This window comes from Rousettus aegyptiacus, unplaced genomic scaffold (assembly GCF_014176215.1).
Source record: "Rousettus aegyptiacus isolate mRouAeg1 unplaced genomic scaffold, mRouAeg1.p scaffold_m13_p_18, whole genome shotgun sequence".
NCBI classification, from domain to species: domain Eukaryota; kingdom Metazoa; phylum Chordata; class Mammalia; order Chiroptera; family Pteropodidae; genus Rousettus; species Rousettus aegyptiacus.
Genome location: NW_023416293.1, coordinates 14,472,296 through 14,702,969, shown reverse-complemented (window position 1 = coordinate 14,702,969; position 230,674 = coordinate 14,472,296). Strand labels below are relative to the sequence as shown.

The following is a 230,674-nucleotide window of genomic DNA, read 5'->3' as shown; positions in this document are numbered from 1 at the left end:
TCTGGAGCCTGCAGAAACGGTATTTCTTAGTCACCTGGGTGCTGAGCTGACGACAACCAGGGGTCCAGTCCTCTCATCCGAGCATTCTTCCTCGGTGTATTTGGCAGAGCTCCGAACACGCGTTGCCTCCCGCGTGAGGGGGAACTGGGGTGTCCCCACGATGTCTCGCGAAGAGCGCTTCCTGGATCCCGCAGCCCCACAGCAGGGATGCAGGACCCGTTTCCCTCCTGTCGTGGCCAGGAGAAGCCCAGCTCCATCGCAAGCGCTCCTTTACTCATAGGCTCACTTTCACCCCAAGAAGGACACTAAGTCCGGAGGGGTATGTTTTCAAACACGTGGCAGTGGGTGGAGGACCTGAGAACCCCGACTTCTGGGCTGCATGTTTGGAGCTCTGTTGAAAGATGCTAGATCCTGCAAGCAGGACCCCCTGAACCCCCATGGGACCGGACAGCCCCCCACAGATGGGTTTTAGCTCTGAGTTAGGCAAATGGCCACAAGCAGTCTCACCTTCCAGGGGAGGAATGAGCCACCAGATAAACGGAGACAGAAACCAGAGAGGGAGCTAGAGAGGACCCGCGGACAGCACAGGAGATAACTTTATTGAAACGTTAGGGGCATCAGAATGGATGGGTCTTGCAGGGAGGAGACGCCTGTGGGGGTCAGAGGGCCCAGATGGGGGGGGGGGTGCCTCGGCCGGCCCTGGAAGGGATTTAATTTTCAACCAATTTGTTGTTGAGAATGAATGCCTGAGGGGACAGCCCGGCCCCCTGGTGATTGCTACCCGCAAGTACGCACACCGCGTTGCTTTCCAGGTTCCCGCCGATTCCTCTCCATTAGACATAAAAGGAGCAGAGTGAGAGAGGGGAGGGTCGCATGGGGAAAAAAGTAAACACGCAGACACACACATGGCATGGTTTGGGGTTTTCTGCCCAATAAATTAAAAAAGAAAAGTTGCAAAATTCCTGCCCACGATCTGGAGAAACAGACTCCGCCACGTAAACAGTGCTGCCCCAAACAGGAGTGGGGCGGGGAGGACCCTAGCAGGGGTTGGAAATCACTTTTTGAAAGATTGTTCTACTAAAAAAACAAAAGCCGTTCGGAAGTGGGAGGCCACCGCAGAGCAGGAGCTGAGACCGGCGGGGACGAGGGGCTCCCGCCTGGTTGCCCCACATCAGTCTCGGAGAAGCGGCGGGAAAGCAGAAGATCCACAGGCGACGGCCACGGACCCGGCGTCGGCCCCCTGGGGACCGCGGGTGATGCGGATGCAGTGGCCGCCCACGCCTTCCCCTGGGGCCAGGCTCGCACGCCTGGGGGGCCAGTCCTCACACGTGTGTCCTCTACCTGCTGGCTCTCTCACAGGGAACAGTGACAGACTTAATCCAGAACCAGTTGTGAGCAGCCTCTCAGCTAGTCTGAGTTTGGAAAGATACAAAGTTCCTTTCCTAAAGAATTTTATTCTGTCGCCATGGCTGAGTGGTTCTGCATGGGTGTGGGAAGGCTGGGCCCAGGGGCTTCGGTTCCCTCCTGGGACGCTGGACCCTGCCCTCGTGAGCTGCCCGCGGCCAGGTCCTCAGACCCCGTCGTGCCCTCTGTAACTCAAATACGGGAGACGCGTGTTGCCAGAATAAGTTGTCACGGAAATACAAATAAGACTTTTTAACTTTTCTCACCCTATCACAATCAGGAGGCTCAGCGTAGCCCTGGATCGCCCAGCAGAACAGACTGGGAGAGCCCTCCGACTGTTCCCGTCGAAGCCGCTTAGGTTGCCGGGGACAGATTTCCAGAGCCATGAGATTTTTCTCTAAGGGCCGGATTCATCTAGGACAGATGCTGACCCTCCCCTAACTTGCCCCCAAAGCCCACATACCTTTCCTTCCTGCGTTAATAAAAGTAAGGAGCAACACGGAAGGAAGTGGGCAGGTGACTTTGCGATGTGTGTTGAAGTCTGAATTAGAATCTGGGACCTTATTTCGGCCCCAAGGGCTTCGGTGTGGGGAGCTGATACTTGGCTTTCCCTTTACAGCAGCGACTCTGGCTGCCGTGTGCATCCCAGCTCCCCAGTGGGCTCGTGACACCGGACTGCTGGCCGCTGGCCGCAGGGCTTCGGAGTCGGCAGGTCTGGGATGGGCCCTGAGAATGCCGTTAAGTTCTCAGATGCTGCTGGCTCAGAAACGCGCCGAGGCCCCCCACGCTGAGCGAGGGGAGTGGCTGCACCAAGGAGCCCGGGTCCGCTTACTTCCGTGGCCGCTGTCACAGGAAGTCCTCCGCGGCACGGTCGCCAGGATAAAGCCAAAACGTCGAACTGGGAGGGGCCGGTGCGCACGGGTGTGATTTCCAGCTGTGCTGGTCTCCCTGCAGCCTCCGAGTGTTGACGGGTGTCCTTTTGAAAGGCTGCCGTCTTCCAGTTTCCTCGCCCACGTGGACCCGGGCAGTGGGCGAGCCGCACTGGCGGCCAGCTGGGCTGCGCACTCAGGAACGTGCGTGAGGTCGTGCAGTTACGGAGGGCGGTCTCTCGGGCTTTGCCTCTCGGGAACACAGGGGCCCCAAAGCCACGTTATTCCTTGCAGCCTCTTCAGCGGGCCACGACCCCGAACGTGCTGGTAGTTGTCAGTCGTCAGGAGAGCGCGCCGCATGCCGGGCACACGGTCCCCGTCAGCAGGCCTCTGCGAGAGCGCGTTGCATGCCATCGCTGGGGCTGGCTTGTGGAGGGCTAACTGGCTTCAGCATCGCTGAGCCCCAGAGCAAGGACGGAGAGCATGGCGGAGCCGGCGGGCGGTGATCTGGGTGGATTTCGCACTTGAACCCTGTGTTAAACGAGCGATTGGGGTAGAACTTCTGCTCTCAAAAGCAAGGGGGAACTGTTTTAGAGTCCCATGCGGCTTCCTTGGTTCTGGCTTGTCCCGACAGCCCTCCCTTCCCCCCCACTGCGGTCAGGCAGATTCCCCTCCGTGCAGGCTTCTGGCCCGGGTGCTGTCCCAGGTGAGGAGGGGTCTGAGGAAGAGCGGGCCTCCCCTGCTGCTGCCCGACTTTGGGATACTACGGGAGGTGGTCCGTCCTCCTCAGACGGCAGAGGGGGCTGGCCCTCAGTATGGCGACCCTCCTCTCGGGGCCGGCACGGAAGCGGTGGTGACAAGGGTCCGCGTGGAGTCCTGTAAACCAGGGGACCAGGAGGCGAGAAAGGACACACACGAATCGCTGTTTGTCTGCGGTCCATGCGGCGCGTGGGTCGGTGAGTCAGAGGTCGGTAACTCGAGCCCAGAGCGCGCCAACCAGCAGGACCGTCGAGCAAGTCCTTCCCGCTGGTCCGACCACCTGAAAATGGCGTTGGGATGAGGACTCACAGGGACAGAGAAGCACTAGAGCTGCCACAAGCGTAGATGGAAAAAATACCCTACGGAGCCTCAGGAGATAGGGGACAGCAACGTGCTCTTACGAGAGAGGGACACACACAGACGCGAGGGCCCGTGCTGGCCTCGTTACTGAGCATTTTATTGTTAGTGCCTAGGCAGGCGTTGGGACAGACACACTGGACACACGTGTCGGTCTTCGCCCGGACACGAGGCGCTCTGCTGAGGACTTGTCCTGGGCATGGCCCTCCCGGGGTCGGTGGTGGGTACTGAGCTGGGCACCCGTGCCAGCTGTGGGGTCGTGGGGTCGGCGCGCAGGGGAGGGGAGGGCAGGAACCCGTCTCGGAGGGGCTGGGCTCCTCTGATGGCACCTGGGCTCGAGGGTTTAGCTGTTGGACCCACTTTTTGCTGAGGTCCCAGTGCCCCCCCGCCCCCCCAAGAAGCAGGTGCGTCGGAGGGGGTGCTGTGGGTTTGCTCTTGCCGTTAATTCCGGGGCAGTGACAGCGAGCTCAGGTTTCCTGCTTTGGAGAAGCCTGGATGGGCGTCCCGAGGGGTGATAGCACCATGGGGAGGCTCAGCCTTCTGCATTTGCCACACCCCCACGATTCCTCGGTGAGATGTTGGCCCCCGGTGAGGGGCCAGGCGCGCAGTTGTAAACAGGGTCCCTGGCTCCGGAGGGACAGCTGAGGCCGCAACGCCGCCTCGCGCGATGGGAACACACTTTCTGGAGAGAAGCATCTGGAGACCTGGGCGAGACGCAGCAGGCAGCCGGCCGCAGAGGGGCTGGATCCCAGGAACAGAGGTGACGAGTCGGAACACGAGAGGCTTCCAGATAAAGTCCCCCATGGTGTCCAGGGACACAAGGGCTCCTTGTCTCTGAGGGTCTGAGGCAGTTGGAATGGGGGAAGGGGTCGGCCCCCTTCCTTTTTGTCAAGTAGCCAGTAACATCCATGACAGAAGGCACTGGCCGGGCAGCACCAGAAAATACGGAGTTGGGGGCTCAACGACCCAGTGAAGATGGCGAGGGGAGTCTGGGCCCTGGCATGGGACCGGGGCCAAGGACAGGGCTAAGGAGAGGCCTGCGCCAGAGGAGGCCTGGCCGGCCCTCGCCCCCTCCCAAGCTAGAGCAGCCAGCTCCGGGGCCTCCCCACCCGCACGGCAGGGACCTTAAGGCAGCGATGTCAGCACCATGCTAGGACAGACGGCCTCTTCCCGCCACAGAGCTGCATGCTGCAGCTGCCTCGGTTGGGGACCTCGCAGCTCAAGGCCTGAGCGGCGGCAGCGCGAGCGAGGTCTCGGGCACGGAGGAGCCTGTCGGTCCTGGGAGCCACCGGCGAACGCAGCAGCCTCCTCGGGCGATAACCTGGGCCTCATGTGGACCAGAATGAGAGTATTCTGACGCGGAGATTCGGAGGCAGCCGCCGGCCGGCTGGGTGGGCGGGGCCGAGCGGGCGGTCAGTGTGGGCGACGAGGGCGCGTGCCCCTCGGGGGTGGGGAGGTCTGCACCTGGGCCTCGGGCTTTCAGGGCTGGTGAGAAGAAGACTCCCCACATGAACCAAGCAGGGTCCCAGTCCTCCAGGTCCACCTTTGCCGACCCCAGATCTTTGTCCCCGGCGTACGGGACATCCAGGCCAAGGCATTCGCTGGCTGCTTGGCTTTTTTGGCTGCACTTCTTAGATGACCATGAAGGTCTGGATAGCGAGTGGTGTCACTGGGGTTAGTGCTTCCTGCTCAGTGAGACGGTGACAGCTGTGGGACGAAGAGGTGTGGACGGTCAGACCTCCCCCCAGAGTGACTTCCGAGGTGGGTCCCTTTGGGAGGCAAGTCTCTGTCCCCAAGTCAAACTCCTTGAGCCTTATGTTCCGATTGGGACCATCTCACACAGATGTGAACGTCTACCTGTCACAGACAAATAGTAAAGGCCAGCTGAGAATTTAGGATCCGGTCCAAACAGACTATGAGACAGGAAGTCTGGAGCGTCCTCTAGTCCCGGCTGAGGCTCAGCGTAGATCTGTCAAGCGGAGCGATGCTCTCGGGCCAGAGGCTGAGCCCCAGGCAGGACACGTGCTTTGTCGGGAGGGACGGCAAGGCCCGGCCCCACCACTTCTGAACCGGCACTCTGCGTCTCACGAGAGCCCCGAGGATGCCGACGGCGGTGGCAGGGCAGGTGCCTCGGTTAAAACGGGACGGTGTCGGAGCCTCCAGAGAAAACCTACTTGGAAAAGCCAAACTGGCCCCTGGAAAAGCGACCCAAGCATCTCATGAACGTGTGAGGAGATGGGGGGTAAAAAAAAGAAAGAAAAGAAAGAAAAGGAAAATAAATACACAAATGGGAGGGAAGCAACAAAACAAAAATAAAAAATAAAAAAGTGGGGTTTATTGACTCCGTGCGTGTTAAATCAGAGGGCGTGGCAGAGCGGGCGGTCTTTCTCGGCAGGTGCACGTTAGTTTGCGGTTTGGCGACTTCTTAGATTGGCAGCTGTCTTGCCGACATCCCCGATGTCATCCGGGGAGGGTGGCGCTCTGTCTACCTTGGCACCTGGTTCCCCTCTCCAGCTTCATCATTTCCATTTTTTTACCTTTTATAGGTTGGTTCAAATATTTTTTAAACCACATGCTTGTTTTCCTGGGCTCCAGCCAGCTCTGGGGGGACGGGGCGGGCCTCCGAGGCCCCAGCAGCTCCCCCGGGGAGGCCGGCTCAGTCTCAGTGCTGCTTGCGAGGAGGAGGCTCCGCTGGTGGGACTTGTGAGGCAGGTTCTTGTGATGTCCCCTGCCCCTCCCCCACAAGCCCAGGAGTCCGTAATGGAGGCCAGAAGTCAAGGAAGGAGACCTAGCATCAACCTTTCCCTGAAGTCAGGAGAGGAGGCCAGCAACGTGTCCAGGGGACACGAGTTTGCGGACGCCGCCGCCCCCCGCTCCTGACGAGGGAGTTCTCGAGGGTGCAGCACCAGGAGCCGGCCCTCTTCCTTCACCCGCCTCCCTCGGTCTCGGTCTCTGAGCAGGGCAGGGAGAGGGGGCGCTGACGGAGCCTGCGCCAGCGTCCTGCCGTCTAGGGTGATGGCGGCTCCTGGCCCCTCAGAGCGTGGCCTGGAGGTTGGGGTCCAGGATGGTTTCTCGATCTGGAGACTCGATGTAATTGGCAGCTTCCTGAAGTTTCAGCAGCATGGCCATCTGAAAAGGGGCGAGCAGATGGATCCGTGGGACTCAGGACGCACACGAGACCTGGCTGCGGGTCTGTGCGCACCTCAGAGCCCGGGGCGTGGAGGTGGCGAACGGCTCGGCCCCTGCGACCTGGGGGACCTGCACTGTGGAGCAGGTATGCGGAGCGGCCCGGCTACACAGGTGCCACGCTGTCACGTGGGGATGCCTCACAGAACGGGACACCTGTGCCTGCGAGGTGCTCTCTGCAGTGGAGGGCAGAAGGCCGGGGACAGGCCAGCTAACACTGGGGGACAGGCGCCCTGGGAACATGGCTGACAGCGCCCCCTTCCACGTCACCAGCCCGCGGCCAGCCTCGGTGTCACTGTGGTCCTGACGCCGCCAGCTCACGGACCCCACTGCTCATGTCAAGTCCAAACCCCTCAGTAGTCACCTCCCTCCCCCTTACTTTCTGGTGCTGTGACCCCCATTTCAGCTACGCTGGTTGATTCTCTGCTCAGTCCACCTTCCACCTGATTTACGTGATTTTTAACAGGCTTCCACCTTAAAAGCATTTTTTCACACAGATAACATCTGTTTTCAACAAAGTCAAAACTTAAATAAAAATGTATTATGACTAAGGTGGAAGGATTTCCGACCTGACAGGTTAAGACTTTCAGGTCACAAGGTTGGGACATGTTAACTTCTAACATGATCTACCGAACTGTCCTGTGAAACGGCTGTGCCAGCCACGTGTGGACGTCTGGGCTTCCGCACAGCTTTGGCTGATGCGAACAGTATCTCCCTGTTGCAATGTGTACTTCCTCAATTGCCGGAGAGGTTAGGGACCTTTCGATGTTTTTATTGGCCCATCGCATTTCCTCTACTCAAAGGCCTTTTCCTCCCCCCTTGTGCGTTCTTCTGTCTGGACGCGTTTGGGGCCGTTTAATGCGCGTGTCCATTCTCTCTGGTGATGAGAACTTGCTGCACTTCCCTTTGTCGCCCGTCTCAGCCTGCTTCGCACAGGGTGTGAAATCCGGGGAGCTGAAGCGGTTGTTAGGACACCAGCAGAGGGCAGGCGGCAGTGGAGGAGTGCCACGAGTCCTGCGCCCTGTCTGGTTGGTCTCCCCAGGAGCCGGCAGCTTGCGCCAGCATCTTGCGGGCACATGTTCTTACTTGGCTTACACCAGGTCACAGGCACACGGCGTGTGTGAGCCAGGAGCCTGACCACTGGGGCCCCTCCCGGGCCCATCCTGGTCCCAGCCTCCCCGCGAGGGGACGCGCACGGCCCTCAGCTCTGCAACACGCTCGCTCTCTAATGGGACTGGCTGCCACTCACCAGAGGGTCTGAGTCCAGAGAACCTGGGGTGCAGTCTTTGACTGTCCTGTCCTCGGGGGGCGAGGCCATGCTCTGAGGGCCCACGGTGGGCGGCGGCAGGTGGCACAGCTTCGACTGGTCCTGCTGGGCTGACGGCCAGGGAAGAGTGTCCCGGACCCACTCCACTGGGTCCTCCCAAGCGGCCTTCTGTCCGTGGGCCTGGAGAGGAGAGAACGGGGTGACGGGAGCGGAGCCGGGAGCAGAGGCTGGCGGTGCAGGCCCCGGCGAAAGCCGGTGAAACCATTCTGCGCTAAACCCGAGGAGCACAGGTCTCGTGGCCCGCTGCTTTACTTTTCAAGCAGGAACGTCTTCCTCCTTAGTAGTGATGCCTTAGAGTGGTCTTGCCTTTGTGGAAAACAGATGGGACCTGTGTAAACGGAATAACGACCGCCGGCCTCTCGTCAGGAGATCGCTGTCACAGTGACGTGTTACTTTCACGGATAACACGCGGCCGGGGGTCCAGCGGTCGCATTGTCGTGAGTGCCAGTGAGGACCCCAGTGACCACTACGTGCTACTCTACTGGTGACAAAACTCAGGTTTGTTTGTTTTTTTTAAATGACATCTTCCTTTTGCACAAAGCTCTTATTCTAATTTTAAAAAGTCTTGTCACACATTCCACGTGTCTTGAAAATGGCCCGGTGCTCTGGGAGGAAGTCCTCGTGTCCTCGTCACACGTGAAGGGTGTTAAGAAGCCGGGTAACTGGGCCAAGGCAGCGTTTCCTTGGCGGTAACCGGGCTTCGCTTCACTCTCTGGTCCCTAGAGTGGGGGTCTGAGTTTGGCCGGGGACGTGGCCGCAGAGGCAGCGGTCCCGTAGCTGTTCACGAGGGCTGACTGGAGGCTGAAAAGCAGCCTCGCCTCCCCGGGCCTAACGCCCGTGCAGAAGCCCGAGCCCATCCCAGGGGCCGTGTCGGCACCAAGGGTGGCTTCTGCTTTGCCCGGTGGAGAGCCCGGCTGGGGACCAGGGGCTGGGCAGTCAGAGGGCAGGGCTCACCTTGACCCCGTCTCTGGCCCCTTCCTGCAGGTAGGGGATGATGGAGCTGTTCCACAGGTCGATGAACCAGGTCCGTGAGTCCTCAATGCCGACCGGGCAGGACAGGAAGAAGCAAGGCCCTGTAGGAGCATCACACCATGAGCGGCCTGGGACCTGCCCCTTGGACGCCCGGGCACCACGCACGGGGCTCTGCCGGCCAAGGGTCAAGGGAGCCTGGAGTGCGGGGACCCGAGACCGCTCCAGACCGCGGGCCCGACAGCCTGGTGGCAGTCACACAGGTGCGTGTCCCAGGCGCGGAGGGGCAGGAGTGTGGGACGCTCTGACCCCCGCACTTTCCAGTGCTCTCCCATTGACTGTGGGCACAAGCGCGGGAAGGAGGAGCTTCCTGAAGGCTGACGTGACGGGGCCACATCGTGGCGCCGACGGCGCTGGGAGCTGGCTAAGGCGCAACGTGGCCCTAAGTCTGCGCCCCTTCTGCATGCAGAGGACCCCAGAAGGGAGGGGACCCCGCGGGGGGCGCGGCGGGCAGGCTGAGCGCGGTACCGATGAGGAAGTCCGAGGTGCTGTGCTTCTCCAGGAAGGTGTGCAGGTGGTACCACAGCTTGGGCACCCACTCCAGCACCCGCAGCAGGTCTTCCCGGTTCGCGTTGGCATCGCTGTCCGACTCCACCAGCTTCCTCCGCAGGTAGCGAGCCAGGAAGCCGTTGGCCGGCTCCACGTTGTTGGAGAAGGTCAGCATCCTGCCCAGGGACAGGACGTGGGGTCGGGCAGGCAGCGGGGGTGCCGCCAGGCTTTGTCCCTCCTCCCGCCGGCCTCCCATGAAGCCCACTGGGTTTCCTCTCAAGTCACGGTGGGGTCAGCTGAGCTCGGGGCAGCAGCCGGGGGCAGGCTGAGCTGATTCGCAACCCAGTGACCCTCTTCAGACGACCAGCTGACCTCACTGACCCAGCTGCGTCTCTGAGTTCTTCCCCACAGTCCTTCTCTACCAGGTAACTGACGTGGCCAATAACCCTGCTTCTCTCCCCAGCCCAGAGGCTCTGGCTGGCTGGCCGTCCTTCTGTCACCTACTGCCCTCTGGCCAGAATTGGCTTACGGACTCGTGGACAGGCGGGGAGGTTCGCCCAGGGCCACAGTTCTCACCTGAAGCTCAAGTGCAAGCCGTGGTTGGGTGTCATTTTCACAGGCTGATTGGTGGTGCCTATGATGTAGGGGCTGTGGGGAAAGAGGAGAAGAGGCAGGGAGCCTCGCTCTAACACTCGCCTTCTGCCACCCAGTGGGCTGAGCTGGGCCCCCTCCTTCCCAGGGGACGGTCCTGTGTCCAGCTTACCATTTGTGGTACTTGCAGGTGAGGGCCCCATTGACCAGCTCGCTGATGGAGCCTGCTTCACTCAGGTCGTCCAGCAGGACCACCAGGGGGACGTCCCCAGTCCCTGTGCCGCGGTCTATTTGGTGGGCCAGGTTGGAGAGGTACAGCTGCAGGTCCTGAAATGAAAGGCGCTCAGGGGCCTGGGCCTGCGGTGGCCGTGCCAGGTCCGACGGGCACACGCCCGGCAGGTGCACACTGACGCCGACCGTGGGGCGGACGGCCCACGCCGAGACGGGGTCCCCAGGCTCTAAGGCACCCCCCTCGGCAGGGCTCCCGGCGGGAGAGCCCACCGCGAAGTGTCAGGGGGCGCTCAGGGAGGCGAGACCCGGCTGGGGACCGCCGTGCGGCACAGGTCTGAGCGCCTCTCAGCCCGAAGTCAGAGAGCGAGCAACGCTGCAAGGAAAGGCGGAGGGAGGGGGACGAGCGAGCAGGGGCGGGCGGCAGGGGCGGCAGAGGCGGGACGAGGAGCGCGGGGTCCAGGTGGCAGTCGGCAGGAGGGGAAGGAGCGTGACGGGCCTGGGAGCTCGGCAGGGCCGAGGCCTGGGGCGGAGACCAGGGAGGGGGTGCAGCGGCGCCTGGAGAGGCAGTGGCGGGGGAAGCAGGGGCGGGAAGGGCCTGCCGAGGTCCGGGCAGGCCGAGGCCTGGGACAGCGCTGGCGGGGTCTTGGGATGCAGCCACCTTGCAAGACTGCTGGTGCATGTTGAAGGTGCTGACGATGCCCTCGGTGACCTCGCGGCCGGAGCGCTCGACCAGGTACTCAGCCAGCCGGTTGGTCAGGTAGGTCTTGCCCGTGCCACTGGGGCCCGAGAGCACGAGACGCCGGTGCTTGAGCAGGAGGCTGATGTAGTGCTGCATCATGGGCTTGGGGATGAGCGTCTCGAACACCAGGCTGTCGATGCACTTCTGCTTGAGACCTGAACCCCAGCCCCAGAGAGCACAGGTCTCGACAGGGCCCCGAGGGTGGCAGGGGCCCCCGGGCCCTTCCCACTTCAGCCAGGAGCCCGCCGAGGAACTCAGCCTCTCGCCCCAGGTTCCACGGGAACCCCCGACCCCAGTGTTGGCCGTGTGGCTCTTATTTTTAGGGACAGGCCGTGAGCTACGGGTGCATGGGTGGGCTGGACGGAACTTTCCCTGTGAACAGCAACGTCCCTGGGAACGGAAGTCAGTACCAGGTCTTATCTCTTTACATCTCGCACTACAGTCATCCCTTGGTGTCCGCGGGGGATTGGATCCTGGACCCTCGATACAGAATTCTGAGCATGCTCGCGCCCCTTCTATAAATGGCGGAGCACCTGCGCGTGACCCGCGCACGCCTCCCCCACCCTCGGAATGCCCTCTGGTCACCTATACCCGCCACAACGTCAGCGCTCTGTAGGTAGTGGTTCCAGTGTATCGTTTAGGAGGTAACGACAAGGAAAAAAGTCTGTACCCGCTGCAGTCATAGGCCTAGCCGCACAGTGCACGTCGGCCACAACGCGACATTTAAAAGGGTTGGTGTGGCTTCCGTGACAGCTGAATACATACGTGGGAGCCCGCTGACGATCCTCCCCTTCCCTTCACCCCAAACCACTGTACCCCAAGAGACAAAGACCGACCTTTGAGGGAGACCGATACGTTGCTGACGCCGCGGCGGCAGGGGGGCAGCTCCGGGGGCTCCGCGTCCAGCACGCGCTTCACGTGGCTGATGCTGTAGCCGTGGATGGACTCGGCGCTGAGTCCCAGGGTCGAGGCCGGGTCCATCTTAGAAATGTAGTCCTGACGGGGGAGGCCGGGAGAAGATGGGTAGGACCACAGAGAAGGCGGACACGCGGATGCGGACGCAAGGGACCAGAAGCAGACGGACAAGGCCCCCGCGTTTCTCCGAGGGGAGCAGAGGTGCCCCGGACCCCAGGGCCTGGATGGCCCCATGTCCTCAGGAGGAGCAGCAGCCTCCGTGGGAACACGTGCCCCTTACCTTGAACACCTGGGACACGGCTTCGTCCAGCGTCTTCCAGTCGACCTGTCCGCTGACCTTGCTGCATCCCAGGAAGAACTCCTGCTGCTTCAAGTCCTGCGAGGCCGAGGGAGAAGCGAGTGAGCCGCTGGGCAGATGACGCCAAGGAGAGGGAGACCCGAAAAACTTCAGGAGCTGAGGGCTGGCTCTGGGGCACTCAGGGCGTGGTGTCCTGAGTGAGGGCAACAGGAGTCCTCACCCCTCTGATGACGCGCTGGGGCGACATCCTCACCACCACCCGGAGCGTGGCCTCCTCCTTGGGGCCGCAGGTGCTGATGCCGTCCATGGGCGACAGGTCTGCGGGCAGTGAGGGCGACTGAGCCTTAGGGGCACCCACGGGCACACCTAAGCTCCCCACCACTGTCCTTTCCGTGCGGCTTTTGCCACGGAGAAGAGACGTGGCCCCAAACGGAAAGATCGCTAAGGTCCAGGACCATAATGACACTGTCCTGTGACACCAGCACCGGCTTGGCTTAGGCACTGTCACCTCCCTGGCCAAGGAAAATGCCACCAGAGCACAGGGAATGTGTGGCCGTGGGCCAGACCCTGCTCTCCTGTCCCCCCGACGGTTACCTGTGTCCGTGAGGCTCGGGCTGGAGGAGTGGGCGAGCACGAGGCCCAGTGAGCGGCGAGGGGACGGCAGGGCGGCGGGCCCCGGGGCCTGCCCTGGGGCGGGGCCGGACGAGGGGCCAGGAGCGACCTTCAGCCGGTCGTTCTCCGCTTTCAGCAGGTCCACCTCCAGCTGTGCGGGATGGACAGGGTGAGACAGGGCAGCGGAGCGGCCGACAGGGCTGAGCCGCAGCCCGCCCGCCGGACACCAACCTGCATGTTGTGCATGGTCTCCCGCAGCTGGTCCAGCTGGTGGGCGGAGTTGAGGGCCTCCAGGCGGATGTCCGTCAGCTTCATCTCCTTCTCCCACAGCTCGGAGCGCAGCTCCGACACCTCCTTCTTCTCCGGCTCCTCCTCCTCACTGGCCGCCGGGAACAGCCTGGTGTGGGGAGCCGCGTGAGCAGGGGCCCTGGGGGAAGGCGGCAGTCAAGCCAGGACGTGCAGTGCTCGTCCCTCGGGGGACTGAGACTGGCTGCAGCCTCAGGTCCCCCTGCCCCCAGGCACCAGGAGTGACAGCAACGGCCCTTCCGGAGGTCCCGAAGGCCACGGACGGGTCTGCGTGCGGAGTGCCGTGTGCCCAGGGTTGGAGGTGCTGACCGCCAGCTCCTGCCAGCAGTTCACGTGGGCGCCGGGTGGGGCGCAGGAAGTGGGGGAGCACTTACTCGGTGGCATCGACGCCCACAGAGGCTGAGCTGGAGGACTTGATGGCGGGTGAAGCCGTCTCCGTGGCGCCATGCTGCAGTTTTGGGGACGAGGGGGCTGAAGAGTCAGGGGTGGCAATCTCCTCGATGTCGGAGTAGGAGGACGCGGACTTGGGCCCCTTCTTGATGCTGAAGGCCTTGTTGAAAGAGCTTCGGAGCTAGAATAGAGCAGAGCAGGGGGGCGTCAGGCGTGGGGGGACAGCAGATGGCCGGCCATCGGGGGCGGGGACTCTGCCTCCCTCTTCAGGGCTGCATGTGACACAGGGAGTGACCAGGAGAGTGACCTGGAAGTGGGGCCGCGACAGCGTGGGGCGCTCTGGCCTGCTGCCGCTGTGGGCCACAGTGCCTCTTGGGCCTTCTCTCCCCCTTGGGGGAACTGTGCCCAGGAGGGATGGAGAGAAGCCCCAGGAGGCAAAGGGCAGAGGTGGCAGTGGCCCGGGCTGCCAGCCCAGAGCCGGGCTCGCTGGGGGTCCCTGTGGGAGCCAGCTCTGAGCAGGGCGTGTGGGGGTGCAGCCCGCTCCGCCCCCCCAGGCCCTGACACGCGGCTCTGGAGGGCGCAGCAGGGAGTGGCAGCGAGTGCCCTTCCATGTCTCCTGTGCGCGGCACCTCCCAGAACGGCTAACACAGCCAGGCACCGGGGCTTCCCACCACTTCTGTTCAAAGGTCCTGAGCAAGGGGCGAGGGGCGGTCCCCAGCACCCCCTCAGAGCGCCTGGGGTGCTGTAACCTGACACGGCCTGCTCGGTCTCGGGGTGACCAGCGTGGGTGTCAGGGGCGTGGGCTGGAGAGGCAGGCCAGGGCCCCGCCCCACACCCACTCGCATGCGTCCACAGGGCATGCACACCGCACAGGGGCAGACGAGCGGCAGACGGGGCGGGGGGGGTCGAAGGCTGTAGGCGACACGAGCAAACCGGGCCTTCGGGACAGCGCGAGGGGAAGGGAAGGGGCGATCTGACGGGACCCTAAGCGTCTCTCCCCGTGCCAGGCGGAGCTGAGGGGTGGGGCGCGCTGGGGTCTCTGCCGGGTCGGACAGAGACGACGAATCTGGCCTCAGTGGGGCTGGGGGTGAGGGCAAGTGCGCGGCCGGCTGGGGGCAGAGTGCGGGGGACATCACTCGCGAGCACTCGAGGCTCAGAGCAGCGGACACGGAGTGCCCCGCGGGGACGGGCACTGAGGCACCGAGGCCCAGGGGCCGGCCCGGGACTGCGTGACGGAACGAGGCCTCGGGGCCAGGACGCAGGCCTCTAGCTCTCCATGCCCGGCCTCGTGTGTGCGCCCTGCACACAGACCCAGCGACCGGTCGGCCTGGCGTGGACGCCCTCTCAGGCCCCTAGGCCCCTCAGGGAGAAGGTCCGCATAGGCCGGCAGAGCTGCGGGGACACGGTAGGAGTTGTGCAGTGTTGAATGAGTCCAGGACAGGACGAACCAAGCCCAAGGCAAGTGAGGGCCACCCCGGGCCTCCCCGCACGGACGCGCAGGGAGCACACACAGGGCCTCAGGTTCAGTGACGGCGCTGCTTTGCAGAGGGCACCCCGGTGGCCTAGTGGGGCGCATGGGGGGAGCTGACCTGAGGCGTCGGGCTTAAACGCCTCCCCAGCATCCCGCCCCCCCCCCGTGGCCCGCCCCCCGGGCGCCGCTTATCGGCGGTGGCCACGCAGGAAGGTCCCGGCGCTCCCGTCTGTCACCATCCCGCCTCGGTCTAGCTTTTACCTCCTGTGCGGCGCTTCCCACCCTGGTCTTAGACTACCAGCTCCGTGAGCGCTCACGGACTGAATTAAGCCTCTTGGCACCGCTGGACGGTTGCCAGCGATCCGATAACTGTGATTGTCCCCTCAGCCATTCTGCAGGCCCTTCGATGGCCCAGGCTATAGACTCCACCCCCCACATCCTTCACGGCACCCAGCTCAACGCTGGCATGGGGCGAGTGGACACGGACATTTGGTTTGTAATGGAAATTCCGGGCGCACTCGGTTTGTCCTGGGCGATACTCTCCCCTCAACATGCCTTTGGAAACTCCATGACGGCCAGAGGGCCTCAGGGTTCCAGGAGACCTGAGGGTGCCCCGGACTGGGCCATGTCCCTCCTCGGTCTCTGGCTCGTCTTAGTCTAGAGCTAAGTCTGCAGGCGAGACCCAACGAGAGCGGGCCTCTGGGAAGCACAGTCAAGACCATGACCGGCCAGCAATGGTCTTCCCTGGGGGCTTCCAGGGCGTGAGGGACGACGTCAGAAAGCCACTTCCTGGAGAGGCCTGGCTCAGTCCGGCCGCTCTGTTAGAGGCTGGTTTGTAGAGTGGAGGACGGGAAGGATAAAGGGACCGGGACTTTGATTGCCTTTTCCTCCTGGCCCCAATCAGAACGCTCCTGTCCTCATGGGCGCAGTGTGGACGGGCCATGCAGTGCAGTGAGTTAGGGACCCTGGCAATCCTTACAGTTAGTTTCATGAGTGGCTAGTCTTTTTTCAGGGGGAAAGGCTGCTCTGGAAATGGGAAAAGGACAGCAGAGGGACAGGGAAAGCGGGGAACAGAAGCAGGGTCTCTTACCTCATAGACCTGGAAAAAAATAGGGATTTGAAGTCAGCATTTTGAAGGGAAAAAAAAAGAAGCAACACTTAATCACTCATTTCACACGGCGGGGGCCTGTCTGCGCTCTGCAAAGGGCCGTGGGCCAGTCCTGCCGGGGAAGGGACAGAGAGCAAGGAGTCTCGGCCTGGGGGTCCTCTCCTTCCCACCAGCAGCAGGGGGACTAAGTGTCTTAGACCTGCCTGAAGAATTCCAGAAAGGTCATCCAAAGTCGAGGTTATCTGGGAAGAATAAAACCCCAACTGCCTCTGGGCCACAGGCGACACAAAGGTTCTCTGGCATGAGCTGGCGACTTGCCCCAGTGCCTCTGCAGCCGGTGGCTTTGTCCGCGACACCCTCTTTCCATGGTGAGAAGGGAGCGGGCTGGGGTGGGACGCCTCCTCTGGGGGGACCCGTGTGACCTGGCCCGTGCGCGGGGCGAGGGAAGCAGATGCGGCGCGGGCTGGCGGGGCGGCCCGGGGCCAGCGGGGGAGAGCAGGGAGGCGGCGGCCTCGGCGGACAGTGCTCTGGGGCCGAGCGCTCTGGGGCGGGATCCCTGCTAGTTGTGGGAGGGTCCGGCCACCGCGGGCCACGCTGACCCCGCCGGCCGCTACCCACCCAGCTCTTCTTCTTCTTCTTCTTGGCCTCCGCGTCCTTGCCGCTGCCGACGCTGGAACGGCTGGCGACGCTGTTGAGGCTCGAGATGCTGTCTGAGGAGTTCTGTCTCTTGATCCGCAGCTCTGGGGGCCGGGACAAGGGGCGGAAGGAGGGGGCGGACGGGGGTTAGGGGCGCGAGACACGGCGAGCCAGGCTGCGGGGTGGGGCGGGGGCCCGCCCACAGCCTGGGTCCACGTCACCATGGCTGGGGTCATCCTCCAACAAACATTCACTGAGTGGCAATCATGTCTCAGCATAAAAAAAGCCAAAGGTAAAAAATAAGTGAGAAGTGATTCGAGAAGCTCCCGGTCCAGAAAGAGGAACAACTGAGCGCAGACTAGCGTGCTTGGCGCGACCAGGCGCGCGTCCGCCTGGGGCGGGCCCCCGGGTCCCGCGGGAACGCTGCATTGGCCCTCTGAGGAGCTGCCAACCGGTTTTCAAAAAAGCCGCATCAGCTTAGGCCCCCACCAGCCACGCGTGAGGGCTCCGGCCGCCCCACACCCTGGTCAGCGCTGGCCACGCCCTCCTTTCTGCCGCGGCCATCCTACCGGACGCGAAGTGGGATCACCTTGCGGTTTTTATTGGCATTTCCTGGATGGCTAAGGAGATACCGAGCATCTTTCCATGTGCTTTTTGGCCATTTGTGTACCTTCGTGGAGAGAAGTCTATTCAAGTCCTGGGCCCACTTGTAAAATCGGGTTATTGGCCTTTTTGCTGTTGGGGTTTTAATATATTCTGGACGCTAGACCCTTATCGGACACATGACTTGCGAACATCTCCCTTTGTGTGGATGGTCCCCTCAGTGTGTGGACAGTGTCTTTTGGAGAAGAGGAGTCACAGTTGGCGGAAGGGACCAAGATGGGGACGGCGACTCAGGAGCTGGGGAAAAGCTCAGTGCAGAGAGGGGGCCTCAACAGGGCCGGACCTCGGGCGTCTCGGGCGCTGCTCCCCTCCCTCTCCCTGTGTGCGTGTGCATGCGTGCGTGTGTGTGTGTAGGAGGCGTGCGCGTAGCAGGTGCGCTTTCCGAACACCTCGTGTGCTTCCCGGCACCGTGGTGACTGTTAACATTCTCCGCTCCGGGACAGCGAACTCCGGCCAGGTGTTATCTCCATTTCACAGGAGTCAAGTAAAATAAGTACTAAATATTATCGGCTAGATTTTGGAAAAACAGGGGTCACCGGTGACTTTGTGAAAGCAGTTTTGGTAGGGTGACGGGGACAGAACTGGAATTATAGTGGGGTCAGGGGTGAAAGGGAGGGGGGACAGTCAGTCTCAAAGAAAAAGACTATAATTGGAAAGGACACAGGCAGAGACCTTCTGCTCCTCCAGAGGAAAGCGGCTTTAGCAGCAGCCCCTGCGAGCAGAGAGACGTCGAGGTCCAGATATGTGCGTGTGACTGTGCGAGTGTGTGCGTGAGTCTGTATGAGTGTGTGTGAGTGTGAGTATGTGTGTGTGGCTAACTGCTGGAGGGACCATCCCAGAGCATTAGATAAGGGGTCCCTCTTGGCCGGAAGGGACAAACGGCGAACGGCTGCACTGGGGACCTGGGGACAGGCGGGGCGCACCGCCCAGATGTTCACTGTCTCGGGGGAGGAGGAGGCGGAGTCTGCGCTCAGCGGAGGCCCGTGGTGCGGGGCTGTGGGCCGTGAGAGGCTGCAGGCAGCTGGGGGTCACCGACAGCGCTTCAGAAAAGAAACCGGACCCCAGAGGAGGACGAGGACCCGGCTGGGGTCTCAGGCGGGTGGCGCTTGCCCTGACTTGCTGCAGCCAAGCCTGAACGCGTGGTCGTGAGGCGCCAAGGCCAACTTGTCGTTTGAGCCCCACACACTAACCTGCGGTCTGGGCCGCCCTGAAGAGTGGGTGGTGTCCCCCCTCAGAGAACTGGGATGAGGACCGAACCAGACTGCACGGGTGTGTGCGCACACGGTTGCAGGTCCACCGCGAAACCGAGGAGGGGCCGAGGTTCACCTGCCGTCAGCACCCCCACCAGAGGGCGCATTTGTTCCAACTGCTGCACCTGCCCGGTCACCCAGTCACAGAGGCGGCGGCCTCGCTCTGGGGTTTGGGCGCCCACATGGTGACGCGTGTCCACCACCGCAGTGCCTCCCGCCTCGCCCGTCCGCCCTCCCTTCCCGGACCCACCTTTGGGCGTGGCTTCCGAGGCGCTGAGGGCCCCCTGGATGACGGCCTGGGCCTCCGAGTTCTTTTTCTTCAGAAAGTCTATGGTTTCTCGCAGATCCAGCAGCTCGGTGTCCTAAGAGAGAAATGAAAACGGTGGGGTGTGGGAGCCCAACTGTGTGCCAGGCAGCGGCATTCCGCCGTGCGGGTGACAGAGGGCCAGCGGCAGGTTCGGAACGCGAGGCGACAGAAGGGAGGGGGCGCCCCCGCCCCCGCCGCACCTTCTCCTCCGCGGTCTCTGCCAGGTGCCGCAGCCGGGACGTCATGCTCACCAGGCTCTGCTCGAAAGCCGCCACCAGGTTCGCCTGCAATACACGCGAGGGTCTCAAGTCGCCCCAGGCTTGGGGCGAGGCGAGCCTGAGGGGACCGTTAGCTCATCTTCCATCTCAGAGCTAACTGGGGCCCACACACCTCTTCCTGAGCAGACAGGGCGCCATCACACGGCTTCCTGGAGGGGACCTGAGCCAGGACGGCCGCCCGAGCGAGGGCAGGGCAGGTTTGGAGGCTCCCGGAGACGGGGGAGCCGGCACCTATCATTCACCAGTGGCCACGGTCCCTGTGCTCCACGGGAGGGTGCAGCCTCGGGGTCGCCCGTCACCGTGGTCTAACCCCGCTGTCCTGCTGGCTGGCCCCACGGCCCAGCAGGCACTGGCACGTGGTCCCTCCACTGTGCTGGGGCCTGGTCCCTCTGGGCTTGCTCCGCAGGGCTGCAGGCCCTGGCCTCCGGCATGCTCTCTGCGGGGCCTCTCCTCGCGGGGCCTTCAGGAACCTGGGAGGCTCCCTCCTCGCTCCGCTGCACCTCCCCAACCCTCAGCCTCACGGAGGTGCCTGTGCTGCTTCAGGGCTCAGCGGCGGGACTGGAGAGGGGCTGACATCTGGGGGGTCGGCAGCCTGGCCTGTGTCCTGGGCCCCGGCAGCTGGGAAGCTCCAGGAACATTGGCTACAGCGGGTCTGGAACTGGCTGAGACCTGCAGGGAAGTGTGGAGCCTCCCCGAGGCCTCGGCCGCGGCTCCAGCCTCAGCAACACCGAACGGAACATTCGGACCCTGGTGCGTCCAGGTGTTTGGTTTGTTCTCTCTGAGCCCAAGGGGACTTCCTGTTCTAAGAAAAATCCCCCTCTGAATTCATGTTTTGGCTCTGCCAGTGCTGACAGCCTGCAGTGTGAGTGAGTCAGACTTGTTTGTGTTCCCGGCCTCCCCAGCATCTCCCAGACAGGGGTTTCCTGGGGTGCGCAGGGCCTGACCCGGGCGCCACCTTGGTGGGCGGGGCCCAAGGGAGAGGAGAGAGGGGTCCTGCTCCTGTCACAAATCTCAGGGTCCACTGTGAGCGGGAAAAGTGCTCTGTCTGAGCTCGAAACACACTGGTCCGCGTGTGGCATGTGCCCGGCGGGCCCGGGGAGCGAACCGAGCCGCCGCCCTGGGGAGAGGGCCTCACTGCCGAAACGCGCTGGGGGGCTTCTACCGATTCCAAGGGAGGACCCTGGGCCAGACAGCTGGGCTCCCCAGGGAGGAGGGGAGAGAAACCCGGAGGCCGCGGCGGAAGCCGGGGACGTGGAGCCTTCTTTGTGCAGACACTTGGAACGCTCCGCAGATCCGGCTCAGCTGCTGTTTACGGCTCCAGCGGGGGTGGGATGGGGGGGGCTCTATGTTCTCTGTTCGCAGCTCGGCCGCAGGGCACAAGCAGCCTGGCCGGGGGGCTGGCTTCTTCTCTCCCACCCCACAGGGCACGCAAGCCCAGGCCCAGGAAGGGGAAGTGCGCTCTACAGGAGTGTCCTGCGGGCAGCCTGAGGACAGAGTGCCGCTCGCTTCGCCATCCCCTCTGCCGGCCGCCCGGGAGGCGACCGAGGAGGGGCAGCTGGGGCGGCGCTGGAGCGCAAGAGGCACGTGGTCACGACACGGCGTGCTGGTGGCCAGTTTGGTGCCGCCCCCCCCCCCAGTCACATGGTGTGAACACAGACGTGACCGTCCCCAAGGCGGTGATGGGCTCCTAGGGCTCCATGACCAAAACGTGCCATCCTGGCCACAGCCCAGGACAGGCCTGTCCCACACCCACGAGAGCCGCCGAGACCCTCTTTCCTGTCTCTGGAGAGCTCCTCCACACCTACCGCTTCGGCTCGGGGCAAACATGGTTCTGCATAAACACTGAGACTCAGAGGCGGGGAGGCCAACCCCCGAGCTCTCTGTCCCCGGGGTGTCGAAGCCCCGGGGACGCCTCGTAAGTGACTCTCCTCTGGCCGAACCCATCCGGCTCAGGCCGACCACGGCCCGGGCCTCGCCCGCGTCCTGGCACTCACGTTGGCAGAAAGCTGAGACGTCAGGGTGGCCACTTTCTCTTGCGATGACTCCAGCTCCCGCCGAAGCTTCCGGATTTGCTGCGAAGGGAACAGAGACGCACGGTTACGACAGCAGAAGCACAAGGTCTGGGAGGGGGACGCAGCGCGGGATGTTAACGAGCGGATGAAGGCTCTGCGCCCTACCTCAGACTGCATCCTCTCCTCGGCCTGGAGAAGGGAGCAGAGCAGGAGAGAAAGAGAGAGAGGGAGGCAGTTACTGTGCGGGGAGGAGGCCCGGGCCCGCGGAGGGCCGGGAGGTGGGGGCCGTGGCGCAGAAGCGTGAAGAGGCTGAAACTGTCCTGGCCCCGGCTCATCCCAGGACTGGCCCGGACGTCCTCCTTGGGTTTAGATGACACACCTGTGTCACTGCCAGGAAGGCTGGCACGTGACGCTCTGGTTGCTCTGAGGACCAGGCCTTGCTGCTGCCAGCTCCAAGCAGTGGGGACTTAGGGGCACAACGGACCTCAGGGCGACGTGAGCACCCTCCGCCCAGCGCAGGGCCGGGCTCGCCGGTCCTGGCCGCACTCTGGACGTGGCTAAGGTCCTGGGGTCCTACAGACCGGCCCGTGTCGCCTTACCACAAGCGCGCCCCACTTCCCACAGCACAGAGGGCTCGGCGAAAGGGGATCCTCCACTTTTCAAAGGAGGAAAACAAAAGACCCCAGAGCGGCTCGGGAGCTGGCGGTGAGTGGAAAGACCCAGAGGAGCCCACTGGCCGAGGGCTCCGGGCTCCAGGCGCCTCCCCTCGCCCCTAGACCCCAGGCATGCGACAGCAGCGCCCCCACCCCGCACGGGCACCCAGCGGAGGGTCTGGGCAGTGGGAGTGAGGCTCTTACTGAGGAGTACGTGGAAGAGGCGCTGGAGGCCAGGGACAGCGCTGAGCCGTGGACTGGAAGAGAAGCAGAACACACAGTGAGCGCGGGGTCCGGGGAGGGCCCTGGGCGGCAGCGCGGACCCTGGTTCTGCAGCGCATCTGGAGCCCACGGAGAGGCGGAGCCCGGAGCAGGCGTCTGAGCCCGCAGGGCCCGAGCAGGCTGCCTCGTCCCGCGGTCCGCACCGGCTGGCAGCCTGGCTGTGGGGGGAGCCGGGTTAGCAGAGCCGGAAAGGCGTGTGGCGCCCAGGTGCCGACCCTCGCTTCGCGGCCAGGAAGGTCTGTCAGCTGCAGAAAGGGCAGCTCGCCGCCCGAGCTGCTCGGAACATGCCCTGCTCTGCCCGCGCCGCCTCTTTCCAGCGCCCGCCATGCCGGGGCCTGGGGCCCGCTGGGTGACGCGCCACCCACGCGCGGCATCCTCGTCTGGTCGCCCAGCCCCCCGCCCCACCCCACAGACCTAGAGCTCCTCTGCGAGCGCTCGCAGAGGCCTGGCCCAGGCCGACCGTGACCCCAGACCACGACGAAGCCCACGGGGCCCTGCCCGAGGCCGACCTTCGGCACGCTCTCGGAAGAGGAATGAGGTGCCTGGTTCTTTATGAGGATCTAAGAGCTGCCGTCGTGTCCCTGCACGTCCCCAGGTACTTGGGACATTGGGGAAGGCCGACAGCTGCTGGAGAGGGAGCCCGCGGCTCAGCACGCCGAGGGCACACGGAGCCCATCGGCGGTCCGTCCATCCCTCCCTCCCCCGGCCCCAAGCCAGACGGTGCCACTGGAGGTTTCTGGGCCCCCAGGCCCTTCAAAGGGATGGGAAGGAAGAGCGGAGATGGCCCGCCTGGATGTCCTGTGTGTCATGTGTGGTCGTGGAGGGGGTAGGGGGTTGGTGAGGCCCAGCAGAGCTGGGGTGAGCGTGAACCGCGCTGCATGGAGTCTCACCGTCGTCCGCGGGGTCTCGGAAGGATCCTGACCGAATCATCCCCTTGGGTCTGTCGGCCAGGGACAGGCTGCTCCCCATTTGGGGGCCGCTGTACAGCTCGAAGGCCGCCTCGTGGGTGGGGATGCTGTTGGAGCGAGTGATTCTTGGCGTGGTGGCCGCCGTGGGACTCACTAGAAGGACAGAGGGGAGGGGGACAGGAGAAGGAGGGGAGGAGGGCAGAAGAGGCAGGGTCACCAGCGCTCAGGGCCTCTGGGGTGGAGCTCCAGGAGAGAGGGCAGGAGAGGCTGGGGACGGGTGGTGGGGGTGCCAGCAGGGGGGTGGGGGGGTGGTGAGGAGGGGTCTCCCGGTCACGAGCCCTGATGCAGAAGGACCCTGCCATCTGGAACCGGGGTGGGCACGTTCCTGCTTTAAAGACCTTCCCTCGGTCCTGCCTGCCCCGTGACTGTCATGTTTGGAGGCTGGGTGGGGGCCTGCCAGTTTCCTGACACCTCCCCTCGCTCGGTGTGCCGATGAAAACGGGCCGTCGTGTTCCCTCAAACACAAGTGGCGGCTGGGGCGGGTGGCCGGGGCTCAGACCCGGCCACGGACCGCGGGCCTGGCACCACGGCAGGGCGTGGGGCTCCCCCACAGAGCGGTGTCGGTCCAGGTCACTGTCCCCTCTAACGCAGCAAGAACACGCCCGCTCCGCCCAGCACCCCGGCGTGAAGTCGCGCAGACGGCGCAGGTGGGCGTCAGGTCGGCTCGGCCGGACCCCGCCAGCCACGGAGGCCGCGGCCACGTGAGCAGCCCGCTCGAGGGCCACACTGTGCCACTGCCAGCCGCAGGCCACGGCTGGTTTCTCCGTGAAGACTCCGCACCCCATGCCGCCCGCCCGCCCCCCGCAAACGCGGACAAGGGGCTGCTCTCCAGCCAGGCCCTCGTCCTGCAGCACACACATTCCTCGTTTGGCCCTCGCCGCGTGGAATGGCTCCTCGGGGCCCAAGCGGCCCTTCCTGGAGACCCACCGCTTCTCCGGGCAAGACAAGCCCGGTCCCCGGTTTCTACTCAAAGCCCCGTCACCCCACAGGACCCCACAGGTCCCCGTTTCCCTGCTGCTTTCCTCCCTTGGCTAGAGAGAAGATGAACTTAGAGGCTCGGGGAGTGGACGCAGGCTTCCTGCAGCGTCCCGGACGAGTTCCCCTTCCCCTCGGGCTGCGGACAGGGCGCGCCCGGCACACTGGGATGGCCCGGCCCAGGCAGCTGGGACTCGGGGGCTCTTCTGGGTTGGGAGGCAGGTCCCACCCCTGCCGTGGCCCGTCCCCCCGCCCTCCCGGCCGTGCTGGGCGTGGGCCCCTCTGGCGTGTGGCTCTTCCGGGCCTCGGCCCAGACCCCGCCACACACGAGGACCCTGCGGCGCGAGCCCGGGTAGCCCTCGCGCTCAGGCCCGTGGCGTGCTTCGCCTCGGTCTTGCTTCGGACAGGCGAACTGAGGCCGCTCTGCGAGCCGAACGCGCGACGAACCCCAAAGCCCAGCTGGAGGCCTCGCCCGCCTTGGCCCCCTGCCGCCCTGAGCGACCGCGGACACTGACCTATGTTGGTGAGCTGGCCCTTCGCACTCAGGGACATGCAGAGTGCGGGGGGCGACGGCGGCTCGGACGGGTCGTCGCACGCGGGCGGCCCGCCCGTGGCGTGGGAGTGTCGCCGCTCCTTGGCGTCCTCCTGGCACTGGAGCTGGTGCCTGTCGGAGGCGGCGGCTGGTCAGGCTGGGCAGCCGCACGTGGCGTCGGGGCGGGTTTGGCTGGTGCGGGGCTCTGACGCAGGGCAGGGGGCAGGAGCGGACGGATGCCCGAGGACTTTGGCGCCCCTTCCTAGGCCCACAGGGGGCGGCAGGGCGTCCGAGGCGGGGCCCGGTGGGAGCGTGGGCGCCCTGGAACGTCTCCCCAGAGCTCAGGACCGAGCTTCCTGGGGCCCTGTGCAGCTCCCGGGCAGCACGCGCCCCCTGGAAGGGGCCCCGGACGCTGCAGTCACAGCAGAGGAGGCTGTGCCCCACCTCCCCCCCATGCGGACCCCGAAGGCCGCTGTCCTCAGACTCGAGGGAGGCCAGCGGGGGTAGCACCGGTGGGTGCGCGTGGGTCCCACGCGCAAACTCGTCTCTCCTGGGTCACCCGAAAGAACCCTGCTGTGCTGACTGCGAGGAGAGCGTGCATGGGCGGGGGGCGGGGGGCCGTGCAGTGACGCGGTACGGGGACCATGGCCACGCGGGGCTGGCAGAGGCCGGCCCAGGGGAGGAAGCGCTGAGGCTTACCTGAGCCCCTTCTTGGGCAGGGTGTTCCGATCCCGCTGACCGCTGTGGAGAAAGAAGCAGCGTGTGGGCCCAGCGAGAAGCCAGCGTCTGGGAGCCCAGGCTGGGGGGACGCTCTGCCTGAACTCGGGGCACCGGACTGCAGCCCCCTACTCTCCACAAACCAAAGAAGACGGCGGCAGCCTCTGGGCTCACAGCCCGACCCTTTACCTGAAGGGCCGATGAGGGGTCAGGTGCGGCCAGCTGCCGAGGTGACATCAGCGGGATGCAGACCAGGGCCGACATAATGCGATCGACGTGGGGCTCGGAAGCAAAGGCTGCCGACGGCAGCCGCACTCACTAGGAGCCCGCGGATGAGCCGCTTAGGGCTTTGAGCACTAGCCTCCCGATTTATAAGGTGAGACAGCAATTTAAGAACAAAAAACGTAGTACCTATTTAGCGGAGTTGTGAAGCGAATGAACTTAACACACAGAAAACGTGTGGAAAGTCGCACAGTGGTGACCCATGTGGGCCTAGGGACAGACCTGGCCTCAACCCCGTCTGTCCACCCACCTGTCCAACTGCCCAGCTCGGGGGCTTCCGCTCCAGGTCAGCTCTTCTGCTTCATCCTGGGGGGGCCCGGCAGAGGGGGCCGGCGGGGTGGGGGTGGGGGTGCTGCTGGGGAAGGCACTGGGCAGGCTCATTGGCATCTGGAGGGACTCCATGCTCCTGTGCAGGCCTGAGAGTTTGGGGTACATGCGGGCCTCTTTGGGGACGCTGAACCCACTCATGAGCTCCAGGCCCTGGGAGAAGCTGGCTGAGTTGATATTGAGGATAGGGGCCGGACTGGGGGTGAAGCAAGAAGCGAGGGGACCCCCAGCTGCAGAGCTCGTTGCGTGCAGGTCTGGGGCCTTCGGGGCGTGGGCGTCACTGGCCGAGGGCAGGTCTAGACTGTTGGAGTTGACCTTGTCTAAGTTGGCCAGCGAGGGTGGCTTCACGAAGCTTTTGACCGCGGCCCTGAGAAGCAGAGAGAAGACGGAGGTGTGGAGCGGCGGCGGGCCCCGCCTGCCCATCCACCGCGTCGGAGGCCCGTCCCGATGACGTTGTGAGACACGGAGGGGCATCCGGGAACCGACGAGGGGCCCTGCCGAGTCTTAACGGCAGGGACGGCATGCGCGTGTAGGACGCCCGGGTGTGTGCGCGAGAGCGAACGTGGGAAGGCCACCCGCACAGCGCTAAAGGCAGGTAGAGGGGGTCAGGCGGCAGCACGAGCGAGGGGAATTCTGGAGTTCTGAATGTGGGGGGAGGGACCGGCACGCAGGCGTGTTGGGGAGAGGCGAGGAGCACGGGGGTGGGGAGGGCGGGTCCGGCCGACGGACGGGGCGCTGCCCGTGTGGGTACCTGACGGGGGTGGGCGGCAGCTCGGCCAGCTTGGCGGCTGGGGCGTGGCTTGCTTGGTTCTTCGGCGTGCTCTCTGGGGAGCTGACGCTCTTCGGGGAGGTGCTGTCTGCGTCCAGGGCCACCGCCTTGGCTTTGGCCTTCTCCTTCTCCCGATCGGTCTGGTTGACCGGGGCCGGCGTGCTCCGCCCAGCGGCCACCTTGGAAGGCTCCTTCAGCCTGGAGGGCGCCAGTCCCACCTGCTTGGTGCTGAGCAGGCTGGGGTCGATGCTGCTGCTGACGGGGCGCGGCCCGCCCCGCCCGCCGGTCACGCTCATGGAGCTAGACTTGGCCGGCCGGGGCAGGCTGCGGTACTGGATGGTGGCTCGGGCTCCCGGGGCCAGGAACCCGGGCTCCACGCTGTTGGACACGTCCAGGCTGGTCTTGCGTCCACTCGCAGGCTTCACGGGGATGCCCGAGGACTTCTGGACCTTGCTGAGCGTGGCAGAGCCGCCGGTCTGCATGACGGTGGCCGTGCCTGTGGCGGGAGGCTTCTTGTAGCCGAAAGACCCCGAAGTGGAGGGCCGGGCGATGCCCGAGGGCGGCTTCTTGGCCTCGCCCAGGCGGTCCCGGCCGGCGTCCGAGGAGGAGCGCTGCAGCCCTGCGTTCCTCACCGCCAGCTTGCCCTTGTCGGCCGCTTTGCCTTCTGGCCTCCCTGCAGGACGCCGGACGTGAGAGAAACAGAAACCAGGCCATGACGTCAAAACCCTTCCCCCCCATCCGTGGGAGGAGTGGACGCGCTGACGTCTCACAGAATGTCAGGGGCCTCTGGATGTACAGGTAGGAGGCCGCTAGGAAGCTGGGGACATTTCCTGCCAGAGGGAAGGAGCCCGAGTGGGAGGGGCCTCGGGGTTGTGTTTGTTCGGTTCTTGTTTTCTGCTCCCATAGTAGAATGTTCCACTTGGGTTAAAATGGCAGAGGCGAGCAGAAAGGCCATGGGAGGGACGTGCATCTAACAACTGCTCAAGGAGGGAGCAGGAAGGAAGCAGGTGGACCAGAGAGGGGACGGCCACTGGTACCTGGCCCTGGCGAGCAGTCACCACGGGCCACTCGGGAGGGACAGAGGTCAGTCTGTCACGTGCGGGGCCTGCGGAAGGTCAAGCGAGTCCCCCAAACGTGTTGGGTGGGGAAGGAAGAGCCAGGCGGTGTGTGTGAGGGCAGGGCGCCCGGGCTCTGGCCCTCCCTCCTCGGCCTCTTCGCAGGTGTGTGATTTCGGCTCAGCCGCTCACCCTCTCCGGGATTTTAGTTCCGCACGCGGAAAGCAGAGACAGTGGCAGCAGCAGCGCGAACTCACGGACCACTGTGAGCGCCCGCTCCCGCCCGGGGGGCCGGGGACCCCCAGGAGGCTGAGCGGCGGGGAGCAGGCCCCTGCCCGCGTGTCCCCAACTCCACTGCAGGCTCACCTGAGACTCTGAGGGCGCTCTGGGCTGTGTGCGTGATGGGGGACGTGACGGCCACGGGCGGGGTCTTGCCCTTCTTCAGGGTCCCGGGGTGGCCCAGGCTGATGGGCTTCTTCAGGTCCCCGACTTTGGAGGAGTCGTCACAGCTCTCGGGCCGCTCCCTCCGCCACTTAGAAGCCCCGGGCTCCATCTTCAGGCTGCCGCTGTCGTACTCCGGCTTCTTGGGGCCCTTGTCCTCTGACTCGCTGAACCAGCTCAGCCCGCTCTCTGCCAGGGAGCGCTTCTCTGAGTCCGTGCGCAGCTGCGGGGAGGGGGCAGGGGCTCATCGTGGCTGCAGGGGGCCCTGCTCCTCCCAGAGCCGAAGGCCACCCAGGGCTCCCCGCACGCCTCCAGGGACCGGGGGACGACACCGCATGTACGTCTCCCCATGGGCATCGCTGCGGGTGCCGTGTCCCCGCTCGCCACGCCCACGGCTAACGTCTCAAGACGTGGCTGGGAGCGTCGGCTTTTCTTCTGCTGGCCCTGCGAGGACCTGGCCAGGACCTGGCCGAAGGCACGCGGGAAGCAGGGCCATGAGGCAGGTGAGGGCACGCGCGTGCCCGCCCGCAGGCACCGCCGGGGTCTGCACCCACGTACCGCCACCGAGGACTCCCTGCGGGACGCAGTGGGCGTGGTCGGGAGCGAGTTGAGTGACGAGCTGGCGTTGAACTCCTCTGAGCTCAGGTTGTCCGAGGCATCGCTGAGCCCGCTGCTGATGGAGCTGCTCTCATCCCAGCTGCGGCACAGGGGAGAGAAGGGTTAGCGGCCCAAAGGGCAAGCACGCGCCCCGTGGGGGCGGGAGGGCTGTGTCCTGGGCCTGGGTCTGCAGATGGCTCTGCAGATGGCTCTGCATGTGACTCGAACCGCCTTCTGGTTTGGTGAGGCTCCTCTATAAAAGGAGGAGACGGTCTTTATCTGGCAAAGGAACACGTTACATCCCCGTAACAGAAAGGTATGTCATAAAGACGCGGTTACTCTTGCATCGACCCGATTAACATAAAGCTGGGCCCTCTCTGTACGCTGCAGCCTGCACCGCGACCGCCTGACCTTCGTGCATTTTCAGACGTGCTCTCTGGCATTTCCCACCTTTGCTAAATTTCTACATTTTTAAAATAGGGCCAGGAAAAGATCTGTCTTTCTGGGACCCCTTGGGCCTGACCACCCCCGGGCGTGCAGCTTGCCCTCCCCGGGGGACGGCCCCGCTTCTCAGGGGCGTGGACTGCGTCTGGAGGGTAAGCACCCTTCCGGGGTGGCCGGGCAGAGGGGCCGAACTTGTGCACGGTTCTATTTTCCCGCCAGTCACTTGGGGTGCCAGGTCTGTGGTCTCTGGGGAAGGCTGTCAAACATTTGTGTCCGTACGTCCGTGAGTCGAGCGCCCTGGCCGACGGGCTAAGTGGCCTTGAGAAGACCTCCATCTGCGCCACGCGGACTCCACACACTCCTTTGGCTCCTCGCCGTTGTAACGGCTTCACCGTCAGAGGCCTCGCCGGCCTCTCAGGCCCACGTCCCCTCGTCCTGGCCTGTCGGCCTCTCACCAGTCTCGCTCTGGTCACGTGGTATTCTCTATGCTCACATTCCATCTCCTGCAGCTTCTCTTCAAAGGTCCTGTTTTCCCCGCCTCTCAGCACAGCTCTCCCTTCCTTCTGGGCCCCGAGAAGTTCTTTGGGTTTCACCGGGGTTTCAGGGCCCCGGTAGGACAGCCCTGCCTGACGGCCAGTCTGTGCCCGTGGGAGTTCCTCTCTGGCCCACGGCAGGCTTGCTTATCGACTTTGCGTGCGTGCAAGGACTGAAGAGGCTGGAGATGTTTTTTGTGAATTAGCTGGTATCTGGAAATTTTCTTTTTGATTTACTTTGAGTTTCACATCACGGAACAAAAATCAGACATGCAAGTCATCTCAGTGCTTGGCCCGGTTTCGGCTGGCCTCCAAGCTGTGAGCTGGGAATAGGGAAGTGGGTGGTTTGGACACTTGGCTGGCTTGCTCTGCAGTGATTAATCCAAACACACTGAGAAAGAGAGAAAACATGGGGATTTGAACACGTCGCAGAGCAATTTCACGTCTGCTACTATGAAATACAGCCATTATTAAATGACGGTAGGCCTCTTTTTTCCCTGACCCACGACACAATAAAGCTCACATGTCCTGGGCCAAGACGCCACACCCCGCGCTCTGCAGGGAAAGAACACTGAGGAGAACAGACGGGCTCTGGTTTTGTGGCCCTGTCGGCCCTTCTGGGTCAATACGAGCCGAGCGAGCAGTGTTCACAGCAAGTTCTTAGGCCAAAGACCGAGGAGGCCTGTGGCCGCGGGAGTGTCATGGCTCAGGGTCTCAGTGTGCAGCGCACCCACGCGGAAGGGGCGTTCGCCTTGCCCAGGGCACACCCGAGTCCCAGGCCTCCTCCAGCGAGAAAGCACGATCCTGAGGTCGCCGGGGAAGGCTGGCTGCAGGACGTACAGATGCGCCGTGCTCCACTGGAGGGGGCGCCCTTTCTTTAAAAACATCAGAGAAGAAGTACAAGCGTTAGCCAAGGCACAAACCTTAGATACGGAGGGAGAAAGGAAGGAGGTCAGTCTGTCTGGGAGAACATCCCTGTGCGTCTGTCCTGCGGCGGTGTGCGCCCCGCACCTGCCGACGGCGGCCGTGCTGCGACCTCTGCCCGGCTCCGCTGTTGGAACCCCAGCCCCCTCCTTTGCTGGTTTACGCTCGTTTGACTCAAGCACCCCTTCTGGGAGGTTCCTGGGAAAGGATGCTGGGGAAATCAGCTCTAAGGTCTCACGTAACGAAAACGTCTTTGCCCTGTTTTTGCACGGAAGGGTTGAGCCGGGCCTAGAACCCGCAGCCGCCCCTCTCCTTTCAGCAGGGGGTGTCGCCCCTGCGCCTCGCTGCCACTGCTGCCATCCCGCCTCCCCAGCCTCGGCCTCTCTGCCAACTCCGGCCCCTCCCCTGCTGTCGGGGAGCACCCTGAACGACACGCGGAGCGCCGCGGGCCGGCTCCTGCCCCTGGGCCTTTCGATGCAGCATCTCATGCTCTTCGGTTTGGGGAAGTTTTCCCTAATTATTGCTCTGAGGGCTTTTTCCTCTCCATTTTTCAGGGCTCTCTTCTGGAAGTTCTGTTATTCAGATGATAGGTTTTGAGGCTGATGTTCTCATTTTAACTCTACTTTTCACGTAGTGACCTCAACTTCACCTTCCACTGCCTGCACTAAGACTTTCGCTTCTGCGTTCGTTTCCGAAGGCGCTTTAAAAACCTGCACACTGCTCTCTTCAAGGACGCAGACTCCTCTCCTAACGGGACAGTCAAGCTGTCCTTTGTTCAGAGGAACAGCCTGACCATCTTCTGGTGTTGTTTCCAGCCCAAGTTGCTTTTTCTCCGTTTGTACTGGCGAGACGTTCGAGTTGCAGACCTGCTCAGGTAGCTGACGATGCTGGGCTGTTTGCTCACGTGGAAGTGTGGACACTCGGTTCCGAGTCCATGGGTAGCCTCGTGCTCTCCAGCGGAAGCTTCTTCCTGGCCCTGCTGTCTGCAGAGCCCCCTCCTCCCAGCACACACCGAAATGATCAGGAGCCCGGTCCCCCAAAAGTGCAGCGCTTACCAAAACCTTCCTCAGCACCTTGTTGCCGATATAACAAAAGCAAATTCTACAACCGGCTGCTGAAGACTACCCACAGCCGTGACCCACACGGCCAGTGACCACGGGCACAGCCCCGGAGCCGGCGCCTGAATTCCCACCCCACGAACTCGCCCAGGACCACGTCCGACCCGGACCGGGCAGACACTCACTGAGCCCCTGATGTCTGCGGGGCAGTGTCCATGGTGTGGAAAACGAGTGGCCGTCCGGGACGAGCTCACAGCCCGAGGGTGGAGCCGACACATAAAGGACGCAAATGCCACAGAAGCACAGGTGACATGCAGACCAGAGTCCAGAGGAGGGACCACTCCGATTCTGCGGCGAGTCAGAGGCGTGACTCTGCCGCGCCAGGGTGCAGATGAACACAAGGCACATCCCCGTCCTCGGTCCCCTGCACTCCTGCCGGCGACCAGCCGTCCCGCCGAGCTTCCTTATGGAAACAGGCCTGCAGGAGGAGCCAGGCTCCCTCCCCGCACCATGGTGACCCCGGTGGGCTGGGGATCCTGGCGTGATGATGCAGGGGCTTGGCAGATGCAGGGGCTTGGCAGTAACGGATGTGAGCCCTCCCCTGCCCCGCCCCACTTCCCAGGGCTTCCCCCCAGCTCTGCATTTTGAACTCTCACCTTTCTTCAGGGCCCAGCTCAAATACCAGTGCATTCCAACACTACACACTCTTTTCAACAATTAGCCCCCTGGGTGCTGATCCACCGAGCCGCCCCCCGGGGGCTGCGAGAGCCGCACCTGACTCCTCCCCTCGTCCTCACGCCCACTTCCCAGCACTGACGCCACAGTCCCGGGGGCAGGCTGGTGCCCCCCACCTCTGGGGGATGAAAAGAGGGACTGTGAGGAGGCCAGCTCAGCCAGACACTGCTGTGTGTGTCCGCGGACGCGTGGAGGGGCGCGGGGCAGGCCGCTCCCCCCCGCTGGGAACGGCACCAGCACTAGCGCAGCTGCTGGCTACGCCTGGCCCCCCGCCCCCGCCTGCCCTCTCGCACCTGCTCCCCCCGCTTCAGGTCCGGCCACCCGCAGCCAGAGGGCCCGGGGTGCGGCGCGCCAGCCTGAGACTGCGCGGGGGAGCCCTACGGCTCCTCCAGCCCCACCCCACGTGGTCCTCGGGAGTCGGGCCTGAACGCTGGCTCGGTCTCCTCTTGGCTGGAGCACGTGTGCCCAGTGGCTCGGCGACCAGGCTGCTCTGACCACTCCCGCTTGCTGGGTGAGGCTCTGTACGTGGACCCTACTTTCTCCTCTGAGAGTGGAGACATGTCCGCAGCACAGTGCAAAGGCTTGCCATGGAAGAACAGTGCCGTGTGCCTTGGTAACTTTGTCACATCAAAATGTTTTAGGTACACTGGGTTAGACCTGTTACTGTAATTAACTTCACCTGCTTTACCCTTTAAAAACGTGTCTACTACAAAATTTAAAATGACAGATGTGACTTGCGTCCCATTTCTACTGGACAGCGCCGTCCTGAACAGGAAGCGTGTGCTCGGGGAAGTGTCAGCTTCGAGGTGCCGGTCCACTCGCCGCTACAGAAGCCGCGGCGGGCCACGGCCCAGGGGAGCGAGGGCTGGCGGGCAGACCCGCACGTGCCCGCGCGGGGGCACCACGAGTGCCGAAATTGAGGGAATGATCAACCACGGTCCTCGGAGAGCCATCGAGAGGTTAAGGAGGAGACGCGATTTCCAAACCAGACAACGGAAGAGTCGGCGTGACACCAGGCAGCCCTGACACGCTCAGCTGTGGACACGGATCGCGGCCATGGAGAGAAACCGACCCCTGCGCCGGTCCCGCCAGCATCTCCTCAGACTCGGCGGCCTCTCCTGCCCCCAGCCCCTGCGCGGCCTCGGGGCGCCCCAAGAGCCAGCGGGAGACAGCGCCTGCTTCATTACATGTCTGTGGTTTGGCAGAGACCACAGCAAGCCAGGCTGACCTGGCGAGCAAAGCCAGGCCGGGGAGGAGAGGGGAGGATTGGGGGAGACGGCGAACGGCACAGACTGAGGGGCTGACAGAGAGGGGGTCGGAGCGGAGAAGACGCCGATGTGAATTCTCTGAGCTAAGGGTTTTCCGAGACTTAATGGAGGGTACAGATCGCCAAGGAGGAGGACTCCCAGAGCAAGGCAACCAGAGTCCGATACAAACGGAAGGGCACACGCACAGTTAGAAAACTCATTTGGCCCCTGGAGATTTGGCGGTGAGTTCATCCTCACAGGAGAACTAACGGTTCCAGTAACTTGTTAAAGCCACTTTCAAAACACGAGTCTGAATCACTGAACTACAGGATTAACTCTGTCCAACTCTCGAATGCTGAGACTAAGTCTGTGGCTGACTGTGGGCTGGGGACCCCAAAATCCAGGTTTAACTCCTGCAGACTGGTTACGCGGCACTGCTGACATGAACGAAAAATCAGAGACAACGGTCGCCACAACTTTGGAGCCCACCATTTTAGGGCGCCACCTGCAACCCCCAAGGGAGCATTCGTCCTCGGCCCGACTGGGAAGAGCTTGAGATGACCACCACCGCACACGAAAACGTCTCCGGGGACCAAGCGCAGCCGAAGCACGAGTCAAGAAAGCCAGACTCTCTCGCCCTCCTGGACCTCGACTGTTCTGTAAAGTCCTGTAATCACAGGTGCCCCTCGTTGCCTTTAAGTCACTCAGCCAATAACTTCGGCAGTGACTGCCAAAGGTCCCTGCGGCATCTAGAACGGTGTCAGTGTAAGCGAACACAGGGCCACTCTATCACCAAGGACAGGAGACGCCACCATGGCACCCCCAGCGGGAGAGGGCCGAGGGCTGCGGCAGCCCAGGGGGAAGACGTCCGCTCGCTCGGTCCGATGTGGGCCCGCCGAGTCCTGCCCACCGCCCGCGCGCCCGCTTCGGCTCACTCTCCTTTCCCTCGGGCCTCAACCCCGCTCAGGCGAAACAAAGCCAGAGGTTCCTGTTTCGATGCCTGCGCCTGAATCTGTACAGAGGCCCCCTTGCCGGTGGCAGAACACCTCCGGGGAGCAGCAGCTGCCAGCACGGGGGCCGAACTGGTCTGGGGGACGGAACGTCCTCGCGGTCACATATAAAGTTCTGTGCATACGCTTAATTTGGTGGTCTCTCAGCATCCTTTCAGATTCTCAAATGTCTGCGACCCAGGAGGAAAATTTTAAAAAGCATCCTCTTGCCTCATAGGATGCTGCTTCGAGCACTGCCTTCTTAATTCTGGTCCTTAACCTTTGCCTTTAGGTTGAGTTATAGACTGAACAGCGCCCCCCCCCAAATCCTTATGTTGAAGTTACAGCCCCCAAAGACTGTACTTGGAGATGCGGCCTGTAGGGAGGCACTTCAGGGTCAATGAGGTCGCAAGGGTGTGGGGCCTTATCTGACAGACTCTGATGTCCTCATAAGAAGAGGAGGAGATGCCACAGAGCCCCCCGCGCACGCGAAAGCCGCGTGAGGACGTGTGAGGGAACGGCGCGAGGACAGCTGTCCTCAAGCTGGGGAGAGGTCTCGCCAGACACCGACCCTGTCGGCACCTGGCGCTCGAAACTCCAGCCTCTGGAACTGAGGAGCTGCCTTTCTGTTGTGTAAGCCGCCCCGCCTTCGGGGTTTCGTTACTGCGGCCCAAGCAGACTGATCCAGCCTTTAAGTGACGAAAACCAGCTTCGTCTCTCTTTACACACCAACGCCCCAGCGAGGCCACGCTGGACACTGACCGCCGCCCTGATTCAGGCTGGTTTTCAGCCTGAGGTTCACTGACATGATGTCTTGGTCGTGATTCCACAGGTCGCTACGGAGCAGATGAAATGCCCCGGCCTGCCAGGCTCAGCAGAAACCACGAGCTGAGAAAGCCACGCGTCGAGCCAAGTGGAAGGAATGACCGCGGCCGCTGTGCGCTGGCGGGAGGCGGATCTGGAGAACGCCCATCTTTTCATGATGAAACCAGGTTCTGTGTGCGCCTCTAATGACACGACTTGCGATTACTCGGCCCTGCCAACGGCTTGTGGAGCAGGACACAGCGCCTGGATCAGCGGCGTCAGTGCGTTTTGGGGGTCTTCGTGTGGGAGAGGGTAGCTGCAGGGTGGTGGGCCTGGGGCAGAGAAGTGAGCACACACGGGGAGACATGGGAGGCTGTTTCGGAGGTGCGGCTGGGGCCTCGCCGCCGGCTGGCAGGCGAGCAGAGGGGAGGAGCAGCGCCCCGCGGCGTCTCCTTAGCCGGGACCGACTGTGGCGAGGAGCGCTGACTCGGCGGCCACCGCTGGTTTGCGTTGGCTCTGGTCTCAGAGACGGCCCTCTCCGCCCGTCCCAAGCCTCCCCTGCTCAACTTCGTTTGCAGGGCTAGAAATGAGACATCGGGGCCCCCGCCTCTCTCCTGCAGACAGTTCCAAACGCAGAAGTCTGTCCTTCGCAGAGTAAAAGATGGCTGGACTCGCCCAAGAAAGGGAGAACGTCACCTTCGGGGGGGGGGGGGGTCATTACCGGGTGGTGACAGCTCATGTGTCTCAGCCCCCGTTCCACGAGATGGCTCATTCCACACCTGCGGACCAAACGTCTGGAAAGTTGAATATCAGGGGAAAAAATTTTGATTGTTAACTTGGGCAAAAAAATAATTATCTTGACACAAAAAAACTAAAAAGTCACAAAGTTAAGGTGTCAATTGATCAAAGTGATCTTAATTTGAGTTTCCACATTTTTATCAGAGAGAAGAGAACCTAAGGCGAGTTGGCAGGGCACTGCTTGGACCTGCGAGGACGTCCCCTCTTACAGATTTCTGGAAAGGGATGAAGACACTTGATTTACAATTTGCTGAGACACTTCCCGCTTCCTCCGCACTCCTCACCCACACTCTTCCCCAGCCTCTCCCGGGCCCTGCGCCCCTGGCCCCCTGAAAGGAAATGACACAGCAGCATTTGCGTTTTCCTGAAATCAAGAAGGAATCAAGAGACAGCCGATACCACTGTGAGAGGCAGGACAGGCCCAGGTTAAACGTCTAGGACGGGGTGGCAAATCGTCCCTGTGAGGCCCCGGGCAGTGTTTCGAGTCTCCGATGAGACCACTCAGCTCTGCGCCTGGAGCACGCACCCACAGACACGCTTACACGCATGAGTGCAGCTACGTCCCAGACTCATTTACGATGAAATCTGAATTTCATATATTTTTCACATGTCGCAAAATACTTCTTTCGATTCTCCCAATTGCTTAAAAATGTGAAAACCATTCTTAGCTTTGTGGGCCAGACAAAAACAGGCGGTGGACCAGCTTTGGCCCAGAAAGCCAAAGTCTGCCGACCGCCAGGCTAGACCAAATTAAAAACAAGAAGGAAAAGAAATAAAAATTTCTCAACTGCCAACTCCCAGAACAAATCAGAACTGTGGACTAGGAAGGACCTCCACTTTTTCTGATCTAACCTGCTCCGTTTACAAGTCAAAACAAGATTTTCTACCAGCGGTACTTACTACGGGCTTCGTTTTGACTTAGGAGAAAAAAAGAGGGGAGGGTTCGGGAGAGGGGGAGGCAGGGGGGAGGGTTCGGGAGAGGGGGAGGCAGGGGTGGGGAAGAGGAAAGGAAGCCCTGCTCTGGCGCACGGGGCGCTGCCTCAGAGTGGGTGGGCTCCAACCCGTCTGTAGCTGTTAGAATGACGGACGCAGGGCCGACAGGAGCGAAAGGCCTCTCCAGTTAGAAACACAAACCATGCCCCAGACGGGCTGGACAACGTCACACAGAGCGCCTGTGTGTGTGTCCGTCACGAGCATGGCAGGAGAGAAGAGTCCTGGATGCTAATGAGCTGTCGCTCGTCTCCAGGTCCCCAATGACCCTGTGAGCACCAAGTGAGCATCAGAAGAGGAGAGGGGGCGGGACTCGGGCCCTCGGCTCACACTCCCGGGGAGGGCGCGTGTGGCCCCGCAGATCCAGCTCGGAGGTCAGTGTGTTGTCAGGGAGCCTCATCTAGGAGCTTCTCACTGGGGGAGGGGGGGGCTTATCCAGTGCCTCAGGTGGCACCTGATATCATCGTTTCAAAAGGAACAGTCGTGAGAAGGCAGAGAATTTAAGGGCACACTAACTGAACATTTCTTAATCCGTGTGCATCCCGCAGTGAAGATTTCCATCGTAGCAGAGCCATCGTGCAAAGGTCTGAGGCTGCTTCGTGGAAAGCTGCTGGTCACTTAGCCAGCAGGCAGGCCGGGAGCTGACGACATGAGCTGAGCTTCCGGCCGCCCAGCAAACACGACGGACGGAACCTGCACGGAGCCGGACAAATGGGCCGTGACGTCCCCGCTCCACCAGAGCAAAGTCTGCCGCTGTACCGAAGACTCAGGGCTCCCTGGAAGGCAGCCTCAGAAACCACAGGAACCTCAGAAGATGACGACCGGTTCCAAGGACATGCCAGGTCTTCACACTCTGCCATCCGGCATCAGAGATGTGGAGGCCGAGGCGATGGTCTGTCGGTCTGCGGAGGCCGTGACCTGACCTAGCTCACTCGCCACGTCGCTGCCTCCACCTTCCCGCTGCCCAGCACACTGGGGGGGACCCAGTGTCGCTCGAGGATTCACGATTAACAGGTATCTTTGTTACTCGGCCTTATGTATTCATTGTACATTAGTTTCTGGTGGCGACGCCAGGTTGGTGCTGATCCACGCAAATATTCTAAGCTCATGTTTCTTGGTGACCATCACCAGATCATTGCTAAAACCAGTTGGCACACATCCAGTCTCTAGGTATGTATGCCAAGGGCCCTGCTGGGCACTTTTACACACACATACAGTCTCGTTTGACCTTCATATTAAACCCGAGTTAGATATGACCTTCATTTAACCTACGGGAGAGCTGAGCCTCAGACAGGTAGAGTTACACACCCGCGGTTCCACAGCTAGTTGAGAACCAGACCAGTTTAATATCCACATCTGACCAGCTCTACAGTCCCTTTACCTGCTTGTCACGAAACAGCACTGACATGAGGGGGCCACAGAGCAGCAGAGCTAAACCGCATTTTCTCAGGTGGCTGGGGGGCCACGTGGCAGCATTCTGGGCAGCCCTCCCCCGCGATCCAGCAGAGCGCAAGGGTCTCTCGCGCCGGTCTTTGGACAGACAGGTGGTCTCCGCCACTCTCACGCGGCACCTCCAGTTCCCGAGGTTCGGGGCTGAGAATGCTGAAGAAAAGGAGGTTCGCAGCTCTCCCGGAACTACGGGAAGGGCAGTGGCAAAAGGCGTGGGAAACAGTCTAACTCACGGAAACCCTTCGGGGTGGCTGAAAACAATCCCTACAGCGTGAAAGGCACATCCTCACGCCGTGACGGGGCACCACGTGACTCTGGCCGGCGGCTTGCAGGGGAGTGGGTGACGACCCACGCCAGGATCTGCGGAGCAGGCCGGGAGCAGCTCCTGGTTGTTGACAGACTCAGCGTCCGGTGGGGACCCCATTGTTGTATCTTCCTCCTCTGGGAAAACCCCTCCAGGAACCTACCTGGCCCTCGACGGTCAAGGCCAACCTTCTGGGAGCTGCTTCGCAAAGAAGTCATCACCATCTGGGAGAATGCAAACACGGCTCCCTCGCGGTGAGCTTGGGCGCTGCGGGATGAGTCCCCACGAAGAGGTCATTATAGGGGACACGTGGCTCTGGCACAAGGCCCTGGGGGAGGGGAGCGACAGCCCTCCACGTGGGTGTCGCGGAGGCCCCCCACGATGGCCACTGCTCCATCCCTGGGACCTCGCTTCAGGGCCGGGCCGGCCTAGCTGCACTGGCAGGGCTCCCACGTGGACAGCTCCTTCTTCTATTTCGGGGGTGACCAGTCTTCAGAGTCGTCGAGGTCACCAAGCGCCTGGCTTTCACAGCTCCAACATGGCGGCTGCCCTCGGAGGAAGTCCCGCCCACCAACTTCCTCTTCCCTGTCTATCAAAGCCCAGGCGGCCCCCGATTGGTCATCTCGGCGCCGAGGCCTGTGTCCTGCCCTTCCGGCAGTCTTCTGTCCTTCCGGTGACCACCTTAGCCAGCGGCACAAAGTGCTGAAGCCTTCAGAGAGCACCCAGAGGGGTGGAAGGGTGTGTGCCCAAGGGCAGGCCGCATGGAGTAGCGCCCCGGGCTAGACCTGCGCGTGAGGGCGCTCTAGAGACTCCGCCAACGCGGAAGCGCTTCGCTCGCCCAGTCTCTCCGGAAGACACCCTGCAAGCAGCGGACAGCTCCACATTCAAGAGGAAACGTTCCTCTCTCTTGCCTCTGGATGAAAATGAATTCAGAAGAGGCCTTTCCTGGGTCAATGGCAGGTGCCCCAGGTCAGCTGATTTGGGGGAACCTCGTTTGATGAGGGGACCGAAGAGGCGGTATAGGGTTAAACCACAGCGTTGTGTGGCCGCTCTCCCAAGATGGAAGATCACGTACAGAAACGGAGGAGGCCTTCAAGGACACTTCCCCCTTTGGGCACCTTGAGGGGAAGCTGCTTTTTCAGTCGATGGCGTGTATGACACCGAAGTCAAGGCCGTTGACCGGGGAGATAATCGGGATTGCTTCTCTGTCGCTGATAACATAACAGCATGACACAGTGGTAAGAACCAGTAGTGTTGCATTGGTCAGCCTGACAGCCATGCTCGTGTGGAGAGTTCTCTTTAACCTACTCGGAGGGCAGACCTGCTACTATTATGTGACTACGGAAGGAAATCTTCGAGGCCAAGAGAGAATCATTTTCTGATCACTCGCAAAGGTAGCCAATGCAGAATGCTCTGGCAGGGATTCCTAAGCAACTGTTTGATGCTAAATCCCATTGGGACCTTTTGGTCCTATCTTCCCAGTCTGTCAGGTTGTATTTAACAGTGTCTGCTTGAACTTCTTCCCTTTGTCAGCCTCAGTGACTGCATACCCTTCTGTTCCCCCTTATCCAGACCCCTTCCCCTCTACCCCTGACTACTCTTAATCTCTGGTCTTCCATTGTATGTGGCCCTTGACTTGCTGGTGTTCTCATTCTACCCACTCCCCTGGGACTTCTGTCCCTAACCGAGATGACGGCAAAGCGTCTTCCTGTACAGTGAGAAGCTGGATGGCAGGGTCTGGCATAGAGTAGATTCTCAATAGACTGGTTGAATGAATGAATCAAGGAGCCATATGCAAGTATCTTCCCCAGAAAGGATATGGCTAAGAATTCTACGAGAGTCTGCTGCGAGAAAGAAGGCCATGTGGAAAACGACAACTGATCAGTGTTTTCAAAACAATTTGGACCCATTGGGAGCTCCCAGGTTCTAGCTTTCTCTCACTTCCGCTTCCTTAAGCATTCTTCTGCCATCAAATTGGCAAAATGCCTGCTTTGGGCAAAGAGTTTAATAGCTTCATCTTGGGTTCCTGCAGCTGGGAAGGTCACGCCAGGATCTTATTAGCTCCATCTTTAGTTTAACAATAATCCCATACATTTACCCAGCAAAGGGCAACACTTTATGTGGCCTCTAATATGTTTCTGGAAAGCCCTGCTATGCAGTTTGCCCAGAACAGCCTAAAAATTCAACTGGAAGCAAAATGTGCCGTATTCTTTATGTGTAAAACTGACCTCTCATAGTGAGAGCTCCTTGAGAACCTGGAGTCATTTCTATGGAAAACACTTCTCCTGGCCAACGTGACACACACAGCATTTGAGTTGAGCCCTAGCATTTTGAAGGAGTCGCTGGAGAAGCACGACTGAGATAAAACATCATCCCATCCCAATCTCTCTCCAACAAGGACATCTGAAAGGTACGTTACACCAACGTCAACCCCTCTCCGATCCCAGACAGCGGTCAGCCGCGAGGTCACCAAACTTTGTCACATAGTAGGTGGTGGAATTAGTAGGAGGTTTCTCCATTTACCCAATTTTGGACTGAAATTTCGTATAGCACAATTGTTTCTGCTTTTCCCATTTATGAAACATGCTACATAGCTCCTGCGGGGGTTCATCAAGACTGTCCCCCAGTACTTACACATAACACTGTGGCTCCCACGTGGACAATCTTAACAGTATTTACACGAACACCTTTTCCCTTGAAAGAGCCACTTTCTAAATAAGTGAATGCTCGCGATTCGGGAAGACGGTTATGGGTGGCCAAGAGAACTCCTTTTGCTTGGGGGACAGTGGGTTTCTAACCCATTCTCTGATCCTGGACAGATCTGAGATACTATGCAAGGTAAGCTTTAATTTGAGCCTCCCTTCCCTGCCCCCAAACAACCCATACATTCTTTCCTAATGTAAAGATTTCCAATAAGAGCATAAAACTAGCAGTTAATGATAGGTCCCAGCATGTAAATTACCGTGGTCTCCAAAAATAAAGCTTCATGGGGGAAGAATTTGCAAGTTACCACTGTGAGGCAGAAGCAGGTTTCCTCACACCACGGAACCCCGATGTCCTCACACAGCCGGCGGACGAGCGCTCCCGCCAGCCCTCGGGAAGGATTCTTTGGTGTAAACCAAACCATGACTTTCCCCTACCTCGCCTCTCTGTCTCCCTCTCCTCAACCAACCTTACAATTAAACACCCGAGGCTTGTTCCCAAGGCTAAGTCTTTCCTTACATTTCTAGAGAGCAATAAGGGGAAAAAAGGCAACACTATAATTCCTACCTCTGTAGCACTGTGTCTAGGTGGTGACTGGGACCACATGTGGCCTGTGAAGTTTTCTTTCCTGCCAACCAGCCCATGAATGCTTACATCCTCGAAACCCTTCGAATAAGTGCACTTGTTAGGGGTTTCAGAGGAAGCGTTCCCAAGGGGCCCTCTGGAGTCCCGCCTTCTGAATAGCTCCTCTCCCACCAAGATTCCCCATTCAAACGCCAGGCAGGTTTGTCCAAAGAAATCCTAGCATTAAGAAATCCCCTTGAATAGAAAGCTTACTTGTCTCTTTAACCTAGGTCTTAGGGAAGGCTGAGTTGTCGCCCGCTGGGGGCGGGGGGTCAGTGGTCTGGCCTGGGTGGGCATTGTCATTTTTATAGACCTCCTGCCTTCATCTTTATCTCAAAATTAACTGCCTTCTCTTCTTAAGTCATGCAGTTCATGGACCGCTTACTCTTCGTGAATTATCTTTGTTGAGGGCTCTGAAGGTTTTCACTTCAGAGAACAGGACAGCTGAATACCACATTGTGTGTGGGGTCAAAGGTCAGCACCAGAGCACCCGGCTCATGCACTGCGGAAGACCTTCATCTTTATGGGTGAGTGTTCCATGCGTGTGAAAGTCAGCCTCTCGCTCACCTATTACAAAGCCTTGAGAAGAACAGAAAGAAAAAAGGAAGCTTAATTCTTAACCAATAAGCGGAGGAAGCAAAGATCGTGATGCGGAGAAACAAACTCCACGCAGGTGTTCGGGCAAGGTGAGGGCCACTCATGCCTCAGGCCTGACATTCTGCCCACCGGAGGGTGAAGCGTGGATGGAGGGGAAAAATAACAGGGAACTGAAAAGGTTTGAACTTCTCAAACCCCAGCTGCAACCCCCAGCTCCACGAGAGGCAGATGCCCCGCCCCGTGTTCACAGAGCCGGCTACTGAAGTCCCCGTCGAGCTTCGCAAACAAATACCTGGCCATGTCCCTAAGCGGTTGTTGCTTTCGACACCCTGACACCGGATCGCCACGACTCTGCAGCAAATCCTGCTGAATGGTGTGCTTTCCATTCAGATGACAGTCCCTCACGCTCGGTCCCTGACTGTCTCTCAGCTGCCAGCGGCCTTCATGCTCCTCCAGAGGAGGGGAACGGGGGCTGAGTTTTGCCCCGGGGCACAGAGCAAGTCGGTGGCAGAGGCGACATTAGATTTCTGGATGCCTCGTCTCTTCACTTGGGCATCAAAAACGTGCTCCCCATCGGGCTGGGTATAAAGCGCCGTGAGCTTAGCAGGACGTCAGCCCCTTCCCGGCCCCTCTCACGTGTCCTTTGACTTACACTTTCCTCAGAATGCCTCCTGCCCGGTCACCACCCCAGGTCGAGAGGGAGAAGTCCTTGTTATCTGAAGATACATATCTTAAGGAAGAAATAACGATTTTGAGAACACAGGAAATGACTGGCTAGGAAATCACTTCTGGTATGAACATGTTTTTCTTGGGCAACTATGAGCTGAAATCTGTTCTGAGGCTTTGTGATCAGTCTGAGGCTTTTGGCATAATCCTTAAGTCAAAAGAAAGAAGGCTGAAATGAAAAGAGAAAGTTCATCAAAATCCAACTGGCTGTTTGCGGGAAGGTGCCTTCCGGCAACAGACAGGAAGGAAAACATCCTGCTCTGTCTTCCTTTCTGCCCTCCTCAGCCTGGGGGGGGAGCGGGGGTCCTGGCAGCCTCACCTCGCCCCCTAGTCCTCCTCTGCTGTCCAGAGTGGCCTGAGCCCAAAGCCTGCCCGCCTTTCTGAGACCGAAAAGAACAAAGCCTCATGGGGCGCCCCTCAGAGGCAACAGCCCCCTGGGCGTCCACCGAGTGTGAGGTTTGAGTAAATATAAAGTCAGTTATCATTCTGAAGGAATTGAAAACGAATGCACAAAGGTGGGATTTGGGCAGTAAAAGCGAGTCCTCCGTCTTCCCGGGGTGCCCTCGGTTCAGTGGCGCACGGGCTCTCCGCCTCCCCGGAGACGAGCGCCGCTTCGACCCGGCCCAGCTCCATGCGGACGCCCAGAGCTCAGCCCTCGTGCAGCAGGGAACTCCTGGGCCTGCGCCCCAGCGAGCCGGGGCTGCAGAAGGTGGACCCGTCTTTCACCCGCCGCGGTTCCGAGGCCAGGGCAGGGCTGGGTGGAGGTGCTGGGGGTGGGGGGCTGTCAAGGCAGCCTGATGTCCGTCTGTCCCTAAACACCTCTGGGACTCCGTAAAGGAAAACCATTGAAAGAGAATGGCAGGTGGGAGGGACAGCTACCGAGGGCGGGGCGGAGGCAGAGGCAGCTTCCCGGAACCACGGGGGGGGGGGGGGCGGGGGGGGCGGGGCGGCACCGCCCTCACCTGTCCCTCTCTTCACATGTAACGACGTCACCAAAAAGAGGGGAATTCATAAACACTCTGCTCATGATGCCTCGAGGGGAATGATTCTGAAATGCGTCGCAAGCAGAGGATAGTGGCCTTTATGGACTTCACTCATTCAGAGCCGTCTTTTCAGGCAGAGCGAATCCATGATCTTCCCCAAGGTCAGCTCGGTGCCAGGCCAGAAGGCGCCCGACCCGCTGCCCGGCAGGAATTGCACGAGGCGGAGGGCGCGGCCCCGCGGCGTCCTGCCAGGGCCCTGGCTTCTGCCAGGGCGCTCTGAAGCTGAGCACCCCGGAGCAGCAGGCGGGGAAATCTGGGCTGGGCATCATGAGAGAAGCTTAACCGGAGAGAAGCAGCGCAAGTCGTGGGGCCCGGCCACGCAGGAACCACGCGGGAACCACGCGGGAGACGGGGAAACAGCAGGTTCCTACAACGCGGGAACACACTTCAGCGACCTCCCTCCGGACGGGGGCATGTGCCCCGGGACCCGCCACTCTCGAGCCTGCCTTCCATCCCTGCGGAGGGAGCCGTGCCTGGGTCGCGCCGTCCCAGCCACTGTGCCTGGGGGTCAAATTCCAGGAACCCGCGACTCCAGGGCTAAGTCCCCAGCCCTGGTTTCCCTCCAGGGCCCCTGAGCCCTAATTCCGCCTGCTGGCAGAAACACGACTTCTGTCTTAAAGCTGTCAAAAACCGATTTTTAAAATCACACAGTTGGCAGCTCACCAGAATTAAAACCTGGTCTTTACAGTCGAATAGAAGAATTTAAAACCACCCGCGGGAAAATGTTCCGAGCCTGAAAAATAACGCGTCCATGCACGCACACGCGGCCGGGCGCCGGACACCCGCCTCGCGGCCTCGGGGCAGGCCCCGCGGGACAGCGGAGGGGACAGGGCAGCTTGGCCTGCGTCCCAGTTTCCAGCCCATCGACGTCTCTAAGACGCATCGCGGGCTCGGGGCCCCTCCCCCCGGGCACGAACCCGCCCGTACATTTCCGACCCGCTCGCCGGCCACCTCTGGCTGCTGCCGCTCCGTGTGTGGGACGCCGGCCACACTGAGACGTGCGCCCACAGCGCCGTCTCTGTCCCCTGGCCGCGGTCGGCACGGCACTCGGCACACAGCAGGCAGTCAGCGAGCACTTGCCGGGGGACGACCGGTCCACTCCCATTCGATGTGGCCGCTCTCTTCCCGGAGATGCGACTGGACCCAGCCCAGAGAGCTCTGAGTGACACGGCACAGGGTGCGCGTGGTCTGTCCAAATCTGTGCCGGCCCACGCGCTCTGAGGATGGGGTCCTGGCCCCCGCCTGTCGTCATCAGGACCGTTAGTAAAGTCCCCATCTGCAAAACCTGAGCGACGGTCGCTGCCCGTGGGAGCTTTGGGTGGGACGAAAGTACCGCCACGTAATGGGCGGCTACGGGAGCCAACGGAGAAGCCAGGTGCAGCTTTCATGGCGGCTGAAGAAGCCCACGCCCTGTCCCCTGTAGAAAACGCCTGTCCCAAGAGGCAGGGAGTCCTCAGGCCTGCAGACGGCACCGAGGCCCTTGGGCTTGCATCTGGCCTGGCGCGGAACGGACCTCCGAGCCAGGGGCCGGGTCTCAGGGTCTGCCCTGCCACTCACTGGCTGTGACTTGGGACAGGCACACTCCCTCCTTGAACACAGGCCCACAGCACAAAAGCGGCCTCCACAAGCCTGTGAGGGGTGCGACGGCACTGGCCCCCAGGCCCAGAGGACACGCGCCGGGCGCATTAGCAAAGGGCTCCAGACGGGGTTCCTGGTGACATTGCGCAGCCAAAGGCTGGCTCAGCTGGCTGTCTCCGCGGACTCCGATTGAGACAAGGAGTCTGTGTGACCAACGAAGCCGCGGAGATGGCGCGTCTGGGCAGAGACGCTGGAAGATGACAAATACCCTCTCTCCTCAAACTCTTGTTCATCAGCAAAACTCGTACATGCGCTTCAAGGCCCAATGACAATGCCACCTTCTCTGTGAAGCCCTCCCTGCTTGCTTCCAGTCACCGCAGGTATGACTTGGTTCACACTTATTTGCATCCTCTCGCCTCCACCAGACAGGGCAGGGGCTCTGCAGAAAGAGGGTAAGCCCGCGAGTGTGGCTTTCGGCGCGGGGCTGGAGCCCTCCGCCCCAGGGGGTCTCTGTAGGACGACTAGGCCCTGTTCCCACCAGTCTGCGGGCTCTGGCTAAGGGTCCTTTCCGGGAGGGAGGGAGTCCAGGCATGAACGGGGTAAAGGCCTGCCGCATACCGAAGGATGCAGGGGCAGAGACCATATGCTCAAGATGCGCGAGAATGCTGCCTCCCGGGCCGGCCGCGAAAACCCCAGCTGCGGGAAAGGGAGGGCACCGTCCGCTCCCAGGCCAGTGGAGGGGCCAGGGCTGATCACAGCTCAGCTCATCAAACGCTGGTCAGGGAGGTGCCTGGGGCCCGATGGAGCCATTCGCCCTGATGGCTCACACCCTCCAAGTGTCGCACCCTCCCCCCCCCCGCCCCCCGCCTCCCCTGGAGCTCAAGGGGAACATGAGCCCACAGAGAGGGACTCTCTTTGATCCCTGTTGGCCCCAATCAGGCATCTCAGACCCTGTTTACAAGGAAGGTTGTGAGGTGTCCCCAGAGCTCTGTGGGCTGGAGCCAGTCGAGGACAAGGAGGGCTCTCCCCTTAACACCTCCTGGCCTTCTTAGGACCTTCCGCCTGAGTCTGGGCTGGGATGGAAAGGAGGCCACAGCCTGGGCCAGCCCCTCCCAGCAGGCAGCAGACTGACTAGTAACGTGACCTGCTCCCCTCCCTGGGCTGGGCAGACAGGTCCTGCCCTGACACACCTGCCCAGCAGCGGCTTCTGGTGAGTGAGTACTCAGCAGCTGTGGCCCCAGGATAGGGTACTAAGCTCACAGGACAAAGCCTGGGTCTCCCGGGGTGGGGTGGGGTGGGGCGGAGAGGAAGCAGCAGCAGGGAGAATATCAATTCAAAGGCAAAGGCGGGGTAACCTAGAAAAGGTAGGAAGGAAGGTGTGCCGCTGGGTGACTGAAGAAGCACCCCACCTCCAGGGACGGGAGGCGGAACCTGACGGCAGAGGCGGGGCAGGCCCGGGGTGGACGGCGGACATCCTTTCCCTTGGGCTGGGCGGCCGAGTGGGCTCTGAACTGGGCGGCAGTGGCAGAGTGGCAAGGGGAGGTCGCGCCCCGCCCTTCCGTCCTTCTCCGGGGCCCAGGGCCTCAGGGCTCAGCCCAGGGTCCCACCAGAAGTGAGACCTGCCAGAAGTCACTATGCAGAAGTCCCTGCTCTGTTCCCCAACTTCCTCTTACGACACTGGTCATCTGAGCAAAGGGCCCCAAGCCGCTTTCCAGAGGGTCTTCAGTCCGTCCTCCCCGCTGGGGGACAGTTTGGGGCCAGCAGGACCCCGGCCTCCAGGGGGCGCCCCCTCCCAGGCCAGGCCCAGTCTGCTCTTACCCCAAGCCTGTAAGTGCAGCATGCAGCGGGGACCCCCAGGGACGCGTGGGGAAGCAGGAGCCAGTTTCTGGGTGCACGTCCCGGCTCTCCGCTCTCGGGGCTGAGCTGAGAGGAGGCTGGGTGGGAGGGGTCAGAGCACCAGGGGCCAGCCTCCTATTCACTCCACCACCGCCAACGGCTGCCGGCGGGAGGCGGCTGGGGATCCCTAATCCCCCAGTCTGAAGGTGGAAGGCTGGTGGCCATCTCACTCACTCCCCTTCAAGTGGGGGGGCCTCGGTGCAGAGTCCTGACCGTCTGCGCCCCACCCCTGGGCACCCCCGCCCAGAGTCCCGCCCCAGGCTCACTCCTTCGGGGGATCCACCCAGCGGTGGGGTCACAAATTCGCCCTTCCACAGCCCACCCCTGCTCAGCCCTGGACAGCCCCCAGAGCTTCCGGGGTGGGGGGCCCCTAGCCGAACCGGTCGGGGCTGCAGCTCCCCAGGTCCCCAGCACTCCGACCCGCCGCCGCCCCCGCCGCACTGCAGGCAGCCGTCCAAGTTCAATCAAGTTGTGCTATTGTCTCAGCCTTGTCCCCGTCTCAGGGGAGTCCCAGCGCCTTGCCTTCCCGCTTCCTTCCTTCCTCAGACCCCAGCACCCACCTCCCACCCCAAAGCGCACAGCTACGCGCCCGGTCAGAGAAGACCGCGGTCAGAGAAGACCCTCCGCCGTCCGGGGGCTGCAGGCGCGGCGCCGCTGGGGGCTGCAGACCCGACCCCAGCACGGGGTCGCGCGGCACGCGGGGGCTCACCTGCGGGGCAGGCGCGCGGTCCTCGCCGCCCTGGGCGGGCGCAGGTGGAGCATCTTCCCGGCTCGCGGCCATTCGCAGCGGGCGCCCAGCCCCGGACCGCCGCGCCCGGGACGGAGAGGTGAGCGCCGGGCCACGAGGGAGCCGGAGCCGAGCCCCGCCGAGCCCCGCCCCCTTCCTTCCCACCCGCCGCCCGCCGCCGCGCTTAAAGCGACAGAGTCTCGTTTCCCGCGCGCCGACTCCGCCCCGGGCCCGCGGCGCGCGCTGGGAGCGGGTCCTTTAACGCCCGGGCAGGTAGACAAAGAGCCGCCTGGGCCGAGGAGCCGAGGTGCAGCAAGGCTCGGGACCCCGACACTCGACAGCCGGGGATGCAGCGGTGCCGGGCCGCCCCGACCTTTTGGGACCGAGGATGCAGAAAGGCGGTGGGGGGGGGGGGGCGAATCCTCCGGAGCCGGGGTGCAGCAGGGCCGGGGTCCCTGCCCTCGGAGCCAGAGGTGCAGCGGGGTGGGCGTCGACCCCCTCCAGGCCACTCCGCAGCCGACCCCTGGGATGCCAGCCGTGGCCCCTCAGTGGTGCTGCACGCGCAGAGGGGGTGTGAGCAGCGGGGCATTTCCAGGTCTCCGTTAGCGTGGCCCGAACCCCGCTTCCTCCCCGCTCCCTCTCTTGGCCCCTTTCCAGGCTTTTAAAATTATTCAGAAGCGCCTGTGACCAACAGGGTCAGCAGGGGCCGAAGGCCTAGCGGGCACAGGCCGCCAGAGGCCGCTCAGGGGCGGTTCTACCCACACCCGGGAGGGTGGGCGACTGCAGGGGTGGGCCCACCTCTCTCCACGCCCGGGGAACCTGGAGAAAGCCACACCAGGCAGGGGCCATCTGGGTCCAGGAGCATTCACAGCTGATGGCCTAGCAAAGGTCCCGCCACGGCAAGATTTTAGGGCATTGTAAGAAAAAAAGCGGGACCCAGTATCGCCCTACCCGGTCCTCTCCTCTCCGGGTCTTCTGCGGAGGAAGGGGAGCTCCCCTCACCCACTTCTCCTGGGAGGGGCTGAGGGTGAGAACTGGGCAAACTGGGGCACCTACATTTTGGAAATGGACAGATTATTCCCACAGTTTCTTTAAACAACAGAAACAGCATCGTACACACCGTCCTGCCTCGGGCACGGAGCTCAGAGGCCACAGAGCAGGACTCGCCCCGGGCAGCTCCACGTGGGCTCCCAGGGCCTGTCAGCTCAACACCTCTTAGCTCTCCAGGCTTGGGCTCAGTTCCCGCTTCTGAATGCCCCTCCCCCCCCCCCACCCGGGCTCCCATTTCCGCCCTGCAGAGCCCTCCTCCCTGAAGCTTCCTCGCTGGGGGTCTTCCACCACTCAGCTCAGGGCGAACCCCAGTCTCAGCGGTGGAAACCTGGGAGGGAGCTGTGTCTGGCGCCCTGGCCAGTCTGCCGTGGGGAGGAGTCTGTTCCTGAGGGCGCACAGCCTGGCTACCCTGTACCATGAACAGTCTCGGTGGGGACTCTGAGTTAAGACCGCGGTCCCCAGCAGCCCAGGGCAAGGCAGGTGCCCCTCCAGCACAGTCCAGGCTGGTGCCAGGGACCAGGGGAAGCGTGGTCAGTCCTCTAGGGAGGTTCGGCCTGCACCACCGGGCTGGGGCCCGGGCTGGCCAGGGCATCTGGGAACAGCTCACAGTGCTGCACACGGGCTCCCCGGCCAGCATGCGACCCTGAGTTAAATGACTCTGTCTAGGCCAGAGGGATGTCACCAGCAGGGGATGTTTTTCTCCGGATCTAGCTTTGCCTTTTTCCACAGTTTCCTCCTTTGTGATTTTGCAGGCAGAGCTGGGGGGCCGGGGGCAGGGGATGGGGCCTGACAGGGGTCAGACACAGGGGCTTACTTGGAGGGTCGGATGAGTCTTTTGTGCAGGGGACTGTGCTCACCACTGGACATTCCTTCACAGCCCCGTAGGGCCCAAGTGGCCCATCCTCCTCCCTCACACCTGGCAGTCTCCCCTCCCCCTGCATTCCACCCTCCACAGCGAGGGGACAGGCCAGAAAGAAGGCAAGTCTCAGGCAGCAGCTCAGCCCAGGGGTGGGGCTCCCAGCTCTCTGAGAGTCCCCGGCCCCAAGTAGACCTCTAACCCCTTCCACCCTGGGGGTGGCTCTTGAACTGCCAAAACCCAACAGAACCGGAGGTGCCGTCCACGCAGTCCTCCTTCCTTCCTGAGGGGGAGGCGAGGTGCAGGGCAGTGTCCACCTGTCTCTACCTGAGACCCCCCTTCCCCTTGGCGGAGGCTGGAGGGCCGCTCCCAGGGGAAGGAGCAGGGTCCCCAGGCTTCCACAGATCACCAGCATGCGCATTAGCCCCTGATGCTGTGGCTGCAGGCCCAGGCACTCTGGGTAACCTGATGGCAGCTGTCCCTGGCTTTAGTGAGGCCACCTCCCTGTCCACAGGCCCAGAGCGGGGCAGGGATGTGGCAGAGTGGGGAGGGGAGGTGCTTGGTTGCCTTGACTACAGCGGGGGGCACGAGGGGGGTGGTGAGCAGCTCTCCCTTCTGGCTTCCAGGCTGCAGAGTCGCAGCCTGGGGCGGAGGGAGTGGGGACAGCTGAGGCCCAGGCTCAGGAGGCGGAAGACACCTGCTGAGAGGGAGCCGGGGGCGGGGCTTCTCCAGGGAACAGCCGGCTGCAGGGGGCGAGGGGGAAAGGCCGGGTCGCCGGCAGGCCTGCTCTGTGCCTCTCCGTGCCTCTCTTCACAGAGCCCCTGGGAGCGTGGTCTCGTCTGTCTCCCTGCCAGGGCCGTCAGAGTGGCTTTTTATAAGGGGGAAACTGAGGCACGGAAAGGCGGGGAAATGTCCAAAGCAGACTAATCTGAATGAGGCGGTTCAGCCAGATTCCAGCCAGGGGTGATTCCCTGCTGAGCCCCCTGCTTCGGATCAGCAATTCATTTCCAGCAGCGACAGGAAGAGAGCCTGCAGGGGGCAAGAGAGTCTGCAGGGGGCTCTGGCTCCCCCGATGACCAGTCTCAAAGGTCAATGGGTGGTTAGAGTGAGGCAAGAAAAAGAGAAAGACTCGCCAGAGGCGCCACGTGGTCCGGGCTCCAGTGTCGCTTGCCTGGGAGCTGACCACACGCCCGGTTTCCTGGTGGGAGTCTTGAGAAGACCAGGGCCCGCGACCTGCCTTCGCATCCTCATTCCCATCAATTTGGAGGCCTTCGCTCCCTGAGGTGGGGACGCCTCTGCCCCTCCCCAAGTCCTGGCCGATCAGAGACGCTCCCTTTGGGACGAGTGGGGGAAAACTGGGCGCAGAGACCCCACCACGACACCGTGGCCAGGCCGAGCCGGCAGCGTCTCGGCGGAGGCTGGACAAAGCGCTTCGCCGTGGACGGAGGGGCGATGAGAAAGAGGGTTTCACCGGAACGCGGGGCAGTCGTCCCGGCGGTCACTGCAGCCAGACCCTCTGCTCTCCGCGGGGCTGACCGCCCCATCTGTGACCCCAGCCTGTGCGCTGACCCTGCGGAGGCCCAGGGAAGCCTCTGCCGGACCGGGATGGAAACCGGCCTCTGGGCAGCACTGTCGCGGCCACGGCCCTTGCCAAGCGGCCTGGCGCTCTGAGGGGGGCAGGCGCCACTCGTCTCTGCCTCATGGTCCCGAACCGCCTCGCCCGCGGCATTGTCCGTTGGCCCGTTTGCCGCTCTCGTTTGTGCGTGAGAGCAAGGACGACGCCCGTTTTCCTCCCCTGCTGTGTCCCCAGAGGCCGGGTCCAGTGGTTCCTCTACAATTGCTTATTGACTCTATTTATTAATCGGTGTCACGAGAGAGGTGTCAGTGCAGCACTAAGAGGCTAAGTGGCTTATCCGAGGTCACGCGGGCAGCGAGGGGCATACCAAGAATTAAACCCAGGTCAGCTGGACTCCAGAATGTTCCACTGACTGTCGACCTGGCTCCCAAGGACCAGGAGCTACGTGCGGGGACCGGTGGAGACCCGCGTGAGTGGCTCCCGCCTGCGGATTTCGGGGCGCCTGTGCAGAGCCGGGTGGGTGGGACCTCCCGCCGCAGCCTCCTGCAAAAGGCTCCTCACTCTGGATAAATCCAGAAAACGGGTCACGTGTGTGAGTTCGCGCCGCACGGGCACGGGCAGCTGGCCATCCCCGGGCCCCTCTGCCCAGGCTTATGGCTCATAAAGGGACAGAGACAGCAGGTGATGAGCTCTGTCCCTCCTTGTCCAGTGACACCGGGCAGAATGTCAGCAGTCCTGGGCACCCCGCCACCCGAGTCTGTCCACGTGGCCGTGCCCTGCCTGAGCTGGCCCTGTCACCAAACCCGCGGGGGCCGCGACAGAAGCCAGACATCGGACGACGGGACGGTGAGACGGAGGCAGGTGACAGTGGCAGCGGGGCCGGGAAAGGAGCGGGACGAGGGTCAGCGGTGAGGGAGGGGGGCTGGACACGGGGTCAGAGCCTCGTCTCCAGGCCGGACACGATCCGCGAGGAGGAGGGTTGGGGCACAGGACAGACCGCGTCAGCACAAACCGGCAGGCTGCCGAGACATGCCCGCCCTGTTCCGAGTCGGGCCCCAGGCTGGACGCGGGGTCGCCCACCTCCCCTGGAGGAGCCCGTCCACCTCTCCGCCTGTCCGGAGGCCGTACGCCCCCTGCGCACCGCAGGCCTGCCCCGTGCCCCCCGCCAGCGGGCCCAGCGCACGCAGCCTCTCTGGGCCCAGCTGCCTCTCTGTGGGTCTGGAAGGCTCTGGCGCAGTGTCTGCCCGCCTCTCAGCCCTCCTCGCAAGCACACCACGGACGCACTGGCTCTGTCCGCGGCACAGGCCCGGACGACAGCCTCTCCTGCCCCGTCCCTCCGTGACCCCGGCTGCCTATTCAGTGCGTGGAGATCTGTCCCTTGGGTGGCTTCGTGCTTTGCATCTTTCTGGGCCTGACTCTTTCTGCCTGTTTTTCAAATCCAGACCTTTATGCATCTGCGCCTGATTGTCCCATCACTGTGTAGATCTGGGCACGAATGACTCCATCCACCAGCCCCTTTGGGGCACCCCAGGCACTGTTCGTGGGCGAGCGTCCCGCTAGGTCTGCTGGCTTGTCTTCAGCTGCAGTGAAGGGTCTTTTGCTGCCTGGCCAGAGACATCTGGTAGGCTGGTGGCCCGGGCTGGCCCTTCACGCTCCTTCTGGGACAGCTTGGCCTTCAGCAGAGACAACGAAGTCTTGTATTCCGGGGCTGGGCTGCGTCTGCGCCCCGGTCCTGAGCTCCTGGCTGCAGCTACTTGTGGCTCTCCTGAGCAAGCCCCTATCCTGGGAGATGGGGAGGACACTTAGGGACATTTCTGGAGGCGCTTCCAGCAACGATTCCTTGGTCAGTCACCAGCACGGCCTTGCGCTCTATGCCGCTGGTGTTGGGATGTCGGGAGAAGACGGGTCTCTGTCCTTGGAAGCTCCAACTCCAGGTGGAAGGCACGTGGCCGTGGATCCAGACGTGCGCCCAGGCTCGTGGTCACGGCCGAGCAGGGGGAGGAGGCGCCGAGGTGCACAGCGAGGCTGTGGGCGTCAGAGGCGGGGCCCTGCCCGGAGGCCGCCAGTTTTGAGCCGGGTTTCAGCTACGTGATCCTGGCAAGCCAGTCAAGCTGGGTTGCAATACCTCATTTGCAAATTGGGGGGAAGAATACCTAATTCGCAGTGTTTAAGACCACGGAAGACGACGGTGCATCGGCGTGTGGTCTGCCACGCATCCTATGCGATGGTTAGAGAACCACGAAAGCATAAGTTACTACCCAGTCGACGGCAATCACGCTGCCAGGGGGTGTTGGGGGAAGGCTTCCTGGGGGAAGGCTTCCTGGAGGAAGGGGATTTAGCCCAGGCGAGCGGGCACCTGGGCGCCCAGCCAGGCGGGAGGCTCCGGTCTGCAGACGGCCTTCGGGACCTGCACAGCTTTGCTTTCCAGAGCAGGGAGGTGGCAGGTACGAGCGCCTGCTCCACACCTGCAGCACCGGCGGGACGTGTCCCACCACGTCCTGACCACAGTGCCGGTCTCGGGCTACCATCTCCCCGCACAGGGACCCCGGCCCGCCACAGCCCCGGCTCGTGCGCCTTCTGGACCATCAGCCGCTTCTCACAGAGGGAAGGTTTGTGGGAAAGGGAGGAGGCTGACGACTAAGGAGGAGAGATGGGCGGACAGGCAGGCGGGCAGACCGGCGGGAAGAGCCCAGCCCGCCCGACAGCCTCCTCAAGCCCTTCTCCACCCCGACTGTCACCCGCATCGCCCCGTCATCAAGCTCAGTGAAGACCCAGCCCTCAATTGCAGGTTGCTAGGACACACCAGAGGCGGGGCCACCACGGAGCCTGCATCGGTTGCCATGGCAGCTAGCTCCATCCAGCCGCCCCTCTGGAATACCTGGCGTACTCCCCGCTCCGCCAACCCTGTTGGATCTGAACCGGCACCGGCACCGGCACCACGATGCCGACTAACCCCGTCGGACGGGACGAGCCACCGCTGTTCCGGGTGCAGAATTTAGGGCTGTTTCGGGAGCCGCGGGCTCTCTGAAGCCACACGCTCCGTCCCTTCCTTCCTCCCCACCTTCCCTCTCTATAAGCGATGCCATTGGTGTCTCGCCTGTGTCCCCTCTGCGGCCGCTGTCCCCCGGGTGCCAACAGAGCACTCCTGCGGGCACCCGTGACCCTCGGCCTGGGGCGCGTCTCAGCCTACGGGCAGCGGGCTGGAAAAGCAGGACGCGTGGGCGCTGGGGGGCGAGTGCCCACACCTCCGTGCCCAGGGCCTCCACGCAATGCCCCCAACGCCCCTGAGCCCCAGCCGTGCGGGCAGTCGCCCCCGCATGAGGACCCCGCGCTGGCGCCCCTGCTCCACCCGACTCGCCTCCTCGCTGCCCGCCGCGCTTTCTGCTGTCTCCTCCCGAATAAACCACGCGCACGCACACCTCCACCTCGGGGTCCCTTCTGGGGGACCCCAGCCCATCACACTCTCCAAACACAGCGACACATCTGGACGAGGGGCAGAGCCCGGTCACGACGGGGAAAAGGCCGCGTCCCGGGCAGTCCCGTGTGTGACCAGCTCAGCTGCACTGCCCAGCCCAGGCCGGGGCCAGGCTTCCCACGTCACTGCTTCTGCCAGGACCCGGGAGGCGTCCTCCTCCTAGATCTACGTGACTTGAGGGCACAAACTGCCTCCTTCCCGAGCCTGGACACAGGGCCCTCCCCAAGGTGACCGCCACCGCCCTCTGCCCCCAGCCCTGTGCCCCACGGGCCAGAGCCGGCTTGGCCCACGCCTGCTGGACAGCAGGCCTGAAGAGCCGCCTCAGAGCTGTGGCGAAGGCAGAGGAAGGCTCTCCTCCCAGCCGTTCGAGCTCCGAGGCTTCGCTCCTCCTCGGACACACCGACACACCCCGTGCCCCGGCGGGCATTCCTGCGGCCGAAGGTGGCCGGGCTTCTTGGGGTCAGACGGCAGCCAAACTGGACAGCAGCGGCCGAGGCTCCTTCTCGGGGGTGGGGGTAGGAAGGAGGCGCAGCCGCCCAGCGAGGCTGGGAGTGTCTCTTTAAGGCTTGGGCTCACTGCCTCTCGGGCCACAGAGCCAGCCTGGGAGAAGGCAGGGCCTCCAGTTTATTTTGACATTTTTCAATGTCAGAGCCCTTCAGAGCCAAGGCGGAAATGAGCCCCATCTGCTGCTGGGTCCCCAAGCACAGTTCAAGAGGACGGGCCGGGGGCGGGGGCGGCCAGGAGGGAACAGAAAGCTGGAACCTCAGCCCCACGCGGAGCAGAGAACCACCTGAGGACACCCAGGGCACGGCAGCCGGTGGCCAAGAACCCCGCTGTCCCCTCGCACACAGCCTCAGAGCCTTCTCAAGGTGGGAGGTGGCTGCTGGCTCTTTCTCAGGGTCCGTGGCCCGTGGCCAGGTCGCTGGACGCAGTCCCGCCGGAGCTGGTGCCAACCCCACTCCCCGAAGTGTGAGTGGCGCCCCCTGCAGGTGTGAGACGGGCAGCACTGTGGCCATTGCCCCCAAAGCTCTGGTGCTGCTCACTGTACCGTGGAACGGAGCCTCGGAGCCTCGGAGAGGCAACCCCGGCTAGAGTGGGGAGGGCACGAGGCAGGCCACCCGACCTCCTTCCCCTCCGGGCGCCCGGGCCCTGCGCCTGGTGCGTCCATCTCTGTGGGGCCTCCCTTCCCCCCTCCCGCTGCGACCTGGGTGTTGGGGCAGGGAGACAGATGGCCGCGGCCGACCTTATCTTCTTATTAGATTAAATTCCAGACCTTCCTATTTTTAGAAAAACGAATTCCTTTTCTCTTTTCAGGAGGTAAAAACATCCAAGCTGTCATCTAGGACAGTCAGCAGCCAACGCCAAGTTGCCCACAATGTCGTGATGTGGTTATAACCCTAGTGGGACTAGCGCCAGGCAGTCATCCGTGTGGTGCCAAATCTCAAGAGGACCATTGACAATTTGAGAGCTTCCAGAGGAGGGTGACTGGGACGCACACGAAAAGAAAGTACTGAGCTACGGCGAAGACTTTTTTCCTGGGGCGGGGAGGGCGGGCGAGAACACATCGCGAAGAACAGGTTGAAACGGCTGAACAGGGCTTCACGCTTATGCCATTGCCCCCCAGGTGACAAAATTATTTAAATCAATCGGCAGGAGTTATAGGGAAGCGGGTTTCCGGTGATCACTTAGAAACTTTCTTACAGTTTTATTCTATTCAAGACGCGGTAGGCTCCCCGTCGCTGTGCGAATGCCAGACCCGGCCGAGACCGGCCACCCGCGATGCCGCAGTGAAGATTCTCGTACGTGACGGGAAGACGGGCCAGGCACTGAGCAGCCGGAGAGAGACGCGGCTTCCCGCGGCCACGTCTGGGGAAGGCTGAGGCCGAGATGAGACTTGGGCCCCGTGTTTTTAAATGAAGCCCCGTCAGCTATAAAACTCGTGGACGCAGACAGGGGAGCGGGCTCGTGCGCTCGCACCTGGCAATGGCTTCTCACCTGTGATACCGCAGCGCGGGCCACAGAAGAAACGACAGGTAAACCGGACTTCGTCAAAACGAGAAACTTCTGAGCATCGAAGGGCACTGTCAACAGCATGAGCGGCAATCCACAGAGTGGGAGGAAGCGCTCGCGAATCCTGTATCCGATCGGGGATTAACATCCAGGATGTATCAAGAACACCCACAACTCAGCGAACAACAGAACCACCACCCGATTCAAAAGCGGGCCAACGGCCTGAACAGACGTTTCTCGGAAGAAGGTCAATGTGAGTAACCAATAGACACGAGAAGATGCTCAGCACTACTAGTCGTGGGGCGATGAGAGACCGTCTCGCACCCGTCGGGCCACTAAAGAAAAAGGAAATAACCGTCGGCAGGAAACTGGAGCCCCGGTGACTAGGGACGTGCAACGGTGCCGGCGCCGTGGGAAGCGGCGGTTCCTCCGAAAATTAAAAACGGAACCGCCGTACGTACGATCCCGCACCTCCGCCTCCAGGTGCAGACCCGAGGGAAGTGAGACCGGGGGCTCGAACGGACATCTGCACGCCCGTGCTCACGGCAGGCTCCTTCACGACAGCCGCGCGGTGGCAACGGGCCATCGGCGGAGAGGCGGGCAAGCGCAGGGCGATCCGTCCACACACGGAGTGTGACTCAGCCGTGCAAAGGAAGGACGTCCTGACGCTTGCCATGACATGAACAGACCTGGGAGACGTTCTGCCGAGCGAAAAGAGCCAGTCACACAAAGACAAATACCGCGTGATTCCTCGGAGTCGTCAGACTCAGAGAGGCAGGAAGCAGACGGCCAGCCAGGGCTGGGGGAGGGGTTGTGGGACGCGGGGAGTCGGTTCGGGAAGATTCCAGAGCTTTGAGCACGGGTGGTGGTGACGGCTGCACAACAGCGTGAACGCACTTAATGCCACCGAACCATACGCCGAAACACGGTCGACGTGTGAACCGCATGTAAAAAAGCATTTTACCACAATCGTAGTTATATGTATGTATTTTTAAAAGCTATGTGATTATTTCGGTGGCAGCAGCGGTCACCTTTCTCACTGTAGTCTAGAATTTTCCCTCCTGAGAGCTCGCTCAGGGTGGCAGCCCAGGAGAGGGCCTGCTACGCGGACGGAGTGGGGACAGCCGCCATGGACTGAGCCTGGCTCGGGAAGAGCGTCCGGGTCAGATAACCGAGAGCGCTGAGAAAGCCTCGGCATCACACCATGCGTTATGGCCCGCTTGGTAGCGCACGGCCGACCCTGGCGCCCGTGGGGAGAGCAGGGCCCAGTGACCAGCCGGCCCTGTCCTGCCGGCTCCATGCCAGACACTCCGGGAAGGCAGGACGGTCAATGGGCAGACGGTGGACGAGTGTCACCTGTGGGGGGAAGGGACGCACCGCAGGCCCGCCCCTTCATGAACGGCGAAAACAACTCTCTCAGGAATCGGACATTTTCTAGAGTAAAAGACGTGACTAGAAAGCACAGAGGGGCCAGGAGGGCCGAGAAGAGGCCGGGCGGCGGTGTGGGCGGCGGTGCCGTGGGCGGCGGTGCTGCGGGCGGCGGTGCTGCGGGCGGCACGTCCCCGTCGGGATGGGCTGGAGCCCTCGATGCCCGGCTCGTATGACGTGGCGATGCATGCGACTGCCCTCGGCCTGCTGTCCTCAGCACAGCGTGGTGGTGTGATCACAGTCCCCGCAGGGATGCTGGCAGCGGAGACACCGTGACAGCGTGCCGAGTTCCTGCTAATGGCAGGCTGACCGTACGAATGCATCCGAAGTTATCTCGGAGCCACAGGCTGTTAATAAGCGGGGTCCCTGGCATGGACCACACCAGGCCAGCACTGTGTCCCCCTGTGAGCTCCACACTTCCCGGGGGCTACAGCTGGGGCCTACAGAGGGGGGGCTCCGGCCTATGCCAACCCAGAGAACCCCACCTTCTCTCCTGACGCAGGAGCACGCGCTCCGTCCCGAGGGGCGTGGAGGGCACCTTTCCTGCCTCTCCGCCCAGCAGCCTGGCCCCCGGCCCCTCCCCCCAGTCTACGCACCCAGGATCAGCACTGTTACGACACACTGTCGGGCGCCTTCCAACACGTGGGCGGGCGGGGGGCAGCCAGAGTCTCTAGCCCACCGCGCCTGGGAGCTCATGGAGGTTGGGGACCAGCCACTGCCTCCAGAAGGAGCTCCCCGGGCAGAGGCTGGACAGACTCCTGGGCTGCCCTCCGCCCGGCCCGGCCTCTGAGCACAGGAGGAGCGGGCCGGCTGCTCTCGGGCCCTGGCCAGGCCGGGTCCCCCGGGCTCCCGGGAGGTAAACAGCCTGGCTCACACGTCAGCTGTTCTCCTCCACAGCAGCCCCGGCAGCTGGACGGGCCCTGCAGCCCCGCCCGCTCGTCCCAGGGTGGGAGCAGTGGGTGGCCCTGCTCCGTCCTTCCCGGACGGGCTATCCTCCATCTCTCCAAGTTCAAGATCCTTCCCGGGGAGGGGAGGTCCCTGCCGGGGGTGGGGGACGGGGGCTGCTGCCTGTGTGGCCCTGTGGAGAGTCCTGGCAACCTGAGGACAGCAGAAGGACAGTCAGCTGAGAAGCTTCCAGAACCAGCGGCTCACAACAGCTGGCCAGGCCTCCTTAAGCCTCCAGTACTTCCTTCCACCATCCCTTCCCCACTGCAAGACTGTCACCTGTGTCCAAGCTGCTCCTCAAACCCAAACCTGTCAACTGGGCGGAAAAAGACAAGGAAATGAGGTTCCTGTGGGGTGAGGACAGGGAGGAGGGGGGGGGCTAGGTCGGGCAGGGCCTCGGGGCGTGCTCCTGGCAGGGGGTCCACGGAAGGAGGCAGCCGACACTGAGGGCCCACGCTTGCACTTTGTCCCCTTAGCGGCCCTCAACACGGGTAGATTCTCGGCCCCAACTCCTTGCAAACAGGGAAGCAGACCGAGGCCCGCGGTTAGCGAGCGCTGGGACCAACGCGACTTCCCAAGGCCCTTCGTACCAGCCTTTTGCACCTCAAGGACCAGAGGTGGAGCACATGGCACAGAACGACAACCACGCGGGCCAATGAGAGGCGGCTCCGCCCACCACAGCCAAGTCTGGAAGGGCCACGCCCACTCCAGGGTGGCCACGCCCACTCCAGGGCCACCACGCCCAGAACACAGGGGCCTTGTCACAGCGCCGCACACCTGACCCCTGCCGCAGGCTGCGCCTCACTTTCCAGGGATCCCATCCCGCTGGTGCGTCTCCGCGGCCCCCAGCCCCGTCCCCAGCCGCGCAGGGCCCCCCGTGCTCACCCGGTGGTGATGTCGTCGTCCTCCGTCACGGTCTTGCCCATGAGGTCGCTGTCGCTCATGTAGCCGGACTTGAGGTCCGCGTCGTCGGCGTCCAGGCGCGAGCTGTGGCCGAGCTTGCTGGGGCTGCGCATGGGCACGGTGTGCGCGTAGTGGGCGCGCTCGCCCGGCACGTACCAGGCGGGCGGCCCCTCCGGGCGGCAGCCCCCGCCCACCGATGGCGCGTCGCCCGCCTGCAGCCTGGGGCTGGCCTGCCCGTAGCGCCAGGACAGAGGCGACGAGCGGTTGGAGAGGCTGGACATGCTGCGAGGGTTGGCGTCGTCGCTGTCATAGCAGGTCGTCTCCAGGGAGCTGGCGGGAGCAGAGGGCGTTGGTTTGCTCTTGCACAGCGCTGGGCCCCGCCCCTCGGGCTGCACCCCAGCACCGCCTCCCCCCTGGCCACGGCCACCTCGCGGTGCGCAGGCAGCGCTCGGAGGGCCAGAAGGGGCCAGTGAGGCCTCCCGGGGAGTGGGATAGATGGGTCGCCTGGACATAGAAGGCCAGGCTGTCACTGGTCACCTTTCTGTTAATGATCACAAGGCTAGTGGGTCCCTGGCCCAGAGACCGCGAGGTCTGGAGCAGGGGACAGAGCAGGCCGGAAAGCTCTGGGATCCCGGGGCGGCGGCAGGGGGAGACCCTCACGGAGAATGGAGGCAGCCTGACCGGACGGGGGGCGGGATGTCCCAGAGTCCAACCCTGGCCAGGCCAAGGACGCAGGCCCGGGATAGCGCCAGACGGCCTGAGCCTGGGGACAGGCCGGTCAGAGCTGCAGGATCCGGTCCACGAGGGCTCGGTGTGGGCCGCGCCGAGCGTGGATCCCACGGCTCCAGCCCCACCTGCCTCTGCCCCAAACCTGTGCCTGCCATTCCCCCCCAAACCGTCTCCAGCAGCCCGAGCAGTGGGCGCGGGCGCCAGCCCTGCACGCGGCCCTCGCTCTCGCCTCTCGCTGGGGAGCGTTTTGGACTGGGGCGGGCGGCGGGCTGGGGCAGAGGGAGAGAGGGTTTCATTTCCTCACCCGCCGAGCCCCCAACCCAGATGCCCTCTGTGGCAGGGAACGAGCCAGGGGACATGAGGAAGCAGGACAGAGACAGACATTCCGGAAGGAACCGAATCTAGAGCCGGCCGTATGCCCCGGGCCGGGGAGACCTGGACAGCAGGCCCCGCCAGCACGAAGCCATCGACGTTGGGGACGGGACAACACAGACCAGGGCAGAGAGCGGGGGCGGGGCCCTGGGTCCCCACAAGCGGAAAAGCAGCGTCAGGACTCGGTTTCTGCCCCAGAAAGGGAGACGAAGCCCAAGGCCTCGGGTGCCCGCCCCCCACCCCCGCCCCGTCAGCTACAGCTGACAGCGCCCGCCTGGCGTCCAAGGTCCTGTGGAACCCGGAGGGCTGGCTGCTCCGTCAGTGGCCCCAGGGGGCTGGAGCGGCCTCCTCTGCCCCTCCCTGCGGGTGAGTCACCCCGGGCGTGACCCTCTCCGCAGTGAAGTGCCTTCTGCCTTCTTTGGCAGGGCCTGGGGTTCCAGATTTTGTCTCCTGAGTCTCTAAAACAGTGAGCCAAACTGAGCCAGGGCCCTGGGTGGAGGGTGGAGGCAGAGGACCGGGCCGAGTCCCAGGGCCTCCCGGAGTCCCCGTTCTCGGGGGGATTTGTTCTCGGGCCTCCTAGGGTCACACCCTTTCCGACGTCAGGGTCCTGCTGCCCTGGGCAGAGGGGACCCAGAGAGTAGGGGCTTTGACGACCACCAGAGTATTCTGGATGTCCAGGAGCAAAGGGCTGAGTGTCCCAGGGGAGGACGGGGGGCTGCGGGGTGCCGTGTGGAGGGAGGGGTGGCCGAGGGGACGAGCCGGCTCCCTGCCGCCGGAGGCATGTAAATCCAGGCTGGGCGCCGCTTGGCCGCCCAGTGGGCTAAGAGGAGCCCCTCTCCAACTGTCCCTGTGTCCTGCCTCTGCTTGTTTTCCGCCCCCAGGACATGGGGAGGGACGGTCCCGTCCAGCTGGAGCGGCCGCGGTCCCTGTGTGAGCCTCCCCGCTCCACGCCCTCACGGTTTCCCAATCCTGGCTCCCCCTGCCCCCCAGTGCAGCCCGCCCTCCGTCTCCGGGAGCTCGGCGTGAGCTCATCTGGGAGCCGTGGGGAACCTGTGAGTCACAGAGGCTTGGCCAGGACGCCCAGCAGCAGAGGGGCAGCGGGAGGCTGCGAGGTCCCTCCAAGGGGTGGGGGTGCACCCACGGCATACAGACTGGGTGACACAGCGTGGCCCCCCTGAGCTCTCAGGCTGAAGAGGCCAGAGGGGACCTCGCTGCAGAGAGTGAGACGCCCCTGGGTGTCGGGAGGGTGCCACCCGGGGCTCCCAGGATGAAGAAGACTTTGGAACCGGGAGAAGAAAGCATTCAGTGACCCTGTGGCAGACGAGGGGAGGACCCTTGGGAGGGAAAGGGCCTCGAAGGTCACACGCTGGGTCTCGGGCTGGCTCTGAGTCCATCCCCCACTCCAGGGCTTTCCGGCCTTGTTTGCCGCGTGAAATCTAACACCCAGACACAAGCAGACACCGGACGAAAGCCACCTGCTCTTGAGGAGACGGCCGTGTCTCCTCTCCCTGGCCGGCCTCTGTACCCGGGCGGGGTCCGGGGACACCCAGGGCCCTGCGTCCAGCATGGGAGGCACAAGGGGACGGCGGAGGGCACGACTCCTCTGCAGCTTACCTGTGAGTCACCTGGGACCCTCGCAGGCTGGACATGGTCTCCTCCAGGTTCTGCCGAAGGTCCAGGACGTTCTGCACTGTCCTCTTCCTCTGGGACTCGGGGTCTGGGAGGCAAAATGGGACGCGCTGGGTGAGTGAAGAGGACTCACCGCCGGGAGCCTGGGGGCGAGGAGGGGGAGACGGGCCATCCCCCCAGGGGCGGATCCCGGTGCCCCTAGAAGCCCCGGCGCGTGCCCTCGACTGTCTGGTCTCAACCTTGGGAGGGGCCGCAGGCCCAGGGGCTGCCGCCTGTGCTCACCTCCCAGGGCCCCAGTGACCGGCTCCGCTCTGGCCCCATTTTGGGGAGACCCTGCCTCTCACAGCAGAGGTCTGGGGGCGCAGGTTGCCCCGGGTGAGAGCAGCCGGGACCCCGGCACGTGCTGGTTAGTCTGACAACGGGCTCTGAGGGTTCGGGATGCCTGCTGTGCGCAATCGCTGCGGTGTGAACACGGCGGCCACCGCTGCCCTTACGGCGCCGGCACGGTGACCACGGAGTGAGGAAGCCGTGCCGCCAGCGCTTCCCGGGGAGCAGTGCGAGCCAGCTGCGGCCCGTGGCACCCCGGGGACGTGGAGGGGCTGCGTGGGGTCCAGGGGAGCCAGCTCAGGAGGAGCCCCTAGAGGCGCGGTGGCCGGCGGGCGGGTGAGGGGTGCACAGTCATTTTCGGGAGCACGAAGCTCTGGGCAGGGCAGACCCCTGGCCCTGGTGCGGCCACGAGGGAGGAGGCCGTGAGGCCGCAGCCCCACCTCAGAGTCCTAAATGGCGGGCCATTTCGTCCACCCTTGGCCTCCAGGCCGGGCGTGGCTGGGACGAGGCAGCCCAGCCGAGCCGCCCACCGCCTTCCCAGGCGCCCGCGACCCCTGGAGGGCCGAGCGCCTGGCACGAGGAGATGCCGGACACCCCTTGCTCCCCTCACTCCATCAGCGACCTTTGCTGGACACACGCCTTGTGCCAGGGACCATCGCCGGCCCCGAGGACACTGAAGCGCAGTGGGCCTGCCCCCGGCCCTGCTTTCCTCTGACTCTGGGAGGACGGTCACTGCGTGGAGTCGATCCCCAGCGCCTCCTTGGGACACCCTCAGGGAGGGTCAGGGGCCACAGAGAGGACGGCACATCACGGAGCAGGCCCGTGCACGCTGCCCCTCCGGGCCACTCCCCCACCCACGGCGCCAGACCCCTGCGATCCTCTACGAGACCAAGCTGCCCACTCGGCCTGCCCCCCACTCACACGCCCCACAGACTCGGGGGTGCACGGCTTCCTAGCTGCCAAGGGGACACTTCTGAACCCCGTCCAGAGGCATTTTCCCCAAGACGGCCCAGACTGGCGGGCCGGCGGCTGCTGGGACCATCCTGCGGCCGAGGGGAGGCTGGGCAGGGCGGGCAGGGCGCCGGGCGGCGGTGTCCCCTCCAGAACCTTCTAGGCACCTTTTCTGAGAACTAGCTCCACACCCAGCCCCCCGCCCCTGCCCGCCCTGGGGTGGGGACCCAGGCCTCCACGCCGAGGGCACGTGGCCAGCCTCCAGGCCAGGGCCTGAGCTCTGTCCCCGGGGTGACGTCACCTCTGTGGCTGCCACGCCCGTTTATCCTGGCAAGGGTCACCCCGTGCGTTGCTCCGTGGCTTCACGGACGCTCGGCAGGGAACACGGACGTGTTTTTGAAGCTTGCTTCTAAGACGCCTGTGTGGGAACCAGGAGCAGGGGGCCAAGATGTGGGCTTCCGGGCCGGGGCGACGCTTTCTCCGGGTCCGGCAGAGCCGGAGCAGACGGCTCCCGGGGGTGTGCGGCCCCGGCAGGAAGGGGAGCGGGAGCATGCCCGCCCTCTGCACGCGGCACTGCCACGGGTCCCCGCGATATTTATGGGGCGCGGGAGCTCGTCTCCGTCTCTGGATGGGGGGCTGAGACTCGCAGGGACGGGGCAGGGCGCCAAGGCCACGCGCCCAGATGCGGCGCCCGGCAGAGCCGCGTCCTGGGAGATACCCTGCTCCTCCCGGTCTCTCACAGGTCGTCTCTGCACCAGACAGGGACAACATGTCTGTCTCTCCCCAGGTCGCTTCCTTCAAAAGCCCCTGCCCTAGCTGCCTGCCTCACCCCCATGTCATCAGAGTGGGGCACAGCTGCCCCCAGAGCCTCACAGACTTGCCACGAAGTCCCCGTGAGTGACCCCATGCCACCCGGTCACTGAGGAATGGGAAGCTGAGGTCCAGGGAGGGGCGACGAGCTGGAGGTTATGGAGGGGTGTTAAAGCAAGGGCACCTGGCTCCAGGGAGCCTCCCCCAGGGTGCAGGTTTGGGGCATGCAGAGGAGGAGGTAAGGACAGAGCCTGACCTGCTTTCCGCTGCCCGGGACGCTCTGCAGGCCCAGCAGTGCCCTCTGGTGGTCACCGTGGGTATGCCACCCTGCTTCCCAGAGGCTCGGCTCCGGTGGTCTGGTGGGCGGGGCTGCTGAGAAGTCGGGCTGTGCCCAGCACCAGTAGGTGACAGCGCGGTCCTAGGGGTGCAGCGTAGCCCCGGGACGAGGGGACTGACATGCACATAGAGGGAAGTCCTCGGAGGTCGGCGGCTGCAGACCCTCACCCAGGCTGGGCGCACCCGGGCACTCACACCCACCGCAGTTACCCCAAAGCGAACCTGCGTTGTCAGCTCAGAAATAAGAACAAGAGGCATTTGTAAAAGAATTCACCCCACCCCTCACCCTTGCACATTCCTCTCCTCACCCCACCCCACGCCTGATCCCAACCCAAAACCAGGCTTCCCGCCTTTTTCACCGTCGCCCAGGAGGGCCAGACACCGGGCGAAGGCGCCTGAGGCACACAGCACTTTGTGATGACAACAACCTTAAAGCTCATATGTGTATAATGTACGTGTGTTCGTGTGCTTGTGTGTGCGCGCACGCACACTTCTCAGCTAGCAGACAGCAAAAACTCCCACTCCAACCATCACCACAGTGACTGTTGCCAGGACAACAGCGCTGTCCCGCGTGCACTGGGCATCAGCACCGTCAGGTGGCATTTCTGACCGCGCACTGCTGCCCCTCACACAAGACCACGGAGAGCAAACTGTGTGACGCGAGCCTGGGGCTGGGACCCAGGCGAGACAGCCTGCCCGCAGGTGCACGCACGCACAGGTGCGCGCATGCGCAGGTGCAGTAACACCCGGGCGGATGTCCGCCGGCGCTGGGCGCAGCGTGTCTGGCTCCACAGCTGCCCCTCCTGCCACTACGATACAGCACCTCGCGTACAGCTCCGTCCCCTGCTGCGGCCCAGCCAGCACCTCCGCTCTGTGGAGTGTGTGGGGGGCGGGTCCCCTCCTGGGAGGGTTGCTGTGAGGATCAAGGAGCTGGTTCCCATGGTGCCTGCACACAGCAGCTGCTCTACAAATGCCAGTCTTATCCGGCGGCTCAGAGGGGTGGGAGCAGCGGGCACCCCCTAAGCCCTGGCTCTCTCATTGCAGGCGGCTGGTGCGCCCCTGCCTGGCAGGGCTCAGGAGGACCCTACGCTCTTCCCCAGGCCCTCCCTCTGGCTGGAGGACGCCCTCACACTTGGACGTAGGGGGTGGATGAGGTGGCGACAAGCCTGTCCCTCCCCGAGTCATCGGGCCTTACTCTCCTGCACGATACCTCAGTCACACCTTCGCCCGGCCCCTTGCGGCCAGTCTCGGCCCTGGGAGCGCTGGGACACAAACACCATTCTCACGAGAGCCCCTCTCTCCCGCTAATCCCTCGTGCAGCCACTACAGAAGGTCCTTGGGAGTCTGACCACATAGCCACCGGTGTGTGCTGATGAGCGCTTTGTGTCACGGTGAGCACATGTCTCCGGGGAATCCGGGTCCTCCACTCAGGAACATAACCTTCCAAGTACGACCAGAGAGGGCGCCCTCTCTGTGTCACCCCAGAGGCTGCACCAGGTGGGCCGTGTGGGCTCCTGCAGCCAGCGCCCCTGCACAGACCGCTGCCGCCTTGCCCTCGAAGACGGCCCTGCGGTGTGGCCCGTGACCCCACACACGAAGCGCCCTGCCCTGAGGCCCGGCAGAGAGACTTTTCCTAACAACAACCCAGGCCCCTCTGTCCACCCCGCTCCTCCCCATCTGGTAACCCCAGAGAGAACGCTGGTGGGCCCCACGCAAGAGGCCCCCCGCTTCCAGAGCATGCCGACGGGGACCGTTTACTCTGTTACTAATCCTATGATTTCACGTACTCCCCTCTCCACACACGTAAGTCACAATATCGTCAGGGGCGGTTGTCACGGAACCCTGCAGTGTGACCAATCACATGCTTCTAGTTGTTGAGAGCTTCTGCTTCAAGATTTCCACCCTGGCCCGAGAATCTTGACCCCTCTCACCCAGCGAGTGAGCCCAAACCAAACCGACTGCCCAGTGGCCTTACTATTTGCTGCATGGTGACAGATACCTAGAAAGAGCCAGGGCTGAAGAAGCGATGTAGAGCCGCAAGGATGTATGGGCCAGGACGGGACGGCTAGGAGACGGAAGCAAACATGGGGCCAGATAGAGGGATGTGCACGGTCGCTCCCGCCAGGCAGGCGTCTTTCTGGATCACTTACGGTTTCGATTTTTTTTTTTCCTTTCAATTGACATAGAACTGACACACAACATTGTATTGGTTTCGGGTATGCTACATAAGGACTTGGCATTCGTATACATTGTATATACTGTGTATGTTGTATGTGCTACATACGTTGTATCGCCACAGTGTATACACTGTCAAAGTAGACATTGTGTATATCATAAACTATCACAGTATACACTGTATCACCGTAGACATTGTATCCACTGACATTTATATACACTGCAAAACGATCACAGTAAAACCCTCAGGCACGTGTGTCCAATGGGCACTGTGCTGAGTAAGAGGAAGTGTGAGGCAGGGAGTGTGGGAAGGAAGGCAGTTTGGGGCACATGGGCCCTTGTGTAAATTCTGTTCTCTGGCCTCAGTTTCCCCATCTGTAAAATAAGGGTGAAAGGGATCCCAAGGCCCCTAACTGATTTCAACATGCTGGCTCTATAGCTCTGTACTTGACTGAAGCCCATAGAAGCACCTTTTCTGCTACAGTGCATTAGAAACGCGGGGACCAGGGTGTGACCCAGAGATCACACTGCAGCAGGCCGGAATGGGGCCAGGAGTCTGCATCATTGCAAGCCCCCATGTGGGCGATGTGACACAAGGTCACCCTTCGAGAAATCCTGACGTCATGCCATAGGCTGCCAGATTTGGGTGTCCCCCACAAAACCAGGGCGTGGTGTCCTGAGGCCCGGCCGCCGGGCTGTGTCCCGACACCTCAGGCCAGGAGCACTGCCTGGGCACAGACGCAGTCTGCTCACACCTGCGGGCTCCGGAGGAGGCCCGTCCTGTGCAGCCCCACCGGCCTCGGGGCCGACTGCCGGGATGGGCCACGAGGGGGCGCTGCCGGCCCTCAGCCGCCGGGGCTGCAGGGCTGAGAGCTGTCAGGCTTGGGAGCAGCCGCTCAAAGGGCCTTTTTCCCTCAGCATCTGGCTCAGCACGACAGCTTTCCTCCCGGGCTCTCCAGGGCTGGCCTCCTCCCCCACTCTTAGCCTCGGTGCCAGGTTGTACCCTCATCCTTGGTGAACAGCCCAGAGTTTGCACCACCCGCCTTGGGCTCCTGCTCTACTCCTGGAAAGAGGGGGCAGCGCCTGGTTCCAGGGGAGAGCAGGCCAGCACGAGGAAGGCTCGGGGACCCGAGGGCTCCACCTGGCATACAGAGGCTCAGGGCCAGAGTGTCAGAGAGACTGCTGCTGACCCTTATGCCCCACTGCCCTGCACCCAAAATGCCTCTGTGGGCACCGGATTGGGGTGCGAATCTGGGCCGAGGTCTCGCTTCTGCTCATCTGCCACGCGACTGAAGCAAGGCGCCTGACGAGGAGGGAGAGGCTGCCCGCCACCCCGCCAGGCCCACCTGGCCCCTCTGGGGGGCAGCGGCAGCCTCTCTCGATTGTGAGGGGCAGGACGCGAGCCAGGGCTCAGCCGGCAGCGAGTGCGGCCCTGGGAGGGCGGCTCGCAGGGTGAGCACAAATGCGCCAGGGGAAGTGACTTCACGGCCAGTGTTAACATCCAGCGACATCTCCAGGAAGGCCTGGGTCAGGGGCAGTGCCGAGCGCTGTGGGGGGGCCCGGAGAAGGGACCCGGCCTCCAGCCCTGTCTGGGAGGGCTGCTGGTCCGCACTCGCCCCCTCCGTGCCCCGTTTCCCTGGGAACACCGGCTTACAGGACAGAGGGCATCCGCGAGCACACGCGGTCCACCCCCACTGAACGACTCGGACTCTGGCCTCAGCCAGAGACTTGGTCCCCGCCCCGCAACAGGCCCTATCTCTCCTGCCCAGTGGACCTCAGGGCTTGCTGGAAACGTCTCCCTGTGATGCCACCCAGACCCTTCACTTGGCACCTGCTCCAATCAAGTCGCTGTGGCTGGGAGCTGGAAATGGTTGTTATGGCAACAGTTGACATAGCAGAGAACCATCTGCAGGCAAAGTGGGGAGGGGAGGAAACCTGGGGAAGGGCTGTGGGCTGGGCCCAGGGGTGGGTGACCACTGCGTGGGGTGGAGGGGGCATTCTGGTTGTGGAACTAGTAATGTTAGCATCGGCTAATCTCTGTGGCCATGTGCCTGGTGCTAGGCCGGGGCTTTGGCACGTAAGCCCCCTGAACCTTCACGATGGCTCCGGGAGGTGGTCCAGCTGCTGCCCCATCTTGCAGCTGAGAAGGCCGAGGCCTGGAGCAGCTGAGCGAGCTGCCCAAAGCCAGTGACCAGCGGAGGCAGAATTCGAACCCGATGGTCTGACTCTAGAGACGTGGTGTCCCGTGTCGTAGCCACTCATGCAAACGGAGAAGCGTGTGTAAAAATTCAGATGTAATTCACACGCCATAACGTGCACATAATATTTCAAGTGCACAGGTCACTGCTTTTTAGTGCATTTTCCAAGGTGACGCCATCGTCACTGTCCAACTCCAGGGTATTTTTACCGTCCCCAGGAAAAGCCCTGTACCAGCCACTCGACGGGCCCCCGTCCAGCCCCGGCAGCCACCAGGCCACGTCCCGCTCTGCGCATCTCACGCACACGCGGCCACGCGTGGGGGCCTCCCGCGACCCCCGCCCTCCCTCCGCCCCCGGCCCGCGCCCGCCCTTCACTCCCCGACGCGGCGGAATAACGGCCCGCCGTGCGGCCGGCGCATGTGTCCACCCTTCGTCATTCGATGGACATTTGGGCCGTTTCCTCTTTTCGCCTATTTTATGAATTGAGCTGCTACGAACACCCGCAGACGAGTTTTACATGGACATCTGTTTTCATTTCTCTTGGCTCCCCGCCCGGCCGTGCAGCGCCAGGTCACTCGGTGGCTCCGTGTTTCGCGCTTCGAGGGGCCGCCAGACCGCGTCCCGCGGCGGCTGCACCGCGCCGCGCCCCCAGGGCCCGCGAGCGTGGGGCCCTGACCTCTGCGCCTCCTCCCCGGCTCCGGTTCTCTCTGCGTGTTTGGACCTAGGACTCCAGTGGGCACGAAGTGTCTCGCGGCAGGTTTCGCTTGCGTCTCGCTAACGGCCGGCGACGTCCGGCAGCTCTGACGCGTCGGTCGACTGCAGCCGAGCAGAAGCTAAACTTCAGGGGCTCGGCAGCCGCGTCGTCCTGGCGGCTCAGCGCCTGAGAGCTCCGCGGCGGTCCCGCCGGAGCCGGTGGCTGGGGTCTGTCCCGACGTCCCCGGCTCTGTCCCGGAGGGCTGGCCTTGGCGCACGTCCAGTTCCGCAGTCCCGCGGTGCAGCCGGGACCCTGACACCGAGGCTGGAGCGGGTCAGACAGAGACTCGCCAGAGCAGGAGATTCTCGGCGGAGAAGAACCGGCCACAAGGGTGAGGCCGGCGGCGGTGCTGGGCGCCTCCGTCCTGCCTCCGCCGCTCCACGGGCACCGCCCACGCCCAGCCCCGCCCGGCCCCACCCCGGGCCTGCTCCCGATTCCCTGGTGGCCCTCCCTTTCCCAGGACCCACCAGCGGTGGTGACTTAGTTGAGACAACAGAGCCGCTGACCTCAAAGCCAGACCTGGAGATGGAGGAGAGGGAGGTGGGCTTTAAGGAGGGTCTGAGCGAGAGAGTGGGCAGGGAGAGGCAGGGCCACCGCGGAACGAAAGGTCCCTCTGCCGGGGGACCCGCCCCACCTGCCCTGCGCCGCGCAGCACCTGCTCACGGATCAGAGCCATGTCCGCCACCCGCCTGTCTGCCTGCAGGTTCCGTCGTCTAGGACCAGCTCGGAAGGTCACATGGCTGCCACCCATCCCCTCGCCCCTCTGCTGCCCACCACTGGGGACCCTCAGCTTCAGCCCGTCTGCCACCAACACGCGTCCCCATCTCCAGGACGGTCCCACTGCCCCCCAAAAGGCCCAGGCGTGGGCAAAGGCCAAGGCTCCCCAGGGCCTGGGCACAAACTGAAGCAAGAAGGAGCGAGGGCGGCTTCGAAGAAGACCCCGGGCTGAGAGGCAGCCAACCCCGCAGGACACTCCGCGTCGGCCGGGGCGCGGCTCCAGGCCGGCATGTTCTCCGAGGCGGGGAGGGGGAGAGAAGAGGAGACGGCGTTGCCCAGCGGCATCTATGCTGAGCACGCGCCACACGCTGACACCGCTCTGTCCTTGACTCGACGGCCCTTGAGGAGCCAGCTCGGCTCCCACGGCCACACGGCTTCTGCAGGTGGCAGGGCGGGAATCTGAGGCCGAGTCTGACTCTCAAGTCCACATTTTTTCCAAAATAAATTACAAGCGACAACAAAGAGCGCAGAGCGGGACGCCGAGGGCCCCCCCCCTGACTTCCGGGCCGTGGGGAGAGGCCCGTCCCGCTCTCCACGCCGTGACGGGCTGGGGGCTCGCCAAGGGCCCGGGGCGTGACGGGCCGCCGGCCAGGCCCGCTCCCCCGGCCTCTGGCAGCCAGTCCAGGCCCTGCTGGCCACTACGCCGCCCCCGGCGCTTCCTCCCAGGCCCCGTCTCAGCCCTGGGAATTGCACAGCTCCTGGCTGCGGGAGGCCATCCGGAGTGTCTGGCCAGCCACGCCCCGCTGCCCGCTCAGACCCCTCGTCTCCTGTCCTGCACAGCCCGACACCACGTCCACCCCGCAGCCTGGGGACCCGCTGAGGCCAGACACGGAGCTCAGGCCCCTCACGGGTGTGAGACGGGGCTCCCATGTCTCCCCACCCTCGTCCTGCCCCACCTTGGGGAATCGTGGGGTCCCCGGTCCCCCGGGGGCCTCCCGAAGGGCGGAGATGGGGCCGGGGGGAAGACCCCACTCTGTGGGCTGAGCGAGGTCCAGCTTAAACCAGGAGGCACATGCGGGGCTGGGGGGAGGCCCAGCCCTTAGGGAGACGCTGGGGTGGGGGCAGGGCCTGCGGGGCGTGGGCAGCGAGCTGCCGGCTCGGGGCAAGGGAACAGCGAGGGCCCGGGGAGGAGAAGGGTGTCCTTGGGGCAGGCCTGGGAGAGCCACTGCAATAGGAAGCCAGGCGTCCCCTCCCCCGGGGGGGGGGGGGAAAGGCAGGCCCTGAGCCCCTCCCGCTGGGGCAGGGGGCGGAGGCCGGGCGGGGGTGGCTGGCCCAGGCAGACCCAGGCTGGACAAGGCGAGGCTCCGGGAGGAGGAGGGGTGGATAAGACCAACGGGTGCAACGGGTGCTCAGGCCCGCCCGGCGGCACCCTCGGGGGTGCCTGGGCCCCTCAGGCAGAACTGGTCTTAACTGTCCTGGAGGCAAGGAGGTGCACAGGACATTCGGGACATTCGCTAGACGCCTACTGTGTGCCAGGCCCTCACGTGAGCCCCGGGGGCGGGCCCCGAGACGGCCTGTCCCGCAGCCCAGGCTGGGTCTGGGACGGGAGCCCGGCTCCGCCGATGCCCTCGGGCTCCAGCGCTCACCCTCGGGTGCCCTTCGCAGACTTCTGGCGACAAAGAACCTCATGGATCACAGAGCCTGGAAAACACGACTCCTGCCTATACCGCTCTCCAATTAGCTTCTGGTATCAGCCACGAGGATGGACCTGTTTTTAGGGACATGCCCTGGGCCTCCCGCTGAGGCCACCGCCCTAGGCCGCCCCTGGCCTGGCTCGCCCGTGGCCGTGGCCACCGCAGCCAGAGCGGGGGTCCAGGCCAGGCTCTTCTTGCACACGGTCCCAGCTGGTGACCCCTGCTCCATGCCTCTGGGGTCATCTGTCTTTAACGGGCTGGAGGAGGACGCAGAGGGGCCGCCTGGCTCACGGGAGGCTGGGGGAAGACGGGAACCCACTCCGGCTGGAGCCGGCACTTGGTCTCTTTCTCCTTTGAAGGACACGGGGCGCCCTTTGTTGCCGCTCCCACCCCGTGTCACACAGAGCAGCTCCCCTGTGCCCCCAGTCTAACCGGGGGAGCCCCAGGGACGATTCAGGGCTGCTGCTCTCCCCTGCTCTCTGCACTCTGCACTGACAGGCGGTTACCATGGGAACAGCAGCTGAGGATGCTCCCGGGGACCAGGGAGCAGACTTGACTGAATCGATGTCTGTGCCTGTCCCCTCCCCCGCCGGGAGGCCAAACCAGGGGACGGGCGTGCCAGGCCCCGGCTGGAGGCTGGGCGATGGCTCAGGTGGCTTCAGACAGGCCCTTCCCCGTCCCTCGGCCTGGTCTGGGACGCGCTATGCACCCGCCGCACCCCACCACGGGCCTGCGCAGCGCGAGGCGTCGGTACCTCTCGGGGGACTCGCGAGCCCTCGGACCCTCTGCAGCTGCTGGCCTGACCCCCATCCTGTCTGCGCACGCCCCATGCGCGCATGCCGGGCCCCGCGGCCTCCCGTTGCCGCAGCGGTGCGGGCTCCGGCCTCAGGGCCTCCCCGCGGGGGCGGCTTCTGCTCTTGCCTCCTCCAGGAAGCCGCCCCCCATTACATCGTCACGCTACGGACACTCGGTGCCTGAGACACACTTCCTTCCCCCGGTCCCCGCTGGTCTCATCCCCCGGTCAGACACGACACTTCTTAGGGAGCGCCCCCGCACCCCAGCGGTACCGGGCACGACACGGCAGGAGCCCGGGAAGGTCGGGGCCGCCCCCCCCACGTCCCCCCACCCCCCCGCCAGGTGGCGATCACCAGCACTGCCTCTGGGGCCGGGGCAGACTGCCAGCCCGGCCTCTGTGCCCCCTTATCACCTCTGCCTCTGTCCCCGTCATTCCGCCTCCAGGGTAAGGACCATATGCCACCCTTTCTTAAACGCCGCGTGCCTGGCAACGTGCCCGCGATGCTGAGGTCCCCAATTAAAAGCCTGCTGTGCGCACGTGTGCCCTGGGCCTGGGGTCAGGCGGTGGCCCTCCACCCCACCGCCCGTCACACCTGTCCTACCTGACGGGCCTCCTGGGCTCACAGGTGGGCGGGGGGCGCCCTCACGTCCCCAGCGCCACCCCACGGTCTCCTCTTCCCTGCACCGCATCCCGTCTCTCCAGCCCACCCGGTCAGGACGCTCACGCGAAGCCCGCACCCCCGTCTCCCCGCCCACCGTCTCCCGCGAGGCAGGTACGCCGACGGGCGGGCTCGAGGTGGCCCGCTCCTGCGGGGTGCTCGGGAGACACCTGACCTCTCCCGTCACGCGCGGCCGCCATCTCGCTCCCGACACCTCAGCCTCGGTTCCCCCTCGTCGGACACACGTCGGGGGACGTGCGGCCCCCACATCATGAACGCTTTACGGGGCTCCGGTCCCACTCTTCCGGCGGCTTCCGGGCGTCAGTAACCCCAGGCGCCGGGGCGGGCGGGGTGCATGTTCCGCTGGACGGCGGCCTGCAACACGCCGAAAAGCAGTCATGAACCCCGGCCTCCCAGACGCGTGACGCCGCGCCCCGCCACCCCGCCCGGCGCCCGGATCCCGGCTGTCCTTCCCCCGAGAGCCCCCGAGGAGCCTCGCTCGGCCGGGGGCTTGTCCGCGTCCTTGCCGGGAAGGCCAAGGCCGAGTTTGCGGAAAAGGCTGCTGGGACGGGCTAGCGGAGGTTCACACGCCACTGGCTTCCCCCCCACAGCCCGCCTGCTCCTTCCCTCGCTCCTGCGGAAACGGGGTCCACGGCTTCGCCAGCCGGGGCCGCACAGCCGTGGTCCCATCCTCCTCCGTGGAGCTGGACCGGGCTGCGGGCAGCTCCCGGACACGCCGCCCTTCGGCCTCCGTGCCTCTGCCGCTGCTGGCCCTGGAACCTGGACACCCGTCTCCTGTTCTCTGCAGGGTCCACCCGGCTCGCTCGCCCATTCATCCGCCCATCCATCCATCCGCCCGTCCGTCCATCCACCCATTTAGCCACTCAGTGGGCATCTTCTTCGTGCCAAAAACTGGGCTAGGCTCAAGTGATAAAGCGAGACAAACCCCCAAAACAATTTTTTTTCTAAAGCTGCTGTCTCGGTTTGGTCGCCAACCTCTCCCTCCAGGGAGCCCACCTGGGTGCTCTCGCCCAGCCCTGACCACACTTCCTCGGGGGCTGAGCATGCTGGGGACGCCTCTGTTGTGCAGGTTCGCAGCTGGGGCAGAGAGTTGCCCACCAGGGACATCTTGGATTGTCATGCCTCGGGACGGGGTGCTACTGGCATCTCGTGGGTAGAGACCAGGGGTGCTACCAGACGTGCTAGAGCCCCCACCACACAGAAGTATCTGGCCCCAGGTGTCAACGCGCCAGCTCCTGACCTCAGCACTGACAGCACCAAGGAGCTCCCCTGCCTGCACCCCTAGACCAGAGGCTCCCTGAGGGCAAGACCCACTGATGACTGGAGCCGCTTGTGCAAGGCCGAGAGGGTCCGGAAGCTCCCAAGAGCCTGTGCCCCCCTGCGACGCTCTCCTCCCGGGGGGGGGGGGCGGCTGAGACCACTGAGGTTTGGTAGCCCCCAACCCCCCGAGCCCAGCTCTGAAGGACAGGCCATCGAGGAGACAGCATCCAGACGCTGGGGGAGCAGAGGCCCCCGCCAGTGGCTCCGAGACCCCCACGGAGCCTCCATCACACGCCCGCGATCCCTCATACCTCTCCCCAAACCCGGCCTAGGTTTCTGGCCAGAAAGGTCAGCGAGCAGAAAACTCTGCCTCTGTCCCACACTGGACCTCACTGTCAGCACCTCCACTGAGCGAGCTCCAAACAGCTCAGCTACATAGAGTGAGCCCCGATGCAAAGGGGGTGGCGAGGGCCTTGGGGTGCGAGGGCGTCCAGCAAGGCAGGGCGAGCGCCGGGGCTAATGGCCGTTCAGAAGCCCTGGAAGACGCCCGTGAGCGGACGCCCGCACTGGCTAAACCGAGGCCTCGAACTCGAGGTCGGGGTGAGCGGGCCACACGCCCAGCAGCCCGGGGCCGGCCCTGCTGCTCCCCACGCCCGCCGCCTTGTCAATGGAGACAGGATTTATCGAGGCGAGAGCCCATTCCTCTCGTCACGTCAGGAACGGGGTAGAGAGATAAAAGCACATTTGACTCCCTGCTGTCAGCCAGAGATGCTAATGAACCCTTCACTTCCGAAGACGATTATCGGACAGAATAATTCATCGCTAGAGATTAATTGGACTAATTACGTTGGCTCTCAGAATCCCCTGAACGATTATTCCCTATCCGGGCAGGCGTCGGTGGCAAACCTGTGACGTCCGAGCCTCGGCGCGAACGGCCCACAGAGAGGGACCTGGTTTTGAATGGCAGGCAGAATGTGAACACAAGGTACGGCCAGGTGAGGGGCGCTTCCTGCAGGCCCCCCGAAGGCTGAGGAGGAGAAGCTTTAGGTGTCTGTGAATGGGTCGCGATGCGGAATCGCGAAACACCTTGCGCAGCAGGAAGCAGCTTCGGAACTGAGTGACAAGCAGCTGCGGCGGGAGCTTTTTGCAGTGGCAGCAAAAGCGGCTTCCTGTGGCCGTCGCTGCTCCCCGCGGGCAGGGCAGGCGGGGGCGGGGGCTGCCGGGCTCGGGCCGCTCTCCGGAAAGGCCAGGAGGAATCCGCTGCTCGGAGGCCCGTGCGAGGCCCCCTGCGAGGCCGAGGCGGCGGGTCGGTGGCCAGGGAAAAGCCAGCCTCCGGGAGCTGGAAAGCGGCACCTGTGGGGTGCGGTGGGCAGGAAGCAGACGCAAGCAAAGGCGTCTTGCGATGAAATCCCAAGGTTTTCGGTTCAGCATCAACGCGGCTGGGGAACAAATGCCTGGGACACACCGGAGACGAAGCGCAGTGAACGGGGCGTCGGGCGGGGAGCCGGCGGTGGGGCTTGCGCCCCCAGAGGGGCGTGCAGGGGTTGGCGAGCCTCCGAGTCTGAAAGCACCTCGTCCGAGTTCTGTCGGCTGCTTTCCAAGCACCTTGACCACAGGAACGAGGGTTTCGATGGGGACCGTGGGGAAGGGCTGATCGGGAAAGGAATGTGGAGGCCCCCCCACCCCCGGGCAGCCTGGGAGGGTGAGGGCAGGGAGGAGAGGGGCGGGTTGGGTTTTGGGGTGGGGCAGGCGCTGGGACGGGCCGGGTTTCTGAGCCTCGGGCGAGCATGGAGGACAGCGCCGGCATTCGGGGGTTTCAGTTCCCAGAGCCCTTAGGGACACGCAGCTCAGGGCTTCCCCGCGTACGGTCAGGGATCAGGGATCGCAGCGATTCCCGCCCTGGGCGTCAGGCCGAAGTGGGGACAGCGTGGGAGTGAAGGGCGCAGACAGCCGGGATGTGTCCTGGACCTCGTCCTCCTTGTAAAATGATCCATAAGGCATTGCAAGCTCTGTGGACTCTGTTTAGAGACGCACACACGTCTGGGTTGTCGCGGCAGGGAAAGCGAGTACTGTGGCCTGGGCCGAGGAGGACAGGCAGGGTGGTCACTGAAGAAGGCTCAGGCACCGATGGATCCCGGCCTGGCCTCAGCAGGAAGTATCAGATGTCAGGGAACCAGATACAGCAGGACATGAGCAGAAACACCCAAAGCCGGGTAGGATTACGGGCCGTTTCCGGCCAGAGCGTTACCTGGGGGAAGGTGAGCCCGTTTGCCTTGCAGACCCAGGGGTCAGGGGTGCGCCCCTGATGGGCCGGGCTGCGTTTCTCTGAACTCATATTTAGCAGACATTTTCGTGTTTGCTACAGCGTTTCTCAGCCTTTGGAGCATCTTTGGCTCGGCCTGGAGGATTGTGATTCAGAAGAAATGAGGTTTAAAGAGCTGTGTGGGAGGAAGGAAGGTTAGAATGAGCCACGTGGGACGAGGTTCAAATTGGAGACGTAAGTAGTAACTAGTGTACACTGTGCTAATTATATTAAACATGATTACAGACGTCCGTGTGTGTGTGTGTACACAAGCCAGCACGCACACGCACACGCACCTCCCAGCTCTGTCCTGGGAGAGGGTCTGGCAGCGGGGACAGCCCACCAGCAGTGAGCACCCCCGGCACGGAGCTCTGGGTTTCTAGCACCTTCCAGTAAAAGGAACGAGGGCTCCTCGGAGAAATGGCTGATTCTCGGATTGGGACAGGGAGCACGCCACATGAGTCTGGAGTACCTTGTGGGGTCCAAAAGCAAAGAAATGCAAAAGAAAGGGAAAAAAATCAGGGCATGTCACAGGGACGCAGGCACCACCCTAAAGAGCTCGCCCGACAGCCAACACTGAAACAACTTGAGCGAAAAAACAAATGTAGCATTCGATTCTAACTCGAAGTATAAAATGAGCGTCCGTGAGCATGTACCAATCTAAAGGCACAAACGGGTGGGATACACGAATCTCCCGCACAGAAGGGGTTGCACAGACTCCCCCACGCACAGACGCCCCCACGCCTCGTCCTTGACTCCCCTCGGAGGAGTCGAGTGGGGAGATGGGGGGTGACTTTGCAGTGCGGAACCCTGACAAGCACGACTTCAGCCAGACGGTCAAGGTCAACACCAGCGATGCGTCGTGTTGGTGGCGTGCGCCCGTCACACCATGGCGTGAGGATGACACTTCACCCCTGTGGTCTTCATGCCCAAAACCTATCGAGCGCATGTCTCCCCACGAGAAAAACACCACGGAAGCCCATGTTCAAAGACACTCCTCGGAAGACGTGACCAGGACTCTCCAAAACTGTCCCGCTCATCAAAACTAAGAAAAGTCAGAGACATTGGCACAATCGGGTGGAGCCTAGTGAGGCGTGATAACAAAAATATAACATGGCCTCTGGGTGGGACCCGAGAACAGAAAAGGGGTGCCAGGCAAACGCCAAGGAGATCCACGTAAGTGTGGGCTTTACTGGGTAACAACGTATCAGTCGCTGTTCATTAACTGTGACAAAATGTATCCAGCAGCGAGCGTGTATGTTTATTTAAAGAGCGGCGCAGATGTTATACGGAAGGTACTGAAGACGATAAAACAACAAGCGACCCAGCCCAGCCACCGCAGCGCTGACTCCGGCCGCAGAGGGCGCAGGAGCCGTCTCCGGCCACGGGCAGGAGAAAGAGCGAAACGGCGTTTCAAATGATGGCGCCATCAGAGGCGCTGCCATAAAGGTCGGAAAGACCCGGGAGAGGGTCACTCGAAAAAACAAACAAACAGGCGAACAAAAAGACAACGAGTTTAAAGGACGGGCACGACTTCTGTAGGCGACGATGGAGGAAGCAGGTGTTTTCAGGCTGAGCACGTGGCTTCGTCCAAGACACGGAGAATCTGGGGCAGACGCTGGGGACAGCGAGGAGCCTGTGCACGGTCCAGGGTCCGCTGGCCCTGCAGAGGACCTGCAGCGACAGGACCCCACAGACAAACGCGGGGAGACCGCATCCTGCTGGCCCGTTCCCAGGGTGCCCAAAGCCCACAAGCAGATGAGGAGCAGAGAATCCAACAGTGAAGAACCTCGTTTAGCCTTTTTTGGGCCCGAGTTGCCTAGATTTATTTGGCCACAGGGGCTTGTATTTTTAAGTCCTGTCAATTAACAGGTTTCACAGAAGTCCCTCGGGGAGATGTGGGCAGCATGTGGGAAGAGAGGAAGTTAGGGAGGTGCTCCTGGGGGGCCCTGGACAGCTGCGGCCATACATCAGGATGGCGCCCCTCGAGCGGACAGACAGGGAGACGGGGAGCTTTCAGGAGAGAACAGGGCATGAATCCGAGACGGTGCTGTGGGGACGAAGGTGACATTTCAGAGGCAGAAGCAACAAGGCCTGGCGGGGGTCAGATGCAAGGGAGGGAGAATGAAAAACGGGGTGGCACCCCCAAACCCCACAGGGTAAATGGCACGAGAAGACGGGTCAAATTTGAGCAACTAAAGAAAAAATGTGGCACGCAGCACATCGGAGTGTAAAACAGGCGCCCCGCGTGCGAGCTGACATGACACGACAGTGAGTAAGTGAGTCATCGGAGGACCGGCGAGTCTCCCACGCACGGGAACTCCGGGTCCCCTCGCACAGTGCGGCGGGACCCACGACGTCCCAGGCACGTCTCGGGCCATCGCGTGGAGCGGTCAGGACCCGGACACCTGCTGAAACCCCCTCCCACCGCGTCCTGGCTGGGTGGCTCCGGGCAGGCTCCCCAGCATCCCTGCCTCAAAGTTTCCGCATCTGCGGGCTCACGGGACAGTCACCTCGTGCACAGTGTGGACAGCAGCATCGGGCACTGAGTGGGTGCACGGTGAGGGGGCGCCGTCCCGCCCTGCCCCGCGGGGTCAGGCGCGGGTGCCCGGGGCAGGGACGGAGCCCGCGGGCCGGAGAGGGCTGAACACGAACCTCGGGGCCCGGCTTGGAGTCTTAGCAGCGAGATCCTGGTTCCTCCCCGGTGTGCATGTGTGTGTGTGTGTGTGTGTGTGTGTGCGCGCGCGCGCGTGTGTGCATGTGTGTGTGCGTGTGGAGGGGGCACAGCAGAAGGCGCTGTGGCTGTCACTTCATTTTCGAAATCACACCCGTAATTAGGGGGCTGGGCTCCTGTCCCCCCAGCACCTCCAGGCCCCCTGGGGACAAGCGGTGACTGAAGCACGGGGCGGAGGGCCGCAGCTGGCCGTCCGCTGCCCACAGGCTCTGGGGGTCCGGGGGTCTGGGGTCGGCTCCTGCTACAGATGGGGGGGCGGCACCCTGACCCCTCTCCCATCTGGCGCCCCTGACCTTGGCCTCCGCAGAAGCCCCCCACTCCCCACATCCTGTGCCCGACGGCAGCAGATGGAGGGGCCGGCTGCCGCACCCACAGCACCCCGCCCCTGCCAGGCTCCGGGGTCCTGCCTCCCGCACGCTTTTGTCTGCGCCGATGCTTGAGCTGGGGTGCCAGGGGAGCACAGAGAAGGGGGGCGTCTGGTGAGCTTCCTGGAGCTCTGGGAAGGGCCTCTTCAGGTGGAGGTTTGGGGGAGTCAGAAAGCCAGGGATGTCGCTGATCGAGCGACTCCTAACTGAGCTTCTTCGCCTTAAAGGTTGCAGGAGTCACCCAGAAACCCAGTCTGGCACAGCCCAGAGTTCAGGGGTCAAGGTCGGGCTGCACCCAGGACCAGCTGTGTGGCCTCCAGCAGAGTGCCCGCTGCCTCAGTGCCGGACCCGCCCTCGGTGAAACGGGGTCAGGGTCCCCGCAGGCCTGGTGGGGAGAGCCGGACCCCCCGTTCCTCGCCATGTGCCCGCGCGGCAACGTGAACCCAGCAGCCCTGGAAACGCGGGCCCCTGCCAGCCTGTCGGAGGCCGCGTGGGGAGGTGGGCGGGGCCTGCGCCGGCCAGCTCAGGAGGCCCTCCCTCCCTGGTCCAGCGGGATGACCCCGCCGCCTTCGCTCGGCTGCGGTGCGAGAGCAGTGAGACCAGACGCGGGACCGGCTCAGAGCCTTCGCTGCGCCGCCCTCTGCCCCATGCCCCAGCCCCCGGGTCGAGCGGGTCACCAGGGTACGGAACCCCGACTTCAGGAGCGGAGCCCGCGAGGACGGGACGAAGGCTGTGGGCACTGGAGGAGACGACGGTGGGGAGCAGACGGCACCTCGGAGGCCGAGACGGGGCGCGCGGGACGGGAGACGAAGAGGCCGTGAGGCTGGGGCAGGCGCCCGGGCACTGCCCTGCGGCGGGCCGAGCCCCGCTCGGGGCCGAGGGCGCCGGGCACAGGTCCCCACCCTGGCAGAGGGTCCCGGCCACTGTGGCAGGGCGGGGCAGCCGTGGCTCTGCGGGCCCCGTGGGCCTGGGCGCGGAGGAGGCCTCGGGGACCACAGGACACCGTCCCCGCCTGTCTCCCGAGCACCAGCTACGCCCCCTGCCCCTGGCGCAAGCCCAGGGCTGCGACGCGAAGTGCCCCCCACTCCAGTGGACGGGGGCTCAGCATTAGAATCGGGCTGGTTTAAAGACAGTCGAGAACAGGATGTTTCCCGAACGAGGAGTCTGTGGGCTGACATTCGAATCTGTCACACACAGACTCCAGCTCGAACAGTGTGGAGTGCCAGCCAGACTCTGTACATGACGTGATTATTAATCACCTAATTATTCTGGGATAAAAATGTTTGGCTGGAGGGGAACGGGGCAGGTTCACAGGGCCCAGAGAGGGTCTGGCCAGGGCCTGAGGTCGGGCCTACCTGGAGGCAGGGGTCCTGGGTCCCCGGGGGAGGCCAGTTCCTCGCCCTTCCATGCTTCCACTCAACCCTCGCCCCCCCGGGGGCTCCCGGCTTCCCGCCTCCCCACAGGGTCCAGCCTGAGGCCTGGGGACAGAGCCGGTCACAGTTCTGGGCAGGGAAGGGGAGGGGAGGAGGGAGTCCCTGAGCCTGCACACTTGAGCCGGCCGGGCTCCACGGACAGTGGCTTCGGCGGGGAGCCCCACTTTCCCAGACTGCCTCCTCGGACACAGCGGCGGGGGCAGCGGGGGGACTCCACGCTCCGCAGAGCGTGGCCCTTCCTCGCTGCCCTTTCCTTCGCTCCCCACTGCCTGGAGGAGGCACCCCAGGTGCCCCCACACCTGGGGGACCCTGTCAGAGGAGGGGCAGAATCACCCCTTTCAGCATTAGCAGCCGAGGCCCCGTGGTGATTCGGGGACAGCTCTCGCGGTCCCTGTCCGGCCACCCGGCTCCGGTGGTGGCTGCAGGGAGGCCCTCGGCGCCCCGGGCGGAGCTGCCAGGGCACCGTGAGCTGTGTGACAAGGCAGCCATGCCGAGGACCCCACTGTGCCCCTGAACGTGCACCCCCGTCCCACCTGGAGGAGAGGGAGCTGGGGGCAGGCGACGGGGGGACTGAGATGGGCCGGGGTCCAAAAGCCTCCTCAGCACCCTCCGCGTGACTGAGGGGGGGCTCGGGCTGGCCTCGGTCCCCCCGATGGCGTCGTTCGCCTGTCCGCTGTGGCTGAGGCTGGCCGTCGGCCCTGTGACAGGAAGGGCCCTGCGGGACGGAGGCTGCAAGCCTGGGCGGGGCCGGGGACTCGGGGGACAGGCAGTGGAGCGCTGCCAGCCTCACTGCTGTCCTATGAAAGGCCAAGTCAGGAAGCAGAGGCGGCTCCGAGCCCCGCGCTGGGCCAGGGAGGCAGAGACCCCCGCACGCGGCCTGCCGCCGCGGCCATCCCCGGGCCCGGGCTGGGTCCCGCGGAGGCCCTGGCCACCCCAAGGGGCACCCTGAGAAGGGACAGGCCGAGCCCCCCGCCACACAGCACCACTGCAGATGGTCCCCGTCACCCCGCTCCTCTGCTGAAACCCCTCCCCACAAATACTTTTGGGTTTTAGACAAGTTGCTATAGCAACCCAAGCCCTATCAGCCAGAAGGTTGCCATGGCAACTAAACTGGCTCTGCGTCCACAGCGAAGGAGGGTCCTTGTGCCCCGTCTGCCAAGCAAGGCTCGCAGGGAACGGAGAGAAGGGAGGGTGGCGGCCAGGGGCAGCGCTGGGCCAGCTCCTCCGCTCCCCTGTACCCCGGCCCGTCGAGGCACCGCCTGCTGTGCCCGGCCCTCCCCCGGGAACCCTGCCCGGCCCGCCCAGCCTCCACAGCCCGGCTCAGGGCAGTCTCCCTATGTACGGCCCCGGTTTGCAATGTCCACGCCACAGCTGTCAACGGCCCCGCCGGCCGGGCAGGGCGACCTCCACCACTGTCTCCCGCTGTGCCGGCCGCTGCCCGGTGTCCTTTCTCCCTGCCAGGCCGAGGCCTGCGCCCTGGCTCTGAACTCGTGCCCCGGGCTTGGCCGAGGAAGCCGTGGGCTGGGAGTGGCTGATGGCAACGGGCTTGACGCCCCCCGGCGTAGGAGCAGGGGGCGCGGGGGGCCGAGTCACAGCTGGGGAGGGGCTGACGCTCTTGCGCGTGGATGACGGACACGTCTGCTTCGGCCGCTTCGCGCCCGCCCTCTCCGCGCGCCGCTCACCGGCCACCACGGCCACCACGGCCACCACGGCCACCACGGCCACCACGCCGAGAGAGGACGGCATCTGCGCGCGCGCCTCCCACGCCGGCCCCCCAAGACGGCCCAGGCTCTGCCGCCCCGCTCCTGTGTGCCGCGGCCCCGCCCTGGCTGCGCTCGGCCGCGCCGCAGAGCCGCGAACAATAAACCCGGCAAGCAACAGCGAAAGTGCCTGGCGAGGCTCGCTTTCCTTTTTAGTCGGCAGAAAGTGTTATGTTTAAAATTAACAGTGGCATTTTTTTCCAAAGGCTAGAGTCAGGTTTTTCTCTCCACTCGAGAAGGTCCTACTGGCCCCACGCAAGGGCGGGCAGCTCTGCGTTCAGGCCCAAAGCCACCCAGAGGCCTCTGGCCTCCGCGTCGGCCGGGGTCCACACAGCCCCAGGACGGTCAAGTTTGGGTGAGGTGAACTCACCTTTTACAAAAGGCTTTGCCACTAACGAACTGGAGGGTTTCGTGGTTCTGTCACCAACAAGAGGCCGTGCTGGGGGGGCGGGGGGGGAGTGAGGGTAGGCAGGGCGCGGGCCCCGGGGCCTAGGACCTGGCGTCGGTTTGTCCACCCTGGTGACTGTCCCACAGGTGACTGTCACAGCCACGCCCCCCACGGTGACCGGTGCTGGGCCAGAGCAAGGACGGCCCAGGCTTCTTAAGTGCCCAGGAGCAAACGTCACATTCCATCCCGAAAAGCCAGCCGTGAGGACGTGGCAGGGACATAGCTCACTTCCATCCGGGGCCCCCGCCTGCTGCGGCCTCAGAGAGGGGAGCTAGGGTGCTGGGGTGAGGGCCTCCGGGGCCCGGGGGGACCCCCCTGCCTGCAGCCGCCTCCCGTGGTCCCGCAGGGAGCGGCCTCTCCTTCACGTGGGACGAGGGCCAGAAGAGGCTTCGTCAACCGCCAGCCGACCCCGCAGCGAGGCGGCAGCCCCGACCCGTCTCCGCGGCGTCACAGGGAACGGCAGTCGCCCCATGAAGCGCATTCATGAGGTTTAAGAGCCACTCGAGGTGCTTTGACCCTAACACCTCGGCAGATAGTTTTGAAAATTCACGGGTCCAGCCGGCACCGCTCTGCGGCGTGCGGCTCTGGACGGGCAGTATCACGTCCTCCCTGCCGGTGACCCTCCCAGGGCAAGAAGGGCGGGGGGTGGGGTGGGCAGGAATGGGGGTGGCGGGGGCGGGTCCTCACCCTGCCACTCACTGGCTGGGCAACCTGAGGTGAATTTACCTCTGTGGCCTCTTGGTTCGGATGGGGGAAGGAGGGGGTGCTGGATGATCCTACTGCTCCCCGGGGTCCCTCCCAGCCCACTGGGGCCGCCAAGCTGGGGTGTCCTGACTGTAAAGTATAGTAACAGGGGGCTTGGTTCAGTGTTGGGGGAAGTGTGGGACCAGCCACAACGGAGTCCAAGTGAACCTGAATGAGCCCCCGGCCCCGGCCCCAGCCTCCTCATCTGCGGAGGGGGGGGGGTCTCTGCTCCTCCTCCTGTCTCGGAACCCCCACCCCCGCTCTGACACCGGTGCCGTGGCTCGCCCCGGAGTCAGGGGCACGGGGACACCCTTGGCGGGGCCCGCGCCGGGGCTGAGTCCCTCGGCACCTCACGCAGAGGCTCCACGCCCTCACCTCTTCTTGGCTCATGTTTCGGGGTCCCACTCAGAGAGGTCCCGAGATGCAGCGGCGGCCCCCACTGACGAAGCCCAGACAGAGCCCCCCACGCGGCCTCCCGGGCCAAACCCTCGAAGCCACGGCCTCAGGGCACCAGGGAGCTGAGGACGAGACGGTCCGCGCCCACCCCGGAGGGAGGCAGGGCGCCCGCTTCCTCCTCGTCCTCTGGCCAGTGGGCGACACCCGCCGAGCAGCGGTGGCTGGGCACGGGCGAGGACGGAGATGCCACGGGCGAGCTTCGAGGCTCCCCCGAGTCGTTCCGCTATCGCTGCCCCCGGGCCCTCCTCGGCGGCCACAAAGGGCCATCGCGTGGCACCTCACACGCCACCCACCGCCCGGCTGTCTTCCCACCAGGCTTGCTTCCTCCGTACGGAGCTGTTGGAGATAATGTGCGATTTTCTTTTTTTTTTTTTTTTTTGGAAGGAGAAGGCAGGACGAGCGTGGGTGTGGGGACGGATTCCCATCCGATTCTGTCTGGCTCCGGCTGGCGGTAGTGTCGGTTTGCAGTCCCCGAACGCACGAGCAGCGAGAGGAGGCAAGAGGCAGAGAGAGAGGACAGTGCTGGCCTCCCCGGCCCGCTGCCCGGCCTGCGCCACGGGCCGACCGAAGGGCGCGGGCTGGGGACGGGGACAGGAAGGCGGCCTGCCTGAGAAGACGGCGAGAGTCTCGAGCCCCTCCCTGGGCTCCGGCCGCCTGCCCCTGAGGGACTGACCCTCACGGTCCCCTGCTCAGCACTCCCAGCTCCTTCACGTGCTCACGCCTGAGTTCAGGGACTCGAAAGGGACACTGGTCACCATCAAGAGTGATCCGAAACCAGAAAGGCAAAACCGACAGCCCCAAAGCTCCAGGGGGCGGAAGAGCCGATTCGAGCTTTCGCCCGGCACGGACCCCCCCACCCGCAGACGTAGCTGCAGTGCAGACGCAGCGCGTGAACCCCGCAGGTCTGCCGGGGAGGGCGGGAGGCGGTGTGACGCCCCCCCATTCCTGTGTCAGCCCGGGGAGGAGCGTGGTGGCTGTCCCCGGGCGGGGGCCCTCCCCCTGCCCGCCTGCGGCCCTTCCCTCCAGAGACTGGCGAGCGGACGCCTTGGGGAGGCAATTCTGCACCTGGTTTTTCCCATGCCCGGGGGGCTGGCGGCCAGCGGGCCCGGGGTGCGGGCTGGGGTGCAGCCCCCCGCACACGTGCCTCGTTTCTGCCCCAGCGACTGGACTCCGGACGAGCTCCGGAACCGACAGTGTTGGAGGCACAATGGAGCGGGCTGTGCCCCGAGCAAATCTGTGGAGCTGGCCCCGGGAGAGGCAGGAGCAGGCGCCGCCCGCAGGTCTGTGGGCCGCGAGGAGCCCCAGGGCCGGGGAGCCCCGGGGCAGAGGGCAGGGGGGGCGTTCTGGGGAGGGCAAGGTCGGGATGCCGAAATGGGGTGGCAGAAGGCTGGCGCCTTTCAACCGGCTGCAGGCTCCAGGCAGACGGCACGCACCCGGCCCTGCCGCATTTCTGGGCCCGCGGCCTGGGCGCTGTTTGGATGGGAACCAGCGTCCCGCGGGACACGCTTCCTGAGAATAAGCCGGGCACACAGAGAAAGGACCAACGACGAGTCACCTGGAGGGGACGGGCTGATGGAGGCAGGGCCCGAGGACACCCGAAGGCGGGGCGCGGGCTGCAGGGGATGGTGGGCCGGGCTGCAGGGGAAGGGGAGGAGGGCGGGCTGGTGGCAGGCTGGTGACAAAGGGGGCCGGCTGAGGGCATGCGATGGCTCAGGAGGAAGGGTCCAGGACAAACGGGCTCCAGAGGGCTGGGTGCGCTGACCCCGCAGACGCCCTGCATTTGGCCACCGTATTCCGTGTCCTTCTGCCCAGGACCCCAGGACAGTAAGGGGGTGACTCAGGACAGACAAGGCTGCTGGCAACAGCTCGAGCTGAGAAGCTGGGGACCTGACGCTTCAGCGGGAAACCCGGTCTCCAGGCAGAGAGGGGGAGCATGGCGGGCATCCGCCTGGGCGGGCTCCCCCGGCCAGAACCGGACCGGCTTCTGGGCAAGTGGCTTCCCGGCCCCCAGAGGGCCTCCCCCACCCAAAACCCTGGCCCAGGCCCAGGCCCAGGCCCCAGCCTCGCGTTGTGGGAAATGGCAGGTCCACACCCCCCTGTGCCCCTGTCCCCCGAGACGAGGAGGTCCCGGCCGCACTCCCCCCCTCCCCGACGTCCCCCTGGCAGCAGGCCACCAGGGCCAACTCCACACCTCAGTCCTGCGAGGACCTTTTGAAGGCCACCAGCGGGGCTGCTGGCCAATGGAAGGGCCGGAAACAGGACAGGACAGTTTCGGGGGCCCTGGGATGGAGAGGGGGCGGGCAGGTCCAGGGTGAAGCTGCAGACCAGGCCTGGGTCAGCTGTCGGCCCAGAAATGAGGGTGTCGACACCCCAATCTAGACAGGCCCCGGCCCTGAGCTAAGGATCAGGAAGGAGCCTGGACGAGGGAGGTGACCTTGGGGGACCGTCTTCACGCCCACTTCCTGCTCCTGGTCCTGCATTCCCATCTCAGCCTAGACAACTGCCAGGCCCCAACGTACAACCTAATAAAGTTTTGACAAAGCCACCACTGGAGAATATGCTTTCCTCTGTCCCTGGCGTGGGCCAGAGCCACCCCCGCTGACCAGGGAGAAGGGCTGTTCTCGTGGACAGGAGACACGGAGCCGTGAGTGTCCACGGCCCACCACGGGGCCCGGGGACGAAAGTGCCGGTCTGGGGCCCGAAGGGGACGGCCCAGGTGTGTGGGGCAGACGGCGCGAGACGCGGAGCAGGTAAAGGTGCGTGGCAGAGCCGCTCCCTGCCGCGGACACCTGGCTGGCCCTTCCCCGCCCAGTCCACACACGACACGGCAGGCCCACGCTGGCTGCAAAACCGTGGACCGCTCCAGCGCCCGCCACCCGGCCACGTGGGCCCCGCCCGGGAGGCCCCGTCCCACAGCCACGGACAGAAGTCTGGGACACCAGGGGCCCCAGGATGCGTCTGGCTCTGCGGCCTGTGGGGCGGTGAGCAGTCTGTACGTGAGCCATGAATGACACCTCGCGGGGGACCCCGGTCACCCTCATCTTTTCAGATGTCAGCTCAGAGCCGACACTCGCGCCGACACTCGCGTCCCAGAGGACAGACCCCCACCTCGGCCAGCCTTTCCCCTCTCATCTCCTCTCACACCCCCTTTCCCGCCAAGCAGCACCCCCCGGGCCAGCCCCTCGCCGACCTCCCTCCTTCCTCTCCAGCCCCTCCCGTCTCTGCCGCCAGAATCCCGCCTTCTCGGAGCTCACAGCGCTGCCCCCCCCCACGACGGCAGCACTCAGCCCACCCCCTGGGCGGCCCGGCCTGCTCCGCGTCCAGCCCGGCGGAGGCCAGCAGGGGGCCCGGGGCTCTGCCACTGTGACCGGGATGCCGAAGGGACGGACGGGATCACACTCGGCCTCCATGGGGCAGGCACCTGCGTGCCAGAAGGCGCCGGAAGCTGAGTGTCACAGGGCGAAGCGCAGACCCTGCCTCTGCCCCCACTCGCTCCGCCAGCTCCGGGGGGATGGGCCACGGCTCCGTGCCTCAGTTTCCTCGCTCACAAGTACCAGGACGGCGGGGTTACCGTGAGCGCCGTGACTTAGGGCAGGCACACAGGGCACCAGGGCACAGCCTCCCGTCCACCAGGCGCCGCCCCCGCCACGGGCTCCCCATTGCTACCAGGGTGCTGCGCTCCTCGCCCCTCGGTCGTCCCGGGGGACAGTCGGGGCCCAGAATCAGCGGACGGTGGAACGGTGGAATCTTCTGCCCCGTGGCAGCTCAGGCACCCTGCCAAGAGCAGCCCGGGCCTCCTGGGTGGCCGCCAGCTCCCCGGCAGGGAGGGGCCCGTTTAGCAGGTCGCCAGGGCAAAGGCAGCTGGGTCCTGGGTCTGAGGAGCAGCCGCACCACGGCCCTGTCCTGGGACGGCGGCAGCGAGGCCGAGGCCTGCGTCCCCGCCTGGGGGTCTGCTCGCGGGAAGCTGTCCACCGCGGTCCCGGTCCAGGCCCTTCAGGCCTGTCTGGTTCTGCTGCACGTGTGCACACGCATGCACCTGCAGTGCGTGTGTGCATGCATGCACCAGAGGCCGACGCGTGTGCAAGCATGGATCTGCACTGCTCCGTGTGCCACACACTGTCCACGGGGCACGCTGACTCCCAGCCGCACCCCAGTGTGGGGGTCACTCTGTGTGCTGTACATCCTAAAACCCAGCACCTCCCCGCACATGCGCCGGAAACTTCTGGGAGCTCACGACATTATCCACCCTCCCAGATCAGATCACACCCAGCACCCCATCCGGTGTCCGCAAGATCGCCCTGGGGTGCCCGGGGCCGCCTCGGGTGCAGTCCCAGCCGGGCCGGCCCTCGCTCTGGGCCTGCGACCTGGTCACAGAAGCGGGCACCCTCGGAGGCCGGCACGAGACTGCGCCCAGAAGCCAGGCGACTCTGGAGGAGCGCCCGCACCAGCGGCCACGAAACGTATCATTGGGATGTCCAAAATAGATGGACGCCGGCCTGGCCGCCTCGCTGAGGTCTGGCCGGAGCCGAGCTGGAGGGGAACCGTGTGCCAAGCTTGCAATGCCACAGGACAGCCCTGGCGGCAGGGCCTGGGGGCTGCCGGAGCCGAGGCTCTCAGGGCCGAGCCGGGGACCACACCAGATCGGGCTCCATGCCCGCCCGCCCCCACCTCGGCACCGGCTTGAGTCCGGGACGCCCTCCGGGTCCCCCTTCGCCCCTACTTGCAACTTGCCCCTTGTCACGCCAGAGGCCGAGGAGCTGATAAAAGCCGAACGGCTCCCGCCCGCCTCCCCCAGCTCCTTCCGGGCAGGCGCAGCCGTGCCCACCCCCAGCCCACAGCAGTGGCCGTGTGGGACACACCCTCGGCCTCAGAAGCAGCTCCGGGGCACCGCCCTGGGTCTCTGCTGGGAGCCGTGTGCGTGGAACAGGCAGAGTGACCCGGAGGCTCTGCTCTGCTCTCCCCGCGGGGGGCCCGGTCCCCACGGCCAGGGTGCGGCGGCAGGAACCGGAGGGCCAGCCGCGAGGGCCAGCGGCGTCCCAGCCTGAGACGACGGAGCCTGCCCACGCAGGGCCAGTGTGCCGCGCCTGCCCCCGGCCGTCGCTCGGCCTGAGAGGGCAGCCTCGGGCTCCGGGATCCGGGACAGCGCACACATCTGGGGACTGCACGCGGTGGTGGGGGGGGGGGTCAGCCAGAGCAAATGAGAAGCACATGTCACACACTCCCCCTCGGCTGGCTGCTCGCACGGGGTTTCCAGGCCAAGCAAGGAGAGGGCTCAGCCAGGTGCCGAGCAGCAGACGCCGCGGGGGGGGGGGGGGGGGGCGCTGGACTCCGCTGGGCTGGGACTCGGGGGGAGCGGGTGCCGCTCAGCCTCCTGTCGTCTTATTCCAAGAGAAAAGACGGGTTGGAACGGGGACAGTGCCTGACCCCTAGCTCAGGACAGCGGGCCTGCGCGTGGCAGGCGGCCTCGTCTGTGAGGACCCGCACAGCAGGCTCGGACCCGGGGCTGGAGACTCTCGGGGGACGGAATCTGGGCTCAACGGTCTTTCTCGTAACGAGCGCTTTCCAGGAAAGCAAGGTAGTGAGCCCTCTGTCAGCGGGAGTGTGCAAACAGAACGCCCACCTGCCTGTGGCGCCGCAGACACACTCGTCTCAGCTCCAGGTGGGTGGCTCAGCCTGCGGCTTCCGTGGCTCCCCCCGAAACTACGGGGACGGCTGCGGAGGCCGCGTGTGCCGCACGGAGCGGGCTGCAGACGCCGCCGTGTGCCGGGGAGCCGGACGGCGGGGCGCCGAGCGGTGGGCATGCCCCCGGGGGCTCTCGGCCTGGCCACACGGGCTGGCCATGCCGAGCCCACGGAGCGAGCTGCACCTTCGGTCCCCGGGGTCAGGCCGTGAGGTGTGAGTGTTTTGGCGGGGGCAGGTGCAGAGAAGGGTGCGGCTGGAGGTCAGCAGAGGAGGAAGCATCGGTGTCGGCAGCCCAGGGTCGGGGGCGGGTCGCAGAGGTGGGCAGTTGTGGCAGGTGGAACAGGGAGAAGCCTCAGAAAACACCCCAGGGCTTCGGGTGACTCGGTCCTGTTACCCTTCAATCCCCCTCCGCAGCGGCCTGTGGCCTCGTGACAAGGACAGCCGCCGGGAGCAGAGACGGCCTGGCCCTTCGGCACGCAGTGCGCCCCCCTCTCCCACGAGGCGTTGGGGACCCGGGAGGCATCAGAGCAGCCCTGGCGCGTGGCCTCTGACGCGAGGGTGCGGGGGGCTCACACCCCCCACCTGCCCTCTCTCACCTGTCATCTGCTCTCGGCTCTTTCTTCCTTGAGGAACTGACAGTGATTCTTTACCCACCCCGACCCCCCAGTGCACGGAAAAGAAAGAACAAAACTGCTTGAGGAACCACTTCTTCCCCGCTCCTCAAAGCACCCCGGAACACATGCTCCCCAAACCCACGGCAACCAGGCGGCTAGAGACAGAGAACTTCCCGACTCCTTCGAGGGCCTGTTGTCATAGCAACCCCTCTCCTGGGTCCTGGCATCTTCCTGAGGATGTGGCACCAAGGCCTCCCGTGCCTCGACTGCTTTGTATCGTGACCTTGGGCTGCCTGACGGGCCTGCTTCGTCCCTTTGCATGGAGGACGGAAAAGGGGGACAGGACACTGAGCATGTGTGGAGGAGACAGACTGCTTCTGCTCTGAGGGCCCGGGCCGGGGCTGAGGTGCGGGTGCGCAGCCCGGGTACTAACTGCTCTGTGTGAACGCACCTCTCCTCGGCCGCCTGGGGGCGTCTCTTCCCTTCATAAATGGGAAACTGAGTCCCAGAGGCCGTCACGAAGCCCAGGATGCCCAGACAGACAACCCGACTGCAGCCTCCTGCTCTGCCCCCCACGCAGGCGGGAGCCCTGCTCCGGTCCACAGGCTGCCCCTGGCCCCTGGGCTCTCACCCCTCAGTCTCTGGGGGCCCTCAGGGGGGCCCTAGTCATTTGGCAGCTTCAGAGGTGAGGGTGAGCGAGGGGGCTGGGCGCAGCCTGGATCATCTGGGCTCCAGCTGATTTCTGGGGAGGGTTTGACCGGGTTTCAGCTCCTTGCCTTTATTCCGGAAGGCTCATGTTTGGGGCTGCCTCCCCCGCCCTCAGAAGTCGGGTCTGGCAGCTCCTTGGGTCTGGGTGGTACCAGGGAGTGGGTGTCACCCGACTCCGAGCCTCAGTGTGGCGGAACAAGTACCCTGTGTCTTCGGCCACCATCCTGGGCGTCCCCAGGCCCAGAGTCCCCCCGCTCCCACAGAGGGCCCGTCCCAGCAGCGGGGACACCTCCGTGGGCTCTAGGACACTGGCCTGGCTCTACTGCCCCCCACCCCTGACTGTCCGTCCACCTTCCACCCCCACCCGCCTTGGGTCCTCTCGGCCAGAGACAGGCCAGCCCGCTCGCCAGGCTGCCCAGCCCCCTCCCCCCACCAGAGTTAACATCAGGGCAGGGCTGGTGGCCTCGGTCATGCTCCTCTTTACCTGCGGAGTCCCCGCTCTCACTCGGGTATCCTAGGGAGAGCTGTGACTCAGGGATCGGGAGACGCAGGCAGAATCTGTCTTCCACCACAAACTCAGACGACTGCAAGGCCCTCTGAGTTCCAACCCTGCTCTTCCCACCTGGGGCGTGGAGGGCATGCTCCCTGCTCCACCGGGTCGCTCAGAGGCTGTCCCGGCAGTGTGTGCTGAGAGGTACCACCGCTGGGCAGCGGGAGGGGCCGTAGCTCAGCGCAGCGGGGCCCCAGCCGGCTCAGGACCATGCGTCGGGGTGTCTGCAGTTACTGCTTTCTTGAAAAGCAAATAAGAGGCCTTCAGCCAGGCAGCCAGGTCCTGGGACAGCTGGGACTTCCAGGGCTGGGGGGAGCCCAGATTGGCCAAGTCCTCCCGCACAGGTGAAGCCCTGACCTTGAAAACGGAGCTGTGCCCTCTGCTACTCTGAGGCCCAGACACTCAGGTTCGTGCCCTCCCCTGCCCGGCCCACCCCCTCTCAGCCCCTGGGGCAAGTCCTCCCCCCGGGCCAGCCTGCCTGTGCCTCCCCCTGGGGCCTCTGCTCCTGGCCCCTCTCCACGCCTGTCCCCGTCCCCTTCTTCCCAATTGTCCTTCCTCCATGCCTAGCATTAGGTGTCTTTCCTTTATTGTCTGTCTCACGCCACTAGCCTGTAAGCTCCGGGAGGGTAGCACTGGGCAGGGAGAGGGTCACAGGCCTGGACGCCAGGGGTCAGCGTCCGCACCCACAACCCCCTCCCCACCGGTCTCTGCAGAGCCCACAGGCAGCCTGCCCTGGCCAGGGCTCGTCCTGGCCACACTGAGCTGGGGTCTTGGGAAGCCAGCGACCAGCTGCACTCCCCAGGGCCGCGGGGCGAGCGCCACCCCCTCCGCCAGTGCCCACCCGCCCCGCCTCTGCCAGCCTGTCACTCGGACGCTGCTTGCGTTGGCCCCGCCCCTGCACACGAGAGCGGACACGCCCCTTCCCAGCACCCGCACCCCCCGCGGGGCAGGCACCCTGGGGTACCCGGCAAGCTCAGTTCCCCCACGCCGGAGGACCCACGTCCGGCCGCTGCAACAAGTCCGCGTCGCCACGGCGACCCGCCGCCCCCGCGCCCCCCACGCCCCCCGCGCAGCCCGGGCGCGCGGCGCCCGAGCCGGCCCCGAGGCTGCTCTCCAGCCGCCGCAGCCTGGCGCCCCGCGCCGCCGCAGGGGCTCTCGCGCAGGCCGGCGCAGCTCCGGGCTGCAGGCTCCAGGCTCCGAGAACAATGGGCGCTCGCTGCGCTTCCTGCGCCCGAGCAAGCTTTGTTCCTCCCTTCCCGCCCTGCGGCTTCCATGAGCCGAAGGGCGCCGGCTTCGCAGTCGGCCCGGCCCGGAGGCTCGGCGAGCGCCCAGACCGTTCCGCGCCCTCTGAAATCCCGGGCGCAGGGGTTTGGGCCAGAGCCGGCCCGGGGGTAAGACGCGCGTCCAGATGCGCACAGCTGCCGGCCGCCCCCACCCCGCCCCCGGCCCCAGACGGTCCCCTCGCCAGAACCCCCACACCCGGGATATCCGACTCCGCTTCCACTGGGGACCCGCGGAGGAAGTGGGCCTCAGCTGTGCTCCGGCCAAACGCCTCACATCTGCTTTCCCCACATCTGTCCTGCGCCGGCTCTGCGCCGCTCCCCCGGCGACGCCGGACGCGCCTGCCAAGCAGACCGCCGAGGTCTCCGCCAGCCCCAGATTTCCCTCGGCGGGCTGGGGTTTCGCAGGAAGCTGAGCGGTCTCCTTCTGAGAATCTGTGGCCCCCACCCCATTGTCCAGGCCCACCGAAGGCGAGCCCGAGCAGGGCCTGGGCGCCCTCCTGGTGACATTTTTAAGAGGACACACTTCGGTCACACACATCTGGAGGTGGGCCAGCCCTGCACATCTGGGTGCAACGCCCCCTCATACTGACCAGAGGTCTGCAGAGCCGGCAGCGGAGGGTGGGGCGAGCCTCCCCCACACCTCTGGCCATGGCGGGCGGGGTGGGCGCAGGACTCACCCAGCATCTGGCTGAAGAGCAGCTGCTCCAGGTCGCCCAGCACGGTCACCACGAGCTCGGGGTCCACCTTGAGGAAGGCGCGCTCCTCCTGGCCCTTGGCGGAGGGCACGGTCCCGGAAGCCTTCTGCGCCTTGGCCTTGCTGGACAGCAGCTCGTCGTCGGACTTGCCGTCGTCGCTCACGGCGGCCTCGGGCGCCTTGCTGAGCGGCTTGACCTCCGCGTACGGGCCGCGCGGGATGCGGCTCGGCTTGCCCAGGCTGGGCGCCAGCGGAGCCAGGGGCGTCTTGGCGGCCCCCGCCGGGCCGCCCTTGGTCTGGAAGAGCGAGTGCTCGGACTTGGACAGCGTCTTGGACATAGGCGGGGCGTCGCGGCCCTTGGGGCCCGCCTCGCCCCAGCCCTGGGGCGCCTTGGCCATGTCGTCGCTCCACTCATAGGGCCGAAGCTTCTTCTCGGAGTCCGTGAGGAACGACAGGTTGCTGAGCGACTTCTGCTTGCGCAGGTTGGAGGCGGGCGGCCCGCCGGGGACTCGGCCGTCCACGCTGCCGGACTTGAAGACCTTGAGCTCGGCCGCGCTGGCCTTGGACACGCCGCCGCCGCCGCCGGGCGCCTTGGCGCGCTTGGGCAGCATGCCTCTGCCGTCCGCCGCCGCCGCCTTCCTGCCCGCGGCCCGGGGCTCGTCCGCGCCCTCGCCGCCGCCGCAGCTCAGCTCCGCCTCGGGCCGCGCGCTCTTCACGCTGCCGCCCAGCATTCTGCCCGCGAGCCGCGCGCGCACCGCGCTCGCGTCTGCAGCACGGGGCGGGGCGCGCGGCGAGCAGGGGGCGGGGAGGGGAGGGCAGCGAGGACGGAAGAAACCGGGGAAGAAGGGAGAGGAAGGGGAGGGGGCAGGGAGGAGGCAGGAGGGCGGGAGGCGAGCGGAGCCAGGGGAAGACACGCAGGGAAGGAAGCCGGGGAAAGGGAAGAGCGAGGAGACCGTGCAGGGCGGGGCGGGGTAGGAGGAAAAGGGGCGGGCGGGGAAATACAAATTAAAATGTAAAAATCAATCAAAGGAAGAATGGAAGACCCACAGCCGCCCCCGCCTGCCCGCCCGGGGTCCCGCGGGCGCCCTCGCCGCGCTGCGCCCGCCCGCCGGCTGAGCAGGGCTGTGGCTGCGGCTCGGAGCGAGGAAGGAGGGCGGGGAGGCGGGCGAGTCGGGGGAGGGGAGGAGTGTGCGCGAGGAGGGCGGTGGGGGAGAGGGCTGCGTGTCTATTTCTGGCTCGGAGGGGGTGGTATTCGCAGCAGAGCTCCAGGCGGATGAGTAGGGGTACAGGGGCCGGGGAGGGGGGAGAAACCCATGCGCGCCCGGCTTTCTCCTCGCTTGGGGCGCACAGGCGGAGCAGATGCTCCAGGGGCAGGGGTGGCCCCGGCCTCCCCGGAGGGGCGTGGGGAGGATCTGCAGAGATGTGGGTGGGGGTGCAGGTAAAAGCGCCCAGGATTCAGGAGAGACGGGGCGTGGCTAGTGGGGCCTGGGGAGGGGTGCTGGGAGGGGGGCGGGGAAGTGATATCCAAGTCACTGGCTCCCCGCCCCCACCCCACCCCAATCTTCCGGTCTCCCCCCAGGAGGCTCCAGGTCAGGGAGGCACCAGGCTGCCCTCCCAAGGTGGGGGGGAGGTCAGGGAGGATTAACTGCTGGGATCAGGACGCAGACAGGGCGCCCATTCTAGGGGCGTGACCTTGTCAAAGTCACTGCGTCCTCTGGCTCTCTCCTCTCCGACCTGGTCATAAGGACGGCCACTTGAGTGAAAGGACTCTGGAGGGCTGAGCAAATGGTCCTCAGACCAGGAAGCAAGGGAGGGGAGGAAGAGGAGGGGGGTCTGAAGCAAAGGGAGCTCCGTGAGGCGCAGGGCCAGCTGGGGCCACACTGGGCACTGTCAAACCCCGAGACGCCTGCCCGAGTGTGCTACGGTCAGGTCACCTGCCCACTCTCCCAGGTGACCTGCATGCACCCCAGCCTGCCGCTCTCTGCTCTCACTCCCCTTCCCCTAGAGCCCGAAGACCCATGGGTGCGGGCGTCATGGTTCACACACTCTCCGAGCGCGAATCACCAGCCCGCCTGCTGCTGCGAGAGGTCTCCGTGTGCCGTCCGTACCCCCCACCCCACTCCCCACGACCACCACAGCTCTGGGTGTGCACGCCTGTATCTCAGCACCTTGCACGGAGCAGGGGCGACAGCCGAGCAGCTCGAGGGGCCCGGGGGCCTGGGTGCTGCTGCCCCGTGGGTCTGGGCCCTGCATCCCTCGGGGCCTGGGGCTGTCCCTAGGACTCTGCCCTCTGTAACGCCGGCGCTGGATCAAGGGGGCAGGAAAATCTGCAAGGACAGGGATCACATCCCCACGGCGCTGGGGACACAGAGTTCTCAAGCAGAGGGGTGTTTGGTGAGCAGGCACCTTGGCTGGGCCTTACGGACACAGAGAAAGATGGAGACTCTGCCCCAAGGATGCCAACGGCTGGCAGGGCCTATAAGACAGACAACACAGGACCTGGGAAAACAGTCATCCTGTCCTCGTGGGAAAGCAGAGTCACACACATCAGCACAGCCGTCACAGGTCGACACACGTGGGTGTGGGTGCCAACCGCAGGAATGACAAGAGGGAGGCTGACCCCGGAGGGCAGGGCCCTGGCTGTCGCCGGCCGCTGTAAACGCGTCCGGCACTTCCTGGAAACACGAGGCAGAGCCGAGCGGGCGCCGCAGTGGGGACGGTGGGCGGGGGACGGGGGAAGTCCTGAGGGCTCCCTGGAGGAGGACGCCGCACAAAGGGGAAGCATTTGGATGGGGCGAGGAGGAAGCCGGGGGTTGGTGGGCTCGCCCTGCCCAGCACCGCTGCTGCCTCCCAGGCCGGGGGAAGCCGGGTGGGCGTGAAGTTACCAGAAGCTTCCGTGGCAGAGGGACGATGCCGCCTGGCCTCGGGACCCGTGTCCAGCGCTCAGGCAAGTCAGGGAGGAGCCAGGGCTCGAGGGTTCAGACAGGGATGGCGGGAGGAGAGAAGGGGCAGAGGCGGCACCGTGCCAGCACGTGCCGGGGCACCCGGGGCGCCCACAGGGCGGGGCCGAAGTTCAGGTGTGCTGCGCCCACGCGCGAGCTCACGGGGACCCACGGCCTCCTGCTTTCCAGGCGACCTCAGCGGTTCTGGAGCCCGCACCCTTCCTCAGAGGCCAGTCCCTGTTTGCACAAGGCACACAGGGCGCAATCGCCGGGGGGCTGGCCCTTCCCGAAGACAGCCACCGGAGGACCTGGGGCCACTGTCCTCAGGCCCACCAGGTGACAGGGGTCTTCTGCTGTCTGTCTACTCTTTTCCTGTGTGTACATTCATTTCCTCCTGAGCAGATGATAAAAAAAATTAGCAGGCTGCCCCCTGCCGAAAGGTCCGCGCCACCGGCGGGAGCCGCTGCGGGCACGACCTGGTCCCTCTCCGGGGGTTAGTTTGGGCCCCGGTGTCCGGTGGCCCCGTCTGCAGTTTCCCTCCGGTCATGTTACTCGTGAGGACTGGACCGCCCACTGCACTTCCTTGTCGCCGGGTGCCCCGACCCCCGGCCCCGGGGCCGACCTTCCTCCCCTGGTGAACTCGCCCCCTTTATTCCTGTCTCCCCGTCCCCCGTGCCTCCTCTCCAAGCACGTCATGTGTCCCAGACCCCAGGTGCCTTCCCCTCCCTGACTCGGCAGCCCCTGAAACCCTGCCTCCTTCGGGGGGCTTGCCAGGCTCCCTACAGCCCATGCGGCCTCCTGAACGAGACGCCCCTATCGGTCTGTGGGACAGAAAACACCTTCCATGCTCATCTCGTGAGTCGACTGAGCGGGGACCCCTGAGTGCCAGTCCTCCCTCTGTCCACGCATCGCCTGCTCCCTGTGCGGCCACGGCCACATCCTGGTCCCTTCAAATAGCCACCCCCACGTCCCAGATCTTTCAGACGCTCCCTGAGGCCGCCTCCCCCTCTGCCGGGTCCTTTGTCACCCCTCGCGTCCCCGGAGTTTCCCATCATCCTCCACTGCAGGGGGGGCCTCTGCCGTGTGGCAGCAGCCGGCCGGGCACCAGTCGATAAGGCCGTGTGTGCGGCAGTATCGAGTGCTTCCTACAGAGAGAGGGGCCTGTCTGTCATACCACCCCCGTCCCCCCGGGACCCGCCCACTCCACGGGGCCGGCGGGCACGTGGTGGAGGGGAAGAGGGGTGTGGGAGACGGGCCCCCGGGACCTGATTAGGGCTGCTGGGGTGAAGGTGGGAAGGAGGCCTGGGCCGCCCTAGCCCTGTTGACCTTGAAAGGTGACCTTGGGAGAAGGCGGGCCCAGGACCAGAGTGGGGAAGAGTGGACCGATGAGTGTGGGTGAGAGGGTGGTGGCTTGGAGCCGGGTGGCGGCTTCGGTGGTGGCGAGAGCTCTCGGGGCTCCGTTTCAAATCCGTCAGGACCCGCTGACGGCGCGGATGGAGGTGGGTGAGTGGGACGGAGAAGACTCAAGAACCATCCAGGACCTCCGGCCTGGACGGGGCTGGGGCTGGGCTTGTCGCCCCTGGCGAGTGGCAGACCGCGGGGGAGCTGGTCCAGGAGGGAGCGGGAGTCCTCTGTTCCCCCGGGCCCTTCCTGAGGCCAAGCGTGCCCCCCCCCACCGCCCCAGGGACCACGGCCCTGCCTCTCCACACAGGTCGCCGCAGTGCCGCCTGTCTCTCCAGAGCCCCGCCTGTGCCCTCGGTCCTGGTCGCCAGCGCCGCTGCTGGTGCCGACCAGCCCAGGACCCCCGTGCGCGTCCCCCTGCCCAGGTCCTGGGTCCTGGTTTTCTCCCCGTGCCTGCCTGCAGTGGGGGTGGGGGTGGGGGTGGGGGTGGGGGTGGGGACCCACCCCTCTGCTCCTGCGTTTGCGGCAGGGACTGTCTGAAACGGCAGTGAAAATGAGACCCTGCCCCAGGCCAGCGAGGACCCTGGGTGTTTCCCAGGTCTGCTTGGCTTGGGTGTTGCCAGGGCAACTGTCCCCCATGCACCTGCCGGGTCTCTACCACACACCAGGCCCAGGTGACCTCGACCACCCAGGTGCATCCCCTGCCAGCAGGACCAGCCCAGAGCGGTTGTCATGGCAACCGCAGGCCCATGCAGCGAGCCGAGTGTGCACGCGGCTGTGCCGGGCGCTGACGGAGACGGGCAGGCGGCCTGTGCGAGCACGTGTCCTCGGCGCGGGCAAACCCAGCACCAGGCCTGACCCGTCCGCGGCCACGCAGAGGCGGTCACTGCGAGGCCACTGAATCACAGTGCTGCGGGTCCCCTCATGCTGCACGTCTGCGATAACCCTGTTCCCTCCCCACGGGCCAAGGAAACCCACACGCCGGGCGTGGGAAAGTACGGGGACCCCGACCCGGTGTCTGGCCAGCCCACAGAGAGTGACGTCTCGACCCGGGTCCAGCCTGGACCCAGAAGGCCCAGGACACCGACCGCCGAGCATAAGTTTTGTGTCGTGAACACGCCCTTCTGTCCGGGGAGATGTAATGTCAGGGTTACGTCTGAACGGGGTTCCAGAACCTTGAAGACAGCTAACTGCGAGCGTAGGAGAGCGTGCGCCCAGCTGACCCTGACCCTGACCCTGACGAGCTGAGAAAGGAACCCGCCTTCTCCACCCTGGCCGTGGCCGTACCCGCTTCTCACCAGGCACCCCGGTGCTTGACTAGTTCCTGCTAGGTTCTTCAACGAGGTGTTGAATCTAACAGAGGCAAGCCGTGGATTCGTATTTCAATGAGTTTTAATAGAATAATCACTTGCAATTACTTGGCTTATAAAAACGGCTGAGCGCACGTCAGGAGCACTCACTGCGTGATGGGTGGGCGTCTCACCGGGGCAAAGCCTTGCCCCTCACACCCGCCACCTCGGGCTCCCTCCCGTCTCCATGGGAACCAGATCCCCGGGCAGTGCAGGTCGAAGGGGACGCGGGGGGGGGGGGCGCCCTCCTCACAATGCCACTTTCCGCTCCAGCCCTCTGTGTGATGGCAGGAGAGGACGGACAACCAAGTGTCCCTCTGCCGTCCCCTGCCCCAGACCCTCGCCCCTCCCTCTGCCCTGGCCCTTTGATTCCCTCCCTGGGGAGCAGGAGGACCGACCAGTGGTGGCCGAGGGCCACGCTCGGCACTTCGTCCTCCCAGTCCTTGTGGTGGCCCTGGTCACCTCCCCCCAGAGCTCCCTCTGCATAAGCCACGCTGGGCAGTCAGTGAGGGGAGACTCTCCGTGGGGGACCCTAATCCTCTTATCACGGGGCAGGGGGCAGGCGGAGCCCCGCTGTGTTCCCGTTTCTGCCCATTCGGCTGCCGTAGACTGGCCAAAACCTTGGGGACAGCACCCCTGGAGACCAGGCCCTGTGGGCTGTCCACCTGCACTGGCCTTCGGGAGCCACGAAGAGGTCAGGGCGCCCTTCGCCCAAGGGGTGACAGAGGGACAGTGGTGCCTGGTGCCCACAGCTCGGCTTCCCGCCGCCACTCGTAGCTGAAGTTTCTAGCTGCCCCCCGGCTCCCTGGGTGACTGCGCGAAGCTCTGCAGGGTCGTCCTGAGGACGCAGTAAAGCCATCAGCCCCTGGACGTGGTCTGTGTTTTCTAGTCAATCGTCTGCATGTCCTCTCTCCACGGATGGCTGGGACATCAGGCTGAGCTTAGCCTGGGAGTCCCCGGAGGGCGGGGAAGACGAGCGTGAGCTCAGTGTGAAAAAGCACAGGTTTGGCAGACGGAGAAGCCGGCGATGCCGCTCGGGTTGCAGGGGAGGTCGGCGGGGCTGTGGCTCCCCGACCCACGTCCTTCCCGCACTTAGCCGAGGCCCAGGGGACCGGGCTGAGCATGGAGGGGGTGCGGCGACCAGGGGTGCGCCCGCAGCAGGCGGGGCCCGAGGGGAAGGTGGCTTTCGACGAGCCTGGATTCGGCTGCTGGCGCGGCCCCGGCCGTGTGTCCCCGGACACGCGAGCCGCGCGGCCTCCCCTGGCTCATCTGTGACCGGTGCCGCCCACAGGGCCGTGCAGGTGGCTAAGGGGCCCGGACGGGTGCACCGCGCCTGGCGCCCTGCACACAGCAGGTGTCCTGGGACCATCGTGCCATCGCGAGGGAGTCACTGTCCCTTTCTGAGCCTCGTCTCCCCCATGGAAAACAAGGCCACATTGGGTGCCACGTGAGTTTCATTTGAGCTTTGACTTCCTGCATTCTTCGACCCCACGTCACCTGCAGCCGGGACACTGGGGTTCGGCCGGAAGCTCCCAGAGGAGCCTCGAGCTCGCACCACTGCCCGGGAGCCCTTGCTCCTGCCCATGGGCCATGCCGGTCTGCGGGTTTGCTCAGAACGGAGCCTCTACGCCCGCCCCCAAACCCACAAGGCACGAGAAAACTAACTGTGGCTTCGAGATGGAGTCCGCTCCCCGAGGGGAGACAAGCCAACACCCACGGCCCCCCTCATGCCGGCCTCGGGGGAGGGGCGGGCGGGGAGCAGGCCCTGCCGGTCGGCAGCCAGCCACGTGCTGCGATGAGGCAAGTCCCTGCATTCAGGATCTGTGTCGACCTTGGGCGACCTTGCCCCGTCTTCCTCGCAGATGTGGGACTCCGACACGTCAGCCCTGGCTCCCCCCGCTTCCCAAATTAAGACCCGATGGCGGCCTGTGCGCGGCTTTGTGGTGACGGCACCCGGGGGTGGGCCAGCGGAGCGAGCAGCTGGCTCTGGACACCTCGGGGACATCGAAAGGCGCCCCCCAACCCCCCACCCCCCGCCCCCCGTCCTCCAGCAGCACGGCGTGGGGCTGAGAAGTGCCTTGGGCCTCCCCTGCTCCCGCCAGGGCCCGGACCTCAGGGACCACCCTGGGGAGAGGGCAGAGGAGGCGCAGCCCCCCGGGGTCAGCCGCAGCCTCCGCCCCCTTGCTCTATGTCACCGACCCTGATCGGGGGCTGTGCCAGGGGCCGGGGACGTTGTGGGTTCACGGTCCCTCTCGTCCGCGAGCCGATGTGGAAACGGCGCGACCGGCAGCTGGGAGACAGGCGTGCGTGGTCCGCGCAGCACCTCGCCGCCCGTCAGTCACGCCGAGTGCCCTTCCCCCGGCGCGGGGACGAGCCGGGTCAGCCCCGACAGGGGCGGTCGCTGGGGGGCTTTCTGGGGGGCCAACGGGCTCTAGAGCCGGCGCACTGGGTGGTCCCCCACGGTAAGTCCTTGAAGGCAGGTCAAAGTCTCCTTCGCCTTTCGCCCCAGCGTCTCACATGGTGTTGGCACGAGGCAGGTGCCCACTGCTGGTTTGTTGATCGACTGACTGACTGACCAACCAACCGAATGAATGAGCGAGTTGTGTCATGCCCAGACTGAAGTTCGGGGTGCGGGCAGCGCGGCCCAGACAGGAGCCTTCCCTATCTTTTCTCTTTCTCTCAAGCTCAGAGGGGCACGGGCTCCCCTATGAAGCAGACCCCACGTCTCCCCAGCCCATGACGGCCGGCCAGTGCCAGAGCAGAGGCCGTGCTGTGGCCCTTCCCCCTGCCCGTCCCCAGGGGACCTGCGGAAGCCCGCCGCCCCCGGGTCCCGGCCCGCGCCCCACGGGGGGACCCCCACGCCCACGTCTGGCTGGCGAGTCTGCTCCTCCAGCCAACAAGCCCGGCGACCCGCGAATGCGCCTGGGCAGACCCCAGACGCGGCCTCGGCGGCCGTCCCTGGCGCTCGCCACGCGGCGTGCGAGCGCGGCAGCCGTCACACGGACTCCGCTGTGCGTGTAAAAATAGAGGCATAGTTTCCCGGTTACCACATTCTAATTCCGACGGCCTTTCGGTGCCAGTGAAACTTGGTTTCCTTTTGTGCCCGGCCGTGCCCCCGGCCCCCGCGTGCGGGCTTATTGTGGGCGGCGGCGGTGTACGGTTTCAGGCCGTCTCCACCCCCGGGCCTCGCCCCGGGGCTCGTGGGGGACAGTGACTGTGGCTGCTGATTCCACGTCCCGGAAGCTCCACGTCCCTGCTGGCAACCAGGCCTGGAGACGGTTTGGAAGGGCCCCGTCCCAGGCCGAGAGGGACACGTGACCACCCGCCCCGGGGAGGACAAGGGGGGCAGGGCTGGCAGGCCGCCGGTGCCCGGAGACCTCTGGGACGGGCTGTGGTCGGCACCCGGCTCTGCCCACCAGAGCAGGGCACGGAGCTGACGCTACGACAACCTTGCGTTTGCCAAAAGCAAGTCTGTCTCTTTCCTGGGACACATGTCCCTTTGTCTGGGAGGCAGAGCTGCCCCCTGCAGCGCGGAGCCTCCCGGGCTCCCATGTGGGTGGGTCACAGCTGTCCTCTCGATATTTCTGCGGTGTCGCAAGAATGTCAACACACGCCCCGCGCTCCGCCAAGACTCCAGAATCCGACCCACTTATGACCTGACGCAGGGCACACTCCTTCCTTCCTTCCTCCCCTCCTTCCCCCCGCCTCCCTCCCTCCCTCCCACCTACTGTGTGGGCCAGACTGGCCCAGGGACGCCCTGCGGACAGGCAGGGCCCCTGCCCTTGGAGAACGTGGCTGTTCTCGGGAAGTCTCATGTTCTGGTCCCTGAGGCTCAGCTAACAGCACCCCCACCTCAGGTGAGACACCGTGATGCAGCATGCCACAGGGAAGGTGCCCCGCGGGGAGAAGCCCGTTAAGCCGGTCCGGGAGGGGAGCCAGGGGAGCCGCTGGCTCTGGCCCGGGGCCTGGCGCCCGGCACCTCCCTGGCCGATCCCAGCTTTGCTTGCAGCCTGGCTCTGGGCTGCTGCTCTCCCAGCTGCGTCTTCCCGACACGGCCCCAGCAGCCCCCACAGCCCGAGCCCTGGACAAACAAACAGCACCCGCTGGCCGCTGTCCTAGCCTGACCTCCAAGTACTCTGGGTTTGGAAGACCTGCCCGGGTCGGGTCAAGCACAGCTGAAGCTCAGCGTGCAGCCGGCAGCGGAGGCCTCGCGGTGGAGAGGGGGCCTGGCCTCGCGGGCGGGCAGGGCCCCACCCACAGGAAGCCCTCCCCGGAGCACTCACCCACACCGGAGAAGCTGTCCTCGGTCCTGCCGGGGCGGCTGGAGGAGCCATCCGCAGCCCAGCCACCCTGGGGGAGGGGGCCGGACTCCTGGTCTGTCTGCAACCTGCGGGACAGAGAGGGGCGTCACTCATGGCCTCGGGCTGGGGAAGCTCCTGAGAGCATGCTTCTCCTCTGCCGGTGCTGCACCCCTGCACCCGGGCCCCCGATGGGCGGGTGCCCGTGCACACCCCGGGAGGCTCAGGCCCCGGGCAGAGGAGGGTGGGGAGCCCGAGGGCACAGACGGCTGCGGCCGGTCACCCCAGCCCCATGGATGGGCATCACCCTGGAGGCCGCAGGCCGACCGCTGCCCTCCGGCTGGGCGTGGACGCGGCCACGTGCACACGCCCAGGGCAGAGGCCCTCCGAGCCGAGGTCACCCGCCCCTCGTGAGACCTGAGGAACACGCAGGCCCCCGGGGCCTCTCGGGGCCCAGACAGTGCGGTCAGCAAGCGGGGGCAGGCTCAGCCACAGGGCTCCTCGAGGACAAGGCCCTGCGGGGCCAGTGCGGCAGCAGGAAGGGGCGGCCTCTGAGCGCCGCCGCGGGGTTCGCGGGCTGCGGGCGCCCAGCTGCAGGCAGTTACCCAGCGTGGGGAGCCGGCCCGCCTGGCCTCTCCCCGTCTCCAGCCACGTGGGCTTCCGGCAGCTGGGCCCAAGGCGGGGGGAGGCCGTGCAGGCAGGAGGGACGGTTGCTGCTGGTCCCGGGAGGGGCCCGGCCAGCGGACCCCGCACGTCCGCCGGCGCCTGAGTTTCTCTCCAGTTCCCACGTCCTCGACACCTCGACGGCCGGGACCCGGGCCGCGGGCTCAGCTCCGCTAGTGAGGCACTGCGCGGCTGGCCTCTCTGGTCTCGCTCCCCACGTGGGGCGCAGACCGCTACCTGAGGGGCCCCCAGGGGTCGACGGTCCACGGGGGACGCTGGGAAGGAGCAGGAGCAGACGTGCCGGGGGACGCTTGATGCGGGGTGTGTGTAAGGGGGGCGCAGGCCGAGCCCGGCCGGGGAGCAGGGGCTCCGGTCCCAGGGATGCGGCGGGGGAGGCCTTCGCCTGTCGGCCGCAGCGGGCTCTGCGCCTTGCCCCTCAGCGTCCGGCCTGCGTGGACCGTGGTGTCTGTGTTGGAATTCGGCCAGAGCTTGAACCAGACGGAAGAAAACCAACAGCCCTACAACCCCGACACCACCGACTGGGGCCTCCCGACCGAGGTCCGGCCAAAGGCCGCAGCAGAGGGCCGAGAGGAACGTCGGGGAAGGGCTGGGGGGACAAGGACAGAGATCTCATGGGACCAGAGGGTCTGGAGAGCCAGCTGATTGGGGGCATTTACCTACCCTGGGGCCCGGAGTGGGGGTGGCTGGGCCAGAGAACAAGAGGGCATCAAGTTCACTGGGAAGGCCTGAGCCGGTCCCTTGACAGGTGACTGGGCCGTGGCGGACGGTCCCTGGAGAATCAGGTCAGGGTGACCCGGCTGGACACAGGACGGGAGCGGCTGAAGCCGGGCCGGGGCTGGGGCGTGGAGCAGATTTCCACGAAAGCAGGACGTGGTTTCCAGGGAGCAGATGGCCCCCCCGTGGCTGCCTGCAGGGCGGCCCGGCCTGGCCTCTGGCTGCAACTCCAGACCCTGCAGGGTGTGCTGGGCGCCTGCCCACCTGCCTGCACCCTGGGGCGTCCTCGGCTCTAATCGCCCAAACCACGATTCTGCCTGCACCCCTGCCCCGGGGCCTGCGGGCGGCGGGTAAGAGAAGCCGTCGGAGGCGGCGTGACACCCTTCCCCGTCCGCCTCAGCGTCTGCGTAGGTCCCGGCGAAAGGATCCGGGGAGAAGGTTCTGACCTCCTCGGAAAAGGTCAGACTCTGAACACGGCAGGGGACGTGCGGGGCGAGACCACCAACTCGGGACGCAGGCGGGCAGGTGGGGGCAGGCCGCGGAGGGTCGCCGGGCGGCTTCCTGGAAACGCCCGGCCGCGGGGCGGGCCGCCCTGCTTCTCCGCTCCCTCGAGCATCTACGCCGAGCGGGCGACGAGGGACAGAGGCCGTGGCTCCTTAGGGACAGGCACGTGTGTGCAAGGCGGGCAGTCGGGGGACACTTTGGGGGCAGGGGCCACCGCGTCAGGCCCTCCTCTGTCCGCGGGGTCAGCGAGCACCCTCGCAGTGACCGGACGCTCGCCGCCTCGGGGCACCTGGGCCTCCGGCCCGTCCGCGCGGGCTTCTCGCCACCCAGAGTCCAGCTCCGCACCTGGGCGCTGCGCCCAGTGAACCGGATTCGCCACGCGGCGCGGGGCCACGGATACGTCACACAGCCCTGGGCCCTGGACCCTCCGAGCCTCCGGTCCCAAGGCGAAAGGCTCAGTCCCTATCATCATCGTTCTTAGGACGCCTTCGGCGGATCCCTCACCAACCTGCCAGTCTCTCCATAAATGCGTTTCGTGTGCCGATGTCCCCGTAAGCAGCGTCCCTAAGGGAATACCCTACACAGGACTTTGGACGTCCCTGTCCTCGGCCCCGGGCACCGACTACTGTGGCAGCACACGGGACCCTGACACGTGGTCTCGTCACGTCCCAGAGAGCAGGAGAAGTGGGCATTTTAGGGGTCCCCTCTTACGAGCCTCGGTGCGTTCCAGAGCCCCCACGGCTGAGAGGACCACAGCTTGCCCCAGGTCCCGTGCGTCCCCAACCCCGTCAGCTCCCCCGCCTGACTTCTCCCACATTCTGGGTCCCGGCCAGCCGCTCGCCACCGAGGCCCCCCTTTGGACGTGCCCGGGGCCCCGCGCCCCTTCACCCGCTCACCGGTACTGGAAGGGGGCCACCGTGGCTGTGACCGGCTGGCTCTGCTGATGTGCAGAGGAGAAGCTGATGGTCCCCAGGGCCAGGCCGGGGCGCCTGCTCTGCAGCGGGCTGCAGGCCGGCCTGACCTCAGGCTCCGAAGGCCAGGGCGCCCCGGGCCTCCCGTGGGCTTCGTCTCTTTGGTCTCCCGGGCAGCTGGGCGGCTCAGCTCCTTCAGGAAGCCCTGGCACCTGGGTGTCCCCGCGAGGCCTGGAGAGCGGCCCCGACGGGCTCCCGCCCCGTGCCTGGAGGACCGGGATCCCCTCCCGGGCTGCCTTCCTGCCCTGGGGGCTCTGAGTCTCCCCTCTTCGGGGCCCGGCCGGGCTGGACAGGGCCGCCTTGGGGCTGGCCCTGGGGCTGCTCCACGGGGAGCTGCAGAGGCCGTCGGCACCCTCGGCAGACTCCCTCGCCGCCCCAGAAGCCCTGGGGGGGGCCCTCGCCCGGGGGGCCTTCGGCGAGGGGCCTCGGGGAGGGCCTGTGGCCTTGCCCAGTCTCGGGGGTGCTGCTCGCTGCGGGCTCGGGGCCAGGCCCGCCTGGCGCGGCCGCAGCTGGGGGGAGGCGCCCGGGGTGTGGATCCGGGGCTGGGAGGCGGCTCGAGGCATGGGGATGCACGAGGCGCAGTGGGGGCGGCTGGCGGGGTCCACGTCGGCCATCCCATTCAGGGCCGGCAGGGCCGACAGCGCGGACGGCCGTCCTGCGGAGAGAGAGAGGAGACCGTTAGGCACTGTCCCCAGCATCAGTCCACACGTACCGGGGTGGCCGGGTCGGGGGGCCCTCGCGCCTGGCGCCTGGGCAAATCCCTGCCCTGCTCGGAGGCGCCGTGATGGCCACATGCAAACATGGGCGGCTGTGCTTTGTGACTTTGACGCACTGGACGAACGGGGGTAGCTCACGCCCCTTGCCTCCGTTCCCGTCCATCCGCCAGACAGTCCCCCCACTCAGATCTCTCCTGGGTCCCTAGGTCCAGACTGTCCATGGTAAGCTGACCGCCTGGTGCCCCAGGCTCCCCTCTACAGTCCCTCCCCGCTGATGCCACCTCTCCTGGGTCCCCCCACTGTCCCCACCCCTCGCTCACTGGAGATCTAGGCCCCTGGCTCACAGTCCTCCTTTCTCGTCTCTTCCAGACCTGCTGGCTGACCTAGAAAGCCGACCTCCGCTACCCTCTACCTCAGAGACTGTGCGTCCCCCCTTCAGAGGCCAGGAGACCCCCTGCGCGCCCCCTGCCCCCAGCACTCAGCTCCTTCCCTTCCCGACCGTGATTACCCCAGGTCCCTCCTGCGTCCTCGGCCTCTCCTCCCCTCCTCGACCAACTTCACCTCCCCTCCACGCTAATTAATGAACGAATTGATCTGCTAATCACTTTCATTTCAAAGGGAATTTGAAGCAGTTTACAAAGATGCGGAACAATTAATTACAGACAGAAGAAAGAGTTAAGTGCAGAAAATGCAACTATGAAAGAATCCGCAGAACGCATGTGTGAATGTTTGCATAATTTTGGTCTGGGAGAGGCCTTTATAAACACCACATCAGAGGCAGACATCGCGAAGAGAAGCGCAGGCAGATCTGAGCGCACAGACATTAACGTCTCCGCACGGCAAAACTGCCCTTTCGAAAGGCGCAGGCCACCTAACTATAAAAACACTCGTGCCCCGTGTGAGAGACAAGAGTTAACACCTTTAAACACAAAGCGCTCGCCCAAGCTGGCAGTGAAGAGCAGACGCCCCATAGAAAACGGGGCGAAAGGCCTGACCAAGAAATTCACAAAGTAAACACTCCTGGCGAAAACATAACAAGAACGGAAAGCTTCGCGAAAGCCGAGGAGACGCACACTGAGTGTCATCATTCGTTGTCATCAAATTTAGCAGCTTTGGGAAAATCGGGACATGCAGGGTTAGTAGTCCAGGGCCACGAGGCTGCCACACAGCACTGTGGGGACAACGCCAGCCGCGAAGGTGTACCCCAGGGACGGGACGTGGGCGAATGTTTGTGCACGAGGAAAACGTTCCAGCTGACTCCTGGGGGGGCTCATGGCATTGCGTGGACGTGGAGACGAAGGATGTCTGGACAGAGAACAGGCCACCGGAGCGTGGCCGGTCCGCCCGGGACCAGGGCGACGGCCCCTCCCACGACAGGGACAGAGCTGCCGGCCCTCCCTGACCTGACTCTGGGGTCGGGACCAGCTACAGGCTAAGCCGTAGGAAGTCCGTGGGGCCCTCGCGCCCTGATGGGCACACGAAACGGCCGCTCGGGAGGACGAGGTCGGGGCTTCCGGGGCTGTGCTGCTGACAGATGGATTAACCCTCAGGAAAGAGAGGCGCTACGACCGCCCTTCCCTGTAATTCGCACTTTTATGGCCTGACACCATCACTGGAGGACCTGAAGCCCCCCCCCCGTCCCCGCCCAGCTCCCCCAGCAGGAAGGACGGCGAAGCCACGTGTGTCCAGGGAGCCACAACCAGCTGGCCTGCACCCCCACAGCGCTGCCCGTCACCCAGACCTGCAGGGCCATGTCTGAGGCCGCCCGACTCCCACCGCTCCTGGCCGTCTCCCGCCTCTCCCTGCCCACCCATCAGGACACAGACCGAGTCACCCTATGCCTGCCACGGTCCCCCACCCAGGCAGGGCACCCCTCCTTGATGCTAGCTTGCCCCGTGAGAATCTGGGTAAACTCTAGAATCTCCATGCCCAGGGAAACAATCGGGAAGGTGCAGTCGGGTGGAGAAACGGGGAGTCTGTAGGGCCAGAAGAGGACACGAAGCTGGACCCTGGACCCAGGACCCGTCGGAGTCCCTCCCCGCAGAGGCGACAGTTGGTTCACTTTGTCACCCTTCTATCTGGCCACCTCATGGGTGGTTGGGTCCCTGCACCCTTGACAATGCCCAGTGGGGCCAGAGGCCCGAGCATGGACGTGCTCAAAGGCTCCCGTGGGGCCCTGGGCTGCTGACCTGGGCGGCCAGCGCGGAGCGGGGCCACTGCGGCCTTCGTGACCGGGGCGCCCTGCCCCACGCTCCCCTCTGGTTCCACGGCCGAGCTGCCCGCCGCGTCCTCTGCGCCCTGGGTCTCTGTTCTGTTTTTAGTTGCCTTTGCGGGGGCCTCCGGCGCCGTTCCGGGTGCCGGTCCCCTGCCCAGTCGCGACGGCCCTAGGGGTTGCTGCTGTCATCACCCCTCCAACTTCCCCGGGAGGCAGCGACGCACAGAGAGGCTGCGGAACTTGCTCGTGATCACACAGCCGGTCGGTGGCAGAGCGGAGGCTGGACCCAGACAGTCTGGCTCCGGCCTGCTCTCATGACTGCCCCGCTCCGCTGTTGGCCCCGCAGCCTGACTCCAGGCCTCCCCCGACTCCTCTCCGCCCCCAACCTCCCAGCCTTTCAGCCGTGAATCATTCTGGCTCCAGGCCCCATCGGGACAAACGGAGCCTACTGGCTGGGGCTCTGCGAGCCCAGAGCCAGGAAGTATTGCGGGTCCATGAATATTTTACTCTAACTCAGGAGGTGGTGCGGGCTTAGGCACCAGCTCCCTCAAGGATGCGGGGCCAGGCCCGGGGAGCGGAAAGGCGAACACTGTAGTGGGCGGCTCCTCCGAGGTCTGGGGGACGCCCCGGCTGCAGGTCCCCGCCCCGGCTGCAGGTCCCCGCCCAGGCTTTCCACGCCCTCCCTGCCCTTGCAGGCCGCGAGGCGGCGGGGCGGGGCGGGGTGGCGGCGGTGCTGGCGGCGGTGCTGGCGGTGGTGCTGACGGGACAGCTCCCCCTGCAGTGGCCTTAAAGGGGCCGCGTGGCCTTGTGTTTTGTGCGTGACGCCAGGGGCCGTTTCAAAAGGTCAGAACGAAGCAAGGCAACTGCCGCAGCAAGAGGCTGGATGTGCCTTTGAAAAAACTGAAGAGAGAAAAAAAGAAAGAAAAACTAAAAAGTCGGGGAGGTGGGACTCGCGGGCGCGAGGCGCAGGATTCCATCACGGGTCAAGTGAATTGGGGCGAATCATTCACCTCCTCCGGGGCCTAGTTTACCCGCTTTGAAACAGGGAGGAAAAGGCTGGCCTCGCGGGAATGCGGTGAGGCGCATGGCGCCCCTGGCCTCCAGCACCGAGGTGCGGACACAGCGCATGTGGGGGCTGAGGACCCCCCCACCCCCGGCCTCGCCGTGCAAACCCGGCTCGCACTGCTGTGGTCCTAGGCAGGTCCTTTAACCTCCTCGGCCTGCTTCTCACCTACAAGACGAGGACAGAGATAATGACACAGTAATAATACCGCCTCCGGGCAGCGCTGTTCCGACGACGAGCCGGTCAGCACAGGACTCTCCCTCAGGGACAGCGCCTGGCCCGGCGCAGCCACGGGAGAAATGCTAGCTGCTGCCGAGTCGAACGGGTCGTGAGCTCAGCATCCGCCTCCCTTCCCCTTCAGCCGGAATGTCCCACGCACGCCGTCCGCCACGCGCCCTCGTCACAGTAACGAGAACGCTGCCAGCGGAGTGTTTCACCTCGAAGCGACACTTCTCTGTTCCTCTTTCAGCACGGACGGGAGAGCCAGGTTAAGGGGGGCGGGGGCGGGGGGGCGAACGGAGCTGGACGGGCTTCCACCGTGGGCGTGACTCTGGGCCGGAGGGGGTGGGGAGGCCCGTGGGGCGGGGCAGGCGCGAGCGTTCAGCGGCAGGACCGTGGACAGACGCCGTGGACAGACGCCGTGGACGTGGCTCCCGGCCGCAGACAGGCTTCCCCGTGTGCCTTCTCTCCCCGCCCGCCACGCCCGACCAGCCCCCCCCCCCCGGGGAGACCCCGCGTGGGCCCCACTTCCGGCTAGAGGCCCCGTCTGGTGCCCGGAGGATGAACGATGTCAGGGAACGAAGAGCTGTGTCCTCTGACGTCACAGCGAAGAGGTGACTGACTGGAGCTGCTGCGCCCCAGAAAAACGCCACGTGGAGAGAGACAGGCAGGCCGACACTCACGGACCCACCCCCACGGGTCGCACCCACCGTGTGCACGCCGACACACAAGCCCAGGCTCACACCCGCCGCGCGCACAGGCCGACACACACGCCCAGGCTCACACCCACCGCGCGCACAGGCCGACACACACGCCCAGGCTCACACCCACCGCGCACACACGCCGACACACACGCCCAGGCTCACACCCGCCGCGCGCACAGGCGGACACACACGCCCAGGCTCACACCCGCCGTGTGCACACTGACACACACGCCCAGGCTCACACCCACCGCTCGCACAGGCGGACACACACGCCCAGGCTCGCACCCGCCGCGTGCACACTGACACACACGCCAAGGCTCGCACCCGCCGCGCACACACCGACACACACGCCCAGGCTCACACCCACCGCGCGCACAGGCCGACACACACGCCCAGGCTCACACCCACCGCGCGCACACGCCGACACACACGCCCAGGCTCGCACCCGCCGCGTGCACACTGACACACACGCCCAGGCTCACATCCACCGTGCGCACAGGCCGACACACACGCCCAGGCTCACACCCACCGCGTGCACACTGACACACACGCCCAGGCTCACACCCACCGCGCACACACCGGACACACACGCCCAGGCTCCACACCCGCCGCGCGCACAGGCGGACACAACACGCCCAGGCTCACACCCGCCGCGCACACACGCCGACACACACACCCAGGCTCACACCCACCGCGCGCACAGGCCGACACACACGCCCAGGCTCACACCCGCCGCTCGCACAGGCGGACACACACGCCCAGGCTCACACCCGCCGCGCACACACCGACACACACGCCCAGGCTCACACCCGCCGCGCGCACAGGCGGACACACACGCCCAGGCTCACACCCGCCGCGCACACACCGACACACACGCCCAGGCTCACACCCACCGCGCGCACAGGCCGACACACACGCCCAGGCTCACACCCACCGCGCGCACAGGCCGACACACACGCCCAGGCTCACACCCACCGCGCACACACGCCGACACACACGCCCAGGCTCGCACCCGCCGCGTGCACACTGACACACACGCCCAGGCTCACATCCACCGTGCGCACAGGCCGACACACACGCCCAGGCTCACACCCACCGCGCGCACACTGACACACACGCCCAGGCTCACACCCACCGTGCGCACAGGCCGACACACACGCCCAGGCTCACACCCACCGCGCACACACGCCGACACACACGCCCAGGCTCGCACCCGCCGCGTGCACACTGACACACACGCCCAGGCTCGCACCCGCCGCGTGCACAGGCCGACACACACGCCCAGGCTCACACCCACCGCGCGCACAGGCCGACACACACGCCCAGGCTCACACCCACCGTGCGCACAGGCCGACACACACGCCCAGGCTCACACCCACCGTGCGCACAGGCGGACACACACGCCCAGGCTCGCACCCGCCGCGTGCACACTGACACACACGCCCAGGCTCGCACCCGCCGCGTGCACAGGCCGACACACACGCCCAGGCTCACACCCGCCGTGTGCACACTGACACACACGCCCAGGCTCACACCCGCCGCGCGCACAGGCCGACACACACGCCCAGGCTCACACCCGCCGCTCGCACAGGCGGACACACACGCCCAGGCTCACACCCACCGCGCACACACGCCGACACACACGCCCAGGCTCACACCCGCCGCGCGCACAGGCGGACACACACGCCCAGGCTCACACCCGCCGCGCACACACGCCGACACACACACCCAGGCTCACACCCGCCGTGCGCACAGGCCGACACACACGCCCAGGCTCACACCCGCCGTGCGCACAGGCCGACACACACGCCCAGGCTCACACCCACCGTGCGCACAGGCGGACACACACGCCCAGGCTCACACCCACCGCGTGCACACTGACACACACGCCCAGGCTCACATCCACCGTGCGCACAGGCCGACACACACGCCCAGGCTCACACCCACCGCGCGCACACGCCGACACACACGCCCAGGCTCACACCCGCCGTGCGCACAGGCCGACACACACGCCCAGGCTCACACCCACCGCGTGCACACTGACACACACGCCCAGGCTCACATCCACCGTGCGCACAGGCCGACACACACGCCCAGGCTCGCACCCGCCGCGTGCACACTGACACACACTCCCAGGCTCACATCCACCGTGCGCACAGGCCGACACGCACGCCCCGGCTCACACCCACCGCGTGCACACTGACACACACGCCCAGGCTCACACCCGCCGTGCGCACAGGCCGACACGCACGCCCAGGCTCACACCCACCGTGCGCACAGGCCGACACGCACGCCCAGGCTCACACCCACCGTGCGCACAGGCCGACACACACGCCCAGGCTCACACCCACCGTGCGCACAGGCCGACACACACGCCCAGGCTCACACCCACCGTGCGCACACGCCGACACACACGCCCAGGCTCACACCCACCGCGTGCACACTGACACACACGCCCAGGCTCACATCCACCGTGCGCACAGGCCGACACACACGCCCAGGCTCGCACCCGCCGCGTGCACACTGACACACACTCCCAGGCTCACATCCACCGTGCGCACAGGCCGACACGCACGCCCCGGCTCACACCCACCGTGTGCACACTGACACACACGCCCAGGCTCACACCCACCGTGCGCACAGGCCGACACGCACGCCCAGGCTCACACCCACCGTGCGCACAGGCCGACACACACGCCCAGGCTCACACCCACCGTGTGCACAGGCCGACACACACGCCCAGGCTCACACCCACCGTGCGCACACTGACACACACGCCCACCTGCTTCCGGCCATCGGCCCGCCGCCCCGACCCCGGCTGCCCATTTCCCGTCCAGCCCGGAGACGAGGATGCCCTCCGCGTCCTCCCGCCCTGTCCACCGTGGGTGCTCGCAGGCTCTCCCTGCACCCCACTACGCGCACACGACTCCGGTCCAGCGCGCGTGGACACAGGCCGCCTGCAGCTCGAGGGGGCAGCCCTGTTCCGGCAGGAAGCAGCCGAGCTGGAGCCGCAGCGCTGGGCACCGGTGCTGCCCGGGGGGGCTGCTGGCCCCGTCCCTTCCCCTGCACAGCCTCCCCTCCGCACAAAACCCAGGACGAGGCGTCCTTCGTGGGCAGGTCCAGGCCGAGGGCAGGACCACTGTGGCCATTACTGAGTGTTTCTCCTTCTCGTCCTCCCTCTGATCTCTGCCAGCCTCTCGGGACAGGCAAAGGGAGGTCCGAGGTGGGGGGCGGGCACAGTGGAAGGGGTTTGGAGGCCGAACCCCTGCCCCCGGCTCTGGGCCTGTGGACGCTGGCTTTGGGCTGCAGCAAGCCAGCTGGGGGCCTTTCAGCTGGGCCCGGTCCTTGGCAGGGAAGGACAGGGTGGGCGGCCAGTGGCGCCACTTCGGGGTGGGTGGGCAGCGTGGGCAGCGCGTTGGCAGGAAGCGGAGGGCGCGGGAGTCTTTGGCCTGGACCTGGCAGGGGACGGAGACTCCCAGCGCCCGCCTGGCTGGCTCCCGGCTCTGAATGGGCATCAGGGCCGTCCACCAGCGGGGGCACCGAACTCTCCATCCGTGTCCCCCACAGCCCAGGGCCTGCCCACAGCCCGGGGGGTCCTTCGGCCTTAAAGCCGTGGGTGCTGATCTCCCTGGCCCGCCGGCAACGTGCTTGCACGGACAAGACGGCACTGGCCATGTGATCTCGGGTGATGGCAAGTAGGTCAAGTTTCCTGGCGTACAATAAGCAATCGAGCCAGTGCCAAGGTGCCACCTGCCTGGCCCGGCCCCGCCCCTCAGCCTGGGAGAGCTGCGGCTGCCGCCTGGCCCCTCGCTCTGCTCCCCAGATGGCCCCCCAGGCCTGTGCCCACTCTGGCCGAGCCCAGGCTGCCGGGCAGGACGCAGGTGACCTCAGACGGCCGGCGCAGGAGACGGTCCCCGCACTCCGCCTGCAGGTCCCTCAGAATCCCTCACGCCCCCTCGTGAGTCTGGAAGTCCTTTCGAGTGTCTAACCGCCAGTCTTGCTGCCAGGAGCCGAGCGGAATGCAGGTTCTGCGTTCTGGGGGTGCTGCTTCTCCGGCGAAAGCTCAGCTGGGGGGGCCGGGGGGCCCAGAGCCGCTCGGCTGCAGACTTGTGCCACGTCAGCGTGTTGTCATTTAACACTAATTCGATCCACATAAGCGGCTCCACTGTCAGTCTCTGAGGCTCCTTGTCCACTCGCCGAGAGAGGTGATTTAGTGCTAATCAAAATCGATGGCTCAGAACCATCCCACAAATCGCAGGGGGCTGGAGGCCTCAGTTATGAATACCTCCCAAGAAGTCGCTCCAGCATGGGGACCGTGAAGCCCCCCCCAGCTCCTCTCCCTCCGCAGCCCCCAGCTCCAACCCCCTGGGTGCCCCCGGCATGCTGTGTGCTTCCCACGATGCAGGCGAGAGCCCGGGGCTCTAGATCACAAGGGCACAATGCCCAGGCCCCCAGGGAGGCACCGGGAGACCAGCCACTGTCCCCATCTCAGTCCCTGCCCCTAGGCCTTTCCTCCAGGCTTCCCAAGTAAGGCTGGGATCCGGATGGGCCCTGGGGCGATGGGCGGGAGGCCTGGGGGGGGGGGGTCTTGCAGAGAAACTCGAGCCTCTGCAGACCCCGGGCGGCGGGCCAGACGACCGGTCTCCCAGCGGACCGCCAGCTTCATCTTTCTCACACTTTATTCTATTGTTTTCCCTGCAAGGTTTTTCCATGGATAGTTAGTTTCTCCAGCCAGGCGGATGGAGGAGATGTCACCCCACATGCCCATGTACGTCCCAGGCCCCAAAGTCCGGGACCACCAGGCCAGGCATGGCAAGGTCTGGGGGTCTGGACTGTCACTTGCCGAGGAGGGGCTGGTACCCGGCCGGGGACACCAGGTCCTGGCATGTGGAAAGGGCTGGACCCCTCAGGGACACCAGGCTGTGAGGTGCGGCCCAGACCCGCTCGCGGTGAGGCGGCATCGGGCTGGCTGCCCCGCAATGGGCTCGACTCCCCAGGGACCGCGGGGTGCAGCAGGCACGACAGCCCAGGAGGCAGACGGGGCGGCGATGGGCGCCCCCGGCCCGAGTTCCTCTGCGTCCAGCCTTCGCGTCACCGTCTGGGACCCGGGCCGCAGCCCCGGCACGGAGGAGACCCCTGTCCCGCCGCCTCTCACGCTGCGGCCGCGGAGAGAGTGTCGGCCGCCCGTGCGGCCGAGCCAGGCCTCGTCCCGCTGGCCCTCCGGCCGCCCTCCCGCGGAGCCCAGCCAGACCCGCGCTGGGCCCGGCCGTCCAGCCCGGCCCCTGGACGCCCTGTGCCGTCCTTCCGTTCCTTCCGGGACGTCTGACCCACGGAAAGGGCCCACGTGGCCCAGGGCCTCCCCATCCGAGCAGAAACGCGGCGGCTCTCATCCTTCGCCCCGGACGTTGCTAAGCCGGGCTGCCGGTCGCACGTGCACCTTGCCGTCTCACGAGGTTCGGTTTAGGACATTCGTGACACCCTCTGGGGACCCTGACAAGGAGCAAGTCCTTGTCGGGGAAACTGCGGGGACCTCCTGAAACGCAGGGTCCCACCTCCCCCTCCTCCGCCAGAGAACACTCTCTCTCTCTCTCTCTCTCTCTCTCTCTGGCAACACTTGTCGCCATGGGGACCGGAACACGGGGCAGGTAGGAAGCCTGTTGCCTGGCAACGAGGTGCCAGAGGTACAGGATTGGCTGCTGAGGTCTAAAGGGGCAGAAAGGACTAGGAGGGAAGGTGGGAAAAAAGAGAAACGCCCCGGGGGACACAAAGGCACAGGAGAGGGGCGGAGCCGGGGCCAGGTGAAGACGGAAAACCGGGCGGAGGGAGCAGGAGCCGGCCGGCCGCGGTGCGCCCTCGGTAAGCCCACGAAGCAAAGCGCACACCCGCGATGTGTTTCCGCAGCCTGTTTACGCGGTGGCAGGCTGGAGGGGGATCAGGGCGGGGTCAGCCCCTGCCGGCCTCGCCCTGACCTGGCTGGGCTTGTGACTGAGCTGAGCTGCGGTCACCTGGTCCGCAGCATGGGAGCGGCACCGCGGACCCACACCGCGGACCCACACGGCGACGTGGCGAGCGCAGGGCCCCGTGGGGCTCGGGCGGCGGCCCTGCTGTTGGCCTATGTGACTGGTCACGTGTTGGCTTGTCCACCGCCCTTCCTGCGGCCGGAACAGAAAGGCCGAGTGGAAAGAGGCCCGTTGCCAGCCCGTCCCCAGGGTCCGAAAGCCCGGCGTCCACCCAGACCAGGACGCCGGGTGCCGGGGACGCGGGCAGCCTGTCACCCTGTCCGGGCCTCAGGTGCACGTCTGTGACACAGGACGATGACTGCCCTTGGCGGGCCAGCTGGAGGGCCACGCTCCAGCAGGCTACACCCTGAGCCCCGGCGGCCGTCCAAGACGCTGAGGCTGCTCCCGCCCCGCACCCCATCTGCGCTCTGCACTGGGGCCTCGGGGTCCGGGCCAGGCCGCCCTGTCTTCCTTCGCGGAGGCGAAGGGCTCGGCACCCAGGTCACGTCTCTAGGGAAGAGACGGGAGAGACCGGAAGATGAGGCCTGGATGGTGCGTCCCCAGGCCACATCCCCAGCACGGGAGCTCTGCCCGGGGGGAGGGGACAGGGGGTCCTCACCGCGGTTACAGGTGAAGACGCCCGGCCACCATTCCTGCATATGGCAAAGCACGCCGCAGACTCACAGAAGAATGTTCAAGGGGCAGGATTGGCCTAGGTGACTCCGGGCCAGGGGCTTCGGCAAACTCCCAGGAAAGTGACACCTGAAACCCCTGCTTCGGGGCCCAGAGTCCCTGGAACTGCGCCTGACGTCCAGCCCGAAGTTGCCCGCCACAATGGTCAGGCCAGGCCTTCCGGCCCTGTCTACAGACGGCCGCTCAACCGGCTGGGAAGGCAGCGGCCGGGCCTGCGGGTCGCGGGGTCAGGGACCCACCAGGCGCGGTGGGCCTCTCTGTCGCATGGCCGGCTGCCATCCGCCAGCTCTGGCCCCCAGCTGAGTTTTCCAGTGATGCCAACGGACCTCAGAGGGTTGCCAGTGCCACTTCCGCTTGGCCCGGGTCAGGGCGGGGGCTGCGAGATGGGGCTCCTGGGCCCGGGGGGAGGCGCAGGGGTCGATCGGATGCTGGGGAGCACCGGCCTACGACAGCCCCCGCTCTGGGCTCTGTTCTCAGGGGCTCAGGAGGCCTGGCCCTGTGGCCCCTGCTGGAAGGACTCCGAGTGATTTCATGGTGAAAAAGATAATTCGGAGAAAGAATAACTAAAGCTTCAAGAACTCGGGCTCGCTGTGGGTCTGATGGTGTCCCAGTCTTTTCCTCCTGCAGCGGGAGGAGGCAAAGCGCTTGTAATTGCAGCAGCCAGGGAGACCAGGGAGACCAAGGAGGCATTAGGGCTTGGCCTGGACAGCGGGGGCGGGGGGGACCACGCCCTCTCACATCCCTGGTGCAAGCCCGTTGTTTGCATCCGGCAGTTTTTCATCTTGGACCCTTGAAAGGTGGACTTTTGTAACATCGTTTCCTCCAGGGGCTCAGGAGAAGGGGGTGGGAGCAGAAACAGGTAAGCTCCTTTTGAGGTGTGGAGGGGGCGGTGACCAAGAGGAGGGGCTCGGTCAGTTCCAGGGGGCTGCTAGGGCTCCCCCACAGCTGCCTGAGGAGGGTGCTGGGGCGGGGGACCCCCGGCTTTCACTGGCTTCAAGCTTATCCACTTGAAATCCTGCTCTCTGTGTCAGATTTTACCAAAACTGCGTGTTCCGCAGCTAAAAAATGTTGGAAGACCCCTCCAGTTGAGTCACTTCCTGGAGCCACGTGGGGGCGGTGAGCACTGTGGCTTTACTGTGTCCATCGCTGACCAGACGCTGGGGGTTGGGGGCCCCTGGAGGTCCGACGCGTGGGAAGAGCAGGGCTCCCGCCCGCAGGGCTCTGCAGAGGCGGGGAGGGGCAGAGCCCCGGGAGATAGGGAACGCAGCCCCCACCCAGACCCCCACCCAGACGTCAGAGGAGCCGGAGGGCCGGGCGTGGTCGTTCGGGACAGACGTGATCTAGGGGCTTCCGCGGGGGCGCTGGGCTCCTCCGCTGGGGTCATACCCCAAGTGTTGAAAGCCTCGCGATTCTTGAGATTTTATCGTCCCTCTCTCGAGCTTAAAAAGTAGTTTATACTTCGAAGTAATTCTAGATTTACAGAAAAGTAGCAAAGAAGAGACCCGAGTCCAGACACGGCCCCTGAGGGCAAAATGTCACTTAAGCCTGGCACCTTCCTCAGGAAGAGGACCCTCCCTGCCACCTCCCTGTCACTGAGGCTCTGTTACACTTCACGGGCGTTTCCACTAATGCCCTTTACTGCCCCAGGATCCCATCCAGGACCCCCACGGCCGTTAGCTTCCCCCCACCTTCGCAGATTTAAACGTCCTTTCACAAATGCCATGCTTCAGAGGGAAAGGAGACGGTTCCTGTCCACCACGTGTGTGACGGGGCCGGCCGGAGTAATGACAGAGGCCGCCTGAGGACCCGGGCCCGGGAGAGGCCCGGCCAGTGCCCGCCCTCCACCTGGGGCCTGTGCTCCAGCCCGGGGACGCCCCATCCCCCGTCCAGGGGTCACTCAACGGGACAAAGGCTTCCGGGGCGGCTGCGGGGCTGGTCCCCAAGAACCGCTGAGGGGGCCGCAGTCCCGGACGGGCTGCCCCGCCCCAGGCCCTGCCCGTCCAGGACGGAGCGCCCTCCTGAGCGGCCGCCTGGTTGGGGGCCCAGAGTGTGGCCTGCGACTTCAGAACTCAGCGTCTATTCCTGAGCACGGAGCACTTTGTCGCCAACAGCAGGGAGCGTGGAGCCGCGAGGAGGCTGCTTCTCGGCAGATTTGTTTCCAAATAAAGTGCTATTTTTTCCCTCTTGAGCTCTCTGTGGAGTTGACTCTGCTGCTTAAAAACCACCAAATACCTCCGTGTTTAGACACAGACACCTTCCCCCCTCCCCGGCCCTCAGCCTCTCTCAGCCATGACGTGAGCGGCGCTGAGAAGCAGCGTGGGCGGCAGCGCCTGACGCCCCTGGCCTGGTCGGGGGGCCCATGGCCCATCCGACGTCCCGGAGACGCGGGACTTGGGGAGAGGCCTCCGGGCGTGAGCGTCGGAGCCCCGAGCCCCGGACTGGCTGTGGCGCTGCCATGCCAGCCAGACCCCCAGCCAGCTCTGTCTGTGCCCCGCGGCCTTCGGGGTTACAGGGAACACGACCGGGGAACGGGGTGCAGGGCGGGGGTCGGCCAGCCAGAGGTAAGGGGCCGGCGCTTACCCCAGAGCGAAGGAGAGGCCGGCCCGTGGGCCCTGCGGACGGAAGCCTCAGCTCCCTGCTCCTGGGAAGACGGGGCCTTGGAGGAGCCGCTCCGGCCAGGACTGGGGTTCACGCAAGAACAGGGCAAGGCGAGGAGCTGGGACAGTGATCCGGGAGGGTGCCCCTCGTCCGCCAGAAGGCCGTCCCCCGTGGTTCTGGCCTCCACCCTCCCACGTCAGGACAGCGGGCGCTCGGGTCCGTGCTGGACTTCGCTCCCTGGCCTCGTCCCCCGGGTACCTGCGCCCCGCGCGGTGTCGGGCCTTCCCCTGTGTTCCTACTCATCCTCCACGCTCAGCTGGGACCTTCCGACGTCGCCCCCTCCAGCGGGGCCTCCCTGGCCTGCAGAGCTAAGGGGTCCCCCGAGTCCCCCGAGTCCCCCGAGTCCCCCCAGCGCCGTCTGCACAGGGCTCCCAGTCGCCAGGGCTCCTTGGCTCAGCGCCAAAGCCGTCTTCTTGAGGAACGGGTCTTACTTAGCTCGACCCCCGGCACCCGCCACAGTGCCTGGTGCATCGCGGACGCTCCACAGATGCCGGCGGAGCCAGCACCCCAGCACCCCGACGCCCGGGCCTGCAGAGCACAGCGCCCTGCTCCCGCGAGGGGCCGCGGGGGGCGGGCTGTGCCCCGACTGCTCTCTGCAGGCCAGGGATGAGGTCAGGCAGGAGATGGCACACCGGGCGGGGTGAGCAGGAAACGAGGCACAGCTGGCCGGGAAGCGTCCCCACTCCACAGGAAGCAGGTGGGAGGCCAGGGCAGGGCTTCCCGAGAGTCAGGAGCGGGAGAACCTGGCCCCCTGGCTGGGCCAGCTGCCAGTCCTCAGGCATCAGCCGACGCCCGGCCTCAGGCTGACCAGAGGCCCCCAGGGCACATCGGGGGGCTGGGACCGCCTGTGGTTTCCAGCAGACAGCCGCAGAGCCCCCAGCAAGGCCGCTGGGCCGCCCACAGGAAGAAAAACCTGGAGCGTGTTTGGCCCGGGCAGGTTTGCGTGGACGCGGAGAAACGGGGCCCGGGATGGTGAGGGTGGGAAGCAGGGGTGGGGTGCAGCAGGCCCGACCCCTCCTGGCGCTTCCCGCCTCCCGCAGGGCCCTGTCCCCGTGACGATGTCCCTCGTCCACGTCACGTCCCCGCCGGGCCGGGGCGTCCACGGGGCGGGGCCTGCGTCTCGTCTCGTTCCCGCTGCGCCTCCCGCGCACGCGCCGTACACGAGGTCGCACAGACCCGACCCGAGGGGCGCGTCCTGGCCCCACCACCGGAAGTGGACGGGCAGCACCGAAGCCCCGGCTCGCGCCCCCACAGCTCCGCCCCCCAGCTCCACCGCCGACCTGGGCAACGGGCTCCATTCGTGACGGCTGTCCCGCGTCGTCTGGTACGGGGCCCCCAGTCGCGGCCTGACCACAGCGGGCCGAGAGCCTCCCGCAGGAGGGGACCGCGTGCCAGGAAGGACGCGGCTCGGTGGGAGCCGGACAGAAGCACCCGGTGCAGGGGACTCGTCAGCCAGAGCGGGGGTTGGAAGTCGGCTGCGCTGGAGGCTGCTCTCCCAGGTCCCCCCGGGGTGACGGTGCGCACGGGTGCCCCAGCCTGCCCTCGGTCCCCGTCACGGCCCCAGGGGGCCAGGAGCCTGCATGGTCTGGGGAGGGCGGACCAGGTGGGTGGAGGTGAGAAGCAGACACAGTGTCCCCGGCACCTGGGGAAGGAGGGGCTTCGCGGAGGGGTGGCCTGTGGGGCTAGGGAACGAGGGGACCGAGCTGGGCAGACCCCGCGGGTGTGGGCTGTCAAGAAAGCTTCAAGGAGCGGGTGTGGGGAGAAGCCCACCCGAGCTCAGCTCCAGGCGTGAGCACGGTGTCTGCCACGGCCCTGTGCCTCCTGAACCCCGGTCACTTCCGTTCTCGCCACCCACGCCCCTCCCTGCGGAGGAGGAGCAGAGCCTTTCTGCTCAGCATTCGCTCGCCCCAGGCTGGCCCGCCGAGCGGGCCTCTCCATCCCTGGGGCAGAGGGGAGTGGAGCCACAGGGGGCACCCCGGGAGAGCGGCCACCCCTCTCCCCTGAGGCCTCCCCGGCCCTCCCCTGCTGCTTTCAGCAGGTCCCCGTGCTGGACAGCTCCCGGCTCCCGGCTCCTGCTCGGCTCCCAGCGCCCAGGCGGGATGGCACGGTCATTGTCTCAAGAGAATCCCTTTCCATCTTCTCTCAAGGGACAGCAAAGCCCCCCTCTCTGCCTGCCCCACCCCCTCCTGCACTCTGTGGCAGTCAGGCCTCCACCCTGCTCCTTGTCCACAGTGGGCAACAGCGTCTGGACGGCCCTGGCTTTGCCGCTAGCACCTCTCACGGGTGCCCTCGGACGCACTCTGCCCACAGAGCCCTCCGTGAGCGGGGTCCTCACACTCCCTCCTGCAGCCGGGGCCTTCCGCATCGGTGCCCGCCCCCCCCCCCCCGCCCCCGCAGCCGCCGGCCCCCTCCCTTCCTCCTGGGCGTCCTGAGCCCCTGACCTCCCACCCCCGGGGGCCCTGGAGTGCAGAGCAGGCGGGAGTGAGTGCGGCCTGCGGGGCTGAGAAGTGCCAGTCCCTGCTCAGCAGACAGCTCGGTGCAGGTGGCTCCTCGCGCCTGCTCCGAGGGTGGCTCCTCGCGCCTGCTCCGAGGGTGGCTCCTCGCGCCTGCTCCGAGGGTGGTCCCGCTGCACTGACTCCCGGGGCCCGGTGACTCACGGCCACTGCAGTGTCCTCGAGGGAGCAGAAGCAGAGGGCAGAGTCCTCAGAGTGGGGGAGGAGCCTGCACCGAGGCCACCGAGGCCACCGGGATCTCCGCTGTGGGGCGGAGGGCACAGGACAGTCAGGCACGTGCGGCTCCCCAACCCCAACGGTATCAGCAGAGATGCCGTCAGAGACACTGAGAAGTGACACGGTGGCCCCAGCTGGCACACAGAAGCGCCCCGAAAAGGAGGAAGAGAAGGGGCTGGCGGGGAGTAGGCTCTGGGCTCCGGGTTCGGTTCCGTCTTGGCCCATCTGTGCCAAGCCACTGCCCAGCGCCGGGCGAACTTGGGGAAATGCTGAACGGGACCAAAGAAAGCTGGGCTGGGAGCGAGCAGGCGCCTCCACCTCTGGGCCCGCAGCGGCCCCCCGGGGGCGGGGAGGTGGCTTGGCTGGAGCTGACGGAGGCCTGGGGACCAAGGTGGCCCCAACTGCTGGCAGACTCGGCAGGCCTGACGGATGACCTGGGCCTGCGGCTGGACACAGACCCCGGGGCTGGGACAGACATCGCTGCCTCGGGAGTGGCAGTGTCTGGGGGGGGGGTGACAGGACTGGATGCCGGAGCCGGGAGCTGAGGCCGGCTCCTCGCCCGTTGGCCGGGGCGCCTCCCGCTCCTCCTGCCGTGACCCTCCACCTCGACCCCGGGCCACGGGCCTGTGCCGAAGCGCCCTTCACGCTCCTTGCCGGGACGACCGGTTCTGTCCTCCCTGCCACTCTTCCTGGGTCTCGGTCGTCAGAGCACGAACCTGACGCCACCTCCTCCAGGAAGCCATCTGGGTCCGGCCACCCGTTCTTCAGCTCTGAGCCCAGCTTGCTGTCACTCGTGGAAGAAGACGGCGAGGTGTGGCCTGCAGCAGCAGCCCTGGCCCCGTGGTCTGGGCGCCCCGCCCACTGCTGCCCGTCTGGCAGGCGGGAGTTCTCAACGGGACTGAGCAGGAGACGCGGCCAAGAGCTTGGGGATGGCGGCCCCGTCCCTGCCCTTCCCCACCTGTGACCTCCTGTGGGGGCGGGTGGGGGGGGCACTGAGCAGAAGATGCTTGGGGAGGGAGAAGCAGGGAGAAGGGTCCGCAGGCCGCAGGGCATGTCACGCCTGGGGCGGGGCCCAGGACTGCAGGCCCTGGAGCTGCAGAGATTTGCATTCATCTGCATACCTCTGCACATGCTCACCACCCAGAGCCGCCCTGGCTCCCCACACGCTCCCCCTGCAGCCAGGCCTGCTGGAGGTGAAGCGGCGTTGGCTCAGAGGCTCCCTGCCTCTGACGCCACCCTCTGTCGGCCTCTGCAGGTGCCCCCGCCCAGGAAAGGCCCTTGGCAGGGCGTGTAGATGGCGGAGCAGGAGAGATACCGAGCTTTCTGTCTTAACTGCATGTGAGGAAACAGTCAGATTGCTGGGGGCTCGGACGGTCAGCGCGGCTGGGGCCCGGGGGCTGCTGAGCCCTGGACGGAGCTGCCCCTGCTGCGTCCTCCCCAGGAAGCTCAGGGACGGGGCTGCGAGACCAACGCGGTCCGAGCCAGGCTGAGGCATACAGAGAGGTCAGTGGGGAGGCGGGGGGGCTGAGGAAATCGCAATGGGCTGCGCCCCAGAGGGCGCAGGGCCCCCGGGCTCAGCCGGCTCAGACGCCTGACTGTCAGGGCCCAGGCCGCGGGCCCGCGTCCCAGAGGTGGGGCTGGGGACACTGAGGGGTGTCGTACACACTGTCCCCAAAGGCTGGTACACAGGGGGCAGATCGGGAGTGGGGGTAGCTCAGATTTTAGAAGGGGAGCCGTCGCGTCTGGGGTCGGGTCTGACGTATCGAAGGGGACAGCCGAAGGACGATAAAGGAATACCGGGAATAATTTTACACAAATAAATTTGATGACTTAGGCAAAATGAACCAATTCCTCAAAAAACACAAACTACTTAACTCATCCAATATGAAAGAGATGACTTTAATAACCCCATAATTATTAAGGAAATTGGATTCATAATTTAAAAACTCCCCAGAAGGAATCTCCAGGCCCGGATGGTTTCACTGGAGAATTCTACAAACATTTGCAAAAGAAGAATTGACACCGATTTTACAGAATGTCTTCCAGGAAACAGAAGACGGAACACTCCCCTCCTTTCGAAACTTTTATAGAACGCGAAAATCCCTAACAAAACATTAGCAAGCGGAATTCAGTGACGTAAAAAGAATTCTAACCCGCGGCCAAACGCACAAGGCCGGCTCAGCACCGGCCGGAACGCACACTCAGAAACCGAGGTGTAAAAGACAGCACAGTTCGCATTGCTCGAAACAAAGGAAAAACGAACACGACCCCGAAAATGAAGGTCCAAACGAAAAGCTGCGCATCCAAGGGCAGCACCCAGGACACCAAGGACTCCCGCGACTCAACGGCGACAACGAAAGACAATTTAAAACTGCGCAAAGGATTGAAGAGACGCTTCTCCATGGAAGATGCACGAGCTCGTGACCCTCAGGGGATGCACCCCGGGGCCCCCCCCCCCCCCGCACACTTCAGCATGGCTGCCATTTAAAAAATAACAATTAAAAAAAAAATGGAAAATAACGGGTGCTGGCGAGGATGTGGGGAAACGGGCAGAACCCAGCCCATAACTGGGGCTGCCGCCAGGTGGGACATACGGAACCCCCCGGTGGCCTGGCGACCCCACTTCCAGGCATTCACCCGGAGGCGTCGAAAGCAGCGACTGAAGAGACCTCCGTGCACCTGGGTTCGCGGCGGCGGTAACCACAACGGCATGGCAGCGGCGCAGGTCTCGTTGTTCCGGAAATGATACTTTTCCACGTGTCCGGCCCGCACAGTGCAGAGAGGCCACTATGCTGCCTGCTCCGAGGTCCGAAGGGTGTCACTGTCCGCACGGCCCCGACGGCAGCAGAGGCTACGAGAATGAGGACCCGGGCGCCCGGACGCCAAGCCCCGTGCGCGCCCTCCCGCAGGGCACGGCTCTCGGGGCCCGCGCAGGCCAGCTCGGGCCCCGGTTCCACAGGGCGGAGGCGCCCGGGCCGCCGCGGAGCCCCCATGGGGACACTGCTCGGCTCAGCCTAGAGGCACCCCAACTTCCCACTGCCCGGTGCCCTCGCTGTCCTGCCACGAATCCCGCGCTTCCCTCCCTCGATGTCTGGCCACGACGTGAGCGAAACACTCCAGTCCAGGCCTCTCGTTGCAGAGGGACGCGATGACCGTGAGCTGGGCGGACGACAGGGCGGACGACGGGGCGGATGCCGAGGCGGAGGGAGCGCGGTTAGCAGCCCTGGCGGGTGCCTTAGGCACAGCAGACACCCCGTTTCCGCCAGATGGGCGAACGGGGTTTCACTGACACTTAGCTTGGACACCTCAACCTACCGCTGTGGCAGACGGGCCACAGGGAACTTTCCTGCAGGCCGGGTCCCGCGCCGGGTGCTGTGCCCTCACCGTCACCCCCACTCTCGTGTGGCTCTCATGGCAAGCCCGCCCCGGCCTCCACCTCCCGGTGACAGCGAGGCGCGGGGAGGCCGGTCCGCGCCCTCCTCCCCGCGTGCCCAGGTTTTGCCACTCGTCCAGAGCGCCCTGCACAACCGGGGGCCCCGCTCGCCGGCTCGGACCTGTCCTGCCTCCTCCCGATGACTCTGCAAGGGCAGACGCCCACTTGGCCACCCAGACAGCCCCGCGGGGCGCTAGCTTGCAGGCGGGCGTCTCCGCTGACCGCGGAGGTGAGGGCGCAGCTGAGCCATGGCCTCGGGGTCCACAGCCCCGGGCGCCCGGCGCTGCACACACGGTGCTTCGAGAGCTCCCGGGGCCTTTGGGTCATCAACTCCTTCGCAGACCAGAGCCCCTCAGTTTAGCCCTGGGGACCGGACGTGGCCAGGACGACTCCGGCTGGAGCGACCGGCCGCAGACCCCGGCGCGTTTGAGCGTCTGTCCAGGCCGCCGTCCGCCCGGGTGCGCCTTCGCCAGTTCCGGCTCGTCCTCGCCCTGCGGGGGCCGAGGGAGGGGCTGGGTGTGCCCCAGGCAGGAGGAAGCGCACTGTCCCCGGCGTCCGGCTGACAGGAAGCAGCTGGGGCAGCGGGAGGGGAGGCCGCCCCTGCACAGCTGCCCTGGCGCCCGGCCCGCCGCTGCCGCCCTCGCAGGCTGATCCTCCTCTTCGGGCCTGTTGCTCAAGCCCAGCAACCCACAGGGACTTCCAGACACTTCTGAGTGTGCAGGAGGCACAGCTGGCCCCCCAGACCGGACTGGGGGAGACCAGAGCCAGTGGGCAGCCTGAGGCCCCCGCCAACACGCGCTGGCTCCCCGTGGGCAGGGCGAGGTCTGCTCGCCGCCCCTCATCAGGACGTGGGGTGGGTGTGGGGGTGCTGACTGCCACCGCCGCCCAGGCAAGATCCCAGATCCCAGAGTCCCCCAGGGAGCAGCGGGTCCCGCTCATCTTCCGGGGGTGACGGGGCGGGGGCGGGGGGCCATTCCAAGTCACCACCCGGTGGCCAGGGGAGATAAGTGGGGAGGAAGCGCCGATAAGGGAGGGAGTTAAAGTCGCTGAGCCCGGAGCGTCGAGTAGCATGAAAACCACCGAGGTAACACCCAGCCACACAGAAAGGCGAACACAGCGGGGCGCCGGCTGCTGGCAACACCTGCCCGGGGGCGCGGACTGGACGAGACGACCCGGCGCTCGCTTCTCGGGGGCTGCGGGTGCTGGGCGGTTCTCTGTCCTCGGACGAGCTCTGGTGGTGGCCGGGGGTCGTGGTGCCACACAGGCCTCCCGGGGGAAGCAGAGGTCTGAGTGTGTGCAGGCAGGGTGGGGGGGGGGGAGGTGGGCGCCGTGGGACAGAGCGCGATCTGGGGATGGGGGCCGCATACCCGGGGAGGAGGGAGGGGCGCAAAGCCACAGGGCAGCTGAGGCCACACCCCTGGGCAGCACCCCTGGGTGGGGGGCAGGGATGAGAATGCTGGGCTCAGTGGGGCGCCTTCCTGGGGGCGGTGGGCCTGAAGCCGGCCCCCCAAGTAAGCTGGGACAGGGACGGAGCTGCAGGGCCCCTCCCGTGCGAGCCGCTGTGAGGGGGCAGGGGGCAGGGTGGCCCCAGGAGCCTGAGGGCGGGGGCTGAGCTGTGATGTGCAGGCCGGGGGCTGGGGGCTGGGGGCTGGGGTCAGCAGGGGTCTGCGGGAAAGGAGCAGGCATGTGCGAGGGAGGCCGCCTCCCAAGTCTGTCTGAGAGGTGCTGAGGGGCACTGGGGGTTCAGCTCAGTGCAGTGGGGCTGGGGGGCGTCTGGCGCCTCTGGCGATGAGATGCTGGTCTGAGGCCACAGGCCTCTGAAGGTCCAGTCTGCCTCCTTCTGTGGCCTGGGGCCCAGCCTCCAACTGCGTGGGCCTCAGCCTGCCCCAGAGAGGTGACAGTCCCCGGGCTCTGCTCCAGAAATGATTGTGAGACCTTGGCCAGCCGCGAGGCCGCCTCACACAGAGGCGCTTCAGTTCCCGCGGGACCCGCCGGGGCCCCCTCTGCTCTCGGAATAGGGCCCCTCTGTCCCCAGTGAGCGTGGTGAATGCATGTCCCCCTCGTATCGTGACAGCCGTGGCCGGGCCTCGGCCCGCGCCAGCAGCCGCCTGCACACAGCACAAGGGCAACTGTGTCTCCCAGGCCTGGGGTTCGAGCCACCAAGATCAGGGCTAGCTCCTGCTCCGGTGGCAGAGGGATGAGGACGGAGGGCCCGGGGTTCACCGGCCCCGCGCCGTCTCACACGGAAGAGTGGCATTAATGACGAGTGCCCAACGATGACGGCGATGGCCCGACAGTTCCCTGGCACTCGGCCAGTCGTCTGCACAGAGCACCTCGATCCTCCCCACAGCCGCCGGGATCGCGGCCGTCACGGTGCCCACGCGTGGCAGCACGGTGTGCCCGAAGATGCGCGCGCCCCAACACTCAGAATCCGCGACTTACCTGGCCCGAGCGGCTCTGCGGATGAGGCCACCGGGAAGGACCTTGAGACGCCGTCTCCTGAGCCACTCGGGGGCCCCTGAGCAGCAGAGTCGCCTGCCCGCTGCAGAGACCAGGGAGGTGGCAGGGTGCCGGGGCCTGGCCTGCTGGCGTCGGCTCTGGGGTGCGGGGCGAGCCTGCATGCTCTCGGGCACCTTCGCCGGTGGACAGGGAGGCACAGAGCGGGCGCCCCAATGCCAGAGGTGGACGAGCTCTGGCCGGGCCACCCCTTCACGGGCCAGGCGCCCCCGTGCGTGAGGACGGAGAGGCCGGTCGGCCCGCAGCCTCCGCTGCCCAGCACGGTCTCCCGGGCGACCGCGTGTCCTCCACAGCACCCACGGGACAGGCGCCAGTGGCCTCGCTTCGCAGGGGAGGGAACGGAAGCTCGGGGAGGGGGGTGTCGGTCACACGTCGCGGGCGGCCGCGGGGCCCAGGCCGCCGTGCCGCGCGCAGCCGGGCCTGCTGGCGGAGCTGCTGACGAAGCCCTGTCCGGGGCGTTAACCTCGTCACCGCCCGGCACCCCATGCTGTCACCACCCCGTCCGCCTCTCAGCCGCGCCCGAGGCCACCCAGGCCCGGAGGGCCCCAGCTCTGGACTGAGGGGTCCCCTGCAGGGCGCACGCCCCTCCTGGAGGCTTGCTGGTCCCCTATCGACAAACGCCACAGACGGGAAGTGCTGCCCGCGCCTGCCAGGCCCCCCGTGCCCCCAGCCCAGGGCACAGCACAGCCTGGAGTCCCCAAGCTCCGGCAGAGACACGGCCGCTGGCTGTGTGCCCGGCTTCCCAGCGTGATGGTCGCCAGGCGGCGCGGAGTGTTACGTGCTCCCCCAGAGGGGACCCTGGGCTCTCACAGTTTTACGGAGAGGTCGGTCCCTGCCAGGACCCCTTCCAACTTTCCTTTCTGGCGGGGGGCACGGCCGTCCCCCACACCTGCACCCCCCCACCGTGCGGCCAGCTGCTGGGGGGCGGCCGTGGGGGGTGAGTCAGCCAGGAACCGCGGCCCCGGCCATGCCCCGCCCCAGCTGGCTCCACATCTGCCCTCCAGATGTCTCCACGTCACACGCCTTCTGCCAACAGGCACCCAGCACCCGGCGTGGGGCACACGTGCCTTTCAGAGCCCCCGGCACGTGGCATTTGTCACCGGCCCTCCGTGGCCGTCGGCGACTCTCAAACCTCCTTGTCCTTGATTCTAACCCCGAACACGTGACTCTGAGAAGTGTTTGCTGCCCGAGCATCTGGACACAGAGCCCTGTCTGACGGAGGGGACACAGTCGCTGACCTCACGAAGGCTCGCGGGGAGGGGGAGACACAGCCCTGCCCTCAACACGGCCCGACTGCGGGGAGGCACGCCCACGGCCACCTGGACACTCGTCCCAGCGGCTGCCAACGCCGTCCCTGTAAGACGCAGAGCTGGTCAGTCCCCTGAGAGCCCGCCCACCACTGGTCTCCATGGTCCAGACAGGACCGGGGTCTCAGCAGGAGGGCGTTCAGAGCACCCCCGGTGGGCGTGACGCAGGCCGGGCGGGCAGGGATGGCGGGCAGGGTGACGACAGGGAGGGGGTCGGAGCCTGCATGGGGGGACAGCTCAGCGGAACGCTGGAAGGGCGCCCCAGCCCACGTCCGCTCCATGCCACCCACGGGCGTCCTGGCGGCCTCGGGGCTCGGGGACATACCGCAGAGCTCCTGGCCTGGGAAGGGGGCTGCCCAGACGGGAGATGGGAGCCGCCCCGCAGCCCAGACCAGACGCAAGGGGTGTGGTCCCCTCCCAGGAGGCAGCGCCCCGGGCCTGAGGGCACAGGACAGGGTTTCACTGCGTCCCTGCCTGCCTCTTGGGGCCTGCTGCAGGCAGGGGACCCCGGGCCCTCCTCTCAGCCTCGCTGTGGTGCCGACCCCTTGGCACCAAGCCACCCCAGCGAGGGTTGCAGGCCAGGCCAGCGCTGGTCCGAGGACGCTGCCCATCTGACCCGGGGCAGGCTGGCCTGGCCTGGCAGTGCGAAGGGCTCGCCCTGCCTCAGGCCTCGTCACCCAAATGGGAGAAGGTCCCGGGCTGCAGAACTTGTGACCTGTGACCTGTAGCTTTTGCCAGGTGACAGCACCCAGCCTGCTCCACCGGCTGTCACCCGAGACCCTTAACGGGCTTTGCATGCTGAAGAGGGGGGCCTAGCGGGGAGACGGCGAGAACCAGGGTCTACAATGAGGGACCGAGGCCCCCGCGGACCAGTGGCACACACAGCACCCACCGACCCCCTTGCGGCCCCCCCACCTGGCCGGCCCACACGGGGCAGGCGCCCCAGCCCCGGCCCCGGCCCCAGCCCCAGCCGCCAGGCTGCACAGGGGGACAGCAGGGCCGGCTTCCCAGCCCCAAAGATGCCTGGGCCGGGCAGGCCGCGCAGGGTGGGGACGGCGGCTTCCACTGGACAACTGCGCCCTCTGGTGGCAGCACTGGGGAGGTGCAGGGACGCAGACAAAGGGGAGCTGGGCCCCTCGTCCAGGCGCCCCGGCCCGCCCGTGATGAACGCCACCCGGTTCCCGAGGGCGTCTGAGCACGACGCACCGGGCGGGAGGCGGCCAGCTCCCACGCTGCTCCTGAGGCCGCTGGCTCCCCGCCGTGCGCAGGGCCCTGGCGTCACCTGGGCCACCGCCATGGGGACGCTGGAGCAGGCTCGCCTTGTCTGCAAAGCCGGCTCTGCCAGGGCCCCGCCTCCCACCGCACAGGGGCTCGGAGGCAGCAGATGGTGACAGTCGCGCTGAGGGGTGACACCGGCACCCATCTCCATGTCCTGCGAGGGCAGCGAACCCGAGGTCCCCGGTGTCCCCTAGGGCAGGACACAGCGCGGGGCACAGCTGCCCCTTCCGCGGGCCTGACAGCGGCGGGTTGTGCCGTGTGGGCCGCCCCGTCCTCCCCCACCGGTCCTCCGAACCTGGTTAAACCCGTCCCCTCTCAGAGGACGGCATGTTGGGGACACGACAGGAAGGGGCCGAGGCTGGGGACCGGTGCTGCCCCCCCTTATCCTCACACCTGTGGTGTGGACGCCAGGCCTCGCTCCTGCCCCCGTCCCCGCCCCCCCACACACATGGGGTTCCGCAGCCCCTCGGATGCTGCCCGGTGCTCAGACAGCTTCCTCTCCACGGCCCCGAGGGCCCCTCGCCGTCCTCCGGCGCATCTGGCACTGCGCCGCCCCACCCGCTCCTGCTGGCACAGACCGTGACGGAGGGGGCGGACCCCGGCCAGCCACCCCGGGCTTTCTCCACGCCCTCCTCCCAGCCCGAGTGGCGTGGCACAGTGGCCCTCGGGTGCCGAGGCGGCGGGCCCTGGCGCGGGGTCGCTGCAGGGGCGGGTGCTGAAGCGGGGTGTCGATGGGCCCCCCCAGACAGCCTGCGTGTGGTACACGCGACCTCAGAAGCCGAAAGGAACAAGCCGGCTCGCTGGGCTGCAGCGTGGAGACGAGGCGCAGTGAGCACGCGGCTCGGTGTCCGTGACGTCCCAGGACGCGCACCGCGGGTCCCCACGATGAAACCGGACACAGTGCTGGGGGCGGGGACCGACCGAAGCGGGGGGGGGGGGGGGGGGGGGGGGCGCTGTTCCCTACCTGGACTGGGGCGCGGGTCCCGCGGCCATCTGCAAATGGCGCGTCAATTAAAACACACAGTAGAAAAAGAGAGACGAGCCCCGCCCCCCCCCCCCGCTGGGGGCAGGCGGGGGGCGCTGCTGTCCCCGCAAGGCCTGCGCCTGCCCTCGAATCTGCACCTGGGGTCCCGCTCAGGCCCTGAAGCCCAGGCAGGAGCGCGGAGGCAGATGGCAGCAAACGGCGCCGGCGGCTCCGTCCCGCGGGCCGCTGGGCGCGGCTCCTGGCTGAGAAGTCCAAGCCGAGCCCTCCCTGGAGCCCACTGCCATGGAGACGAGCGGGCGGGCATCCGGGGCTGGGTCCGTCTCTTCCAGCCTCCCAGCTGCGCACACACTCGCCACCTCTGCAGCCTCGCCGCCCAGGCCCCGAGCTGTCACGATGCCCCAGAAACAGCCTGGGCCAGGAGACGGGCGAGACAGAATGACAGGCTCCCCGGGGGCCTGCAGTCTGGAGCCCGGGGGCCCAGGGGGCCGCACACCTCCCACCGTGTGGCCCTCACGCAGGGAAGCACCCCGCCCCATCCAGCGCACGAACACCCTCTGGGAGAAGCCCGCCCGGCATGGTGGCCTGCAGGCCTGGCCGCATGTGCGGCGTCCTCGGCCTCCCCCTCCAAGGGCCAGTGCAGTGCGCCAGGTTGGGGCGAGGATGCAGCTAACGTCAGCTCGGTGCCACCCTCTGGGACGACCCTCACATCCCTGTGGCGGGCGTCACTGTCCCTGTGTTACGGATAGGGACTCTGAAGCCCATCAGGGTGGCAGGGACCCAGGTCACATGGATCCCAAAAGCGGCAACCCCGTCGCATTGCCTGTCCTGAGCCCCCAGGTTGCGGAGCGGCAGGGAAGAAGGCACTTCTCAGCAAGCCGGGGGGATTTGGGACAGGGCCTCGGCGGGTCAGAGACGGGTCAGAGACGGGATGGACGCTCAGCTTTAGGACAAACCGGTCCCTTACTGCCACCCCCATAAGCAATGAGCTGTTCTTTCCTGAGCCCAACCGTGTGCCGGGACCCAGCTAGGCCACTCGTAGCTCTGAGTCCCGTCGAGCGTGGTCTGGCGGCCTTTCTGTGCCCTGGGCGGCCTCCCCCCACACTCTCAGCATGCTGGCCCCGCCCTGCCACCCCCCCCCCCCACAGACGCCTTCATCTGGGACTGGCCGTGGGTGCAGGAGTGTCACCGTCTCTGCGGCCAGCCAGCCACAGCCCTTCCCACCCACTTCCCACAGCCGCCCAACCCTGTGGCCACCCTCTGGGCCTCTCCAGTGGCCTCTGATGTCTGTTTGGCCATGGCCAGCGAGAGGAAGTTGGGAGATGACTCAGAGGTATGACGTGGCCGTAACAGACGGGTCTTTGTGACAACATTGCATAAAGACACGGGTCGCGGCAGACAGGGGGGTTTAGACATCAGAGGCGACGTGTAAGGAGGTAGGGGGAGTTTATCAGGTCCAGATCAGCTGAAAAGCCACAGTCCCAATGGACCGCCAGCCTCACACTGGCCTAAATTCACACACAAATGTTATTTTCAACTTTGACAAGAAAATGGGAAACAGAACTTAAAATGTAACACTTTTACCTTGTTGCTTTGACTCGGTAAAATTAGCAAGAGTGATGAAAATGGAGGTGTACTTGTCAGTGGTTTCTATTAACAGACGACTCTTAAGGACTTTTCAAAATTAGAAAAATTAATAATAAAAACTCACAGGGTTTCCTTGGGTAATGGCAATGCCGTCTGCAGTTCACGATCATAGGCCGTTCGAGACGCCGCACACCTCTGCTGCCTGGGGTGGGTCAGAAAGGACGAGTCAGGGGTCAAGAGTCAGGACCCCCCCACCCGATTCCGGGAGCTGTATGTCTTTGGGCAAGTTAAGCCACTCATAGCTCTAAGTCCCATCACGCATGGTCTGGCGGCCTTTCTGTGCCCTGGGCGGCCTCCCCCAGCGCTGAGCCCCATAGAACGAAGAACATTTGTCCTGCCACAAAGGGTGACTGAGCTGGTGGGTGTCACATACTAAACCAGAGAAAGTGATGCCAAAGGTCCTGGGGACAGGCCATGACAGAGGGTGGGGTTGAGGTCCTGGGACATTGGGGTGGAGGTTTAGTTGAACTTGAATGCCTGCAAAATGTAACATTGTGTCAATTGCATCAATATTTGCATGTCACTGTGCAAAATGTAACATTGTGTCGATTGCATCAATGTCGCTCTGCAAAAGGTAACATTGTGTTGATTGCGTCAATATTTACATGTCACGTTGCTCTCAGGAACTCCATTATCATTTGAGACTAGCTGTGGGCTTCCCTCACTTTACAGTGCCCCGGGGCCAGTGTTCAGAGTTACCCGGAAAGCCGATTTTAACCCACAAGAAGCCAGTCACTGAGGTCCAGATACTTCAAGAAGCGAAACTACAAAATTCTAAAAAATTTCTATGACAAAGACATTAACACTTCCCGTGGGATGTGGGGTGTGGACGTGCCATCTGGGGACGGTGTCCTGGGCCCTCACGGGTGAGCACGGCCGGTGGGCAGTGAGGCCGTGCGACAGCCCCTGGGCTCGAGCCGGTGGGGTGGAGCAGCTTCCTGGGGCCGGGTCTCTGTCCTGTCCCTCCCCACGTCTAGAAGCCGGGACATCTGCCCTCTGCCTCTGTCCCAACCAGGAGGCCTCCCGCCATCAAGCCGGCCCCGGGGAGGGCCCAGGGACCGTGGAGAACCCCCCAGGGGAGAGACGAGCTGGCAGCTGCCGGGCTGAGGCCGCGTTGCCACGGGGTCCCAGCTGTCCCTCCCTCGTGCGGAGACCGAGCAGCTGGAATCTTGGCACGACCCCAACCGGCCACTCCTCCAGATCCGGGACCCGCGCCCGTGACCTGAGGGAAGAGGCGCCGGGAGCTGACCTCGGCTGTCACCCCTGGGGACCTGGTCTGCGCTTGAGCAGCCACACCGGAGCACGGCGGATGGCAGACGCCGGGGACACGGTCAGACGGCTCCTTCGTGCCTTCGGTCGGTCGCCAGCCGCCGTGACAGCCCAGGCTCAGGGTGTTGGGGCCACTCTGCAAATGCCTAACTGATAATGGGCGACCGCCTACGATGACCCGGGCCAGGGAGCTCGCACCCGGACACTGCACCTCATTCTGGGCCAGACGCCATGGAGACGGACCGCAGCTGGTCCCGGGCGACTCGTGTGAGGAGCGGGGGCACTGGCACTGGCCGAGGCCACACTGCCCTCCAGGGACCGGTCAGGACCGGCGGTCTCGCCAGATTCCCGCCATCGCCCTGCCCGCGTTTCCCAAACTGCCCGCAGCGCAGGGATGGCCGTGGGGGGCGGGGCAGGGGACGTGGTCTCAGGAGTGAGGTGCCTCCTTCCATTTCTCTTCAGGGAGAAACCAAGTCTCTAGGGGGCCCACGACCACCTCGGTCACACGGGCGCACGGAGGAACAGGATTTCATCGCTGATATTTGCCGAGGGCTCGTCACGTGCCGAGGACTTTCCAGGCGGAGTCGGGATTTGAGCCTCGACTCCCAGTCTGGCTCACTGCACGGTCCGAGGTCTCGCTATCATGTCACACGTCCCCAGAACACCCGACGGAGACGCGGAAGGGAACAGGCTGCGGAGAGCACAGGGCACAGGCGGGAGGCGCGCGGCAGCCGCGTCCAGCGCTGGACGGTGTCACCACCGCGGTCACACTTATTTCGGGGGGGGGTGCATTCTGGTGAAGCCCATTCACCAGTGGGGGAACCAAGCCCATGACCATTCGGGAAGGGCAAGAGCTGTCCAAACACAGACGCGGACGATGTCCACACTGCGTTGCTGGGCGTACCCCCGGGGGACCCCCTGAGGGAAGGTTTAGAGGGACCCATAAATCCGAAAAAGAAAAACCTGGCCACGTGACAGCGAAGGCTCTTTCCAGCGGTGGCAGCCGGCCCCTGCGAAGCTGGCCATTTATCCGATTCACAAACGGATTTGAAGATCAGGGAGGTGGTGCGAGGTGGGTGGCTATTACTGCCCAGATGGCGGGCACGGCGTCCCTGAACGCTGTGCCCCGTCCGGGGGCCCAGGCAGCACGTCGGGACCACCAGCGAGCCGCTGTCACCCTCAGGGTGCACCTCACTCGGGGCGGGCGCTTCGAAAACCACAGACCCTGGACCTGCAGCCCCCACCACATGAAGCCGGATCCTGGGCTGAGCCCAGGAATCAGTGAGAGCAGCAAGGAGAACCCCCGGCTGGAGAAAGCGGGGCTCGCATGCGGCTGCCCTGCTGCCCCCCGAGTCCGAGAAAGCAGCGACGGCTCCTGGAGAGACCGCCAGGCACGAAGCCTGCAGCCGGCTCTGGCAGGATGACCCCTCTGGAACAGAGACCCCTTAACCCTGCGACGCCTCCGCGACCCGGCATTCCCAGGGGTTACACCGTTTTCAGGACCACGCAGGGCCAGGAAGTGGGGGGTGGTCCCAGGGGAGGGGAGGGTGGAGAGCGGGCACGACGTTTTAGTCCGGGAGACTAAACTTCCACCTTTCGAAGTCTGGAAACTCTAAAAGCTCCGGTGGTGGATGGTGATATTGATTCCGTGACAGTGGGAATGTCTTTAACGCCACCAAAATGTATGCTTAAAAGTGGCTAAAGACTTTATGTTATATATATTTTACCGTGAAAAAAAACCCGGATTTTAAATGTTTGAAGTACAGTAACTCTAAAAAAACAAGCGAGAAACATGCAGCAACCCGCCCAGGTTAAGACTGTCAGGTTTTCTTCCGTCCTTTTAAATAAAGGCAAGAAAACTTTGCACAAAAAAAAAAAAAAAAAGCCTTCAGAGGGATTTCTCCCAGGAACATAATGGTAATTCAACATTCGCAAACCCATCGATGTCATGGACCAAAGGACCAATGTACATGTGATGATCTCGATGGACTCGGAACAGAGAAAAGAATCGTTTCACAAACCGCGACGCCCTTGTAGCAGAGGGGAAGGTCCTCCGCGCGGCGAAGGGCGTCGCCAAGGAGCCCGCGGCGGTGACGCATCCGCTCCGCGAGGCACATCGCTTTCCCTCGGACATCGCAGGGAGGACACGCTGTCCACGTCCCGCCGGAGGCTGTCACCGCAGCAGTCACGCAAGAAGAAACAAAACGCATCGAAATGGGGAGGGAAGATGGAAAACGCCCTCCACTCACAGCTGGCGCGACCCTGTCTACAGACGATCCCCAAGAACCATGCGCAAAACCTACGAGAGCCGAGCGACCCAACTCAGCCCAGTTCCAGGGCGTGAGACCGGCGCACGCGCCAGCCGCGTCTCTCTGCACCAGCAGAAGGATCCCAAGAGGAAATGAAGGCGAGGGGCCCATTTATGGAAGCTTCGGGGCGCCCGAGGACCGGGAGTCAGGACGGTCGGCCCTCCCTCCGACGCGGAAGCATCAGCGTCCGCATCTCATGTTAAAATTGAGCCGCGGCGCCGAGGGCGGCGGGCGTACACAGCGGAAGCGCACCTACGCGCAGGTCGGGCGGCCGGGCCGGCCATCCTGCCGCCCTTCCTGGCTCCAGCGTCCAGGAAGCCGGGAAACAAAATCCCAGGCCCCTGGGAGGAACGCGGCCTGAGTCAGCCTCCCCAGGAGGTGGGGGCGGGGGACGAAGCGGACGCAGCACGTTTACCGAGTGGGGCGCTTCTCCCTTGAAAAGTCGGCGGGGTTTTTTCGGTTCGGCTGGAGATGGAACTAAAAGTGTTTTTAATTATGTTCTGTGACGAGGAGCCAGAAAGACGCGGCGTTTGCCACATCTCCTGGTTCTCCGTGTTCCCAGGCCCCGGGGCTGGAGTCAGCTGTCGCGGGCACAGCCCTCCCTACCCTCACTCTGTCCTCTCCTGCCAACGGCATCGTCACTGGCATCGGCTGGGATCCGTGTGCAGAGGCTCCGGGGAGAGGGCGACGCTGAGCCCGAGGAGCTCTGCGCGGCGGGCACGAGCCTGTCCGGGGAGCCGGGGCCGGCCTTCCAGGCCGGCGTCTGCGGGGCCAGCCGTGTGGCTGAGCCCAGCCGGGATGGGAGGAGGGCAGAGCCCGGGGCGGGAGGGGAAGAGGCCCTTTTGACTTGGACATTCTAGTTCTTTCAAAGGCCAAACCCTTTAGCGGTTCAAAAGAGCCTTAAAAAAGAGGGAAATGACATTGATGGAAAACGAAGGATGAAAAGGGAAACAGATACTAAAAGGTGGACGAGAGATTTTTTCTCCGCTGGGTCAGGCTTCTCCTGGGCCGAAGCCAAGCTGGCGCCCGAGGCTCACGCGGTCTCAGGAGCGGCCGAGGAAGGCAAACCGCTTCCTGGTTTTCGTTTCCCTGGGCTCCCCAGGAAGAGCCCAGAAAAGGCCCGGATGTTTAAGCTTGCCCACCTGCGGGCAGTTCAGCCCCACCGTAGACCAGTTTTGAGGGAGAAAAGCAGCTGGGTGGAGGCAAATCGCGCGGCTCCCAGAGAATGAATAACCGGCCACCTGCCCGGGATGGGAGGCCCCCGAGCGGTGCTGAGATTTTGTCCAGTTTTATAAACTCAGCAAACACTTATGAAGCGCCCACCGTGGGCCTGGCATCGTGGCAGTCACAGAGTCTCTGGCTGGAAGGCACTTTCAGGGAGGTGAGGGACAAACGCCCCGAGAGGCCTGAAGCACCAAGGAGGAGGCGGACTGGGAGCTGGCGGGGGGCTGCCCCCTCCTGACTCGGACAGTCAGCACATGGCCCCGGAGGTGGGAGAAACTTCAGAAGGCCCTTCCCTGCGCTTCTAGCAGAGGCGACCTTCCCCGGCTCCACTTCACGGAAGTGAAAGCAAAGGCCGGGAGGGGAGGGGTCGTTCTGCGGGGGATCAGCAGGCGCTGGCACCCAGGCTGGCGAGGGCGAACTCCCCCTGGGAGCCTGCCGCACCACCAGCTCACCTTAGGGACGGAATCCGCAGCCACAACACCCCGGCCCTTCCAGCTTAATCCCAAAGACACACCAACCAAAACTCAAAGCAGGATAAAAAATTCATAAGCAGGCTGGAGTCACACGAATCTCCAGTCTCTGGAGTGACAGCTCCGCCTCCCTGGGAGGGCTCTTTGTGTAAGTCGATGCCCCCTCGTAAGGCCGGGGACACCCGGTGTGGGGAACAGGACACCACAGAGGAAAACCCAGGCGACTAACTGCTCCGCCCGTGCAGAGCGAGGGAGGCTGCGGGCGTCTCAGACCGGGATTTGAACGAGCCAATGGTCTCCCAATGGCTGAAACAGGAAGCCAGATAAACAGCAGGCGATCACGGGGGGCCGCGCTTCCCCCGGCCAGCTGCGCCCTGCGCCTTCCTAACAAAGTCCCACTGACTCACCGGCGGATTTTCCTGTGTTCGGCTCCGGGGCCCAGACACCCACTCCGTTGGGTGGACATCACCCCCCCCCACTCGCGCCCTCCCCTTTCTGCCCTCTGCAGACCTGGCCCATGCTTAATCCTGTGACCAGTCTCTGTCGGCTCTGAGGACAAGGGGAGGTGAGGGTCTCAGGTGAGCTCTCCTCCACCACCCGTCCTGGGACCCCCGAACGCGTTCCCTGGGCATGCGCCAAAGAGCACAGCTGGGGGAGACGCGCAGGGCGCCCCTCCGAGCATCCCCGCGCCCGAGGCCACCTGCCCCAAGGTTCGGCTCGCTCCGCTGGGCTGGAGAAGACGAGCGTAGGGCTTGAGGTAACGGGGCGCCGGGGGTCTCTCATTACAGGGTCTCCATGCGCTGTAAGTGGCAGAGATTCCCCGGGAAGGGAAACTGAGGCTCAGAAGGTTGGAGTTGGGTGCCCTGGTGACTCAGCCCCTGGATGGGACGCACAGCCCCTTCGGGATGTCGGGACACACCACTCCCCTCGTGTGACTCCAGCGCCCCTCCCAAGCACGGAGCGCACACCTCTCCGGAGCTGGTCCCGACCCCCGGGACCTGCCGACCGAGCCCCGCCCAGTGGCCCCGGCCCCGCGACGACCCCGCGCGGGCCACTCACCGGTGCGTGTGCGCTCAGGTCCCAGGGTCCACGCCGCCGCCGCGCACGGTCGCGCATCCCCGGGTGGCGCCGACCCGCGCCCCCTCCTCACCCGCGAAGTTCCTCGGGACTCCGCGCGCTCGCACTCGGGCCGCCGGCCCCGGCCCACAATGCGGAGCGAGGCGCGTCCTGAACAAAGTGCGTCCCCGGGGCCGGGGCCGGGGCGGAGCCTGGTGACCCGCTGCCCCCGGCGCGCGCCGCGGCCCGGCTGCCGGACCGCCCCGCCCGCCTCCCGCGGTGCCAGCTGAACTCGCCGAGGGCGGAGGCCGGGCGCGTCCCGGCTCGGGCACCGAACAGCGGCCCGCGGCCCCTTCCGCCCGCTCCTTCCCGCCCCGCCCCCCGCCGCGGGGAGGCGGCCGCTCGGTGGCCGGCTGGGGCCCGAGCTGGCAGGGCGGAAGCCTTCGCACAATTAAGCCTTTCCTGCGCCCGGGGCCCGCCGCCTCCGCCCCGCACGCGTCCTCGCGCCGCGCGGCTTCGCAGCTCTTTGGGAGAGGGGACCCGCCGGCCCCCTCGCGCGTCCGGCTCCGCCCCGCCTGCGCCCCGCGCCCCGCGCCCCTCGCCGGCCCGGATGCTCCGCGCGGAGGGGGGCCCAGCGCGCGGGCTGCAGTAGGTGCTCAGCAAAGTGCGTGACTTCCCCCCACTTCCGGACTCCGCCTCGCCCCCGGCTCCTTAAAGGGCCGTGGGAGTGGGCGGAGGGGGAGAGGAAATGACCAGACCCTGGGAGATGAAGGAAGGGCGGGGGGACCTGTGAGCCGGAGCGGCCTCTCCCGGGTGCAGGCACCCCACCCTGCCGCCGGGCCTGGGGGCCTCCAGGCTCTGCGGGAGGCGCGAGGCCATCGGGTGGCCTGCGCCCTGTGGGAGAGGGGCACCCAGCCATTGGGATCAGACTTCCCAGCTGCCCAATGCAGGGCTGGTTTACTTCCGGGGCCCTGGGGTCAGAGGTCACGGTTGACGGACAAAAGATGCCCGCTCCCCGGGATCCTCTGAACCCTCAGCCAGTGGGGGCTGAGCCAGGATGAGCCCCCCAGCCCGGGTTACAGTGGCTGTGGACCCAGGGGACGCGAGACAGTGAACGCACAGCGACATCGAGGAAGTGCCCTGCTGATCGGGACTGGACACAGGCGCCCGCCCACACTGGTGCGCGGGCGCTCAGGGCCCTGCCTTGGGGGCTGCCCAGAACAGGAAGAAGGCCCCAGCGGTGCCCCGTAAGGGGTACAGGTCATCCATCCCACGACCTGTGTGCCTGTCCCTTTCATGAAGGGCTGGCCGGTCACGCAGGTCCCCTTGACCCTGCTCCAGTGTCCCCACCGCAAACCTCCAACAGTGACGTGCAGGGAGAACCGGTGGGGGGCAGGGCGTGGGTGGGGTGCAAGGCTCAGAAAGAAAGGGGGCGGGGTGGGCGGGAGCAGCAGAGGGGAGCCGGGGACCCCGCCCGACCCCCAAGGGGCCTCCGCCGAGTGCCGGCTCTGAGTGGTTTTCCTCCCAACACAGCGATGACTCAGTTGCTCTGAATCAAGCAAATGGATTTTCCTTAAATGTGAAAATCAATAAGAGGGAAAGGCGAGGGCCTGGCCGCGGGCGGGGTGGGGGGGGGGGGCGCGTGCTGGGCAGCTAGGCGGTTGGGGAGGGGTGGGAACAGTGAGATTTGGGCTCAAGCGGGGGGCGGGGGGACCGGGTCACCCAGAAGGTGGCCCCGAGACACCCAACACTCGTCAGCCCCTCTGGCCCCCTCCTCCACCCACAGCTTAGAGACAGTCTCCAGCGGGGACGAGAGACTGGTAGCCAGAGGACTGAAGTCGAAGTGGAGTCAGTGACATTTTCAGGCCCAGCTGGCTTCCTTGGGGGCCCTGCCGTCAGAGCTCCTTCCGTGTGGCCCGGGAGGGACCGTGAAGACCGGCATGTTGCTTTATCTTCTTGAGCGTTTACTGAACGTTATTAATGCCTGGCAGGCAGAGTCCAGGGAGCACCCCCCCCCCCCGCCCCGGGCACAGTGGAAAAACACCAGAGCCGTGCTTTGGGGCGGCTGCTTGCTGGAGTGCGTCACCTCAGTTTGCTCATCAGTAAAAGAGGGTGTCGATGCCCAGGGGACAGCAGAAGACACTAACCGCCAGCAAGGCTCCGGGAAGGCTCAGTGAGGCGACGCAGGAGAAAGCGGTTTACACGGCGCCCCGAAACTGTGAGCGAAGCGATGTCATCAAGCGAGGCGCCGCTCCCGCCCCCGTGCCCCCTCCCCACGCGGCCCCCGGCAGTCCGCGAATGGGCTCGGTGCGCGAAAACCGTGTCTGAGTGACGGACCTCTGCCGTCCACTGCTCACCTTACCCTTCGCAGCTCCATTTGTTAGCCAGCAAGGGGCTTCGTGCCAGGATGGCGTTGTTCCGTACGTGGCCCCTCAGGCTCCAGGCGTGGTCTCGGGGCCCCCTCTGCGTCGACGGCCCGAGCTCACGAGGACCTGGGAAAGGAGCCCGCGGGCGCAGGAAGGAGAGCTCACGAGCGCGAGCAAGCGAGTCCCCGCCTTGTCAGGGAGGTGTGTCCCTTCTGCCCTCTCTGTCGGGCACCAAGAAGTGAGAGGAGCTGAAAGCCATCACAGCGTTTTTCCAGAGATGGCTTCGAAGAGAGGTGTTCTCTAAGGGGCCGAGAGGGGAGGGGTGGGGCTGGCGGGGACGTCTGTCAGCCCGCAGAATCCTGGCAGCGCCCCCATGAGGCAGGGGCCACTTTCACCTCCATTTTATAGGTGTAGGCAAGGGGGCCACGAGGGACCGGGGCCCAGGCCAGGCACCCGGGGACGCAGGACAGGCTTCGGAGTCACGGCCGCAGCCCAGCCCCACTGCATCCTGAGCGCGTGACCAAACGCTGGCCTCTCCCCATTAAACAGAAGCCGCCCGTGATGCATGCCTGCCTGTTGCGGGGGGGGGGGGGCTCGATGAGCAGATGCAGGTGAAGCACTGGACCAGGGCCCAGCGCACACGGGGCGGGGGGCCCTTCCCTCTAATCCGTCTGTGGTTTGAGGCACTGAAGTGGCGAGAAGCCATTTGCATCCATGAGGAGCCATCTGTTCAAGCCCGTCCGCCCCGTCCGCCCCGTCCACCCCGTCCACCCCAGCCTGCCGACAGCCGCTGGGAGCCCGGATTCCGTGTTCCACCCTGCAGAGGCCTGAGCTGGCCAGCCGGCCCAGACCGGAGAGGAGCTGGCTGCAGCCACCGGCCGGGTAGCAGGATGGAGGAGCGGGGGGCGGCCAGTGCGGCTGGCCAGGGCCCCACCGCGGGGCTTCCAGGACACGGGACGCGATGCTGCTCCGTGTCCCCTCGCGCACGCCCCGCAGGTCTGGGGCGCGTGGGTGACAGCCGGCCCGCCGAGGCAGCTTCTCCCCGCCGAGCAGATGCACCGGGCAGCCCCGGGACCGCGGGCCTCGCACCTGCCGTCTGGCCAGCTGCCGCGCCCCTGCTCCTGGGCGGCGGCCATGCCCGGCTTTGCCCGAGTTCTTCTCTCCCAGGGCAGGTGGGAAGGCGTGGCGTCTGCCCCGCGGGGTCACAGCGCCACTTGGGGGGCTCAGGGAGCCCTGGCTGCAGACTGGGGCCCTCTTCTGCTGCTTCCCTCGGGCCTCACTGGTCCTCTGGCCACCTGGGGGGGGCGGGGGCTGAAGAGCCAGGAGAGGGCGGAAGTCTTTAATGGCACCCGCTGGCTCCCCTGGGAGAAGGGGTGCTGTGGGACCGAGCAGCGTGGCCTGGGGGGCTGGGGCCGGGGCACGCAGGGCGGTGGGTGAGGATCGGGAGCAGAGTCCGCTGTGTGGCTCCGGCCGCTGATGCTGCCCTGGCTGAATCCACCGCGTCCACCCCGGCCGCCAGGGGCGTGGGCAGGCGCGGTGTGGGAGGCTGCGTGCGGGGCTGCGCAGTTGGCCGGTCCACGGGGAGCGGGGGGACAGCGCCCCAGAAACGCCGGGTCTCTGAGAACATCTCCTCAGGGCAAATCCGAGCCACGCGGCCCCTGACCCGAGACCTGCGCAGCGCGCCGCATGTGCCCACGCACATCAAACCTCGCGGCGGAGTTCCGGATGGTGACGCGGCCGCGCCATTGGCCGCGTCGCGCGCCGCGCGTTGCTGGCTTTCCCCACCCCCGGCCACGCCACGTTCGGGGACCGGCCCAGCCGGCGGATCCCGCGATGCTCAGAGCGGCGGCGCCGAGGCCTCAGCCCCGGGAAGGGGCCCTGGCGGGGCGCATGCGGCGGCGGCCGCAGCCAGACGCAGGGCACTGCTGACCCCTGCTGGCGCCTTTCTCCCTGCGGCCCTGGGGGAGGGGGCGGGGCGGGGATGGGGAGCCAGCCCTGGAGGGTGCAGCCTCGGAAAAACCTTGCAACCCGTCTGGGCTGCGTGGGAAGCAGCGCCCTAGCTCGGAAGCCCCTGGTGGGGCGCTCCTTCCATGAGACGGAGAAGGATGAGAATAAACCCCAACGGGGTTCCGGGAGGAGAGAGACGGGCCAGCCGCATGTGCTCAGCCTCGGTGGCGGGGAGGGCTCCCGGCTGCCCATCAAGCCCCTTGAGCCTAAAACTGGGAAGCCGTGAGCAGCCCTGCACCAGCCAAGCTCAACCACCGAGCCCGGAAAACGGGGGAAAGAGAGAAAGAGAAACCAGCCTCCCTCTCGCTCTCGCTGACAATTCGTGTCCTGTCTCCGGCAGCCCCTCAGGCCGGGTGCTCGTGGCTCTGTCTGGACGACAGGGGCCAGAACACCTGCCGGGGTGTGTGTGTGTGTGTGTGTGTGTGTGTGTGTGTGTGGCAGGGGAGGGGGTGGGCTGAGTTACAAAACGGAGTTTGCACTAACTTCAGAGGCCTCTGACCCACCGGTGTCCTAGGACAGCTGGCTTCTCTGCTGGACACCTGGGACATCTCCAGTGAGAGAAAAGACTGGAAGCGTCAGGTGGTCCTGCGGGATGAAGGATGTGTAGGCTGGGCTTCTTCACGGGGCTGCACAGGCAGCGGCCTCCGCCACGGAGGCGCCATTCCCAACGTCGCCAGCAGGCGGCAGCCCTGCTCCTGGTTTTCACTGCAAGCTGTGAGCGGAATTCCTTCTTAAACGCCAGCTGAGTGCCTGGCGGGAGGCGCAGTGTGGGCCACAAAGGCTAAGCTCCGTCCCTGCCCTCCCTGCCCGACACCTTCCCAGCAAGCGGGCTCGGTCCCCTGTGCTCGTCTGCGGGTTGCTGACTCCGAAAGTCGACCAAGCCTGTTGGGACAGAGGCCGCCAAGGGCTCGGTCATGTCCAAGGTACTTTGCTGCTTTAAACTTCCGCTGTCCGGCCAGGTGACCACAGGGAAGGTGGGAGCAGCAAAGGTGGACAGGAGAGCAGCGGCGCGGACCGGAACTGGCCGTCAGAGGAGCCTCCGCAGAGCCTCCGGCCACCCATGGGCCGTCTCCCCGCGCCGGTGGGGCGCGCAGGTCCCCTTCCACTCCCAGCTGCCCCGTGTCCCTCCCCACACTCGGAGCCGTCCCGCCGGCCGGGCCTGTTCTCAGAGGCCGCAGCATGGCGGCTGCACAGCGAGCAGGAGCACAAATGGCCCGTCCCACCCAGGCCCAGGGGAGGGGAAGAGGGAGCCGTCGCCTAACAGCGTGTCCAGCCAGTGTCACAGTCCTCGACGACTGTGCGGGAGTTCCTGGGTCACCCTTCGGGGTCCCCTGGAGCACCCCCTCTGTCCCTTTGCAGCTGGTGTCCCCTTTTCCTGCCTCCCAGCAATTTATCCTCCCGACATGGACACCCAGACTTCCTGGCCTGAGTGTGTGCCCCTGGCCAGCAGGCTCACGTCACCTGCGAGCCCCCAGAGGTCCTGGGAACCATCCCTGGGACTGTGGATTCCGACACCGAGGGCCCAGGGTCCCCTCTGACCCGGCCTGTCACGGCCTCACGGCTCAGAGCCAGACCCAGAGCTGGACAGAGCCTCGGGGTTGCCGTGCGCCCCACGCTGGTCCTGAGCCACGGAGCGGCTCTGGCTGCACCGTCCCCGCAGAGGAGGGGCTGCTGGCTGGCTGGGCCAGTCCGGCACAGTTATGTAACCGAGAACAGCCAGAAGCAGCGTCTCTGCCCTGAGGGGCTTTCGCCCTGAGTGCCGCCCCAGCGACCGATGGCGTTTCTGTGATTTTGACATCGGACTCAGCCCTGTCTGTGCAGCGGGTGACCCCAGCGCACCTTCGGCCACCTCAAAGGCCCCCCTGACCCCGAGTCTTCTTCACATGCCAGCGGGCAGTCCGAGCCCAAGCCTGGGGGCTCGGCAGCATGCAGAAGACGGCGTGACCAAAAGGAGGGAGTTTTGGGAAAACAGACAACAAAGGACCCGCCTGGCTCCTTTATCACCAGCTCTGTCCAGACAGCTCCCGAGACGTGAGCACAGCCTCCGGGCGGACGCGCGGGCGATCATACGTCCAGGTTTGCCCGGGGCAGGCCGGTGGCCTTAGTGGAATTACGAAGATTGACACACCTTCTTTACGGCACTTCGCAGACACTGGGATTTTTACAAACTGAATGTAAGATGCTCCACCAGCAAGAACATTACAACTTGCCGAAGGCTCCGACGATGGTCATTTTTCAGCAATAAAGCATTTTTTAAAGTTAAAGTACGCACACTGTTCATTTTAGATTAAGTGCTGTTGAACACTTGATAGACAACTATGGTAGCGTGTAAACATAACTGTTACAGGCACCGGGGAACCAGAAACTTCGGGTGACTCGCTTTATCGCGATAGTCACCGTGTCAGAGCCTGCAGTACCTGTGAGGTCTGCCGGTCCGGACACCATCCCATTCACCATCAAAAGCATTCCAGCTTGGATGACGCATTCCACAGCCTCTCTGTTGACAAGGCGCTTTGAGATCCTCTGGGAGAAACGCAAGGGTGACTGTAGGTCACTCTCCTTTTTTGGACTTTCCCTAGGACGCTTCACAGCACAGGTGGCCTTGTCCTTATTGGGGAATTCCACCTGAGGACCAACTCAGACCAAAGAAGGAAGTGCAAGCGTTTGCTCTTCTGCAAAATCTGGGGAAGACCGGATCCTGAATCCTGAGCAAGAGCCGAGAGCCGGAGGGAGGGAGGGAGGGAGGATGGTCTCGTGAGAGCGTCTTTGGGCGGCAAGCCCACAGAGTCTGGCGGGTTGCGGTTTGGGGGTTAATTCACCAGCCTGTTTGTCTGTCGCTGGCTCAGTGCAGAAATGACCAGGTTTCTCTTCCTAAGTCTTGGAAGACGCCCTGGTTGGGTGCTTTGAGATGCCCTCCCTAATCTTGGGGGGACCCTGTTTATGGGAAGGACCTGGCCAAAGGAGTTTCTGAAGGCAGAGAGCAAGACACACCTAGATAAACACGTCACTTTCAGGGTTGTAAAGTGCTTGGCTTTATTCCTGGACGAGAGCTAATTCAGCAACTGAGGGTTTTAAAGGAAGCTTTTGGGGGCCTGAGCCCTGACCCCTGTCCAGTGTGGGAGATGTATGTCCATGTACCGAAGCTTGGAGGTGCAGCAGGAGCCCCAGCTGAGGCCCCAGGTTTCAAAACAGCTGATTTGAGGGTGGGGTGGGGCATTCTCCCTGGGTAGCAGGGAAGGTGGGGCAGCTGAGGGGGCTGGCGCTGTTGGAGGAGCGAGTTCCTGAGCATCGAGCGAACGGCGGGCCACCGCGAAGGCCCGCTGTCCTACGGGGGTCCCATGTCACCCCCACAGCATCCCTGTGGGTCACTCCCTTTCACAGATGCAGACCTGAAGCCCAGAGAGGCTAAGCGACTCGGCCTAGCGCTCAGCTAGTAATTGGAAGGGTTAGGATCATCAGGATCAGAGCCCACGGGTCCGTCTGGGTCTGGAGCCACCAGGACAAGCCGATGTGAGAGCCCCCGCTCCCACCCATTCTCTGGGGGCACAGGTCTGTCAGGGGTCTCAGATCACATGTCCATCTTACCATCTGGCTGATAGGAAAACTCTAAGAGGTTCCGAGCGCACAGTGGGTCCACGGAACCGGCCCGTGCCTGGCTGGTGCCGTTGCCCCGCCCGCGTGCGGGCAGCGCGGCAGCTCGGCGCCGTGACGTCAGCCTGTGTGGTGCAGTGTGCAGAGCCCGCGGGTGGGCGTGGCCGGGCCGCCCCGCCCCTTCCCCGCCCCCGCCCCTTCCCCGCCCCCTGTCCCAAGCGGAACAAAACGGCGCGCGCGGGCTCCGGGCCGCCGCTCCGAGCGCTTCCCACCGCGCCGCGCGATCCCGCAGCAGGTGAGTGCGCCAGGTGAGTGCGCCCGGTGAGCGCATCGGCGGCGTGCGCGCCCCCTGCCGGCGCCCGCGCCCGGTGAGTGCGCCCCGTGAGTGCGCCCCCTGCGGCCCGGCACCCAGTGCCTCCGGGTCCTTCCCGCCCGCGGGGCCGGGGCAGCTGCCGACAGCTGGAAAGGAAAGTGGCGCGTGGCCCGGGGCGCCGTCGCGGGCGCGGAGTGGAGAGAGGTGGCTGTGGCCAGCTCCGCAGCGCTTCTCTTTCCGGAAGGTGTGGGGTCCCTCTCCGCCAGCCCCCCACCCCCCGTGCCCTGACCCCGGGCGCCCCGCTCCCCCTCCTCCTGCGGGTCCCGCAGCAGCACAATGGGCGATTCTGCGCGCCCCTGACGCTCATGGTACGGCGGGGGATGAGGGCATCCGCGCCAGCCCCTCCCTCGCCCTCCTGCCCCGGGTGGGGCTGGGGCGGGAGGACATCTGGCCTCGTGCCGGCCAGGGGTGCCTGCCCCGAGTGCGAGGGAGCCTCCCCCCTCTCGAAAGCACTGGATGGAAGCTGCGCCCTTTCACTTCGCCACCCACGTCCTGGCGCCAGGCGGAGACCAGCACAAGCCCCAGAGAACCCGCAGTAGGTGCTTTGTGGCCTCAGGCCTTGAAGGCTGGTGAGCAGGAAGCGGCTGGTACTGAGCACAGTTAGGGCAAGTGGCCAGTTACCCAACAGGCACCAGCTGGGCGGGCGTTTGGTCTGCTCCCCAGGAGTGAGTTCTGCAAGGTGCTGGTCCCCGAGCGTTTGCCATGGACCCAGGCCCTTTGCTCCTGGCCTGGGCACCAGCCACGGTGCTCTGTGGGGGTGACGGAGTGGGCAGGCCCTCCCCTGCCCAGAGCCTGCGGGTTGGGGTCCTGGCACAGGGGCGCTGAAGACGTCCACTGGGCCCAGGTAGAAAGCGTGTCCAGAAGAGGCAGCCTGCAGTCTTGGCGAGAGACGCCTGGGGAGGCCGACAGGCTGAGCCTTGATGCTGGATTTGCCACTCAATACGCGGTGACCTTGGAGCAGTGACTTCTTGCTCTTCGGTTGCCTTTGGGGATCGTGCTTTGGGAATGGGCTGCACAGCCCCGGCACACAGTGGGGCTCCACCTCCGTCTTCTCCCTGCCGCCCCTTCCAGAAGCCAAGGAGGCGCCGGCTGCTTCTGCCCTCTCAGAGCACAGCTTGGGGGTTTGTCCGAGGTGGGGGTCGGGGACTTGTGCGGCCCCCCGACTCCCTGTCCAGGCTCTGTCCTCAGCCCTCGGGCCGGCTGTCCCATCATGGAAGTCAGACAGGAAGGAAGTTTATCTGCAGGAGTGTGGTGTGGGCCAGAGGGTGGGGGGAGGAGCAGAGCCAGGTGGGGGGTGTGGGGAGGGTGCAGGAGACAAGCCGGAGGGCTGGCCCCCCAGCCGCCCAGTGCTCTTGCCCCGTCTGTCGTCTGGTCTGTCGTCTGTCCTGCCCCTTCCTTCCTGGCTGGGTGTTTTCTTTTTTAATTGCAAACATCTGCTCCGGAGCCAGGCTTCCTACCGGAGTCGCAGCCTGGGAGCCTGGTGTTGACACTGGGTTGGCCCACGAGTAGGTGGCGCTCAGCTGGGTTGCCCTACTGAACTCTCGTAGACGGGGCCCAGCCGGCGTTTGGCGCGAGCGCCGTGCGCGCCAGGTGAAGGCGGTGGGTGGGCACTGTGTTTATTTACTGGCGATCTGGCCAGGAGGGTTTCTGGCCAGCTGCTCACGTTCTCGGTCGTGCTGGGCGGGCTTACTGCACACAGCATCATGCGGTAAACTGAACGAAGGATCAATGCTCGAGCGGGTGTGTCCCGAGGATCAGAGTGAGCAGGTGCCTGCACCTGCCGGCCCCAGGGACGGCCCAGAGCCTCACGCGTTGCGCTGGCCAGTCCGCGCGCTGAGCTCCGACCCATGGCAGCAGCTGGTGGGCGGCGGAGCGGCCGGTCAAGCAGGCAGACTCCTTCCAAACCCACCCCGGCCCTGGGTTACTACTTTCTTTGCTTCTCTGCATTTCCTAGAGCAGCTCGCCAGAGACGTGGCCGCCACTGGTGCACACGCCGGCTCTGCGGGATGCTTTGCAGCAGCTTGTAAACCATTTAAGGACAATGTGGCTTCACCAGTGTGATGTGGACAGAGTTGGGGTTAGAACTCAGGACCTAGGCTCTCGCTCTGCTGCATGCCCAGGGAGGGGGACAGGGGGCCCGGAAGGTGGGTCCCAGATCCCCAAGGGTGCGCAGTCCCCAGGTCTGGTGCCGTGGGGGGTGGGGTGGTGGGCACGGCAGGGGTCCTGGGTACCGACAGGAGCCCTCCGCCTGGGTTTCCGGGTGCCAGGAGTCGCTATGGTGACGCAGCTCCTCAGGAATTTGCTGACGTCAGTGCTGAGTGATTCCCATGTATGGTGAAGTGTGTGAACACACGGCAGCCAGCCCTTCCAGACTGCGGCTTCCCCGGTGCGCCCGGGAGCCTGCAGGCAGCGGCAAAGGCGACGAAGAAGGAAGAAACGGAAGGCAGCCGCCGGAGCCCCCGCCCGGCCAGCGGGCGCCAGGCCTGTCCCCACCGCGCGGGGCGGGCTCCGGGGCGTCAGCTGCAAGCAGCCTGTCCTCCTGAGGTCTGAGCGCCCTTTGTTTTTACGACTCGACCAAAGAGACCTCAGGCCTTTTCCGCGGGCTCAGCCATTGACAGCACTAAGCTGACATCATTCCAGACGGGAGCGGAGACGCGACCTGCCGAGTGCCCTGGGAGACGCGTCACGATGCGCGGTTTCCTGTAGTGGTCCCGGAATGCTTGAACCGCACCCCCAGTTTCTGCCCGAGTCAACCTCGGCTTTGTGGGCAGCGAGCGGGGACCACTCTGCTGTCAGAGGGAGCGCCCTCGTCAGCTCCCGGCCCCACAGGGGCCACTGGGCATGGCCTGAGAGAGAAAAGTCAGAGTAGGGAGAGGGGTTAAGTGACCGTCAGTGCTGGGGGGCCCCGGGCCTGGAGCGACGCTCGCTCACCTCTTAGAGAGGTGAGTCGTCTGCGGGGTTCCAAAGACATCCCGGCAGGATGCGGGAGGCGGAGGCCGAGCCCACGTCGCCACCCTGGCCGCCTGTCCCCTGCCGGTGACCATTACTTCCAGGGACAGTCTGTTTCCTGGGCTTCTCGGTGTCACCCCAAGACACGGGCCCTGACCCTTGACTGGCGGGGCCCCTCCTCCCCTCCTCGGCCGCCCCCTGATGTCGGGGCGTGCAGGGAAGGGTGACAACTCTGCCAGGTACCTGGCCCGACACCGCAGAGCTCAGGTGACCGAAAGCGCATTTCTGGCTTGATAAACACCCGGCAGGTCTCTGCCAGTCCAAGCAGGTGGGGACGTGAGCTGTGCCCAGAAGTCACTCTGTGGCCCTAGGGAAGGAAAGATTTGGACGGGGAGGGTTGGGTTTTTCCACTGGAGAGATGAGGACATGATGCTTTGTCGCATTGCTGGTTCGATGAAGGAAGTTCTTCGGGCATTTGACAGTCCTCCATCTCCGAGATGGTTTCTCAACTTGAGACGTGACCACACGGAACCCCCATCTCGGCCCAGCCCTCAAGCGGTTTGGGGTGCACCCAGATCTGTGCCCCGTCCTCGGCCCCGAGGGGGACCTGCTCATGGTGAGCAGAGGGAGGGGCGCGTGGGGTCTGCGGGCCCCAAGCTGTCACGTCCAGCACGCCCCTACACCCTCGGCTTGGAGGCGTGAGAGCCAGTGTCCAGCCCGGAGGCAGCAGACGGGCTCAGAGCGGAGTGACTCCCCTTTGGCCAGGAAGGTGCAACGCCACCCCACTTCCCTGACGCTGAGCTGTGCCCTGAACTCTGACCTGGGGGAGGTCTGCGCCCCGTCTGCTGCAGGGCCCCTGTGCCCCAGAAGCCGAGAGGCCGACTTCCTTTTAGGGCAGTCCAGCCCCCTGATGGACGGGGCGGGGGGTGCAGTGAATAGAGGGCCCTTCCCCCCAGGGAAGGGGGTGCAGTCCTCCCTGTGGCTGAGACTTCGGTTCCCCAAAGGGGTCCCTCATGGCCCGGCCTGGAGGCATCCCGGGCGGCTTTCCTCCTCGGCGGATCCCTGGGGCCCAATCCCCACCCGTGTCCCCGTACCGTGGAGCCCCACTGGACGTGGGCCTGACACGGGGCCATCGCGCACAAGGGGACGTCTGTGCGGAGCTGCAGGTCCCTCCGCGGGGAGAGGGCTCTGGTGTCCGGGAACAGGCATCGGGCTCCTCCCCGGCCAGGCCCTGCACTGGGCTCCGTGGGGGTGGACGGGGTGGCCGACCACAGCCCCGACGCATGGGAGGTGCGGTGACTGTGACAGGGCTGGGGAGACCGGGCGGTGCCGTGGGGGGCTCAAGGTGGGGGCGTCTCAGGCACCAGGGAGCCCCCGAGGGGGCCTGAGTGGGGGAGCTCCACAGCGGCCTTGCTGGGACGGGGAGGGGCATTTAGCCTCCGCGCCCGCGAAGTCACTCACTGGCGAAAGCGCTGCGGGGACTTGGCTGGAAAGTCCCGGGAGAGTTTGGCCGACTGCGGTGGCTGGATAATGTCCCCGCACAGTGGGGTTCTTTTGTCTCTCGGGTCTGTCTGTCCTGCTTCATCCTGGGACTGCTTGTTCCCCCTCGAGACAACACCCCAGAGCCCCCGCTACTCCTCCTCGTCGGGGGAGAGGCTTGCTTCCAGAAGCTTCTCTCGGAAGGGCGGGACATTCTTCCCTCCAGTGCCCCCAGGGCTCCCTTCTTCTGCCTCGCTGGCCTGAAATGTGTGGCCGGACTATCCTGAGCCAGTAACCTTGACCGATTAGGTTAGGTCCAGGCCACACGACGTGGCTGAGCACCGGGGTGGTTAGCAAGAACCAGGTGGCCATTCCCTCGAGCCCGGCCACGTGGCCGGGGTGACCCTTCAGGAGCCCAGTGAAGGGACAAGGCCTTGGGTCGAGGGCAGTGAGTGTGTCCACAGCCGGGAAGGTCCCAGCAGCCCCTCTGCCCAGGACGGACCCCTCGGGGGACCCAAGTCTCAGCCGCGGGGAGGCCCGGCCCCCCATTGTCCACGAGGAAGCCCCCGCGTGCTTGTCCCTGACAGCAGGCCGGCCGCCGGCCGTGGCCCTCGCCCGGGGCCCGCGTCCTCTGAGCCCTGGTTTCGCAAGCGTCGAGGCTGATTTGCTGCCGCTCGGCCCGCGGGGCGCCTCTGCTCCTCGGGCCTGGCCTGCGGTCACCTGGCCGGTCCGCCGGCGCCCACGTGGCCCTGTAAATGAATTCCCGTTTCCGTGTCCAGTTTCAGAATGCCGAACTGGGGAGGAGGCAAGAGATGCGGGGTATGCCAGAAGACCGTGTACTTCGCCGAGGAGGTCCAGTGCGAAGGCAGCAGCTTCCACAAGTCCTGCTTCCTGTGCAGTGAGTCCGGCCAGGCCCCGTGGGTCCCTGGGGACGGGGGCGGGAGGGGGCGGGCGGGGGGGGCCTGTCAGCACCCTGGGGAACTGGCCCCGTGGGATGTAAACAGCTTGACATTTGGCTGAAGCTGCAGCTGGGGCGGGAAGCACTTAAGGGCGTCTTTGTTCCTGCAGAGGCCTCTTCCAAGGGGACCAGCCGGCCAGAGCGGGTGGGGGTGGCGGCCTGGGGGCCGAGGGCCAGGCTGGGGAAATTTTCCACTGCGAGCATTCTCATCTTTCCCCCTCTGCCACAGTGTCGCTTAGGAGGGAGATGCTTTTAGCCCAAGGTTGCACCAGCCTGTGGACCCCAATCACCCCTGAGTAAAAAGGCAGCTTTGGGGGAAGAGCAGCTGCCCCTTCCCGCCCCCCTCGGGGCCAGCCCTCACTTCTCTCACGTCCCTTCCAGCTCCCACGGGTGGGAGAAGGGGACAGGGACCAAAGCTCTGTGGCATCCGCCCCCAAAACCCCAGAGCCTGGAGGAGCAGGAAACCGGGCGACAGACGGCCGGCAGCCGGAGACGGCCAGAGCCTGGGCCGGGGGTGTTTCCCGGGCCTCCAGGAAGTGGTGGCATTGGGGAAGCACCCCCAGACCCCTGAGCGGCCTGGGATCGGGGGGGGGGGTCCGCTGAGAAGAGGCAGCTGCACTCCCACGTCCTCCTTGGGGGCAGCAGAGCGGGTGCTGGGGCGTCCTCGCCGACCCCCGCTTCTGAGCAGGCCGGTCGGGCCGGGTGCGTGCGGCGCAGCGTCGTTCCGTGCGCGCTGGGGGACGGGTCCGCCCGCTCCTCTCCGGTTGGGGCTTCTCTGTGTCACGGGGGTGGGGTGGGGGGTGCGGCTCACTTCGCAAGGCCGTCGTGGGAAAATCACGGTGCAAGGAGCTTGGGAAATGGAGTGCTCACAACAACTGTGTGCTCAGTACATGAAAGACACTCCCGACACACGCGTGCAAGCACACGCACACACATGCACACACATGTGCGAGCACACACGTATACACACACGTGCAAGCACACACATGCACACGTGCACACATGCATATGCATGCACACATGTGCGAGCACACGTGCACACGCATGTGTGCGTGCACGCGCGGACACGCACACACGTGGCTGAGGCAGCCACGGTGCGGCCGTCCGTCCTGCATCACGTGAAGCGGAGCTGGGGGACTCTGCGGCTGCTTCGCGCCAGGTGACTTGTGATGCACACAGAGTAGGGTCCCGCTGGGCCCCCTGTTCACCAGATCCCCACCTGTGGAAGCCGCCCAGGGCAGGAGTGACCGTCCGCGGGCTGTACTGATGCGTGGGGTCAAACCGAGCTTGCTGGAGCCTCGCCGGCCCCCAGCCCCCGGGGGAGCCGCAGACAGCAGCGGCTGTTCACTGAGCTGAGGAATTCTGAGCTGTTTATTTTTTCAGAGACAGAGGCGGGGGTGGGGGCAGGCGCTGGCATCGGCGGGGAAGAGGGTCAGGCAGCCTCTCTGCCCTCAGCCGTTGCCTAATCACTGACCGGGGGCCAGCTGTGGCTGAGCCGCCCGGGCTTGCTGTCCTGCAGGCAGTTGAGGGGAGTCAGGGACTGGGGGTGGCAGAGGGAGGAGGGAGCAGGCTGGGCCAGGCTGCGAGGGGTGCCGGGGACTAGAAGCAGCTGCAGAAAGTCAGGCCGGGGCAGGGCTGGGACGGGCGGCCGACACTAACAGCCACTGGGAACGGCTGTGGGCCTCTGGGGTCCCCAGCTCAGCAGTGGGGCTTCAGAGCTCAGGTGGTCCCCACAGTCCGGGCCAGCTCCACGACCTGCTTGCTCCCGGAGCCCAGAGCAGCTCCGAGCACTGGGTCGGCTGTTGACAAGGACGTGGTGGACGGAAGGGCTGCCGCCTCTCTGGTTCCGTGGAAAGCGTCCAGCTTGGGTTCGAGAATCCAGAGTGACCCACAGAGTTAGGGACTTTTCCCTCGGGGAGAGAGGCCTCAGGCTTGGGCCGGGCTGGCGTTCGGGACCACAATCCCTTGCCGGCCGGGCCTGAGTGTGTCCCCAGAAGCTCTTCTGGGCATTTCGGCTCTGGATCAACCCAGCTCAGTGCCCACGTTCCCTTTCTGGCCTGGGACAGGCAGGAAGACAAGGCGATGCCCAGGACGAGGCCAGGGAGAGTGGCCTGGGGCTCGGCCCTCGACCTGGGAGCAGGGACGGAGAGGGCCTGCACTCCCGTGGTCTCCGTGGGGTCGGCTGGTTCCCGTGTGCGCACAGGGGAGCTCAGCGTCTCGGTTGGGGGCCCGGCCCAGGCTGAGGCTAGCGCCTGGCTCTGAGCTGTGACCGGCCCCCACAGGACAGGCCGGGTCTGGCCCTAGCCCGCGGGGGTGGCCGATGGGACTGAGCTGCTCTTAGAAGCCCACGTGCCCTCGGACACCAGCGTCTCGCCACCCGCGGGGTGAGCGCTGCCGACAGTCTGCACCTCCCACACGCTGGGCCCGCCCGGAAGGGACCTGGGCGGCAGACACGGCCAAGTCGTGCCGGGCTCCGGCCCAGCCCTGCCTCTGGCCAGTTCTGTGAGCCTGAACTGCTTTGTGGGCCTTGCTTTTCTTCCGGAAGCAGAGAGGATCACGCTGACCGCGGTGGGGAGGGGGCCGACCCTCCCCTGGGGCTGCCTGTTTTGCGCCTTCCCAGACAGCATCGCGAGGCTTCACCCGGCCGGGTGGCCTCTGGACGTACACCCGATGCTGAATAATTTGCCCAGATAACAAACCCGTAACTCTTTTTTTTTGCTCATTAATGGGTAGACGTTCGCTCAGAACTCTACTTGCTTGAGTCTGTGGTGGAGCCCACAGGTGCCCAGGCCACATCGCCTGGAGGGAGGGGGAGGGGTGGAGGGCCGGGGTAGGGGGTGGGCCGCCGTGGGCGGGACGGGGCTCTGGGAGAGCAAGGCACAGCGGAGGCCCACAGGGGCCTGACGTCCCCGGGGTCCGGGCCCAGTGGGCTTGGCGGGGAGCCACCCGGACAGGGAGCTGTGGGCCACGCTGAGCTGGGGCTGGAGACCGGGCAGAGGTGACCACGGCCCCCAGCTGCTCTGCCTCCCTGCTCTTGGTACTTCCAGGTCCAGCTACATCTCCAGGAAGCAACTCCGGGCGGCTCCCGGGTGCCCTGGAAAGCCCAGCCGGGGCGGGAACGCGGAGGCTTTGGCCAGTTTCCTCCCCCCCCGCCCCGCGGCCAGGCCGGGAGCTGGGGGCTTCCGTATTTGGGCTGCCCAGAGTGCTGGAATGGGGCGGGGACTCAGGGCAGCCCAGGAGGGGCCTTATTTAGACTGAAGCCTCCAACCCGGGAGTCAGAGTGAGGGGGCGGTTGAGCCCAGAGCGTCTTGGGAGGGAGGGGATACAGGGGGGAGGGCAGCTGGCCTCTCCCCAGGTCTCCACCCTCGGAAGGACAGGTTTGAGGGCGCAGTGCAGGGGCCACACTGAATCCCGATATTTGGGGATACGTAGAAGTGAATTCAGATTACAGGACAGGACCCGAAGGTGGAGCCGAGCCCCTGGGGGCCTGGCCAGTGTCCCCTGTGCCCATGTTCCACTGGCTCTAACTTTACAGACTCGGGGAGGGAGCGGTCAGCCCGTACCCGGCGCCTGCCGTGTGCCGAGCGGCCACACGTGAGCCTCGGTTCCCACCACCCCCTTGGTGGGGGGGTTTTCCCTGTCCAGCCTCAGTGCGGTTTGGTCGTGCAGTGGACAGTAACTTGCCTGGGCCATGTGGCCGGAAAGGGGAGAGCAGGAGCCGACTCTGGGCCTCTGTCAGTGGGCGACCCAGGCTCCGAGCCGTCTCACTCAGGGCATCCAGAGTGAGGCGCCTCCGGACGGCAGCCAGGTGCGCCCCTGGCCCCCTGGTCCCTCGGCTGGGAGCCGGGGCGCTGCCCGGGGTCTGAGCGCCGGGCCTGGGGGCAGAGCGAGGGCCGAGGCGGGGACCCCCAGAGCTGCTGGGACGGGCTCGGCGGGCGGCTCGATGCACAGCCCGCCTCGCTGGGCCCCTCCCCGCCCCCCCGGGCGAGGTCGTCGCCCCCGGACCCTGTTCCTGGAGGCCGGAAACCCTGCCCTTCTCCCATGTCCTCTCCCCGCTCCCCTCTGCTGGGACTTGGGGTCTCTTGGTCAAGGGCAGAGCGAAGGCCTCACCAGGCGTCCTGTGGCTCGGGGTCAGCGCAGGCCGGGGCGTCCTCCGTGGGGTGCAGTGCAGCCTGGGAGGCTCGAGGGCGCGGGGGTCTGAGCAGGGACCGGCTTTCCTAGCGACGGGTGTGCAGACCCTCCCTGCCCCCCGCCCTGCCTTTCCGGGCCGCTCCCGGAAGGTCAGGGTCTGCGTTGCGACAGGAGCTCAGGGCCGCGGGGCGCAGCGGCCAGCGCCCGGCGCCCGCTCACCGTGCTCGCGCCCCCCACAGTGGTCTGCAAGAAGAACCTGGACAGCACCACGGTGGCCGTGCACGGCGAGGAGATCTACTGCCGCTCCTGCTACGGCAAGAAATACGGGCCGAAGGGCTACGGCTACGGGCAGGGCGCAGGGACCCTGAGCACGGACAAGGGCGAGGCGCTGGGCATCAGGCCCGAGGCGTGAGTGCCCCGCGGGCCGCGGCGGGGGGCTGGGGACGCCGTGGCGGGGGCTGGGGCCACGTGGAGCACACCAGTAAGGGCCAGGCTGGCCCGGGGTGCTGGGGTCCCGCGGGGAGCAGACAGCCAGAGTGACCTGGTCTGGTCCATTTTCACGGGTGAGAAAACTCGCCCAGGGCCCGTGACGTGTGGGCAGTTCCCAGCCAGCGAGGTCCGAGCCAGACCGGCCTCTGGCCTCCGTCACCCCTGCTACGGGAAGTTCTTCCCCTGAGTCCCCAGCACCCAGTGACCTCTGACCCGCTGTAAACAGCGGCTGTTGGCAGTCAGCCTGGCCGGCCCCTTGGCCCAGGAAAAGTGGACAGAAATGGTGGCCGCGTTACCACGTGTCAGCCAAGGTCGTGGCCCACGAGAAGTGATTTATTAACGGATTCCTTCTGGGGACCGGTGACAGACCGGCTGCTGGAATGGGGGGCCAGGGTGGGCGACCCCTAGCAGATGGGCCGGGGCCCGGCGGGGAAGGAGGCGGGGTGCCCCACGGCGCCGTGCGGGGAAGGCAGGGTCCTGCCCGCCATGTTTCCCGGCTCACCTCCCCGCATGTCCACCCCCTCCCCGTGCAGGACCCCTGGCCACAAGCCCACCACCAACCCCAACGCCTCCAAGTTTGCCCAGAAGATGGGGGGCTCCGAGCACTGCCCCCGGTGCAGCCAGGCGGTCTATGCTGCCGAGAAGGTGATTGGCGCTGGGAAGGTAAGGCGGCAGCCGGCGTCACGGGGAGGCGGGGGGGGGGGGTGACACACCTTCTCGAGACGGGGGTTCCAGAACTGAGCACGTCTGGCCCCAGCTCTGCTCAGAGGGTCTGAGCCCTGTGCCGTCCCTCCCTACCTTCATTTCAAAGCCACCACAAAGGGGTGACCCCTTGTCCCTGTGCCTCCCAGTCCCTTCGGAGCACGTCACCCCGGAGCCTGGCCGCCCCCGCAGGCTGGGCCTGACCATTCGAGGCCCACGAGGGTTGCTAGGGGCTCGCAAAGAGCCGTCGTGTCTGGCCGGGCACCGCGGGTCTGGAAGGGCGTGAGGACGGGGTCGGAGGGCCCACGGGCCCCGGAAGTGCAGTTTCATGGGAATGTCTCTGGGAAGATCCTCAGCCTTCACTGAGTTTTTAAGAGGCTTTGTGATCCCAGCACACACCCTGTGTCAGAGGCTGTGGACCCCAGGACCCCAGGCACGCCCCGAGGATGGGGATTTCCAAGGCTCAGGCCCCTTGTGGGGGGCGTCTGCAAACTTTTAACTGCTGGGCGAGCCCTTCCTGTGACGTCAGGGTCGTGGCCCTGGGGTCTGTGCCGAGGTCAGGATCAAGAGCCACAGTTAAGTCGGTGTTTTTCCTGCTGCGTCTCAGTATGAGATGAGAAAATTCTAGGAATCGCTGAGAATCGGTACCTCGTCACGGAGCTGGGCTCCATGTCAGGGCTCCGGCTGTACTGTCCGTGAGTCGGGAGAAGAGACTTCACGTTCAAGGAGAAAAGCTTGGCAGAAGGCCCTATGCTCGGCCTTGGCTGGAAGAGAGCTGTTCGGGAATGGGGGTGCTTGGGGGTGCTGGGCCGGGAGGCGCTGGTTTAGACGGAGGGCAGGGCCTGCGGGAGAGTCTGTGGAGCAGCCCCCCCCAGCATGGGCTGAAGGAGGCCGGGTGGCCTCCGGGGGGCCAGGCGCGGGGAGGGCCGAGGTCTGCTGGGCTCTGCAAGGGGCCACGTGCCTGGCCTGGCAGCCAGGAGGTCCCAGGAGGCCGAGCTTCCTCTCGGCCTGCGGCGCAGACAGGGGGCTGTGCTCAGAGAGGCTCTTGCCCTTAAAAGGCCTTGTTCTGTGCTGCCTGGACGTCGCCCGCCCCTGCAGAGCTGTCTGCCCGTCAGCCGGGAGCCCACTCGGGGACGCTGCTGCGGCCTCCGAGGAGCCTCGCCGTCCCTGGGCTGCCTTCTCCCTGCCAGGCCTGTGCGGCCTCCTGTGGCCCCTGGAGAAGCTGCACCCAGCCTTTCCCTGCCGAGTTCTGTGCACTCACAGACCCGGGCACCTTCCACCAGATGCCCCGGCTCAGGGCCCCCTGGGCCAGCCCGTGCCGACACGTTACGCTGCTAAAGTCACTCGATCCCCACAGCTGCCCAGCAAGCGAAGCGCCGCCTGCCTGCCCGCTCCGAGGCGGCATGGCCTTCGGCCACACGGGGCGCCCAGGTCACCAGCGTCGGAGGCCGGGCTGGCTTGGAAGGTCCCAGTGACGGACGGCTGCCCTGCGGTCAGGCGGCATCCTCACAGCCGCCGTGTGGGGTGGGACGTGGTGACCGTGCCACCGGTCAGGGCAGGGCCAGCACGAGCCCGAGCCCGCACACGGATCCCCGTGGGACGCCCCGCCCCGGGCCCGCCCTTCGTGGTGCAGCCACTGGCCGTCCGGCCGCTTGAAGATGTTGTGAGGTGCCGTGTGGCCCCGGGCTGCTCCCCCCACCGCCCAGGCCGTGTGCCCCCAGCGGCAGCAGCTGGGCAGACTGCGGGAGCGTCCTGAGCCTCGCGCGGCTGTCCTTCCGTCGGGCTGGGGCTGGGGCTGGGGGCGGGGTCACCCTTGCCGCTGCTGGTGGCACTGACTGCTCCCTTCCCGCCCAGTCCTGGCATAAGTCCTGCTTCCGATGTGCCAAGTGTGGCAAAGGCCTCGAGTCGACCACCCTGGCCGACAAGGATGGCGAGATTTACTGCAAAGGTGGGTGGCTTTGCCTCTGATCCAGGGCCGGGGCCGGGGGCGGGGGTGGCAGGGGGCGGGGCCAGGCGGCGCTGCCCTCGCTCTGCCAACCGGGCCCGGCCTTGGGGTCGCGTCCGGAGTGCTGTTGTGACGTGCATTTTAGCGGGGACGAGTCCGGAGGGAGGACACGACTTGGCCGGATCGGGCGCCTGACCCCGCCTGGGCCGGGCGTCACAGCGGACACTGCCCGTCCTGTCATCTCAGCGCGGGGGCGGGGGCGGGGCCCTCACTGTCGGGGCTGCAGAGGTGGGGGCCCCAGGGACCCGACCTCAGAGGCCTGGCCGGGCGCTGGGTGGCGTGTGTCCTGGGGGGGTGGACGGAGGGGCGCCCTGACCACCCCCTCTCTCCACAGGATGCTACGCGAAAAACTTCGGGCCCAAGGGCTTCGGCTTCGGGCAGGGAGCGGGGGCCCTGGTCCACTCCGAGTGACGCGGCGCCCCACGCCCGCCCTGTGCACCCGCTCGCCACTCCCTCCCCGCAGCCTCGGTGACCCCGGGACGCCTCGCTTAGCCCTGCCACAAGTCACTGGGGGCTGGAACTTGGTGCCCGGCCCCTGCGGTTTGGGGGTCTACCAGAGACCCGCCCCTCTCGGGGCTCCCCTGCCTCGGGTGTGCCACCGTCACCAGCGGAGCCTTGGTGGGACGGCCCTCCCCCCACCCCCCGCCCCAGAAGCCTCTGCTCTTAGCCTCCAAGGCTGAGTGTCCCCCATCAGCCAGCCAAGACCCTGAGCCCACGTCTCCCAGCCCAGCAGGGAGAGCAGTGGGGCCGAGGTGGGCCGGGGAGGCCCTGGTGTCCTGGACGCCAGAGTCTCCTCTGTAGGAAAGAACGTGGCTTCTTGGTGTCCCCAGAACAGGCCCAGGGAGTCCCAGCTTGGGAGTCACTCGGGGGGACAGGCACGTGGACAGGGTCGTGGACTGTCGCGGCCGCTGCTTCTGTGGGCCCCGGCCTCGGAGGCCGTGGGGGACAGCGTCCTCCCCTCGGGGTGGGAGAACAGCCAGGTCTGAGAACCCCAAGGCCGGGGCGCGGTCCGACGTCCCCAGCACCGAGTCCCCTGTGACGGGGCCGTGAGGAAACACCCCAGCACTCACTCCTGATTGCCAGGGCCCCAAATCGAGGGCGGCCCGCTCCGCCCCTGACCCGGAGTCGCCCACGGCCCTGGCCAGTTCTGTCCCCGCCCTGCCACGCCCGCCCGACGCTCAGAGACGGAGGGGGACACCGCGTTGGTCTCCCTGGACACCCCTCCGCTCCCACCCACGCCGCCCAGGGACCTCTCTGGCCACGTCGCCCCTCCCCTCCCGGCCCGGTCAGCAGCAGCAGGAGTGGGGGGCGGGGCCCGGCTGCTCCGACTGTCACCTGCCGGGCTGTCGCTCGGGCTGTTTGCAAGCCGCCCCTCACCTGGTCAATAAAAGCGGTTAGAGCAGAGCTCTGGTGTCTAGTCCTGTGTCGCGGCCGCCGCCCCTCGCCGGGGCCGAGGGGGCCTGATTGGAGAATGACGGCAGCGGGCCTCAGAGTGGTCTGCTCCCGCTTTCGCCCCCGCCGCCTGGAGGGCCCTGGCCGCCCCGTTCCCACGGCCGGGCCGCCACCCCACGACCGAGCGTGGCACTCTGGACTTCGCAATTTGAGGGGCTCAGCGAGGCCCCCGGACTGCTCAGAGCATCCCCGGTTTGGAAGGCCCTGGCAGGGGAGATGAGCCCGGCCACGTCAGAAGCCCCCCCCACCACCACGTTCTGGCCTCCGTAACACTGTAAGCAACAGACAAGCCTGCTTCTCGGTGTTGGAGCCTGGGAGGCCAAGATCGGGGTGCCGGCCGACACGGTGGCCGGGCGGGGCCTGCTTCCTGCTGGCCTGGCCGTGGCCTCCTGTGGCAGGAAGGGCCAGGGAGCTCCCAGAGGTCACACTCAAGGACACGAATCCCATTTCTAAGGGCTCTGCCTTCGTGACCTGACGACTTCCCCACGCCACCACCTTGGGGTTAGGGGTTCAGCCTGTGGGTTTAGGGGGACAGACAGGTGATCTGGCAGCCCCACGGCCGAGCAGTGGTCCACCAGGGTGGCTGTGCCCCTCGACCTGGGCACCGACAGGTTGGGGGCCTGCTCTGCCCCCGCTGTGAGTGTGCAGAATAATCCCGAACACGCAGCTGCTCTGACGGCAGCAAGCCTCGCAGGCTCCACGCCCCAAGGACCAGGTCCACCCGCAGTGGCACTTCAGGAGACAGTGCCGCCCAGGCGAGGGACACCGGCAGGGCCGAGGGGCGAGCGGCCACCCTCGAGGTCTTCGGGAAGGGTTTGTGCGTGGGGAGGAGGGGAGGACGGTGGCTCCACTTCCTGCTCTGGGAGACACCCACAGGAAGGGCCAGGCTGGGCGTTTGGGGGCCCAAAACTGGGGACAGGCTGCCCTCTGCTGGCTGCTCAGGCAGCCTCTGCACCCCAGCACGAGGCCAGCCCGGCCTGTCCTGCTGAGCTGACTTCCGGAGCAACCCCGTGGTGGAGGGGGCTGGACACACCTCCTCAGAGGCAGAGGTCAGTGAGCGGGCGGAGGTGGGGGGCAGCGCAGAGGCGCCCCTGGGAGCGGGCGCCTTGCGGGGATGCCCGGTGCCCGCTCTGCCAGGAGACACCAGGTGGCGCTGTGGGGTCGGGCGGGAGGCAGCGCCCTCTGCCCTGCACCTGGGCGGCGCTCACCTGGAGTCCCGGGCGACAGACAGCCTGTCCCTCGGAGGCTGGGCCCCGGGGGTCCAGCGTCCCACCGCACGTCCTCTCCCGGTTCTCTGCCGTCTGCTGGGCACCCGGGGAGTTCTTGGGGGGGTTCTGTGCCCCAGAGTCAGGAAGCGCCCCCACTCAGAGCCCTAGCACCCCGTTTGGGTCACCTGAGGGCCGAGGATGGACAGGGACCGGACAGAGGACCATTAGGTGTGGGGATGACCAATCCATGAGCAGGAAATCCTCCAGGAGGGGCGACGTCCAGCCGGGAGGGTCCCCAGAGCCAGGCAGGGGCGAGCAGAGCCCAGGAAGAACCCTCCACAGCCAGGGGCGAGGTGCTGGGTGGTGCCCGCCCTCCTCCCAGTCTGGCCCGCCTCTAACCCCCAATTCTGAGCATCCCTGGGGAGGCTTTAAAGTGGGTGCCCAGCCCCACCCAAGGGCTTCTGCTTCAGTCGGCCCAGACAGGACCTGGGGACCTGCACTCACAAAGCCCCAGGAGAGTCTGGTGCTTGGGCTCAGCCCGGTTGAGGACCCAGAGGCGAGTCCAGCCCCGGCCAGAGCCACCTGCAGCCCGCAGTCTGTCCTGATGGGCCAGCCGCCCACCTGCCCTGAGCTCGGCGCCCACCCAACAGCTGGGCCCTGGACAGTTCTGGTCAGAGAGGACGTCCTGGAACTTCCTGTTTCTGTCTCTGAGAGCCACTTCCTGCGTGACAACGTGCCACAGGTTTGATGACAGCTGCCCGCCCACCCGCATCTGCCCCAGGACAAGCACCGCTGGCCTCTCAGCCGACCCTGGCTGAGGTGAGCAGCCCGGTGGGGCCACCGCCTCAGCTGAGAAGGAGCAACGATGGGGGTGGGGGCTGTCGGGGCCCAGGGCCCGACCTGCAGAGGGGCGGTGGGCGAAGCCGAGGCCGCACCCTCCGGGGAAGGCGCCCCCCGCCCGGCGGCTCCCCTCCACCCCGCTCCTGGCCGCTCTCCTCTGCACGTTTGGGAAGCATCGTCGCCTGTCAGTTGCCATGGGCCACAGCCCGCTAGGAGACCTGAATGTGTTAGGTCACCGAGTCCTCACGGTGACCACGTGAGGTCGGCATTGTCGGAATCCCCATCTACGAAGGATCCAATGGGAGCCAAGAACCAGAGGACCGTTTTGGGACCGGCTCGAGGTGGGATGGTGGAGCAGGGTGTGGATGGGGCAGCGAGGCCCAGAGGGGCGGGAGGCGGGCGTGGAGCTGGGACAGTGAGCGTGAGCGAGGACCAGCGGGGCTAACGATCACCGAGCGCAGGCCGCGTGCGGTCCCTGGCCTCCGTGCCAAGTCAGCGCCCCAAAGAGGTTATGGGATCCCTGCATCAAAGAGCAGGACTCCGAGGTTCGCTGAATATGTAGGCGACTTAGTCAAAGTCACTGGCACGCGGCGGAGCCAGGACTGGAACCAGAGTGACTTCGGGCCGGACTCCGCCCCTCGGGGTGAACAGGAGACACCGGCCTCATTAGTGCTGGGGGAAAGCGTCTCAGGCTGCAGGAGCGGGGAGCTCCAGGCGGGCCTCGTTAAAATGCAGATCCCAGCCGGGTGTTGGGGTGGGGCCTGAGACCCGCCTCTCCCCGGGAGAGGTGGTGCTGGTGCTGTGTGACCCTGAGCATGCTGGGGCCTCCGGGCCCTGGGCACCCGCCCAGTGTGTGGGCCTGGGAAGGCTCGCCCCAGAGGCCAGGCGCATTCAGGAAGCGGCTCCTCTCAAGAAAGCCCTTAGTGGGCACCCTCGTGCCTGGACCGGACCCGAGCCTCTGCGTGGCCACGCCGTGGACCACGAGCGTGATCGTGGGCCAGGGGGCGTTGCTTCTCCCTGCCTCCTGGGGACACCCCCTGGTCCCCCGGCGGCCACACTGCTGGTCATGCCCCATCTCCAGGCACACGTAGGCTCCCTGGAAGTGAGATGTGGCCACGTGGCCCTCCCTGGCCTCTGGAAGTCACCACGCCTCCTCCCCCGTCCCCGAGAGCAGGGAGCACCCATCTCGTGCGCGCTTTGCTGCAGCCCTAAGCGAAGCCCCTCAAGGGCGAGCCGGCCAGTCCTCAGTCGCCGTGGGAGGCGCGAGCTGCTGCCATACTCTTTCCAAACGGCCTGTCCACTGGGCTCTGGGAGGGACACCCCCCCCCGCCAGCGTATGGCACCTGCGGGTGGGCCCGTGACCTTTGCTGGGTCCAGCCGCGGGGAAGCGGGGGGCTTCGGCAGGGGAGCACAGCCCAGCCTGGCCCGACGCGCACACACGCTGGCATCAGCCACGACGCGGGGATTTCACTCAGGTGCTGTGTTCGCCGCTGGGGGCCGTGGCCTGTCACAGAAGGAATGCTCGCTATGGGACCCTCTCCCGTCAGAGCGGGCTCCCCGAGGACAGGAAGGCCCCCTCCCCTCGTGCTGCCAGTCCCCACTAAAACAGGACCGTGTCCCAGAGCCTGGCTCACAGGACGCTCGGCTCACACCTGTGTCCGGCTTTGTGCGGCCCCACAGGCAGGCTGGCTCAGGCTAGTTCTCCGAGTGCCAGCCAGTCTTCTGAGGTCCTTGCCCCTGAGCCCAGTGTCCCCGAGGACAAGGGTCACACCGGGGCGGCCCCTCCGCTCCTGCGACACGGACGCCCAGAGGGGGAACTCTGCAGGCCCCAACCTGAACCCCAGCCCACAAGTCCAGGCTCTGCCAGACCCAGGCTGGGACCAAAGGCCGTCAAGCCCAGACTGAGCCGCGAGAGCGGGGCCAGCGGCCGCCCTGCACACCAAAGGGGTGCCCGGTGAGTCAGGGCCGTCCCGGGCTGGAAGGCGATGAAAGAGCTGAGCGTGGGAGAGCAGCTCCGCCGCGGGAGCCAGGCCCGGGCGGGCAGGGCGGCTGCCGGCGCTGCCGCCGCGGTGCCCGTAAAACAGGATCCCCGGAGACGCGACCCCCGGGTCCGTGTCCCTCGAAGGGGTGTGGGCGGTCGGGGGACATCCGGGGGAAAGGTCGGCTGGGGGTCTCCCAGGGAGAGGAGGGCAGGGGCCCCCGTGTGCGGGAGGGAGGGCAGGGCTGCGAGCAGGCCCGTTTTCCCGAGGACGGGCTGCGGACCCGGTGACTCTGGGGACGGGGTCAGGCTGAGGAGGGAGTGGCCACGCTCTTCTTGACTCACCTAAGGTGGGGGGACATGAGACGCAGGTCGTTCAGCCCCCACGAAGCAGCCCAGCGTTCCCGCGACTCTAAGGCAGGCCAGACAGTCAAGGACGAGGACACTGAGCTCAGAGCGCGGAGGACACAGCCGAGGTTGTACCACGGACGCCGTGCTGAGCCCGCCTTCCTCCACACCAGGTCCCCGGACTCCCGGGGCAGCGGCACCTGCTGGCGGCCTCTTTAAACCCAGGCGCGGGGCCCCAGACCGAGCGCCGTGGCGGGTCTGGGCAGCACTCGGGGCGCGCATGTCCCGCATGCGCCCAGGGGACAGCGACCCTCGTGACCCTCGTGACCCTCGTGACCCCGGACCCTCGTGACCCAGAGCGCGTTCCACATCCTGACGGCACCGGTGCGCCACGGAAGCTTCTAGAAATGCGCAAGTTCAGGTCCACTCCAGGCTTTCTGAATCGGAATCTGCAGTTACGAGATCCCCGGGTGCCCCGTTTGCACAGTACAGCCTGGGGAGCACCGGCCGGTCTGCAACACGCCTCTCCCCCCGGGGGTCAGACCCGGGACTCCTGGACGAGGGGCCGGCGGGGGGCCGGAGAGGAAGTCGGGCCTCGCGGGGCGGGCAGGCCCGCAGGGCCGAGGCGTGGGCTTTACCCGGAGGGGAGAAGGCGCTGGCGGGGGGCAGGCAAGGGGTGGCGTCATCCTGCGTCTCTAAAAAGTGTTACAGGGCAAATCCACGTTCCTGTTTGTAGATAAGGTTATCTTCACCGCTTCTCCTACAGACCGAGTCTGACAATTAGTGACCACGGAGCAGAATTCATGACGAGATTTGCAATAAGCCACGTCAGTTGTGTGGCTCCCTGGGTCCCGCCCTTGCCCCCCGCCCCCTCATTCCCATCTCTCTTTCCACGCGGCGAGTGGACCCAGGCTCCCCGCTGAGCGCAGCGAGGGCTCAGACCGAGGAGGGCGCCTCCGGGGGTCTAGTGCGCAGTCTCACCCGGCCTGGCTGAACTCAGACGGTCGGGCCGTGCAGATCGGCTTTCCTCAGGGTGGGCAGAGGGCGGAGCCAGCTCTGGGCTGCGACCAAGGACATTCTGTCCAGCAGCCCTTGCGGAGTCAACAAGTCAGTAGGAATTGAGTATCCCTGGGGCCAGCACTGCCCTAGCCAAGTGCTGCTCCCCAAAAGGCCAAGTCAGGGGTGGGGTAAAGATACCCTGGCAGGGAGGGGGGCCCAGCCCCTTGTACACAGCTCCCCCTCGCTCGCAAAGCCTTCTTGATCCTTCTGATGGCCCAAGTAATCCACCCTGGGCCTGAGCCTCCCCCGGATGGGGCTAGCAGGCAAGATGCCAATTCTGGGGAAAGATGAGAAATGAGTCATCTGCCCTGGTCCCAGGAGGTCATGAGACTGGAGGCCAGGACTCCCGGGGTCCAAGGACCTGCACCCTCCACTCTCGGGGGGGTGGGGAGTCAGCCATCCCTTGTGTGGGGTGCTCCTGCAGACCAAGGGCAGCAGAAATGCGGGTTCTCTTCCCGCGCCTCCGGGGCTGGGGCTGCAGAGAACAGCACCCCAATCCACGCTGGACCCTCCTTTGCCTGTTAGGCTCCGCCTTGTCGGGGGTAGGCACAGAGAGGTCTTATCACCATCGTTATCACCAATCGTCATGGTATCGACACGCCAATGACGCGAGGGCCCGGCGAGCTGGCCAGGACGGGACACAGTCCCCATCTTCTAGGGCCTGGCCTCGGCTCAGAGTCCCCATCCTCCTCCGAAGGAGATAAAAGTGGAGGCCCTGTCGTCGAGACTCTGAGAGCTCCAGGCCCTGTCCTGGGCCCTCCACAAACATCCTCTGACTTAGCCACCCATCAGAACCCAGGGGGTAAGAATTCCCTGACCCTCCCGTTCGATGGATGAGGAGACAGGGGCCCGCTGCGGGCAGGACACGGGGGCCAGGCTACGAGGAAGACTGGGGTCTGAACCCCACTCTGCAGGCAGAAAAGGTTGGGGAGCCCCTCTCCCATCCCCACAGCTCAGTCAGGGAGAAGCCTGTTCTCTTGGCAGGGTGGGGGGGGGGAAGCACATGGCCTGGGGCCACCTGGGCGGGGCCATGGCCCTCCGCATGTGTCTCTGGGTCATAATGGGAGCTGAGCACCTGCGGGCTCCTCTTTGCTCTGGCTCCTGCCTGCCTGTCTTCCCTCCCTGGGGATGCGGGTAGGAGGAGGGGCGAGCCTTCAGGCTGTGGGCAGCCTCTCCAGCGCCCTGCAGGAGGAACCCGCCACCGGGGGGAGGGACATGGCGAGGCTGGATTCCCACTCCCAGCCCCAGCCCAGGGATCTTCCTCATTTTTCTGATTGCACAATGCCGAGGAGCTGGCCCGGCCACTGCAGCGGGCAGAGGCTGCGGGCCAGGCCTCTGAGGGCTGGGAGGCATCCAGCGCCCAGCATAGTCCCCACTGGCGCCCCTGCGCGACCCCAGCGCAAGCCGCCTGCCGCCGCGAGCCGGGACCGCCTCCTCCGCGCACTGTCGCCGCCTGCGACCAAGGCCGGGAGAGCCGTGGTGCCGAGGCGCAGCAGCCCGAGGCCGGGAGGCCGGGCCGCTGGGGATGCAGCGCCCGCGCCGGGCCAGCCCTCCTGCCGGGCGCCCAGCGCCTCCGGGGCGTGACGAGCCCCGGCCGGCCCCGCCCCCGGGGCCCTGCCCGGGCGGGCGCGCGGCGCGGAGGGGCGGGGAGGGCCGGCGGACAGGAATGCGCAGCGCAGGAGGCAAGTAAGGGCAAGTCCCCGAGCTGCCGCCCAGCGCGCACACGGAGCCCGGCGGAGCCAGCCTGCGATCGCAGTGCGAGCGGGCAGCGGGCGGTCGGCCGCGGCGGGCCGAGGCGGGCGCGGGGCCACCAGCGCGGGCGCCGGGCGGCGGGGTCCGCGGGGCTGCGGGGCGCGCACAGCGGCGAGCGGCGGGCGGCGCGCGCGCGCGCGGGCAGGGCGCACGGCCGCGGGGCCCCATGACGGCGGCGGCGGCCGTGCTGAAGGAGGGCGTGCTGGAGAAGCGCAGCGGCGGGCTGCTGCAGCTGTGGAAGCGCAAGCGCTGCGTGCTCACCGAGCGCGGGCTGCAGCTCTTCGAGGCCAAGGGCACGGGCGGCCGGCCCAAGGAGCTCAGCTTCGCGCGCATCAAGGCGGTGGAGTGCGTGGAGAGCACCGGGCGCCACATCTACTTCACGCTGGTGACCGAGGGTGGCGGCGAGATCGACTTCCGCTGCCCGCTGGAGGACCCCGGCTGGAACGCCCAGATCACCCTGGGCCTGGTCAAGTTCAAGAACCAGCAGGCCATCCAGACAGTGCGGGCCCGGCAGAGCCTGGGGTCCGGGACCCTTGTGTCCTAGACTGCCGGGCCCACTGTCAGCGTCAAGCTCCCACGGCCGGTGCCAGGGCCCCTCAGGTAAGCCCTAGCGGACTGGGCACCCCTTCTCCCTGTCTCCTCTCCTCCTCTGTCCCCCGCAGGGAGAATGGAGGCTCCCGCCAGCACCCTAAAAGCGGGCCCACCCCTGCTGGCAGGGTAGGAGGCCAGGAATCTGGGCATGGGGGCATCTGTCCCCCCAAAGGGCTGGACTCCCCATGGGGCACCAGACAGGGGTCCTGAAGGTGTGAGAGAGGGCAGGCTGGGCCTCGCACCATCGCTCCGGGACTCGGTCGGGGAGGCTGGCCTGCACACGCCTCCCACCGCTGGCGGCTCCCCACCCGGGCAGAGCCCGGGCTGCAGCTCCCTGGGAGCCGGGAGGACGAGGGTGCATGGAGCGGAGCTCGCCCTGGAGGGTGTGAACTGGAACGAGGCAGGGCAGCCCCCTCCTTCACGCGGTTGGCAGGGCTTGGGGACAGACCGAGGAGCCCCCTCCCCAGGCGGGACACGGCGGGAGGGCTCAGCTGGGCTGGCCCAGGCTCCTGACAGCAGGTTTTGGGTCCTGGGGCTGATGCCCGGGTGGTGGGCCCGTCTGCCCACCCCCGAGTGCCAGCCGGCACCCAGTGGGGCCGGAGGAGAAGCTGGAGGGGGCGGGGCACCGGGGCAGGGTGGGTGGGTGGGTGGGTGGGTGCAGGAGGGTGGCAGGGTTTGTTCTTTGTGATGTCTTAATCCTCCGCGAGCAGCATTGGGGGTGGGGTGGGGGGTGGTGGTCAGGAAGGCCCAGGCGAGGCACCAGGAATAGAACCCGGAGGGCCTGGCTCCCGGCCCTGTGCCCTCTGCTCCAGATGCCGCTGCCTCCCCTGGGAACGAGGAGCGGCTGGGGACGGACTCGTACCGCTCCGGTTTCAGGTCCACTGGTGGAAACCGAAGCCCCCTGCAGCTTCTCCACCTTCAGGAGCGTCCCAGTGGCGGAGGGTGGGGGGCACACCCCCGAGGACCCTCCTGTCAAGGCGGGTCAGGGAGGGAGGGAGGAAGGGAGGGAGGGAGGGATGGAGGGAGGGTTGGCAAAAGCGGAGCCTCGCGGCCCCTCCCCCGTCCCGGTGTGTGCTACACGCATTACTTCGTCTGGAAGAGCTGGGGCCTGGACACTCATCCCCCAGGGTCCGCCCTGCCCTCACTGCCCTCACTGCCGTCTCTCTCGCCAGCTCCCCTGCCCCACTCGGCCCGTGGGGGCACGACGATGCTCCACCTGTGAGGCAGAGCCGTGTCACATGCGGGAGAAGTCGGGGCCGAAGGAACGAGCAGGCCCGGGGAGGCGGGCAGAAGGCCGCTCGGGCTGAGGATGAAGCATCAGCCCCTGGACACGCTCCGGCCATCGGGACGCACCCGGCGCAGGGCCCTCCAGCCACACGCGACGGGGGTCGTGCGAGGCCCCCTCCCGCGGGGCCCTGCCGCCTGCTCCGCAGACTGCTAGCCGAGCCCGGAGTCCCCCGCGGGGGCTTGAGCCTCAAGACTGTGGAGGCCTGGCACCCGGAGTCGGGTTGCCTCGGACGGACCTCGGTGAAGACTGACCTTGGTGGGGGGCTGACGGGCCTGAGGCCCACGCTTGGGGGTCTCCTGCTGCTGAGGTCCCTCCGGGACCCCCATGCCTCTAGGCCTCTCTTTGCACACTTCCTCGCCCACCTCCTCCCCTCTGCCCCCCGGGGTGCTTGGCCTGGGGGGGCGTGAGGGAGGGGGAGGGTTTGGCCATTGCCATTTCATGCCCCTGCCACAATGAAGACGCCTTGCAAAGGGCAGTGAGCGCGCCGTCCGCCGAGTGAGATTCTTTGCCCACAGAGGCCCAGGGCCGCGAGCGCCTACTTCGTCACCCGCGTTCCCAGGCCGCAGCCCGTCCTGAAACCCCCACGGGGTGGGGAGACGCGGGCCCCCAGGAGGCTCGGCCTCGGTGCTCCGAGGAGCCAGGGCCCGTAGGCCAGGCCGAGGGACGGTGTAGTGGTCAGCTTGGCCCCTGCAGCTGCCTGCTCTGCATTCGGGCGGCCTGGGCCGCTGTCTGTGCAGGTGGCCTGGCTCCAGGTGGCCCAGCTCCAGGTGGCCCAGCTCCGGGCAGAGCGCGTCCCCGGGCTCAGGCTTCACACAGTCACACAGCAGCTGCTCCTGAGGGGAGCATGCAGCGGGGGGCCATTTCCACACAGGAGCCGAGGCGCAGAGACCTGGGGCCCCGGCCACGCGCACGCCCACTCGGTCCCCGAGTCTCCCCTCCGCGAGGCCAGGTCCCTTTAACAACCCCATGCGCTTCCGACTCGCCGCGACCCCATCCAGTTTCTCCCACTGTCCATTCAGAACCTCTGCCCTCTGCCCCGGTCCCCGAGCCTCCCCAGGAGCAGCTTGGTCATCTGATTCGGGAACAAGAATTGACAAATTACACGGGACTTTTTCAGACATGTCGCATGTGATCGCGTCAGGCTGCAACCTGTCCCTCACGCGGTCCCAGCGTGGCCTTCCTCCGTGCCAGCCCTGCTCGGCGCCGGGAGGGCCTGGGCTCGGCCAGCGTGCTGCGACCAGCCGGCCACGTCTGCCCTGGGCTTTGGGGCGAGGGGGGAATGGCAGGCGGGGTGCGGGGTGGAGAAGGGAGAAGATGGCGCCGGCCACCCCTTCCTGGAGTCACGCTGTGAGAGTAAGTAAGGGACCCTTCATCCTCCAGCCTTGTCTACCAACAAGCCCAAAGGTGACCGAAGGTGGGGGCGCAGGTGCCAAGGAGGTGCCCAGGCCCTCAGGGGACAGAGTTTGTGAACAGGTGGGATCAGGACTTGGGGCGCAGTCGCCTGGCAAACGCGGGCTCAATGCCTCTCGGGCAGGCGCCGAGCTGGGCGTCGAGGACGTGGGGGTCCGACCCCTGCCCCGAGGAGCGCTGGCCTAGTGGGGAGATGAAATGCCGCCTGAGACCAGCAGAGCTGGCTGCGAGCAGCCCGGGAGCGCCGGGCGCCGCCTCTCGGCCCGGGGCTTCCTGAGGCTCCAAGGCCTGGGCATGGAGATGGCATGGCGAGTTTGGTTAGACACGTGACCTCCGCGGGGAGTCCGTCTCTGCTGGGGGAGGGCCCGGCCCGGTTCCTGGTTCAGGGGAGTCCTTGCGCTCTGGCAGCTCTGAGTTCTAGGGGGTGGGGGCAGTCCCCCGAGGAGTGCTTGGCTGGGCCACAGAGTGTGCCAAAGGCTCTGGAGGCCACAGGCTGGCCGGCGCGGCCGGCAGACACACAGGAGATGGAAAACTTTGCTCGGCTGGGCTGCAGTCACTCTAAGGCCAGGGAGGGACTTACCGCCGGCCCCGCCCTGCCTCCCCCTGCCGGCGGGCGCGTGAGTCATCGCTGGGATGAGACGGGCGAGTCCCAGCCTGGCAGCTGGGAGCCTGAGGAGGCCGGGGGTGGGGAGGCCACGGGGAGAAGGGACGGCTCGTTCTGGTCATGGGTGTGGGCTGAGAGCTGGGCCTTCGGCAGGAGTCCTTGGCTGGAGCTGCGGCGGGCCGGCCCGGGCGTTGGGGGCACGTGGGCAGCCGGCGTCCGCTGTGGCCGAGCCGCCGTGGGCTGCACAGCGAGCCCGGCCTGGCTCCTCGTCTTCCTGCCGCGGTCTGCAGCGAGGGTCCCCACCTCGCGGGCGGCGTGCAGACCGCTGAGGGGCCGCGGCGCGGCAGAGTCCAGGCCCGCAGGCCCGAGGGCCGCTGTCCTCAGTGCTGGCTCTGCACCCCGACCTCGCAATCCCTGCCGAGTCGCCTGGGGCTCCGGGCAGCGGAACGAGGCTCTTCTCGCCCGCGACATCGCACACACGGACACGGTCCTTCTGCAGGCAGCACCCCGAGCTTCTGCCCTCAACACGCACCCCCTTTTCTTTTTATTGCGAAAATACGCTTGTCGAAGAAAATTGGGACAGGACAGAAAACGGTTAAGAAGGAGACGACCGTCCCCTTCGCGCTCTCGGCTTCCGCGAGCCGGCGGACCCGTCCGTGGCGGTGTCTGCGCAGAGGTGCGTGTGGTGCACGATCGCCCTCGTTCCCACGGGGGGGGGGACCCCGCGTGCATTCCGCTCACTCCCGTTCGGTTGACGTCACCGTGTCGTGAGGCCGTGACGTCAGCAGGTGCGCGGAGCCGCATGTGACTCTGTCGACGGTTATTTATTGACAAACCCATCCCTTTCTTGTCGGACCCCCGGGTTCGTTTAGTTTTTCTGTTTTACATACATTTGTGTACTTAAACCTCCGTGTGTGTCCCTGGTTCCCGTAGGGGATTTCTCACACTAGGACGGCCGGGGCCTGCGGAGAGCAGGGGACACGGGGCCAGCGTTTGGACGTGGGTGCTGGCGACGTCCCACGCGGGGGGCCCAGGGACCCAGCGGCCACGGGGGGGAGGGGGCAGGCGGGGCCCCGCTGCTGGACGCCCTGGAGCTCCTCCCGTCAGTCGCTGCAGCCTCCGGTCACAGGCCTGAGCACGAGTCCCCACCGAGTCTCTTCCCGGCTGTGTCAGCTGGCACCTCACTAAAACGGGGGTGCAAACCGCCTCGCACTTAGTGGCTTAACACGATGGGAATTCATGCCGCTGCAGTTTGGGCGGCCCGAACCCGCAGTCAGTGTCGGGCCAATACCGGGCCAGTACCGGGCTGCGGGCAGGGCCAGGCTCCCGCTGGAGGCTCCGGGTCGATCCCGTTCCTGTGGCTCCCGCTGCCCTGGCCTGTGGCCGCGTCGCCCCAGCCTCTGCCTCCATGGTCAGTGTGGCCTCCTGCTCCGTCTGGGGACCAAGCCCATGCGCCTCCGTCCTGCAGGCACCCATGGAGACGTCCACAGCCGCCCCGATAACCAGGATTACCTCCCATCTCGAGGAATCACATTCGCAAAGTCTTCGCCACCCAGGTGACGTTCACAGGTCCCGGAGATTAGAATGTGGACATCGTGGGGGGCCATGCGCAAGCCGGCCCTGGAGGCCGTGCCCAGAAGCGGGGAGAGCAGCCCAGCGTCATAGCCTCACCTGGGGCGAAGCCCGAGCTCCAGGCCACACCCCCGCTGTGCATTGCTGTCCCCATGAGGGGACCAGGACAGGCGTCTGGAGGGCAGCCCGCCTGCTCCTGGCGCCCGCCCCCGGCCCTCCCCCGGGGCGCCTGCGTGGGAGGCCCTGGCCGTGTGACAGCCAGCAGGACCCTTTTATCTCCCTGGGAGCAGCCTCCGTAACCCCCAGTGCTGGGAGCCTGCGAATCCGCCACCCACCCACGGGCAACAGCTGGGGCCCGGGCGCTTCCTGTGGGCTTAACCCCTTCCAGGCCTGCTGACCCCTCCGTGGCCTGAGCTTCTGCTCCCTGTGTGACGCTGGCCAGGGCCCCAGCACTGTTTACGGAGGGACTTAAACTGCCCGCCTGCCAGGAGCCGGGGGCGGGGGGGCTGGGCCTGCTTAGCCCCTGGCGTGGCTGGCGGAGGCCACGGCAGTGGGCGGGGGGGTCGCCAGGGCACACAAGCCTCTCTCGGGCACCACTAGCATCCCGAAGGCCTGGGTCCAGAATCATGCCAGGCTCTGCGATGCACCGTGGACCAGCGGAGACGGCCCCCCCGGGCCAGGGCGGGCAGCTGAGGTGGACTCGACTCAGCCCTGTCCTCAGCAGACCATGCGTGTCCAGGGCGCAGAGACCACGTTCACCTCTGGCGGGTGGTAACTCCTGTATAAGGGACCCGAACAGGACCGAGGCTGTCCAGAGTGACTCTCCTCCCCTCCCCCGGCGAGGGGTCCCTCGGGAAGGTTACAGTGCCTGGAAGGGAAATGCTTCGTGAAGTTAGGACGTCTCGCACCCTGGGTAATCGTTAGGACGGCCCAAGGAGCCGGAAGGGGACACAGTCACCTCCGCCCACCGTGTTGGGACAGCGACAGGCTCTCCGCTGTGTGGCCTGGGGACGCAGTTTCACGGGGCTCCGCAGCTACGATTTTGCTCGATCTGCCCCAGCTGGAGCAGAGGTGACCCGTTCTCACTTTGTGGATAAGGAATTTGGGGATCCAGAGACACTCAGCGATTTGCTCCGCGTCACACAGCGACTGTGTGGTGGTGTTGGGGCCGGGGGCAGAACCGCGGGAAGGTGCTGGGGTGCGGGGCAGGGGCAGGTCCAGGGCGGGCAGGGGCCGCACCCTGAGACAGGAGGCCCAGCGTGAAGGTTGGGAGTTTTAGGTCCCGGGGTGACTTAGGGTGGCCGAGCCGTAACGGACTTTCCTGGAAGCCGACATGGGCCAGCACTCTGCCAGGGGGACCCCACGAATCGGGGATGAGTCACCCAGTGCAGGCAGCAAAGGACCCAGGATGGGAACTGATGGGGGCTGAGGGTTTCCGGGAGGGGGAGGGGCGAGGCATCATGACTCACGATTCACAGATTCACAGGGGTGCTCGCCACCAGGTGTCTGGGCCGCGGAGGGGTGGCAGGGGGCTAAGGAAACCTGCAGGCACAGCACTCTGGGGGGTGGTCCGCGCTGGCCCGGCCCCGATGGACGCTGATGCCCCCCTCCCCCACCAAGCCACAGCAGAAAGACAATGGTGCCAGAGAGACTCCTGGGGACGGGGCGGGAGGTGCCAGCCTGCTTGGCGGACAAGGAGCCCTTGTGCAGGGCTTCAGATCCCGCCCCAGTCTCCCTGGCCTGGGGGAGGTCGGAAGTTAAGGTCCTGCGGTGGGAGGTGGCCCTGCTGGGGCCAGGTCACCTGGAGGTCTCAGGCAGCATGGGGGGCTGGGGAGCAAGGTGGGGGTGTCTGGAGCCCGGAGGAGGCGGGGTTGGCTGCCTGGGGGTGATCTCCACAGAACAGAAAGAGGCAGAGACGCTGAGCGCTCCAGAACTTTCTCATGTGATCCTTGTAGCCCTGAGAGGCACACACGGAAGGGGTGGTCACTCCCGTTTCACAGATCAGCAAGCAGAGGTTAGAAGAGGAGGTGGCCTCGCCCGAGGCCGCCCGGGGAGTCACAGGGAGGCCAGGGTTGCAGTGCGGGGAAGTTTGTTCCAGGCTAAGCAGATGCATGAGACCTGAGGCCACCTGAGGACGGGAGTCGGGGGCCCTTAGTGTGTTCTCTAGCAGAGCTGTCCCCCATCGCCCACCTGTCCCATCCACCTCCACTGTCCCCCTCGTCCAGGGCAGGCCTCTGGGGGTCCAGCCGAGCCTGCTGCGGTCCGGGGAGGGAGGCTCAGCGTCGCGGCCTGCCGCCCAAGCCTGCTGCTTCTCCTCGAAATCCCACACACCCTGGGCGTGTGGCCGGAGCCCCAGGGAGCCCTCGAACAATTTGTCTTTCATGTCGCATGTGCATCAATCACCCCATTGTTCCCCTCCCCTCTTCCCGCTGCATGCTGGGCGCGGGTGTGGCCGCCCCCTGGTGGCCGGTCTGAGTTGCTGACAGATGGCGTCTTCCAGAATGACATTCCCACGAGGCTCATCCGGTTCCAGGCTCCCTGGGTGGAGAGGGAGAGACGGATCGTGGGCGGCGAGGAGCCACAACGCAGGCGGTCAGCCTGGATTTTACCCCCACTTAGAATTTCGAAGGCATTTTTTTTCCCCATTTAAAAAATAGACACCATTTTTCAAGCAGTTTTAGGTTTACAGGAAATACAGGTCCCCCTAAATGCCATCCTCAACCCCCAACACACAGTTTCTCTTATTCCTAAGAAATAATTAGGCACTCAAGTAATACATTTGTTACAACCGATGAATGAATATCGATACATTATTACTATCGATTGTATCCGGGGTTCCAGGGCAGCCACTGATTGGCATGGGGCCCTTTTCCTCTGTGGCGGTTTTAAGTGTCTCCTCTCGGTCTTTGCTATAACGGAGCTGGGCACCTGGTGAATGCCGTGCCCTCCGTTCTCAAAGGTGTGTGTTGGATTTCTTCGGTAACATCTTCTGAATTCTCTGGAGCGCCATTCCCTTCAGCGTTATCAGCCGGCCCTTCCACCGCGTGTTTAATCGTTGATAACGTGTCCCTAACTTCTGAGGGAGTTTCATGCTCCGAACGCTCCTTCTCCTTGACATGCAGCGGTCTCTTCCTGTGCGGTGGACAAACTAACCCTTCTGTCTCCGTGAATCATGGAGTTCTGAAGTGTTGTGTCTTTTCTCCAGATTGGAGGGGGGAGGATAAGAAGGAGCATTTTGCCCCAGGCCAAAACCTCTGAAATCACTGCCCGCGAGGGTGGAGTGTTAGCACAAGTACCATTCCGTCACAGGCTTCGAAATAGCGAGGCCCCCAACAGGGGTCCCAGGAACCTCAATATCCTTACGCAGCAGAAACTGCAGGGGTGTTCTTCGGTCTCTGTACCTTCGTTCTTTGCATCCCGAGGAGTCGGGGGCTGAGGAGTTGGGGGCCGAGGAGTTGGGGCCCGTCCACTCCCTCCTGCCCCCACTGTCCTCCGGGTCGCCTGCCTACCCCTCCAGCCCCTTGTCCTCAGCCTCGCCCTGCAGCGCCTAGAGGAGCAGGGGCTACAGAGCCCCCTCCGCAGAAGGAGACAGCCGTGGGCACACGATGAACAGCTCAGGCTCCCCCAGCCCCGTGTGTGTCCTTAGACGTACTTCAGAGGGTCTCTGAGCCCCTGGGATCCGTGTGCCCAAAAGCTTATGACTTCCAAAATGATATGTGTGTTATGGGTTCCCTAAGTTGTCAAAGGATCTTCTAAACCCCCAAACGTAGAGAACCCCTTAACCTCTTAGGTCCTCAAAGGACTGTCTAGCCAGCATGGAGACTTCTCTTGAAGAAAAGCAAACATTTTCAAAGCAGCTACATCGAGTGGCAGTGACCACGCTGTGAAATTGTCACGTTGGAGTTGGATAAGCCTCCGCCCTGGGGCTGAGCCAGTCGCCCCGGGTCGGCCAGGACTGCAGGCAAGTGGGCTGGGCGGTGACGCTTCAGGGCGCCGGACGCAGAAACTTGTCGGGCACCTGGGTGGAGGCGGGGCTGGGATGGGATGAGAGACCGGACAGCCGCAGACGGGCGGCCACTCCCGAGTCCTCACGCACGACCGATCTCGCACGCATAGCTGGTAGATCACAAGTAGTCACATTCACACTCGTCTGCGTCTCCTACGCTCACACGCGCACACACATGCTCGCACACGCTCGCACACGCCAGTGCTCCCTCTGGTGGCGAGGAGCAGAACTTCAATGCCAGCCTTCTCACTGGAAGGGGCCTGCAGAGGGCCGAAATGACAGCCAGTCTCGCACGGCCCCGTCTGGAAATGTCCCTAACTTGTCGGAATGGCCCTGGAGCTGGGGCAGGAGTGACAGGTGGGCGGAGAGAGGGCTGCCCGGGTCTGGGGTTCGGAGGGGCGGAGAGAGGGGGCTGCCCGGGTCTGGGGTTAGGAGGGACGAGGGGGGAGGAGGAAGCTGGCCGTGCGGCTGGTGTGCAGGGCTCGGGGGAGCTGGCGCCCGGGTCCGCTGACACTCCCGGCCCCGGCCTGGTCGCCGGCGGAGGGGTGGCCTTCGCTCAGGGGGACCTGAGGGGCTATGTTTAACATCATCCGAGGTCCAGCTGCCCAGCCGTTGTTTCTGTGGAGGTCTGAGCACGTTGCTGGAGGGGACGGTGGTCGCCACTGACGTCAAGGTCAGTTTGCAGCTGTAGCTGCTGGTGCCTGGGCAGTCTGGGCACCAAGGACTTGAGCAAGACGGCTCCCCAGCCGGCCCCGAGCCTGACCTGAGCCACCCACCCACGAGCTCCCAAGTCTCACATCAGGGCCCCCGGGAACAAGCGAGGGTCCCTCCCAAGCCCTGAGAGGTGATTTTCCGTGCTGTCTTGGTCAGGGGGCTCTCTCCGTGCTGTTCATTCGTTTAGTCAATGAGCATTTATTGAGCACCTACTATGTGCTGGCCGCTGAGAAAACAAACATGATAAGACATGGTGTCAACACCCAAGTTTCTCCAAACCAGCAGACTGATGACGTCGGCCTCGGGGTCAAGTGCAGGGAAGAAACGCGCCGACCGTGGAGCCTGGCGGAGGCGCCCTCCTGCAGCCGGGGTGGTCAGGGCAGGCTTCCTGGGGGAGTCAGCGCTCCGCTGAGACTGGGGGGCCGGGAGAGAGGGCGTCTGAGAAGGAGGGGTTCCGTGCTGCTGACCTCAGGGAGTGCAGAGCCCGGGGCAGCTGCGAGGGACCCACATGTGGCCCGAGCGTGGGGTTTGCATGTCGCCCCGAGGTCACCGATGGGGACGCGGGGAGGTGACATGACGGTGTCCCCGTTTCAGGAGGGGGGGTTAGGCGGCGGGGATCCCGGGGAGGCTGCGACGGGGCTGGCAGAACGCGGTGCCCGGAGCAGGGACGGGGAGCGGGCCGGGGGGTCCAGGGCAGGTGCAGGGCGGGACCGGGGGCTGGCGGGCCTGGGAGGGGACGGGGCGGCCCTCTGGCTCGCAGGGATCGGGGCCGGGGTGGGTCAGGGGGCTGCTGCGGGGGGCTGGCGGAGGCCTGAGTGAGCGCGGTGAGCGGGCAGCGTGTGCGAGCGGGTGACCCAGGGCGGCCTGGGGTCTTATCCCTGACGACACCCCCCGGCATCTTTCTGACCAGAAGACGATTCCTGCAGCATGGGAAGAAGGAACAGAGTGACGGCAGCGAGCGGGGGTGGGGGGGGCGCGAGGGGCCGTGCCCGGGGGCCAAGGCCATCCACCAGGCCACGGTCCACGCCCGGACACGGGGGCTCCGTCAGGTGCCGGCGCAGGAGGAGGGGCGTGGTGCACGGCGCTGGGGGACCCCGGAGCTCTCCGAGTCTGCAGCTTGGGGGCGGGGTAAAGGCAGGAGACAGACGGGGGCTGCTCTTGGCTGGGGGGCTCGTGCCCGACCCAAGGGCCTGCCGAGGAGCAGCCGAGGGCGAGGCCTGGCCCCTCACTCGGGGGGTGTGTGCCTTTCGCTAATTGGTTCACCTGCTGCGCTTTTCGAAGCAGGTCCCAGGCCAGCAGCGTCCCCTGAGAACTCCTTACAAAGGCAAATTTCTGGGCTCCACCCCGGACCTGCTGAATCAGAAATTCGGGGTGTGGGGCCCAGAACCCGTGGTTTACCCAGCCCTGCGAGGGTGCTGACGCGCCCAGAAAGTTGAAAGCCACAGGCCAGCAGAGGCCTGCCCCGCCGAGTCCTCAGGGGCAGAGAGCAGAAGCCCGGCCGCTCGCCCCCGCCCCCGGGACACCGTCTCGGTGGGAAAGGGGAGCCCTGTGTCTGAAGACGGGGGCACGACGCCCAGAACCAGCAAGCGGCACCGACACCGTCCCACGGCAGGAGGCGCAACGGAGTCTGGGAAGGCCTCCGGGAGGAGGTGGCTCCCAGCGGGCCGGAAGGAAGGGCCGGGTTGTTGCGGATAGATGGGAGCGAGCGGCATTGCTGCTCGGGGAGCCTGCGGGCCCCCCGGCGCAGGCGCGGGCACCCCGGGCGTCTGGCTCGGAGGCAGCAGGTCGCCCGGTGCAGGGGGAGGCTCGGGCGAGCTGGGGGCTGGCGGGGGGCCGGGGGCCGGGGTGGCGGAGCTGGCGCGGAGCCTGTTTTCTCCGTCCCGGCCTCGCTGATGCTCTGAGAGGACCTGTCTCCAGGGCGGGTAAAGTGGGGTCCACCCCTGCCTTGCTGGCTCCCTCTCCTGGTCCCTCCAGCCCCACCCGCTTATTATGGGATTTCTGGAGCAGCAGCCTGTTCTGCAGGGACCTGCCAGGCCCGGCCTGGCCCCAGGCTCCCGGGTGAGAGCTGGCGGCGCGGAGGGGCTGGGGTGGGAGGGGGGGTCTTCAGCCTTTCTCCCCGTCGTAGCTCTGGCTGGCGGGGTCGGGGGCCATGGCTCTGGGCAGAAGCCCGGCAGCAGGTCAGGCAGTGGCAGTGGGCGGCGTGGGAGAGGTCGGAGGGCGGGGAGGTGGCTTCGAGGGAGTGAGTGTGAGGCCGCACTGAGCCAAGGCCAGGGCCTCCCTCTCTCCCTCCGGCTCCGAACTCACCCGCCCCCGGCCTCCGCCGGGACCCCCTCGGGGCACCGCAGCTCGCAGCGAGGTTCCAGAGGACCTTCGCCCAGAGCGTCGCTGACGGTTTCAATGCTGGACGCATCAGCCGGAGCTCGGGAGGCCACTGCCAGCCTAGGCCCCTTCCCACCGGGAGTGCCGTGCCCGCTGCAGGGACAGGGTCGTCGTGACGGCCAGTGACGGGCAGGAGCACACGCCCAGGACTGCTGGGCCCTGCTCGGCCGCCCGCCGCTGTGGCACCATGGGCGGGCAGCTACCTGCTCCGCACCCCCTTCCTCTGGGGTGCACGGGGTCGACAGCAGTGCCTGCTGAGCAGAGGACCCCCAGACCGCCCATCCACTTCGTGCAGACCCGTGCCAGGCCTCACGGGACCTCGTCTCGGCCCACAGCAGCCCGCCCCAGGCCCGACTGCCTCCCCGGGAGACACGGAGGCTCCGAAGGGTCAATTCTCGAAAGTTCCAGAGCCGCACTCCTGAGAGGGGCAGCCCAGGGCCCCGTCCTGCGCTGTGTCTCTAATGCCGCAGGCCGCAGAGGTGGGAAGCTCTCTGTAGCAGAGAATTGAGGGGTGTCCTTCTGGTCTAGCCCCTCAGCCCCCAGCCCCGCCACGGGGAACCTGGCCCTGGAGCAACGAGGCCTTCGGAGCGCGGGCGTGGTACCGAGGGGGTCGTGGCCAGGGGCCACTGAGGCCATGGCCCCAGCAGCGGGGAGGCCCGAGGCAGGAGGGGGCCGGGGAGACAGACGCTGGGCCTGGCCACTTGCTAATTCGGGCGCTGCGCTTCCCAGACAACGCCCGGCAGGGGCCGCCGGGTGCTGGTGGGGGTCGGCCCCGACTCCACCCCGCTGGCCTCACAGGGCCCCCCTCCTCTGGCCGGACACCGCCCTCCCTGCCCTGAGAGGGGACTCGGGACCTGGGACGGGGACCCCGGCCCCGCTCTGCCATTGCCCAAGACCCTCGGAGCTGTGACTCCCCGCGGTTTCTGCAGAGGGGGGGGCGCTCGTCGGGTCACACCGCGGCGCGTGTTCGGGCGGTTTGGACTCTGCTCTCGGGTCTTCCTTTTCAAACAGCGGCACAACCTGGCAGGCACTCTGTCCTTTGTGCATACGAAGCCTTTGTAAGGAAGCTCCCGTGTGACTTACAAACACCACACCCCGCAGGGGACTCGCCTCAGCCCCCAAGCTCCCTCTCCGTCCCCAGCCGCCCCTCGGTGCCACCAGCCTTCGAGGTCCATCCGCAGCCCTGCACCTGACTTCCGGCCCCCCGACTTCCCCGACCCTGCCCTTTCTCCGCGGCAGCCTTCCAGTGCGGGGGCGCCCCCAGTGCAGAGCCTGTACCCCTCCCTGTGCACTGCGGGGCGTCTCCTCGGGTCACCTGTTCCCCAGCTCTCCCCCCCACCGAGCAGGGGACCCAGCAGCGCCCCTGACCTCTGGCGGCTGGGTCAGTGTCCCCCGTGCCCTGGGCTCCTGGCCCGCGAGGTGGCCGACGATAATAGCCACAGGATCAACATAGCAGGCATTGTCTTTCTCTGACTATAGGGTGGGTATTATGTGTTCACTAACCGTCCTAAAAATATCCCGCAAACAGGTGTAGCCCCTGTGGCACCAGCCCCCGGGGTCCTGCAGTGTGTGGCTGGAGGCAAGAGAGGGCGGGGGGAGCGTCCGTCCCACGGGGCCCAGGCTGGGCAGAGCGGGGAGCCCCCTGGGGAGGGCACGGCGCCCACCGCAGACCCTCCGACTTCCGTGAGGGCCCCATGCCCACCTTCCCTTGTGAGAGATGGAGTGTCGTTGAGATGTGCCCCTCCTCCAGCCCTGCTGGCCCCGGGCCTCCCTGTGGCCCCTGCTCGGCCTGGTCCCCCTGCCCAGTCCCCTCCCCGCTCTGGCCCCTCGGGTCGGGGCCACTCTTCGTCCCCCCGACTTTCCTCAGTCGGCGGCCTCTGCGTGCCCAGGCTTCGTGTGTCCTCAGCCTCGCTCGCGGGTCTTCGAGCGTCGGCCCCCGGGGGGGGGGGGTCTGCGTCGGGAGGCGTGTGTGGTGGGAGCGGGGGAAGGGGTGGCGGGAGGGGCGGCGGGCCTGTTCTATTTTTACCCGCCAGTTGCTGCGGGCCGCAGCTTTCAAAGCCGCCCCCCTGTGCCGGCCCCACAGTCTGCGGCCGACCACAGGACACAGCCAGCCCGGCTCGGACGCCGCCCCAGGTGGGTGTCTGCCGACCAGACCCGAGCTGCGGGGCGAGCCCGACGGAGACCCTAGGCGGGGGCTGCGGGAGCAGGCGAGGGCGTGGGACGGAAGGGGGTATTCCGTCGGGTCTGCAGGTGGGACGGTCCCCAAACACCCTCACGGCGTTGTGTCCCGTGGGGTGACGCCTCTCCTGCCCTCCGAAGGCTGAGAGCCACGAGCAGAACTTTGAACAAGTCGCTCCTGGAGCCAGGCCAGAGCCTCATGGGTTCTGGCCTCACACCGGGCCCCCAGCAGGTCCCGGGAGGGAGAGGGGACCCGGGGCAGAGGGAGCCGTGGGGATCACAGGGCCGGGGCGGGGGAGGGGCGTGTGCAAGTTTAGGAAGAGCCTGGCGGGCCGTGGGACGGAGGATGGCGGCCGCCAGCGGGCGGGAGACAGACTCCTCCGGCCAGCAGGACGCGGGGGCCTGGAGGACTGGGCCCCGGCCGGCCCCCCACCTCCACCTCCTCTCCTTGGTCTCCAGGGCATGGATGAGCTGCCTGCTCGCCGTCCATCCGGACGGCAGGACAAGCGCAGGCGAGGGCAGGCTGCCAGCCCCTCCCTGCCTCCCGGCTCTGCCTGGGGGGCAGGAGGCCATGGGGCAGGCTCTGCGGCTGCAGCCCAGACACACGGGGGTGCCTGCAGCTTCTGAGCTGGGCTCCGCCGCAGGGGTGGGGCTGGGGGGTCCCTAACTGGGGGGTGCTCCAGGTTTGGGGACAGCAGCTCTGAGATCAGGCTTTCCTGCTCGGCGCTCAGGATGCGGCGTGGTGCGTGCAGCCCCGTAAATGGCCAGCCAAGGAGGGCCAAGATGCCCTTGAACTGGGCCCAAGGTCGGGGTGGGGTGCAGGGGGAGGACGCGAGCCCAACCTGAAATGCGTGCCCCTGACCCTCAGGTGTTCAGAGGCCAGCTCCTTCCCTACGTGCGCGCGCGCACACACACGCACACACACACGCGCGCACACACACACACGCACACGGCCTCAGTCCCACTGTCTCGACAATTCTCCGCTCTCCCCGTGGCGCCTCAGGGACGGATGAGCCCAGCTTTGCGTCAATACCAGCTCCGGCCTCCAGCCGCGGGCCTCTGACTACGTCCTTGCCGGCCGCTGGTGGGGGGTTGGAATGCTGGCCTCCGACCTCTCCTCCGCTGCTATCTACATCCTGACTCCTTATCAGGGGGCCTGTCTCCCACGGGACCTGTCAGGGGTCCTGTCTGGTGGGCGTCACAGCACAGGCTGCGGACCCCGGGCCTGGCGTTCATCAGCGGGGCAGGCCCTGGGGCTTGGCAGCAGGCCTGGGCTGGCCCGGGCGGTCCCTCCCTGGGGGGCCCCCTCCCTGGTGAGGGGGGCCTCTTTGAGGCAGTGCTGAGCATGGCCGCATGCCCACCAAGAGCGAGGCGCCTCCGGGGATGGGAACGGGAGGCCGGCCGGGCTGAGACCGGGGCCCTGGGGCTGGCAGTGTGGACGCGGTGGTTCCGCACCGGCCGGCCTCTTTCCGGACTTTCTCGGTATCTCTGAAGGATCAGCCCTCAGAATAAACAGCTGGTCGTACAGTCTAATTTCAGCCGAGCATCTCGGGAATGTGTGGTGGATTCGTGCCCACCTCTCCCTCTGTGCCCGGGGTGACAGCTGAGACTCCAGGGTCACCCCCCGTGCCCCCCCCGGCTGCACCCTCCTGGCAGAGGGGGTAGAGGCGGGGCCCAGAGGCTTTCTGGTGGGGCACTTGGCGTGGGGGCCCGGCCCCCTTGGGGGGTGCGGGGGGATGCTCCTGGGGTACAGCGGGAGGCGAGCATCCGGCAGGGCAGGAGAGAGGCCGCCGGTGCCACTCACAGGCGACCTCCGGTGTCCCCCCGCCCCGCTCCAAGCCGGGCTCTCCGGCCAAACCCAGACTCCTGACCCTGCCCCCACCCCCACTGGTCCCCCGCCCTTTGCAACGCAGCTCAGGGCTCCTGTCCTGCCCTGCACACCCAGCTGCCCACCCCGGCCCACTGTGGCCGGGGAAGATGGGGAGTCAGGTCTGGCTCGGAACGCCCCCCTCTGCGGCCTCGAGGACCGGCCCCCAGCTGTCGGGGTTGAGGGGCCCAGGAGCACCGGTCAGGGGCTTCACACTGCCCCATGGTGGGGTCCTCGCAGAGGGCCCGGGGCTCCTACACACCCCTGGCTGTGCCGCCCACGCTGGGTGATCGACGTTGCTGTGCTTGGTGTGAACAAAACACTCAGAGCTAATGGCTGAGTAGAAACCCGCGTCGCTGACCCTGATCTTCAGAGGAGAGCTGGCCTGGAGAGGGGCAGGACGGACTGCGGGGTGGCACCCAGCCTGCCTGCCCCCCGCGCAGCCCCACCCAGGGGTGCCAGCCTCAGCCCCCCGCGTGACCAGCCAGGCAGGGCGAGGGGCGCCCCGGGGGACACACGCAGTGTCCAAGCCCCCCCCCGGGCCGCCTGTCTGGTTTCCTCCTCCCGCACGGAGCCGGGGCCCTCGCTCACGAGCCCTCTGTGCCCCCAGGTGCTGCCCCTGCCGCCATGCCGGAAGTGTAAGTAGCCCCCACCCACGTCCCCCGCAGCAGATTTCAGAGCTGAGGCTCCGCCCGCTCGGCCCCCCAGCCCCAGAAGGAGGACCCCGAACTGGCCGGAGAGCCTGGGTCCCTGGTGTCCTCACCCACCCCGCCTTTGAGCAGAGCCCTCGTGCCCAGGAGGCCTGGAAGGACCTTACCGTCCGTTCCAGACTTTGTTGGAATGGGACCGTGACTTAACGCCGGGCCCGGGGACGCACGAGGCCGCGGGGGGTGACCCGCAGCAGGGCGGGGCCTTCTCACTGCAGATCCCACGCCCCCCCTTACAGCGGGGTGCACCTCCCAGCGAGGGCCCCCCCGCAGCCCAAAGGGCCATGGCTGTTATCCTGCTCCGCCGGGGCCCTCGGGCTTCTCGCCTGCCCGATGCCGGGCTTCTTTCCCGTGCCCTGCTGTCCCCGCCCCCCCACCCGCCCACCAAGCTCGTCCACGTGGCTCTGCGGCTGCGTGTGCGACACACATTGTTCACACTCTGCCTTCTCTCCTGCCCCGACGCTCCCGTGTCGGATACTGAAGCGAGGTAGGTGGGCTTCGGCGCGTCTCTGTCCGGACTGGTGGGGGAGGGGCGGCTCCGAGGGGACGAGCGAGAGCCTGGGTGGAGGCCCGGGGAAGGGGTGTCCGAGGTACAAGGCCACCGGCAGGGGCCCCCGGGGCTGGGGTGGGGGCAGAGCTGGCTGTCACCCTGCACCCTCGCCGAGCACTGAGTTCCCGTCACCCACTCTGGGACCTCGTCCAGCCCGGGTTTGGGACGCGCCACCCAGACCACCCGAGCACACACCTCCCTCATGCCTCCCAAAGGACCCCCACACCCACGGCCCTGCTCCGCCCGCAGCCGCCCTGTGAACCAAGTCAGGAGGTGCCCACAGGGGCCACGTGACTCGCACAGGGTCCCAATGTCCAGCCGCAGCAGAGCCAGAATCCGAAGTGAGGGCTTCGTCCCCCAGAATTATGGCTCAATCACAAAGCTGAGCTTTTAAGACGCCCGAAGGCGAGGGTGCTGGGTGATGAGGGGGTCCCCGGCCGGCACTGCTCCTGGCCTATTCCACAGCCTCCGCTTGACCCTGACCCTCCGCTTCTCACCCACAGAGAAAATCCAAGATCACTGCCTCTCGCAAACTCCTGCTGAAGGTGAGCAGGCACGGGCCCTGGGACGGCGGTGGCGGGCGGAGCCAAGGCCGTGCAGACCGGGTGCCGAGTGGGTCGTGGGAGGGCCGAGCAGGCCAGAGCAGGGCTGGGGAGCAGGCCGGGGGGGCCCGCTGTCACCCAGAGCCAGGGTCCGTGGGCGGAGGCAGTGGCCGGAAGCAGGACGGGAGGCCAGGCCAGGGGCAGACGGACCTGCTTAATTTGATGTGAGTGTCTCTCTTGGGGCTTTGTGGCCCGACACAGACAGACAGGGAAAGAGGAGGCTGGGAGGGAGATGCGAGCCCCGAGGCCTGTGAGTGAGCATGTCCACCCCGTGTGCCCTCGCCCGGCCCGCCTGCAGCCACGGCCACCGCCCGCACTGGGCGGCCACGCTGCTCACACGCGCCCTGTCTGGGCCCCGTCGAGCGTGAGGCCCAGGCTGCAGAGCCAGCAGAGGCTGGAGCCGCCCGGCCTGGGGTCCGCCGTCCCCCGGGGGGGCCGGGCGGGCTCAGCGGCCCCTCTCCCTGCAGAGCCTGATGCTGGCCAAGGCCAAGGAGTGCTGGGACCAGGAGCAGGAGGAGCGGGAGGCCGAGAAGGCCCACTACCTGGCCCAGCGCATCCCCTCGCTGCAGACCCGCGGCCTGTCCCTCAGCGCCCTGCAGGTGGGGCTTGAGCGGGGGCGGCGCTGGGGATGGGGGTGCGGTGGGGGGGCCGGAGCCCAAGCTGGCCCAGCTCGTCCTCCCCTGCGGGGGGTCTGGCAGGGTGTCAAACACTGATGACAGATCCCACACCAGTGACAGCAGAGGAGCGAGGAACAGGACACGCACCCAGCATCCCCGGGGCCCATGGCTCCGCGGGGCACCCAGCATCCCCGGGGCCCACGGCTCCCCGGGCGCACGGCTCCCCAGGGTGCATGTCCCCGGGGCACACGGCTCCACGAGGCGCACGGCTCCGCGGGGCGCACGGCTCCCCAGGGCAGGCTCACACGCCGTTCGCATTTTATTACTGTGTTTAATACACGGTTTTCAAAGTTTTCTGTAACTGACTTACATCGTTACTTTTACCGTGAGACGACTTTCTAGAGAGAGCAAGGGCATCGAGAAGGCAGACGCTGCCCGCACTCCGGAACTGGCTAAGGGGCCCGTCGGGGGCTGGGGACGGGGCCCGGGGCCCGAAGGGGAGGCCGGAGGCCGAGTGGCGTCTCCTCCCGCCCGTCTGCCCCCCAGGACCTGTGCCGGGACCTGCACGCCAAGGTGGAGGTGGTGGACGAGGAGAGATACGACATCGAGGCCAAGTGCCTGCACAACACCAGGGAGGTGAGGCTGGGGGCGGGGGGCGGGGCCGGGCCCCTCCTTCTGCAGGGTCCGGGGGTGGGGCACTCGGCAGAGCACGCTGGGCCCCTGACCCCGGCCCCACGGGGCTGGAGGTGGCAGAGGGGACAGCACAGGGGAAGCACACACTCCCCGCCCCGGACCGGCCGCGTGGGGCCCTCGGCGCAGAGGCCACCCCCTCAGCGCCCGCCACTCAGACGCACTGGCCTGCTAGCTACACCACGGGCCTGTCCAGGCAGGGAGGGGCCGGAGGCGCCTCCCCCACCCCTCCCCGTCAGCGATGGTGTCTGTGGGCTCGCGAGCCTCCCCGGAGAGGGCACCCTGCAAATTCCACAGGGCTCGGGACCTGGGGTTCCCCCACCCCGTGGGGCCGAGGGAACGGGCAGAGCTGGCCCCTGAGGCCGCCTGCGTGCGCCGAGCTCCAGGGGCGCCCGGCTGTTCGTGGCCACGGCCCCCGAGGCCGTGGGCTGTGCGCAACCACCTGGCCCGCTCGCCCGTCAGCGGCAGCTCCTGCCGCGTGGTGTGGGCCTGCCGGCCGGAGGCCATGCCCGAGGTCCCCAAGAAGGGTGGCCCACAGCGAGCCCTCGCTGCCCCCTCGTCCCCCGCAGATCAAGGACCTGAAGCTGAAGGTGCTGGACCTCCGCGGCAAGTTCAAGCGGCCACCCCTGCGCCGGGTGCGCGTCTCAGCGGACGCCATGCTGCGTGCGCTGCTGGGCTCCAAGCACAAGGTGTCCATGGACCTGCGGGCCAACCTGAAGTCCGTGAAGAAGGAGGACTCGGAGAAGGTGGGCCACCCGCAGCACCCACTCCCCGCCCCCCAGCCCCGCCTGCCGCCCCGCCCGGCCCTCTAGAAGGCTCTAGAATCCCCGGGGAGGCCTGCGCTGGAGTCTGATCATTGTTCTGGGAGGAAGGACACCAGCTTTCTTCCCTCGGCCGCTCCCAGTCGCAAAGAAAGCCAGACCAAGGAGCCAAACCCCGCTGCGAGGAGGGCGTGGGGGGAGGGGGCCGGGGACAGCGCCCTCCGTCACGCGGACAGCAGGCCGGCACTGTCACCACACACGGGCATGGACAAGCGCGGGGCTGAGCTCAGCCCCCCGCCCAGCCGCAGGTCGCTCGGAGCCGGGCGAGCGCGCAGCACCCCCGACCCACGCAACGCCCTCCCGCCCGCCAAGCCTCCCATGGCGAGGGCCGGGCCGGTCTCTGACCTGCGTGTGGCCTGCCCCCAGGAGCGGCCCGTGGAGGTGGGCGACTGGAGGAAGAACGTGGAGGCCATGTCCGGGATGGAAGGCCGGAAGAAGATGTTCGACGCTGCCAAGTCTCCGACCTCCCAGTAGAGGTACCCGCGGACCGGCCCCTGCTCCCGGGGCCCCCGGACGAGGCTGGTGGCCGGCAGCATGCCGCAGGGCAGGGAGGCGCTGACGAGGGTCACTCCTGTGGGCTCGGCCCTGGCTGGGCGCCTGGGACGTTGGGCGGGTCATCTGTGGATGTCCCCTCGTTCGTAACGGGTCAGCTGACCCGTGGTTGTCCGGGTGTGGCCCTGGGGCCAGCGGCATGGCCACCACCCCAGGTTGCAGGTGGCTCACCACCCCCACCCCGGGCCCACCGAATGGGAACTCTGGGGAGAGACGCCCTCCAGGTTCCAATGCAAGAGCGTGAGGGTTAGGGGACCCCCGAGGGCCCTCCGGGGCCCACTTTCTGAAAGTTTAAGCTATTTTAACACCTCCGGGGTGCCCTGCAAAGTGTCCTGCACCCCAGGCCCTGCCCTGGGGGTCCAGCATCCTCTCCGAGGACATTGCTGGGGAAACCGGACAGAGTGGCAGAGTCGGGCCCTCTGAGGGAGTGTGGGGTGTGCAGGGGCCCGGGCGGGCGCTCTGCGGGTGGACTCTCTCCAGAGGGAAGGGGGGCGTGACAGGCCAGGTCACGAGGCCACGAAGCCGAGGTGGGAGCTGAGCGGGCGGGAGGGAGGGCCGTGTGGAGGAGGCCAGCTGGGGCCCAGGCCTCCTGGGCGCCCCTGTGGGCTGAGAAGTCCAGGGGCTGCCTGCGCCCGGGGAAGCCAGGGCCCCGCCAAGGGCACACGGTCAGCGGGACTGACGGCTGCCGCCTCTCTGTCCCCGCAGGCCGCTCGCCGCGCTGGCTCCGGGCCCCTGCGTGCTCCGGCCCCTGCACCTCTCTGCACCCCCAGCCCCGCCCTGCCCCGCCTCTGCCTCCAGCCTGAGTGCCTCCCCCCCGGAGCCGGAGCGGGGGGTTCACAGCCACATCGCCCCTGCCTCCTCCCTCGAGGCTGCTGTGACGTGCAGAGCGGCCTTCATTAAAACCGCAGTGTCTGGCCATGTCCGTGGCTCCGGTGGCGAGTGTTGGGGACGGGGGAGACGGGGAGACGGGTGTCCGTGAAGACAGGGCCGTGCGGGCCCCAGGCGGGAGCTAGACGGGTGTCCGTGAAGACAGGGCCGTGCGGGCCCCAGGCGGGAGCTCCGGGCCACGGCAGCTCAGGAACCAGCAGCGCCTCAGGTGCCCCTGGGAGCCCTCCGTCCCGCCTCGGTGACCGGTGACCTCCACAGCACACCCTCAGCACCAATGCACAGCCCACCCCAGCCCTGACCTGGGGGGAGCCCCAGCCCCCACGGCTCCAGCCATCGGATGGCCCTCTCCTCTCCGAGCCCCCTGCTAGTCCCGTTCGTCTGGGGCCCCTGGCCCTGGAGCTGCCAGATGCTCCCGGCAGAGAGGTGAGGGCACTTCCCTCCGCCACCCGGTCCTGCCTGCGCAGGCGGGGGCCGGCGAGCGCAGTTCTGCGCCTGGCCACCAGAGGGCGCCATCCCGCCTCGCCCACACCCGCCGGGCCCTCCTGCCTCCACCCTGGACGGAGTTATTTCCCTTCACATTCCAGGACCCACTGGTCCCTTCCCCTGGGTGGGGCAGCAGGGGTCCGTCCTCTAGGCCGGGTCCTTTCTCCATCCCACTGACATGGACACAAAGCAGGGTGATGGGCGCCAACGGGCTGGGGCGGTGGGGGGACCGGGCACCTCCCAACGCCCACGCTGAGCCGAGTGGCTCTGGGGGAGCAGACGGCAGAGCTCGGGGCCACGGTGGAGCGGGCTTCTCAGGGCAGCACCCTCGGGACCCCTGAGCTAGGCCCGCGGAGGACATGGCAGGTCCCCACCTGGGCCCCTCAGCTTTCCGACTCCAAGAGCGGAGCCTCCCCCCCCCCCCCCCCACCTGCTGTGTGCCCTGGTCCTGCCCTCTGCTCCCAGTGTATTGTCTGCCATAAGTGCCAGGCGCTGGGTGCAAAGTGCAGGGCCCGCACCCTGCAGGAGCCGCCCCGGCGCCCAGGGCTGCTGAGCGGCCAGCCGGTGGGGGACAAGCAATGGTGTGGCGGGCGTTGGGGGGCAGCACCCTGGGCGAGGCTCCTGCTACAGACAGCTCCCCGGGCAGAAAGGCAGGCGGGCCTGTGCAAGGAGCGGAGCCCCCACGGCGCCCCAAACCCTCGGCACAGACACGCTGGCCTCATGCGCATGCACCCCATGCTGGAGGGCCTGACCGACCTCACGCCCCGTGCCACGGACGATGAGAACCCGCCTGCCCTGGCCCCCCACTCGGGCTCCCCTCTGCCCTTCGGAAAGCTGGGTCCCAGGTCTCAAAGCCAAATCCGTTCTGCCAGCCGACTAGTAACCGCGTCCCGGCAGATTGAGGTCCCCATCCGGCCCCCCAACGGCAGGCCAGCCCCAGGCCTGACTCAGCCTACGGGCAGAGGCCCTGGGCCGGGAGCACATGCCCGAGGCCAGGGCCCAGGGGGAGGGGCGGGAGCACATGCCCGAGGCCAGGGCCCAGGGGGAGGGCCACGGCATGTTGCAGGCCTGGAGGGCACCGACCCCGCCTGCTTCCTGCAGGGGTGGACGGGCCCATCTCCTGTGGGGACGGACCCTGCAAGGGCAGGGTCAGGGTCAGGGTCAGGGTCAGACACCCCCAGCCCTAGACCAGGAGGGGAGGGTTCCTTGCGGGAGAGCCAGCTGGGAGAGGGGCCGGGACTTCTCCTGAAGCATGGACAGGGCCTGGGGGTGGCGTGGTGTCTGGAGAGTCACCTCCAGCCCCCTCTCAGCATGGAGGGCCGGCGGGTCCCAGACCGGACGCGGGAGAGCAGAGCTGAGAGCTGGGCCTCCAGCAAGTGATGGTACCCGGGCCAGGCCCCGGGCGCCGCTCTGCACGGCTAATTTACTCAGTTAGTCCTCACGTCACCCTCTCGGGAAGGGAGGACCACTTCACAGATGGGTAAACCAGGGCACAGAGAGATCAGCACCTCCCACGGTCACACGGCCAGGGAACGGGGGGGGCCACGGCCGGGCAGTCCGTCAGCGTCCACACTCCGAGTCCTTAAATCAGTAGTGACAAATCCGACGCTGTATGTTTTACAACACTCTGCTGTCGCGAAGCCTAAGGAGCAGGCAGCTCATCCCAGATTCACACAAGGAGGCGTCGGCCGCGGCGGCTCCTGCCTCTGCAGGGCGGATGGAGCCGCGGTCAGCCTGGCCCCGGTCAGCCGGTCAGCCTGGCCCCGGGCGCCCTTTTTGGGATCAGTCTGGCCTCAGCAGAGCCCAACCGGCCACTCTCCAGAGGGACTCGGCTGGGGGTGCAGGGCCCCCAGCCACGCGGGGAGTTCCCAAAGCTCCCACAGAGCAAATGACATCCAAATGGCGGTGGGCCCACAGTTGGACTTGGGGGCTTCTTGGGGGGGAGGTCTGTGGCAACCTGACACACAGCAGCGGGCTGGGCCTGCTGCTCCTTGGTAGGAACCAGGGCAGATTGCCACCTGCCACCGTCTCCGCCTGCCGGGCCCTCAGGAGGCCAGCCTGGGCTCCGCACCGCACGAGGCCCCTCCCTCCACGGGCGGGCGGAGCTAAGCCAGGGTGTTTCACGCGCCCTGTGAGGAGGGAGCCAGTTAAACATTAGCTTGATGGCCCCCCGCGAAGGGAGTCACACTCCCCAAGGGCTGTGCAGCCGGGGCAGGGCAGGGGGGCAGCTGTGTTCCAGCCGGGTGACCGGCTGCGGAAGCTCAGGACAGGTCGCGGGGAGGCAGCCTCCTCCCCAGACTGCAGCAGGGGTCTCTCCTGGACAAGCCCCCAGGCTAGTGGCCCAGGCCCTTCTCTGGAGGGTGAGGACATCCTCCCACTCCAGGACACACCCCCAAGCTGGCCTGCGGGTCCCCTGAGGCCAGCGCTGAGCAGCTGAGCTCCCTGACCCCTGGCACAGAGCACTGCAGGCTGCCCCTAGAGGCCCAGAGACGGACAGTGACTTGCTCAAGGTCACAGCGCTAAGTGTGGTGGAAACGCAGGTCCCTGGACCCCCAGTCCACTGGGGACGCTGGGTGTGGGCAGAGGCCTGGGCCGCGAGCAGGCGGGGCGCCTCTAGCCCCGGCTCGGCACCCACCTGGCCCCAGCGCCAACACTGGGTGACCTGGCCCTTTGCTCAGGGTTCGGGAAAGAAGTGTGGCTTTACCCGGGGGCCAGGGCAGGTGTCCCGAGCCCTGAGTCCCGGCGGAGGGGTGCCTGTGCCCACTGGTGGCTGCTCACCTGAAGCGGGGAGCGGGGTGCGGGGACCGGGGTGCAGGCTGCTGGCTGCCTGCCGTGACTGGCAACGCCCGATCGGCTCTCGGCGCCCCAGCTGTCAGCGGTGGGGGCCCTGTGCTCGGCTCTCCGCGAAGGGGGCCCCCGCGTCCTGCATGTGGGCCCGCCTGAACTTCAGTCTTCTGCTACTAAAACGCCCTTCAGTGTGGGCGGGAGGACAGTGGGCAGCAGGTGCGTTTTAACGTCCTTGCTTCACCGGACGGGGCGGTGGCGGCGCCGTCTGGGCGTGCCCCTTAAAAACAGATTCTTAGTCTGTGAAAACCAAGAGCCCGGGAACCTCTGCCCTGGGTGCTTTCGGGGGCAGGTCTTGTCGCCTGGCAGTGGGAATGGAGCCCGCATGTCGGTGTGACTCCCAGCCCGTCTGGCTTGGGGCTGGGGAGCCCCCTGGACACCCCCAGGGGCTGGCGGAGGGGAATTCCAGAGCCTGACGTCTGCCCATCTGCTCGGGGAGAGGTGACCCCTTCCTGCTGACGGCTGGGAAGTCTCGGAAACCCCTGGCCTTGACCAGGGACTTCCCGAGTGAGACGCCGGCTCCTGGCCTCTCCCCGGGGGGAGTGACAGAGCACACCCCCGGTCAGCTGACAGAATTACAAAGCGAACTCCCCCACGTTTCAAGGACGAGGGTGTTGCCTGGACTTTGGAGGCCCCCGTGGACCCCTCGCCTCCGTCCCAACCCTGCTTCTCCGCAAAGGGGGCACCGGCGGCACCGCGGGCCTCGCCCCCTGGCCTGTCTGCGCACCGCCGCCCCACCTTTGGGCACCCCTGACAAACGTGCGCGCCTTCTGCTGCTCCCTGCTCGTTCGTTCGAGGTTAATTTAAGGTCGATAAACTCATCCCTGCGGATACGTTGAAGTGCGGCTCATTTTCTGGGCTGTGAGATGCCAAAGCAATGAAAATACCGCAGCTTACGCACCCGTTTCCCTGTTGAGAGACGTCTGGGTGGTTTCCAGAAGTTTGCTGCTGTAAACGGCACTGCTCGTCGGGGGCGCTTGGTTGCAGCAGCCCCGGGAAGCCACCGCTGGTGACAGCACCGAGCGCAGTGCCCGGCGCAGAAGTGTGCGGCGATGTTCGCAGGAACACGTGCCTCACGTGACTTACTCCTCTCCCACCCTCGGAGCTGTCGGCACCCAGCCGCCTGCGTCCTTCGGCTTTTGTATCCATGGAGAGGGTGTCAAATTTTGGACTTTTAGGTACCTGACTGACTGTCCCCTGGCTCCATGGAGGGTCCCTGGAAGGGCCAAGCTTCAAACAGTGGGAGTGTTTTTCTTCCTAGGTTGAGGTGCTGTTGCTGACACCTTGCGGGGAGCGTCCCCCAGGCCCCCGGGGGGCAGCAGGCTCCGAGGGTGTCCGGCCCTGGACCGGAGGCTCCGGGGACACAGGCTCTGCTGTTCCCTCCTTCTCTTTCCTGGAAAGGCTGCGTGGCTCACGGCCCTGCCTCGGCCTCTGCCCGGAGCTCTCCGGGGCCTTGTCACCTCCCGCGCTGCTGGCCTGGTGTCACCAACGCGTGACGATAAGTTGCTTGATCCCCGCAGCCTGGAAGGAAGCAGGGTGAGGTCTTATTTTCCATGACACAGATGAGAAAACGGGATTTGTCCCCAAGTCACATGGTCCACGAATGGCAGAATCAGCTCAAAGCCAGGGCTCCAGGCCCCCAGTCCCAGGAAGCTTACTCATCCCCTCCTCTGCCAAGAAGGAAGGCTCCCTGGAGGAGGGGGCTTTTGGGGAAGGACTTGGCACTTCCAGCCGGCCATGTGTGTGTTTGGGGCTTTTGCTCGGCACTGGCTTGCCGTTCCCCAGGGGGCACCATGAGGCCACCCGCCCAGGATCAGGGTGGGAGGGAGGCCCGGCTGGGAGCAAGGCCCGGCAGACGGAGCTCCCGCCTGGCTCCCCGGGGTCTGTGGGGCGCCTGGGCCCGCACCTCGCTCCTGTCCAGGCGGGAGCTGCCTGCAGCTCCGGGATATTAACTTCCCCACGCTCAGCCCGCCTGGCGCTGGCTCCTGTGCAGGAAGCACCTGCGCCCACCAGCTCAGGTGGCAGGCGAAGGGAGCCAGGTGGGCTGCCTCAGGTCGCCGGGTTCCAGTCCCTGTTACCCACGTCCCCCTGCCTTCCAGGACAAGCAGGGCCTCCTCCGCGCTGTCCCACACTCTGCCGCTCCGCCCAAAGTCCAGCGCCAGAGTGGGAGCCGGGCCTCTGCCGCCCGGGGTTCGGCGCCGCGGCCTGCGATCGCGGGCAGAAGCGCCGCCGAGGCTCGCTCTCGGGGAGGGGCCGCCCCGCCCACTTCAGCCCGCGCGGGGCGGCGGGGCGCACCCTGCACCCCAGACCGCGGTACCTGCGCTCCGTTGCCGCCCGACTTCCTGCTCTCTGTTTCTCGGGCGCAGTCGGTTCCTGGCAGTGAGCTCAGCCTGACCCCGATCCGCGGGTCCCACCCCCTGCGCGGGCACCCCGGGCCGGGCCGCAACGCCTGCGCGAGGTGGCGCCCAGCGCGAAGCTGGTCCGACTGGTTCTGAGCAGGAAGCCGGCGCCCTCGCCCCCGGCCGCTCGCCGACCAGCCCCGCGCCACCGGGCGTCCGTGCGGCGGTCCGCGCGGCAGTCTGTCTGGGGCTGGGGCGGGGACCGGGGCGGGGACCGGGGCGAAGGTCCGGGAGCCCACCCCTCCGAGGCCGCTCCCGGCCGCAAATCAGCGCGCGGCGCGGGGCGGGCGGCGGATATAAGCGCCAGGTGACCTACCTGGGCCGGCGGCGGGGGAGGGGCACACAGGTGAGACGGCCCCGCAGAGCTCGCGGCCCCGGCAGCATGTCCGGCGGCAGGAAGGACTGGTCCGCGCTGTCCAGGTGAGCCCGCGGCGTGGGGGTGCGGGGGGCAGCGGGCACCTTTGGGTCTTCTACCTGACAGTCTGGCTCTAAGGGGGGGAGCCTGGTCTTGCTGCTCCTCTGGGGACAGCATTGGGGCGACACTGGGGAACCCCATGGGACAGAGGGTGTGTGCTGACCCCTCACAGCTTCCTTTCTGCCCCTTGGGGCTGGAGGTCATGCACAGGGTGCCGGGCAGGGCTGCTCCCGGGCCTGGAGAGCCCCCCACCCCATGACCCTGTTCTCAGGGTTCAGGAGGGGTCAGAGCTGTCCAGTGGGCCCCAGGGAGGTGTCCCTCAGCCCCTCCTGGCAAGCAGGGGTGGGACCCTTCCCAGCTGGGAGGGTGTCGGACAGGACTGGGTGTGGGGGGAAAGAGCCCCTCCCGCGATGAGGCCCAGATGGAGCACAGCGCTGGGCACTGGGGTGGTGTCCGGGCCTGGCCCGCTGGAGATAGCTCCCGTCCCCCTCCGCACCCCAGTATTCGTTTGTGACCTGGACCCTCAAAGGGCCAGGAAAGTGGGTGTCTTGTCCTCGCCTGCTGGGCCTCCCGTCAGGGCTGGGGGGGCGGGGTTCGTCCTGGAGGCAGCGCCCCTCGCGAAGCCGCGCTGCATGCCCCGGAAATGCTTCCACGAGCATCGTCACCCCACTGTCCTCTGCCCGCACACCTTCTCGCCCCTGAAGAGAGAGGCCCGCGGAGCTCGGAGCCAGCTCCACGCCCTGCGACCCACAGGCTCTGGCCGGGTAGAAACTGGCCTCTCGGCCTCTGCCAGGCGGACCCTGGGGTGTCGCAGCCCTCTGTGCCCTGAGCGGGGGGCTGTCTCCGCAGGTGCTGCTCTTCAGACCTTGCCCACTCAGCTGTCCCAGGCTCTCTTCCCCTCCTTTGGGGGAGAGGTGTCCAGAGCTTCTCTGGGGTCTCAGCTCACCCCCACCCAGCAGCTCGTCCTCAGGGCTGGGGTCCCCCTCACAGTGCTCTAAGGCACAGCTGGCTGGTAAGCCCCAAGTGGAGAGGCCCATGGGGTCTACCCGGAAGATAGGCTCCAAGAATGGGGGCACCCAGTGCTCTGGGGAAGGAGCCGGGCGGCCAGGGGTTGGACACACCCGGGGGAAGGTATGTGCTCAGGGTGGGGCAGGGAGTCACGGCCTTGGACTCTGCATGTGGGTCAGTGTGCCGGGGGCGGATGTGGGCGTGGCTTCGGGCTTCTGCCCGCATCTCTGCACGACCGCATCTCTGCGCAAGGGCCCTTGCTTACCCGTGTGCGCGGGCCGCGAGCGGCCGGCGAGGTGAGCGGAGGCCCGTGTGAGCCGTAGGTTCTCCGCCGCTCAGTGTGGGTCTTGGGCGCCCGAGCTGAGAGGCCGGGGTGTTCACCGACAGCCTGGGTGCGGAGCCTCGGGGCGGAGATGGGGAGCAGCCCCCGCTCCCCAGCGCGTCTGGTGGGACGTGTGGTTTTGAGTCCCGAGCGTGCCTGGGCCTGTGTGGGCGGGGCGGGCAGCTGGGCGCTGCGCCTTTAAGGTGGGAGCAGGGTCTGGTCTTAGCTTGCCCTCTGCTCAGGTGGACGCGGTCTCCGGGGGCAGCAGGGGTGGGGCCGAGTTCCCACTGCTGTCCAGAGGGCGCTGGGGGACCTGTCCTAACCCCACAGGGCCCCAGGCTTGGCCGACACTGCTGCCAGCTGCCGAGGCGCCCGGAGCAGAGGGCGCTGCTCCTGCTCGGCTGGGCTCGCAGGGAACAGGCCTCGGCAGAGGGAGAGAGAGGGCTGTGAGTCACCGCCGCCCGCAGAGGGGAGGGCGTCCAGGGGCTTGTGGCCAGCGTGCCCCCAGCCAGGCCCCGGTGGGGGGCCGAGGACCCCGGGCAGCCCTCCTTGGTGTGCGCGGAGACTCAGATGCCCCGGGCCTGGCTGCCCTGTGAGCAGCCTGTCCTTTCCCCTGGGCGGGGCCGCAGGGCCGGCCCAGCCTGTCTGCAGGGGGTGGGGGTGGATCCGAGGACACCCCGCTGAGCAGCCGTGTTAATCATTTCCTGGCCTGAGCCTCGCAGCCCTCCCCTCCTGGGGCTGCCCTCTGGTCTGCACCCCGACACCTCCCTAGACCTCTCTCCAGACCGTCAGGGCTGGAAGGGGCCGCAATGACCACCAACCACCGACCACCGGGTGACCCCCTCTTGGGTGGAAGGGGAGCCTGAGACCTGCCCCCTCAGGAGCCGCAGACTGGCCCAAGGTCACAGGGCCAGTGGGAGTGGGTGGCCTGCTTCCGGAGCCCAGGCTTCCACTCACTCTGGGGCAGCCTTCACGCCTTCCTGTCCTTTACCCAGAGTGGCTGAGGGGTGCAACCCACCATGGCTGCAGAGGGACGGGCGACCCCATGTGGAGGGATGGGCGACCCGCCGCCCCCTTCGGTTCTTCGAGAGACAAACAGCACCCCACGGTGTCGCTCTCTGGGCACAGCTGTGCGGTGGCTCCCCAGATGCTTGGAAGGAGCCCACATCAGGAGGACATTTCTGGCCGCTGCTCCTGGCGGGGTCTGCTGGCGTCCAGTGGGGGAGGCTGGGCGCTGTTCGCCCCCCACAGTCAGGGCAGCCCTGCCCACGGGGCGTCTGGCTCTGATGCCAGCACCCCAGCCCCGAGCAGCTCTGTACCCCAAATCCTGCAGTTTTAGCAGAAATTTAACAGCTACCGATAGACATCTCATGTAATTCAAAAATTTTCTGGTAGACACAGTAAGAGAGAGTCAGGCAAGCTCAGGGACGCACCGCACCGCCCGCTCCGAGTCCGCACGCCCCCCGACGAGGCCTTTCGCTCGGCCTTTCCTGCCGCCCCACACACCCCGCACGGGGCGTGCACCGAGGCCGGAGCCGCCGCAGAGGGCGCCGCAGGCGGCTGGCCGGCACTGACCCCTTCTGTCCCCCAGCCTGGCCAGGCAGCGGACCCTGGAGGACGAGGAGGAGCAGGAGCGTGAGCGCCGGAGGCGACAGCGGAGCCTCAGCTCCGGGGCGGACGAGGCCCCGCGGCCCAGCCCCAGTGGGGGCCGGCCGGCCGCAGACAGGTGCGCGGGCAGGGTGGGCGGGTGGGCGCCCCGTCCCCTTCCCGGGCGACGGAGCAAGCATGGCAGCTGGCCTGCCCGGGGCCTGAGGCCGAGGGCCGAGCAGGGGCGTCAGGGTCCCCCGCGACCCCTGCCTCGTGCCGTGGCGGGTGCAGGCGCAGGCCGCGTGCTGAGCCCACGTGCCCACGTGGCAGGGCCGGCGTTTCCATCCGTCTGTCGGGCTCCGAGGCCCCACCTTGCCCTCGGGACCAGGTGGCCTCCCTCAAACTCCGATCCCGCATGGCCACTTCCCCCGGAGGGATGTGGTGGCCAGCCCGACCCCTGGGTTCGGGAGAGTAGGGCCCGCGATGTCCCCTGTGAGCCAGGATGGCTGGGCTGGTGCGTGCACGGGGCACGCGTCACCTCCCGACAAGCCCAGCTCGCGCATCGGGAAGCCGAGGCTGAGACAGTGGCCTCTCCCACATCCGGGGGCCGCAGGGTGCCGACACGGAAAGACCCTCTTTCTGCTGGAGGCCAGCACTGCGGCGTTGGCCTGTCCTCTCAGGCCGCCCTCGTCCCCTCGGGTCCCCAGAGAAGGCAGTGCAGGGGCCCGTGGCCGTGACACATGACAGGCAGGAGTGTGGTGGTGCCTCCGAGGCCCCAGGTCCCCCAGCTCCGCTGCTGGTTGGCTGTGTGACCTTGACAAACCTTGGAGTATCTCTGGCCTTGATCTTGGCTCCAAGGGCGGGGACGCGTTTACGCCTTCAGACCGCAGGTGCCCAGCACGGGCTGCACGGGTAAAGGCGTCTCCGCCCCGGTCTGTTGACTGCGTCTGAGCGTGGGACGCCTGGGCCTCACGGGGTTCGCAAACTGCTCAGAAAAGCACGGCGTGCTTTGTTCAGATGACACTTGGAAGCCCGACGTGCAGAGCAGATGGAAGTGACCCTTCTTTAAGTGAGGGGGCAGGGCTCTGCTTCCTCTCTCCTCCCTGGAGGCATCCACATTGGGTCTCAGCCCCTCGATACCCTCTGATTCTGTCTCCCACCCCCTGTCCCGTCTTCCGGCTCAGACTGCCAAGTGTAGAGGAGGCGGAGGGGCCCGAGTCACCACCGCCGGCCCCCGGAGATGGCAGCGAGGGCGTCCAGGCCGTCGCCAGGACCCGGCAGGAGCGGAGGCAGAGGCGGCGGGCAGTGGAGGATGCGCAGACCCCTGCCCGGGGGCAGCTGGAGGCAGGAGGAGGAGGGGACAGCCCAGGGCCTGTGCAGGTCCAGCAGCAGCCCCTCGTGCCCAAGAGGGAGGTCGAGGCACCGCCTCGCCGCAGGCTGAGCCGCGAGCAGCGGGGCCCCTGGGCCAGGGAGGAGGAGAGCGTGGCGGCCAGGGAGCCGGGCGGCGGGCTGAAGGGCGTCTCGGGGAAGCCCGCAGCCTCCGAGCCCCCTGTCCCGGAGAAGCCACCGGCCCCAGCCAAGCCGTCAGCCGCTGAGAGGAGACTGGTGTCGGAGAAGGCGTCGGTCTTCGAGAAGTCGCTGAGATCAGAGACAAAGCTGGTCCCGAGGAAGGCCGCCCCCTCGGAGGAGCCCCCGGCCCGGGAACAGCCCGCCGCGGGGGGACGCCCGTGCACCAGCTCCGAGCAGAGAGCGAGGGACCTCCCTGAGAAGACCCCCCCATCGTCGGCAGAACCTGGGGCATCCGACCCTCCGACCAGGGCGTCCCACCTCCCGCCCATCACACTCCAGGTTGGCGGTGCTCCCGCCCCCCCAAACCCCACCCGGGCCCCCCCGAACCCCACTCTGGCTCCCTCGCTGTGTCCTGTCCTCTCAGCTCCGGCTGATTTTGTCTGTGTCTTCTCTCCCTACCTGCATCTGGCCACTGTTAGAATAGGGGTACCGAGGCAGGGGTGGGCTGCAGGCCGCTGAAAGGGTCATCAGCTGTGACGGGGGGATCTCCTCGTCCAGGGTCTGAACTTCGGGGCCCCAGCAGTCTCTGGGGAAGAGTCTGTCCTGCTGGAAGCTCCACCTGGCAATACAGGGCCTTGTCCACATCCACACAGCAGAGGCAGACGGGCAGGTGGCAGAGGAAGGCCCAGGACTGCCTTACTCCTTGCTTCCTTCTGCAGCTCCTGGGACGGGCCAGGCCACCTGGGGTCCCCATGGCAGCTGGGGCTCAGGGGGATACCCAGAACACCTGCGTGACATTGCCCTGTCCATCCAGGTGAAAATTCCCAGCAAGGAGGAAGAGGCGGACACGTTCTCGCCCACCCGGACCACCTACAGCAGCTCCCTCCAGCGCTCCAGCCCCAGGACCATCTCTTTCCGGGTGAGCGTCCAGGCACTCTTGGCCCATTCAGGGGAGGACAAGCCAAGGGAACCAGTGTCTGTCACAGCATAGAGCCTTGGGACAGTTACCAGTAAGGCTTTCTGCATAGAGGAGGGCTTGGATTTCCAAGGCAGTCAAGAGCAGAGGAAGCTGACTGGGTTACATGAGGACGGCAGGTTAGTGACCTGAAAAGCAGATGCGGACACACACGAGCAGCCCCACCTGGTGGAAGAAGCCGGAGGTGCAGAAAGAAGGCACATGCCGGGATGCTGACAGGGATGCTAACAGGGATGCTGATAGGGATGCTGGCAGGGATGCTGGCAGGGATGCTGGTAGGGATGCTGATAGGGATGCTGGCAGGGATGCTGGCAGGGATGCTGATAGGGATGCTGGCAGGGATGCTGGCAGGGATGCTGGCAGGGATGCTGGCAGGGATGCTGACAGGGATGCTGGCTGGGATGCTGGCAGGGATGCTGATAGGGATGCTGGCAGGGATGCTGGCAGGGATGCTGACAGGGATGCTGGCTGGGATGCTGGCAGGGATGCTGATAGGGATGCTGGCAGGGATGCTGGCAGGGATGCTGACAGGGATGCTGGCAGGGATGCTGGCTGGGATGCTGGCAGGGCTGCTGGCAGGGTGCTGGCAGGGATGCTGGCTGGGATGCTGGTAGGGATGCTGATAGGGATGCTGGTAGGGATGCTGATAGGGATGCTGGCAGGGATGCTGATAGGGATGCTGGTAGGGATGCTGATAGGGATGCTGGCAGGGATGCTGGCAGGGATGCTGGCAGGGTGCTGGCAGGGATGCTGGCAGGGATGCTGACAGGGATGCTGGCTGGGATGCTGGTAGGGATGCTGATAGGGATGCTGGCAGGGATGCTGGTAGGGATGCTGGTAGGGATGCTGATAGGGATGCTGGCAGGGATGCTGGCAGGGATGCTGGCAGGGTGCTGGCAGGGATGGCTGGCAGGGATGCTGGCAGGGATGCTGGCAGGGTGCTGGCAGGGATGCTGGCTGGGATGCTGGTAGGGATGCTGATAGGGATGCTGATAGGGATGCTGGCAGGGATGCCTGGCAGGGATGCTGGCAGGGATGCTGGCAGGGATGCTGGCAGGGATGCTGGCAGGGAGCTGGCGGGATGCTGACAGGGATGCTGGCTGGGATGCTGGCAGGGATGCTGATAGGGATGCTGGCAGGGATGCTGGCAGGGATGCTGGCAGGGATGCTGGCTGGGATGCTGGCAGGGATGCTGATAGGGATGCTGGCAGGGATGCTGGCAGGGATGCTGGCAGGGATGCTGGCAGGGATGCTGGCAGGGATGCTGGCAGGGCTGCTGGCAGGGTGCTGGCAGGGATGCTGGCTGGGATGCTGGTAGGGATGCTGATAGGGATGCTGGCAGGGATGCTGGTGAGGGATGCTGGCAGGGATGCTGGCAGGGAGCTGCCTGGGATGATGGCAGGGAAGGCTGGCAGGATGCTGGCAGCAGGGAGGCTGGCAGGGATGCTGATAGGGATGCTGGCAGGGATGCTGGCAGGGATGCTGGCAGGGATGCTGATAGGGATGCTGGCAGGGATGCTGGCAGGGATGCTGGCAGGGATGCTGGCAGGGATGCTGGCAGGGTGCTTAGGCATGTGGAGGCTGGCTGGGATGCTGGCAGGGATGCTGGAAGGGATGCTGAGAGGGAGTGGCTGGCAGGGATGCTGGCAGGGATGCTGGCAGGGATGCGTGGCAGGGATGCTGACAGGGGATGCTGGCAGGGATGCTGGCAGGGATGCTGATAGGGATGCTGTGGCAGGGATGCTGGCAGGGATGCTGGCAGGGATGCCGGCAGGTGGGGGGCTGGTAGGGATGCTGGCAGGGATGCTGGCAGGAGCTGGCGGAAGGGGATGCTGGCTGGGATGCTGGCAGATGATGCTGATCGGGATGCTGGCAGGGATGCTGGGCAGGATGCTGGCAGGGATGCTGGAAGGGTGCTGGCAGGGATGCTGATAGGGATGCTGGCAGGGATGCTGGCAGGGATGCTGGCAGGGATGCTGGCAGGGATGCTGGCAGGATGCTGATAGGGATGCTGGCAGGGATGCTGGCCGGGATGCTGCTGGGATGCTGGTAGGGATGCTGATAGGGATTCTGGCAAGGGATGCTGGCAGGGTTCTGGCATGGATGCTGGCTAGGGATGCTGGTAGGGAATGCTGGCAGGGATGCTGGGGCAGGGATGCTGGCAGGGATGCTGGCAGGGATGCTGACAGGGATGCTGGCAGGGATGCTGGCAGGGATGCTGGCAGGGATGCTGGCAGGGATGCTGGCAGGGATGCTGGCAGGGATGCTGGCAGGGTGCTGGCAGGGATGCTGGCAGGGATGCTGATAGGGATGCTGGCAGGGATGCTGGCAGGGATGCTGGCAGGGATGCTGGCAGGGTGCTGGTAGGGATGCTGGCAGGGATGCTGGCAGGGATGCTGACAGGGATGCTGGCTGGGATGCTGGCAGGGATGCTGATAGGGATGCTGGCAGGGATGCTGGCAGGGATGCTGGCAGGGATGCTGGCAGGGATGCTGATAGGGATGCTGGCAGGGATGCTGGCAGGGATGCTGCAAGGGATGCTGGTAGGGATGCTGGCAGGGATGCTGGCAGGATGCTGGCAGGGATGCTGGCAGGTGATGCTGGTAGGGATGCTGGCAGGGATGCTGGCAGGATGCTGGCAGGGAGTGCTGACAGGGATGCTGGCAGGGATGCTGGTGGGATGCTGGTAGGGATGCTGGTAGGGATGCTGGCAGGGATGCTGGCAGGGATGCTGGCAGGGATGCTGGTAGGGATGCTGGCAGGGATGCTGGTAGGGATGCTGATAGGGATGCTGGCAGGGATGCTGGTAGGGATGCTGATAGGGATGCTGGCAGGGATGCTGGTAGGGATGCTGATAGGGATGCTGGGGTAGGGGATGCTGATAGGGATGCTGGCAGGATGCTGGCTGGGATGCTGGCAGGGATGCTTGATAGGGATCCTGTGCAGGGATGCTGGCTGGGGATGCTGGCAGGGCTGCTGGCAGGGTGCTGGCAGTGATGCTGGCTGGGATGCTGGTAGGGGATGCTTGAATAGGGATGCTGGTAGGGATGCTGGTTAGGGGTGCTGCTGATAGGGATGCTAGGCAGGGATGCGGCTGGGATGCTGATAGGATTTGCTGGCAGGGATGCTGACAGGGATGCTGACAGGGATGCTGACAGGGATGCTGATAGGGATGCTGGCTGGGATGCTGGCAGGGATGCTGGCTGGGTGCACACCTGCCTTCGCCGGTTCCAGTCCTCACCTGAGGCGGGGGAGGGGGGTTGCACAGGTAGGGCAGAGAGCAGCAGGCTCTCCTAGTGCTCTGCTCCGCTCTTCACCAAGAGTACAAAGTGTGTGGCTGGGGACGCTCACCTCCCCGCTCCAGCATTTACTCTCGGTTCCTTTGTTCATTGGGTCATTCACTCGACTTGCCCTGATGGTGCTCTGTGCCAGCCCCTGGGGAGACAGTAGTTCCTGTTTTTCCCACAAGGCTTGTGGGCAGTGGGGAGGTAGACAGGTACCCCCAAGAACTCCTGCGCGGGGAGCCTAATGAGGGGCTTCTGACCCAGGCTGGTGGGCTGGGGCAGGTGTCTCCCAGACCTGAGGGGCATTTTGATGGACGTTCGGTTGGAGACTGAGCAGTGGAGGTGGGGGTGGCCTGAGAGCTGAGCCCCTCCCTTCCTCCCTGGGACCCCCACTCATCAGCGCCTTTCTCCTCGTTTCAGATGAGCCCCAGGAAAGTCAGCTCGGAAGCGACCCTGAGCCGCAGGTCAGGGGCTGGAGGGCCTGGTCCCCACCTGGCTGCGCTCGGCCTGTGCTTGCTGAGCGGCTGCTACTGTCCACACGCCAGGCCATGCCCTGGGACACACGGGGGGGAGGCGCGGCCCTGGCCAGGGAGACGGGGTTCACACGGGGGCTGCGGCCCTAGAGATGCAGTGGGGAGGGGAGGGTGAGGGAGGGCATCGAGGGGTGCGGCGGAGGCAGAGGAGGGCTAGCCGGGGTGAGAGGGTGGGCAGGGCACCTGGGAGCCTCGAGTTTTGAGCCGATGGGACGGTAGTCGTGTGAGGACCGTGCTGGAACACCTGAAATCACACGTGATGAGCAGCCGTTTGCACGGCGGGAGCCGGGGGCCTCGCTGCGCCTTCGCGTGCCCCTGATCTTCCCCGAGGCCTGCACCCTGGCTGGGCCGTGGGGCATGGGGTACCAAGGTGGCTCAGGTGACCGGCAGGCCTGTGCAGGCTGCCCAGCGGGGGCGGGGGGCGGTGCAGCAGCAGGACTAGGGGCCAAGTTCCCCTGCGAGCTTCATAGGGGCTGTGACAGGTCAGCCTACAGTGCTGGAGAACGTGCCACAGGGCAAGCGACATCCCAGCGGGACTGTGGAGGAGGAGGCTCCCGGATGCCACGTGGAGGGAGCAGCCCGTGACGGGCGGTGTGCCCAGGCCGAGGCATCCGGCCAGGGGCACATCGGCACGTCGGGAAGGGATGGGGGACACTGTGTATGGACAGGATGCAGGACCAGCTCCGGGGAGCCTCGTCTGCTGGCCCCAGAGTTTGGCCCCTGTCTTGGGGCCTGAGGGGTTGGAGCTGGAAGGACAGCATGGGATTCATACGGGGCAGGAGCAGCCTGGTGGCGGTGGGGAGAGAGATTGGTGGCAGGTGGAGTGGGCGCAGGTGGCCGCCGATGAGGAGGGATCCTGGGGACGAGTGTGAGGTGGACGGGAGGACGGCAGGTCCCCCCGGAGGCGAGGACAGCCCCGGAGGCTATAGCTTCGCTGCAGTCTCACTCGGTGACGGGGGTGGCCTGGCCTCCTGGGCGCGGGGCCTCACCGCGTGGGCCTCGTCCTGTCCCCTACCCCTCAGTGCCAGCGTGCGGCTCCCGGCCAGCACGGTCAAGCTGGGCGAGAAGCTGGAGCGATACCACACCGCCGTGCAGGTGGGCAGGGCTCTCGCGGGGGCGGGCGAGCCCGCCGGTGCGCGGGGTGGCCCGTGCATCTCACCCTGCATCCCCTGTTCCCAGAGGTCGGAGTCCGTGAAGTCCCCAGGCTCCCCCCGCACTGAGCTCTTTGTGGCCCCCGTGGGGGTCGCTAGCAAGCGTCACCTCTTTGAGAAGGAGCTGGTGGGCCAGAGCCGAGCAGAACCCGCCTCCAGCCGGAAGGTGAGGGCTCAGGCGGGGGGGTCCGAGGTCTCTAACCCGGGCCCTGTTCACCTGTGTCAGTTTGGGCAGAACCCGCCCTCCACCAGAGTTTCCGTCTGTGTCCTGAGCCTGAGTCACCACGGCTCCTGGGGCAGGGGGCTGGCCCTCCAGGCCTACGTGGCCTGGGCCGGGTGGACAGCGAGTGAGGTCCTGTCCTGGACCGGTGGCCCCGAGCCCTGATGTGAGCTTCTCTCCTCAGGAGCACTTGAAACTCTCAGGGGTCGTGACATCGAGGCTCAACCTGTGGATCAGCAGGACGCAGGAGTCTGGCGAACAGGACTCCCAGGTGCAGGTCCCGCCTGGAGGACTGTGGTCCTGGGCCCTTCTGTGGTGGGGTGAGGGGCCAGTGCCAGGGTGCAGGGGACAGCTCAGGAGTGACATGGGGTGGGGGCAGGGCCGCAGAGAGGGGGTTGGGTCTGGGCTCTCCCTCTCTGGAAGGGGAGGGGCCTGGGGGTCAGGTGCCCTGCACCCCGCAGTCTGCCTTAGCCCCTGCTCCCTGCCCTAGGCCCCCAACCAGGAGGCGCGGCAGGAGACAGCAACCACCAGGAGGACCCAGTGGGGAAAGAAGGCGGACTCGGCCCTGGACGCCGAGGTGAGGGCGGCGGAGGGGGGCTGTCCTGGAGGCCCCTCGCCCCACACTCCTCACGCCTCCCGTCCCCCCATCACCCCGTCCCCTGTCCCCCATGACCCCCGTCCCCCACGCCCCCCCGTCCCCCACGCCCCCACGCCGGCACGCAGTGACTGGCCTGCTCTTGGGCTGACCCGCTCGAGCCCCGGCTCGCTGTGCGCCCCCCACTCTGCAGACTCCCCTTTCAACCCGCAGGCTGTGGGTCTGCGGGGCTTGGGTGAGGGGCTTGGGCAAAGGACGCCTTCCTGTCCAGAGACCCCCTCCCGCCCCAGGTCTAGGAGCCCCTTCCCATGGGCCAACGCACCCCTGCCCCACAGGTGTGACCAGCCCTGCCGGGAGAGACTGCGAGTCGGGGCTCAGGGGCTCCCTCCAGCATCCGCACCCCCACTGCCCTGCTCCCTGTCTGCCTCTGGACCCGGCCGGAGACTCAGCCAGCGCCCTCCAGCCCCGCCCTCAGGGCCCGGTCCCCGGGACCCAGCGTCAGCCTGCCGGTCACCCTGAGCCTCAGAGTCCTGTCCAGGGACATCCACTTCCTGGTCAGTCCAGGGCGAGGGCGGCGCTCCCCCCAGGACTCCGGAGCCACCTGTCTGACTGCTCCCCACAGGTGTCTCGCCGTCACTGAGGCCTGGGTCCCCGCTTCGTCCCTGGGCCTGCCGCCCGCTGGCCGAGGCCCTGCGGGAGCTGCACTGCCCCCTCCCTTCCCCCTCACTGCCCCCCGCGCAGGACCCCAGTCCCTTTCCGCGACCCCTCACCACCCCCTTCTCAGGAAAGATCTGATAAACTCATTCACTCTCAGGTGTAAGTGATGAATAAACGCTCCTTACAGCAGATTCCTTCCCGGAGGCTCTGCTGCTCACGGCCATCAGCAGTGTGTGTGTTGGGGGGATGGTTTGGGCTGAGGGGGGCCCGTCGTCATTTTCCTAGCGGGCCCCTCTGTTCTGTGCTACCCAGTCGTCCTACATAGTGACTCTGGAGGGCGTCGTAACTGCTGGACCCCAAAACATGCACTCCCTCCAAATCCCATCCTCCGAGATCATGACCCCCGCGAGCTAGGCCCAGGCTAGTCCGGCGCCCTGCCCCGGCCCTCAGCGCTGCAGGTTCTAAAAAGGACGTACATGCCAACACGTGTGTGAGACGGTTCAGTGACAGGTGCAGGGCGGAGTGCCCTGCGTGCCGAGCGGGCGGCCAGGGCAGGGGCGACGCCAGCGCCCTCTGCAGCCGACGGCGCCCCCGCCCGCGCGCCCCTCCCCCGACGCCCTGCCTCCCTGCCCCCGGGGCCCTGGGCACTCACACGTGGCCGGTCCTCTCGTGGGCCCTTATTCTGCAGGCAGAGTCCCAGTCCGAGTGTCTTCCAGTGCGATTCTGAGCGAGCACTCTCTCTCTCTCTCTGCTGTCTTTGCCCCGATGACTTTATTCGCAAGGACGGGGACCTCTGTGAAAGTCTGGGCGCAGCCCCACCGCGGCACAGTGTGGCTGCCGGAGGCTGGGTGGACGTTCTCGCCAGCTAAGTGGCCGCCTTCCAGCTCTCCGAATTAACTTCTGTCTCAGAACAAATAGGACGCACCTCAGCCTCCTGCGGCCGTCCTGTGGGGACGCTTCAGAAATCCAGGCAAACGAGCTTCGGCCTGTTCGTCAGACTGTTCGGTTTTAGGGAACCGCGGCCCCCTCCAGGGGCTCAAGGGCAAGGGGAGTCCAGGCCAGGACGAGGCTGGGCCCTGCGAGGCTCGAATGCGGAAGCCCAGTGGCCACCGTCCTCTGTAAACCCGTCCCCTCCGCCCGCCTCCCCCCCCCACCGGATGCTCGCTGGCAGGCGTGTGGCTTCGGCTTGTCCTGCCACTGATCTGGCAGCGTGGAAGGCCACGTGGCAGGGGATGAGCCTGGGAGAGGGGCTTAGAGAGTCAAGCCATTAAGCTCCACGGCCGCTGGGGACCATGTAGGGGACAGTTGCAGCTGAGCGATGGGGTGAGAGGCTGGGAGCAGGTGGGTGAGGGGCAGACGGGAGTCCTGCCTGGAGAGGGCGCTCGAGGGCGTCGCGTGGACGCAGGGCAGCTTGAGAGGAGGCTGAGGACGGCGTGGGCGGGAGACGCGCTCAGGCGAGACCGGAGGCGACCGGCGAGGCGGACTCGCCTGTCCACAGCGAAGGCCGCGGACCGTGTGGACCGTGCCGGGCGGAGCAGGAAGGGCCGGGAGGAGCGGGGCTGGTCCAGAGGCCCGGCGTCCCTTCTCCACGGTTGGGACGGGGGCCTCGGGGGTCAAGGGTGGGATCGGCGCCCAGACTGGCTTCTCCCTCACGTTCGTGTATCACCCGCTGAGCCCTAGGGTGTCCCGAGCACCATCCTGGGGGCCGCGGCCCCACGTGCTGGCGGGCGATGGGGAACCCCGCGTGCCCTGGCCCAGTCGGTTTGGCCCCGGGGGCCCCGTCGGGCTCCGTTCGAAGGCGCCCGACAGCCCCCGCAGCTCACACGCAGCCAGCCGCCCGTGCCGGGTGAATGCCGCTCTTGACCGGGCTTCCGCGCTCCGTCTGACCTGTGGCCGTTTCTGCCCCTCCCCAGGGAGCAGGGAGGACGTGCTCGGCTGATGTCCTCACAAGGCCCGAGGAGGGCGGTTGACTCGCGCAGGCCACTCAGCCCATGGGATGCGGCCGGTGGCCTGGGGGACATCTCTGCCCACGGGAGGCCTGTCCCGGACACTCGGCAGGAAGGGTCTAGGAGGCTGTCTGGCCCCCAACCCCGCTCCCAGCCTCCTTCCCGGGCCTGGGCCGCTAGCATCTGCTTTATCGGGATTGTCAGGAGGGACAGCTGGCCAATGTCGCATGCCTGCCCCCTCCTCTGCCCCCCGCATATCTGTTTTGGTTTTAAATAGCTTATCTGAGCAGCTGGACAACCAAATGGGCTTATATGGTGTGGGGGACATGTTTCTTCAGCCTCGCCCCTGGCACCTGCCAAAATAGCAGCCAACACCCCCCCCCCAGCCAGCACCCCCGCCCCCCGCATTCCTGCCACCCCGGCCTGGCTCCCAGGCCCCAGCCGGTGCCACTTAAAGCCCGGCCCAGCCCGCCCCGGCCAGTCGGCCAGGCGCTGCCCGGGCTCAGCAGGCTCCTCTCTGCCAGGACTTCGGTTCTGAGGTAGGACGGGGGAGAGGTGGGGAGCAGAGAGGAGGGAAGGGGCCCCGCGTTCAGGTCCCGCGGCCCGGCTGCGGGGTGGGGGCGGGGGGCTAGGAGTCAGAGCGGCCACATTGCCGTGATGGAAGGCCACCCCTGGCCGGGGCGGGGGCTGCAGGGATGGGGCTCCGAGGGGTGAGCAGGGCTGCTGGTGGACACCGGGGACCGGGCGTCTGGGGCCTGCCTCTGGACACGTGTGCAGCCGGGGTCCCGGCCGACTGACTGGCCCCGGGCTCAGCTTGCCCGCCGCTGGGCCTCTGGACACAGTGGGGTCTCCCAACGGGGTTCCCCGCCTGCTCGGCCCCCTCCCAGCGGCAGGCCCTTGCTCCCAGAGCATGGGGTGAGGCGGGGGCACGTCTGTCGGGGCGGTCCTGGGTGCCGAGCCTCGTCCCCAGGGCTGCAGAGGTCCTGGAAGCACAGAGGACACTCAGCCCAGCGGCGGGCAGGGGCCGCGTGGCCTCTCCCCGCAGACGGTGCGCCAGCTGGGCCGAGCGGCATGAGGGTGGGGGACCTCCTGGGAGAGCCTTTCAGGGGCGCTGGGTCAGGGGGTGACCCCGGAGTCTGGCCGTCCCCGCCCCAACACGACCGTGGAGCGAGGGACACTCCCATTTTCCAGCTTCGGTCGGGCAGGCCGAGGACACTGGGGAGGGGGCCGCCTGGCGTGCTCGGAATTTCGGGCACGTTCCGGCACATTCTAGGGCAGCTGGCCCTCCTCACTCTGACCCGCCTTGTAGGGCGAGTTGTCCTCTGGGACCCAGGAGGCATCTCAGAGGATCGGCCACCTGCTGCCCCTCTCCTGCCCCCAGCCTGCCCCGCCCCGCCCCTGGCTTCCCGGGTGGGCTGACAGCTGCAGGCTTAGGACATCCTGGCTGAAGCTGGGGACAAGGGCTGAGGGGTGGGTGACATTCCTCAGAAGCCCGGGGCTTGCTGCAGGGCTGGGACCTGACGCTCACCGAGTGTGCGGATGGGCTCATTGCAGCCCAGGGAGGTTAAGCAGCTGAACTGAGGCGCCACGTCAGAAACCGGTTTTAAACCCGGATCGCCTGACCCCATGGCCACTGCGGCTGCTGCCGTCTGTTGCTTTGGCTTTCGTCCCCGTGAGGGGTGACCCCGACCTCCCGGCTGCAAGGCAGGCGGCGGGAGCAGGCGGGGCGCGGGCCCGCGGCAGGGCGCCTGCTCCGCCGGGTTCCCGACTGCCTCCCGTCCCGCAGCACCCGGCTCAGCCCACCGCCTGCCCCGTCGTCAGCCCTGCCTTGGGCCAGCTGTCTCTGTGGCCCCCTGCCCGTGGCTGGCGTGCTGTTTGGGGAGCTGCGTGGTGCTCCTGGGGCAGCGGGGCGGCTCCTCGCGGCTCCGTCCTCCTCTGTGACCCTGGCCCAGACCAGTGGCCCTGAGGTGGCAGGAGGCAGAGAGGACAGCAGAGACCCGCCCCGCACCCCAGCCGGCTGTGCACAACCCGGGACGTCTCCCCGCCTCCCTGGGCTGACAGACCTCTCCCCCCCCCCCCCCCCGCTCCTGGCTCAAGGCGCAGCCCCCGCCTCTCAGCCGTTAGTCCCCCTCTGCCACAGACCCTGCCCGTCCAGGCCCGGGGCTCTTCTCAGGCCACCGCCCTGAGGACCTAATCGTTGCTGAGAACCAGCCAGAGCCCCGGAGCCCTTCGCCCGTCCCCCTAGCGGTGACGTCACAAGTCACAGTTAGGACGCGGACCCGGCTACGGTCGTGCCCCTACACCTCCCTGGTCCTCTCGGGCTGTGCGTGCGTGCGTGCGTGTGGTGTGTGTGTGCGTGTGTGTGTGCGTGCGTGTGTGCACGTGCGTGTGGTGTGTGCATGTGCGTGCATGTGCGTGTGGTGTGTGCATGTGTGTGCGTGTGTTTGCGTGGTGTGTGTGTGTGCGCGTGCATGTGCGTGTGGTGTATGTGTGCGCGCGTGCATGTGCGTGTGGTGTGTGTGTGCGCGCGTGCATGTGCGTGTGGTGTGTGCATGTGTGTGCGCGTGTGTTTGCGTGGTGTGTGTGTGCGCGTGCATGTGCGTGTGGTGTGTGTGCGCGTGCATGTGCGTGTGGTGTGTGTGCGCGCGCGTGCATGTGCGTGTGGTGCGTGTGGTGCGTGTGCGTGTGTGACCCCGCGCAACCTGACCCGTGTGGGCTCCGGCCCCCGCTCCGGGTCCCTGCTATCAGCACGGCCGCCTCCCCCGCCCTCCGCGCGGCCCCCAGGCTGCCTCCTGCCACGCTCCTCGAGTCGCCCCTCAAGGCCGTCACGTGCATGGCGTCACTGACCGGCTTTCCCCCCACGAGCATAACCGCCCGGAGGCCCGCCAGGCGGCACCTGTCACCGGTCCGCGCCTCCCTAGTCCTACTGCCAACAGTGCTCCACGTGGGGTGGTGCCACAGCGAGTGACCGCTCTCCGGGGCGTTACAGCCGTGGTGGACAGACCACGCGCAGCGGGGCCGGCAGCGCCTGCCCGTCTGACGGCCGTGGGGGACGGGAAGGCCCAGGCACCGTGGAGCCGTCTGCAGAGGGCTGCGGTGCTGCGGAGGGACCAGCGGGGTTCTGGGGTGCCCGTCCCGGGGCGAGAGCGACCGGGACCCTGGCTGTCGCCCTGGCTGGCGTGGGTGCGGGAGGGGCCGGCAGGCCGCCCGGGCTGGTCCCGGGGCTGACAGGCCCCCGTCTGCCCCCAGGTCCGCTCGCCCACACTGAGCATCCCCCTTCTGCTGGGAGAGCGGAGACCATGTCTGACGTGGAAGAGGTGGCCGAGGAGTACGAGGGGTGAGTGTCCAGGCGCCGGCCCCTGCCACCCGTCCCCGGGGCCGCGGGGAGCACCAGAGGGCGTGGCTCTGCCTGTTTGAGGACCCGCGGAGTGATCGGGCAGTCAGCGGGGCGGTGCGGGAGACGTGGGTATCCCCTGCCTGGGACAGGGAGAGAGGAAGGGGCTGTTGGGGAAGCTCAGAGGCAGAAGACAGGGGTGAGCGGGCGGACGCAGAAGGGGCCGGGCTGTCTGAGCAGAGGTCGCTTGGGGACAGTGGAAGGGCCCTGGACAGACGCTGGGCCAGGTCAGGGGGCCTTCGTAGGGCGAATTCCATCAGGCAGTGAGGGCAAGAAAAGATGGAGCCGCCTTCAGGGAAAGGCCAGTGTGTGTGCGCGTGTGAGTGCATGTGTGTGTGCATGCACGTGCGTGTGTGCACATGTGCGTGCGTGTGCAGTGTATGCACACACACTGCTGACGTGCCCCGTTTGCCCTGCAGGGAGCAGGAAGGTAAGCACACAACGGCAAACTCGCTGGGGTGACGGGCAGCCTGGCTTGACACTGACCTCCTTCCCTCTTGTCTCTTCTCTTGTGGCCATGACCTCTTCGGAGCAGAGGAAACCGTGGAAGGTACAGAGTGGGGGTGGGTGGAGGGAGGAGGCAGGAACCCTGGGGCCCCCAGAGACCCGCTCCCAGCCGGGCAGACTCCGCGGCCGGGGCTCCTGGACACTGGGGAAGTTGAGGGGTGTCTGAGAGGCGCGCTCGGGGGCGGGAAGGAGTTTGGTGGGAGCAAGGCCCACGCTCTGAAGACAGCTGTGAGGCGGCTCCCGGCCTAGCCCGTCTGTCTCCCTTCTCCCCACTCCCGACCCTGGGCAGGGGAAGACGGGAGTGGGGGCCCCGCTGTCCGTGCCCCGTGGCCGGAGGGCCAGGCTGCCGGGAGGGCCCTGTGCCGGGGCAGAGGGGGGTGTGGGAGGGGGCCGCGCATCTCCTCCCAGCCCCAGGGGCCAGGACCCGAGTCCGCTGGGGCCCGGGTGTCAGTGTCGCTGACCACCCTGAATGCGCCTTTGGCAAGGGCGAGGCCTGGCGTTCACGGGGCCTGTCGCTTCTCCAGAGCAGGAGGAGGCAGCAGAGGATGAGGCTGGCGACGAGGTGGAGGCCGAGGAGCCGACCACAGATGGCGAGGCTGAGGGCGAGGGTGCGGGATGGGTGCAGGGAGGGTGCGGGTGAGGGTGCGGGATGGGTGCAGGGAGGGTGCAGGCGAGGGTGCGGGGTGGGTGGTGGACAAGCGCCTACGGCCACCCCAGGGAAGGAAATGACGCCCAGTGTGCTTCCGGCCTGGGCCGGGACTTGATGGCCAGCTGTCTGGTCACAGAGCCTTGACTGTGAGCCCCTCTGTGTCCACGGGCCACTGGTGTGTGTGCGGCCAGCCTGTGCCCCAGAAACCCGGGGCAGGGCCTGTCTGTGGGAGGCCCTCGGCCGGGGCGCCTGGGCTTAGAACCAGGAGCTTGTCGACTTCTCACCTTCTGTTTAGAAGGCGGGCCAGAAGAGGAAGCCGAGGAGGCTGACGGTGAGGGCGACCGGGTGCCAGAGAGCGATCTGCGGCGGCGTGGGAGCCCCTCCACGCGGCTTTCGGGGGGACTGCTCCCAGGCGGGGGAGAGAAGGGGCTCGCGAGGTGCAGGCTGGGGGAGCTAGGCTCCCCTCGCCATTCCACAGAAGCTGCCTTGGTGCTGCCCAGTGGGATGGGGGTCAGTGTCCAGGTCTCCAGCCTGGGCCGGTGCCCCGAAGTCATGTCCACACGCAGGTGCCTGGGGCTCAGGCAGAATCACTTGCAGGGTGCAGGGTTGGTAGGGTGAAATCTCCAGGCACAGCCGGCCCATGTGGCAGGTCACCGCTGTGGTCACTGTCACCTTGCAGCCCCTACCAGAGGCCCAGGTGGTCCCAGTCATGCCTCTGGAGGGGAGGACAGCCAGCCGGGCTTGGGTTCATGCCCCCGGGACGTGCAGGTGGCAGCCGGGAGGCAGAGACTGAGGGGGGGACTCTGAGGTCAGGAGCACCGGCCCCGCTGGGAGTCGGCACTGGAGCCCCACACGGAGAGCGCCCCCCCCCCACCTGGCCAGCACTCGGCCGCCCGACATCCCGGGAACCGCCACAAGAGGGCGTGTGGGCACCTGGCCAGCACTCAGCCGCCCGACATCCCAGGAACCGCCACAAGAGGGCGTGTGGGCACCCTGGGCTCCAGGACCCAGGGCTGGCAGGGGCTCCTGTGCGGATGGGGAAACCAAGGCCCACGGTGCCAGCTCGTTGGGGACGGAGCGAGGACCGGGCCAGCCTCCTGACCCTGTGGCCACGCTCTTCCCTCCCCTCCAGACGGCCCAGTGGAGGAGTCTAAACCGAAGCCCAGGTGAGCGCACCTGCAGGGAGGCGGGGGCGGGCGTGTGGCCGGCACGGACCGCCGCGCGTGTACATCCATGTGGGCCGTGCGCTGCCTGAGGCGCGCCCCGCGTGCCCTTACCACCTCCGCGCCTGGCACGGCAGGCCGGGCCCGACAGCACCCTCTCCTGCCGCATGCGGTGGCTGGAACACCCTCCCACTGGCTGAGGGGGGACCTGGTGGGGAAGGAAAGAAAATTTGGGGGAGCCGAGCAATGAGACCCCAGCAGCCTAGGCATGGTGGCCTCGAAGGGGCAGGCCGGGGCAGCTCGCCGCCCCTCGTTGACACCGCCCGACAGCTGGGGGCCGGCGATGGGGGCTCAGCACAGTCGCCGGCTCCCCGCTGCCGAGGGACCAGCTGAGGCTGGCCTGGCCCGGTCACGTGCCCACCCCTGCGCCCTGTGCCGGTCGCCTGCGCGGCCACTGCAGTGTCACGCCCAGGCCCCGCGCAGGCTTGTGGGCAGGTGGGGAGGCCAAGGACTGGACCCTGCGGACCGGCGCCACACGGCAGGCATGCGGTGGGGCAGGTGACTCCGTGGGGTCAACCTCGGGGACCTGGAGTCAGGCAAGCATGTCCCCGCGTCGCAGCGGCTCCACGCCCTGGCTGCACGGTTTCGAACACGTCACGACCTCTGCGAGCTCCGGGCTCTCACCCGCGCTCAATGCCGCTGTCAGGGCAGAGTGACCACACGAGCACCGTGGGTGCCGCTGGGCAGGGCCGGCCGGGCAGCGGTGGCGCGTCCTGCAGGGGGAACAGGAGGCTGCAGGCCCTCGGGCTCCGGCTGGCGGCTCACGCTCCACCTTCTCTCCACCAGGCCGTTCATGCCCAACCTGGTGCCCCCCAAGATCCCCGGCGGCGAGAGAGTGGACTTCGACGTGAGTGGCTGGTGGCTGTGGGGAGCAGGCCCGGGCCGGGGTGGCCGCCAGGGCCCTGTCAGAGAGGGAGGTCTTGTGACCTGTGGGCGGGGAGATCTCAGCAGGACAGCGTCCAGCACGGGCCGGGCGGGCGGTGGTCTCTGGGTTCAGGCCACCGCCGTCCCCCTGGGCCAGGCCCCAGGCCCTTCTGAAGGCCCCAGGTATGGTGAGATGCCGTGCACCGGCCAGCCCTGCCTGGGCCCACCCCGAGCCCCTGCCCTGGACCCTGGGCGTGGCCTGGGCCCCTGCCCTGGACCCTGGGCCCACCCCGAGCCCCTGCCCTGGGCCCTGGGCGCGGCCCGAGTCTGCTGCCCGCCGCAGGACATCCACCGCAAGCGCATGGAGAAGGACCTGAACGAGCTGCAGACGCTGATCGAGGCTCACTTCGAGAGCAGGAAGAAGGAGGAGGAGGAGCTCATTTCCCTCAAAGACAGGATCGTAGGTGCCACGTGCCCCCCGTGGGCTCCCCTGGGCCACAGCCTGTCCTCCATGCTCCAACTAGGCCTCGCCTCCTCCAGGCAGCCCTCCGGGAAGCCCTAACCCCTCTGGGGGTGGAGCTGGCCGAAGGCCCATGGAGGAGGGGTCTTGCAGGGAGAGTCCCCTGTGGGCTCCTGAGCCCCCTGTCCCCGGTCGGCCCCGCCCCCAATGACGCCCCCTCCCCACGCCCGCGCCCACTCTCCCACGGGCCTGGCCTCTTTCTCGAAGGAGAAGCGGCGGGCGGAGCGGGCGGAGCAGCAGCGCATTCGGAGTGAGCGGGAGAAGGAGCGGCAGGCGCGCCTGGCGGTGAGCGGCGGACACAGCGCCGGGTGGTGGGGGGGGCGTGGCTCCCCGGGTCCGCTCGGCCAGGCCGGGCCCCCTTGGGTGGGGCGACGAGCACCTCGTGCGGGGGGCCGGCCCTCACGAGCTTGGGACTGAGGAGGCTCTCCACCCCTCCCTGCCCACCACGGGAACCGGGAAGCCAGGCAGCCGGCCTCCTTGGGGACCCCCGGGCCTGAGGCGTGCCGGGCCCCAACTGTCCAGCATTCACTCCTCACTCGTTGGACCGATAAAGCTCCTCGCAGCCGCGGGGACAGAAAGCGCGCCTCCCCTCCCCTTCCACAGGCCACCAGCGCCTGCCCAGAGCCCCATCCTGCCGGCCCCTAACCTGCTCCACGCCCCCCCCACCCCGCCCCCAGGAGGAGAGGGCCAGGCGGGAGGAGGAGGAGAGCCGGCGGAGGGCAGAGGACGAGGCCCGCAAGAAGAAGGCGCTGTCCAACATGATGCACTTCGGAGGCTACATCCAGAAGGCGAGCGGCCTGGCGGGGAGGGGTCGCTGCCGCAGGGGCTCTGGGTGGGCCCCAGGCGGGACCGCGCCCCGCTGCTGGGGGGGAGCTGGGGGGGCGGGGCAGCACTGGAGCAGCGGGGGCGGTGGGGGGGGGCGAGCTCCCCGGACGCTGGGTGCAGCTGGACTGGCCCTGGTGGAGACTGGCTGGAGGCGGCTGCGGCCGGGGCACTCTTGGTCCCTAACTTTTCTGTCCTTCTCCTGATGGACACTTCGTTGTCGGGGGAGGACAGGGTGTCGAATGGACTTTGCGAAGTCCCCACAGTGGCTGGCCCTGCTGCCGCCCCAGACTCGGGTCCGGGTGAGCGAGGTCGCGGCCAGGGACTGTCTGGGTCACCTCTGCTCCCTGTGACTCTCGCCCCCCTCTCCCTGTCTCGGTGGCCTTCTCCGTCTCTCTCTCTGGGCCGGTCCTGGTTTAGCAGGCGCAGGTGGGTACAAACCTCCGGGCTTAGGGCCTCCCTGGGAGGGGAGGTGGGAGGCTGGCGAGGGGCAGACGCTCGTGAGGCCAAGGAAGGGGGGCTGAAATACCTCGGCCTGTGCCTCAGTTTCCCCAGGAATTGGCGGGGGCGGGCGTTGCAGGAGGGGAGGCGGCGTGTCTGGTGTCCGCAGCCCCACGGCTTCAGGAGGGCGGGGTCGGGCAGGGTGTGCCCCAGCCCAGTGGTCCCTGTCGTTTTTGGCACCAGGGACCCTCCTATGAGAATCTAACAACTGGTGGTCTGAGGCGGAGCTGAGGCGGCGGTGCTGGCGCTGGGCAGCGGCCGCAAATACAGGCGAAGCCTCGCTGGCTTGCCTGCCGCTCACCTCCAGCTGTGCGGCCCGGGGTCCTGCCGGGTCCACGGCCTGGGGGTTGGAGTCGCCTGCTCTAGCCAACTCCCCCTGCTTGCTGTCCACTCCAGACGGAGCGGAGAAGCGGGAAGAGGCAGACAGAGCGGGAAAAGAAGAAGAAGATTCTGGCCGAGAGAAGGAAGGTGCTGGCCATCGACCACCTGAACGAAGACCAGCTGAGGTGGGGCTGGCGTCCGGGAGCCTCGGGTTGTGCCCTGGGAGCGCGTCCGCGGGGGTGCATCGCTGCCGCCGCCACCAGGGGGCGGTGCCGCCTCGCACATTCTGCGGGGCGGGGCGGGGCCGGGGGCGGGGCCGGCGGTGAGTGGCGGCAGCTGCAGCCACCTCCCACCTGGCTGTGCTGTACAGCAGCGGCCGGCTCTCTGGCTTCACCTTGGTCCCTGCACACAGGTGTGGGAATGGGGTCGACCTAGATGCTCTGCAGGGCTGCAGGCCTCCTCCCCGTCCTCCGTGTCCCCAGAACCTTGCCCTGGCAGCCCCAGGCATCGGGTCCTGTGCACCGGGCACTGCCATCTGGGCCCCGTGCTGAGCAGGGCCCGGCCCGGGGAAGGGGGGGCCCTCAGCAGGTGGGCAGGCGGGAAGGAGGGCTGGGGCCCCTGGAGGCTGAGTCAGGATCGGGATGGAGGCAGACGGGCTGTCCTTGCTGCCGGCTGTCCCCCGAACCCCCGCTGTGGCCCGTGCAGGGAGAAGGCCAAGGAGCTCTGGCAGAGCATTTACAACCTGGAGGCAGAGAAGTTCGACCTGCAGGAGAAGTTCAAGCAGCAGAAATACGAAGTGAGCGGCCCGCGTGCCCCTCCGCCACCCCGCTGCCCGGTCGGGCCCCTCTCCTGTCCCCACGCATCTCACACATGCACCGCCTCGCCTCGGGCAGCGGTCCGTGCCCAGCGCTGGGCTCCTGCTGCTGGAGGGGCCTGAGCAAGGACACGTTCCTGGGGGTCCCGCCCCGGGGTCTCCCTCCAGGGAGCCGAGCGCTAGGCCCCCCGCGGGAGGAAGCCTCGCTGCCCCCCCCCCCCGTGTGCCCCCTGAGGCCCGTGGGTGGGCGGCATAGCCTCGTGGGGTCCCAGGGGTACAGAAGCCAGGCAGGAACATGGCCCTCGGCTCAGGCCCCGGGCAGCAGGGCCCCCACCCCCCGCGATGCTGAGAGGCAGGGTGCGCGGTGCCAGGGATGCGGGCTTCAGAGCCGCACTGCCCGGCTCAGACTCCCGGCTCTGCCCCTCGCTAGCTGCGGGCAAGTTACAGAGCGCCCCCCACTTCCGTTTCCTCAGCCAGTGACAAGGACGACGCGAGGGCCTCTCCCGGGTGGGGTACAGAGATAGGCCCCCCGGCCCTGTCCTCCCCTCCTCGCCAGGCCGCCCAGACACGAGCTAACGACAGCCTCCGCCTTCCTCTCTTCTCTTACAGATCAACGTGCTCCGAAACAGGATCAACGACAACCAGAAAGTGTGAGCGCCGCGTCCAGCCTCCCCGCCCGGCCACCTCTCCCCTCCTCTCCTCGGGCCCCCAGGCCTCCCCGCCTGCCCCCTCCCTGCGGCTCGCTCCCGCCTGAGGCTGCTGCCCTTCCTGCCCCCGGAGGCTGCCCCAGGCCGTCCCCTCAGCCGTCAGCGCCCACCCGCCCTGGCCTGTGGAGACCTGCTGTCCTGCCCTGTGCCCCCCTCCGACCGCTCCCTGCTTCTCCTGCAGCTCCAAGACCCGCGGGAAGGCCAAAGTCACCGGGCGCTGGAAGTAGAGGCAGCAGCCTCCGCAGAGGCCAGGCCTGGCTCGCCACAGATCTGCTCCGCGCTGCGTGACCCCAGCCTGCCCCCAGCACCCGGGACCCTCCTGGCACCAGGAGCTGGCCCAGGGCGAGGCCACCGCTCATGCCTGCAGCCCGCATGCCCACGCCATGCCAGCAATAAAGGCCACCACACTCTGAACGGCACTTCCCTTACTTCCCTGCAAAGGGAGAGGAGCTGAGCAAGGCCCTGTTCTTCCCCGCCGGGCGGGAGGGCCGGAGCGGGGAGGGTTGGCAGACACCAGGGCCTGAGCCCCGTGAAGCTGGGGTATCTGGGTACACTGAGTCCCGGAGACCCAGGAGGAGGGGGTTGGGGAAAGGACACTCTCTCACAGAGCCCGGAATCCAGGTCTCCTGGCAAGACAGGGAGGCCTGGACATGTGTCCATGAGGGCAGTCCCGCCACCTCTGGGCACAGCCCCGCCCACTCTCCACAGCTGAGCCGGTGCCCCGGTCCCATTCCCAAAACCAGGCTCCGCAGCCGCACCTTAGCCACCCCCCAAGAGAGGGGCGTGAGGTCCACCCAGTCCCCTGTAATGCCACAGCGTCTGCCCAGGGCAACAGCGTGGTCCGGGGGCCTGTCTCCGGCCCTGCTCTCCTGCCGGGGCCCGCGGTCAGCCCTCTGCTCTAGCGGGCCTGGTCCCACCTATAACAGCCACAGGCCCAGGTGGGAGCAGAGGACAGCCTCGCCGTCTTGTTCTGAGCCTCCCTGAGGCCGGGTCCCAGTCAACTTCCCTCTGAGGTCCCCAGGTGTTCAGGAAAGGTTCTCGAGTGCCCCCAGCACTGTGCTCACCGGTGCCAACCTGGCCGACTCTGCGGCCCCCGGGCCAGGTCCTCATTCCGGCCCCGCAGCCGGCTGGAGTCAGGGGAACTGCAGATGGCCAGGGTGCCCGGAGCCTGGAGCATCCGTGAAGCCTCCGGGCAGGTGGCCCTTCCCGTCCCACTTACCAAGGAGAGGGTGCCAGTGCGGGTGCAGGGGCGTAGCCAGCCACCTTCCAGGTCCCACGGGCGAGGGCGTGGGCTTCGGGTCCTGTGCTCTCGCTGTGATACCACCAGGAGGAGGAGGGACCACGGTCGTGCGCACGGAACACACAGTGACAGGCTCACGGGGCGGAGGGGCCGCCGAGGCACGCTCGCCCCCTCCTCGGCTCTGTCCCTGAGCGCTCCAGGGCCAGCCGTGCGGCGGGAACCGAGCCAGACGCTGAAGGTGTTGGGGGCGTCGAGAGCCGCCTGGGGCTCCCGACCACTCTGGAGCCGGGGCTGCTCAGCGGGGTGGCCGCCTTCGAGGGCCCTGGGCCCTGCCCACGCTGGCCGGGCCCTCCCCCCGCACCCCCGCCCCGCGGCCTCTCTGGGACACCTCCTACCCGTGTCCTTCCCGTGACCCTCCTCTGTCCCCAGGACAGGACCTGCGCAGCCACGTTACATACATTCTCTCCTCTGCCACCCACGGCCCCCAGGTCGCATCCCATGTGCAGATGAGGAAACAGGGCCAGAGATTTAGGCCACTCCATTAATAAGTGTGGAGCTGGGCTTTGAAGCCAGGTCTCTGGCTCTCCCCAGCACAGGATCTTGTTGAGCGAGGAGCCCCCCAAGTTCCCCAGACTGCAGTGCCTGCTCCAGACCAGAGCCCCCCATGAGCTGGCGGGGCAGGGCTGAGGGATCAGGGCTGGCCTTGCACCTCCCTGCCTGCTCCCCCGGGAAGAACATTTGCCACCCCCCTGCCTGGCCTACCAGCCTGCCGGAGGGATGTGCAACCCTGGGGGCCAGCCTGGAGGCGGCTCCGGAGGCAGCTGCCCACGGGGCACGGGGCTTTGTCCAGATGCAGCACAGTCTGCAGACTCCTTCCTGGGAGCGATGACAGCCCGATCTCATGACCAGGGTGGCTGGGGGGGACCGGTCACAGCTTTGCCGGTGGGTCGCCCCGACTCTGCAGAGCGAGCCCCAGGGTGGGCTGACCAGGCTGCGGTTGGGGGCCAGGAAGGCGTCAGGACCCCCGCGTCCACCTGCAAGGCCCCTGTCCAGCCAGACTGCGCCCCAAAGTCCCTGCCCTCCCACCTCTGCAAAGCTCTTTCCTGGTTCCGGAAGTCATCCTTCCCTCTCTGCCCAATCCTGGTCTCTTTAGGAGGTCCTGGGGGCGGGGCGGGGGCCCCTGGGTGCCTGAGGCTTCCTCTGGCAGCACCCCCCCACGCTGCCTGGGGAACCCCACCCCGAAGGCCGGCGATTTGCAGAAACCAGGTCTGGGCGCCCAGCCTGCCCTTCCCTCCTGGGCTCAACCGGGGTTCGGCCCCGCCCACCACTCATCAGGGGTTCTCAGCCCCCACCCCAGCAGCTACGGGATCAGAAATTGCTCTCGACTGGGCTCAGGAGGTCTCCCCACGCTCCGTGGCACCGCCCCACTCATGGCCCTATGCTCAGGCCTCGGCCACACCTGCAGCACACCCCGATCCCCAGCAGGTCCCCTGGGAAAGTCAGGCCCGGGCAATGCAAGCCTGAAGGAGCTGGCGGGCTGGGGCCGCTTTTCAGGAACACGGGGTGGCCCAGGGCCTGGGGCGGCTCCCGGCCGGGATTTGCTGACGGTGGGGTCCGGGGAGAGCTGCTGAGCACAAGCTGCCTCACCCTCTGCTCTTCCCACCCACCCCGCCCTGCCGATTCCCACCGGGAGGTGGCCTCCAGGACGCAGGTCTGCCAGGGCGAAGGGAGGAGGTCACTTCCTTGCTCCGCGAGGTGGCAGGCAGGCAGAGCTCATCCCTCTGACCTCGACACTGGGGCCGGCCGTCATACCTCCCGCTTATGAGGGCCCAGGGGGTCCGCTAGGAGAGGCTGGACAGGTCAGCCGTGTGGTGGGACTCATGAGAGACATCGGCCCGCGTGCCGGGCGCCGGGCCCGTAGCCACGCGCGTATGGCGGCTGTGCCGTGAGAGGCGGGCAGCCCTGGCTGTGGGGAGCGGCCCTGGCTGTGGGGAGCAGACTGTGCCTGCGGGCAGGTGGCCCTGTGAGAGAAGGCGCGACCCCGTCTGCAGGGACCGGGAGGGCTCCCGTCAGCCCCACGGCTGGCCTGGCTTCGGAGGGAAAGCGCCGAGCCCCGCCCGCCTGGAGCACCTGCGGCGGCAGCTGGAGGCGGTTTCCAGCAGAACCTGGCCGGGCTTTGTGCTGACTCCGTGGTTAGGCAGCAGCTGGGACCGGCAGGGCCAGTTCCGACAGCCTGACTCACTGGCGTCCTCGGGCCCTGCCTCCCGCAGAGGGTGTGGAGGGTGTGGGGGTCGTGCAGGACTGTGGGCTCCCGGCCCTGGCCAGCCGTGGGGCTCCTGGAGGCCCCGGGGCGCTGGCGGGCCTGGGAAAGGAGACTTCGCTGACGCTCTGAGAGTCACAGGGTGTCACACAGAGTGGCAGGACTGGAAGGGACCCCTGACCTCCACATTGTAGCAGAAAGGACAATGGGGAGCAGCCTTCCCCAGGGCCAGGCAGTGGCTGGCGGATCTGGGGTGCCCCAGCACACTTACCGAGAACTCCTTTTACTGTGGCTTTGGGCTGCTTCTCCCATGAGAAGTGGGGGACCCGAGAATAAAGTTGTCCCAGAGCTGGATGTGGCCATGAAGGAGGATCCCCTCTGCCCCCACGGGGTCGATGCCCTTGCTCCTGTGGGACCCAGCTCTGTGAGGAGGCCGCCCGGTAGGGCCCACTGCAGGCCTGGGGCCAGCCGTCACCAAGCCCTCTGTGTGACCCTCCAAAGAACAGGGGCTCGGGGACGCCAGGGACCCCCCCGGCTGCCAGGCCCGCACGGTGCAGCCACCAGACATGGCGGCGCCGATGCCAAGTGGCCTTGCCCCCGCAGAGCTCAGTCCTGCTCAGACCCCGCCTGGTGTCCGTGCCCATTCATGGCTCCAGGCCTTAGAAAGGCAGGTGAGGCCTGAGGCTGGTGTGGGGAGCGGTGGGCGGGGCAGCAGGCCCCCTAAGGGAGAAGCCGAGGGGAATGCTGGGGGCGAGACAGCGCGGGGGGCTGTCCGTGCTGGTGGACGCAGCCTGTGCCCCGTGGCCCCGGGTGGACGCAAGGCCAGTGGGTGGCACCTGCAGGGGCCAGGCGCAGACCGGAGCTGAGTCGTCCAGGGCCTCCGCGCTCCACAGGGGGCCGGGCAGGTGCGGCCACAGGGCAGGGCCAGTCGGGGCCTGGGCACGGGGTAGACTCAGGGGCGAGTGAGCAGGGCCACGGGTAATGGGGCTCTAACGGGAAGGGCGGGGGAGGGCACGCTGGGCGGAAGGGACCCGCCAAGGAGGGGACTCCCCATGTGTGGGGAGACGCCGAGGTGGGCGGGGCGTGGGGACCCCACAAACGGCAAGGGGGAGGCGGGGGGCGGCCTGGGGGAGATCTGGGCGCAGCCCAGACACTTGGGGAGCTGGCAGGTGTGTGATTGGCATTGTGCTTGGTGGTGGCTCGGTGGTGGCGCTCTGGTGGCTGGGAGGTGGGTGGGGGGACCAGGGGCCGCCCGGGAGACGTGAGCGTCTTGCCGAGGCGGGGGCCCGGCTTGACAGCGGCAGTGGCCGCGGAGGCCAGGTGGCGTTTTCGAGCTGTCAGGACTCGGCGCCCCGGTGGGAGGGGACGCGTTAAGCTCAGAGCTGGAGTGTCCTGCCCTGGGCAGAGGAGGG

The 230,674-nt window shown here is 66.2% G+C and overlaps 6 protein-coding genes, 2 long non-coding RNA genes and 1 pseudogene across 26 annotated transcripts; 6 read left to right on the top strand and 3 right to left on the bottom strand.

The window, feature by feature from the left end:
* Positions 1–578: 578 nt before the first annotated feature.
* NAV1 (neuron navigator 1) lies at positions 579–144,871 on the bottom strand. Of its 8 annotated transcripts, XM_036235507.1 has the most exons (34): positions 143,792–144,871; positions 137,525–137,602; positions 109,226–109,955; positions 106,413–106,516; positions 96,421–97,203; positions 63,953–64,055; positions 61,220–61,567; positions 28,787–28,925; positions 28,154–28,451; positions 26,715–27,405; positions 25,887–26,330; positions 25,337–25,378; positions 24,621–24,769; positions 23,053–23,223; positions 22,085–22,137; positions 21,393–21,416; positions 21,210–21,287; positions 19,138–19,221; positions 18,881–18,992; positions 16,700–16,821; positions 16,064–16,072; positions 13,487–13,683; positions 13,038–13,233; positions 12,789–12,957; positions 12,415–12,512; positions 12,177–12,272; positions 11,818–11,977; positions 10,901–11,136; positions 10,184–10,338; positions 9,997–10,068; positions 9,400–9,596; positions 8,857–8,975; positions 7,825–8,022; positions 579–6,518 (listed from the first exon to the last, which is right to left on the bottom strand). In XM_036235507.1, exons 3-34 carry the CDS (start codon positions 109,912–109,914, stop codon positions 6,423–6,425), a joined length of 6,432 nt encoding a protein of 2,143 aa, XP_036091400.1. In that variant the 5' UTR covers positions 109,915–109,955; positions 137,525–137,602; positions 143,792–144,871; the 3' UTR covers positions 579–6,422. The 8 variants fall into 8 exon arrangements, with proteins under 8 accessions (XP_036091400.1, XP_036091401.1, XP_036091402.1 ...); XM_036235508.1 differs by lacking the exon at positions 137,525–137,602; XM_036235509.1 differs by lacking the exons at positions 96,421–97,203; positions 137,525–137,602; positions 143,792–144,871 and adding exons at positions 135,796–135,824; positions 135,954–136,266.
* Positions 142,368–143,799, top strand: LOC118613379. Its single transcript, XR_004955448.1, has 2 exons — positions 142,368–143,310; positions 143,521–143,799. It is a non-coding gene; the product is annotated as an uncharacterized LOC118613379 (long non-coding RNA).
* Positions 144,872–151,961: 7,090 nt separating the features above from the next.
* CSRP1 (cysteine and glycine rich protein 1) lies at positions 151,962–166,242 on the top strand. Of its 4 annotated transcripts, none has more exons than XM_016150595.2 (6): positions 151,962–152,047; positions 157,333–157,451; positions 161,882–162,050; positions 162,665–162,794; positions 164,688–164,781; positions 165,173–166,242. In XM_016150595.2, the coding sequence occupies exons 2-6, from the start codon at positions 157,340–157,342 to the stop codon at positions 165,247–165,249; spliced, it is 582 nt and encodes a 193-aa protein (XP_016006081.2). In that variant the 5' UTR covers positions 151,962–152,047; positions 157,333–157,339; the 3' UTR covers positions 165,250–166,242. The 4 variants fall into 4 exon arrangements, with proteins under 4 accessions (XP_016006081.2, XP_016006082.2, XP_016006080.2 ...); XM_016150596.2 differs by having other exon boundaries at positions 151,967–152,060; XM_016150594.2 differs by lacking the exon at positions 151,962–152,047 and adding an exon at positions 152,316–152,660.
* Positions 166,243–173,380: 7,138 nt separating this feature from the next.
* Positions 173,381–175,843, top strand: PHLDA3 (pleckstrin homology like domain family A member 3). Its single transcript, XM_016150551.2, has 2 exons — positions 173,381–174,075; positions 175,239–175,843. The coding sequence occupies exon 1, from the start codon at positions 173,642–173,644 to the stop codon at positions 174,017–174,019; it is 378 nt and encodes a 125-aa protein (XP_016006037.1). The 5' UTR covers positions 173,381–173,641; the 3' UTR covers positions 174,020–174,075; positions 175,239–175,843.
* Positions 175,844–190,700: 14,857 nt separating this feature from the next.
* TNNI1 (troponin I1, slow skeletal type) lies at positions 190,701–195,427 on the top strand. Its single transcript, XM_016150592.2, has 8 exons — positions 190,701–190,722; positions 191,275–191,278; positions 191,845–191,886; positions 192,411–192,542; positions 193,107–193,196; positions 193,820–193,996; positions 194,438–194,547; positions 195,329–195,427. The coding sequence occupies exons 1-7, from the start codon at positions 190,712–190,714 to the stop codon at positions 194,543–194,545; spliced, it is 564 nt and encodes a 187-aa protein (XP_016006078.1). The 5' UTR covers positions 190,701–190,711; the 3' UTR covers positions 194,546–194,547; positions 195,329–195,427.
* A 1,922-nt stretch (positions 195,428–197,349) lies between these two features.
* LOC107513653 lies at positions 197,350–202,242 on the bottom strand (annotated as a pseudogene).
* On the top strand, positions 201,491–213,685 carry LAD1 (ladinin 1). Of its 2 annotated transcripts, none has more exons than XM_016150584.2 (10): positions 201,491–201,657; positions 204,574–204,708; positions 205,754–206,417; positions 206,893–206,997; positions 210,759–210,802; positions 211,894–211,966; positions 212,051–212,188; positions 212,427–212,513; positions 212,733–212,819; positions 213,173–213,685. In XM_016150584.2, the coding sequence occupies exons 1-10, from the start codon at positions 201,620–201,622 to the stop codon at positions 213,176–213,178; spliced, it is 1,377 nt and encodes a 458-aa protein (XP_016006070.2). In that variant the 5' UTR covers positions 201,491–201,619; the 3' UTR covers positions 213,179–213,685. The 2 variants fall into 2 exon arrangements, with proteins under 2 accessions (XP_016006070.2, XP_036091406.1); XM_036235513.1 differs by lacking the exon at positions 201,491–201,657 and adding an exon at positions 202,660–202,956.
* Positions 206,471–215,610, bottom strand: LOC107513655. 2 transcript variants are annotated; one of them, XR_001597601.2, is made up of 4 exons: positions 214,147–215,610; positions 211,055–211,115; positions 210,296–210,489; positions 206,471–206,697 (listed from the first exon to the last, which is right to left on the bottom strand). It is a non-coding gene; the product is annotated as an uncharacterized LOC107513655 (long non-coding RNA). The 2 variants fall into 2 exon arrangements; XR_001597602.2 differs by having other exon boundaries at positions 210,406–210,489.
* On the top strand, positions 214,766–226,176 carry TNNT2 (troponin T2, cardiac type). 7 transcript variants are annotated; one of them, XM_016150586.2, is made up of 16 exons: positions 214,766–214,835; positions 218,690–218,777; positions 219,254–219,264; positions 219,370–219,384; positions 219,866–219,949; positions 220,286–220,321; positions 221,123–221,156; positions 222,000–222,060; positions 222,421–222,537; positions 222,805–222,882; positions 223,275–223,385; positions 223,840–223,848; positions 224,317–224,426; positions 224,947–225,037; positions 225,665–225,705; positions 225,944–226,176. In XM_016150586.2, the coding sequence occupies exons 2-16, from the start codon at positions 218,740–218,742 to the stop codon at positions 225,987–225,989; spliced, it is 882 nt and encodes a 293-aa protein (XP_016006072.2). In that variant the 5' UTR covers positions 214,766–214,835; positions 218,690–218,739; the 3' UTR covers positions 225,990–226,176. The 7 variants fall into 7 exon arrangements, with proteins under 7 accessions (XP_016006072.2, XP_016006073.2, XP_016006075.2 ...); XM_016150587.2 differs by having other exon boundaries at positions 214,787–214,817; XM_016150589.2 differs by lacking the exon at positions 214,766–214,835 and adding an exon at positions 215,875–215,979 and having other exon boundaries at positions 220,289–220,321.
* Positions 226,177–230,674: the final 4,498 nt, after the last annotated feature.

Excerpts from the sequence above, each read along its gene's own strand:
- TNNI1 (XM_016150592.2), top strand. Across the intron at positions 192,543-193,106 it reads TGTCCCTCAGCGCCCTGCAG|GACCTGTGCCGGGACCTGCA; the intron begins GTGGGGCTTGAG and ends TCTGCCCCCCAG. Across the intron at positions 193,197-193,819 it reads GCCTGCACAACACCAGGGAG|ATCAAGGACCTGAAGCTGAA; the intron begins GTGAGGCTGGGG and ends CGTCCCCCGCAG.
- CSRP1 (XM_016150594.2), top strand. The coding sequence starts at position 152,431 with ATGGTACGGCGGGGGATGAGGGCATCCGCGCCAGCCCCTCCCTCGCCC. Across the intron at positions 157,452-161,881 it reads CAAGTCCTGCTTCCTGTGCA|TGGTCTGCAAGAAGAACCTG; the intron begins GTGAGTCCGGCC and ends CGCCCCCCACAG. Across the intron at positions 164,782-165,172 it reads TGGCGAGATTTACTGCAAAG|GATGCTACGCGAAAAACTTC; the intron begins GTGGGTGGCTTT and ends CTCTCTCCACAG.
- LAD1 (XM_036235513.1), top strand. The coding sequence starts at position 202,688 with ATGGGGTCTACCCGGAAGATAGGCTCCAAGAATGGGGGCACCCAGTGC. Across the intron at positions 204,709-205,753 it reads GGCCGGCCGGCCGCAGACAG|ACTGCCAAGTGTAGAGGAGG; the intron begins GTGCGCGGGCAG and ends CTTCCGGCTCAG. Across the intron at positions 206,998-210,758 it reads CCAGGACCATCTCTTTCCGG|ATGAGCCCCAGGAAAGTCAG; the intron begins GTGAGCGTCCAG and ends TCCTCGTTTCAG.
- TNNT2 (XM_016150586.2), top strand. The coding sequence starts at position 218,740 with ATGTCTGACGTGGAAGAGGTGGCCGAGGAGTACGAGGG. Across the intron at positions 219,950-220,285 it reads TGGCGAGGCTGAGGGCGAGG|AAGGCGGGCCAGAAGAGGAA; the intron begins GTGCGGGATGGG and ends CCTTCTGTTTAG. Across the intron at positions 225,706-225,943 it reads ATCAACGACAACCAGAAAGT|CTCCAAGACCCGCGGGAAGG; the intron begins GTGAGCGCCGCG and ends CTTCTCCTGCAG.
- PHLDA3 (XM_016150551.2), top strand. The coding sequence starts at position 173,642 with ATGACGGCGGCGGCGGCCGTGCTGAAGGAGGGCGTGCTGGAGAAGCGC.
- NAV1 (XM_036235507.1), bottom strand. The coding sequence starts at position 109,914 with ATGGCCGACGTGGACCCCGCCAGCCGCCCCCACTGCGCCTCGTGCATC. Across the intron at positions 8,023-8,856 it reads GGGCCAGAGACGGGGTCAAG|GCCCACGGACAGAAGGCCGC; the intron begins GTGAGCCCTGCC and ends TCTCCTCTCCAG. Across the intron at positions 6,519-7,824 it reads CTCTGGACTCAGACCCTCTG|ATGGCCATGCTGCTGAAACT; the intron begins GTGAGTGGCAGC and ends GCCCCTTTTCAG.